Here is a 276,481-nt window from a genome sequence, read left to right as displayed (position 1 = left end):
TTTTAGTAAATGGCCCTTTCTGTTAGCTCGTTCTTGGATACCAGAACTAATTTACAACACTACTTTACAAAGGAGCAGAGAATTCAGCATCCGTTCCAGGAAAATCTGCTTGGTTCCATTAAACTGTACAACAAAAATGGGGCAAATTATTTTTATCTGGCAGAAACAGCAGAACACAAGACACTGTGGTCATTACAGAGCACATAAGAAGCACAGTTATCTGCGAAGAATTCCACCCTTTTATTATGAAAAGCCTTCTATCTTCATGAGAAAGGCCCCTGCCTCCTCTCCAGCACATTACACAGGGCAGACGCCCAGGCTTCAGCGCCAGGCCCGTACAGTATTTGTTAACGTTTCACATTATGCCTCGTTATAAAGCTTCTATCATGTTGCAGATTTTTAATACTGCAGAAAAGGAAGCGGACAGACATGCTGTCAGAGGTTTTGGGAGTCTAAAGACATTTAAAAATTTTATTGTTTCCTTTCCACTACTTGACAAACCCCCGACATGCATCCTCAGCAGGAATTATTCCCATGGACACAAGTGGACATAAAACTGCAGGCATCCAACTGCCTGCAAACCCAGGCACGTCTGTGGGTTCGTGTTGGAAGGTTTTGTTTCTACTATCAAGAATACAATCTCTGTGGGGTAGGCACCTATTCTGAGTATGGTTAAGCAGCAGATTAAAAACAGGCAACTCATTTTCGCATACCACAGAGCTTTAAGATAGGTAACTTCAGCATAGGGTCTTCATAAGAACCTTTCTTCCTCCTTGCAAAACGAATGGTCAATACCTTGGAGGTTTAATTGTTCTAAGAACAATTATAATGGAAAGGTCTATTCCATTAAACCAATCTCTAATGCTGGAAAACTAGCTTCGTCAGCTGTTTTCCAAAAGCATATGAATGTGCTTATTCTATGTTCTCTCATATCTCATCAAATTAACAGGCTTTTCTTGTGCAAGCTCTCAGAGAAAGGAAGAGCAAAGTTAGGACTTCCACGGTAAGCCAGTGGCTTCCCATTAATAACTTCCTCTGCTTTTGACTAAGAAATAATTATGTTTCCGTTGGTTTGTACTTAGTCTGCTCCAGAATCACGTTTCCTGTGTCTGTGCACCTCAGCTCCAGATTGCTCTTTTCAAATAAAAGGGGTTTCAGTGCAGCTCTCACAAGCAATATCATGACAGAAGAACACACACAGATAGAGCAGAACACATCACCACATTTGTAAAGATATAAAATTCAATACTAACCCATCTAGCAGGTAAGTCCTGTAGAATGTGAAGATCCAGACATCAGGCAGCAGGACAGAGACAAGACAGTAAGAGAGGGACAGAAATTTGGGTGGGAAGCAAACATCAAAAAGTTAAAAATCATATTTAAATTTCGGTATTTCATGAAGACACATACAGAACTATTTGTAAACACACAGAGACAGAGAATCACAGGATTACACGAAAACAAAACTCACCTCTTCTGAACCACAAGCCCCGTGTGTCAGAATTGGCTAACAGCACTGTCTGAGCACGGTTACCTCAGTTTTCTAGAAACATGCTCTTCAGTTCACTGCAATTCTCAACCCTGAGATTTCTTTTTTAATTACTAAAGCAGCTGTTAAATCTGTACTCCCTCTTCCCCAGGCATGGATATTATTAGACAGCACCCCAAAAAGGTGTTTAAAATGTAGTCTTCAGGTTTTTTCCACAGTTGCTTTCTCTACTAAAGTTCTATTGAGATTTCTAATATACCAGTGAACACAAAAAGGCATTAACAGAAAGGCCACGAGCACTTCAGACAGCCTGCTTCTAGCTGTTTGTTCCTTGCCTCTGCCAGCTGTAGGGCAGACTAGTGCAGGAGGAACGGGAGGACTCTCAAGTCCTGGATAACTGGAATCACTACAGAAAAACGAATACAGAAGCAGAAACATTTTTATAGTCTGGTGTTTCAGGGTCTTCCTCTCCCCTGTGGCAAATGGGGCCTCCCTCCAATCCCAACTGCAGGAAATGAACAAGTGCCCATCAGTTGTTTTTCAGCAGGAGGCATTTCAACTTAGATGGGCCAAGGAAATATAGGATGAATACATTTATTAGCTGTGGAATTCTCTAAGGGTTGCTCCTGGGAAGACAAACTATACCTGGTCTCCTGAATCCATTGGTGGAAGGCATTAGCATGCTGAGCAAACTCCTGGCGCAACTTGTCATTCTCTTCCTGCCTTCGCTGTTCCTTCTGCAACTCCAATTCACGTTCCTGAGAAAGGAACAAAAATCATTTCAAACAGGGAAATACGTGACTGGCTTCATGCTGTAACAAAGAAAAAACAGCACTGCATACCGGTGCAATTCTGGAGGTAAAAAGAAGACTGAAGACTCAAAGAGTATCCTGGATACTTACCTTTGGGGACAATTTCCAGAGAGGACTTTAAAGGTCACAAGCTATGAAAAGATCAAGACTTGCCTTGATAATTTTCTGCAGATTCCTCCAAGTTTCTTCAAGAGCCTCCATAGTAAACCAGGTGTAGGGGTTGGAGGCTACACGGAAGCTCTTGATCTGGCGATCAAGCTCTGCCAGCTGGTTGAAGTCAGCTTGGGCAGAACTAAGTGAAGAACGGAAAGCATCATGAGCTTCTCGCAGTGCTTTGATTTCTTCCAGCGAGTTACAGCGCACGGGATCTGTCAGATCCTCTTCAGCATTCTCAAACCAGCTGTTGAAGGCAGATGCCTTCTTTGCAAAAGTCAGGAACAGATCCTCAACCTTGAAAAAAGGAAATAATCCAGTTGGTCTAGTCAGCTATGCAGTAAGGCAAACACTGTATATGAGGTGATCTGGAATTAACAAGCCTAAGTGGTAGTTTGCATTTATTGCTTGTTTCTTGCAAGTGTCTTAAAAATTCTTTAGGAAGTTTCCATAAATATTGTCTGCAAATAGAAAAGCTATATAAGTTGCAAGTGTTGTTTGTTTGTTTTCCTCCAAAGAGAACAATTCCATTTTTGTAGCCTCATGGTTTGGCTACTCACCTTTCTGAAATGCTCCTGAGCCTCCAAGAGTTTCTTTTTCCTGGCTGCAGAATTGGCAAGTAGCTGATTCCAGCGTTTCATCAAGGAGGCATGCCGAGCCTCAATGGCCTTTGATTGGATGTGTTTGGCTGCTAGCAGCTGGTCTTTCAGAGCAGTGATGTTTGCAATTCCCTCCTGCTGGAAAGCCTGAAGTCCAGCATCAAAAGTTTCCTGAAACATTAAAAAAAAAAAAAAGAACAAAATATTTTTACATTGAAATATATGCTATGCATCCTATGAAAGATATAGGAATGACTAAATAAAAACAGAAATAGAAATACTAGAGAGTCTTTTGTATTGCAGAAGTGTTCACCTCCTCTTCTCCATCCCTTTCCAGGGTGGAAGCAGCATTAGCACTAACCTGCTTGGTGAGCAGTGTCTGCACAGAAGAGAGGTCACGTCCATAATCATCTGTCTTCAGACTGTTTTCCTTCTCACCTTGAAAATGAAACAAATGCATTAAAAATGTAGACATCTCTATCTCAAATGCTCCTTCCATTCCAAGCTGGGGGAAGGCCCTCTGGGCTAATAGAACAATTACTCCAAAGCATCCATCACAGCACTGCTGATTGCTTTGGGTGTAGGTCTGCTCATTACAGCACTGTATGAGAAGCTATCTGAGGTCTTTTGAACTGAAAGAGCATTTCAGTTTCTTTGTGACAGTGTACTGCGCCCCAACACAGAACGTACCTATCCACGACTCCACTACATCTGCTTTCCAGTTGAACTGGAGGAAGGCAGAGTTCTCATCCAGTTTGGCTTTCCTCTGAGCTGCCGCTTTCTCCAGATCTGACACCTTTCCTTTGAGGCCCTTCATCTTGGCAGTAATGTTCTCCACATGGTGATTGTTCTACACGACAGGAGGGGAAAAAATAAATTAAATATGATCTTAAGGTCTTCCAAGGCATCCAGAAAGCTGCTAACAGAACAAGGACTTAAATCAAAAGACTTTGTTCTCAATGTACAACACTGCCTAAGAAACAGCGCTGTAAGAGGTTAACATCAATAGCTTATTCAGCTGCAAAAAATGAGTAAGAGCTCATTTCAAAGAGTTGACAAATCAATCCTAAGAGCAGAGCAAGTCTATTTTGACATCAAAATGTCCTGGGCAGCCTTTGAAGGTTTTTCTTTACCAGTCTATTCTCACCTTTTTAATGAGATCCTCTCCGTTAGCACAAACATCGTTCACTCTGTCTTTGTGGACAGTAAAATCAGTCTCAAATGCTTCGTGCTTTTTCAGCAAGCCCTGCAAATACGACACACAACCAGTTTTTAAAATATTTTCTCACTACTTGTGAAAGAAAGTAATTTCTAAAGAAAACACCATCGTTGGAGTGCTTTTTTAAAACAAATCCATGATGTTTTTTAATTAATTTATTACTATGTAGGCCTTTAAAAATGAACCAACAAAGAAACCTCAGCATTGGAAAGACACAAAGTAAAGGTTCACTGAGCTCTCATCAATGATAATGCAGTGAAGATACTGAAGAGCTGACAAATTTCTCCATACCTGGATAGCTGCAAGTGTGTCCCCATAATCCTCACTGGCTACCAGTGTCATTTTCTCATTGATCCATGCTTCTTCTTCCTCAACATTTGCTACAAACTGTTGGTATTCCAGAGACTCCTCTAGACGCTGCCCCCTGTATGGGTAAAGAAAGGTAAAATTAGCTGCGATGTTGCTTTCTGTGAATTACAGCAGCAGAAAACCTAGGAATGTACACAGACATGTACTGGTAAGTGGACTAAGGCCAATTAATTTCAAGCCTATGGTATTTAGGCAAGTGCAAGAAAGGCTAACCACAGCACATCTTAAAAAACAAAATAAACCTCACATTTTTTTTGAGAAACATTATCACTAAAACCCTTTTAAATAGTCTCAAAGAGCCCATCATCAGTGATGTATGTTATGACATGATTATTGCTAATGACCCATATCTAAACACCTGAAATTCAATAAAATCTGGTCTAAACAAGCCCATCTAACTGTTTTAAGTTGCATGTTACAAAAACATCTCACTCACCGAGCAGCTGCCAACTGCTTTAACTCTTTCCAGTGATCCACAAACTGAGCCAGTCTCTGCTGTATCTCCTCCTTTCCAATTGTGTTATCATCCGAAAGCTTCTTCCCAGTGTCTAGAACACCCTGGAAAGCAGAGAAACACCCAATCAATAGAACATCACTTGCTCTTTTATGATGCACGCTGGATTTCTACAAACCAATTACTGGTGTTCATACTTGTTGCAAACAAGAAAGCCATTTCTTATAGGAAATCTGTCAAGGAGAGGCATTTACCTGGATAGCAGGTTCATGGGCAGCTAATTCTGCTTCTAAGCGCTTGTGTTTTTTCCTCAGGTTCTGCACACCAGTTAAGTCTCTGCCATAGTCCTCTGAGCTAACTAACAATTTCTTCTCTCTACGTTCAAGAGAAAAGAGAGAAATACAAAATTTTAAAATTACTTACTTTTTCTTTTGTGAGGTCAAGCCTCACAAAAGAAAAAAAAATCATTGCAAATAAGGAAATGCTCTTCATAGCATAAATAACTTGGATGCAAGAAATTGCATATGAGTTATCAGCAAACGGCAGCTGGCTTCTGGCAGCACATCAAGGGGAACGTGTAGGGAAAAGAAAGGAAAGAGAGAGGGCCTATCATTTCTCTATGAAGGATAGAGTTTCTTGGTAACTGTTTTCTTTTTAAGAAGGTAATTACTTTTTGTAAAGTTTACTTTCTGTTATCTGATTATTATTATTATTATTTTTTAACAAGCATAACAAAAAAGTGCTCTAAACTGAATGATTTCTATCATGCTCACTTCTTTCCCTCCTCTAAAAGTAGTAACACCAATACGGAAACATTTCATTAATTACTACAACTGGCTGGAACAAAAATAGTACTTCAGACTGAAAAAATAAGGGTTAAATTTCTTCTGTGTGCTTTTCCAAAAAGAGTCAAATTTCAGTTATCTGGTTTAGGGCTTAATAGTGTTACTTTTTCCAGTACAGAGCTTTCCTTCTTGGGGTTTGACAAACTGTAGATAAGAAGCCACACCCAAATCGGTGTTGAAGCTGTTTTGAATACAGTGTTCCTTGACTGGGAGGCAAGTATGTGTCTTCTTGTAGAGACAAATACTTGTGGAAAAGGCAAGCTACAAAACCATACTACAGCCTATGAATGCTGTTAGCAAGCTGGCAGTAAGCACGTGCCCTCGTGTAAGAGCCTTGAACTTCCAAAATACGCACTTGATCCAGGACTCCTCATCATCCATATCACGGAAAAACTGATGCAAACGGTGGGACTCATTCAGCTTTGCACGGCGGGCAGCTGCCATACTCTTGATCCTCTGAAAGCGTCCATTAATAGTCTCACGTTTATCTTTCACTTGGGATGTATCAAAAGCACTGCTGGTCATCAAACTGTCAGCCTGACTGTTCAGGTCTTTCAGACGATCCTGGAAACATGGGTGAAAAGGTGTGTGAATAATATTATTGCATTATTGCTATACCAACAAAACTGACTACTCTGCAGAGCTACAGTTTTTAAGAAAACATGTTTCAACAAGTGTACGACTGCAGCATGCATTGAAGTGGTATCTGCACAATTTGCTGATTACCAGGAGTTATGTTCCAAAACAAAAAGTGAAAGCAATACCTCATGAGCAGATATATCAGCTTCCAGTAGCTGGTGCTTCTTCAGAAGGTTGTTAACTGATGCCAAGTCCTTTCCATAGTCTTCAGATGCCAACAAAGCCTCCACCTGGGGGTGGGGGAAAAAAGGAGATGAAGAACGAGCTGTGTGTTTTATTTTCACAAATCCCTTGAAATTGTAATGTCTCTAAAATCATGTAAATTATCTCCTTAACCTTCTACAGTGTGGAAAAACCTTTGCCTCATCACCTGCTTAATTCTTAGGAGATTCTATGCAAATAGGCTTATTCTCACTTATTGTTTATAAATAATATAAAAAACATCCACAAGGTTTTTAATCTTTTCAGAGACTTGTAATAAAGGTTTTTACGAAATAAATCTAGACTTGCTCAAAGGTATACAGCGTTCTAGAAAACTGAAAATCAGCAAAGGGAATAAAAAAAATAGAAAAAAAACAAATCTTGCAAGTAAATAATTTCAATCAATTACCTCTGAAAGCCAGAAATCAAAGTCCTTGATTCCAGTATTGAAATTCTGCTGTTTATTAGCTTCTTTCAGTTTCTGACTCTTTTCTGCTGACTTCTGTACCAGGAACTGCCATTGGTCAGCCAGGGCAGCTAGCCGTGCCTGTTATAAAATGGAGAAGACAAATGCTACAAATGAAAAACACATTCTGATAAATGCAACACCACAATAAGGTACAAGTTTGGCTGCTGATTCCAGGTACACAAACTGTACAGTAACTATTTCATGTTTCCTAGCTATAATTCAGTTTAACATTTACATCCTGATCATAGGACCAGAAAACTTTTCTCCCTCTTAAGAACAAATAAAAATGACTACCCTGATTCCTACTGGATAGTTGAAATAGAATAACTGATATAAATCAAGTTTTTTTTAAAGGGGTTTTTCCCTCCTGTTGTCCAAACATTCCAAACCCAAAACTAAATAAATCTTCTAAGACTTGTTTTATCTACCTTCACAGCATCCTCGCTGCCAGCACACGCTCCTCTTTCAATCAGCGAGTTCCCCATATCGATGACTCCACGGATCCGATCCGCATTGGCATGGAGCTCAGCTTCAAAGGCTTGGTGCTTCTGGTGTTTGCTCTGAGCATGACAAAAATGAAACTATTAGAAACTGGACAAAGGGCTCCTAAATTGTTCTCATGGGCTGAGAAGAGAGCACAAGAGTTGTCTACACAGAGAGGTTTGTGTGTAGTCTGATCCAAAGAAGTTCTCTCTCTCTCAGTAAGCACACTTACTGTTCACTCAGATAGTAACTCATGAATCTGGGTAGCTACCAAGCTTTGACCTAGCAAAACTGTCAATGAGTTGATACATATAACTCAGGCAATGTCTTCTGCATTTTACAGATGCCCATGTAACATTCCTTGCATTAACCTTAGAGGTTACTCAAATAAAGCTTTCTCACGTACAATGCTATCACCTCCAAAAACTCCACATACTCTAAGCATAAACACAGTAGCTTTCTATTCCTATAGAAGCTTCACAAATTTCTGTTTCCCTTTGTAATCTATAGGTAGCTAAAAGAAATCACTGCTAAAACCTATCTGCTTTTTGCAGTTTTGATATTACTCAGTCATACTTGACATTATATATTACAGTCCTGAATTAACATCAAAAACTCTATAAAATAACTTTGAACAGTTTAATTTTTTTTTTTTTTTTGAGTTGAGAACACCATGAGAACAACAGGAGCCTAGGTGTAGGAGGAAGTATGCAGATCTCTTATAACTACACGATCCATCCACCCACCAGGAAGATAAGAATAGCACAAAAATGACAAGACGGAATTTACAAGTATTAACTGGAAATGCTAGTAACATTGGACATGGGTATGCGATGCCCTGAGAGAATGGAATGAAAGGAAATGTTAGATTTGAAATAAAAGATGGGAAATACCATAGCGCTGCCACGAGAAATTCTGCATGAACTGCTTTATTTTGGAAACCACTAATCCTGAATGCTGAGATTAGAAAAACATATCCTTCAAAGCAGTATCTGCCAACACATAAAACTCAATTTAAAAGCTGCCAATTGCTTATCTCCATATAATAACCATGACAACAAATCCAAGACGAGCTTTTCTCTTTTAATATAAAACTCTTATTTTTTCAACTAAGAAAAAAAATTGAATGTACTACAGCCTAAAGCAACAAACACAACATTTGTCTCCTTCCTTACTCTAGTTACATTCCCCCTCTTTGTCATCTTCTTTCATGTAACCTCATTTTACTCCATTCTTTGGATTTTAACAAGTCCTGTCAGCTTTCTACGTGATACGTATCCTTTTCCCAAGGGTTCCTTCTATATTATTCTCTTCTATTACTCTTGTAAGCCATCTAGGTCTACCAGCTTTATTGGTTTCGCCATCTTCAGCCTGTGATTCTACAAGCTCAAGCTAACAGAGCTGACATCACATGTCATGGGTTATATCACCACCACTCTAAATTCAGAAAGGAGGTTGACATGCCTCATAGCTAAATTTCTAAAAAAAAGGATAGGAACCCATTTTTCCATGAGCTAACTCCTACCCCTCCACACACACAAAAAAACCAACTAAACCTAAAAAAAAAAACAAAACCCAAACCAACCCTGTATCACTTATGCATCACAAATTAAACAGATCATGCAGAACACCTGCAAAACAAATACATAAATGATGCTGAGTAGGCATTAACAGAAAAGCCACATCCATAACATGAAGATAATAGCTGTACCTGCATGAAGGTCAATAACTAATAGAAAACAAAGAGATTGCATGAACTGATGGATGGAGCAACAGACTGCAACCAGACCTTGTGCTCACACATAAGCTATACAAAGAAAACAAATTCACATACCGGGGCTAGTCCAAACTACTTACCAGCAGTTTGGAAAGCTATAAAACAGATTGAGAGAAGAAGTAGTTCAGTGCATTTATACTACTTCATAAGCCAGTATTTAAACACAGGAGGTAATTCTAAGTAATTATTCTCTAATACTGAAAATTGAGTGAGACTTATATTTTAGAATATAAGAGAGATCTCATATGGAGATGAGATCCAGGAACTTAGTTTCATTATTTTATTATCTAGATACCAGGAGAAAAACAGAACAGCTACTCAGGAGTATCTTCAGAAAATGTGCTGTTGCAGACACCACATATCTTATTAATTATACGCATCAATAATTATCAAGTGAGTTCTATTTTGGGTCTCCTTTCATGCATAATGCAATTTCTATTTTCTCCTTGTTAAAGGAAGACCATGTCCAACATGGTGTGTTATTCTCTCCCTTACTGAACAAGAACTCCTCTGAACATGTTCTTTCAAAAAAGAGTATGCTTTGTGAAGGTAAATATTTCATTTTGATTTCTAAGCTGAGAAACATATTCACCTGGATATTAGTGGGATCCTTATATGACTCATCACTTGCAGTTTGGAGCTTTTCACTGATCCAGGCTTCAATTTCATCAACATCACGACTGAACTGCTGGAGAGTCTGAGATTCTCCTAGCTTAGATCTCTTCTCAATCATTTGAGCTTTCAGACGAAGCCACCTGTAAGCAATTAAATACATGTATAGAATGAAAAACTAGGACTGCACAAAGCAGCAAATTTTACAGCTGCAAAATATCGCCGAATACCATTCTCTTCCACAGTTAGTATCTGCATCCAATCTCACAAGGCTTTCAGCGTACTGACCTGTCCAGAACCTCATTGCGTCTGTTAGCAATGACTCCTTTCGCATAATGATCAGCAGAGATGAGCTGGTCAGCAAAAGACTGCAAGACAGCAATTTTCTCTTCCTATTCAAAAGAAAAGCCATAAATTAGAACAACTTAGGTACTTCAAACTGGAATGGAAAAAGAGCTTTTGGTGGTGTGGTGTTTGTTTGTTTTTCTTTTTTCTCTTCTCTAAAGGAAGACTATCTTCTACAGGACTGGAAAGTTCGAATTCAGAACACCTCTCACCTATGGCATTTAGGAAAAAAAGTATCTTTTGGACTTTGTAGTATGATCTCAGTAAAAGTTGGAAGTTTTCTTCTACAAAAAAGATGAAAATATACTTTTTTTCTGCTGTAAAAATAAACAATTTTCAAGTAAGAAAGAAATTTACACAAATACCTGTCATACTTCCCACATCACGTTTGTGGGCAGTGAAATCCATCCCTGTCTGCATTAGCCACTTCTGAACTGTTGGTGCAGATCCCAAACAGCTCAATACTTAGAACCAACCTTTAGAAACCATACACAGTAGTAATTTCTTGTATTAATATCCTGCGTAAGAAAAACTAATCTGTTCCCCCCTCACTTCGGATACCCTCCTCACCTGGACGTTGATTGCCTTATCAAAATCTTCGTGTTTCTTGATGAGTGCCTCCACGCTGTCTAAGGAGTCTCCTTTATCTTCTGTATTTAGGAAAGCCTCTCGGGCAGCCATCCAGTTTTCAGCTTGTTCACAGTCCCGATGAAACAGCTACAGAGACAAAACTCCAGAGCATGAGAAAGACAGACCATGAACACTGCTCATCACCATGATGGAACAAACTCTTACGAAAAAAGGACTTATTTTTATTTTTAGAAATGCAGCAGAGTACCTGCAGTTCTAGACACTGGTCTAGCATCATTCTGCGCTGGACCCAGGCCTTCTCCAGGTCTGTCCGTTCTTGTTCTAGAATATCCAGTTTCTCCTTGATCTCTGGACTGGCATAGTGACCACGTGCCAGAAGTTGTTGTCCAAACTGTTCAAATGCCTGGAAAGTGCCAGCTCTTGCATCTATTTCAGTGCGGTGTTCCTGCGTGGCACAGAAACGTGTTAACAAATAACTAGAGGACAGAGCTGTAATTGATCTATTTTTGGATCTGTAAGTGGAGAGTGTAAGAAAAACAAACATCTGTTGATGCTTATGATACACACTCACAATCTTTCACATACCTGGTGCCTTTCCAATAAAGCTTCAGCTCCAGTCACATCCTTTGCAAGCTCATCTGAGGAGACCAGTCCCCGGATTCCATTGATCCAAGACATAAGGTCCCTGCAAACACAGATTAAGAAACAATTTTTCCCTTCCTCCACTAAAATAAGCCGGAACAGGAAAAATAGTTCTTTTTCAAACCCTCCCCAGAAATATTCCTGTGGAACACTGAGCCATATATACTTCAGTGGTAATACAGCAGACAGACAAATTGGGGAGAAGGGAGATAGACTCTTCACCTGAAATCACTGAGGAAACGCTGCAGGTCATGAGAATCTCCAAGCTTCTCTTTGCGCTGGTCAGCACGTTTTCCCAGACTATTCCAAGCCTGATTCAACTCAGTGCATTTTTCTTGGAGATCTTCAGCAGATTCTGGATGTGACTGGATCAGACGCTGGGCAGTTTCACCAAGAGAGTTCACCTAGAATTAAATAAAATAAAATAAACACAAAGAAAATAAGAATAATGTTTTATACAGTTCAATTATCTCTGCTAGACAAAAGAAACCTTATGGTTTTGTCCCCTTCTCAGCCTCACCTTGTCTCCAAGAGCTGCTAAGTCTCTCTCAAAGCCTTCATGTTTGCGCTGCAGAGCCTGCACACTGGCCAAGTCATGTCCATAATTGTCTGTATTTAATGCTTGATTCTTCTCCTCTATCCATTCTTTTGTTTCATCAGCATCTCTGATTTGAGCAAAAGGAAGGCAGAAAGAGAATTAAAACGGAGGCCATGCTAGGATCTCCGTTACCCAGCAGGTTGCTGATTTCTAGAGAAGCTCTAGTAGTTGATGTTTCTATTAAACTTAAAGATGACACAAGTGAACTTTGGCAAAATAGGATAGCAGTTGAGATCTCCATGCTCCCATGTTAACAAGCTTTTATTTTTCTAGAAGTATATAAAAAAGTCTTCTTGTTTTACTGGTGGCCCAACTTGCACTAAACAAATTAGGGGCTGAAATATGAGTCGTTTGGAACAGGTCCCACTATGTTTTAGGACTCTTAAAAATAAATTATTTTACTGATTTAAAATCAAATACGGATACAAACACCTTACCTGTGAAATCTCTGGACTTCGTGAGCACTGCCCAACAGCTGGCTTCGCTCCTCTGCTAACTGCTGCAGAGACCTCCAACGTTCATTCAGTTCCTGAAAAACAGCAAAAATCCATCTCCACACTGATACTGCAGAATCACAGTTTTTTTTTTATAGCATTTCTGTTTAAAGAAACTCTTGTGTTGGGCTCACTGAAACTTTATGATGCCAAACAGAAAATGTATCCAGTAACATGTCATTCACTATGCTTATAACCCCCTTTTAGATTTTGCTGACACCTGCAAACATGCTGACTACCCCTTCTTCACATCCATCTTCATAGTTTTTTTTTTCAGGGGTTTACTAAGGACACAGACAGCAATGCTGGAAGATTTCCTAAAATGGTTATGCTTATGTTATTTAGAGTATATAAGCAAATTTCACCAGTCAGTAACAATGCAGGTGAAGTATTCTGCTTAATTTCAGAAAAATGCACAAATTCAATTAGCCCGGTTCAAAAAAAAAAAATTAAGGGTTTCTCCTGACATAAAAAAAGCATAGAAAAATATTTTGTGTGTATAATAAAATACTGATGTAACCTGAGAAGTAATTGCCGTATGTTAATAATTCACTCAACAAGTTCATTCAGGAAGACTTATAAAGGGTAATGAAAGACAAGAACTACAGAAAGGTAGGTGAAAAAGTTCTCAGCTTTTAAGTAACCTCAGAAAAAGTTGTGTTATTACCTTGATTGAGTTAAATGTTGCCACTGTGTGTACCATCATACGTGCAGACTGCATGAAAAGGCAGAAATAAAAAAAAGTAGCATTAAAGTCTACTTTAACCAATCAGAGCCAAAATCAGATTGAAAGAAAACTTAAAAATCCATAATGACTTGCCTTAGGTTAAAACCACACACTTTGTAAAATACAACTATACAAAATGCATGAAGAAAGAAATACTACAGATTTTAAAGGTTTCAATGAAAACTGTTGAATTCTTTTAATTTTTATATAATTCTTTATAAATTTTTAGAACACTGTTTTGAATACAGTGTTGTTTATGAAACACCAACAAGAAGCAAGTAAAAACTATATTAAGAATATTACTTGCAATACCTAAGGTATTCTAGATCAGGGTAAGAACAGTTAGACATATATATGCATGTGAATGCTATCTCATTTATGTAATTTCAAAAAACAACAACTATCTTAATAAGGACAGAGAAAACTTCAAAATATTTTGATGCATTAGCAGGTAACTGCTATCCCATTGTAAGCCACTAGCGAATGGAGAAAGGCATTGTAGAAAAGGGCTAGCAATGAAGTTGAAGTCAGAGATACTGCGATACACTCAGCATATTCCTTGCTAAAGAATTATTGACAGAAACAGCTTTGATTTTCAGAAATGAAAACATTTCCTTCTGCTCACTACATTAAAAATAATCAAGCAAAACACATGCAAAGTGAATGGGGAAGATTTTGCATCTAGTGGCCACGTAATACCTAAAAACTTCAGTATAAAACCTTGGATCAGCCTTATAGTACAAGTTCAAAAAGGGAGTTTCCTTAAAAAAAATGACTGCCAGCAAATTCTCTGTTGGGAATCCACTATTTCAGTTATTCTTATAATCATGCTTGAAAAATTGACAATTGACTGTGACTTTTAAAATGCAGAGCAGAACCTATATGGCATCTTTCTATATTGATAGGGAATTTGTATGCAAGTATATGAAAGTGAATTCCTGCTCTGCAAGTTTTTGTAACCTCCTTGCTGAAGGAAACAAGCAAAATTAAATGGAAATTCATTAAACCTAAATCAATACCAATTCAAAACATTTGTTCAGACTATGACATCACCAAAATCGCTTTGGCAAGTCTCAAAGAAAAAAAAAAAAGGAAAAAAGGGCATATGAGAAAGTGGATGGTCTATTAAAAAAAAAAAAAAGAAAAAAAAGATGATGTGCTGTAGTTTTTGATTTACTTTGCCATTGTTTGCTAGTAAATGACGACACCTACCTTCCAAGGAGAGGCTGTCTTAGAATCAGTTTCATCCTGTTTGAAAGAAGTGAAGAAACAACTTGAAATAGGAATGATATCAGAATGTATTTTAAAAGGTCAGGTATCTCCACGTTCAAGCCTTACCAGCATATAACAATTTTTACAACTAAGTATTTTGTGTCATTTAGGGTTTTTGATTTGTGGAGTAGAACAGTCAGTAAACAAATGGATGGAAGATGAGATCATCTTTTTACATCCATTCAAAGTCATTATCGAGTTCCGTCACGGAAATGGATTACAGTCACGGCTGAACTTCTACTTGTACATCCCAAACTGTTAAAAATGCAATGCAGAAATTAACACTCACCCTGGGCATCATACCATAGACTTCCTGCAAAGGAAAAAGACAAGGTGCCTTGTTATTTTCTAACAGAAAGGAAATTCTGACTGTTTTTAAGAAAGGGAAGACAGCAGGAGATACGCTTTGAGGTAGCTTCTTCTACAAAACGGTTATCAGCACGTCATAAAGTCAAATATTGCTCTCACAACTTGTATGTGCAGCAGAAATGGGAGTTTGACTAGTCAACATTATGTTATAACACATTCTCTTAGGGCTTAAAAAATAGACAAGCTGCTTCAATACTCTTTTGGCAGTGGATAGAATTACTTACAGAAATAGGGAAATATGTAACAAGTTTGCAAAAAAAAAAAAAAAAAAAGTTGTTTTATTAAAACAAGAAAACAGAAAACCTCATCATTGTAAACTGAGCTAAATTCTATTTCTCTTTTTCCCTAGCATTATTGCTGTTTTTCCTGCAAATAAATAAAGGCTGAAATTTCATATTTATATGAAGAAGTAAAGCTAATACATGGGATCCCCATGACTTTTAATATTATTTTAAAGACATTAAAAAAGGGGGGGGGGCGGAGAGAGAGCTCTAGATAGTGCAATTTGATACAGCACTATTTAAAAAGAAACAATTCAAAGGATGCCCTTGTGCTGGCCATACTACAGAACAGGCACTAAGTGTCTCTGATTAGAATGCCAGTATTATCAGACCAGAGAGCAAAAATGAACAGCTAGAATCTTATAGCGACACACGAAGTAGAATAGACAAAAGAAAGGAATAAAATCTTTCGCTTCTCAAAAGCATTTGAGTAAGTCAGAAAAAAAAAAGCGGACCTGTTGCTCTACTGCTTGCACTTCCTCTGCCATCAGTCCTTCTGACTCCAGGTCATTTGCAACCTTGTTTATGTCCTTCAGACGTGACTCATTAGCTTTTAGATCCTGCACAGAACAGTAAAATTCACAGCGTTAACGTTCACACAAGCAAAACACGTGGATTAAGTTTGCACACCAGGGGTGCCACGAGGTACACAGTTTGTAAGCAGCAGGAATTTAGCACACTTGAACTTTCCAGTTACCAGTGAATATAGAATGCATGAGAGTCTATGCCAAGAAATCCCAGCTGTCAGCACCAAGTGTCAATGAATTAAATAAATGCACTATAAGAGTTTTCCTTACATGAAATTAATTAACAATCAGCCATGGAATTCCCTTCTAGCACCGTATGCCTGCCAGTTTACCAACACGAAGATCCAACGCTATCATCCATACTACTGGATAAATAAGCTAAAAAGCAGATTTTAAAAGTACTTTTACTGAGACACTTAAAGTTCCAGCCAAAAAGACTGACAGAAACCTTTCTATAAAGTAGAAAGGAAATCCAGTTAAAAAAAAGAAAAACTGGAGAACTTGTATTTAAATTTTAATGGAAGACACATTTTAATATCAACCATTAGCTTAAAAAGAAAAAACAAAAACCCATTCCAGTAAATGCTATTATCTTCTCATTTCCACTATTAGGCTGGCTGAAACCGTTAGCCAACTTTCAAGATGTATAAAATGGTCAGGCATCTTTACACTTCAGTGTCCAGTATCTTACCAAAGTGGACAGAACAATAATACATGCACAAGCAATTCTTTCATACCTCATGCAAAGTAAAGAAAAATTAAGAAGTATTGCAGAAGTGTCGCGAATACTGAGAGAAAAATAAATAAATAAATCCAAAAGCCTAACAGCATTTTGAAACAGAGAATTATTTTAACATATCCTGTCCAACACTCTACAGCTGAAAACTAAAATGCACATTTCCTTTCAACAAAAAAAGGAATAGAAATAGCCTAACTGAAAGACATGCTTTACACAAAATGGAATTCTTTCAGAGCTTGTTAGGTTCTATATTTTAGCTCTAAATTATCAATGACCTATGACCCAGAAGCACACTTTACGCAGCATTACAACATACCTTCTGAAAATCATCAAATTTCTTCTGCAGCACCTCGACCTGCTCCAAATCAGCACCCACTTCCTCATTTGTGAGTGCAGCTTCTTTCTCATTGATCCACTGCTGAAGCTCATTAGCCTCACGGAAAAGCATAAATTTTTTGCAGCTTTTCTCTAGCATGCCTTTACGTTTTTCTCCCAGCTCAAGAAGAGAATGATACCTGGAACAAGGAGAAAAGGAAGGCAGGAGAAGTCAAGACTGAACTGAGCAGTCCGAGCAATTAAACAGGTGCTGGTATCACCAAAGATATGGGAAGTCCCTGCAGTCTACACGTTGCTATTCTACAGAATGATCTAGTTACTCACAATTAGGCAAATGTAAACTGCACGTTTCTCCACTATATGGATAAGCACACCAAAATGAGACCTCCCACATGCAACACTTTAGTGGGCAAAGGCAAACCCCAAATCCCTGCTCAGGTCAAGGTAGGTTCTTAAGCTACAGCAGCAGCACAGTGCAGGAATGACTGCACGGGATACACCAAGAAAAGACCTTACTTTCTCAGAAGTATTTTCCTATAGTACATCAAGTTTGCCATCAGATTATTTAAATCCACTAGCCTGACAGCTATTGGACACAAAATGTCTTATCTAGGCACTATTCAGTGCAAAACCTGCTGAAGATTTAAAGGAGGTGTTATTTCTTTGATAACAAAACTACATTAAACTGGGAAAACACATCAATTTTATATTTACATGTGCTACTTTTATGTCTGTGGAATTCCAACATCAGTGAAATTATTCCTCGCTTAGATTAGAAAAAAATGCAAAGTAAAACATCTAAAGTGCTTAGATTGCTTTGAACGAGCAAATAAACCTTAAAATACAACCACAAAAAGGTAACAGCATCACTGTATTTAAAAGCACAAGAAAATTGATGTCTCTAATTTGATTGCTGGTAACCAACTAGACAGAGACGACCCTGTAAGACCTTTCCCGAGCTATTATTGAGAAATGTCAACAGAAGGCTACAGTCGTTATTGATCTGAATTATAAGTCTCTTTATCAATGCAAAATGCCTGTTTTTAACGAACCTTGCATTCAGAAAAGCCACTAGCACCCCTTCTTATTGTTACCTTATTTTTACCTTATTTAAGTCTTCCAGAAGATGAGTTACTCCAGCTGCCTCTTGTAGGCTTTTGCATATTCTGAATCAGATTATAAATTGCTCTACTACAGTAATCAACAGCAGAACTGATTCTCATTACTAAGCCATGAATATGTCCATTCTGATGTTATTAAATAATATAAAACATGGCTGAGACACCTGCAGGGGCCTCGGACGGGAATACAGCAGCTCTCCAACATTTTCATTTCCTACCTCGGGGCACACAGGTAAATCATAAGCAATTACCTCCCAGCTTGAGGAGTTTGATGATGTCATATTTTCCTAACCAGTAACTCAGAAATGACAAAGGCTGCTGAAGGAAAGCCTTGATACCCTGGGCTGTTATATGTCAAACTGATAATCAGCTCTAAGCCTCTTCACGAAGCTGAGACTTCATCTCAGACTTTGTTTCCTGTCTATTCTGATTCAAGACTGGATAGAAAGGAGTTAAGGATCGGATCTTTCAAATTAGGTTTGAATGGAAACATCCTACCCTGGACTTGACTTGCAGGAGCTACTGCCATACAGGAAAACACTGTTTTGAAGCCTGCCCCAACTATAGATGCTTGCTTCAGCAGACAATTTAAAGCATTAAATACTTTCAAAGGTCATAGAGAACCTGGGGCAAAATTCCATTAGAAACAGACCTTTCCTGTAAGTTACTTTGCAATGCTTCAGAGACTAACAATGGTTTCATTTTTGATCCTCAGCAAGTATGTTCTCTATGAAAAGACAGCCAGGAACAGCCAAGGAACACTACTGCTTTAGAGCTCCCAGCAAATTTCAATAATGTAACGCAAGGTCAGTATTTTTTCCTGGAGACTTGAATTCGAGTTTGAAAAGTAAGCTATATTACAAATAAAAGAGAAAAAAAAATGCATCCTACATAAATAAACTACTGCTTTTTGATGACCTGGCATGAAAGTTACTTTATCTATGTTAACTCCATCCTTCCCAAACTCTAGGGCATTTATGTGTGATGTTATACTTGGTATATAGGTTTTGTGTGTATTTATATAAACAAGCAATTCTACCTGCACCTCAAAAAATGCAATGTATGCATTTTAAAGAAAACAGCCTAGATATCACTAAAACCTCATTTGGTAAGCAAAACCATTAGAATGGAAAATAACACCAACGACCAATTTAGCAGTGCAGACGTGACCAATAAGATAAGCAGCTGGCTGAATGGCTGGCTGTAAAGAGCACATGAAACACATACCATGGACAAACTCATCTACACTAAAATAATTCACATTGCAGAAATTGCTTCCTTCATGTCTCTTTGGAGCAGCTTTCCCAAAGAAAGAAACAAAGGGAGAATGAACAGTGACAGTATGGAGACAGGATGGTTTAGAAAGGGCTAATCCTACTCACAGTTCTTCGACCTGTTTCATACGCAGAGATACACTGCCGACTTCCTTAGTTATGAGAGTCCTGCACAGACAGAGGGAGCACAGCAAATGCATGCAAAAAATTAGTTAGATTAACAAAAATAATGAAAGCAGCAGCTCCATCCATGGCTCGTCTGTGGTAGGAGATGGTTAAGAGTTCACATTTAAATGGAGTAAATTAGATGTCATTCAGAAGCAAACAAAGCAAATCAGACCAGAGTGCAATTCACATGAGGAAACCTCAGCAGTACAGTTGAACTCTCTCTATAAGGACTCCTCGTTTCCTGATCACTGTGCCATTAAAACTGAAAGGTGGTCCCCTCTCTTTGGCTTTAAAATAAGACACCATTGTTTTAGTTCTTAAAAGCTTCAGGCAAACCCATAAGATAGTTACACATCATTAAAATCCTGAACCATCCTCTCTTCTCACTGGTACAGGCTACTTTATTAGTTTGGTGGTTTTTTGTTTTTTAAAACCAAGAGCTAAAGCTAGTAATTATTGTATGTCATTGTAATAACTGGTGACTCAAAACAACTGAGGAGAAAGAAATTCTCATGAAGAGTGACAGCATAACTATGTCACCAGATGGGAGTATGCACAAAACTTACAGCTTCGGCTTCCAAGTGGCTTGATAAGATGAGCCAGTAGCTCACAGCTATCACTCACAGCCCTGCCTTGAACTAATCTACTACTACCATGTGCTTTAGGAAGTCATTACCAAGCCGTCACAGTTTTCTCCATTTGCAATGGCGTGTTCCTCTTTAAATAAATAAATAAACAAATAAAGGAATGGGAGTAGGCTTTCACCCACGTTATGACAACAAATAATGGCACCACGTTTCAGGAAGAAAAGCAAAAAGCTAGCACTAAGATGGCTGCAGCTCCTAAGGAGACATCTGCAGAGGCAGCCCTGTATAGGGAGGGTACTGTACTTTGGTAGCCAAATTTAAGAAAGCTTTTCAAAACAGATCACACATTAAGAAGTGACGACTACAAATACAAGAGCTGCTTAGGACAGATATAACTCACAAACAAGTTTAAGTTGTTAAGTACAACAACAAAAGAAACACATAAAATACTGAAGTCAGACAGCAAATTGAGCTCAAGTGTCATGAATTTTACAGTTAAAAATGGGAAAAGCAACAGGAAAATCTAGAATAAGAATACCATGACTTAGTATGGTGCCCCTAGTAACGGAGCCCCTCTGTTTTGCTCCAATTAATTACACCCTAGCATAAGAGGCAACAACCTAAACTTCGGGTATATGTAAGACAAAGGCCAAGCCAGCAAATACTGGATGGGTGTTGTATCTTATTAGTTAGATCTTACTGGTTGTCAATTTGTTCCTGTCGCAAGGCTATACTGCCCTGCTCTTCCAGGAGATTCTCTCGGGATGCAGACTGGGCAGGATCTAGTTTTTTCACGTAGGCAGCTGGTACAAAGCCCTGACGGTCATTAACTTCAACCTTCCACCAGTCCTGGAATGAAGGAGAAAAAAAAAAGCAACCACTGTGAGGCAAGCACTAAACATAAAGTATGCTGTGTACCTGAAAGGTGGCAAATTAGAGGTTTCTACTAACACAAGAAAACAAGCTTGTTCTTTTTACGGAGGTCATTTCAAACTGTCTCCTGCAGACATCTAGGTCTTACTACCACTTCTCTCCTTGTGTTTGGTAAAAAATTCCACAAAAAAAGGGAAAAGATTTTCTTACAGACACATGACCTATGGCACATGGTGTTTATCTGACTTGGAAAAGCTGGCAGCTATAAATGAGACATGAGAACGAGCCAAAGAGGTATGCTAAAGTGCTGAATGGGAACAGGGACAAAATGTGCAAATGCTTTAACCTTCTCTGAATGCTCTTATTCAAAAATAAGCAAATTAACTAAAAAAAATAAAAACAAAACCATTCACCAAAACACATAGAACAAAGTAAGAGAAGCAGCAAACCAGCAGACAACAGCATACCTTGTTGGTGCTGTTGAGTAAGGTGAGGATATCTCCCTTTTTCATAGTCACCTCCCGAGGACTCTTCTCTTGGTAATCATAGAGTGCCAGAACAAGCTCTTTTCCAGTTTCATCATCAGTGGGAGCAACTTGTTGCTAACAAAGGAGGAGAAGGAAGATGAATAGAGATGTAGAAATTGTTGCATGCTTATGACAATCAATGTAACTGTCCTATAAATTACTTCTGCCTTACTTAAAGCTACTGTAAATGCTTTAAAATTATTCCTGTTGAAATAAAGTAGTAGAGATGGACTTATTTTACATGCTGTCTGGGTTCAAACCTCGAAAACGACCACACTATTCTGTTTTCTTCCAATGTAACATAGTAGTCTGTTACAATTATTAAAAGAGAAAACGAACTTTGTTATGAGAAAACTGGGTACAGCCTGCAATAACTTCTCAAAAGCAACAGCTGTTATTAAGCTTTGTCTTTGCCTTCTGCTGACCCAAGAATTTTAGCAACGTGATTAGCATCTTTCCTTACCCTGCATGACTGGGCCTGTTCCCTTAACGCCTGTATGCTGCTGCCGTAAGCAGAAAGATCAGACATCAAAGCTTCATGTTTCTTCAGAAGAGCCTGAAAGTGAATGATAAAAACAACATGTACACCTAGCCATTTTTACAGATGTTATTCTGCTTAAAACATATACTTTGGCTCCATACACAGGCAATGTGGGTTTTTCATAGCTGCCAGACTTCTGACTCTCATGAGAATAGCTACTTCTATTTATTCACAGGCTAGATAGTCGTCCAAATGCTTCTGATGCTTTTCCTCTACCTTATCTCAGTAACGCTCTTTTGTTCTGACTAAGAGTACTACATATAACTCTGGAAACAGAAGGAAAAATGCCTTTAAACTGCAGTTAATTTCAATGAAATGTCAGTGCAGCATCTAGGATGTGGTGGTTGGCCACGGAATGATAATTGTACAGCAACTTTTATGCAAAAAATGACTTCCAGACTGATAAGAGTCCCTTATTTTCTTTGCCAGTGGACAAACTTCTTGCTCTATTTGTGCACAACTGATTTAAACAACGTCAAATACCTCGGCTGAGTCTTCATCCTTCCCATAGTCTGTGCTGCCTACAATGGGCTCCTTTTCCCTCATCCACGATTCTGCCTCATTAGCATCAGCAAAGTACTGCTGAGCTTGCAGAGAATCCTCTAGATCTTGTCGCCGTTGAGACGCCTTTGCTTTCAGAGAGTCCCATTTTTGGTTTAGCTCATTCAGTTTGGTTTTCACATCCTCGGCAGCAAAATGTCCTATGCAACAAAAAGAGGAGGCTCTGAAGAACTTAGAGACATAAATAATACAGACTAAAAGGTTATTTGTATTTTATGAAAGTCAGAAAACTTAGACCTGTTTAAATTTACATAGCCTATTCTGACTGGAATGAGGAAAGCATAATTCAAGTTGTCTTCTGGCTCAGATTGTAAAACACCGCACCTGTCAATCAAAATGTACTAAGAATATTTGAATCATTTAGAACAACACAAGCCGCACAATAATATTTCTTCTAAATGATGAAACAGAAAAGGACATATCTTTCCAGCTGACAAATATTATTTCAGATGGGTATTCTGCATCCTGGAAACGGAATTTATTTTAGCATTCTGGAGTTAAGAACACCCAGTCAGAAATAAAAACACATGCTTATTTTAAAGCAGAAATGGCTCTTACTGTCTGTGGAAGATCTTCTCTTACATCATGATTACATATTACAGTTACAAGCCTTTAATAGCTTTCAAAAATGAAGACTTCAGTATCATCAGCACAAAGTTCCTAAATGACTTGAATAAGAATATGACTGTGTTCTGTCAAGGGCAGGTGCAGATCTGTGACAATGGTGATAGTTTCCCATCAAGGAATATATTTCTACTTCCAAGTGAAGGAACAACTAGAAGTTCATCCTGCTAGCCGGTACCTCTCTACTTCTCAGATAAAAACAGGCAGTAATTATTAATTGTACAGGGACAGAGAATGCTCTAGCCTACACAAAGACTCCTGGATTTCCTGAAAAATGAAGAATAAAAAAAAGAGACATACCTTCTTCCACCATAGCATTTCCTTTCTGTGTGACGGCTTTAATGCGAGGCTCATGGCCTGCGATTTCTGCCTGCAAAGCCTGGTGCTTCTTTAGCAGATTCTGGACACCAATTAAGTCCTTGCCTGAAAAATGTGAAATTGTTAACCAGTTAATTCAGAGTCATCAGACTGAAAAAAATTCAAGGAAGCTACAACCAGTGCTAGACAACCTTGCAGAGTAAGTACTATCATATGAAGACAGAGCACAATAAAATCTGAGTTACTCACTGACATTGTAGCAGTAATAACATAACGGAATAGTTAAAGACACTTGGATGGACCAACCTCGGTTTGTTGAGGCAGCGATAGGTTCCTTTTCCCTAATCCAGGTCTCTTCATCTTCAATGTCACGGAAAAGCTGCTGAAGGCGAAGAGAATCTGCAAGTTTCTGCTTGCGAGCTACCATAGGATCCTTTAGAGCTTCATATCGAGCTACTAAAGCTTCTTGCTTCTTCTTGATATTGTCAGCATCAAAGTGCCCAGCATCTTGGAACTGGCGTGCCTGGATGGTAATGCCATCTATACGATCCTAAAATTAATTCAGGAATAACGTTATGTCAAGACCTTGATTAAATTTTATCACTTTTTACTGGGTGCAGTGGCTAAGAACATATGAAGAGTATTTTCAGGTCTTAGCTAATAAGTTATACTGTGGTAGAGGAAGAGAACCTCAGCTGCACACTGACAGTGCAAGTGTTTTTTTGTAATAATTCTGTCTCAGATTATACTCAACAGATTATGTAAATGAAATTGTTTTTAATCTGTCAATTTCATAAAATTAAGGCAAAAGATTTTTTGAAATTACATTAGTTTTACAGATGTGCTACTCTAGATGAACCATTTTTCGACTGTTACCAACTCATAATTCCAGTCATGTGGGCTTAGGCTTTGCTGATTTTCTTGCTGTGAATTTAATTCTCCTAAAGATTATTTGCTGTAAAGTTCTATATTTAAAAATGGAACTGTTCTGCCTTCCCTCCCATCTCTTATAGAGCTGGATGACAACAATATAAGTAAGAATAAGCTATTTGCAGACAAGCAAGAATTTGCAAATGGACACTCTAAGGGAGAATTATTACCCAAAGCACAGCACACCTTTTTAAGTTGGTATTCACTGAACAAAACTGTATTTAACATTTTCTAAAAGTGTACTTTTGTCAGTCAGGAAGATACTGTTCTTATTGATGTCAATTTACATTTCAGTTCAAAGTTATTTCTGATAAATAAACAGGGAAGCTCAAGCTACAAAAATTATGAAAATACATATTCTTACTATCATCTGCCAAGGTGTCTGGAATGAATATTTTCAAGTGAACAGAACTCAAGGGCAGTAAGAAAAACTATTCCCCTCACCTGATGGGCAGCAACATCTGCTTCTAGCAGGGCATGTTTCTTCTGAAGATTCTGAACACTAGTAAGATCTTTTCCATAATCATCGGAAGCCAAGTGCCCCTCTACTTCATACAGCCAGAGCTCAATGTCCTCCACATTGCGATTAAACTGCTGCTGTTGATTGGCTTCACGCAGCTTTATACCTGAGTGAGAAAGAGTGATGAGGAAAAGGTGACTTGAGTTTTCCACTTCATTTAACTCACTTCCTCATCTTCTCCCAGCTAAACTCTCTACGAAAAGCATTGTCTGTATTCCTCCTACAAGTAGGTCTTACCTTTGAGTTCAGTGGCTTCTAGAAGTTTCTTCCACAAGCTGATAACTTCATTCATGCGAGCTGCCACTTCATCAGATGCATAGTGATTGACATCAATCAGCTTCTGGCCAGCTTTCTCCAGTGCATCAATACGACTCTGATTAGCTGAAAGCTCTGCTTCAAAAGCCTGATGTTTCTGAACTTTGCCTTGCAAGTTTGATGGATCCTACAGATAAAGAAAGAAAAAATCAATCCAAAATTAGTATCCATAGAACTGAGAAGAATTTTTTAAATTAGAGTACACTTACATACATGCTAAGATGTCACAAGAGGATTTGGTGCCACAAATATACCTTTGAAATCAGAACATTTAAGCTATTGAATAAGCATGATTACAGCACAACGGGACAATCTTCCTTGGGGCCAGGAAGAAATTAGAACTCTTCCTGTTACCATTAATACTGCCTCCTTCAGCAAAATTTGGCTGATACCGTATCATTAGACTGATTACATTACGCTTGGTATCGTCTTAAAATTATTCTGATATCCGTTTTGTTTTTACCTTGTAAGCCTCATCAGTTGCAGTTTTCATTTTTTCATTAACCCAACTCTTTAGCTCATCAGAATCTCTGAAAAACTGTTGTAGATGGAAAGAGTCTGCCAGTTGAGCACGGCGGTACATAGCTCTTTCATGAAGAGCATTTCGGCGGTTCAGCAGCTGAAAATAAAAAAAAAAAGTAATGATTTTCAAATTCTTCAGAGTGCAAGAATGACCACTGTATCTGTTCTTATGGGAGAGCTCCTTTGACTTATCCCATATTGCAGTCATACTGTTTAAAACAATAAAGCAGAACATGATTTAAAGTCTGCAGTCTACTTACAGCATCTCTGCGTGTAGCAACGTCATCCATGGCATAATGGTTATTCTGAATCAATTTAGTAGCAAACTCATCTAATGCCTAGAGAGAAAATAGTTTTCTGTTTATTTCACATAATAAAAATTGTTTGTGCAAGTTTACATAGTAAATTAATTCTCAAAAATTCACAGTAAAACTAACATACAGCCATTAGGAAAGCTATTGTTAAAACCCTTTTTATCTGTACCATCATCTTACATGTAGAAGATGGCAGCTTTTGATAAATCATCATTCATGTTATGGCACAGTATGCAAGCACTGGGTTACTGAGCTCTCTAAGGTAGCAGTTAAGCCATATCCTAACGTTTCCACTATTAATTTTTCCATTTTACAATAGTACATACATCACTCATAACAGTGGATTTCGCAGAGCAAATCCCATTATTCTCTGTCATCCTTCAACAATGTTTCGTATCAACAAATTCACTTGTTCTATTTCTTGCCCCTTTAGTGATCACCTAATGTAAATGTCTTACTGTGATTTTCTCTTCCTGGGCACTTAGGGATTTCTCAAAGTCTTCATGCTTCTTTAGAAGAGCCTCCACACTATCCAGAGAATCACCAAGGTCTTCATTCAGCAGAAAAGCCTAAAGTAAGGAAACAAACACATCATTTGTTTTTGTGTTTCCATCCTCAGCTGCTCTAAAAGACAACCCAGGCATGATCAATGATATTTCCTACCACATGATTGGGAAATGTAGGACGATATCCTGGGACTGTGTTCCCTGAACACATCCAACAGCCAAAGGTTCTGAATAATTCTATTTACCTTCTAATCCAAATGGTATTTTATGAGAGTTAACATAGAAGCTATCTCAGGCCAACTTGTCTCAACTTATAGTTTCAGCATTAGATGGAAAAGGTCACTGCAGCATTTTGGGCAGACACATAAATAACTGCACACAGCATTCTATCCATTATATGTCTGGTGGTAATCACTCCCACTAGGAAATAATAACAATGCACTCACTTCTTGTTTGCTCATCCAGTTGTCAACTTGTTCAGTATCTCTGTAGAAAAGCTGCAAGTCCATGCACTGTTCATACTGTTGTCTGCGAAGCTCCCATAGCTCTAGCAAGGCAGCTCTTTCATCTGAGAGAATGGTCAGCTAAGGGATTGGGAAGAGGGATATATAATATTTTACTTAACAGACTGGGTAATTTCCATCTCAACATAAAATCAAGACGGAACACGAAAAAAACACATGGTTAACATTAGCCTGAAAATAACCTCCTGCAAAAAGAGTCATTCTTCTCTTACTGACATCATCCTCCTCCTCAAACAGGGTGAACCTTTCCTCAGCTTATCAAGCTTAATTAGTGACTACCAACTTCTGACTTCTGTTAGAAACGTCTCAATTTCTATTTCTATTTGCACAGAGATAATTAAAGGACATTCACTCCTTTTTGACTGAGAAGCTATTTGTAAGAGAAGATCATAAGCAAAACATTCCTCCCTCTCAGCCTCCAAAGTCTCTTTGACCCATTCAATTAATGGCTTTTAAACCATCACATTGACCATATTTTAATAAGGTTTCATGAGAGGCCTCATTGGTTTGAAAACCAACATTTAGAAATACTAAATATTTACTGTCATTTTTGGTAGCAAATCCAGACCTAGATAAACAAGTAACTAATTTTTTGTGAGGAAAAACAGTACTATCTATTAGGAATTACTAGCATAAAAGTTCTAATAATTTCTGCTAATAGATCAATGGAAACTGTCAATCTGAGAATGAAAAGAACAGATTACTAAAATGCATGAAAAAAAGCTTTATAACCTAGAGGGACAATACTTTACAGCTTACGATCTTAACCAGAAATGAACTTCTAATTTAAGGAATGCAGAAGAAAAAAGACAGATTCTTCTAGAAGCCCTCGCTCTCAAGGGGTCAACTTACCTTTTCTTTAACTTCATCTGAAGCATAGTGCCCAGCAGCAAGCAAAGCCTGTCCAGACTCATCAGCAGATTTGAAGCTATCTTCATGGGCATCAATTTCTCCCTATGAAATGCAAAGTGAATAAGTTGTTTTTACAAGTTAGCTTAGCATAGTTTCAGAACATGAAAACGACTGTTGAAAATAACAGACACAACAGCCTGGATACCTAAATTATAAATATTAAACTATCTGCAAATACATCACACTGAACGTGAAAGCTAGAATCAAATGTATCACCTTACAATGAAGATAAGGCAAGTATAAATTCATATGTTAAACAGAAACTAAGGGTTGGTTTCAAGCTGCATTCTTTCTTATAGCAATTCCTCCTGACAGAGGATTAACACAGTTGTTAGTCCAACTGATTGCTATCAGGTCTAATTATTTTTGATAAATTACCACCATAAGCATTCTTAAATACTTACTTATTAGTGTATAAACTTGCTATCAAGAACCACAAAGTACAGAATCTTAAATCGGAACAGACAGCAACCCATACTGCATGATCAAAGGCCTTTAGTGATACAACATTAGCAGCTCTGACTCAGAGACTGCGTTAAACACACAAATCAGTCTTTAAGTGTTGCTGACTGGATTTGGCTAACCATTATACCTTATGTTCCTGATGTCTATCTAGAAGGGCTTCTGCTCCAGCCACGTCATTGGCAAGTTCATCAGCATTTATCAGAGCCTTCATCTCAGTTACCCAGCTAGTGAGGTCTCGGAAGTCCGCCAGAAAGCGCTGCAACCTTATAAAAACAACAGAAAAAATGGCTGGGAAACATTCGTAGGCACAGTTTCTCAATCCTTACCCCAAAGATAGGGGTTACAAACATAAAAGCTGTTCCTCAGGTTGAAAGCAGACAAGACAATACCAAAATGCAATTAGAACATTAAATAAATAAGCTCTCAACCTAATAAAAGAGTCTTTTAAAGTCAGGAAAATGCTAAGTTTAAAAACAAGTGGGATACCTTTTGATAGTTCTCCAAGATATGTTTTGCATATAACTTATATATAACTTATATTAAAAGGAAAATGAATACTCTTATATGTATGCCTGTACGCTGAAGACAACAGATACCAAGACAGTTCTCAGAGTGTCTTAAGATAGCCCAGGGGACTGCTTCTGTCACAATCACGTGTGTGTGTGTGTGTGTGTGGTAGACTGACAGAAAATTTCAACTGCACGTACCTCAGCCTCAGAACAAACAAACAAATTCTCAGATTCCTTTCAGCATGTCTTTACAATTACTGCCTTTGGCATATGCTTAACACTCATCAGAAAAAGTGATCAGTTTCTGATTCTCTTTTAAATTTGCTGTCAAATGATTTGACTACTGTATATTGTTCAGTGAACAAGACTATTTCTGAAAATATATACCATAATCATCCCCAAATTTTGTAGTCTCCCTTTCTTCCCCTCCAACAGTACTATTATCAAATTTGAAGAAGGGAAAGCAAAAAAGGCTGTTTTGGCAAGACAGTATTCCTACCTGTAGGAGTCATTAAGGCGAGCATGCCTCTCTGCTGCCAGAGTTCGGATCTGTTCCCAGTTGGCAATGAGTTCCTCCCGTTTCACTTGAATTTGAGAAGCGTTTATTGGGTGAGACTGCTGCAAACGGTCAGCTTCTGCACAAAGGGCCTTAACCTAAACCCAGTGACAAACAGTGAGTAAGCTTCTAGCCTTTTACAAGCAGGTTACATAGTTTAAATCGTAGGTAAAATGCATCTCTTATGGGTACCTTATCTTCCAAAGCTGCAAGATCTCTTTCCAGGCCTTCATGCTTACGCAGCAAAGCCTGTACACTGGCCAAGTCTCTGCCAAAATCATCTGAAGCCATCAACTGCCCTTTCTCCTTAATCCAGCTGATAGTTTCATCCACATCCCTTCAAAAGAAAGCACAAGCTGAAAGCAGTCTACCTTTTACGGAAAAGGTAGGATGTTTTCACTTATCACAGGCATACTGGCAATTCAAATCCATATATAAACACTGAAGCCAAATGCAATTTAAAAAAATGAATATATATATATGTATACATATAATTTTTAATCTCAAAAAGCCTTCAAGTGTATTTGCAGGCCATTCTTCAGATGCTTTCATGAGATGCAAACAAGGAATTATAGCACCACTGGTCCATTTTCCACTTTGGACCCTTCTCCAATTTAATTAAGGCAAACTTCAAAAAATAACATAAAGAGCAGATGAGAACAATTGGACTGACAGCTAGCCAACTACTGAAAAAATAGCCTCTTGTGGCTCATATAAGATGGAACTGGGGGAAGAAGCTCTCAGAGTAAAACGGTGAGAAAACTGCCATGAGCAAGAATGAACAGAACTGCCAGGTAGTGAAAACCTAAATCAGAAGGACTGTTCTAAGGGAATTCTAGAACAAGGTCCTCATTCAAAGAATCACGAGGAAGAATAAAACAAAAACAGACAACGGTAGCACTTCTCACATTACTGGTTGTAGCTGAATGAATCATTAGACATCCACATGAATATAAAATCAACTTCAGCAGACCCAGCCAGGATCATACCTGTTGAAGCGCTGAACTTCAGCTGCCCCAAAAAGTTTTCCTTGCCTCTGAAGGGCAAGCCCCTTAAGACGCTGCCAGCTCGCATTTACTTCATCCTGTTTGGACTTTATAAGTTCCTCCTCAGGGTGCTGTTCCTAGTAAACAAAGGAAAAACGCTATTTCCGTGTATTCCAGGGCTTTATATCCATTGACAAAACCTCAAAACACCACTGTTTTCCAAGAAATCAATTTACAATTACTGTAGTTTCCACATGAGCTCTCGGTTCAATAGTTTTCCTAAAGCACCACTGTGTAAACATTCAATATTCTTGCAATAGTCTAAGTTTCCCTATGAACTAATTAGACAACAGGAAGAGGGCTGTAAACAATATCTATTTTTTACTGGATTTTTTTCCAGTACTGTGCAGTCTCCACCGTTGCTCAAGCTCCAGATGACATAGTAGAAGAGAAGATATGGAAAACTTGGTTGTCCAAGGGAAACACCTTTAAACTCAAATATTACAATTTGTCTTACAAATCACTACTCTCCACATTTTCATCAACCTTCTCAGTGGAGGCAGTTACTCAAACTGAACAGCAAAAAACACATGAATTGGATGATAGCCCCTGAAGGTTAAAATAGCCATGTCTCCAACACATACACAGTAAAATTATAAATGTCTCCTACCAAACTGGCAGGGGAGGGAAGGAAGTTGCAGACAAAAGCTTGCTGCGTTATGCCAGACTTGCCAGGAGAGATTTTCAACACACATGAATGTTTACCTGGATAAGTTTGCCAGCAAACTGGTTCACTTCGTTTACTCTTTCCTCATGAGCTGCGAGGTCTGTCTGGAACTCTTCAAACTTCTTTTGCAAAACCTCAACATGCTCTAAGTCCTGGCCAAGCTCTTCTGAGGTCACTATTGCTTCCTAGCATGAAGGAAAAAAAAAAAAAAAAAAAAAAAAAAAGCATATTTCAGTATAACTTATGAGAAATCACAACCAGAGATCAGTAAGCAAATTGTGCTAATTTTGGAATAGGCCAAGGAGAGTTACAATCACTGTGTTTAAAATCATATGTAAAAATACCTTCCTTCAAAATATAAATACCTCCCACCCCACACCTTTACTTTAGAACATCCTGGATTGTTATGGGTCCATTTTTAAGTCATTAAAAATATAACAAATCCCATTATCATAGGTTCTCTGTTCTGTGTGTGATGATCATGACTACAGCAACACAGTTACTGAAACAAAATACGCATGGAAAAAACATACTTTTATAACAACAAAATAATTGGCTATGCAGTGACTAGAATTTGTTTACATTTTTAGATTATTTATGGGCTTTTGCCCATGTTATCTATATTCTCATGCAAGATTTAAGAAAATTGCATCGTCAGATTCTGTAACAGTTACACAGGGTTTAATGATTGAACCCACAGTGACACAAAATACCAAGCTATCATTAAGAAAACCCAGATGATTATTTTGTGGCTTTTCTTGATATTGTGGTTTGCGGTCTGTTTCCTCAAAGTTCAAAGAATCAAAAGCCAACAGTTCTCTTGTAGCAAATGTCCTTTCAATGTGCATCTAAAGACATTCCAGTCATAAGAAATTACACACATAGAGCTTGCTGGTTAGGCTGGCCACTTTCTATAATAAATCATTGAGAATATTAACAAAAATTTGCCTTTACATGTTGAAGTTTTCCCTTACAGGAAACTTGAATTTGATTGCTATGATAATTATGAAGGTCTTCTTAAAGCAAAGAAGAGACCTGATTACGTTTAGCTATGCCCTCCAACATGCAGGCTTCCTCTCTTCCTCTAGTACCTTTTTTAAGTGGCTGCAAAAGAGCAGTGGTCTGCAGATGCATTGCTTATACAATATAAATAAACTAAATAAAATGTATTAGTGCCTTTAAAAGCTTTGTTTGTCTACCTGAACTCCAGCAACTATATGTTGATATATTTCCATACAAATGCATCAGATTTTCCCTCAAGAACACAGTAAACGCAGGTAATAATATACCTTGTCATTGATCCAGTCCAAGACATCTTCGCATTCCCGTAAGTACTGCACCAGCTTTTGTGCTTGCAACAGTTTGACTCCCTTCTCTCTCATTTTTTCCAAGAGTAATTCCCATAGCCGGTGCAGCTCCTGCAGCCGAGTCTAGAACAATAGGATGGTGATATTAAAATCCTGTAGCAGATGAGATTAAATTTATTCCCTTCTTGTTCTTAAAAATAAGATATTTTTTTCCCCCAAAGTTTTATGTTCCTAAATCTTACATTAGACAAAGGGTGGAAAAACCTCATTAAGTTTTCATCTCGAGTAATTAGTTTTCAAATGATACAAAATGATACAACAACACAAAGCTAGAAATTACTGAACTGAGCATTCTTGTTTCAAGTCAAACTTGTGCCACTTTACAGTATTTTCACCGTTCCTCTTAGCACCAGTCGCTATTATATTTAGCCAACAGTGTTAAGTAATATAACACTGAAGTGCTAGGAGCAATTACTAGGTTTAATATTGAGTCTTTATGGCTACACTCTGCCTTCCAAAACATTTGGGAGCGACTATATATTTTATAGACAATTAAAAGAAAAACCACACTCCCACACAGGGACACAACTTGCAAAACAGGAAAGTATCTGCTCCACCCAGCATCTCTAACGCTTTGCTCATCTAGATCTGAAACTTGAAAGTCACGCTAGAGAAGCTTTTGAACATCGAGCATGGGTGGATACATCTTTAATCCACTTAGAAAGTTCAGTTAGGTAGGTTTCAAGGGAAGAAAAAGCCCACACTACTCCATTTCCTAGCACTGCCCCCAAAGGATAGTGCAAACTGTCAGCCAAGGAGGAAAGAAGATACTGCAAACAGGAGTTGCACTGCACAGCCGAAAGTTTCACCTACTCGTAAGTGGAGCCCAACTTGGGTGGCAGTTACTATTGGGCGCTGTGCAGTCCTGTACGGCGTGAAAGACTGAACCATTAAAAAACAAATTATCACTCCAAGCAGAACACGAGTAAGAACTGACATTGAGCAGCACAGCTAAGATGCAGCATTATTTAAGGTCACTCATCCAAAAGCATTTTTTTCTATTAGCAGTATAGATTATGTGGTCACAATGAGATTTCTAAAATTATAATTGCCTTAGAATATGTTAAATAACATATGAAGAAGTACTTCTGCTTTCCTTAGTCACTACTTTCATAATCTCATTATGTGCCTGAAAAGTTCTCAGTTAAGTTTTGATAATCACTACAAAAATACCACAGGTGTTTTTCTTTTCAAAAGTTAAACCGGCTCACATCCAAAACATATAAAAGATTATTTAAATAACTCTAAGTACACAGACATAACCAACACTGAAGCAAGTTCACTGAGGCCCAGAAACAGCAGATCTAACAAAATTAGGTCTAGAAAAGAAGTTGCTGTACAAAAACAAAAAATAGCTTTTAATTGTGGGGTGTGTGAATATATGTATCTGCACAGATACACAGGAATAAGAAAACCCTAATAATATCCAGAGAAAAATGAGAATACATAGAAGAAGGAAAAGAGTAGAAGGCAACTCTTAAGGCCTTATTTAAAAGTTATAATTGTTCAAACTTAAAAAAAAATGTGATTATCACTCAAATATTGTCAAGTGTAATCCTGCCTTGTGTGGCAATGAATATTTAAAAAATGCATGACATTGCATTGCACAGGTTGGGAGATTCCAGAAGAAATTAAAAACAATCACAGATCTCAGAAAGAGTCTGAAGGAAGCTTACTGCCTGCTAGTGCGAGGCACCTGTCCTACAAGGCTTTCCCTGCTGCACACACAGGGCAGACAGGCCTCTGTACTTGGAGCTCATACAAAAAGCTGTGGAATGCAAATTCAAAGAGGGTCGGACGTGCAGCCAGTACAGCTTAACCACAAAGTTAAGATCACCAGAGACCTGGTCTGGGCCAGAGCAGACAGAAATTAAATCTCTGAAGTTTACTGATAAGGTTGTGTGTATTACTTATAATTATTATTGTAGAAAATTAGTGTTATATAAGCAAAAAATGCATTTCTTTTTTTCAAATCAAAAACTATGCAACGCCCCTGACATCAGGCCTCGTGAATTTGCTGCTTCTTGATAGTGTGCCATTTTGGGAACAATCACAAGCATAATTAATCATCTGCCTTGTGACTTTCAACATGTCTTTGAATTTCTGATGATTTTCCTGTCCAAGTTCCTGGACTCAATAGGCAGACAGCTCACTTACAAACTGGATCCAAGAAAAGATAAGAGCTTGGTGCTCAACGGAAAAGAAATGTCTGTAAAGCTTTTGAAATACAAATTATCTTGCGATTTCACTAGTCAAATTATCGGTAGAATTTCTGAAAGTGTTTTAGAACATAGAGCTATCTGTGTAACATACAAAAAGTCTTAAAGGAAAAGCCTGTAAGAGGGAAAAGATCGTTTTAAAACTCACTCGTATGGTTTCAGATGCAAAATGGCTTTCATTGATCATCTGATTTCCAGTCTCGTCCAGTTTAACAATAGCCCCTGAATTGGCCTGCACCTCAGCTTCAAAGGCTTGGTGCTTCTGCAGCTTTCCCTGCAAACAGAACATCAAAGAACATGGCTGAGATCTGATGCACGGCCCTCCCCCACATATCCCAGCATCAAGATTTTTAGTGTATTCTGTGCATATTTAGTACTGAAAAACAAACAATAAAATAGCGCAGTTGAAGTCATAGCTGTACCATATGTTTCACAGTGGATACAAGCATCCCAAATTTCAGATATTTCATTATTGTATTTGCTCTTGTACATGAGAGTGTTCAAACATCTGAGAACCCATCAGCTAGTTCCACCCACACGAGTTAATTTTCTACAAATAGCCTTTTTGTGGAAACAATAAGAATTATTTCACATTTATTTACAGAGCCAAAAAGCCCAACAAATTCTAGGATTAATCCCTGCTGGTTTCACACTACATTGCACTGAACAGCATTTTCTACTCCAATCTAGCATATAATCCATTATTAGAAATATTCCAATTATATCAGCAAAGAAACTAGGCTTTTAAAGAATACTTTGCAAGGCGGCATATATTTGCATCCATCTTTCCTCGCTACTCTCAGATCAAGCTACATTTCTGCTTTAGTTCTGTCTATTCCAGTTGACCTGGCATGCCCTAATATTAGTAGTAGAACATAAAATGGCAGTAGGACTTGCCTGTAAATTGCTTGGGTCTTTGTAATTTTCATCAGATGCTATCTGGAGTTTCTCTTGGATCCATTTTTCAAGCTCATCTGCATCACGCTGGAAAAACTGGAATCGATAAGAATCTTCAAGTTTTTGGCGCCTGAGAGAAGATAGTTCCTTGAACCTGTGGTAACGGTCCAAAACTTGTTGACGCCTTTCTTGGATGTCTTCTGCTGTTTCCAACACTTTCACACCACTTGGATCCATTTTCTGGAAGCCAAATAAACCTCAGTTAACATTCTGTTTGTATTATAAACCAAAGGTAGGGAAGGAAGAAATCCATGAAAGAACCTGTTTTTTTTTTTGTGTGTGTGTTTTCTGTTGCTGTTTTTTTTTTAATCACACGTGGTTCATATATAGTCTTACTCTGTATGCGCAGATATGTATATAAAATATAAATATTATACACAGAAATAAATGAAAACACACTTCTAGCAGAAAACCATGGGAAAAGAGGATTGACAAAGTCATTTAACATCAACCTGTCTTAGAAAAATATGGCTGCTGTATATTGGCCATCTCAAATTGTGTTATGCAAGCATCCAACACAAATTATAAAATGTGCTTTAAAAATGTGTTTGTGCACATATGTGTATATACGTCTGTGTATATATATATACATGCAGATATATAAATGCAAGATGTTTCTTGTACATCTAGTACAACGTGGAAACATTTTATTTAAAATACTGAATATAGATAAACTAATTAATATATATTATATTAATTTATGACTATTTCTTAAAGGACAGCTAACCAGCCCCCAAAAGTACATATATACACATATATACACATATCTACATATATTATACATGCATGTATATACACATGTGTGACACACGTCTACCCCCTGCTCTCGCAGACAATTAGGAAGTTATGAACCCACCCCGCCACTCCCTACACAAGCTTTGAAAAGCCAATACTGAGACTCACATTGCGTTTCACAGATCTGATGTTGTGAGCAGACAAGGAATTCAAGGAGCATTTCATATACCTAACGATCCTGCTGACTGAAAACCTTTACGCACTGCTTTACACACTACGACCTGGTATTTTTACCGCAGCCACCAAAGAACTGATTATTGCTCTGCTTTATCTATCTAGGATTCTATTAAAATTGGGGTAACCTTTACTTTTTAATTCCTAAACATTCAAAATGCAATTTGATTTTCAATAAGTGTACACATTAGGACAGAAGCGTTACACCAATTAAAGAGCAGACTCATTACGGTCACTGGAGTCTGGACACCGACGCAGTCATTTGCCAACCCGCTGTGCATATCAAGAGGCTGTTGCAACAAACACTCCGCGCGTGAACAATCGCGCGGTTGATGTCTGGGTGTCCAAGTGTTTACACGGATAGCGCAGTCAATGCTTTTGTTATAAATGTGAGCACCGAACTAAACGTGCTTCCCATCAATGCTATCAAGTAGGAAGAAGAAACGACGTGTGGAAGCGCACATCGAAAGACACAGGCGAGCTCTAAACTACGCTGCTAGATATTCAATTATGTTATTTAGTCGTTAGCTAGCCGCACGCTTTAATTAGAGCCATATCTTGCATAATGCTATGAAAAACCCCACGGGTTGGAACGCTATCTCCAGGGCCATGTTTGCTGTTTGGTTTCCAAGCACTCGTAGAGGGCCCATCTGATAGAAGGGAACATATGGGGGCGAGCTCACACGTCCCCAGCTCCCTCCCCGCAGTCCCACCCCGCGCAGGGCAGCGTTCTGGCAGCAGTTGTTACTCCGGTGAACTCTGAGCCCTGACTGCATTGCGGCACTTTAAGGAAGGAAGGAAGGAAAATTCAGCATTGTTTTCTCCTCCAGGCCTGCGTGTTTCGTTCCTTACTGCCAAAAGGGGCGAGGAAAATACGGTCTGTGGGGGCTGTGCAGTTCATTTGGGTTCATCTGGCAGGGGTACCAATGGCTCCACTTGATTGGGGAATTAAGAGTTTTAAAAGACCGAATCCTGAACACAGCCTGAGCTCAACCATAGCTGTTTTCCTGGGAAAGCGGCCGTTTTGAGTGCTGCTTCACGCTGCCTTCCCCTACAGACAGACAGCAGGCGAGAAAAGATGGTTATTGCTAAAAGACTTCCTTGCCTGTGCTGCTACATTGTGTTTGAATCCGGCAACTCTTTTTTTATTTTTAACAGAATGTGTTCAGGAGAAACACAGTGGCAGACAGCCCAAACGCCCCACTGTATCCTATCTCGCCCCTCGTTCTGGTGAAGGGCATTACCAGGAAAAAACGAAACCCTGCTTGGTCTTAGGAACGCCGTGCAGTCAGCCTGTGTGCTGGTATTAGAAACAACCCCCACAGGCCAAATGATTTCAAATCGCTTTAAATTATTATTTCAAATGATTAAATTAGATTATTTAAATTAGTAAGTCATTTAAATTATTCAAATTGCTAAACTATTTTACATTAGAAGAAAGAAGGAGGCCTCCTGCGCTTTAGCCCGGTAGCTGGTTTGCCTCTCACCACACAAATCATGCAATCTGGCCCATCTTTTTGCTGGAATTGGTTAAAAGAAAGGCTCCCTTTATAACTACAGCAAGTCGAGCTAGTCAATTGTAAAAGAAGTGCTTTGGTCTAGCAATAATAGACTGTTCTTTCCTGCAGCAGATCAGCTGACGTCAGCGAGCGGCCGCGGTGCCAAAACGCGATCAGCAGCCACTGGGGAGCTCTGAACTCCAAAGTCATCGATGCTGCAGAGTGGTGCAGCCTACCTCCGGCGCTTCCAGGCGAGAGCTGCAGCATCCCCCTGGAACACAAAGCCATTCTCCGAGACGTTTCTAAGCCTTTTTGGTTCAGCTGCATCACCTGGTTTGTAGCCTAGAGAAGAGAAGGCTCCGGGGAGACCTTAGGGCTGCTGCCAGTGTTAAAAGGGGGCTGCAGGGAAGCTGGGGGGGTGTCTCTGCATCAGGGAGAGGGGTAACAGGATAAGGGGGAATGGCTTTAAGCTACCCAAGGGTTTAGATGAGGCACGAGAAAGGAATTCTGTATGGTGAGGGCAGTGGAGAAGGCCTTTCCCTGGAAGCACCTGAGGACGGGGTGGGGACAGGGGTCTGGTGGGCGACCCGTGAGCTGCCCCCAGCCCAGGACACACTGTGAAGCCAGGCTCAGAAAGGCTCAGCCTTCCTCCACCACACACAGCTGCCCTCCCAGCAGCACGGCCGTGGAGAAGAGACAGCCTACCCTCAGCCACCCTTACCCACGCAGCCTGTCCCGGAGCAGACACGGCCCCACCCTGCCACCAGGCGCAGCCTGCACCGGGCCGATAAGCTCGGATAGAGCCCGAGCCCCAGGTGCCAGGCCCGGGGCTGCTGCTGGCCTCCTGCCTCCACGCCAGCAGTCCCTCGCAGCTCGGGGCTGTCTGCCACCCTGCGCCCATGCTGCAGTTTGGAAAGCTGCTCCGCGCTCACGTCTCGCCAAAGGGCGATCAGGAACACTTCGGTGCGCTGGTGCAGTGGTGTTGTTTTTTAAAAAAATAAAGTCTGAGTGAACTGAAGCCAAAATCTGAAGAAGGCAGACCAATAACAACCGGGCTGAGTGCTCTCAGCTGTGAAGCTCAGACCGTCAGCCTGCCCCAAGCCGTCCAAATTGCCCGCTGACACGCGGACGGAGATGCACAGCTGCGGCTAGCGACAGCCACCGCAGTGCAACAGTGGTGATGTCAGCAACATCATTCACGGCGGGCAAACAGCGGCGGCGAGGAGGGTTAGAGAGGAATTAGAGCGATGCCAGCAGGGCTGACACACAAGAGATGTCAGCATTTCCCCCACCAAAAACATCAGGAGGATGTTTCGGGGATTTAAAAAGTCAAACGTGACACGCATCGAGCGTGGCACAGTAGATTTTGGCGGATTTTTAAAAACAATTACATGAGGCTTAAAGAATTAAACCACTCTGCCTGAAAAGCAATCAGATATCCGTATATAAAGATCACTATCTGAAGATGTAGTAAAATAATGACTTTCTGGTAAGACAAGTCCTGATGAGTTATGTGCACTCAGCACCCGTCCCTGGTGAGCCCTTTGCTCTCCCTGCCCAAACACTCCCTGCTCCCAGGCATTTCTGGGCTCCTCGCACACTTCTGGGCTCCTCGCTGCCTCCTGTCACCGGAGCCGCCAGCCCTGTGATCCGCCACTCCCTCCCTGCTGGGAGGGGAACGGATTGCTCATCTCTTTCTTGAAGCAAAGGAATGCGAATCCTGATCTTGGAAGCGAAAATAACCTTCACGAGGAAAGGACGGAGGGGAAAAAGCAGGGCACGCTTCTCTCATTTGCATTTGTTCTGCAGGCAGCTTCCTCAAGCGGCTGGGTAAGAAGCAGGCCGCCAGGTACACCTCAGACAAAACCATGGTGACTGTTTGATTTAGTGCTAAATCAGTTTGTGTGAGTCCTGCAGGTGAATAAAGGAGCTTCTGGAAGTGCTGGCTGCTGCTGCTGCTAAGAAGGGAGCTGCAGGAGCACGTCGTGCTACGAAAGCGACCAGAGGATGTCCCGTCGTACACCCTATCCTGCAGATGTCAATGCTACTGGGAGAAAATTAATGCACACTCATTTGGTTTGGTAAGAATTTAAAGCTACAATAAAGAAATGTCAAGGGGATACGTGCAGCAAAACCCTACATCGCCGTACTCCTGGCTGCCATCACAGATCTCCTAAAGACTGTGAAGCCCAAGGCAGAGAATCGAGTGCCTTGGTACGAAAGGAAGATGTGCTGAAGTCGCTGCTGAATTCCTCAGACTCCTAGAGCCCAACCGCAGTGCAGCTGAAATCCTCGCATGCCCCAGAATTTCAGTTTGCATTACAGGGACACAAAAGCTGTGGCGTTTAAACAAAGGTACAAATCAGATTTGAACTGAGGCAGGCTGCAACCCGGTGCTTGAGGCCGATTAGAGGGTTTGTGCACAGCCTTAACTGTGTGCTTCTGAAGCCTGGAAGTCGATCACAAACCTGCTCTTTTAGGCATTCAGTCTTAACATTTTCATTCCACTATTCAAATAAGAGAGCTAAATCAGAGAAGCTGCACTAGACAGCCGAACTGCCTGTGTGAATTTGGTGCCTTTATGTTCCAGGTGCTTGGGTTTGGCTTTGTTTTCCATGTCAGACCTCTGACGAAACTATGCAGGGCTGGCAAGGGCTGCGCGCTGCTCCCAGGCTCCTCGGAAAGCAAATCACCTTGACTGCATTGCAGAAACGCAGGTAATGGGATATTATATAATTTATCCAGCATTTTCTATTCCTAGTTAGCATCTTTTCCTTACAATTTTAATTGTAGCACGTTTGCTATCATTTCCAGATAAAACCTCGTTGCTCGTGTTACCCAGGTGAAGTCTGAGCTTGGTCCACGCATCCTATTTATTTCGCCATCACTGAACTGAGAATGACACACATGAGCAGTTCGAGCACAGCATGGGGATTATAAATTTGTGCAGGCAGATGGAATGGGAACCAAGGCTAACTTCAAACGTTCTGCAATGTAAATCTTATCGTGGTTGATTTTTAGATGTTACAACTAAAAAGATATTGCTCAAGAACTCTTTAGAACAAAAAGCTCTTAGAGAAATAATCCACACCAACAGCCTGAACATGCTGAATGTTCAGACCCCATGAAATGTTCACACACCATGCATTACAGAGAGAAGTTAGAAAATTCAGAGTGTTAAAGGAAAGCCAGATCGGACTGAACACTGGAGTACAAATAAAGCGTATGCTGTACAGGACAAACTCCCAGATAAATGGCTTCTTGTTACAAACAGGTCATTGCAATAAAGGCAGGCAAGTGTGGCAATGACACTTCATGCATTACGTGAAAATACCTGGACTTTGACTTTACGAAACGATGACAACATGATGGAGGAATGTAGAGTCTGAAAGGGAGGGGGAAATCGAGATAACATTCAGCTAACTACAAGTGGAAGGACATAGCTCAACTCATTTTTCTCTCTCCAAAATGCATATTCTGTCACAGCACGCATTCCATACTTTCCTGTTGGTTCCTTGCCACATACAACAACTTGGCATTATTGTTACGCAAGCTATTGCAAGCAACAGACCTCCCCATGCAAAAAAGGTTACAATTATCAGCAGGAAAACTTAATTACTTCGGTATGTGCTAACCTCTCCAGTTAATTAAAAAAGCAAACAAACAGCAAAAAACCCTGTAACAATCTGAAGGTCAAAACAGAAAGTAAAGGAAGTTATCTGGACTTGGCAAATGACTCTTCTTGCTACACAGTAATCAAACGGGTTGGCTTAATTTAAAGATACAAATTCTGTGAGAAGGTTTTGAAAAAAAATAAATATATATATATACACATATATATATGCGTGTGTATATATATATATATATATATATATATATATATGTCCAAAGATGTTTTCTTTCAATTACCCTAGTAAAAATGAAAAAAAAAAGACAAGTAGCAGTTGCAAAAGAAGGTATTCTTTGAGATGGCTCGTTACATAGCTGTTAGGTGTAGCTAATCCACTAAATATTTAGCTGAAAACTTCCTGCATCCCCTAACTCTTGTTTTCCCCATGAGTGTGCTGCAATCCCTGAAGCAGTCCATGGACAACTGCAGTTCTGTGTCTGTGCTTGCTGAGGCTGCTGCATATCTCTCCTGGCATTTGCATAGCTTAACGTGTATCGGTTGCAGCAGAGGGAAGGCAGCTTGCCACCCCATTTGATCCATGGTCAGCAATGGGAGCACAATGCTGGACGACGCTTGGCAATCCCCATCGACAGCATCTGCAGTCTGCTCCACCCCATTTTTCTGCTGCCTACACTTCAGGGACAAATGGAAAAAACAAACTCCCACACTATACTAACATGGAGCGGAGAAAAGGGAGGAATTCGTATCATTTCCTCTGATACCGGGGAAACAACCAGTTCCCCTCAAAAAGCAATGCATTTGTGAACAAAACAAGGCAACCCATTAAATATATTAAGTACATAAAAAGAAGACAAGGACACTAAACTATTTGCTTTAAATTACTAGGGTTAGTTTTAAAAGTAGTAATTGAGAAACAGGGATTTCACACCAGGAGGTACCACCCTGTCTTAAAGAGATGCATGGCTTCTGTGCAAAGGAAAAACATGTAAAGAAGGCTGAAAAGACAGTCTTTGACATTTGGTATTTCTCTTATTACTTTTTTCTAAATTAAAAATACCATAAATATGTTTAACTTCATCTACTATGGATCTTATAGAAGCAAAACCTCTAAATCTGATTAAAAAACAACAGAAATTGAATTTGAATCCAACCTGTCCAGATGTACTTTTCTCCTCCCCCCCCTAGTATGAAGGGAAATGAATTACTTCATATTAACAATGTAACCTGCTATCCTGGTTCAAGTATTTTCCACAGCGTAACAGTTCCATTGCTACAGCTACAGATCCTGCATACCATGCAGCAGTAAACATCCGATTTTCTAACCTTTTGTTCCTCACCTACAAATCGGGCAGAGCAAATAATGACAAATGAAGATTTCACGGAAGGACGGATTGCTGGCTGCATTTAAATGCACAAAAAGAGCCACACAACATGATTTAATATTTGTTTTGAAAAAAAATCTGAATCCCTGACCAAGGCCTTTCAGAGAATAGTCTTTGGAATCTTCTGGCACTTTTCTCCAAACAAAACACCGATATTTTTTTTTTCCAGAAAGATACAGAACCATTCCAGGCCTTTTTTTTCTCCCTCATGCGTTCATTTGCCATCTCCAGACAACTGCTGCTCAGAGCCTATTTAAATATGTATGAAAGACTGCTGAATTGTCACGTACATTTCAGATGGGAACACGTACTAAAAATCCTAAACAGCTGACATGGACCTGCCGGGAAAACGATAAATGCAATAAATGCTTGTGCTTTCCCTTAAACACCAGGGCAGCTGATTACCTCAGGGGCATGCATTGACCAACTGCCAATGTATTTACACCGTACCAACCCCACAAGGGTGGGCAAGGAATCTGGGAGGGGGAAGACGGTCATTTCTTTACGTTAAATAAATATAGAAATAAAGAGGCTAGGAGAGGAATAGATACTGGTTTTCTTTTTGTTGTTTTTTTTTTTCTTTTTTTCTGAGGGAAACCTTGGCACTTGCCCTGCCTCTGGAGGGAGAGGAGGCTGGGGGCTTTTATGTGAGGGGGAGGCTTTTTTTTTTTTTGTGAGGGGAAGGTTTTCTGTGAGGGGGAGGTAGGCTTTTTTTTTTTTCCTTTTGTGGGGGGGAAGATTTCTGTGAGGGGGGGAAGATTTCGAGGAGGGGGAGGCTTTCTGTGAGGGGAGGCTTTCTGCAGGGGGAGAGGAAGGCTTTCTGTGAGGAAGGGGAGGACATCGAGGGGGAGGCTTTTTGTGAGGAGGGGACGCTTTCTGTGAGGAATAGAGCGGATTTCGGGGGCTGAAGGCTTTCTCTGAGGGGGGAGGCTTTCTACCAGCGGCCCCCCGGGCCCTGCCGCCCCCCTCTCCCCTCACGCTGACCTTGGGCAGGGCCGGCCGGCTCCTGGAAGCCATTACCGGGGCTTTGGCCCCTCCGGTTTTCTCCTCAGGAGCCGGGCACTGCCGGGGGCTGTCCCCTCGTTACCCCCCCCGGGGGATCCGACCCCAATTCCTGCCGCTGCCCTGGGCGGCTCCCGGCGCTCCCCGCCCGCCTGCCCTTTATCCACGCCTCACCCCATGGCTGCAGCCCCCACCCCGTGAGGACGGTTCCCGTCCCTCCCCGTTCCTTCCCCTGACGGGAGAGCCCCCCACACGCACCCCCCACAGCCATAGGGACCCGCCGTGAGGGGCGAGCCCCGGCCGCAGCGCACCCGTCCACCTGTCTCCGCAGCGGCGGAGCGGAGCGAGGCGTGACGGGGCGGCGGCGGCCCGTTTTACCCGAGGGAGGTGGGAAGAAGGCGAGCGGGGCGCTCAGCCGCAGCCCTCACCGGGTCGGTGCGCAGCTCCCCGTCCCCGTGCCGCCGCCGCCGCCCCTCCGCCGCCACGGCCGCTCCGCGCCGCCCGCGCCGGCCCCTTTTATAGGGTGCGGGGGGTGACGTCAGCGCCGCAGAACGGGCGGCACGGCGGAAAGGGAGGGGGGGGGGGAAGGAGGGGACGGCCCCACCCACTCGAGCGCAGTAGAACGGAGGGGAGTGCGCATGCGGGGAGGAGCGGAGAGAGCCGAGGGGGGGCTGCGGGCGGTGACGAGGGGTTCCGGAAATTGCCGAAGGGCTCCGGAAAGAGCCGAGGGGCGGGGCGGGGCGCCTGAGGGCGGAGGTTGTGTGGTGACCCTTCGGGCCTCCTTTCCTCAACCCGTAACAAAATAAAAATAAAAACACCAAGCGACAGTGGAAATCATTTTAATTAGCGCAGGAGTGGGGTCTTCCGCCCCCTTTTCAGGCCCCGCTGGGGCCAGGTTCCTGCTCTCAGCCCTGAGCTGCTGCAGATTGTGAAAATTCAATCGATAAGCCCCGCTCCAACAGCAGCCTCAGCAGCTTTCCCTTATTAAATATATATATACACAGTATATACATGGTTAAAGCTGTCTTTTTGAAGTAGCCCGCAATGTCAGAATCACAAAGAAGCTTGACAAGGGCAGAACATGAAAAGGGTGCACACGCTTGTCAAAAACGGTCTATTTTTAAAAAGCCAATGCATAAATTCAAAGGCAAAGGAGCCTTTTGTATAAACAAGATGATTTAAATAGACATGGCAAATAAGGTTTACCCAAATCTCTGGTGAGACAGAAATTCTTAGGACCAACACAGCAAACTTCTTTTAGTGATTTTTGAGTTAATAACGCTTTCTTTTATTAAAGGACTTAAATGGAAAAAGCAGCCTGGCACTCATCTTGCATCAGAACCCGTAGGACTGCCTCAAAGTATTGTCTCTAAGGAAGAGTATGACTCACAGCAATTTTAATGCATCTGGTCCTAAGTGCGCAGTATTTTCACATGTGAGATGCTCTCACTTGTCATGTTTGATATGAATATGCATGTCGTGCCATTTTAATATATGCATAGGACCTTATTTGCACCGTAACTTAACACCAAATGGCTAACATTCGAAGCTGCTAAAGTAAAATAAAAAAAAACAGAACAGCATGATACAAGTCAAGCACCAGCTCAAGAAGCAGATGCAGCCATAAGCTACGTCTAAAAATAAATATTGATTTATTAGTTATTTGGAAGCATACCCATTCAATTAAAAATCCTTATTAATGTTTTTGAAATAGCATATAAATATCTGGATGCCTTTTACTGAGGTAGAAATGCATACTGTATATTTGTTATTAATGAAAATAGGTACTTATATTCCCCCCCAAAAAAACATTAGTAAACCCCAGTACCTCTCAACCAAAACAAGGAAAGATTCTGTATCTTGTACATACCATCAAATCACCCCTTGTGTTTTGGCACAGGCAGATAATTATTTCTAACAGACACTACCAATTACTATCTTGATAAAGTGAGTCTCCAACATAATTACAGATAGGCAAGATGTACTCATAACATCTCCACTCCATATATATTAAAAAAAAAACAAACAAACAACTACGCATTTTCAAGTATACTAATGAAAGGTGTAGTACTTTTCTGTTAAAGGATACTGGAAGAAGATTTCCAGCATACGAGAACAATCACCAAAAACATTAATATAATGAGTTCCAGTGTCACTTCACAAAATGTATACACCAAATACAAATTTAATTTATTACCAGTCAATTTTAAAGTCAAAGTTCAAGGTTTTAAAAGACCAAGTACATGTGTTACAATCTTTTCTCAGAAAGTTTAAGGGCCATGTAAAAAAAAAAAAAAAAATCAAATTCAGATTGTCATATGGCCCCCTCAAATCCACATTCTACAGCTTCAAAGTGTGAAATGTTTGGGATTATCGAAGAACAATCTGGTAAAAATAATAATTTTAACTTGTAACAGTATTTTGAAAAAAAAATCACGTACTGCCTTCTAGAACTCTGCAGCAGATTTTCTCATCTTGAAGACTATCAAAATAGTTCAAGAACAGCGCAATACCTATCAAACAAATCTCCCACCACCCTGATCCCCTGTACTATGTACTCTCCAATGGCTGCAGAAAAACAAGCTGCATCAGATTAAAGAGAAAAAAATAATCACACTTCAATATTAAATTTAAACAGATTTCTAGAATGAACTATTCTCAGAATAATTCACCGTTGGTATAAAAGTATTACAGTATTTTATACATAAAAATGGCATAACATTGAAAAGTAAGAAATATATTTCTATAAAATGGTCATTATAAAATATAATTCAATGCACCATAGGTAACTCAAGCATACCATTTCCCCCTCAATGATGACAGAACATCAGCCAAAGTGTTTAGATGAATGCACTGTTTCACCGTTATTATTTTTTTAATAAAATTGATTATTAGCTTTCATCCACTTAATGGATAGTGGACACAATTTCTGTAGTTTCAGGAACTCTGCTTTTTCCCCCATAAAAATCCACACAAAGTTTTAAAAAGTGAGTCTACCTCTCTTAGATCAAGAACACTGCCTCTTGGAGCAAAGTTACATTCAACAGAGAGAAACGTTCACAATACTAGGCCAAGTACCTTTTACCAGTCCCTCAGTAGTTTTAAGATGTTGCCACAAACAGGATGCAAGTTACATCAACATAACGGAAAGTGAATTACAAAAGTTTGACATAATAAATAATAAAAATAAAGTTTCACCAGTAAGTTTCTGAGACTGATTACTATGTTAAGACTTCGTAAAGCTTTGAGGTATTTTCACTTCCATGAACAGAATACCACTGAGCAAATTTTCAGTCCAAGTGTTTATAGTGAAATCCAGAAGTTACCAGAATACTGTATGTAAACTACCTTCCACATGTTTGAGCATACCAAGGAAAATTCTCAGTTTTCCATAATTTACTATATAAAAACCTATAAAAATCCAAAATAAAGAACAGCTTTAACCATTTCCAACAAATTAAGATTTTGTTCTACTCAACATAAAATGTAATGAATTACACTTTAACACATGGATTGAATATAATCTCCTCATCCACCCAAATACAAAATGAATTTGTTTTGCCTCTATATGTAAACAGGAAGCCAGGTCTGAAAGCACTGACATCCAGGGAGGAAGAAGTACATGCTGATTTATGACCTCCAAAAGGAAGACTGCAGAAAGCCCTTTGGTAATGGAATTTCCTTCTTCTGTAGACATTCCTAGTAAAGAGAAGACAACAACAGAAAAAAAAAAAAAAAAAAAAAAGGGAGAAAGAAATGGGTTATCTTGGTTTGCAATCTCTTCTCAGGAATTTTGACGGCTCTTATTGCACACATCCAAAGCATTGCTAACAAAGTATCAAAATTTGTTTTGAAATTAAAGTACAAACTATGATATTAAAATACGATAGCTCTAGTTTAAGACAACATTCACAACACAAAACAAAAGTATTCAACAGTTCTGCAAGTTTTCTCTAAAAAATACATACACAAAATACAATGCTAACAAGACGCTACAAAGAGCGGCTCAAAATGTCTGCTTCCTCATAATCTAATCAGGACAACATAAAAAGTAAGCAAACCACTGATGAAAATGAGCTGTTACAGAAATGACTCAGCAGAATCGTTCTCAGCCCATGTCTCCTCTCACTGCAACTATTCTCAGTGAACATCAATTATAACCAAAATAATTTTCCACTGAGAAAAACAAATGTGAGGTAAGAAAGAATCAAGATGTTTGACATCATAACTATCATTAAGAGCATTCAGTAAGTGAAAGACAGGTTACGTCATAGTTACAGGTCCGGACTATCTAGTGTGCTGCAAGCAGTGCCAACATCATTATTGGAATGATGCATATATCGAACAGAATGGAGGAAAAAGTCACTCTAAAACTGAAAAAAATTGCTTTACCTCCAAGAATTGCTTGAAACGCATTAAAGAGCCCATCTGTCCAGAGCTAGTAATTGCTTCAATCCTGCAGAAAGAACAGCATGTCTCAAAATCTATTTAGAAAGTTGAGTTTTATTTGCAAGTGGATAGGGAGGTGAATGTCAGAAATAGGAAAAGAGGGAAGAGTCTTTTAAGAGCAAACACCAAACACCCAAAAAGTAAAAACAAGGATTATTTCACATTCCTAAAAACAAGTATCATACCTTGGGAAGTAGTCTTCTCGGATCAGCAATATCATTTTCCAGAACTGAATCTGATACTGTTTCATGAGAGCGTTACCACATACCTACGGTATAGAATCGGGTCTCAGAATAGCATAACACTTTCAGTGAACCTGTCCAATATCAATCACTTAATATTTAATTCAGACATTAAGATAAATACCTATACCTACAATAAAACAAGCAAAGGTTCTAGTTTGCCCTACTGCCAGCACAATCACCTTTTCTTGTCATTGACTGGGTGGTCATCACTAATACCCATTTGACGTTGTAATTCCTCTCACTCCAATCTCCCTTCAAAATTAACAGCCTTCCCTAATAGCATTTGCTAAGGAGTACTGTAGTCATTTACCAATCTTGATTAGTGCAATATGTACTTATCAATTTTATTCATATAGCCAGCTTACAGAATGCCTCTGGTGTATTTCGCTTTGTAATTTACTCTCTCTTTGTATACAATCTTTAGAAGGCATTTAATAAGCACAAAAGCTGCTTCTGTTTGATAATGCATCTCCCTTGACTCCAGCCTTCAGCTTTGGCTCTTATTTAGGAGAGCTACGTATCCTGGGATATGGATTAATATACACGTATATCAGACTCTGTCCTTTCCAACCTGAAAAACCCATCCTGTCTTATAAAGTAATTCATCTGGAAAGGACACAGGACCTTACATTCTGCATTGCATTGTATGAATTGGTGCCAAGTGATTAGCAAACCTTCTTCTTACAGGAGCATGCAACTACTTTTTTTAAGGTTCCCGTTGTTTGTTTTTTTTTAAAGGAAAATATAACAGTAGTTGCACGTGGTCTGGGTAAACCAGTTTTTTAAATAATTCAAACTCCAAGGCTGTATTAGCAAGAATCTGGAATTATTCATCTGCCCTTCTGAAGGAAAATGGACAAGTTAAAAAAAAAAAAATTCTTCTTAAAAATCGTAACAAACATCACCTCAATCAATAATCCCTTCAGACACTACAGTATCTCCAGTTTAGATCCCTTTAGCCACCAATTCACGAATTTACTGTCTTGTCTCATAAACTATAATGACTTTTTTATTTAAAAAAGAAGGAAAAGAAAAAAAAAGGAAATAGAATGTTTGGTTATGTCATTTCCCAGTGTTTTGCTGCTGCTAAGTAGACTCATACATCACTGACCTCCAGAAAATCAAAAAGAAGTGTAGCTGTCACATCTGCCAGAGGTTCCATGTTCAACATCTGAGCAAGCCAGCGCCATCCATAACTCAGCCCATGAGGATGTGTCTATAAAGCAATACAAAAAAGCTAACCACCACTTGTTTTACAATATGCAAAATGCTTTTATCAAAACAGACAGCTTTCAGACTTCTTTTCATTTTTATAAAGTTGTTTTACGGTAGCCTTACATCCAACGTGACTGTTATGAAAATACCTAGTAAGTAAGTAAAGGTCGATGATACAAAGTACTTTGCATTGCCTTGTTTGGTATAACTATGACCATCTCTCTTCAAATTTATTATGAGTTTTAGGTTCATTATGAGGTTTAGGTTCAGCTGCAAATCAAGTTTATAATACATTTAATAGACTCCTGGGATACTAACAGAGTTATAATTATAACATCATATACACATACCCCTTGTCTGTTTCCATAAGGCCACCGAAGCTGAATGATAGCAGCATAAAGACGAATCATTCCTGACATCCGTTTAAGGAAATGGTCTTGCTCTTCTACCTTAGAATCCTTAACTTGATATCCGAGCATCCTAAGTATGAGAAGATGTTCCAGTATTAGGACAGCAAAACACATTCATATGAGTCTCTGCACTTCTCAATTTACTTTAAGTCAAATGTACTGAGACAAAGGATAATCCAAAACCATGTAAGAATTATTGCAAAGGCCGATTATTACATTTTGTATCATATATTCCACTATTTTGTACCACACTGAAGCTTCAGGTTCTGTACTGGCTATTTCAGGTCAAATCAAGCTATGGCTATCAACTGTTCTTTGAGAAGAACAAGGAAGAAGAAGAAAGAGCATCCATTACCCCTAAAAACATTTCCAGAGGTTCTGAAAAATATTCTCCAGGGGTGCAGAATCAGGGGAACTGCACACTTGTGAGTAAACCTCCAGACCCTATGCAAGCACGTCGCAGTGCCTAAGTAATTAGAGATGGGGAAAAGCAGAGTTCACTCACAAGAATACAGTCTTAGCCCTTGTTGAGTGCATGCTGAAGAAGTACAATAATAAATTTACCTCTGATACTCTTCCATAGAGGTTCCTTCTTTGAAGGCAGGGTAGAATGGCACAGAATACGGGCACTTTTTGTGTAGATGAGCTAAAAAGAGATCTCCAACTCGAGGGTGTATTTCCCAGATTCCGGATGCCACCACTGCAATTGGGAAAGCTGCCTCACGGTGAGAAGCTACTTCTTCTTCTCCTTGACTCTGGGAAGGGGAAAGAAAAGTCTGTTCCCACCCCTCCAAGACATTTTTCAGACAACAAATTGAAAAGATTTTTTTTTTGTTCCATCTCCTTTGTTGTAATTAGCCCCTACTAATGTTTCTATGACTATTGTAGCCACCCACAAAAAAGCTGATAAGGCCCCGTGTCGTCAGCTCCCACAGAAGATGACAAACTTGGCCCAGGACTGAAAAAAGGAGTTAGCATCTTCAGGCACAAAGTGCAAGGCTGCACAGACATTTTTACTCCAAACAACCATATTCTAACGTTTACAAATTCAGTCACAGTTTTAGTCTATGGGGATTTTTTTTGCATGTATTTTGTCTCTGTACTGACAAATTAAAGTCTCAAACAACCCAAATTTACCAAATAAAGAACAGAAAAAAGAATATTGCCAACTTCAAAAAGCAATTCAAACAATGATACATCATTTTTGGGAGGTGCTAACTGCACAGCAGGGACAGAAGCTTGACTCTTGTGAGCTTTCTTCTTTTTCCTCCAATTCTGCCAAGATGTAGGTTTTTGAGCAGGTGTACAGTTTTGTCATAGATCATAAATAACTATCAACCTTTTTTCCACTATTATTCTATAAAACTAGTTAAGATTTTGCAGCATATAAGCCTGGAATTTAAAATAATAATTTCTCTTAGAAAAGATAAAACAGTGGAAGGAGAGACAAAAAAAGAGAAAAAAAAAGTTCCTTCATTCTTGCTTTTTTTTAATCCTTAAAGCACTTTCTCTAAACAATATGAATGTTAACATATGCCTAGTAATTTTGTTTGTTGAATAGGGAGGACGATGACCAAAAGAGCTTCCTAAAGCACCAGCTACCCTTGCCACCCCAAAAAAGAGAAGAGTTTCTCACCACAAATTTCTCTGCAAGTTTGTAATAAACAAAATCCAGACCCTGTGGATGCTGACTCACTGATACACTTCGCCCTCCACTCTGAACAGACTTTCCAGAGAGCAGGTTATTGATCTTGTCAAATATCTCTCTCAGCTGAGAGCCTGTAAATATATCAGGAATGTATGGAGACAGAAGGTTAGGAAAAAGACAAGCCTTAAAAACATTGCATCAACTGCACAAAAACTGGACCCACACCCTAAAGGGCAAGGCGCCTCCAACTGCTCATTTGCTACATCTGATTAAAGAAACTGAATTACGATGAAGCAAGAGGCTTCTCAGGGAGGCAACAGACTCTAAAAACAAAAGCAAACACTGTGCTACAAAGACTTGGCCTCTTCCTACGCCAGCTCTTTTCCATAAGGGTAATTATAGAAACCTTGGATACACTGTGTTCTACTAAAATCTACTAAAATCTAAAGGCATTACGGTTGGATTGAGCTCTTTGTGTTTTCCTGACCTGCTATGCTAGAGATCTGGCTAACAGGGATCGTAGCTGCTTTCTGCAAGTCCATTTTTGTCTTCTTAACCTGGAAAACAACAACAAAAAAACATTTAAAAAAAACTTTAAAGGCAAGAGAATTGATCAAGACTGAAAGGCAGAGTTTCACTGATACAATATATATGTTATGGTCCAAATTCTGAAAGGAGGAATTCAGTCCTAAATCTTAATTCATCTTTAGCTGAATTAAATCCACTGAAAATACTACAGAATCTAATCTCACAGGACTGAGGTCAGAATATTTACTTCCAGAATAGCTATCATTTAATTTAACTGTTATATGTACCTAGAAGACCAGAAACATGAATAAAAAACACTTCCTGAGACAGTAAGATGCCAGGTTCCTACAGCCACAATCTTTAAGACCTGAAGATACCCCTAGAAGGCCAGCAGCAGACAAGTAGGTTAGTTTTGCTGAATATAACTGAGAAACATTAGAAGAAAATAAACTAACGTAAATGTTCAGAACCCACTGTTCAACATTTTTCTGTCTCAGGGTTTGAGTCATACCAAGATGTAAAGTACTCATTGAATCAACAGGAAAAAAAATCTCATGAAGAATGAATGATATATAAAAGTGACAAAAGCAAGAGAGAGTGAGAAGTAATTCGTTAGAAGCAGCACACAGCATTGTCTTTTAATACTCTATAGCAGTCTGATCCAAATTGTTAAAACTACAGAAAATAAGTAACCTGCAGAATTTAAAAAGTAGGCTGCAATTCTGCTCTACAGCTCCTGTTTTTTATGACAGCAAGGATGAGCAGACTTAACAGAGGCTGCTGTTAGAAATGTTTTTTATGAAAGCTCTCCTACTTCCACTAGAGATCAAGATAATCCCTCTTCAACAGTGTTAATCGTTTGTTTGTACCTCATTGTCTTTGCAGTTGCTTATCTCACTGAAAGAAGTGACACACTGGTTTGCAGCATCTTGAAGTTCCTGGTACCAGCGCATAATACTTTCGTCTGTCTTAACTTGAAGTCCTAATAAAAAGAAAAATAAAATATTAAAAATCAGGAGATTAACAAAGACCCCAAAATCTAGAACACCTGATTTAAGTCAGCTTATGCATCAGATAGTTTGCTGCTGGCAGTCCTATATCCATGCTGTTAGTTGTGCTAAAAGTTAAAGCTATGAGAAGGTACATCATTGCAACAGTAAGATACCAAAATAGGATTTGGCAAAACAGTAAGAAAGTGTACAAGGAGGAAATGGCAGGGAGAGAGTAACAACCAACCTTCCTTTGTCTGCTTTCCCCCTGGCAGCTGTGCAGGGGCAGTACTCTGAGCTTTCATCTGTGATTTTTTCAGTAACTCCTGCTGCTTCTGTCTCTCTTCCTCTTCATCTCTCCTTTTTTTTTCTTCCACAGCTGCAGCGATTTCTTGCTGCATGCTGGATATCAGTCCCCGCATTTCCTGCAGTGCTCGTTCAGTATTGGCCACATCCATTTGAGTAGGGAAACCTCTCTATCAAGAAATAGAGAAGGCGATAAAACATTTGAAACGTTTGAAGCACTAATTTTCATAAAATCCAGGAGCTAACTATGTATTTTATCCTCTTTTAGTGAAAATCTTTTTCTCCTTTATTTGTACATAAACTTTGTCTCAGTCCGTGAATAGATCTCACAAGATCTTAGGAAAACAAAAATTAATAACACACTTTGACAAGCGGAATGGAACCCCAGTGCAAAGACTAGATGGCTTCCTTTGCAGGAAGATACCCGTGACAAACTGGAACAGATGATGAGCATTATTACAGTGTTTAATTTTTCAAGGTTTGTATCTCACCTTCACATAGAGAAAGTGTTTTTCATAGACACACAGTTCCTGTAAAAACGCTTACTAAGATAGGAGCACCCTACCGCATTCAGTATTTCTAATAATTTATGAACCACTCAATTTCCATGGTTGCCTCAAGAAGGAACTTAATAGCATCAAGAGCTGCACTACTTTAATAACCAGTCGCTCTTGCAGAAATCCTCATGCATTTTTATAAGCCATTTTCACACAGCTAAAGTGTCAAAGAAGAGAACTTGGCTTTTGAATTAGCTGCTTTATAGGCCAAACATCTAAAAACATTTCTGTGACGTGTTAGTTAACTGTCTCAAAACAAGCTGCGTTTGAAGACAATTACAGGGAGCTTCAAAAGGAAGGAGAAGCACAGTTAAAAACAACCCTAGAGCCACTACCTCGCTAGTGGTGCGGATGAGTCCTGACACCAGCCCACAGATCTGGTTGCCTCGACTACTGTATGCAGAAAGATCAATTTTTGGCAAGTCTTTGTGTCTGTAATTGGGATCAATCTGCTGGTTAAGCTGTAGCACTTCCTCCTGGATGGAATAAAGGCGACGCAGTCTTTCCTGGCCTTCTTCCTTACGCAAACGCTCCAGCTCCTCCTGACGCTGCCTCTGCTGCTCTGCCTCACGTAGTTTTAGATTTAATACCTAGGGAGAGAAAGAAAACAGACACAGAGTTAAGCAACTCTAGCTTTACAGGTCCTTCCTAGCTTAATGAAAGGAACTGCAGATGGGGAAAACAATTTTTTTCACCAGCTGTAGTCTGAACGTGGTTCTGAACACAGAAGTACCACAGAAGCTGCGATAGCATGATTGACAAATTTTGCTGCCTACAGCATCCATGGAACCTCAGGGTTGGAGAATAAGAGGTTCACAGGGAATCTCAAGACTGTTTGATTGCCACAGAGTTAGGAAGAAAATAAAAAAATTCAGATTGAATCTTAAGACATTAAATAAGTATATTCAAGTTTCCTCACATAAATTAACAGACAAAGTTGTATGGATAGGCCTAAGAACGTCACAATATGCTATTTTTATACACAAGACCCCATCTCTATGGAAGTAGTAAAGGCAAACTAATCTTTAAAGACTAACACCTTAATCATCGAGACAACATCTTGACCAATCATACAGCAGGAGCCAAGCCCTAGTTCAAGCACGATCAGCAAACTTTGAATGGAAGTTAGTTTAGTTAAAGACTCCACTGTTCTTCTCCTGTAAGGCATGTGCCTGTACTGCATTTCCTCAACAACACAGCAGGTGCCTGGAACAGCACCAGAAAATACGTTCTCACCCCAGAAATACTACATATAGATAAATACATCAACTGGTCTTTCTAGTTCCTACCAAGTAGCCATGCTCTTTTATGAAAGAAAACTGTTACAAGTCTCAGACCTTTGCTCTGTGTCGGTGTTCTTCTTTCAACTTCTCTTGCTGTCCCTGAGTTTCCTTTAAGCTAAAATACACAAACAAAGGGGGGAGGGGGGGAGTCTATTAAAGACATGATCAATAAAATACAAACACAAACACACAACAAGTTACTTCTAAACATTTTTAAGAATTAACCATCACTTTGGTTAGATGTTATAGTATTTTAAGGATACTGGTGCTATTCTCACCTCTTCTCCATCACTTCTTGCAAATCTTGGAATTCCTGATGCTGCTTTAGCTCCTTCAGTTCATCAAAACGCTTCAGTTGCTCACTTGCAAGGTCATACACTGCCCTCACCATCTGCTCTTGCTGCTCCTGCCGCTGCCTGAGCCCCTCCTGCAGATTGCAAAGGTGCCAGAAGCAGCACAATGTGATAACCACCAGAACGCACCAGAAGAAAATACAAATGAAATTACCTAGAGGCAGCTAATGTGGTCCACTTGAGGTTATGCTAAACCTTAGAGAGTAAACAACTGCTCAGTTCTTTTAACTCGAGCATTGTTACCTCTGGTTATATAGCTCTTCTGTGATTCACATACACCTCAGCTCCTCACTCCCCTTTTTTATTTTTATTTTTATTTTTATTTTTATTTTTATTTTTTACCTTTCCTTTCAACCTGTGCATCTCTTCATACATCCGAATACAGCCTTCGACTTCCGTAACTTTAGATGGAAGTAGTGTTGGAAGGACTTCTTGATCCATTTCCAGCAGACTAAGACCATTATTTCCCTGCGTGGTTAGCATATGAGTAGAATCAGTGACTAAATATAGTATCAGAAATTCACGGAGGAATACAGGTAAATCAAGTCTCTTAAAGTACATGTTACATAAACAGACAAAGGAGTCAACCAACACACAAGTTTTAGAGTAGTTAAACAACCCAGATGTGTAATCTCACAATTTTGAGTATCCTCCAGCACCCACGTGAGGTTGTGATAGTTGCTCTTCCCAATCAGTAAAATCGGAGCAGATACCAATAGCCTCTAGGACATTCACAAGGGCTCACTATCACCTGAAAAGGCTAGACAGACACCCCAGGTTCTCTCTACATTCACTGAAGATGTTACATTGCAGGAAACCAAGATAGTTTATGCTTTGAACCATTCTTCAGGAAGAGCCGTAACACCTCTCAGTCTTTCAAAGGCTCCAGAGAAGAGACAGAAGAGCCAAAGAGAGTACTCACAGACTCTTACAACAGGCCTGATCCTACTCTGTGACCATATCCTTCCTCATGGATGAATCCCATGCTACTAATTCACATAACTATAATAATGCCAACGAGATTTTCCTTAGTTATGGTGAAAAAGAGCTTGCTTTTGGCCTGCTGTGGAAGTTATTTAAGGAAGATCTTATTACTACCAATTTTAGCGTTCCCTGGCTATGCTAAAAAAAAAAAAAATAGCTGTAACTAAGCATGTTTTTCCTCACAAACAAATTAACAGAGCACAAACCAACCTCCGTCAGGCAATTCATGGCAGCAAGTTAACATACTTTTTCCACACAGCTGCTCACATTTGGGCTATAATTAGAGAGCTACCTTTGTTTCGCTCAGCACTGTAGATGAAAGTGGTGAAGAGCCCTGGTGGCTGGCAGATGTGACCTTCTCAAGAGGTAGCTGGTTTGTATGGGGAGTGGATTTGTTAGGTGTTGAAGTTTTGGATGGTGTAATTTCCTGGTCTGACCGTTCAACTATTCTGTCCAGGACCCAGCCAGAGTAAGAGGACAGCGTGAGAGGCGACATGCATCCTTCCAAGACATCCTTGGGAGAAAACACTTGTGAGCTCAGAGCACAGCAAGAAAGCGTGAACAAACACTGCTGAGAACACCCGCATGGGTCAGCAGGTGCCTCATAACAGCGGTTCAGCACCCCACTTCCCATTTATTCTGTCAGCTTTCACAGAATCCCTAAGCTTGGCCCTCCAAAATCACCTGGCCCAACCACCCCACTACAACCACTGTCACCCATTAACCCACGTCCCCCAGCACCGCGTCCAACCTCTCCTTGAGCACCCCCAGGGATAGTGACTCCACCACCTCCCTGGGCAACCCATCCCGATGCCTGACCACTCTTTCTGAGGAGAAATGTCTCCTCATTTCCATCCTGAACCTCCCCTGGTGCAACTTGAGGCCATTCCCTCTGGTCTTACCACTGGTTACCTGTGAGAAGAGGCTGCCCCCAGCTCCCCACAGCTTCCTTTCAGGGAGTTGTGAAGAGCAATGAGGTGTCCCCTGAGCCTCCTCCTCTCCAGCCCAAACACCCCCAGTTCCCTCAGCCGCTCCTCACAGGACTTGCGTCCCGGACCCCTCACCTCGTCCCGCAGCCAGTGGCGGCAGTACTTCAGGCGGCCCTTGCTGGAGTCGCGCAGAGCCTCCAGCGTGTCCCAGCGGAGCTGCCGGGGCTGCATGGCCGCCAACGGCCCCGCCGAGCCCCGGCCCCGCTCCCGCTTCCGTTGCCGGGGCGCCACCGGCCGCGGGTTCGAGTCCCGCCCACGGCCACTCCTCACAGAGGAAGGGGCCGGGCTCCGAGGGAGCGGCGGATTTGCCCGTTTTGCCCTCGTTTTGCGTGGGCTTGCGGCGGAGGGGGGGGGATGTGGCGGCGGGGATGGGGCTGGAGACGAACCTGGAGTACCGCGGGAAGTCCGGGTTGCAGGCAGGGGGCATTAAATGCCCACGGATTTTTTTGGTTTTGCACCTTTTTTTTTTTTTCCCAAAATAAGACCCCAAAAGCCCCTCGGCACAGCATAATGAAGAGGATTGCATAACATAATCAATTAAAACATAGTTTATTGTTTTTGTTTTTTCACCATAGCACCTTTTAGGATTTTTAAGTATGACACACAAAATTACAGAACTGTCAATTAATGATTAACTTATAAAAGCTTTATGACAAATACTGCGCAATGACATCACACATAAATAGGATACAAAAGAGATTTTTTTTAAAAATGCTTCATTTTGTCCCCATAAGAACCATTTATTGGAAAGAACAGGGCACAAGAGTCAACAAGTTTTTGGGACTCAACACGCTATCAACCGACCTGATTTTTGAGGAGAAAGTGCAGGCCAGTTTGATGAAGATGTTGAGCGTCAACAGTTGCTTTTTATGCTTAAGACCTAAGTCAGTATTTCATGCACAACCTGAACTCATACAGCATTCATACTGAGACAGCAACTGAAGTGCCACTGAGGTTAAACTGCAGTCCTTGAATACAGAAGGTTTTCACTCAGTCCTGGGGACATTCGGGATCAGGAAACCAGTGTGAGAAGAGTAAAGCAAAAATTAGCAACACACTAAAATAAAAAATTTGAGGATCACAGAGTACAAGAGTCAAGTAAAAAAATAATAAAATCATTACTTCTGGTATAAAACTGTTCACAAACACCATGGTGGTTCAGGAGATAATCTTTTGTAAGTGTTAAGCCCAGGCACTTAAGATATTTTCAGCTTCACACTTCTGTGATAAGTGGGTGGACCCATCTCCCACCATCCTATCACCCACTGTATTGATAGAATGTGAAAAGGCTTAAAAAAAAAAAAGAAAAGCAGAAACATATCACATGATCTTCCCAATACAGAAGCAGAATGAAAAAAAAAAAAGTATGAAAAGAAAAGAACTCTTGCAAACATTAATGCACAACTAAAACCAATGACAGGTTTTAAGAGCTGAAACCATCAGGACTGTATAGGATGAAATCCTTTTCCATCATATGCAGAACCATCTGGTTTTGGGGCACAGCTTACAGTGCAATGCCAGCTTCCAACACCAAACCAGTATTGCTGATATTCTACACGCTTAAGTCATATGCCACCATCATTGTATCATCTTGTGCTGTAAGGAAAAGAGAAAAACTTCTCCCTTATGTGACCCTGAAATGCCAACCGCTTTTCTAAATAACATATGGCTTTGAAGTAGGGCTCATTTTGTGCTTAAATGCAGAGACTCAGGGAGAGCATTGTCCTCATGGAGATGAATGAGAGCGGCCAGGAGAGCCCAGCAAGGCACTTTCTCCAAAAACATTGGCATAGGAAGACTTGAGGAACTGGACGTAGTTTTGCATGCTGCGATTAGTGCTCTCCGACTGCTCTAACCGATCCTTTAAATCCTGTAGGCGGCTTTCATACCGTCGCTCTGCCTATATAAAGAAGCATAAAACACAGGTTGAAAGACAGCAGCATTCACTCTACTCACATTAAACTTGAGCTATTCTGAGAAAGTGCTGCAGCCAGCAAAAATTAGCACAGCAGTAGATGGCATTACCATACATGGTGCTATGACCTTTGTCATTTCTTTTGATCATTCCCTACACCATTCAGTAACCCAACAATAAAAAACAGGAGACAAGGCAGCTAATCATGTGGGCTTTTAAAACTGATAAGCTATAGTTTTATGGAATTAACACACACTCTTCTCTGAAAACCAGCTTGACCTGATTCATATCAAGTAAAACTCAAGTAAACAAGCAGCATAAATAGGATATTATAAAAGATTCCCCCTTTCTTTCTTCTAAAATAAAGACTTTTCTCTAGAACAAAAATAGCCTTCTCTCACAGATAACAAACCACAGTACGTGAAGTTGGAGTCACAGTATCTCCCATGCCATCTGGTGCAAATCTTGTTTAGACATTAGAGCAAGTTCTGTATGTTTTTGCAGCACATCCATAGGGCCTTTTTATGGATTCAATTGCTGCCAGGATCCTACCAGCACAGCAAGAATACACATTGCAAGTCACTCACATCATCTTTGTTCCGACGCAACTGGTTCAGCTCTGTTTTAATCCTACTCAGCTGGGTCTCCAAATCCAACATCTTGGACTGGGCTGCCCTCTCTCTAGCTGCTGCTCGTTCTCGAGTTTGTTCAACCTACGTGCAACAACAGAACAACAATCTTGTTAAAGGTTTGTCTATGCAAGAATGATTTTTCCCTAACCCACTGCCCACAAAAGCCCTATAAACTTCACTGGACACATCCATAAGCAGCAGCTCAGTCTAGGGCTTTCTTTTGTTGCAAACTGGAGAAGCAGTGTTCAGTTTGTCAAAGGTTTATGTGCTGACAAATAGTACCAGTACATTTCATTGTTTGTATTTCACTGAACATGATGATTTTCATGAATTTGATCATAGGCTGAGGAGGTTATGTCCAGCATTCTCATTATTCCCCTTTCACAGCCTGGGTAGTTTTGAGAAAATACAAAAATACAATAAATTACTTACTTGTCTTTTGGCATCTTCAATGGCCATTTCCAGCTGACGAGCCAAGGAGCTACACTCACGGGTCTTCTCCTCTAATCGCAGTTGACACTGGTGGATCGACTCCTCACGTTTTGCTATGACCTGAAGGAATTCTATGTTCTGGGCGCTCGTTGTCTCTAGTTTTCTGGGTTAAGACAACAAGGGAAGGAAACCTATTCGTTTTAAATGGAGAATGTTTCAGTCTGCCTTTTTGTTAGGTCTTGACTAGTCTTGGAGGAGATTCCATACTCCCTCAAAAAAGTCCAAGGCCCAAGAAACTTCTTAATTTCTCAAATCAGAATTTCAAAGACTGAAGAAGACAGAATACTCACATACCTGACTTTTCCCAGACACTGTCACTAAAAGGTTTTGATAAATATGGATAAAAACATTGTAATACTCATTAACATCAAAACTGTCTAGATTGAACAACTGGTTTATCTGCTGCATAGGTCACGATCCTTTTAAAAAGTATTTGTGAAGTGTGCTGCAAGAATCTGCAACTCTCTCTCCAGTGGACAGCTAGTGATTAGAGATCCTTGTGGGATAATTAAGTGTGGAGAACGGTTTCCGTGAGGATGGAAAGGAAAGGTTAAGAGAACAAGAGAGCCTAATATTTCTAACCTTTCTAGCTCCTCCACCTTCAGGGTGAGCTGCTTTTTCTCCTCTTGGGCAGATTGATACCTCTCTCTTGTCACATCCATTTTGTCCCCCTGGAGCTCAATCTAAAAATTACAGCAATCAGTTACTTTACAGATTAGTCACTACACACATGACCAACCACCTAGAATGTATGTGGCTCTCCAGAAGGAAACATGCTCAATTCACAATTTTCTGCAGGATCCTAGGAAAGGAATAGTGGATAGAAAAGCAAAGCACTAAACACACTTAACATCCATTTTGTTGGTGCTTCCCGCTAACGGTTGGAAAGGTATGAGAAAGTTCTTTCATATTGCACATGAAAAGCCAGCTTGGTAAAAGCTTGCATGCAGAGCAGCCACCTGTAAGCACAGCAAAGCACACACATTAATAACAGCCATATACATGACAGCATCCCACAAAGACACTCAAGACTTAAATACCAGGAAGGTTTGTAACTCCAAACCCATCAGAGTAAAACAGTCAGACTGCAAGATTATTTGCTGTGTCCTGAGGCATGGTTGTACAAGTCATGCCTGTCTATAATTGTTCTGTGACACCTATACAGTCCTTCTGGGGACAAAAAAACAAACAAACAGACTGGGAAAACAACCCAAAATCAGGGTGGGAAAACAAGGCTGGGACAGCACTACCAGCAGAAAAACACAGGAGGTAAAGCTGACAAGATGATGGAAGTAACAGAAGCGAGTGTTGGCATTTGCAAGTGTTGCTACTGCTGCTATTCAAGTCCCAGTATGCTTCTGTATCAAGGGATTAGAAACTTTTCAAACAGTAAGGAATTCTGCTAGCTACCCTGCTGACTTCTTGCACAAAGACATAGCACACACATTTATTTTGCAGTGCACGTTTAATCTTTTCAGAAAGAGACGAGAACAGAGACAGAGATGAAGTTTGAACTTTCCTGCGACTAGAAATTCATCTTGGTCTCAGACTTGCAGATTGCTGTGTTGCAGGTGCTCTCTGCCAGTCCCTTACCCGCTGACGCAGATCTGCGATGATGACAGACAGGTCCACATTCTTCTTCTCATAACTCTGAAGCTGGTCCTGACATTTTGCCAGTTGCGTCTCTGTGATCCTTAGGATCTCAGGCAGCTTTTCCAGTTCAGCAAGCTGGTTCTGGAACTGCTTACGAGCCTATAGTCAAAGAGAATATGAGGAACTTTCAAATGTTCATAAGGTCTAGACTAAAAAGTTTCTTTCTGTGAAAGTTTTGTTAGCCTGCAGCCTTGATGACATTGAGGAAGTTAGGCAAGCATTGGGAGTTCAAAGCCCAGGTAATGTCTTCTACTCCAAAAGCCTATTCCTTATAATTTGGCATCAGTGGATCCCAGGCTTCAATTTTACAAGGCTTATAAGTTGCTTTATGAGGAAAAGTCATTCTGCAGCAAACAATGGTGTAACCTACAGAGCCCACAGTTCAAAGCCACTATTTCTGCAGCAAAGAACAGGCTACTCAATTTAAACACCTCTGAAGAATGCTGTATAGTCAAAAAGAAGCTGTTAAATGCGTTCAATACAGAATGAACAAGCCCTAAGAAAAGCTAATCAAGAAAGGCAAACTCAGATAACCCTTTATTCACAGCCATTTTAAACTATATTGAGAATCTTAAAATCCATAAACGTCTACAGCATATCAGTCTTTAGAGAAATAATTACCAGTTCGATCTCCTTGTTCATTTCATCCTTTAGTGTCTTGTTCTCTTTATCACACTTCTCCAGTTTTGCTGTCACTTCATCTGCTTCCATTCGGGTTTTCAACACCTGGGCATACAAAAAAAGCACATACTTTACCTGTTACACATGGTTTTCAACAAACTTGCTATACTTTCGAGTGACTGAAACTGCTCTAGAATCAGCAACAGACTTGTTGCCACAGTAACCACCATCTCAGGCTAAGTTTATAAGTTCACTTTCTGCTTCTTCTGTCTGGTTCATTTGGGCTTTCCACCAAATATTCTCCCCTTTTGCCTTATTTTCCTAACTACCAGAATATCCAAAATCCCAAAAGAAGCTACCAAGAAATAGTATTTAGCACACCAAAAGGCAGAAGAAGGAATCTCACTATTTAACTCTATCTTTACAACCTCAAGTGACAAAAGATCCCAAAACATACAAAACTGCAACCTCCAACAGCGATTCACAGATTAACACATTACAGAATAAACCACTGCAGTAAGGGGAGAAAACACATTTGTGCAAGTGCTGAAGGAATCAATAAGATGCCTACCTGTGATTTGTATGTTTCAATCAACCCTTCATAGTTCCTAACAGAGTTCTTGAGCTGCTGTACTTCCATTTGCGCTTGGTTCAGCTTTTCCTCCATTGGGACCACACTAGCCTGAAAAAGAATACATCTTTGATTGAGTGCCTTGAAGAAACTGTTACAGTAGCCATCTAGAATTGTCTAGATTGGGAAAAAAAAAAGGATTTTGTTAGTGTAAATTTGCAAAACTTTCCAGACTTAAGCGGATTGCCAGATTTATGCCAGCAGAGCACGTAGGTTTAGAATGGATGCATAGTCTGTTTGCTTGAATGAGCTGTGCTACCTGGATTAGGACCACTCCATTTGGATCAATGCCTAGCTTTACAAGAACAAAATTACGTAGGTCACCAACAGAGTCACCAGTGGTAAAAGAAATGACAGGATAAATACACCAGTCATTATGCCTTTCTTTTTATTATTATTATTATAGAGGTTACCGTTCTTTCTGCATGAATAGTTACAGTTGTTTGTTCCCTGGCCAGCACCATGAAGATTAAGAACAACACTTAAGAAGTCAGCTGGAAGAAGGACCAGTACTTGGACTGAAGATACTCCTACCAAAAGCTGTAAGAAAGGCAGTCCTCCCAGAACGCTTGCTCACTTTTTTATGTCTCTTTCCAGCATTCTTTAGGTATCATACTCAGGCTATGGGGAAACTGATTTGAAACTAAATGGTAGCAATGGGTGCAATTCAGCTCTGTCCTCAGAGGCCAAGCAACTTATTATAATTTCTCCTTCTTTGTGTAGCATTTCAGCTTCAAATCCCTAGAATCACTAACCTTTAGCCTTTCATTCTCCATTTTGAAAGAAGTGGTCTCTGTAGTCTGCTGATGCAATTTATCCATCAAGGCATCTCTGTCCTCCCGCATCCTATCCTCCAGGGTTGTCTGTTGTTCCAGCAAGTCTGCCATACGACTGCCATAGAGAAAGAAAATTAATCCTTAAATGACTAAAAAAGAATAAGATTCCTAATCCATCAAAATAAGTTTCAGAAACACATCTTTTCCCTATACTTTCATATTCCTGTTCTGTTCATGTATACATACCTACCTGTTACGCTGTTCTACTACCTCAGTCTTCTTAGCCCACTCAAAATTGACTTGAATTGTCTCCCTGGAGCTCAAATGCATTGCCTCCAAGATACTTGGGATGAAGAGGTATTTCTTGCCCCATACCTACCTATTTTTTCCTACAGCAACAACTATACTGCAGTAATACCAATATATTTATTTACCACCACAACAAAGTTGCCATGAACTAGACTGTCTATAACTTCTAATACCTTCCGTTCAAGGATCTCAGACATCTAAAAAGAAAAATAACCTTAATTATTTCAAAGCATGACAAAATGGCAAAGGTTCAGAGAGATTTAAGGATCAGCCTGCCTTTGCTATGGCAAGCCAGCAGCAGAAGCCACACCTTTCTCGGCCTCTCCAAACTCTACTGTCCCATAGACAGGACTGGTTTTGCTTGGATGTTTACAGACAACCCAATTAAATTATTAAATTTAATCAAATTATTCAATTAAATTAATTAATTTTATGCTTGAACTAGGTACTCATCCCCCCTCATGCCAGTTTCTCCATACTAGTCTTATTTTAACCTGTTCAGTGTAACGATTTCCAGTTCAAGGTCACTCTTGTCCTTCACTACTTTGTTGTAACGACTCCTCCAGGACTCCAGAGTAGACAGCGCCTCACCAACATAACTGTCCTATCAAGCAAAAGAAAGGCGTGACCAAAATAGCACAAGACGTTGGATATCCAGACAGCATACAGAGATGCTGATATGGCTAAGCATGATATGTACAGAGACTTTACTGAAGCTTAAAATACTGAAGTATTTATGTTTATTCTTCCTGATCCTTCACAGAGAGGTATTCTACAACACTACTGTCAGATAACAGACATATCATCATGGAAAGCAGAATCCTCTTTGAAGGCAGCAAACAAATGATCAGAAATACAAAACATAGATAAAATTCCAGTAGTGGCTCCAGTCCCTAGTATTCTACAAACAAGGGAAAAATCAAGTAGCATAAAATCCATATTCCCTTCTGATTTGTCTTACTCCTTAGTCCTAACTTTGCTACTTTTTCTTCAATCACTTTATCCTTCAATCCTTTTATCCTTCAGTCCTTTTTCAACAGGACATGCATCTCAAAGTCTTTGTATTTTTCTGCTCTAACTAGCTTCTTAATGAAGAACTGACTCCATTCAGACTTCTCAGCCCAAACCACAGGGCTTTATTTTATTGGCTTTTGCCAACCCTCGAATGGTTCTGAAGAATCAGGTGAAAAAAAATCAGATCTGCTAGTTTTGTATCATCTAAGTTACTGCATGTCCTAAGTTAAGGACATGCAAAGAATATAGTGAGAGCTTAAAAAAAATGGATTTGTTCTAAACTTAGCATAAATGGGCCAAAGCACTGAGACAAAAATAAATCTCATTAGTTGAAAGCAGAGACTCTCCCTAGGGCTGCTACCAAGAGTCAAAGGTTTAGACACATGATCTGAAATGAGGTCTCTCCTCCTGTATCATCAAATACCTTTTCTGCTAGCTGGACAGTCAACTGCTCTGCATACTCCTCACTCCGCTCTGCCCGCTCCTTCTGTGCACGGAGAGCTTTCTTCAGGGCCTCTTTATCATGATCTGTCTTCTGCCTTAGTTCTTTCAGTTGTTCCTTGATAAGTTCCACCTCTGCCTTATGCTGAGCTTCGTTGCGCTCCAGATTCTGCAGTGGGAGAAAGAAACACACCACAGGGAATATTATTCTCATACCTGTATACCTAAAGCAGCAATTAGTTTCCTAGAAACACTGGAGAGAGACAGGCATAAAAACCTCAAACCTTTAGCCTATAGGTACTTGCATTGCACCTGCTTAATCCTAACACAGACAGACATGTCAGCATGACCTCTGAAAGAATGAAAAAACATTTATGCCCATGTATATATAGAAAGGCAAGAGACAGCAAAGCTGTATGTTCAATCCCAATGCATCCTATGACGTTGCCTGCTTATAACAAAAAGCAACAGCATACTCTAGCCATACAGAAATAAATCCTTTCACTGCAAGTTATAAAATAACAACATGGGGAAAAAAAAAAGCTTGAAGATGCTAAAAATAAGAAATCCGTCGAGAGAGTTTTTGTAACTGATCTCTGGTTTCCACTAAGGTTTAAAACAGAAATTCCTTCCAGTATTTCCACCTTGATACGAAAGATTTCATACATCAGAATCAAAAGTGGACTCTCAAACACCCTTCAAACTCAAATGAAATGAGGCAAATCAGGACTGTGAATCTACTGACCTCTCAATTCTTCAGAACTAAATCTTTTTCTGTATTTAATGCTATTTGTAAATTTCCTGAAAGACATCATTTCCTCTCTCATAAGCTGCTCTCCAGAATACTGATTGCCTCTCCTAATCAAGATAAATACTGGTCTACCAGCCTTTTGATCTACCCAAGAATATTCTTTTTATTAATTGAAATATTTGCATATAATAATGTTGCTTTATGCAGCTGTACAGCTTAACAAAATTAAAGCTCTTCTACATTATTAGCATGCACATGTTCGCCATAACAACAACAGATATGTTAAACATAAGACTTTGATCAAGATAAATTAGGGGAACTTTCTCCTCCTTATTAATATTGTAGGATGCATGCATGAGAGTAAACAAATACAGAAACTCATGGCATAGCATTTTCCCAGAAAACAAATTGAAGAGTTTGTGATCTGTCTTGATGCCTGACTAAACCAAAACCATCTTTTAAAATGAATATATAGTAATTAACTCAGAAGAAAAACGTAATACATGCACATAGCCCTTAAAGCTACGATTATGCCTCATGCGTCATAAGTGAAAAGCTTTTTCTTTTGTTACTTCATTTGAAAGTCACAGTATGTGTTAGCAGCTTAAGCACCACCATCCAATATTTCAGTCTATGACACAGAAAAGAAGAATACTCGGTGAGTGCTACTTCCCTTGCCAGTGGATTCAGCTCATGAGTATAAGTGAACAGTCAGCCTCCAGGGACCACTGAAAACCTACCCGGATCTGTACAGTCAGACGGTTGTTCTCAGCTTCTTTATTTCGTAGCTGTGCTTGTAAATGGCCTCTCACAGCCTCCATAGATTTTGAGAGTTCACTTGCTGTCTTTGCCTGGTCCTAAATAAGATGCAAATGACACGTTTTGCTTCAGCAAGCTTATAGAAGGAACACTTTTTAACATGTACCCATTCAGTGAAGAAATCTGATACTATCTCCAGCCAACTCCAGTTTCGATGGACCCTCACAGCTACTCTTCTCCAACAAAATGGACAACAACAACAACAACAAAAAAAGGCATTTCTTTTTCATCATCTTATGAATAGCTGTCCTGAAACATTTGTTCTAGGGCAAAGCATCCTTCATATCTGGTATTATCCAGTATACTTGCCTTTTACTTTCTAAATGGAGGGACCTAAAGGAATTTGATATCTGGAATCAACCAGGACCTTAAACAGAAAGGCAATTCGGTGATAAACCCAAACAAAGAGAGAATACTACTTATTAATCTTTGTGATTGGTGTTTTATTAGCAGAATACTGAATCTACAACTGTGTGGGAATAGGTAGTTTACCTGTCTAGCTTTAAAAGCAAAGCAACCATCTGATCCCTTATAAAGTAACTGTACTCGAGCACAAATCCGTATTTTGCACTATCTGTAGTTCTTTGGAACTGGAGGGTGCAACACGGAGGGAAGAACAGAAAAAGGAAAGTACCTTTTCTGCCTGTATTTGAATGATAAGATCGTCCACCTCTTGTTCTTTCTCCTGAAGCCTCATCTGAAGTTGCTGGAAAACAAAACACCACTCAGATTTTAAATAACAAATGCAATCAGGTTGGCAGGTGGAGGAAAAGAGGTGTAAGTGCCTCCCTCCTGAGACCCTCTGATCTACAGCACTCTGTCTGGTAACCACAGCAACAGCATCCTCAGTCTCAGAAAAACAGCCTGCAGTCTCCTCAAGCAGAAAGCAAGAGGGAAATGCATACATTTGTGTAACAGGGCATGGGATATCCTACAGATACTACAGGACCTGGCAGGATTATAAACTCCACAGATGAGAAAGGACACTGCCCATGTCTCTCAGTTTCTAACTTCTGGCAATGTAAGAACACTTTTTTCAGTTTACAGATAAATAAAGGGGAAAAAAAATCTGGTACCAGGTCATTCACTCATTCAGTGACAGGATCAGGAACAGAAAGCTTACCCTCTTTATGCTTTGATACCTCTAAGGATAACATGAGAAACATACAGAAACAGCAAGATGATATCCAAACTGAAGAATGTTGTCCCAATTGTCAGGGGTACTTTTTGTGGTAGATACTTTTTTCTCAGCCACCCCCAGACATTTCTTTTTAAAGAAATTTCTTTTTAAAGAAATGTGTAGTACAATTCTTGGTTTGTACATTCAGTACTATATGCAAAAGGCAAGCAGAGTAATTTGTGCTTGAACTGAACATGATGAGAACAGGCTTAAGTATCCAAAACTGTTCTTTATAGCTGAATACTGTGAACCATAATAGTGTTCTTATATGTAAGTCTCAATTGTGAAATCCCCATTCTAAGCCCTATACGTGAAAGGCTCTGAAAATCTATCTACTTTGTAATGTAGGCTGTTAACCAGAGGGGCAATATAGTGTATCTTGATTACTACAAAAGCCAGGACTTTTTTACAGGTCTAAAAGGTTTAGCGTAAAACTTGATGGCTGAATACAGACAAAGAAGAGCTTAAAATTCAGCTCTTTCTCCTTTACCATTCTGCAGAAAAAGTTGTTTTTGTTTGCTTACCACTTTCTCTGCATCTGAGTCAGCAAGCCTTTTCAACAGCACACCTTGCTGCTCCAATATCTTCTGAGCATCCCTCTGCAAAAGAAATAGGGGAGGAAAAACGTTGTAATTAAAAGTCAGCTTTTTACACATTCTTTAGATGTAAGTGGGAAAATCAACCATCTTCCCCATGTTGCAGCAGCAATTCTCAGGTATTAAATTAGCTAAATATTTCATATATCATCACCTATCTCAAAAAGCTTTCCCAGTTCTCCCAGACATAGATGATAATAAAAAGCATAATGGCAAATTAAGATCTTTCAGAACTTTCTCCTTATGTGGGGAAGGTCATATAGAAGAACTCAGTCCTTTTCTCTAGTCTCACTTGTGGCTGAGAAAACAGTTACCATTGGCCTGCTTTTGCTCAAAGAAACTATCAACTACAGGAACCATAGCAGTTTCATTCTGCAGTGCTTTTACAAGCTACACAGAATTGCTCTGTACAAACAGTACAGAGCTGTTAATAGTTCCTGACATTGCTTTTGCAATCCAGCTTATGAAAATAAAGTTCTGAAAATCCTCATGCCCCCATTAGCTGAGGCAACATCTAGTCCTCAGGCTTCAGCCAACACAACAGTATAGCACTAACATTTCAGACTAGCATGAAAAGCCAAAATGTTGGCACAGATGCTGAAGACATAACCACAGGAGTTATTGTTCAGACGCAAGTCTAAGACCTGCAGATACATCTGTATCCAAATGAAAAAGAGTCAGCAGTGCAGTAGAGCCCTATACCTTTTAATGCAGTCAAAGACACGTTCTGACATCCCCACAGCAGAAAAATCAGTCTTACTGTAATGAGGTAGGCAGGGATAAAGAAAACAATCCATCCTTTATGACACATGGTCAATGGCAGCATTAGGAAAAAGAGTTAAGAGCTCTCAAATTCAAGTTCCATTTTCAGTCCAGAAGACAATATTGCCTTCAGTAATCATCCAAGTTGAAACAGACAGTACTGCTCACCTCCCGGTTATGCTGCACTCTGAGAAGCTCTCGGAGTGTCCGGTTGGTCTCTTCAAAGGTACTCAATTTCTGTAGCAGCAGCTCTTTTTGTCTTGTCAGTGTGTTAATGTCTGAGCTGCTCATGTGTTTCTCCTAGAGGAGGAAAAAATAAAATAATATTGTTCACACACAATGTCTCAAACTCTGGAATTAACGTATGCTGCTAAAAGCAGCAGCACTGCAATATTCAGCACCACCCGTGCAAAAGGTGAGAAGGTGGATAAATATCCAGTTTCTAAAGAGATCTAGCAAACACCTTAAGCAAGCTAAATCCTTCCATTTTTCTTTATGGTTTTGGTGGATAAGCAATTGTGACATTACATTTTTAAGACAGCCATAAACAGCACAACATAACAAAGAACAAAAGAACAAAAAAGCAAAAAAGAAAAAAAAACACCTACAAGGTTGAGTCTCCCAATTGTATTTTTCAAGGCGTGGATCTGTCTGGCTGCCGCTTCTCCATCCCTCTCAACCTCACTCAGCTTGGACATCAGGCACTCTTTCTCATGCTGCAAGTACTTCTTCTGTAGCCTGCGGTAATTGAGCAATTAGAGAAACAAGAAATTTTGACAGCTGTACCAACCAGTATGAATGTTTGAGTTAAAACAGATAAAACCCCTCTAATCAGAGGATAAAAGCTCGAAATAAATAGTACCTAAGATTCACCCCCCTTTCAGCGTGGAAGTTTTTTCTGACAGAAGGCAGTAAGTGGGCTCCCAGAGCTATCTAGGATCACAACCATGAAACAGGAATTTAGATGGGCCAAACTAGGTTCATATCAAAGCCTGCACACCCCATTAAAGCCAAAACACAACGCTGTGCCAGAAATTCTCTTCCAATATTCACCTCTATATTTATTCATGTGTTGTTGTACCAACACCATCACATTACAAACAGCATCTCTTTAACCTTCAAAATATGAACTGCAAAGCTAGGATGACCCTACAGCAGGCCACACAAGCCAACCTCTTTCAGCTTCCTGACAGAATAGTTTTTTTCCCATTTCAATGACCACGCTACAGCCCTTCTCTGTAGCTACTGCCATTTAAAATACCCTTTCTAAATGATGACAAAAAACACAAGAGCATCATTTCCTCAGCAGCGCTGCAACCCCGGGTGCAAACTTCAGCCTCAGTTAACATTAGCAATAAGGAGGCAGGCATCCTGTAAATACCACTAACTACAGTAAGAGTGGAGAACCGGAGGTTTCTTACACAGTCAGATCTTTCTCTTCCATTATGCGCTCAATATTGCGCCTGAGCAGTGTATTCTCGTGCTCTGTTTCTACCAGCTCTTGTGTGACCTCATTCAATTCTTCTTTCTGCTCCTCAAGGAGACGCTTTGTCATTTGCTGCTGGTGCTCCTTTTTATGCATCTTGGCCTGATAAAGAAATTTAAATAGAACTTAAATAAACCTGAACTTTATTCAAGAATGACACATGCATCCCACTTGGCAGATATGAGCACTACAAACAGTTCAAGAAGTGCAAGAAGAGAAAATACAGAGGGTGGTTGAATTAGTGCACCAGACTTGTTTCCTTTTGCAGCAGCAGAGGTCACTTGAGATTTCCTGGCACAAACAGATTTAAAACTACAAAATTAATGTGATCTTACATCACGGAATTAATTATGCAATATCACCAAACATTTAGATTCAATACACTCATTAGAAATAGCAAAACAAATTTTTGTTTAACAATTATGCAAGTAATTCCATTAATTTTTGTAGCATAAATAGAATAGAAAAGACTTACTAAGAAGAATACACTAAAATCCTAAATTCTGTTCTTATTTACTAATTTGAACTTCACATAGTTTTGTATAAAATAATAAGAACACAAGATTTGCTACCCTCAGTGTGAACTCAGAGGAAAGAAATGCAGTTAGCCTCCACCATAGAGCATCTTATGAAATCTGGAAACCTCTCCTGTCCATTTTTCAAACAGTGTCAAGTACAAAAGAGGCTATTTAGCTGGAAAACACAGTATCACTGGGCTGTGTATTTCAAGACAGAATCAGAAGAAACAATCTTGTGGAATAAGTGGATTCTTTGACAATAGAACATAATCAAACTGCTTTTTTCATCTTCTTAAAATGACCAGTTTTCAGATTTTGTGTTTGATCTGAAGAAAGATTATTTGGAAACTAAAGCACAGCAATACCATATTAAATGGATACAGTTTAAAACTGTTTCATACTATGACTTGTGAATTTCTCACTGAACTAGTTCAGATCTTCTAAACAACTCAGACTGATTTCTTTAAGAAGCTAACCAACAAGCTGAGTAGTCTTCCATTTCACCAAGACTCTAGCTTCCTCTTGCCAAATGATCAGCTACAAAGGCTGAATCCGCAGGTCTCCTCACCTCATTCTTCAGTGTTCCCACCGCGTTCATCAGGCTATCTATCTTCTTTTCGTACTCGTTCATTTTGCAGCAAACAGCATCTTCCTCATCTGTAGAGAGATCACTCAGACGCAACACTGACAGCATTTTTTCTGAATCTGGAGGTGTAATTTCCAGGCGGTGAGTTGGTCCCTAGTAGAAAAACAATAATGGGCATCTTTTTTTAATATAAAGTTATAAGCAGCGTTCTAACCCTAACTCTACCAAAAATAGAGAACAGGTTTCATCACTACAATAAGACTAGGAAGGAAAAAATATTGAAAACAGCTCCTTCATTTCCATCAGGGAAAGTTCAACAATGTGGAAAGACTAAAATAGAAAAAGAAGGAAAAAGAAAAAAATAAATAAATAAAATTCTCATCTATGAAGAGCCAGGAATGCAAGAGTTGAAGATGTGAAAACGAAAATATTACACAATATTTCAAAATTGCTCCATGCTTCAGAACAGACTAGTAACAGCAGCTCCTTGTTGTGTCCCAAAATGAGATCTTGAAGGGAAGCAATACAATTAAATAGAATACAATAGTTTCAGTTGGAAGGAAGCTACAGAAGTCATCAAGTCAAACGGTCAGACTACTTTGAGGATGACCTAATATTAAGACATATCATTAAGTGTTAACCTCAAACACGAATGGGTACAGGACATCAACCACCTCTCTAGGAAGCCTGTTCCAGTGCCTAACTACACTCTCAGTAAAGAATTTTTCCTAATGTCTAGACTGAACCTCCCTGATGCAGCTTTGAGTTGCTCCCATGCATCCTGTCACTAGACACCACCAAGTAAAGGTGAGCATCTCCCTCTCCACTTCCCCATCTCCGCAGAAGAGAACAACGTGGTCACTCCTCAACTTTCTTTTCACCAAGTTTAAAAACCAACTAATACTAAGAAGTGACAAAGATGTGTATGAGACACTTAAAATGGATCGCATGTGATGGCAGGATTCTTTCCGATCAGCCCAGCTCCCTCCGTCATAACATTCTGTAAGTGCTCTCTTCAACCTCAGCTAAAGCTGAAAGCTTGCTTTTAGGAGCAACATCAGCCGTACCTCCCATTTGTAGGTGGACTCCAGGACAGATGTTTTCCCTGGGGGCATCCAGGGGGCCTTAGTTTTCACCTGGACAGTTCGGCGTGCATTCACGGTATTCCCTCTCATTTTCTGTTTCTGCTTTTGCTGAAGGACAGAAAAGAGAAAATAAGATAAATCACTACGACTTTTAAAAACATTTACAGTTTGTGCTGCAAAAACAAATGGAAGATCATTCATGCAAAAACACCAGAGTGTTTGACATCATACAGCAGATCAGATGAGCGAGCAGCCATCAGAGGAGGCTAACACCAGCCAGAAAAAAAGCATATTCACTTGATGGTATGGCTAGATTCTCATTACTTATCACATAGCTATTCTGTTATACCACCAGAATATACGCACTTGTGAAGCAATGAAAACCTTATCCAGCAGGCCAGGGGTGGAAGATTTGGGGAGAGGGGATAGGGAAGGAAGCCTCTTCTGTATGGAGATACACAAAAAATACTGCAATACAACCCATTCACGTGCAGAAGGAACAACCTGGCAGATCCCTTCTCTGTTCCAAATTCCTCTCACAAAAGAGCAGCTGTATCATTTGACAACAGCACCACCAGAGAAAAAAGAATGGCATAGTTACGAAAAACCCTTAAAACATTTTCCCTACTTTGCAGTCAACAGGTAGATCCACATTTATCTTGAAGATGAGATGCTCTAGCTGGAGGAAAATTAAAGTGTTTTTGCACAATTCTAACCTTTGATGAGGAAAAAAACCCAACCATATTCTAAAGCACCCTATAGGGAATTAATTAATAGGAGGCACTGACTTCACTGTCAGACCCTGCCCCATTACATTTGCCATTAGCAGAGAACAAATTAAGAGAGGATTTGGAACAGGATGTCTGCAGACACAAGGAAGAATGAGGCAACTTCAGTATTGCCTCTTGTCTACTCTTGATATGGGTACGAAGAGATCTTTCTTTGCTGCATAGCTCAGCTGACTGACAGGGTGCTTAATGCCAGAAGATGGTTCGAATGCAAACCCTTTTTTTTCTAAACACATTCATTTTAATACAATTAAGATAGAATTTGAAGCACTTGGGTACTACCTTACTCCAAGCCTCTCCTTCAAAAACAGGGATGAAATCAAAGAAAACCCTTTATGAGGACACAATTTCAGAAAATACAAGGAAAAAATCCCCCAAACTACATCACGTTGGAAGCAATACGCCTCATAATCATACACTTAAACATGAAAACTATTTATTCTATACCATACTTAACACATCTTCAACAGAGAAAACATTTTACTGAAAATTCACCACTGAACATGCGTACAGTTAACAAGGCAGAAAGTCTTCCCGTTCTAATATAAAGGTAAAGCAGACCTTGAAGATTTGGTGGTGCTTCTAGGACCCACTGTTTCCTCTGTAGCCCCTACAAACACCCAGCTGCACACTCCTACCTGGCATTTTGCAGGTGTGGTTTTCTGACCCTTTTTAATATGGACATGGACAGGGGTGTTTTCATCCACATGGACGTGCAAAGGGGGAGATGAGGAACGGTTCTTCATGGCTCTTCTCCCACAAATGGGAAAGGGCAATACAAGGAAGGGAAACCTGTGGATAAGGAGACTGGAAATAACAACATTTCCCTGTGTGCAACAGTGGCCAGCTGTGGTTACAGTTTGAGCTTCCTTTCAGTAGCATCTGCCATTTTGAACAGCACGTTATATTGCTGGAAAGAGATTAACACAAACAATCTCTCTACTTCTGCTATTTCCTGCTTTTAACACAGCTATTAAAGACCAAACAGTTGCAGTGACAGAGGATGCCCGTAAGTCATTGGAGTTCCAAGTCTTAGAGCAAGCGTGCAAATCAAAGGCTCCAGTACCCAGCACCATCAGAGTCCAAACACAAATTATAGAGAAAGAGGGAAAAGCACTCATTTAATAGCTTAGATGAAAAAAAAAAAAAGAAATCAAGAGAAAACCATAAGATCACTCCATCCTAAAACCCTGAACCTGCAAACTCTTTCATATGTGCTTAACTTCAAGAGCCTTTTTGAAGTTAAACAAATGCTTAAAAGCTTTCAGATATTTTTTCTTCAGATTATCTCACAGTGATGCATATATTTACAAATACCTACATTAATTACATGCATAACCTTAACGTTGCCTAACACAACACACAAAAGCAAAACACAAAGCTAAAGAAATCAGTTTTGGACATGATCCTCTATTTGAGGTAATGGTTCCTCAGTATAATGCAATGGAAAATTTTATAGAATTCCACCAGCAGCAATTTATGTCAGCTTAGGTATACTTACAGTTATTGTAAGGCTTTTAGTTCCTCTTGACAGTGTGCTCTGTGCAGAGACTGAAGTCACTTCATTTTTGGTGGTTGAGGGAAACCTGGTGCAGAAATAATAAAATGACCACTGATAGGGAAGGGTGCCAATTTCTGATCACCCTCTTCCTTTCAAAGTAAGGCAAGGTGCAGACTCAGACTTACTGTAGTTATGAACCTAAACATCAAAAGTTTGTGTGTCAATGCTTTCCTCTATAAGCAGAGGATAAAGAAAGATTTGAGATTATCATTCCTTACACACTGATGCTGAGAGCTGGTTTAAACAACAGAAAACGTTCTGTTGAATTACACAAGATGAGCTCACCCAAACTCAGTTACAGCTGCAAGTGCCCCTTTTAACCTGTTTCATAAGGAAATCAGTTTTGAACAGTTTGAGGGCACCTGTACATCTCCCTTCTGTCTCAAACCCCACACCATCCCTAAAGCCTGCCAACAGCAACAAAACTTAACAGAAATGTCAACATCCTGGGTTTGGGTCTACATGCAGAGAAGGCATCAAAATCCGTGCTTAAACTGGAAAGAAAAAAAAAAAAAAAAAGCCCGCAACACGAGTTCTCAGTGCTACTCAGCAAGCATGTGTGTGTACTCATACACAGAACCAAACGGAATCAGCCACAGCGTGAGCTGCTTGCCTGGTATTACCTTGGGGACTTGAAATGAGAGTGAGGAAGGAGGGACCTCCAAGGGCTGCTGTGCGTGGCGGGAGCAGAGCTATTAGCCTGGTGTTATAAAGGGCTTAGCTGCTAATCTCATGGAAGCACTCCTTCATGATTTGCTATGTAACAACATGTGTTACAAGTAAAGTGTTACTTGTAATGAAGCAGAGCAGGATTTTACACAATACCTCTGCTAGAACAGAATTTAGATGACTCTTTATAGCTCCTGATTAATTTGTCAAGGTTCATGTAATAACCTGCTCTAAATAAAACTAATAATGTTATATCAGCTTCTAAAAATGTCAAGTTTTGATTACTAACATAGCAATGCAACAGCAGTAGACATTGGATGAGCATTAATCGAAGTTATTAACAGTTTCACCTAACTTAGAGTTACTTGTACAACTGAGGAAAAAACACATTAAGCTACCATCCTTGTACTTTTTAACTGAATTTGACATGACAGGAAAGGAGGGCTACATAAACACCAGGACAATAAACACCAGAAAAGTAGTCAAAACTATGCTATTCTACAGGTCAGCAAGAAAAGGATCTGGATATGAACTGATTAATCTCAATGGATCGCTATGATACTTCAGAATTAGAAGTAGAAACAGATAAAAGTTCCTCTAAAACATGAATGTGTATGCTAGGGACTTGCACTAGAATGGTCTTGGTTTAAAAAAAAAAAAAAAAAAGAAAAGTCACAGTGAGGAAAGATCTACTCTGTGAGCAATGCATCATCAAAATCCACTTTGCAGGAGCTTGCCCTGCTGCTTGCTGTAAAGCTGTCAGTCCATCACTTAACATCCTTGAGTGCAGAGTCAAGAGTGAATCATGAAAAGCAATTCAAGAAAATCAAGAGAAAAAGGAAGCGACGGTTTTCTGAAGTACCAGGATTCCCCCTTCTGGCTCCGGAGAGCTGCAAACACAGCCGGGCACCGCCACCCTCCCCTTCCTCAGGACGGGGGCAGCTCCCGGAGCCCAGGAGCGCCCCTTCAGCCACAACGCTGGGAACCTAACGGCAGCTGAATCGCCACGAACACAACCGCGGAGCTGCCAGGCAGTTTCCCCAGCACCGAGGAGGTTTATTGCTGAATCCCGGGGGGGTTTCTCAGAGGAACCCGTGAGGGCCCGGGCTCGCTCCGGCCTCCTGCTCCGAGCCGGCACCGGCAGCTCGGGGTCAGCCCGGGGCTCCACCGGGGGGTTTCCCGGGGTGGTGGCTGCACAGCGGCCGGTGCAGCCCGTCCCGAGGCTAGGGCCGTGCCCCCCTCACACCCCCTACCCCGGCGGGGAGGAGCCGAACCGGGCAGCAGGGGGGGGGTCCCGGCCCTCCCTCACCCTCCCGGCGGCCCCTCCCTCACCATGAAGAGCCGAACGCGGCGTCGGCCAGCCCCAGCCGCTGCCTCCTCAGGCTGTCCTCGGCGGCGGCGGGGAGGCGGCGGGCGGCGCTGCCATAGAGCCCTCGGCTGCGGGGCGCGGCGGACGCCTGGAGGCAGCACCAGGGGTACGAGCCCGAGCCCCCTCCGCCGCACTTCCGGGGCCGCCGCCGCGCCGCCGCCGCCCGCGGCTCCCCCATTGGGCGATTCAAACCCTGCCGGCGGCCCCGCCCCTCCCGCCGCCGCGTCACAAGGGGCAACGCCCCGCCCCGCCACCGGCCCCGTTGCCATGGCGACGCGAGGCGGGAGGCGGGCTCCGCTGAGGGCGTCCTGACGGGGAGCTCTGAGGGGAGGAAGCCCCAGCGCGGCTTCGGTCGCTACAAAGAGCCGGGAGGCTTCAGGTGGCTGCCCGGCTCTCAGGAGGCTCTGGATGGTTCTCTACTTGCCCTGAGGGGGTTCTTCAAGCTCCCCGGGTGGCTTCGATACAATAAATAAATAAAAACAACAAGTAGCGCCCACCCGAACGTTGTTCTTTTGGTGCTACAGAGCACCTTTAACAAATGCAGTGAGGCGTGACCAAAAAAAAAAGCACCAAAGCAGCTGGTTTTACTGTAAACATTCTATTTCTCCCCGTCACATAACTGAATTTGTAACTAGTTTTCCTGCTGGTATTTCTACCGTTTCTGGACATTCTGTACAAAAACCAACAGAACTATCACAATGGCTGTTATATGAACAAATGTCCCCCCCAACCCACGGAGTGCAAGTCACTGCGTTACAGACAGCTTCCAGCTGCACTTGTAACACCCACAAAGCAGCTTCCTTGAAGTGCACGTTTTCTTCTGCAGAAACAACTTTTTGGAACTGATAATGAATGAAGTTGAAGCCTTGGGCTGCAGAGAGGATCGCTTGCATTCAAACCTCTATTCTCTGTCACTGAGAAATATGCCAGGCCCTTCTGCATAGCACAGCTCAGTCGGCATCACACGTGATGATACCCCCAGTGATCGTTCCTAATTCGAGTGCTACAACAGCAAACCCTTTGTTCCTCTCATATGACAGAAACATCTAGAGATCTCAAGGATGCAGATTCCTCTTAATTCTTTTTTTTTTCTTAAAAAAAAAAAAAAAAAAACAAAAACAAAAAACAAAAACACAGATTTTCAGGGGTATTCCAGAGACTTCATGCAAGACAAATTTTAAAATTACTGTTTTGCATGAGTGGTTTCTGTGTAGGGTGTGATTTGGGGGCGTTACAAGTAGGAATTCACAGATCTCACAAAGGGCACAGGAAGAGAAGCAAGCCTTTATCCTTGCAAACCGTACAGAATCAGGTAGTGAAAGAACCGTTTACATGGAAGAGTAAAAGCTTACAATCTGTCAAGCGCAGCATCTTTTCTGTCTTAGGAAGGATGCCTTTGCCAGTGTCGTGGATTCCTCCAGTTCCCTCAGCACTGGGCTTACGGGATTCTATCGCAGGAAAAATTAAGAGTCACTTAAAATCTATTATCCAGTGTCTCACTCAGAGAAAACACTTTGGATGACGTGGATGAATGGAGGAAGACAGCCTGAAGCAAAAGCTGCTCAGACCTACTGTATCTGATATGGCCATAACACTAGCCAAGAAAGCAGCTTGCTTTTACAGTAACCTGCTCTGAGCACGGCTCTCCCCTAAAAGAAGCCTGTTCAGCCCATTCTTCAGTTCAGTCACAGAGCTTCTCCTTTCCAGCAGCATCCAAGATCCCTTCCTTTTACCTGTCCCCATCCTTCTAAGTATCACATTCAGACTTGTGCATAGCTGGATCCTTTTTGCTCGCTGAGACTTAGGACTATAAACAGGACAGTCTCTGTACCTGCGCGTCAGTCCATTAGGTGTGACCAGCCCGTTCAACTCTTTAAAAAATACAAGGTCATTCCTTCTGAAGCTTTATCCATGCAAGTACTTCAGAAAGGCAGCTGAAGCTGGCATCAGACTGCAACTTCAGCTTTTTGAATGACTTCTTCCATGCGCTGGTACCAAGGCTGAATCTTGGTGTGAACCATCATGTCGTCAAAGGCTTCCAGCCCTTCCATGACTCGGAGGACCCCATATACTGCCTGTGCCAGAGGATGAAGATTAGAACAACACTGAGAAAGTCAGTGGTGGAAAAAAGCTTTGGGTAACAATGAGAGTGCCTCGATAGCCTAGACAGTAAGGCCTCTTTATCTGCTCTGCCATCTAGTCCGCAACTCTGATTAGTAAGGAAGACTGAGTGGGCAGAAAGGTAGTAAGAAAGCGCATGCTTTTTCCATGAGGAAATAGTAAGTAAACACAAGAATCTACATGCAGTTATGGGGCAACAGTTAATCCCATCTCAGCAGCAAGCCCTGGTAGAAAATGCTTCACTTGCATTCCAGGGAGAACTGCTGATGCAGGGAATGAATCATGCTCCACTCTCTGCTGCCTGCAGAGACACCCCAGCAGCACTGAATGTAATAAAACCTGTGCAGGTGTGAGGCTCTGTTCAGTGGTCACTAGTCAGAGCAGTGTTCAGGTTGTAACCTGCTTTTATCACGCTTCCACAAGATCTGTAACATCCACCTGCAGAAGGGTACTGCAGGCTCTGTCTTAAGGAATGTTTCTCTAGAGGAAAACAACAAATGTCCTATTTTAACACAAGTATTCTAAGTCCCTTTCACGTGGGAATTGTGTTACTGCACAAAGGACATATGTCTCACATCCTTCGCCTTCTCTGCCTATGTTAGTATTCACCATTTCACGTGGATCAGACACCAACTTGCAATATAGGTCACTACAGATAGAGGAATTAACCCCTTACCAAGTCCGCAAGGTTCGGCTGGTTTCCGCCCATGAACAGTCGATGTTTGCCGATGGCTTTTACCCACTCGTCAACTGCTTCGTACAAGTCTTGTCGGACATCGTCTCGAAGGTTATGTCTAAATAAAGAAAAGAACCAGCCTGAAGACACTAGTATCTTTCTTTCTTTAACCTTTCATCGTTTCTAATCTTACGGGCTGGAGAATTAGGAAGGTATTTTAAGGTGAAGGGAACAGCCAGTGAATAAACAGTAGATGAGTAGAGAGGTTCAGTACCGCTGGGTAAAGAAGTACGGCTATTACTCGCACCGCATGAAACGGTTTGGTTTAAAATACTGAGCTTCTGCCCTTTGATCTCTGGAGTTCATAGCTGAGACAAGTAAGGAGCTATTCTTGTGTACTTGGCGTTCAGTGGTACCAACCTTTTCTTCAGTCTCTTGCTAATGAAGAACATGGCAATGGCCCCCATGTACTTGGCAAAGAAACCTTCCACGGTGCCAAACTTCCCCTCACGGACGATGTAATCAAAAGATGCGAAGGCTTCCCTTGGGGTACGGTAGACATTGGGGGAGATGAGGTGAACAAGCCAATCATCGGCCCATTTTCTCCACTTCATTTCTTCCCTGCAGGCATTCAAAAGAGATTTTTCAGTGAATAAGGTAGAGATTGCAGGGCTACAGGAGGCAGATAGAATCACGGTGACATTAGCCAGAGTTTGTACCAAGGACAAGTAACGTCAAAATCCCACCCAGCCGTGTGCTCTGGTGACCTCTCTGAAATGCACTCAGAAGCATTAACTTTGGCAAGGCTCCTTCAGTCTCAATCTAAAATTAAGACTAAAGATAGAGCACTAGTTCCTCCTCCCAATACGAGAACTAAAGCAGAACATACAGCCTTGAGAAACGAGCACTCCACAGCATTCCTCTGTGACATTGAGGAAAGGCCAAGAAGGAAACTGGAAGCAACTGAAGGCTAGTGTGACCACAATGGGGGGGAACTAGACCTTCTGACAACATAGTTTCAAATTAGGCAAAATACACATCGAAACACCACAGCTACCAAGGTTTTAAACATCAAGGGGGTGCTAAAAGGAATAATCAGTACCCACAGGACTTGATGTATGCACCACCCCTGAGGATATCTAGGAGTAGTAGGCTGTAAGCTGACTTGGAGGACCCAGAAACTTAAAAGCACTTACACTCTCACTTCTTTGACAGGATAGACTCGCTTTGTCTCCTTCTCATCCAGCATGAGCCAGTATTTATTCCCATACTCAAATACCTCCTTGCCTTGATCAGTCACAGTTTTCATAGGAGGATAAAAGGACACAATCTCTTCTAAGCTATTCCTCCTGTGGACAGAAACATAGTTCACACCTGATTTGGCTGCTACAAGAACGGGCAAGAGCAAAGAAGAAATCAAAAGATTCAACCTATTAGTCTAAAGGTAAGTGCATGAGCTTTCCAATTTGAAACTAGCTGGAACAGCTACTTTCTAATAACCATTATCAGCATACATTACTTTTCTGTGCCAGACTGGAAGTTTTTGCAGACATAGAGTTTCTTACAGTTGTCAAATGTTTTTAGTATGGATCCAAAGGACACAGGTACAGCAATTTCACTCTAGATGGTATGGCTAAATGTAAGCTCAGTTCCAGAACTACCTCTAGTCCACATTTAAGCAGGTTTTATGCAAAGAGAATTTCACAGGTGAAAAAGGAGTAGTTCTGAAAGGCAGATGTGTGTCACTGCACACATATCCCAACACATACATGCATCATTCACTCCATCACAGCCAAGTCAACTGGCCAAACATCCATAGCTGCAGAGGCTAAGGTCAGCAAGAACTAACAACTGACTCAAAGAGTCTTCTAAATCTCCAGTTTTCTAGAGATAGTCACATTCAACTCTTCCCCCATCCCATTTTCTTACTTGGAAATGAGATAGGTCTTTATTGCACTGATGATCACTGAAGAGTCATTCAATTGCTGAAAAACAGAATTAAGACAAACTTTTAAAAAGAATTGGTGAAACCTAAATGGAAATCCTTCAAAACCTTTTGCCCTGCATGCTGAGGTCCCAAGTTAGTACCACAGTCCCTTTTTCCCTTCATGCATTTCCACTGGCCACCCTGCAAGTCTAAAGCCCTACACACGGATCTCTGCAGTGATCATTTGAGTATCATTTCAAATTTGTCCTTCACTGTGACAAGAGACCACCTAAGGGCCAGGTACTCAGGCAATACTAGCAGGTTTTGGATTTAGGCTCTTTGCAGCAAATAGAAAAGCAATGCTCACATTAAAAAAGCCACAGATAGTCAAATTGTCAGTAATCTTGAGATCTCATAAGATACAAGCCATTCTTTTTACTTCTGGAAAAAAAAAGGTGTCCTCCTTTAGGGCTGAAAGAATCCAGACATGTACTGGATTACAGAGTCGCTACACAAAACAACACACTTTGGAAGACAGACTTAAACTCTAGTAAGACCAGGGCAGAGGATACCACAAAACAACAAACAAATCTTAAGCTCTTGAGAGAATAAAATATGATTTGAAGATTATACTGCATGTGGCAAAGCACAGAGAGATAAAAACCTCCAAACCACTGCTTATGGGGAAATCAAGCTTTCAGCACGGTAAGACTTACCAGAGTGCTTCCAGCATTGGCTAGCAGGATAGGCACCTTTCTGTAGGAAGAGAATTTGATTTCTTTCCTCATTATCGGGTTCACTTCCACAATTTCATAGGGCAGTCCATGATAATCAAGAAAAGCTCGGACTTTACTGCAGAAAGGGCACGTTTTATATTGGTAGAGTGTAAGCTGCAGGTCCCCTGTAGGCAGCTGGGGAAGGAAGAGACCACAAGCTTTCATTTTCCATTAAATAGAAACATTATTTAACCCTTATTTTTGTTATAGTCTTAGTCATTGACATTGAATTTCAACTTCTGGTAATTAAAATCTTTCTGCTAACAGATGCTTTCTTCAAATGACATCACAAATCACCTGCTATAGGGACTAAATACCCCTTTTTCTAAACATCTGCTTAACCTGTTGAAAACTCCTACTCACAGGCAAGAAAAAGAAGTTAGATCCAGACAGCTTACTGCTCTGCACAAAACTCTGTAACTGAGGAAAATCACAATTGTATTTAATGGTCTTTAAAAAAAAAAAAAAAAAAAAAAAGAAGCCTTTTCAATTCAATTCCTCCCCTGCCCAACAATCTCTGTGGAGGGCACAGCATAGGAAGAACAAAAAGACTTTGCTGTTGATCACACTACAGCAAGGGGTGGCGGTACTATACCACAACTGATTATAGAAACACAGAGGTAAAATCTGCCGGAACATAAAGATTTTAGGCATGCATTGGCCTAACTTCAGTGTCCTGGGATTAACCAACCTGTGCTCAACTCCGAGAGGAGAGCCCAGGGTGGCACTGCCAGCAAAGCATCGCAGCAGGGAGGGTTCCCAACGCTGCTGGTACTTCAGCAACCTGACACGTGCTGGCCGGCAGTCATACATTATAAAACAAACGCAGCCATCTCGCTCTGCTGCTTATTTGCAACCCATTTGGTTACACAACCCTCCGTGGGTGCTGGCGAAAAGCAACAATTATCTAACAGAGAATGCAGCTTCACAAGCCGCGAGCTCTCAGTTCTGACAGGCACTTTGTACAACCACTCGAGAAGAGTGCGGCTGTTAAAAATATTTACACAATTTTAAGCGGTTTCCTGACTGAAAACTGAGCAAAAGCGGCCGTGTGGTCCTCAGAGACGGCAGAACCCGCTCCGCGCCCCCCTGAAGGTGTCTCCCCCGGGCCTCAGGAGGCTTCCCACCGCCAGGCCCTGGCCTTGGGGGAGGCGAGGAGGCAAAGGAAGGAAGGGGACAAAGGGGATAAAGCCTCGGGGCCGGCCTTGAGGCCAGGCAGCGCGGCGGAGGGGAGGCGAGACCCGTCTGAGGCACCGAGCGGGCCCGGCGGCGCGTTACCTCAGCGGCCGAGTGCTCCCGCAGGCGGTGCTGGGCCGCCAGGTAGAGACCGGTGCCGCCACCCAGGGCGAAGGCAGCACTCAAGAGCAAGCGGCGACCACCACCGCCGCCGCCACCTCCCGCCGCAGCGCCGTAGGCTCGGCACGGGGCCCGCAGCCGCCAAGGGGACAGCAGCAGGGCCGCCCGCCAGGCCCGGCCGGCAGCCGCCATCTTGCGGGCACGGCGCGCAGGGGCGGGGGGCTGCGAGCGGCCGCCCCGCGGCGCCTCCCCGCCCACAAAATGGCGGCCGCCGCGCTGAGGTAAAAGGGAGGAGAAAAAGGAACCAGGTTCAAAGCCGCCCCAAGCGGGCGTGGGGGGTTTGTGTGAGTGCTGAGGGAGTTGCTGGTGGTACAGCGACGCGGCCCGGCGTCCTAGCGGTAATTATTTAATCCGGGCTCGCTGAGAAGACGCCAAATTATAAGGTGGAAGTGAAATACTGTGTTCTCTGAGGGCATGTTCTGCCTGGCGGGGTTGCTGTCTGTGACCTGCAGGTACCCGCAGTGTAAACGCAACGCTTTACATTGCGGGTCATCCCGTTTTCCATTACAGTCACAGTATTCATTATATTAACGTGCAGTTCCCCTGCCTAGGGCACAGCACGGGGCCCAGCTTGGCATGGGTGCCTCTACAGAAAGGAAAAGAGCCGGTTGTGATGTCAAATGAGGACACAACCTTATATTTCTTCTTCACCCCAGATACCCACTTAATTACAGAGTCTTCGAACTGGGCTTGAGCTGTTTAACTTAATGCTCTAATTCCGAGTTATTTCCATCCCAGTGACATCTCTCCCGGGGACGAAAAATTTCTCCAGTGATTAGATTTCCTGAGGCTGCATGAAGTATGACGGATAGCGTGTCAAGGACAAGGAAAGACAAAGCGAGCTCGTGCTTTTGGGGCAGAGGAGATGCAAAGGTGACCCGGGGCTGGTGTGAACCGCCCAGCAGCCACGCAGAACTGGTGACAGGAGCAGGGTGCACAGCTGCAGCGGGGAGCTCAGCAGCACTGGCATCTGTCTGCTGCAGCCACGGCACTGTGAGACGCTCTGTCTGCAGGAGGTGCAGGCCTGATCACACAAATAATAAGTTTTCTTGGGGGAAAAAAATCACGGGATGGCGATGGTGGTCCCAGAGACCAACTTTATTTTGCGTTCAAATGCACTTTGCGGTGGTTATGGATTGGAAGACGAGGGAGCGAAGACACTGCAAGGCGAGGCAACAGCTTCACGCTGGAAGTTCATTTGGGGAAAACACCCAGGGAAAAAAGCACAAAAACCGCACAGGGCATGCGGGAGGAGACCTCCCCGCTGGGTGCCCGCCCCGTCCACCCCACCCGGCCCGCACAACGCTAACCACAAACTTTACCCGGCTCCCGGCGTGACGCGGGGGGAACGCAGCGCTCCCATTGGCCGCCGGCCGCCCCGCCCCCGGGCATGGCACCGCGGCGATGGCGGGACCCAACGCGGAGCCGCCCGCACCGCTGGGCCCCCCGGGGCGGGACGGCGAGGACGGGGCTGGGGACGGGGACGGGGACGGGGACGGGGACGGCTTCGGGGAGGAAGGTGAGGAGGAGGAGGAGGAGGAGGGAGGAGGAAGCCTTTCAAGGGCACGTTGCCACTGTTGAAAATGGTGAAGAGCTGAGTGTCGCTCTCCCAGACAAGGGGTACAAGCTGGGATATGGGAGGTGCTGCTGAAATGTGGGAAGAAAATTCCTCACGGTGGGGGTGACGGGGCTCTGGGACAGGAGTCCCAAAGGGGCTGTGGGGTCTCCTGCTCTGGAGACATTCAGAACCCAACCTGGACGTGTTCCTGCGTGACCTGATTGAGGTGATCCCGCTCCGGCAGATGGGACGAGATGATCTATCGAGGTCCTTTCCAATCCCTGATACTCTGATTCCCAAAAGACCCTTTGGTTTCCAGATGAGACCTACATCGGTGAACCTCGTAGTTGTGGCTGGGTCTCTCCTGCACTGACAGGGGGTCGTTTCTGAGCTGTGATACCCCAAGAGTTGTCACCGCTCTGCATCATCCCCCAGTGATTTGTGAGTAGATGTGGTGGAGACAGTCACCAAATCTGATCCGCGTCCAGCCTCTCCATTAAGTGTTCTGCTGGTTTATCACCACTGGGGTTTTGTGTGCTGTAGCTGGTCATAAAGATCTGTAGATATTTCCTGGTTCAGTTGTGCTGAGGCTGTGGATCACTTCTGTGACCTTAAATAGGGAACGTGGTTGGTTTTGGGTAACTGTTCCTGTTATAATGCACAGCAGGAAACAACGTGAATAGCCGTACTCCTGGTCAACACCTTCATTAGAGGAGGTGGCTAATTTTCCTTAAACAAAGCTTGCAACTAGCAGAAGTCAATCAAATAAAATGTTTTTACTTTTTTTTTCCCACTTCCAAGAGCAGTACAACTTAAATGGCCTTTTCTAAAGCTCTAGGCACTGAGAGTAATTAGGTTCCTGCTGTGATTACAGCCTTCTTGCCCAAGCTGGTGAATAATGTTAGTTGTCAGAACGAGCTGTTATATCTGCTCGGCATCTTGTTAATTGGAACACGGAGCACCACGCGCAGATCAAATCCTGCATTGAGCTCAGGAGCTCTTTTACTCAGGGACATTTGGGGGCCTGGGGCCAGCAGCGCCATGGGGTGCTGATGCAGAGTCCCACTGCCCTGTGTTCACCACCCTAAACACACCCCGAGCTGCAGTGTGGGCTCTCCCTGGCATCACCCCTCTGCCTCCCAGGAACACCCAGCGTCCTGCTGGCACTGGCAGCGCCTGAGCTTGCTGTGCTGGGCTCCGGGCACCCTACCTGTACGAGTGCCTGGGCTCAGCAGCTGAGTGGGGCAAAGCTGGGCTCGTGAGGCTGGGGGATTTCAGCACGGCTTCACCTTCATCCCTAGGAGCTTGCCTCCCCTTCTCTGTATCCCTCGTTGGCTCAGAGCACCGCTCCAGCTAGGCGCTGCGTGGGTCATGCTTGGCTCTGGTGCTCTCCCAGCTGCTCAGAGAGAAGAGCCAGCGCCAGGCGGTGAGCTGTGAGCTCGTCCCACCCACGCAGGCCTCCTTCCCTGCGCCCTGCCCACGATCCTCACAAACCTCACCCCCCTGGGTCGCAGCTTGCCGCCTGCCTCCCTGCGTTCACTCAGCCTGTGCAGTTTCAGGAAGGAACAAAACCAGTGCTCCCCGGGGGCCCCTGCAAGCCAGGGTTTCAGCCAGTGCTAAACTGGCAGTTCCTAAGTAATGTGTCAGCAGAGGTTTTATCTCAGCTGGTTTTCCAGTTTGGCTTTTGGGTGTTCTCTAGGACTGTGTGAGTAGTGCTTGGCACAATCCGAAAGCAAGGGTTTCATGGCAGCAGCACAGGCTGTCAGCTGATGAGCGCTGTTCATATGCATCACTGTGAAATGCCACTGTACCGAAACTAACGCTTTTGCACTTGAAACAAATGTTTTAAATAAGAAACTAACAAGAAACCCATCTATTAGGATTACTTTGAATTAGTTTGGATTTAACTCAAATTACCCAAAGCTTTAATGGGGTGTGAAAACGCTGTGGTTGGACATGGTGCTTCACACTTACCTCCCTTTGGAAAGGATGGTGGCACTACCAGCACCCCTGGGGCTCGGCCCTGCTCCTGCCGCTGCAGTGGCAGTGATGTTGTGGCAGTATGAACCCACCCAGGCCCTCCTGAGTCACATCCCAGCCTGGGAACCTTAGACAAGTAATTTACAGAACGTAAACACTTGGGCACACTGCCAGCGTGCCTGCATCCTCATCAGGAAAGATGAGCCCTAGGGCAGCTATAAAGGCTAACTCATCCTTGGGATTTATTTGGTCCCGTTGCAGTGTGGATCACCACATACTAGCAGGCAGCCTGGGCTCAGCTGTTTATGCACGAGATCAAAGGCTGCCAGCTATGCCCAGAACGGGTCTGGGCTGCTTACAGGTAACGTGCCTTTGATCTTGTTACCAGTTCTCCAGCTTCCCGTTGGTTTCATTTGACCAGTGAATTCAATACCTGGAGGATTCAGTTGCATCGTACTTGACCTACCCAGGGGCAGATAAGAACCAAAATGCTGTGGGCACGTTTTGCAAAAGCTTTTACTGCTTTCACCGACTGCAGCGACAACGTACTTGCATCGTTCAGTCTCTTATTTCCCTTCCTTTTAGAATATGCAGCAATAAACTCCATGCTGGACCAGATCAACTCCTGCTTGGATCACCTGGAGGAGAAGAATGATTATCTACACGCCTGCTTGAAGGAACTGCTGGAGTCCAACCGCCAGACCCGCCTGGAGTTCCAGCAGCAGAGCGAGCAGCAGAACATGGAAGCTGACATGCAGGGACCACAGCCTCCTGTCTAGTGGGCTGGCCCCACACTTTCCATCTCTAAGGACATTTACCGGTCACTGGTTTCACATAAAAGCTGAATAGATGAGGTTCCTTCTGCCCATTACTTGTTCCTTCCCGTGGTAGCGTCCTGCCATTCGCCTCCACCTTCTGTTTTCCTTTAGCTGGGTAACAGGTGCAGAAGCACGCGGGTGGGTGTAGGAGCGTGGTTCTTTTCTCCCCCCGGCACTGCCACTCGGTTAAAGCTGGTTGTAGGAAGCCTGATGCCATGCAGGTTGGTTGCAAGCAAGCTCTCGTCACAAAGAGGAAAAATGATCTCTGGTGTTTTGCGCTGTTGCATCCGAGCGAGGAACGTTATGGCTCTAGTCTCTTCCCTCACAGAGCACAGTAGGCAGGGGCTGTCCTGACTCCAGGCTCGCCCCTAGGGGTAATCTGGCACAGACAGGAGCCTTAGGCCATCTCCTGCCTTGAACTACAGCTTCACCATTATTCAGTGTAAGAAATATCGTCAGACACTCCCAGATAACTGCACTTTTCTATCCCCTTCCAAGCAGATAAGCTACTGGGGTGATGTTTTTGACTCTTAATTTAATTGGAAGCTGCCTAACTCCTTGAGCTGCCATTAAGGACTTGGGCTTTAGAGCCAGAGCAGCAGGGTTAGTCCCCACTGCAGCATCAGCTTTGGGAACAAAGAGACGGGGCTCTGCCTGCCGTGGGATGGGGGCAGAGCCCTGCCTGTACATTTTGACAGGAGTACTCGTGAGCATTCTGGTTTGAGACTTTGCGATTGTGTCCGGATGGCCTGGAGCCAGCACAGTGAAGCAAGTCTTACTGTTCTACTTCTGTAGAGTTAAAAGAGGTTTTTGAAAGTTAAAGAAGTTATAAGAAATCTGTTTTATTAAAATCAGTTTGAAACAAAATTTGTTCCTGAGTCTCTGCTATGAGAACAGACTGTATTAAGCCTTGTAGTATTAACAAATGACCGAGATGTACATTCTTGCCTAGCTTAGGACACAGTGCTGGTCCAAGAGTGCGCATCTGTGAAAGAAAACCCTTCTGAGGAGCAGAATTGGGCACGCACAGCCTCCCAAGAAATACACTTCTCTGCCTGGAAAGGAAGCAGAGAGGAACTACAAACGATTCTTAGTGGAAAAAAAAAATCTGTATCCATCTACTTCATAAGCCATATCCCCCTATGAAAAAAAGAAAAATCACATTACTTTCTTCTTTTAGGTTCAACAATCCAAGCCTCAGTCTTTCCATGTAATTGTAGTATCCCAACTATACAAGTAATAATCAACACCATCCCGTATTAGACACGCTAAAGCCAGGCTTATTTTATTCTTAAAATAAAAACAGCAGTAAAGTTGAAGGTTTTGCTCTATTAAAAGACTCCGAAAATAAACATTTCCAGCAAATATCATATGTAAAGGGCTCTCCCTTTAAGGCCACTCTATCTGGGTTTGCGCCTAGAAGAGCGTCTGCACCCAGCAGAGGTAAGACTGGCTGCCTCACCTTTGGCTAGGGAGGAAGGCTCTGCTGCTGCCTCCTGACCTGCGTGTGTTGCCTCTTTCTGTCCTAACCCCCCTTCGCTCCCTGGATCCTGGCAGTTGTCTGTGCCTTCCCTTTGCCCGGCTGCATTGGCTTCCTCCTCCTCGGACGCAGCATGTCCCAACAACTCCCCCGCGGCGCTGGTCTCTTCAGGGGGTGGGAAATGGGCACTAGTGGTAGCGGACTTGCTCTCCTCCTGCAGGTTTTCTTCTTCTACAACCGCGATTCCACACGTGTCATCAGTCATGCTGGCGAGGCTTTTGCCCTCTGCTACAGAGGTGGCCAGCTCACCCTCACCCTCTGGACACCTTGAAGTTTGTTCTTGCGGTGCTGACAGCTCTGTACCCTCCTTGTCTAGCCCATGATCAGCATCCGTCTTCTTGCCGGTATCTACTGCTGTAGCAGGAGGCTGTTTCTGATCATCCAGCAATTGGGAGCTGGAGCCCTGGGAATGCAAAGGAGCCTCGGGGTAGGCAGCTGTGGCACGATGCCTTGCTGCCTTGTATCTCTGTAAACATAAATAAACCAACATGAGAGACGAGCCCAGCCCAGCCACTGTCCCTGCAGCGAGAAGCTGGTCCAGGAAAACCTGTACAAAAACAATGGTGAGTGACAGCTAGGATCTGCAGGGGCACACACCCTGTCTCAGCAGCTCTCCTGGCCTGGCTGCTGAGGCTTTCAAGCAGAGAAGGGTCAGCTCCTGTCAGAAAAAGTGGTGATATTAAAAACTTCATGACTAAATGCTGAGTGACTGCATGGCACACGTGTGGCTCCTGAGACAAAAATAACGTTTTGGTAACTGTTAATATCAGTCAGACTCAGGACTTGGTAGATAACGATAGTGCAAGTGACAGCTCTTGCTCCAGCTAATGGCACGTACCCCAGCTCCATGAGGCTACACGCTGCCCTGACCTAGAGAGGAGCGGTTTCATGGTCAACAGCCACAGCAAGACTGAAAGCTTACGAGTTTTCATTCTGCTGATACAATCTCTGCTATCAGTGAAATTGTTGGTAGGAACACTAAGATACCAAGAATATCCTCTTGTTACAAGGTACTGAAGTTGTCTACAGAATAAAGGTAAGCATGTTGACAGTAAAATGACTCGACGCTAGCTACCGTGGTGAGCCAGTAGAGGTCTGTAAAGAGACTGAGATGGCTACTAGCCATTTTCAAGCCTGGTTTTCTGAAAAACAGTGACTCTCTGTAGCTAGCTAACATGCAGCAGGAATCTGGTCTTCCAAGTCCCAGACACAGCATGAGCTAAGGGAATGAAACAAAGCTCCCTTTCCGCAGCAGCTCCCCCCACCACATAACTGTCAGCTTTCTGCTGAAAGGTCCCTTGAACTTGCACTAGCATTAGACCTGACGATTTCACAAAATTATTTTCAGCATGTTGGCTTTCACCAGTCTAAGCAGTGCTCTGTAGTCTGCAGTGTGAAATTACAGCACGCCAGGCAGGCAGCTTTACATTTTCATTTCGTGTATCATCGCAGGTTTGTTCTTTCCCTGCTCTCAAATAGTGGAATACGTGTAATATTATAATGCAATGGAGCTAGATCAGTCAAGTCAAATGTTGTACCCAAACGTAATCAAGCGCAAGTGTGCCAGTTTGTTTTCAAAGTGATGCTGTAAACTGCCTCACAGCAGACAATTCTCTGCTTTGAAATCCTTTGTTAGCCTACTCTGATGAGAATACTCCAGAAATTGGAAATGATTTAACTCAGACTGTGATGCAGCCAAGCAGACTAGCTATCTGCCTGCAGATATTGAAGGCTGGACTTCTGCCACAAATAATCCCTCCAGGTCACTCCAGTGTCCATTTGAAAAGCGTCTGATTTCAGCTTTTAAATGGGCCAGAAGGGAGGCATACACGCTGCTGCTGCAGTTTCACTCTATGCCGATCTAAAATAAGCCAGGAAAGCTGCAAGGCCAACTCCTTCATTCCAGAAATGACTAGCTGCAGGGGTGGGAGAGGATGAGCAACCCTCAAGGAACAGCTGTAGTGTTCTCTTGCTACTTGCCTTTCCAAATCCACAGCTCTAAGTGCTGGCTTCTGCAGCAACCCCACCCCTGCTGGATGCCACAGTGGTTGATGGGGAATCGTTAACTTCTCTGACAATTAGCAGAAAAACACTAAGATGCAGCAACAGCTGGATACATCTGTGGTAGGGAAACAGCTTTTGGGTACTGGCAGAGGACATGGTCAGTGTGGGAACCTTCCCTCTTTCCAGATTCAGGGAATGCTGCTCTGCTACGCAGGCAGTGGTCAAAGGGAGAGGGCAGAGCCAGTGCAAGTCCTGCATACCTCCCACGAGGAACTAATCCAGGCCCCTAGCACGTCAACAAGGACAGAACAACGGAGGCAGATTCCAGGCCAGCCCAGTAGGGAAAGCTTCTGGATATGAAAGCAGCAAGGGGCAATGCTGCGGCTTTAGGTGGAGCCTAAGGAACAGCATCAGCTGGCAGAGCTTTGTGCTAAGGAGTTTTCTAGGAAGGTGGAGCAGACAGACCGACTGACTTCCTGCTGCAGGCTGACCCTGGGGACCAAACACTCTTGTAGTCCATCACGGTGTGCTGTGATGCTCAATTTCCAGATTTCTAAGGTGAATATCTGATTTTACCAGGCCCCTTCATGGATGAATCACCTTCAATTTCGGCTAAAGGAGCTGTTTCTGTAGTCACTGCAGTATTCCATGAAAAGATGCACACGCATCAACCTTCTTTAAAATGAGCAGCCTCTTTCTGTCTTGTTCTTTCCCCATTTTGACCCACCTGTAATCTGTCTAACAAGGAAAAGAGGAGGCCTAGACTCAACAACAGACTCCACAGGTTCAGCAAACAGAGCAGACACTCTGAGGAAGATTTCCAGCCAGAAACGGGCAACAAGATGACAGCAGCAGTAGCTAGGAAAACAGGACTGGACTGGTTTTAGATCTAAAGGGGTGAATGGGAGACAAGCACAGAGCACACCAGGAGAAAGCTGTGGCACAACGGACACCAAGGATGATGGAAATGAACTGAGGACAAGACAGCTAATGGGGTGGATTCACTGAAGAGACACGCACAGGGGTAACAAATGCCAGGCCATGCAATCGCCAAAGGGTCTAACCTGAAAGTTCTCAAAATGCATCAGGGACTTGCAGTGTGCGAGCCGGGCAGCAGAGTCGCTATGGTAGAATTTGTGACACAGCCTGCAGAGGTAACCTGCGACGGGGACCAGAAAATCCAGGCCTGCGAAACGGGAGGGGAAGGGAAATCACAGATCACATTGAATGGAACTCAAAATAATGAAAGTATGTTAAAAGGGAAATTAAAGGAGGGGAGGGGAGAAGAAGAAGGAAAATTGGAAAGCTTTGCTTCTGTTAATCAGGGGTTTTGCAAGATGACTTGCTGAATATCTTGTCTTACCATGGAATGGCTGTGTGCTTGATATTCAGAGAGAAATCTGGCTGCCAGAGCAAAGAAACTACACAGAGCATTAAGGGGAAAAAAAGAAAAAAGAATACAATGGAAAACTACAGAGAACATGTGATCTAATGTAATGGGATCAAACCAAGCAGAAGACAGCAGGCGCGCAAGAGGAACACGCAGAGAACATTCACAGCATGAATCATTATTCCATCTGCCACACGATAGTGGAAGGTTACAGCGATATGGAAGATTGGTGTAAACAGCGCTCTCCTTGGGCACAAAACAGCCTCTGCAGAGCTGCCCTCTTCGCAACACAAGTGGCCGTTAGAGGTTTGAAGTCAGAATTGCTTACAGGGTGGGGACAAGACACAGCCATCTGGAGGCAACGCTGCCCACCAGTCCAGCAACGTGTCTGAATAACCACTAGGTAGAGCGTGGGGGTTCTCAAGCAGAGGAAACATGCACAGTTTGGGCTCTGGCAGAGAGCTCGATACTGTCAGTACTGCTCAGTATCTCTGTACAAGCTGCATTTGTGCTGGAAAGCGTTCTAATCAATACGCTTTCAGGCTCCATCTTTCCAGAGCATCCCTCGTTTGCCACCTAGCTTATTCGCCTACCCTATTTGCTCCATTTCCTGCCTTCTTAAGGTATCTGGCTCTCACCCTTTCTTCCTCAAAGGGAACGACAGCTGACGAACGTCGATCACATCCTTACATTTTATCACAGTACAAGAGAGCAACTTGGCATTGTCTCCAGGCAGCAGTGACCTGCACCAGTCTGATGCAGATGCTGAAGCAATATGGCCGAAGAATTCATTACAGCAGTGGACAGAGACCATCCTCCCTTACAGTTACAGCATGAGGCCGTAGAAAGCTCTGTGGGCCTTAGTGTTCAACTGTGCTCGCTTACCATAGGCTGTGTCTGGACAATACTTCTCACTTCCTTCGTAATCCTCCAAAGACACTTCCTTCAGCCCAGTCTGGAAACCAAAAGAACGTTAGTGCCTAGCCAATATTTATGCCAGTTCCCTTCTCGGGACCTTACATTTTTCTGGTAAGCTTGGGAGTAAAACAGATGATTCACACACCAGAGACGGAGTTGCACAGCATATGCTTAGGGCCAGATACAAACCCCAATGTCAGGAGGCCATTTTATCGCGAGGGTTAAAAACACCCCTTACACATCAAAGTCTGAAGTAGCTTAGCCATGTTCCTCCTCTTGGTAACAGCTCTCTACTGGGAGAACGGTATTTATCAAGATAAACCTCCACACATATGTTTGCTATGAGACCAAGCTGCTGCTGGGCTATTCAAAGAGACTATGTCAACGTCTTTGACAGAAATTTGTTCCCTTGAAAACACATCGCTTATGCTCCTCAACAACAAGGTAATGTTTGAAGGCACCAGTAGGAGCTGTACAGCACAGCAGAAACACCCTTCTGCATCCTATCCATTGTGCCCAATTCTCCTCTGCACTGTCCTGTGCTCTGTTCAGGGCCCTCACCCTCCTGCTGTAGGGTGCAAGGTTGACTAGACTCTCTAAACCCTGAGCTCAAGCAGACAAGACCGAGTAAGTCACAGGAGCCCACCGCAGATTCTCAGATAGATCAGTCCTTCTCCATTTGCATGGCATACCTGCTTGGCAGCAGAATCCTCATTCTCTACCAGCACTACATCAAGGTCATCTTCATCCTCACCAATTCCTTCCTCTTCCTCTTCCTCCTCATCATCTTCAAAACAGCCAACAGCATCCACTGTGATCAACTCCTCTGAATCTTCTGGGCTGCCCAACTCCTTTTCTCCCATTCTCACCTGTCAGGTACAGAAAAGACAGATCAACTCCGCACTCTCCATCTAACCAAGGAAGACCCTAGGCTCTGCACAGACTGGATGGGACTGCAAGAGAGGCACTAAGCTGTCTTGTTTGCAGACAAGCCCAACACCTTGCCCCTTTCTCACTTAATTTCTTTAAGCTCTGACAATTGGAATCCAGACAAAGATTAAAACTGAAAATGGGGTTTGATGAACTGCATGCCTTCTTTTTATCCCTGCAGTAGTCTGAGGAGCTGAAAGTTAACCTGCTCTGTAGCGTAGCTACCTCCAATGTTGTGCAGCTCTCCACTCAGGCAGTATTACCTCTTTGGCTTTCTGTTTGTGCTCAGGGGATTTCATATGTTCCACAAACTTGCGAGGGGTCTTGAAGTGGCGGCTGCAGACAGTACAGAAAGGACGAAGAGAGCGTTTGGCCAGCTATGGAAAGAAGAATGAGAAGATCTAGTAAGCCACGAGAAGCCACTGAAAAAATGCAGATAAATCTTTGGCAACAGACACACAGACCTGCATCTAAAACAGGGAGACCACAAAAAAGCGTCTTATTTTCAAGAAAAAGGGCTTGCTAGCTCCTACCTGCCAAAACAGTGGAAAACATGCAGAGCAAAACGTGTTTTGTAAGAGGTGTTGTGGAATTTTTTCCCTAGGAGCCAACAAATACACACATAATAAATACAGTGACCTGCCTAAATTTTAGCTTGAAAACTGATTAGTTAAAAACAGTAGGTCCTTTCTGAATATTTATTCAGAAAAGTCAAGAATCAAAACCACCTGAAGCACCTTTAATACTGACACAGCACGGTAACTGGAAGTTCAACCCATACTGGTGTTCACAGGCAGCAGGTAGCACAGTAGTGCCTTCAGACAGTGAGAGCGTTACTGGCAGAACTTTCTGTGCATTTCTCCACTCCAATCACCTCTCCCTTGCTGCTTGGGGAGCAGGAGCTGCTAGACACTTCCACTCAATCCCCACAAAAGGTCAGTACAAAGATGACATGGCTGTTACCTTGTGTTCCTGGGTCCTGCGATGTTTGATAAGATCCCCGGTAAAGTGTATCTGACAAGTGTTACACCACCGCTGCTGGGTCTCTCTGAAGTGACAATGGATATATCTGTAAGTCACACCTTTTTACACTCTCCATGGAGTACTGCAATTTGCAATCTGTTCTCAGCCTTATTTTCCTCAGCATTCCTATCTTCACAGGCTTGGATTTATCTTCTCCCCTTCCCAGCCCCTTACATCGCAGGCATAGCTCATGCTGACACAAAGGCACCAGTTAGAACAAGTCTCCAATTTGATCTGCTGTATTAAAAACTGCACACCAGGTCCAAAACACCTTCTTTTCTCCAAAGGTTGTTTAGCTTGGAGAAGAGAGGGCTCAGGAGAGACCTTATTGTACTTAACAATTACCTTAAAGGAGATTGTGGTGAGGTGGGGATCAGGCTCTTCTCTCAAGCACCAAGTGGTAAGACGAGGGAAAATGGCCTCAAGTTGTGCCAGGGGAGGTTTAGGTTGGGTATTAGGAGAAATTTCTTTACTGAAAGGGTTGTGTGGCATTGGAATAGGCTGAACAGGGAAGTGGTTGAATCACCATCCCTGGAAGAAACATTTTTCAGGAAACATGCAGATCTAGAGCTTAGTGGTAGACTTTAGTACTAGGTTAAAGGTTGGACTAGATGATCTTAGAGGTCTTTTCCAATCTGAATGAATCTATGATTCTATCAAAATTCACACTGGTATCCTTTAAAAAGAAGGAAGGAAGATGCCTGAAGCAGATTAAGGCACCAGAAACCAGAGGGAGTTTGTACATTATCCTAGAATACAGAGGCACCCTCGTGCCCTGAGGAATTTTGAAACTTGTGTAGGTCCTTGTCCAGGTTGTGTTATCTACTTCAGACCAACACTCACCCATCTTTCTCTGCCAGCAACTTCTGCTCCTTCACCATAGGCAGTAGTGAAACAAAACAAACGTTGCTCATGTGCTGAATCTCCCCAAGGCGCTGCTGGTGCTGAATTCCAGCCATGTGGGATTGGAAATTCTAAGAGAAGGTTAGGAGAAAGATCCATTTAAATGTATTCAAAAGACAGAAAATAATAGGTATGAGCTATGCTTTCCATTCTCTTGACTGCTATATAACAATGAAATGGTATAAAAGCTTAAGAGCATGGCTGCCTGTGGATCCACCCACATTCGTTCCCTAGCAGGTTGCCTGCCAGCTCCTCAGAAGAGGTTTACTTTATCCGCACGCCTGTCATCATTTTTTCTGTTCCTCTGGCTAACAAGTCTCCTGCTGCACCCATGGCAGCTGGCCATCGAATTCATTTCTCTTGACAGTCCACCCCAGTCAGACCTGCGGATTTATACCTGCTGACTGCAGCAGTTGGTCTTGCAGATATAACAGTAGAATTTAAGGACCGATTCAGGGCTGGGGTCAGCTGTGCCCACCTCGCAGGTCCAGTGCCCTGGTTTCAGAGCTGTTGTACTGATAGCTCTGCTCTCGCTGCTCTGCTGGATAGTTACTTTCAGTGAACCTCCAGAGCTCAACACCTGCCAAAAGAAAGAATCAAGACTAAATCCACTATCTCAGTAGAAGACACTAAAAATTACACCTGTTTTTTAGATGTGACCTAAGCTCTCTGTCCCTTACGAAAGTACATTTAAGCTTGAATTCACAGGAGGCTGATAAGAAAGACACATACACTCCTTCTCCCAGCACTGTCAGATCAACAGTTCCTGTGTCATGGTAGCAGGCCTACTAGTACAGACGGCTGTTTCTACAGCCTCTAGACACTGTGTGATCCAGTCACTGGAGAAGAACAACGAGCAATATTGGGTGGTCCCTCGGTAAGGGACACTCTCAGCTCATGCCTTCCTGCAGAACAAAAGGCAACTCAGAACCACACCTGACAGAGGAAAAAACTCATACATGGGCAGGATGATATATTTGACCACATTTTTAAGCCTCAAATGTCTTCGGTTACAGAAGACTCAAGTCTGACTCACACCATGCGTTAAATCTTGTCTGCTTTCACAGATTTACACCGTAAAAGAGATGGTTTAATGTCTAGCACGTGGGCAAGGTAAATCACGTAAAAAAAAGGCTCTCAGGTTGCTAGCTTCACTCACCTCAGTTTTTCCTAGATGTCTTTCAGAAGCATAGACTCTCACTATCTGCTCAAGCCTGCTGTGATGGCAAGTCCCACAGCAGCTGCATCTTTCCTACCATCACCCAATTTTCTTACGTCTGTTCTTCAGCAACAAAAGGTGTATTTTTAGCTATGTCCCTTTAATATATAGGTTTTTCAATGGCTTTTTCAATTCAACTTTCCTTCTTACCATATGAGCACTGAACTCTTAGCCGAGCCTAGCATCCACAAACAGGCAGCAGTAGGGAAGGTACAGGCTAGCAGAGGTACAAAAGCAGCAAGTCAGAGCAGACTGTGCACTAATTGCAGACATATTATGCCTTATTGCTAGGGACGACAGCTTACAGCAGGAGACAGAGCTCCAGACGTGGGTGCCATCTGGTTCCCAGTGGCAACAGGCATCTCCGGGATGGAGGGGGAGGTTGTATGTTCTATAGCACCCCAGCCTGCTTGGAGTGGTGTCTGCTTACCTCAGGAGCTTTTGGTTCCTCAGAGAATTTCCTCTCTTTAGAGAGATCTTCAGCTGCGTACTCCTTTACATTGTCTGTACCTAGGGACAGAGAGTCTTTTCAGCTGTCTTAAATCAAAATAGCAATGACAGAAAAAAAGAAAGCAGCAGGTGAAGTCAGGGAGCTTTCCTCACAGTGCTGCTGGCCATAAGCCCAGCATACAAACCTTTCTCCATATAAATCCTTATTAAAGACGGAAACTCTTCCCATCATTTGCATTTGCTAGGCAACAGTAACAGAACAGTTTTTAGGGGACTATGTTTGGATTTGGTTCCTACATTTTCTCCTCCTTTCCCCATCCAGTACGACTGGAGAGGAGGGCATTTCTGAAGAGACTCACAGGATCCATGGTTGCCGACAGTTAAGTGCAATTCCAGAAAGGCGTGCCCTAAACGTGCAAATCACAGTGCTCAGCAACTCACCATCAGCTTGGCCATGGGTGCTCGACTCTTCCTTGCTGCCTGCTGCATCCTCTAATGCAGACTCTTCAGTCACACTTCAGGGATATCAAGAGAACAACCTTATTTGCCATGTTAAAGACCAAGAGATCAAGAAAACACACCGAGGCATGGGCTGGGGTCTAAGCTACCACACTCTCCACTAAACTCCCCTAATCAATAAGCTACTGGAAGTGTATTTCAGGCAGGGATTCAGCAGAAATAAATGAAAGCAATGCGGAAATAAATGAAAACAATGGAGAGTGATCATTCTAGAAGAGGTTCAGAAACAGCAGCCAAATAGACTGGACAAGAAAGTTACAAATGATTCTTTGGATCACCGCCCTCTCCTACTTGAGGCCTGCAGAGAAATCAGCTCATACAGGAAATATTCTTAGTAAGGACTCTCAGAGTTCGTTCCTTTGATCGGTGACTTGCAGTGAAACTGCAGAGCCTGGACATCCCTCCAGGTTGCTCTGTGCATGAGAGAACAGAGAGGTTCTCAATTACAGCTTACAGGGATTTCATCATAACAGCCTGTTCTATTTCTATCAGTCATGCTTCATTCCAGAGTCCCCACAGTTCTGCTTTTGGGGGAAGTAGAGCTGTCCAGGACACAAATCAGAGGACTTTGCTTTGTTTTCTTTGGTACTATTGATCTACTAAGGTGAAAAAGATCCCGGGGAGACTGCTGAGAAAAAATGGCTGACTTGCAGAGGACACTCACTGTACTTCACAATGCTTTTCCCCATCTCCCATTTTTCCATCAGGACTAACACCTTCACCATGGCTTGAATGCCTTCTCCCTCAGGCCAGCCTGATACCCCACCTGCCAGGATCCTGCTGCCAATATGGGACAGCACATTCTGCACAGGCAAGAACGCAGACTGCGCAGGTACTGAATCCTGTGATCCAAACACACACGCACACACCCCCCACATAATTTATCAGATTGATAAGTGAAAATGTAACTGGGTTATACGGCTATAAATATGCAGCAGGGTTTGGGCAGTGCAAACATGATGAAAACAAGAGTGGCTGGCATTAACATTATTTGTCAAGTGCTGCCAACAGGCTCAACACTATACCACACACAGATGGTGACAGCACTCCAGGGCAAGGGTTTGCAGCCTAAACTGCAAATCTAGGGAGCAATCTAGGGGAGCAAAAGCCATCACAAGCAGGAGCTAAGGAGGAAATGCTATTATATGGATACTTGTCAGGCCATGCTAGAAGAACTGGGTGTTCAAGGAGGATTTGAAGATGAGTGCTTTCTGCACTGGAATGAGGATGTTGTTCCAGGCATACAGATGGCACAGAGGAGAAAAAGCAGAAGTGGGAAAAACCTGAAATGAAGAAGGAGGCTGGTATTCCTGGCCAGAGGGAAATGGAACGATGAAACAAGAAAAAAAAAGTGTGACACTAATGGAGGGAGACTATTCTCATCTGCGGAGGGCAATATGAGAATGGTAAACCATTTTTTTTTCGGAGAGCTATCATCTATTCATTAAAAGTAAACAGAAACACTTTAAAAAAAGCTGAAGAATGATCTATTCTAACTAAACACCAGCCATAAGTTATGCATCAAATCTGGCAGTCCCTAGCTACTGCTTAGGAGAGGATTTTCCTAATAGCAGGTTTGCTGCAGTACTCACACTTGATTTTTTTTTTTGAGTATATGTAACAGGACTTTGATTAATACCCTACTAAATATTAATGTAATTAAAATTAAATTAGCTTTGGCAAACAGATTAACAAAACATATGCTCAAATGCATTTGACTTAGCTTTAATTGAATTTATTCACTTTCTTGCTAATTTGCAGTCCATAATTCACAATGGTCCCTGCTCGCATAATATTTATCAGTCTTTAATGTTTTACATGATGAAAGTATTATCAGAACATCAAAGTAATCCTGGAATATTCTCCCTAAAGCTAGCCATTAATCTCTAATCTACAGATGGGAAACAGAGAGGTGAGGAAACTTGTCCGAAACCACGCGGTGAATTGTTAACAGGGAAGATAAGAGGACCCAGGAGCCCTGACTCATAGTCATTAACATATGTCAGAGAATTCTCAAATCAATGCCTCCAGAAATCTTTATTCACTTCCTCCTCTTCTCCCCCCCGCACCAGCTCACAGTGACAGTTCTGGGAGAGGCACAGCACCATGCAGATGGCACAGTGCTCTGTAACGTGCCTTCCCACTAGATGGCAATGCAGCCTTGCCTGTGCCTTCCTGCACCCTCCAGAGAGGCAGGGAGTGCCAAGATCAGCCTGCAACGGCCAGCTCGCCTGTGTGCTGCACAGCCCTTGCGGATAATAGGATTGCCTTTGTTTATTTTTACCTAACAGACAGGGATACTGGCAAAGACGGTCTTTGCAGAAGGGTTACAGAACTCAACGCCCATGAATATGGGCTCAGATACCAGGGAGTACTGGTTCTTTTCCCTTTCTCATTCCACAAAATAAACCATCCTCTCCTATATGCCCACTCTACCTAACATATCCCAAAGCTTTCTTCTCTGCTGATACCTGACTGCTCAGTTCTCTTTTTGGCAGTTAGGCAAGAGGTTTAGAGAAATATATCATCCTGGATCTCAGCAGGCATTATGAGATTTTCACAATCATTTGAAATACCTCCTGACTGCCAGTACAGTACTGCCCCAAATTAGACAATACCTGACAATACCTCTAAAGCCTGTAACTATTTCGATACCCCATTCAATAAATACCTCTTCAGTCTTTTTGCTGCAGGCTCAGCGTTCAACACGGATTCTGTTGGAGTTCTTGGTCCTGCAGGAACACAGAAGATCTCCTTAGCAAAGCAACCCATGGCACCACAAGCACATTCCCTAACTGAATGGTCAGTACCAAAAAAAATCCCTGCTAATTTAGAGCAAATAATACTGTATACTTGCTTATTCTGAATTTGAGAATTGTAGTGACAAGGTTAGATAATTCAAGAAATTCATGACCTAAGAGATATGCGTTTTATTGCAGATGTCAGTAAGAGGTGTGGTCCAGAAAGAAATCCATGCTTACATCTACTAACTGGGTCTTAGTCCTACACCTAGATGACAAGAGCCCAGACCACTGGAACATTAACCTATGTCAAGTGGCACAGCCATCCGACAGCAACCGTTTACTCGGGTAACTTTCCCCACCACATACACACTGGCCACAACCTCACCATGTTCCTGCATTTTTGAGTATGCAGAAAGAATATTTCTACTTCGGTATTGTACAGACACTGCAAGAGATTCAGTGCCAGTTTCAGTTTGACAAGTGGAGCACTCATTCAACTCATCTTTTCCTTAAGCAAGTTGATTGGGACTGCTTCTGCTTCATGTTTGTAACTCCACGAGATGTTTGATTCAGCATGAGTAAAGCAATGTGGAAGTTTTAATTTCAAACCAGTTCTCTTTTCTCCTCATCTCAAATGGAGCTCATTGTCGAGATGAATTCTGAGAGGTTTTCATGCAAGAGATATGGAGCTGGCTTACAACTACCAAGAATATCCAGATAAAAAGTATATATAAAAAGCACCAAAAGCAGAAGGTGCAACAAATGATTTAGGTATTTACAATTAGAGTAAAACATAAGGCTAAAGACATCCCATGTCTTTGCTGCAGGAATAGCCATGAGGAGTTTATTGTCTGGAAGCATTTGTTTCACTACAGGCTCCCTCTTACCTGTGGATGGAGAGTTGTTGTTCTGCTCTGACCCTGCTTGCACTTCCTCCGGGATTTCCATTTTCTCATCACCTTGTGTCTGAGATGAAGAACCTGCATCTAGTTCCCGCTTCCTGTCGGGGACCCTCTGGAAGTCCTGCAACAGGCAGAGAGTCTCTAGAGAAAGGACAGTCCAAGTGTGGAAGTCTACTTTATCCAACAGAATGGGATCAAATATGCAAAAGCTTATCTAAGAGGAGGAGAAGTACCAGGTCAATTAATCCAAAACCAACTTCCAGGACACAGAGGTCTTAATGGTGGAAGGTGAGAATGTTCATTTTTTTTTTTCTAGCATGTTCCAAAATACTAATTTTTTGGGGGAAATTAAGTTTTACGAAATCCTCATGACCAGATATAATTCTGACCTTAAAAAGGAAAAACAGCTCAAAGAGGCAAAGTGACATGTCCATGGCAGCAGCAGGTCATTTGGGAACACCAAACTGCTCTGAAAGGCTGAAGGGGTAGAAACTCTGGCTTCTGTAAAGCAAAGTACTCAGCCAGGATTTCTTTTACTGTCATTACTTTGAAGTTGGTACCTCTAAATTCTCCTTCTATTTTATATCTAAACTCTTGTGCTATGAGGAACTCTCTGTCCTGGGCAAGAACAGACAGAAGACTTTAGCATCAAAAATGTAAATATGGGCCACAGGAACTTTAGGGATGGGCTTCTTTCTTCATTTCTTTGTCAGCAGTATGGTGCAAAAATAGTTTTCACTGTAAAGTTCTGTCCTTTTTGCTCTTTACCTGTAATACAGTCAACCACTGTGAGTGGAAAAGGAGCACAAAGCTCGTAAGAAGTTGGAAACTACAAGCTCACCTTGCGAAACATCCGGTTCTGCCGCTGGAAGGGAAGGCTGGGGAAGCCCAGGCGAGTCGGCTTTAATGAGACCCCAACAGGTGGTGGCCCTAGGAGGGAATGTCTTGTAGCCTGAGGAAAAAACTGCTGCAGTGCTGGGGCTGTCATGTTAAATCCACGCAAGTTTCCTACAAATACAAACACACAGCACATCACCACCCTGAGGTATGCAAAATAGAGAGGAAATCTTCCCCCATCCCGTACAAGCAACAGGGAGAGAAGGGAAGAGCTCTTCCACGCGAGACACTGGACTGCTCTGGGTGCCATATGAATGTTCTATGCTCTACCCTTTTTAGTCCCCATAGAACAATTTGATGTGATAGCAACTATTACTATATATTGGGCTCTTTAATTACAATTGTCACTGCAGGCTAAGATCATTAGAGCAATTATCTGATCCAAGCACACCAGTGCTTGTGTTCGCAAGAAAACAAGTCTCGTTTTACAGAAATTCTCTGTAAAAAAAGAAAAATTCATCCCACATTTGTGCAGCTGGCAGCTCACGCCATACCATGGATGCTATTTAACACTGGCCAGCAACTGCATTTCATTTAAAACAACACTGGACTTTTCAAACAGAGATTTGACAGTCTTCTCTGCCACCTGGTTATCAAGCAAGCTCAACATGTCAAGCTAAACTGAGACACTTGAGATGTTGCCATTTCCAATTATAATGCTCTGCTTTCTGAACAGTTCTCTTCAGCATCCACAGACCATTAACAGTCTTAACAGTCCCTTCCAAAGGCGGTCCCCCATTTCAGGGGATAAGGGAATGGAAGTGTACATATGCCTCAGCCACACCCTGAGAAGCTGTCTACCATTCTGGGAACCTGGACTTATACTGCGATTTTTTACTTCGCACTTGAGTAAGTGCATATTCCAACTGCTGAGCTGTTAAAACAGCCCAGAGAAGATTGGAGACAGGCACCCAAAATCTGAAGTCAAGCTGCATTGCTTAAAGCCTGGAACACAACAGGGAGCACACCCTATGTTTGCCTTCAAAAGTAATCTAATCTCATATTACCTATCATAAATAATCTCTTACTGTAAAAATATGTAGCTGCATTAAAAAAAAAAACAACACACCTATAAGGCAAGAAATTATCTCCTGGTCTTGCTTTAGTACCTGTAAAGGACCATGCATACATTTCAAAGTATTTATTTTTCTTCCTAATCCCACTGCTGAAGTGGAATGCAGGCAATAAATTATTTATGCTGGTGTTTCCCAGGTACAGAAATACCACAGCACCAGATATTCTTACACGTAACCCAAATGTGAAAATGACCCAAAAAAATTCAAATCCCTATGAAGGGCCACAACGAACATCACATCTGTGCTGCATGTTACTAGTGGCTAGCTGGTACAGGGTAAGGAAAGGGAAATCACAATGCAACTCAGCATATAGAGGTGAAAAGAGGGACAACACTAAAACAAAGTGCCATAGAGTGTTCATTAATAAACCTTCTCCTGCTCTCATATCTCATTTGCCTCAGGTCCTTGGCATACTATTTGAATACGACTTCTCAATAAGAGGTTTTACTTTAGAGAAAAGGCCAGACTACGCTAACATTAAATGTATCAGAAAGGAGAATGACTGACTGTGCTTTAGTCAGTCAATTTTCCCCTGACACAAATATATGCATCAATCTCCAGAATGTGTTTTTTTCTTCATTACTGCTTGTTTCCCTACAACCTGACACAGGACTGTAGAGAGCCACTGGGGTCACTAGAGAGCCCTCTTGCTAAATGGGCAAGAGAACAAAAGGCAAGTTAACAACATGCAGAATAAATCTATTGTCTTCACATCAGGGCACAATTCACAAACGAGAGAAAAATTCTAAGCTTTAACCTAAACTAGTAATATTAGAACTGTCCCAGGTACAGATGTTCTATGTTGAAAACACATATCAGGTATTTATTCCTAATATCTTTATGGTAGCAATGCTCTTAATTAAGGCAGCACCATAAATTTGTTTTGAAAATATATCAAAAATCCACTTCTGGAAATACAATGATGTTGCCCAATCCCAGTGATATTACCCACGATGTCAGTCATTTCAGGGAATCAAAATTCCACACAACAATTGAAACCCAAACCATTTTTCACCACAATATGCTTTATTTGTTTGTATTCCACTAAGCTTGGACAAAGACAAGCATCTACTTTTACAAATGAGGTTAGCGTAACGTAACAGACAATGAAATAAATTGGTTAAGCGTCCCAAATGAGACAAATAATAAAAATATAAGTATTTTCTCTGAATATATTGGTGGAAAAATACTCTTTCCACCAAGTCTAAGAGGGAAGGTGTTTCCAATGCACATATTTAATATTAACCTGATAGCTTCTAGTGCTATTCCCAGTTGTGAACGCTTAGGCACATGGGATTTTCATCAACTGAAGAACCTCTGTGATGTGTTCTATGGACAAATTTGAAGAGGAAAAAAAGATGATAAAGAGAAATGCCAAATACAAACACAGCAATGGTTCAGCAAGAAATAGCCATACTACGGTTTCAGTCTACAAAGGGTGATTAAATAACTCCAGTAAGAAAGCGTCTCCCATAACGACAGTACCTTGCATCTGTTGCATGAGTAAGGCCCGCTGAAGCATAGGATTGGCATTGAGTAGCGATGGTTGATTTGTTGCACGTAAGCTCAGCATCTGTTGCTGTTGCGGTGGTGGTGGTGGCAAACCCCTGGAAAAGAAGGTATTAATCATAAGAATCCAATAAAAAAAACCAACATACCCTTCATTTTCAGAGACCTAACAAGTACAAAACGGAGGAGCAAAGAACAGCTGAAATGCTCATATACATGCATGAAAAGATACCGTACACCAGCACTGTATCCGCTTTCTTCCACTCTCCTGGAATTTCCAAAGCTGACAGATTGTCTATCAAGGAATTTGAGGTCAGAGAGAACTCCTTAGCACCAAGCCCACATAAAGCCTGTCAAGCAGCATAAAAAAAGCCCAGGAGCTGACTGCAGTTCTACAGAATTATGCAGCAGCTCCTCAGCAGAAACTAGCGATCTAGATCAGCAGCTACATTTAACAACAACAACAACAAAAGTTCTAAAAACCAGGGAGTTTTCTCAGTAGCTTAAAGCACATTTTCCAAAATCTATGCCTCCCACACAGAGCCAGACAGGTCACAATTGTAAATGGTGCCCCCTAACTGCAAGAACAGGACGATAAAATAAAGCACAGCCTTCGTATTTAAAACACGAGGAGGAAGAAGTGAGCTGAAAAGGACTCTCCAATCCTAAGGAGGGTGGAGCAGGCATGAGACAAAAGTCTGAAGAAACGGGCAGGCATTTCTTCAGGCGATTGCAAGGTCAGGCCCACCTCTAAAAACGACTGCTGACACAGCTAAATCTGTCAGAGGGCTGTAAACAGGTACCAACATGGATCAAAATAACCATGCTGACAAAAAACAACCCCTTGACAGATTTTACAGCAGCTAATCTTCACATTTCCTGGTCTAGATTGTTCCAGTCTCAGAGCGAAGAAATTTCTGCCAGAAAAAACATACTTTTAAAGGTACGAGATGCATCCATGCTAGCTCGCAGCCTCATATTTGCATTTTAAGGGCAGCTTTGGTTACAGTTTTAGACATACAAAAATGGAAGATTTAGGGAGATGAATATTTCTAGAACAGAAAGATTCCCACGTTTCTCTCATAACCATATGCTTTATATGGATAAAGTCTTTTTTTCTTTTTTATAATTTATTAAATAAGGAATTAACTTTGCTCTTAAATTCACATCCTCTTGCTGTGAATTTCCAGAGCATAAGGCTTTACAGAGCACAGTAACTGCAATTAAATACATCATTTCAGGGATTTTTTTTATTAGTTCAATAAATCTCAGCTCATCAGGGACAACTGCTTGAACCAAAACAGCTATTTTCTCTCTTGAATTTTTTTCAGAAAACCCTGTTTATTTTCTTTTAAAAAAAAAATCTGGCATACGTTTTTTGTCTTCTAACAAACAAAACGCAATTTTCTCCCCACACACGCCCCATAATGCCCAGTCATGTCCTCAGCCGTTGTGCCACTGCAGAAACAAGTTGCCTAAACAGCATCCACTAACCTCGCCCTGACCAGGAGAGAAAAAAAAAAAAACAAAACACAACAAACACAACTGAAGTTCAACCACCGTCATAAATTTTTTATAGAAATACAAGACGAAAGTGTGCATCTTTATTCAGCAAGGCTCGGCGAGGTGCATAGACACATTTCTGGGGGTAAAAACAGCATTTTTTTAGCGAACTCCCCGCTGGCTGAGGAGCGACCACCCCAGCGCTCCCGCTCGCTGCGAGGGCAGCCTCTTCCCTTCGGAGCATCTCGCTTTATTCGCTCAACCCCGGGGCATTTGACATCCCCCTCGGGGATTTCAGCGCCGGGAGCAGCCCTGGCAGGCTGATAACCATCTCCCAAAACGCCAGCTGAAGGGAGCGGGAGGGTCACGGCAAGCACCCGCGGCCCTTGGCTCCTCACGCCTCAGCCCGACCCGCCCGGCGGCGCGGCCTCCCCACAGCGGGCTGCCGGCCCTCAGCCCTCTCCCCCCGCGGCTCCCTCCCTCAGGAATCACCCTCGTCCCCCCTCAGCACCCACACACCCCCCTCCTCAACACCCCCCGGCCTCCCTCCGAGCCTCCAAGGCGTCCAGCAGCGCCCGCCCCCGCCTCCCTTTGTCGCCTTCCCCGCCGGGGGTAGGGCGAGGAGGGAGCGGAGGCGAGCGGTCCCCCGGGGCCAGGCCCTCGATCCCCGGCCTCGCGTAGCGGCGCTTACCGGCCTCCCTGCTGCGCCGGGGGATGGTGGTGGTGGTGGTGGTGCTGCTGCTGCTGGAGGAGGTGCTGGAGCTGCAGCAGCTGCTGCTGGAACTGCTGCTGGTTGAACATGGCTGGGGAGCCCCGAACGGGGCGAGCCTGAGACAAAACACGGGAGGGCGAGGGAGGCACCGGCTGCGGGGCTGGCGCCTAGCAGCCCAGCAGCCATTGAGCAGGGGAACCGCCGCCACCGCCGCTGCCGCCCATTCATTCACTGAGCCGATCCCCCCCTTCCTCCTCCTCCTCCTCCTTCTTCTTTCCCCCGGGGTCATCGCAAGCAGCAGCCCGTGGAGGAGGTTTCCAAACCCCACCTCCTAAAAACACGCTCTCCCCCCCCACCCCACCTCCCCTCCTCGCCGAGCCCTCCCCGCGCCCCCCTTTCTTCCTTTACCCTTTTTTTTTTTTTTTTTTTTCTCCAATTTCCCTTCTTCCCTGCCCCTCCGGCACTCACATCGCACCCCGGGGCTCTCACCGCTCCCCACCAGCCGCCTCCATCTTCCCGCCGGGGACAATAAAGCACCTGCCCGGCCCCGCTCCCCGGCCCAGCCCGGGCAGGAGGCAGCTCCTTCTGGAGGGCTGGAGGACCCAGCCGCTCCGAGAGGGCGTCCCTGCAAGGTTTGCATCACCCCCCCGGAGCCTCCTCTCACATCGCCCCGGCTTGCGACACCTCCATTTCTCGTCCCCCGCACAGAAGAGGGGTCCCCTCAGCCCTCGACAGGGGTTGGGAGGTGATGGGCACCATCTGGCCAGGGCTGGGGCAAGGGGAATTTGCAATAAGCGGCTGAAGAGGAGGAGCAGATGGTAGCCGACTACATTGCTTTTCTGCTTTTTTTTTTTATTTTTTTTTTTTAACCCCCTTTTTGTTTGTTTGTTTTTTAATAGTCCAGGGGAATCTTTGGTAACCGTCTTGCTGAAGGGATGGGAGAAGAAAAAACAACCAACAGCCTCAGGCCATTTGCTGTGGTCACATCTTGGCAAGCTTGTCATGAGAACCTGGAAGAAAAACAGGGACTTTTGCAATGTTACGCTGTGCTGTAGGCTGAGATGACTTTTCTAGCAGGTCCATCCACTTTTTTATTTATTTATTTTTGTGAGAGTTTGCAGCAAAACCCTTCCTGCGGCACTTGTTTTCTGTCAGTGGTGAATTAATTTTAAGTATGTCCAATTCACACGACTTCTGCATGAAAAAAAATATATCGTGACTGTCATTTCTTATACTAAACCTAGCAAGGGTGAAGATGCATTTCTGCTCTTTGCCATTCCAGAGAATCCATCCTGAAATAATTTACTTTCTAGTCTTATTATTCACGCCAATAAAGACTGCTTTATTCATGCTAATAAAGACTCATTAAAGGCCTCAAAATTGATTTTTAGGTGAAAGTGTTGTAAGCTGAACACAATTGCTGGTGATATACAGTTAGCATTAATAATTTTCAATGCAACAGCATATGTTGATTTTTCCTTTGGGCCTTTTTATACTGTTCTGATTTTACAATAATCAGTTTGGAGATGACCAACCGTATGAATCAATGACTGGCCATGGTAATGCCCAGAGCCATTTATCTTGTCACAGCTGTCTGCACACAGAGAAAATGCTCTCCTGTTAAGCATTGAAGCTTAAGTATCATCACAGGGAATACATACATGGAGCAGAAAACATGTGGAATCTTTTTCTAATCATTTTGCATAATTGATCCTTTTTGCTTCTGTAATCATCCTGTTACAGCGGTTACCAGTCTGTTCTGCACTGGTAAGGGAGGGATAGTTTTACGATCCTGTATATGCCTGACCAATCCCTCTATTAAGCAGATACATTAAAGACAGGCTTTCTTCTGCTTTGTCCTGGACACAAATTATTAAACCTTCTTCAATAAGTTTATAAACATTAAGTCTACAATTCAATGCACATACTACTGCATTGGACACAAATCTGAATGTTGATTTAGTCCCATACTCCATAGGCTGATCTTCAGAAATGCCTTTATGTGCCAGATGTAAACACCATGCCTACTAGAGATTGCTTAACCGAATCCAGAAGACAGAAGTTCTACATTCAGTTAATCCTGCTGCTCGGTTTGAAGACACATAGATGCAAGTTAACAATGCAGGAAATTGAGCTAGGATTCTTTCTTTTCTTTATTACAGACTACAAAACAGCATTTATTAAGTTGACAGCCTAAAGGGTACTGTTGATCTTCACTGAGCATTGCTACATATAAATTTACGTTTTTTGGTACACGATAGACCTCTCATCTGCTGAAAATCAAGTTGTTTTTTTTCCCCTCCTGTGAGGAACACCTCCCTTTCAGCTATTAAGCAACTTGCTGCTGAATGTTTGGGATACAGTGGTAAACACATATCATTATGTGTGAATACATGGAACCTTAAAAACTTAGATCTACAATAAAGAGAACAATGTTATTACTCAATCCCTTCAAGGCACAGAAACCTAGGTGTCCTAGGGCCAGGGATGATTACACACAGGTTGTCTCATTGACAATGGGAGTAAATCAAACAGCATTATGAGGATCAAAAGATCAAGACAGGAAAATGACCCAGAAAGTACTCTTCCATAAAGCGACTAACATGGGTTTTTGGATCATCACTAAAAGGCAACCTGCATTACACCTCTATACAATTAGATCAGGGTTATGAAATTTCTTGGCAGATAAGGGGACAGACCATAGGAAAGCTTTTTATTCAGGAGCTGGATTGCATTACATAGTCAGACAAGTTTTTGCTGGGCTATATGAATTTGTTCCAGGGACCAGATCGGGCCTGCAGATAACCAGACATTTCTAGTTTACAGAACATAACTGGATAGTGCAGATGTACTTTTAATTTTAGTTCCAAGACTTGCTATGCAACCTTTAGTAAAGCTGTGCACACTCAGATTTTCAATAGCAGTCTCAGTTTCTCAGTGCCTATAAGAGTACCAAGAAACTCTGGTGCCCACAACTTCCTCTGAAATCCACAAGGAGGGCGTTATTACTCATCCATTTCACTAGGATATATTCTAGTTCTCACTTCAGTCTCTCTAAACCTCCCAAACTCCTCAGAGAAAAAAAAAAAAAAAAAAAAAAAAAAAAAAGCACATGGAGCTATAAAGTACTTTTTTATTTTATTTTTTTCTCCTGCGTTTTGGGGCTATCTATTGAAAGAATGGGTAACAATGTCAGGTTTCACCAGGTCTGCCCTCTAAGGCTGATATTAGTTACTGGAGTTACACTGTTTTCTACGTCTATTTTATCTGTAGGAAGACTACATTCACACGTGTGAAAGCAATAGCACAAAATATTTCAAAGCAAGATAATCTGTGAGATATTTGCACCCACTCTTCATTTTATTGCTCTAGAAACCTATTCCAAATATTTCTTGATTGGCAGGGCAGGCCCACAAGGTATAAACTAAGATACTACTTTTACCACGATTTCACTATATGGCTAATCTGCTTCTACCAGTGACTTTCAGTCCCAAAAGATAAAATATATTCCAGGAACTATCTTGTATTATCTCACTGTATGTGGAAAGCTGAGAACTCAGCTTTGCTACTCTTAAAATATTCATTTAAACTCACATCTATGTCCAGATCCTTTTTCTAATGAACTATAATGCTCAGCTTCTTATGTATATTCTGGCTCCTGGGGAGCTGCATTAAAGATAATCCTTACCAATAGTCTTATACTCTTTTTGAGGGATTCTCAGACCAGTTCAGCAGATTTCCTGTTTCAGAAGGTAAAAGTATTTCACTATTCTGTGCTGCAAGGAAAGACTATTTTAAAATCACAAAATCAAAGGCTATTCTTCTTTCAGATAGCTTTTTCTAACCATTAGGAACATTGGAGAAACTTTTTCTTTGAGCACTGATACCTGAACAGACCAATGATGCTACTATAGCATCATTGCCACTATAGTAGTATTTAAGTACCTATAAAATACTTTAAAAAAATATACAAATTATAAAACCGCCTATAGAGAAACAATTTAAGAAGGTAGTCCTAATTAAGCTTTTTAACTATTAATTGGCTATGTAATATACTGTATACTGATACACAGAGCAATAATCCTGTCCCCAACCCTTTTTATAACTTATATTCTCACCCCTACTTATGAACATTTAATGTGTATTCTTACCTCTATTTCTAAACATTTCTTAGGAACCTAAGGAACCACCGCTTAGCAACCAAAGGACCATCCACCTCATGAACCATCATGAAAAGTTCCAAACATTCATAGCTCTACCTGGAGTCAACAGAAACTGTGTGACATCTGTATCTCTGAGAAACAGTTTGCAGGTGACCAGGAGGATCAAGCTAATTGTGTTTCATGATTTTGCCTTTCTCTAAGGACTAGATGTGTTATTTTTGTAAGGGCAAGGAATGAAGGACAGAATCTATCACTCAAGTGTCTATGTCTCATTATGATAACTAAACTGGGAGTTCTGTTTGCATGAGGCAACAAAAATCAATGCACAACTGTCTTTACGCTTATAGCAACACATAGAAACACATAATTATGCCTATGCCCATTTATAGGAATTCATATCAATGTATGGCCAGAAATACTTATTATACCTGTAAAAAAAATATTATTTTTTCTTTGCTGATGTCATAAATTTTTCTAAGGTAGAAATAGCTTTTTCTGTGTGCTCCAGTTTGGAAAACCCCTTTTTATTTCACAGACATTGCTATTCTTCAGCATTTCCCCTGAAGGATGATCACATAGTTGTTTTACTCCTATAGCTCCTACATACTGCTGCCTAAGTCATAGAGAGGAGGTATAACAGAATCAAAAGCCCCGTTTGCTACTAACATCCTCATAACTCAGTTTCTTGCAGGAGAGAAAATGGAAGGCTTTAGGATTGGGATTCTAAGTGCCTGCAATTCTTGTTTTCATCAATGGGAGGTGTAGGTATCTAAAGCTTCTTAAAAATCAAGCCTCGCTGCTTTCAGTGCTGTTTGGGTCTGTCTGGGCTGGATGATTACAATCGCTACAGAAATGCTTAGGTAGACTCCATGATATTAATGAATTCTTGTAGGAGTAATGCTGCAGGCGTGTACTGTGTCCTCATTTGCCTCTGAGTACAACTGCAAAACTGGAGACTTTAACATGTTCTGTCCCTCTTACAGTGTTCCACTAATAATGATCTGCTAAGAAATGTGTGAAGCTTGCCAATATTTCTACAGAATTTTACCACTTTCCTCCCTTCCCTCCCTTCTTCCTTTCTCGTCTACTTGGAGAACACCCTATTAGCTCCCTAATATCTCTCCTATGGACTTTGAGGTCTCAGTTAACTAGATGAAGGACTTCTAGATGATAGGCCCACATATTTTCCCAGATCCATTTGTTAGTTTCATGGGGGAAAAAAATACTCGAAAAACACCTGCAAAGAAGTCATACTGGAGTCTTTCTGCTATAGCAGCTCCTTAACCAGCAACATTAACCCTATTTTTTTTCCCTGTAGTCTCAAATATCAGCTGTTGACCTACTGTGCTGTCAATATTCTTCCACAAACCTTTTTGCAAAACAAATGCATTAATATAATCTTTAGATTTTGCTTCTAGTGGTATAATACAGAATGATTATTTCTGGGCTGGAGTGGGCTCACTGAGAACAAAATAACTGCTTAGAACACTAAGCAGGGGGTGAAACACTGTATTTGCAGTTTGATGTTTTTATAGTTAACAGAAATGTCAGTTGCTACAGTCACATATAGTTGCTTTAATGGAAGCCTTAAAAGCAGGTGTGGATTCACAGGAGTGGGCGCAAGGTAGGGAGCAAAGTCAAGTCCCTATGAGCACTATCTAAGCAGTAGATGTTGATGCCAGGGGGCAGCAAGAACAAGGCTGTTCCCCAAAGGAACAGAAAACAGGGGATAAAACACATAGGTGATATAGCAAGGGCCTTGCCCACTAGTGTCCAGTCCTACAACACTTTAGGGAGACAAGCAGGGCAGATGAAAACAACAGCCAGACTCAACAAAGAGTCCCAGTTAAAGAAAACAGCATAGTGATGAGACACATAAAAGGGCAAGTTAGGAAACCAACCATCAGGCCAACATTAAGACTAGGTCTAGTGATTTCCAGGTAGGTTTATAGTAACAAGGCATAACTAATAACAAGCTAAGAAGCCAACCTCCAAATTGAAACCAGCATTCAATAGCTCTATAGGCATAAAAGACTATGACTGAGCTGGAAAACAACACTCCCCCATAGTTAAACCAAGCAACCATGATTCTGGGCTAAAGTTTAAATAGAGCTCCTAAGCCCACAGGTGTGGGGAGAGGCACCAGATGAAGCTGGTCAGGGCCATTAAGGCTTTTAGCACAGCTGTTATACTATGAGATATTATTGCAGTGATGTAGTTGGGCAGCTCTTTTCTCTGTACTGAATTTGGACCTGTGTGGGTGAACTTCAGGCTATGCCAACCTCTAGGAAAAAAACAATTTTCTTCTCATAATTCTTCAGATAAAGCTTCAAAGATCCTTTTGGTGTGAAGTACTCTGAACATTAGCTCTGACCCAGGGAAGAAGGTGACGTTATTCTTTAAGTCTCTGCTGCTCTTTTTGTGGTGACCTCTAACAAAGAGTAGCTATCAACTTTTGAAGGAAAAGCAATGTTCTTTTTTTAGGGTCCTTCAGTGTAAGTGATCAGAATACCCTGGAGCATCTGCTCAAAGACATTTGTCCACAGCATCAATTGAGTTTCTTAAGTTTGTTTCTTGAGATTTGCTGAGAGGAAAAAATAGCATCAACAGCCCCCAAAACAACCCACGTATGGCCTACAATAATGTTACCTATACAGATGGAGCAGATCTGTTTTCTTCCCTTCCTTCAGCTGTCTTACCTGCATACTGATGATCTTCTTGAAGCATTTTCCTTGGGCATCTTCCATGACACAGTGAGGCAAATTCACGATCAAGCGTGGCTGTTCCAGTTTCTCTGTTCACCCTGGTAGGTATTTCTGTACAGATTAAATTTGATGGACATCTGTGAAATTTTGCTCAGAAGCCTTACGAATAAAAAGTTGCTGTTTAAAACAAAACATACAGCTCAAAATCTGTTGCAGTTTTTTGTTATTCCTTTCCCCCACCACCCCCAGCTGTCTCTAAGCTGCGAACAAGAGTACTGGGTAGCACGAACTGAGAGGTGTTTGAAATGCAGCATTCTCCTGAGTCACTGCTAGCCATCAGTTTCTTTTCTGAATGCTTGTTTTCCCTGCTATGGCTTCAGATCAAATATGGCCTCACATCACATTTTTATAAAAAAGCAATAATTTGAAAAGCCTAAAATCAGTTTTTCTCTTTATTGCAGATGAGTGACTTTTTAAAAATGAAAATCTAAGTGCGTGAAATGTATCACTTGTTTGTGTTTGTGTAAAACAAGGACAGGAGCAACAGTAATATCTACTCTTTTGCAGCAGTAAACAGAAATCTATGTTTTTCATCCATGTTTCAATGAGGATCCAGCAGCAGAAATGCAGAAGTGTTTTATAAGCCTCTAGCTGAATTGTATCAAGTATTTTGTGTATTCTGGTAGTTCCATGAGTGCCATCCTGACACAACCCCTTCTCCAACCCCAGGGCACGCTGACCAGCTGCACACCTTTATCACCTGTGAGACCAAACTGTAGAGGTGCAGGAACCAAAGCGTATGCACGTACTGACCAAATCGTGACAGGACACTGACTGCACGGTGTATATACAGTGACCAAACTGCCCAGAGATAGCGGCTGAGCACACATTTATCACCTGCGTGGGTACTCAGGACCAAACTATACAGGTGCAGGAACCAAACCATACACACATACTGACCAAATCGTGACAGGACACTGACTGCACAGTGCACACACAGTGACTAAACCACACAGGGATAGCGGCAGAGCCGGCCAGGCCCACGGGCAGGTACCCGATGCCCCACACAGGTGCCCAGCTGAACCACACCAGGGCACCACACAGCCCCGAGCCCTGCTTCCACTCCTCCCCGCCACATTTGCGGCCGTGCCCGGGAGCCTGCTAAGGGTGGACAACGACGGTGGGCGGCTGAACGACACCGATGGGGGGGGGGTCTCTGCTACCGGGCGGACCTCTGAGGTACTGAACTACAACTCCCAGGCTGCGGCGCGGCTCCTGCCGCCCTTAAGGCCCCCTGGCGGCGGCTCGGGGCTCGGTGCAGGCGCGGCGGGGCTGAGCCGAGCCGAGCCCGGGCAGCGTCGAGCGGGGCGAGGGCTGGGGCTGGTGCCGGTGCCTCAGCGGTGAGGGCTGGGCTTGAGCCGCCGGTGAAGGCGAGAGGAAGAAGAGGAGGAGGAGGAGGAGGAGGAAGCAGCAGCAGCGGTGTGAGGAGCTCGGGAGGGGGGGTGCCGGTGCCACGCCGCAGCCATGGGGAACCGCGGGATGGAGGACCTCATCCCGCTGGTCAACCGGCTGCAGGACGCCTTCGCCGCCATCGGGCAGAACGCCAACCTCGACCTGCCGCAGATCGCCGTGGTGGGGGGGCAGAGCGCCGGCAAGAGCTCGGTGCTGGAGAATTTCGTCGGGAGGTGAGGTTTGGGGACGGAGGGGGGGATCCCGGGCTCTGTGTGTGTGTGTGTGGGGGGGGGTCGTGAGGAAAAGGGGTGCGGGGGGGAAATAGAGAGGGTGTGGGGGGCTTGCAAGGGGTCGTAGAGGCTGTGAGGGGATGCGGGGGGATGGAGGAGGTGGGGGGGCTGCAGGGGGCAGCGCCTCGGGGCGCACGGGCGGTGCGGTGCAGTGCATGGGCAGCGCAGTGCCGGGGGGGGGCTGCGTGTGAGCAGCGCTGCAGAGCGCCGGGGCACTGCGGTGCGAGGTGTGGGGGGGCTTATCTCCTCTCTGGGGGGCTTATCTCTGGTGTGCGGGGGTTGCCTCCTCCGTAGGGGGCCCCTCGAGGCGACAGGAGCATCCCCCCACCTCCCAGTGGGGTTTGGGGTCCGCCATGTGTGGATGCAATTAGGGGCTGGGGGCTGCTCCGGTCAAACCCCCTAACCCCGCAGCCCACCCTGGTGGGTGCCGTGTCGGGGAGGCCGGGGGGGATCCAGAGTTATCTCCTTCCCCTGCCCTCGGGTTGCTGTGGCGCTACCATTTTGTGGCAGGCGACGTAGCGGTGCCTTCCCTTCGTGTGACCTTCGCCTTCATCCTCCGCAGCCCCAGCGATCCGCAGCCCGGCTGCTGCTGCTCCCTGGAGCCACGCAGCACCTGGGGAGGGGGTTGCTGTGGGGGTTGTTCCGCAGCTCGTGTCTGGCCTCGTTAATTAATTGCAGGTCTGGTTATCAAGGTATTTTTTTCACGCTGCGAGCGGCGTGTGGGCTGCTGTTGCCTTGTCTGAAAAGCAGCGAGCGCTGCGATACCTGGTCAGGTGCTTGTGTGGGCTTTTCTTTTTCAGAAAGCTGCATTTATGACATCTCGGGGATGTCGTTCCCTCGCCCCCCATTTTTTTTCCTCTGAAGTAATCTGTGCAATACAGAATGGCCTGCAATGCTTTCCTGCTGCTGGCAGGGTCTGCAGTGTGTATGCACAGCTTGTTTAGCTGTGAGCACCCTGAATTTTGGACCTCTGTCTCGAGCAGTGAATGCAGTGTGTGTTCTGGGAAGGAGGTCCAGGATTGCATATGGTTCAAAGAAAGCACCACTGGAGTGAGATTTCCTAAAAAAAAAAAAAATAATAATAATAATAATAATAATAAAAAAAAAAATACAGGTATACGTCCAAAGGGCTTGGAATCCTTTCTAGCCAACTTCCAGCAGTCCATGCAATATCCCCCAGGCATCCCAGGATTCATGCCAAGGGAAGGACACTGCACGAACACATTTTACTGAGCCTCTGGTCATCAGCCACAATCCACTTTTTTTTATCCATAGACCCAGAAAAAAATGATTCCCATGACCAAAGCGAGAGACTTGCAGTGCCATAGCTTACTAAGAAGGGGAAAAGAAGTCCCCTGGAATATGTAAGCAAAACATTCACCTGTTGGCTCGGCTGTTTGCATGCTTTCTAAGTGCTGGCAGCCTAACCTCGTAAATCCCTTCTGGAGGATCTGTGCAGTCAGTGCTGCAGTGGCGTAATGTGTTGGGCCAGCGCAGGGATTGTCGAAGGATAGCCGATGGTTTGGGGTATGCTGCCCCTTTCTTTCCCTCTGAGCAAACACAAGGGGGTATCTTAATCCTTGGTGCATCTCCACTGGTTCCAGTTGAGAACTGGGGAGTCTGTCTGCCTGTTGGAGATCAAATGAGTTCAATTGTTTTCTTGTTTTCTGCCTTTTTTGGGTGATTCCTGGGAGAACTCGTGACCTCACTGTGCACCATCAGTTGTCTCTGCAGCAGTGTGCATGGCGCTGTGGCTTTTAGAAAATGAAATACTGGTGGGTCCCCGAGCAGGAGCTGAGGGGCCTGAGTGAAGCTGCCTGTAGAAAAGCAGCTAGAGGAAATAACTGGAGTGGAAATGGAAAACGTGTCAAAGGGAAGAAGTCTTTCTCCATTTGATACCCTTGAGAGCTGGCTAGTTTAGAGACTAGTAACATGAGCCCTCTTTCCACAGAATGAATGCGTGTATGCTGCAGAACCCAATCTTGTTAAAATAATGTTGGGGCCCTGCTGTAGTGCATTGCCTCATCTTTCTGTGTAGGTATTGAAACCCATGATAAGAAGCTATGAAATAGTATCTAGAAGAAGCATGGCTCCTCCGTGTCATTGTGGTAGGGGCTATTTTCTTGGCTGAGTAGGCATAAGGCAAACTGTGTAGCCCCACTGTGACCGAATACAGTTATACAGGCTGTGGTGTGGACACTGCATATGTCACTGCTCCAGCTGGATCCCGGGATGGTGGCGTGGCAGCTGCTCACCACACGGTGAATGCGGGTGCTGATGAGCTGGAGTGGATGGAAATTTGTGTGAGAACAAACAGTGATGCAGTCGGACTGACTGATGTGCTTGGTGCGGGCACTTCAGAGGGGCTGGAGGCCCTGCCAGGGCCGACATCCTGCTCGTACCTATGGGACTTGTTCCGAATTGTCACCAAGCCATGTTCATGTGGCAGGACAGCACGCTTATCCTCTGTGTCTGACCTAGCCTTTGGCTGTGCAGGGCTCAGCCGAGGGCTGCTACTGGCATCTTGCAGTAGCACCAAGTCCCACGCACGCTGCAAACCTTGAAGCACAGAGGATTGCTGACTGCAATCAGTGTTTACTTGTGTATCTTACCAAACAAATATTTTTTTCCTCCTGAACGCAAAGGCTTCCTAGTTGCTGCTAATTACTCTTTCAGTGTCATTTATTCTGCTGTTAACAGATTATCCAACAGTGCAGAGCCTGTATTTGTAAGACCAGATGTCGATGAGGCAGCTATGTGTGCTTTTGCTGCCGAGGACTCAGCATGGTGACTAGGGTACTGGCTGATGGTGTTAAAATCACTGAAGAGACAAGAGAAGCTGTGTTGAAACCAGACAGGTGACACATCTCTTCATAGACTGGTTTATCCTGGGCCTCAGAACTGGAAGGAAGGTTAATCTGGTCAGCTCTAGGCATTTCCTGCTGCTGTGGTTATAGGCTCACGGGCTAATTCGGCTTGGAAGGGACCTCAGGGGGTCATTTAGTCCACGCTTACGGTGTTGCTACCTCCCTGCTGCCACCTTTCTTACGTTAGATGGTCTTAAAGCTCGTACTAGTACCAGCAAAATCAGTCTAATTAAAAAAGAACTAGTCATATTTGCTTGTATGACTTGAGACAAAAGGACTGAGAAGGGGGGAAATACAAGACAGCCCACAGAGCTGTTTGTAAAATCATCCATGTTCATGCTACTCCTATTTTGCTGTGTGAAAATAAATCATGACCAGGAGCCTTTTTAAAACCCCGAGATGTCAAACCACTGTTACATAAATCTTTGGATTTGTGGAAGTGTTACTGTTATCTGTGCTTTACAAACGGGAAGAACTGAAAGCGCTGGACTGTGTTCAGATGGCTGCATGAATGTCTGTGCCTTGTGTTCTCGTTGGCTGATCCAAGGCAGCGTGCTGCTCAGCCCCGTTAGGACAGCTGCATTGCTCTTCATGGAGAAAACAAGGCACCTCTGACTTCTGGAGAACAGATGGCCTAAGGGGGCTGCTGAGAAGGGGATGACTAAGAGCTGGGAACAGTAGGTGGAAGGACTTGAATGGAGGTGAAACCATCGTGCTTCTGATCAAGGGAGCTAAGCCGTGCCAAAGCTGCAGGAACTGAATTGGTGTTTATTTGATCCCAGACTTGAGCGCTAGCCTCAAAAGCATCCCCCTCTCTTCTGAACTTTTATATTCCAAACCAAATAGATACGCTTAGCAGGCTGTTGCCAGGCTCTGATGGTACATGCTGAATTAGCTGATGTTTGTAAATTGCCTAGAAGGAAACTGGAGGCAGGTATGGGCGTAAAACTCAGTTGTGTTGAGCTAGCCCCATCTCTCCTAGCAAACAGATTTCAACAATAAAAAGGTCTTCTGTAATATGCACTAACATGGGTAAAAGAGCAGGGGAAATGCAGCACTGCAATGTCTGTGGCAGTACAAAGGATAAATACCTAAAAATAAAGGTTGGTACTTGTGCTACAGTGGCTGCTTTGACAAAACAAGACAGGGCAAGGCAATGTGCTACGACTGTCTTTGTTTTGCTGTGTCACATACTGAAAATACAAAGCTAGACCATGAAGCCACAGACTTTAGCTTGGCTTCTGGTTTAATTTTGAGGAATAGCTTAGTATCTTCATGTTTCAACCTTCCTCAGCCATGTAGAGAAATACTTCCACTCAGACGATATGATGAGGGCATTCATTCTTTGATAACATGTACTTGGCTTTGCTGTGGGAAGCTTCTTGAACAAAATACCTTCAGAGGTCAACAGCAGCATTTAACAACTACCCAGAAGTGAAAGATCCTATGGGGATGCCTACAGAGATGCAGATACCTGGCCAGTCCAGGTACTGCAGGAAACGAGTTTTGTCAATAATCCTCAAGCTTTTAATTTGCTCAGTCTTCTGCAGTACTTGCTTTGTTAGCTTGAAGGTTGTCTAAGGGGACTGAGGGATTAAATCTAAAAATCATAGCTATGTTGCATGTAGATCAAGGCTGTCTGCTGTACCGGGTAATGCTGAGCATCAGTGCAGTACTTTAGCAGCAGATAATTTAACCAAGAAGATGCACTCACCGACTTAATCTCCTCTAGCCACAAAATGGGCCCTTAAATGTTTGTTTTGGTTTTTCTTTTTTCTGTTCTGCTTTGAGATACGCTTACATGCCCAGAGTGCTGGTAGAGAGACTCACCCAACAATTAAGGGTCTCTAATTATAAATACATCTATGAGCTGGCCAAATGCTGTTATGTATTTGCAAGTTAAATCATTTCCCAAGCATTGTCTGGATTTTTATTTGGGGTTGTAGAGGATGATCCAAGAGCCAGGAGTAGGGCTCTGCTGTTTAGGGACGTGTATTGTGGCCAAATAATAATCCTTTGAATGGCAGCAAGCCTTTGGTCTATAGTGAAGAAAATACCTCTCTTCATCCTGGATTAATTGGGGAAGGAAAAAAAAGGTGTGGAACAGTGGAGGAAATGAGTAGTCTTTCAATAAACCACAAGATAAATTATTTTAACGTAAGAAAAATCTATATAGCTCCTAGCAAACACTTGTGGGGGAGGATAATTAGAAGGGCATGGGTAATTAAGTTTAAACATAACATGAGTGGCTGTAGGAAGAAAAATAAAATGCGTGAATCTGTGTTTGTAGGTGCAGCCGTGTCTGCTTGTGTTTATCCTCTGACTATTGTGTTAATCTTACAGGGGTTGGCTCAAGCGAACACAAGGCTGATATATTTTCTGCTTCCTGCAGCAGCTAGATGTTCTCTGCAGATCTTGCTATCTGACCGTATTCTTCAGCTTAACTCTTTAGTGATGATCTCACGCTTCTGGTAACTGCCACAAGCCTTAGATTCAGTAGGGAACGAGCTCCTTATGGCACGTCTTGGGTCATGCCAGAATTTGCGCAGGGAAAGGAAGCCAGCTGTGCTGCTGAGCTGGGAGGTGATGCTCGGTATCGTGCGAGGTGGGACTTGTGTGGACCTGCTGGTGTGTGAAAGTGACAGGTCGCCTTATCGAGGCTGGCGTTCATCACCTGGGAGCCAGCAGGCTGGGAGGATGCCTCCTCTGCTAGAGTGGGCTTTTCCTTGTTACCATGCTAACCTACCATGATAACCTTCGTGTTGGGGATCTTGTGGCATCCTGAGCATAATTAGTCCTTACTGTGCCTTGAAACAGGTAAGAGGTGTTTTTGTACTTGCTCTATAAACAGCATGCTGCGGCACAGGGCTGATAAGGGCCTGCAAAACCAGGGGGGGAAATGAAGGCAGAAGCTCCCAAAAGCATTCCTCTATGCTAAAGCTGTTATTCTTCTTCAAAACTCGACATGCTTGAACTTTTCACACTTTTTTTTCTTTTTAAAAAAAAAAAAAAAAGACAACCCCAAATACTGCGAAGACAAGCTTCTATTTTTAAAGACTCCTGATTGTTTTCAGAAGCCATAGTTCAATACCTAGCTGGGGATGCCACGTGAAGTCCTTGAATCTACCTTCCCCAGATGCCGTGAGTAGGCAGAACTCCGCCAGGCTGAAATAGAAGGTGTGGGAGTCTGTCTGAGGCGCCTCACGTCTGAGGCAGCCTCTGAAAATGTTATTCTAAGGCAGGAAGCTGGTCCCCTTCCTGATCGGGTGAATTCCCAAACGTTCCTGCTTTGGACTTCAAGTTTGAGCCTGGCAGTCCAAGAGTGAGTAAAAATTCTGGAGGGAGGATTTCATAACACTTTTATGAAAACCCTTTTTGAGGGGAAACAGAAGTTGACAATTTAGTTTAAGTTAATCAAGGAAATGTAGCTCTTGTTGTTTATTAGCTGCAGGCATGAAACTTGTTATTGAGCAGCAAGTTTGTTAGATGCAAACCCGTGAGTGCTCCACCCGTGTGAGCCAATACTCAGATTTTTGTTTTCAGCAATGCATCTGAGCAGCAAAACCAGAAATCTGACTGAAGGGTGGCAGGCAGTCACCTAGAAGCACATCGTGATCGGCCTATATGCCCAGTGCAAAACTGGTTTTGAGGTGGCAGCATCTGTGAAAAGGAACTTACTGGCAGTAAGAACAGCAACCCTTTTTTCTTAATATGCCACTAAAAAAAAAACCTTTGGGTGTAATACTTTCCTTCTTGGACTCTCAAATGTGTAACTGGATGAGTCAGAGCACTGCTGGCTGGGAGGAGAGCTAAAACTAAATATGCCAAAAAAATCCTGTCATGCATGGTGGGGAAATAGCCCACTGGTGGGCTCGTTTCTCACTGCACCTGAACTGAATTTTTCCCAATTTCAGACCTGGTTTTGCACACCCTGACTGAGCAGGGAAGCTCAAAGTGTGCTGTCTGACGGGCAGGCCTGGCTGGCTGTGGGGTCAGGGTCCTGCTCTCAGCTCTGAGCCGAGGTTCTCGTGGGGTTCACTTACTGCACCTTCCTGCAGAAAGGTGAGGCTGTCGGTCTCTGCCATGTCACATACGTTTATCGTTAACAGATGCTTGAAATGACACTAGAAAAGGTCAACCAGAAGAAATAGAGCTATTTTTATTAAGAATAAATGGAAGCTGTACAGGGGCGATGCGGCGATACCTGCCTGAGCCCTGTGGAGGACCTGCTGTCCGTACAGTGCTGCTGTGCCAGGGGCCTTAGCTGCTCCTGCAGCCTTGCTTGCCAACTGGTATTGAACATCACAGGTTGCTTAGATCTGGGAAACTGGGACTGGTGCTGCTGGCAGAGACCACTCCCTGGGTGTGAGGAGCTGGGGATTTCTTGGAAAGCGCTGGGGAACAAGAGGCTGTGCTAGATGGGGTGGTAGCACTCGAATTTTTGAGTGTAGACTGAGATGCATGGAGAGAGCTGTGTAGGCTGGGAACTTCTTGGGGCTCTGTTTGCACACCTGCTGCAGCATGGACCTTAGCTCCTTTTGTGTAATCTCCTGCCCACTGACCTGAACCGAACCCAGCAGCCTGGCTGGGTAGGGCAGGGATGGGTACTGAGCACGGGCTTTGGAGAGGAATGAGCCCAGGGCTTTGTGCCTGGTGTGTTTAAGCTCACAGGTGGCTGCTTGGACCTCTAGCAGGTTAGTCTGCAAGCAAGCCACATTCCGAAAAGCTCCAAAATGCTGTTTGTCTTTATTTATGTTTATTTATGATCCTTCTAAAGCATGGATCATGCTTACTTTGTGTGACCTGATGGAGTTTAGTCGTGAAAATTGGGTGTCTTACTCAGGACTAGCTGCTATAAATACTGGGGTGGCTGTGAAGAGAGGGCTGAGACAACACTTCGGTGCTTACCGAGGAGCGGGTGAGAGCGTGCATCGAAACATCGTGACTGGCAGCCCAGAGCACAACTTCGTGTTAGATAATTAAGCAATTATGCCAGGTGACTCATTTATACTTTGTACTTGTGTCCGAACTTTGTTGTCAAAGTCCTGTTAGTGAGTGCTTTTTATCAAAAATCAAATCTAAGGCAGCCCAGCAATTTCCTTAGGCTCTTGTATAGATGGAGAAAAGCAACAATTAAGTTGCTGAGGGTTGTTTCCTGCATGACCTTCAGGCTTGTCACAGCCCCCGGGCTGGTGTTGACTATAACAGATAACTGCTTTTCTTCCCTTCGAGACACGATACAGGAAGAAGGAGCCCTGAGCCTGAAATCTAACAGCGTCTCAGATCTCTGCAGTGTTCGATGCTCTCACAGCCCTGGTAGAAGCAGCCAGGACCAAATGGAAGCGAGGTGGTGTTTCGGAGCCTGCTCGGTCTCTTCTTGCAGTTTGGCACACCACGCTTTGGGAGGCCTGTTGGAAGCAGGCGTTATGCAAGCTCCTCCAACTGTCTTGCTGACTGCAAGCAAACTTGCCAACTTCTGCCACTTTTCTGCAAATCTTGTGACTTGTGTGGTTTTCCTCAGAGGCCTGGACGCAGCAGTTCGGCTAACAGGAGAGCAATGCAGATTTTTGTATTGAAAATATCCATTCCTAACAGGGATGCCTGGGGGTAGCTTTCTTTAAAGGTTACTGCTTTAAAGTGTTCCAGGAGAAGCATAAAGAATTCCAGTGCTTCTGTAAGGCCTGCACTGTAAAATGTTGGCCTTCCCTTTCTAAAAATTGGGGCTTATGTCCCCATACTATAAGCTGTGTTAAAATACTTGTACTGCAGCCATAATGAACAAAAAAATATACAAAATGAAGCTTGGAATAAACCCAGTTCCTTACTTGTGACTGAAACAGGAATTTAACTCAAGTCTCTGGGGGTGAAAATACTATTTTAATAATTTATTGCCTCGATGGTCCCCTTTAACACTCCCTTTCCTGTTTCTTATGGCTCTAGGTTGTGTTTTTGCAGCTGTGTTGAAGGGTGAAGAGTTAATGCTTCCATACCAAAGAGGAGAATTGTGGGGATCCTTACTATGCTAGGACTCGCTTTCTGTATGTGAAGCAGTTTTGATGTAAGAATGGCCAGCACTGCACTGGGATGCCTGAGAAAGGACACAGCAGACTTTAAACTGACACTGCAGTAGGTTTTGGCTGAAGAGCAAGAGCCAGGCAGTGTTGCTGTAATGCTGTATGAAGGCTGAGCATAAGCTGCGGCCATATTTCAGAGCAGTTTTTCAGCTGCATTTAAACCCTTTCTGAAAGCATCACAAGGCAGAAGTCTACAGAGATGCTGAGTAGTTGATTCTCAACATCTGCAGGCATTTTTACAGCAGAGCAAACTTACCCTGGAGAGCATTAGGAGAAACCTCTTTTTTTTTTTTTTTTTTTTTTGAGATAGAAGATCCGGGGCTGGGGGAGACTACGCTGAATTTCTTAGCACAAGGAGGAGATACCTAAAGGCAAAAGCCTTTGAACAAGTCTCTGCTCAGCTCCTCTTCTTTGCATTCCTCTTACTCCTACATGTGTAAAGGCAGAGTAAATTCTGAAGGATCTGGCTCGGGGCTCTGAGAACAAATTAGCAGGCCATTTCAGCTCTGAGAGCTCTTCCTCATCTGGGTAATTACAAACTTCTATGAACGGAGGCTTGTAATGATAATAACTGTCCATTTGCCACCTGCCTGCTGGCTCTCTGTCAGCAGGGGAATACACCTGGTGACCTTTTAGTTCAGAATTAAGCCAGTAGAAGGCAAAGCTCAAACTTGGACAGTTTTTATGCTAATTTTTGTCTCCACTATCTTGCTTTGACTCACTCTGAATGTACACCCCTCTGAGTGGGGAGGGGGCCCACTGTTTCTAATATATGTTATGTTTTCCTCTCTCTGGCTGCTGTGATCTCTTGAGTAATCTCTGGATATTTCTTAAGCTGATTGTGCTTTTACTTTTAATAGAAGCTTCTCTATGAATAGCTGGGAATTGCCTGAGCATGGTGATGGCTTTGAGAGGAGATCTGTTGCAGCAGGGTTATAGCTGGAGGCGAAGGGGGGGATTGGTACACACCAAAATGCAGAACATCCTCCAGGGATCGGTGCACGGCACGTGTCATGCTTCAGAGATGATGCTGCAGCCCCGGTGCTGGCACTTGGGGCACCTCTTTGCATCAGCACACCTCTCGGATGGGACCCCTGCAACATATTTCTTCTGTTGGGGCTCTGCTGCTTTGGTTTGATGTTCAGGTTCCTGGGGATTGCTCTGTGTGTGCCTGTTTGTACATGATGTATTTGTTATGCCAGGGCTGTAAAATACCTGGCGCTCTGGACTCCTTTTAGAGAAAAGAGGTTATTTGTCTATAAAAACTCATTCAGGAAATGGAAAGAATGATATTTAAAGAATGCTTAGAGCAAAAGAACAAGCGAAGACCTGCATTACCATGGTATTTTGCTATCTTCTGTTTGAATACCTTTGACCTTGAACTGGACAAGCAAAAGCAAATGGTGTTAGTAATCAGTGTGTTGGTTTGAAGGGGTGAGGGGAAGATATCAGGGGAAGAGGTTCAGGTAAACACTTTGTGGAAAATGGAGAAAGGAATGGAAGACCAGAGGACTCTGGTCTGTTTGTCCTGGTCATCACACCACATTTTCACTTTAGAATCAGAGTGCCTGGTAACATGCAACACCAATTTTGACCTTCTACTGCTTCTTGAATTTAAGCTCTAGAAGTTTTTCATGAAGGTATGGGCTCCTTTAGAGGTCACCCCCTAAAGCTGCCCAGAGGAAAGATACTCCCTGGGCCATGAGGAGTGCTGCCCCACCAGCTGGACAGAAAGGCTCTGGTGAATGCATCCTCCTGGTGAAACCAGCCAGAAAGGGGATGGCTTCCCTCTTCTGGGGCTGCTGATCCATCTCCGGTGTAGCCTGGCGATGGAGATGCCTTCAGTGGTAATTAGAGTTTAAAGTAGAGTTTAATGCCTCTGCTCTAGAGGTGCTAGCAATCCGTATGCTTGTTCTCCTTCAAGGGCTTAAGGAGCAGTCCCTCTGCACCACGTTTCTCGTCAGGGTGATCCTAATTATATCTGAAACTGCAGAGGTGCAGCGCATAGCAAGGAGCTTGGCGCTGTTCCTGCGTGCTTCCCCAGACAGAGCAGAGATGTAAATTGGCATCTTAAATCCCCTCTGCAGGACAGCCCTGCACCTCGGGCAGCTTGGCCTGGGTGCCGAATGACGCAGTTACCCTGAGGAACTCCTGCCTGCCTGGCCTGTTAGTAGGGAGCTGGCCTGCCTCGCTGCCCACAGCGTGCTCTGCCTCTTACCTCTGATGCAAGATGAATTCCCAGGCTACGTAGATTCAATTTTATAAACCAACCACTTCTGTCTGGCCATTGATAGCACATCAGTTTGAGATACCACCCTTTTTCCTCACACAGCTTCCGTTTGGGTTATCAGTGGGCTCACCAAAACCATTCTGCTTTTTCTAGTGAACCCTTTCAGTTCCCTGTACCCTCTGTGACATTCTGCCTCTTGGAGACTGTCTCCTTCCCTGGCACATGCTGCTGCCTGGGGGAGGAGGACGTGTCATACTGCAGTGCGTTGAGCATCTCTGTTCTCCTTGCAGCAAACACCAGGACTCCAGAGGTGGCAATCTTAACAAGAAACCCAAGGTGACACCGTGAGTCTTTGGTGTCCTTGACTCTACCATTTTACTGGGTTTCCCTCTCTGGAGAGGAGGGCAAAAAGGGGATAAACCCCTTGATATCTGGAGCCTCCATGTGATGAACAGCTGGAATATTGGTTACTGCTACGTGGTCTGTTGGTGTCCCCCAGCACAAGACAGCCTTTGCTGCAGGGCAGCTTTTAGTCTAGACTCAGCTGCAGCCTGTCTCTGGAGAGGTAGGACAGATGGTATTTCCCCACTGGTGGTGGGGAAATCGCAGGGTCAGCGTGTTGCTTGTCAGTCTTAGCGTGCATTAATCCTACCGTGTTTTTGTGGCTCTGCTTTCCCATCAGTTACTCATTCCCGCCCCAGAGTTTTATTGTACAGCTTGTCCTTTTGTTTCCTCCCTGCTCCAGTTGCAGGTGCTGTGTGGGTCATGTTTTTCAGGGCTGCAACTGTTGTGTTATGGCAAAGCCAGGATTTGTCAGTAGGTTTGTTTGTGCCAAAGCAGAGCGGTGTTACTGCAGAATTATGACAGATCAGTGCAGCCTGAGGATACCAGCAAAGATGCTGGGTCATGGCTTTACCTCTGTGGATATAAAAACTGGATTTCTTTACTACTGCAATTGGGACTGGGCTAATTGGACTTGCTAGGTTGTTGATGATGCCTGGTACTGTCTGTGTCTCTTTTTTTTGGCCAGTGTATATATGCCTCAGTGAGAGCAAAAGGCAAACTTGCTTCTGTGTGGTGGTGGTGAAAAATCAGCAAGGCAGACAGAGGTCTGTTTTACAGCTTCTGGGGTGGAGAGTGAAGTGTTCATACTCTATTTCCTATAACTGTGGCTGTGGAGGCCTCTGGACCTCACCAGTGCTGTGGTTGCTATTCCCATGAATCCTGGTATCGCTGCCCAGATCTACTGTTACGTGGGTTTGTTTGTTCATGAATGAATTGAAAATTCAGAGCCCCGAAGGTGAAATCAGCCTTGTTTTCTTTCTCCTGGGATTATTACCCTTGAAATCGAAGCTGCGTTTTCCATGAATGTGCAATCCTTGCTGCCACATCCACTTAGGATGTACTGCGCTGCTTTTTCCCTTGAGTTCCCGATATTGTCGTGTAGAATCAGTGCTGTGTTGTTCTTTAACTCAAATATCCCAAGGTGGCAAGCGAGATGCAGGACTTGGTTCTCTTACCCAGAAGATCCCGGAGGAAGCTGCACGCAGCACTGCTGCAGTTCTCCAGCCTCTCAAGGCTCTTCCCTTCCCCAGTGCTGCAGCCTGGAGTCAATGCGGCATTTGCTATAATGGGCAGTGACTTTTTGAGACCAGGCTTTGCACCGTAGGCTGTACCACTCTCTAAATAATCTTCCTTGGTGAAATGCAGAGCTCCAAACAGCAGAATCCTTTTACGGTTGCTACCTGCAAAAATACAAAGGGGGAAATTGGCTCACAAGTGCACTCGAGGTGTTGAAGTGCCCTGTTTTCCTCTCCCATCTGTGTTTTATGTCCTCACATGTTCTGGGCTAACCCATCTGCAGGATGATAGCAGGGAGGGATCTGGCAGATAAGTCAGCCCTCGAAATGGAGGAGGGGAAGGATGTTCCTGATTAATTCTCTCACGGCAGAGATGAACTGAAGCAAATGACATCTCGGGTGAGGTGGTGGGGTTTGTGCGCCAGGAATACCTCTTGTTCCTCCTGCAAACTCTTGACCTATAGCTGCAGACACTTGCTTTAAATCTGTCAGCCTCAGCAGCTTGGGGCTGATGCACAGCAGTGAGGGAGTCGGGAACTGTGTGGACACGAAACTGATTTGTTTCCATAGGAACAAGTAGATTTCACCATGTTGGAGGGAAGTAGGAGGGGAATTATCCCCCTGGGCCTGGTTCTGGCTCTCAGATTGGATTGGCTGCTGCACTGCAATTGTAGAGCAGCAGCCCATGAAGGGATTATCTATCTAGTCCCTGATCACAAGCAGGGAGAGAAGCACGTGGATCCAATCCGCTCCCACCGTGGGCTTCCCCTGCAGGGACAGCACCAGGTTGCGTGCCAGGATTCCCCAGGTCACAGCCCGCCGTGGCACTTGGAAACAGAGGATTGACCTTGGTCTCTAACAGTTGGAAAGGAAGCCTGTAGTACTACAGCACAGCATCTGTGACTGTATAGTGCAGATTTTTCCAATTAGGATGATGAAGGTGATGAATTGTGCTCACACTTCAGCGTACCTTCTTGTAGGTGTGCATTTCTAGCAAGAGCTGGGAGCTATCTGCGGTGTCCCCAAGGACTGGGAGAAGCTGAAATCTTACAGACGGGGGTTTCAGGTGATGACTTGAATCCTGTCTTCTAAAGGTACTTGTCCCTGGCAATGACTGAGAGAGAAAGCTTACCTTTCTGGGTAGGAAGAAAGCACAGGCCATGGAAAACAAGCAGAATGGGAATTCCTGAGTGCATTCAGGCCTTGGGCTTCCTCCTGAGGAATTCCATTTTGTTATTTCTACACAAATAGGGTGCAGGGTTGGATAATCTTCAAATGGAGAGGAATTGTTTGCTCAGCATCCGCCTCCCCTCACTGTACGTGAGGACTTCAGTATACGTAATATGTAAACTGAGTTATGGCTGGAGTGCAGCTCTGAGTGAGAAATCCTTGCGTCATGCTTTGTAGCACAGCCAGCGAGCTGACTGAATGCATTCACCCTTGGTTTTGAGTTTGATACACAGATGCATCAGAAGAATGCACCAACATCTCTCTACCCTTGTTTCAGGTCAACTAAAAAATACATGGTGCACCTGGAAAACCAGGCCAGATCCTGCTGTTGACCTAGGGTATGTGGACTTCTTGGAATTTCTTCAGAGATGTAGCAGCAGAAATTTGTGGGGCAGTCTCTAGGCTGTGCCACTTCTCTCTGTGGGTTCACAGGGCATCAGATGAAAGTGGACCACCTAAAGCATAAGAATATTCCTCACCTCCTCGTGTACCTCCTGCCCTGTGGAAGCAGCACAGCCGTGAAGCTCTGAAGTTCCCCACGAGTCTGACTGGTGTGCAGAGGCTCTGGTGCAGCCGTGACTTGGCATAGTACACACAGCTCTCTTCCAAATGTTGATGTACCCTGAAGCTAGTGGAGTGTGAAACAGAAAAACCAGCCCAAGGGATTCAAACCAAAATAAACAGCAGAAAAAACCTTTATCTTATCCTGCTGCTTTCAGAGACCTGCAGGGAGTCATGTGCAGGAGAGGCTGAGTGAAATGCAAAGGAGGGAGGTGTGGAAAGGGTGAATAAAGAAGGCAGTAAGTGCAGTGACTCCGGGGAGCTGGCCTGTGCAGTCAGAGATAAGCCAGAGAAACAACTTAGTGCCCTCTGGCAGAGGGTAAGGGAGAGAGCTGCTTCTAAGCAAATGTTATTGTGAAAATTATTGTGTCCTTTTCTTTTTGCTGTGGCAGTGGTGTGCGCAAAGGTGCTGCAGGATGAGGTCTGAATCCAGCCATTGGGGCTGAAACACCAGGGATGTGAAGAAACACGTCAGGGTCTGGCCCCCGTCTGTTTGTCTGAGCCCCCTCAGCCCACATTTGGCTCAACAAATGTGTTGTAAGTGAGGAAACTCACTTTAACTGACATTCCTGGTCCTCGAGGCACGTGGGACCTCCCAGAGACCTCCAAGAGCACATAAATACGACAACGCATTTCGGTAATGGAGCCTTTCTTTAGGGAAGAGAAGATCTATGCTCCAAGAATGGTTTCGCTCAAGGAGGTGACACGGGGCAGTAGTGGAGACCTTCACCTCTGTAACCTAGATCAGTGGCTAGGCCGCTGTGCTGCCTCCCGTGAGGGGACAAACCCTGTGGCTGAGGTGGGAGCCCAGTTAGCTGCTGGCTTTCTGTGGCACATTTAGTCCCCAGTGTCAGTGAAACAAAACTCACCATTATGTTTGTTCATGAGGACACGGATTTGACTCTAAGCCTACTGTATGCAAGGTTTTAAACAGCCAGCCATACAATTTTCTATCGAGGGGGATTCTCTTGGAGGGGACAGTCTCCTGACAGGATTTGTCTCTTTGGCCAAGTCTGTGACGTGAGGTCACTATTAATTTTTCTTCAAAATATCGCCTTTTGCAGTAAATGTAGGTTTCTCATGTGACTTTATGTTGTGTAAACTCTCTGAAAACACTACCTTTTCCTTATTTAGAACAAAGTGAGAGTATAGCATGGGAAAAAGATACCAGAGGTCCAGAAACACCGCACAGCCTGGTCAGAGGTGAAAGGGGCAGAGGAAGCAATGCAGTACCATGATTCTCACAGTGAGAATCCTTTCTGGAGCAGAATGCTGTGTGAAGATGTTATACCCTATTTCTACACGTATTTTTTTCCTACAGTAAATTAACCTAGCTGTTACCCTTTAGCATTTGAAGAGCACAGTGCCTCAGTCTCTGCAGAAAACCTTAATAAAGGCTTCTCAGACAGCACCTCTCATTTGCTGGGGGCATATACTGGTGTCAGCTGCAATACCGTGTGGAGGAGCAGAACTCAAGGCTGATGGGGGTTAGGAGAAGTTGTGAATTTCAGAAGTCATTGTCTATTTAATTATCTATCCCCCTCTGACTCTGCTAGGCCCTTCCTGCTGCTGGGTTGGAGAGCTGTGCAGTGCTGGGGAGAAGTGGCTAGGTGTTGGAGATGCTGCTTGAGAGCCAGCATTATGTAAAGCAACTGTAAGGGCAGTAAGCCAGCACAATAGTGCTAACCTCCCTTTGCACGACTGTAAATAGGAACTCAAGGTACAAGGCAGTGGAAAGCCTTCTCTTTTGTTTCTGCTAGCATGTATGCTATGAAGGCACACGAAGTATTGCCTGTCTTGATTTCGCAATTGTCATTGTGAATAATGAATCACTGTGTACAGTAACGCTGCCAGTATGATGGAATGGATGTAATTACAATAGATCTCTATTTCTATATGCATCCATTGTGTGACCAGTACTGGTTACACTATTGGGAAATATTCTACCAACTGCTTATGGACTTGCTGTCTTTCACTATGGGTCAAAACTAGACTTGTGGTGGTGCTGCGGAGACTGACAGATAATGCATCACCTCACTTAAATTTCTGAGTTGGCAAGTAATAACCTTGCTGGAAAGGATGTGGCTACTTAAGAATGAGACTTACCGTGGGATTGAGCCTGTAGGACTGGTGTCCAAGATCACATGGTGAGCATGAAGGAAGGGTGAAAGATAAGGGGTAGACAAAAAACAGTTGGAACAGCATGGGGATGGGTACTTCTGTTCATGATACACCTGCATTTAAATTCGTGCTGCTCATGTTGGGCAATCTGTTTTTTTTTTTTTTTTTTTTTTTTTGTCTGAGCAGCACTTCTGTTTGGGGAAGATAAGAGCTTATAGAGGCCACAGTCAGCAGGAAAGACTGAATCTGTAACACAGCCTTCATGCTAGCTGACTGGGAGGCAGAGGATGGGACACGCTTGCCCTTGCTCCTGCCCCACATTTAAGTTACGGAGTTGCTTATGCGTGTACTTGCATGTCACTTGAAGGATCAGACCATGAAGTGCTCCCCAGGGCAGTTCCTGCATCTGGCCTCTGCCTTGCAGTTGAACTGGGTACTGTCTGTCATGAAAGAGCCCCAGGCTTGAGTGCTTCTGCAAGAAGTAGGAAGCTACTATCATTCCTGAGGTGTTTGTTTTAGCAGTTGGTAAGACTGAGGCTAAAAATGTTAACTGTTATAAATATTCAGTGGCTAATATGCTGCATAGGTGTCAGCCTGTGTTTTTAAGGATTCATTTGAGACATGTTAGATGGAGTAAGAATGCTTAAAGCATAGCTGTTGTGCTGTTCACAGAGGCTTGCAAGCTGTTGATAAAATGCAGTTTGCAGGAAGATGAGTGTTGGCAGTCAGGACCATTATCAGGAGAGTTGGAGATACTGATACCCCCCCGACTGCACTGGGCTGCTTGTCCTGCATCATCCCACAGTGAGTTAACAAAGAACTCCTGATCTGGATGTGTAAGTGATCAGCTATAAGACCTGACAGATAAACCACATCTAGTTCTAAGCCTAAACAGGAGCATATCTGAACCGTGTAAGTAGACAGTGAAGTCCACAGGGACAGGAACTGTATTTCGTGCTGTGTAATGGCATAGCACTTTGTGCAATGAAGTTCTGATTGAATTGTTATCCCCGGGCACCACCAGAACACAGGAAATAACAAATACTGTATTTTAAAACCAGAAACAGCCATGTGAAACTGAATACTGTGAATCTTAATTTTCTGAAGCTAATATAATCCAAACTGGGGATTAATCACATCTCCTAATAACGTACTTGTCTGCAGATGTTTAATAAGTAATCAAATGGAAATTAAATGATCAGATGGTGTTCACTCTTCTGTTCTTTGGACCTCCTTTTGTCTTCATAAGCTACTACTTTGGCTTTCTAATTGGGGCTTTACCACCTTTAGTGCAATCTAATCCAAGAATCTCAAAGGACTGACAAACTGCAAGGATGCTGTATTAATGTATATACTGGACTTGTATTTTAAAGCCTGCTACAGACATCTTCACAGCCTTCCAACTTCCCTGGAGGTCCAAAGGGAAAGTAAGTGGTATAGCAAAAGCATTTGGTCTCTTCCACCTAGAAAAAAAGACAATGACATGGACTTGATTTGCTTGCTGACTGCCAATGACTTTTGTTGCAACTTCACTGAAGTTGCTTTGCTTTTTCTTTACTTAGACTAAAGTCGTGTATGGAAAAGCTCTGACTCAGTGTTCTTTCAGAAGTGCAGGTTACCAGTAGAAGGAAAAGGTGTGAAAATGCTTTAATTATAACTTGTTTGTGAGGCTTAATAAACCAATTACAAACCTAATATTACAGTCCAGGAGTCCTGGCTGCACATCCTGTGGATTGATGAATCCTCTTGGGAAGAGCATGTGTTGAGAAGCAGCTGCAGTCTGAGCTGGTACGTAGGGATGCTGTTTGTACGCTGCCCTCCTCCATGGTAGGAAGAGGGGGTTGCCTTGACAGAATGGCATGGCCACAAGGTCATGGGCAAGTTAGGTGCAAATGCTCTGTTTCTGGAATTAAATGCCACTGTAACTGTTATGGGGAATCTCTGTTTTAGAGCGCAAAACCAACGCAGTCAGCTAATCTGCTCTGAGCAAAGCAGGAAGCTTTGCTCATGCTCTCACTTTTCTTTGTGTGTTTATCAGGTTTGAAAGTGTTTATTCTAAAAAAGCAGATGAACTAGGAACCATGTGCCATGCCTGTGATAATAATCCTAATCACTGCTAAGAGGAAGACTAGTTTTTCCAAAGACCTTACTACAGTCTCTTGTTTAACAAGAAAACATCAGACTGTTTGATCAAAGGGGTAAACCTGTACGGTTTTTGACTATTGCATTGTGTGCATTTTCTAGGAAGAAAAGTGGTCATACTGCAGAAATCCAGCTCACACGAGTGTCATCTTTTAATGGGGCAGTCAGTGCTCCCTGAGCATAGGAGCAGTGAATAAACAATCAACTTGTCTGAAAGTTTCAGTCCCTTGGCAGAAAGGAACTTGTTTCTTGATAGAACAAGCAGATATTTACTCTATAATAGCACCTTTTTCTTCTGTTGGATGCCAAGATACCAGATGCATGAATGATTTTTGTAGAGTTGCCTGACTTTAATTTAAAAAAACAGTAGGGAACCCTCAAGCCCCTGATGATAAATGTTACAAATTTTTGCATGATTCTCTTAATGCTTCAGCCAGTGATGTTTGGATTTTCTCTGAGCATTGCTCTACAGTAACTGCTAGATTGCTTTCCATCCCTCAAATATTTTTTGACTACTGCATTACAAATGCAGTTTTCAGCCCAAATCTGCGCTTTAATGCAGCTCTTCATACTAAAATAGAAATAAGACTGGAAGGGATGATGTGACTGGCTTTGCCCTGAGGTAGCTGTGAAGCTAGTTGGGAACATATGTAAGTACTTCAGAAACGAGCAATGCAAAATGTGACCTGAAAAGGTATTTATTGTTCCTTCCTGCCTGAACCTTTTCAGCCTGAGACCTGGTAGGATTTAGAGACCCAGTAGGATTTACATCCTTATTTCTTCATCCTTTAGTTTTGAAGAGGAGAGCTATTACTTGTCAGAACAAAAATTTACTAATAAGAGTGTGAAACATATGCTTGAGTCTTCCAAAAACTGAGAGTTTGGAGAATAAAGCTGGTCTGAGCCTAGTTTTCCAGCTCTGCTAAAATGCTTGGAATCACGTTACTAGAACTGATACCTCTGTGTCTTAAGGGGGAATTTTGGGTCAATACCTAAGTGAAAGATATAAGCAAATTAAGTGGGTTTTTATTTCCTGAGTACAGCATCTCCACTCCTGTTTTTAGTTGCTATTTTATTATGTACTTTGTTTTCTGGGTGAAACTTAGCGTAAAGAAGTGTCCCAGGGTGGTATTTGTGCTTAAAAGGATAGGAAATCAAATGTCACGTCACTCCTGCATGTTACAAACAAAACAACAAAGTAATTTTCCCTTCTTAAGATAAAAATAAAGGAGGAAAACAGAGTTGGTGCTCTTAACCTAATTGAAGAGCATGTTTCAGGCACAGCATCTTGTGCAGCAGTCTATGTAATGAGGCTGTTTTTAATGTCATGCCAGAGCCTGCCTCGTTTTCCAAGGGGAATCCTGGCTGCCCTTGTCATCCCAGTGTGGGCATACTACAGCACGTTATCTCCAAAGATGTATTTCCTCCTTCTTCACTTTGCTCCCAGCCTTGCTACTGCTCATCTCCTGTGCCAGAATTGAATAAGCCAGGTTATCTCACCTTTCTGCTCCTGTCTGCCCCATTCATCTGGCATGTCGTTCTTATCTATCGGGATTAATTTTGTCTCTTGGTGCAGCTCTATCAGGATGAATCCGTTCCCCTGGCTGATAAATGGACTCAACCTGGACTACACGTGCTGTCCATGCCACACGTGCTCCACTGTAGGTTATTTACAGAAGTAATTTATTATGCCTACTGCAAGAGGGCAGGCAAGGCTGCTCTACGCTGCGTTCCCCTTGGCACCCAGCCAGCTTGCCACAGAATTCACTAATCTGGGCTTTTTCGTGTCCGATTTGAAAGGCTTAGCCTGAGCAGGAGAGGGAAGAGTTTGTCCCAGAGAGAAAGGAGGGGGCTAACCCAATAGGGAAACGATACAGATGCAATGGGGTGATAGAGCATCCATTTTTATGAAGCTTTTTGGCTGTAACTCCTGATGGAGGTTGAGTGTAAGGAAAACTTGAAAGTTGAACCACATGTACGTTCTGGTAGCTTGTGGATACCAACACGTTCATTTTTTGTCATGTAGGGTTCAAATTTGAAGCGTTCATTCAGATTGAAAACAGTACTGAGATAACTGATAGGTGACCAGCTATGGGTTTAGGTAACTAACCCTGAGCCTCTCTAGGAAGGGAGGCTTCCTGGAAGAGAATCGATGATGTGTATTTATTCCTAAATAGCTTACTGGGTGTATATTTATATTGACTTATTTTAATATTAATATAATTATAATTGTGCAACTCCATGGGTAAATGCCTGTGTAGATGAGCCCTAGATTCCTGACGCTAGGCAGCCTGGAATTTGACACAGAAACTGAGGAGGTGCTACTTTAGTAATGCTGCTATGGAAAGGTTGAACTTAAACTTAACAGCATGCAGTTCTGGAATGAAGAACTCTTAACCAGAAAATATTTGGTTAATGTGTTCTTTACTGAAAAGAACTGTTACTTATCACAGTAAACTAGCATGCTGTTAGGATTTTAAAGGATGCAATTGCTAGGGTTAACAACAAGAGCAGAAAGTCAGAGGCTTAAATGTTGCCTGTTCTGGCCTGACTGAATGCAGTGGAGTGACTCAAATGACATCTTGCCTGGTGTTCAGGAGAAAGCTGTTGAAAAATGACTGGCAGAAAACTTTTTTTTGAATTATCATTCTTTGTTTTTAGCTTCTTGCCTTCTGTGAGGACTCAGTGTTTGTTTCTGTTTTTCTTTTTTTTTTTTTTTTTCTAGGAGCAGTCTGGAAGTTACTCAGTTAATGCAATAAATTGTATGAGTTTTGTGTAATGCTGGAATCCAGAAGCCACATCAGTTTTACATTTGTCTTTGCCCTGAGGTTTTTTCCTTTAATTGTGACAAGGACAACAGAAAAACTAGGATTTGGGCCAAAGCAGGAAGCTTCAGGAGAACAGGGAGCATGATATGAGGGGAATTTAATTCCTAGAGGTCTCATTCTTATAAAAGCAAGTAATGTTCTTTCTACAGCAAGGTAGGATTTGGTGCTGCAAGATGGAGATCAATAGCTAGAATAGAATCTCAGTGCCCTAGAAAGGGAATCTATAGTTATACCATACCTTTTCCTCACCTGCAATAAGGTCAAAATAAGTCAGTGCAGCTTGGATAGATTTTTTTTAATGCTAAAAGAACTGATGCTAGAGTAGGACTCTTTCACATATTGACCACAGACATCTATAGGAATGAAGCTGAGGCAGCAGAAAACTGCTAGAGTGATGCAATGCCTCAAAGATTCCAGGGTTAATCCCCCTGGAATGGAAAAAAGAGCTGCATTTGAAAAACAAATGAAAGATCGTGGTTAACACTTTATATTTCTGAAAAGTCTAAAGTAATGAGAGTGGGTTAGTCTTATTTTACCTGTAGTGGAGTTGTACCAGAAGTCACGTTACTGCAGACTGAACTTACAGGAGGTATTTCTATTTGAGGCATTAGAGATCGTAGGATGCCTCCGTACCTCTCGTCACTTGAAACCCCTCTGCAGCTTTTGAGATTACCAAGTTATTCTGGCAGGCCACAGCAATTGGAATTGCTTTTATCGTTGGGGAAAGGGAAATATAGGGAAGTAGAAAAAGCTGCATAAGATAATATAAGAAGTCAGTAGCCAAAGTAGGAGCTGAAACCACAACTGCTCAAGCCCTTGTCTGAGGTGTTAAAAACAAAAGCTCTTTCCTCGTCTTCATTTCCATTGCCTGTATTAAGTTCATGCAGGACAAGGGCACGATAGAAAATCGAGAGGCCTGGATTTCTGTAAGTGGAGCAGTTACAGTCAGGACTGAATTGGCAAAATTCTGCATTGCCACAGCTATCAACAGAGAGGACTGCGTGCCAGCAACCAAGCAATGCGGGCAGGGCTTCTTTTAACAAAGACAACTGTATTCATGCTGTAGACACCGTATTTTTGAAGTGGTGCTTCTCTGCTATGTAAGGAATCAAACTGATCATGTTTTCAGAAATGCTCAGTGACTCTTGAAGAGCCACATAAACAGCTGAGTACTTGAAAACAGGCCACAAACTAGCAAGGTCATCAGCAGATATAAGTAAGCATGCCTAGCTTTGCTTGGAGCACTCAGATTTGAAAAAAGAAAAAGCAAGGAGAACTTGTGGGCTGTGGCTGCTAAGTCAGCATTAGGAAAAGGATAGTGAAAGGCTTCCTTCCCTTGAAATGACTTGAAGTACAGAAAATTTCAGGATTCTTTTTAGTTCAGGAGGAAGTTGCTGCTGCTCTAGCTCTGGCAATACCCGGTTTTGAGTTGTTAGCCAGCAAAAGCCCTTAGTGGAGGCAAGCCTTTGGCTGTTATTTATTCTCTTCCAGGTCATACAGTGGTTGCATGCCGGAATGATAGTGTCCTCTCATGTCCCAGTGTGCAGGGTGTGAGTGATCTTGTTGTGGCTCAGTTAGCTGTGTTTTGTTGAAAGAAGACACTAGTACTCAGTCTCTGCTTCAGCTTTTCTTTCTGATGAAACAGAGCTGTACCTTGATAACAAAACCAAACCACATATAGCTGTATTAATTGGGCTTTTTAGTTAGCATGGAACTTCAGATGAAGGGGCCAGAACTGTTGCAGATGGGGCTAAAGGGAATGTGCTTTAAGCACAGGCTTCCTCAGAACAACAGTCTCTCCTTCTTGGGGAGGAGTGCTTGTTTTTTAGTGCATTAAACTCTATCATAGCTGTGGCTGAAGCACCCTGGAATCCATGAGTATTAATGGAAGCAGAAAAGCCACGAAAAGGGAAGGAAACGATCATTCACTCATCTGAAACTTCTTCTTTCATTTCAGGGACTTTCTGCCACGTGGTTCTGGCATCGTAACCAGACGCCCGCTGGTCCTGCAGCTAGTAAACTCCAGCACAGGTATGTGAGCTGCCTCCCCGTGTGTCCAGCTGGATTCCTGTCCTAGTCTAGAAAGGTCTCGTTTGATCAATGACAATGCACAATGTGAAAAAATAATAAACAACTTTTCACCATAAAAATGACCTGCAGCTGGTTTTAAGTTCTGGCTGTTCAACATCTGATGCATTAAATATTGAGATGGAAAATGCTTCTCTGTTACTTTGTTTGATCTAAGCAGGGTTTCATGCATATAGTTGTCATGATTTTTCTCTGTGCAGCTGTGGCTCTTATGAATGGGTAAGAAAAGCTAAAGGACCGTGTTGATAATCCTCTGAAATAAGGGGGTGAGATGACTTACTGCACTAAAAACTGAATGTGAGAATGCTGGGATCTGAAGAATGGCCGTAGAGTTCTGTGGCTGGTCTTTTGGGTTGTTCAGTGTTTTGCTCTCTGCTTGCAGGGTGTTCTCATTACTGTTCCCTTTCAAACATAAGATCTCCTATAAGAACTCCTTGAGGAGGAGTTGACAAGTGACTGTTTCAGGGTATTCTTTTTCTCTTGTTGGGTGGGCTTGACCTGTTCTCAACAGTCCTCTTGCCTACACGAAGAAGACAGCTTGACTTTTGGGAGGCTTTTAAAATTGAAATGGAGGGTTCTTGAATTAGTTGGCCTAGTCAATGACTGGCCAAAACCAAACAATAGGAAAAAAGCAACCAATTAAAAACTGACAGATGTTTTTTAATTTATTTTACTTTTTTGAGGCTCTCTTGTCTGTTCTTATCATGTAATGAGACTATTATTTACCCCCAGTACTTGAATACAGAGCTAGTCCAAGTTCTGAATACAAAGGTATCTCCCAATGCAGCTGTGGAAATCACACTTGTAACTTCTGTTACACTTTTGACTAAGTTTCTCTTACTCTAGTGACCATCTCTGCCTCTGCTTCTGTTTTTAAACAGAATATGGTGAGTTCCTACACTGCAAAGGAAAGAAATTCACAGATTTTGAGGAGGTCCGTTTGGAGATTGAGGCTGAAACGGATCGTGTTACTGGCTCCAATAAAGGGATTTCCCCTGTGCCCATTAACCTCAGAGTCTATTCTCCCCACGGTGAGTCTTAATGCATTCTCTGAAGTCAGGGGATAAGTGAGGCAGGTTACTGCCTATTTGTTATAACGTAAAGAGAAAGATGAATTGGCAAGTGTGCATGCCCTTTTTTTTCCCACTTCAGTCCCCATATGCCTGGCCTGTGGTGCATCAACCTGCCAGTCTTTGCCATGTTTCTAAAAGTTGTCTGCCAAGTGAAGTATCTGACTGCTAACAGAGCTGCTCCTAGAAGCAACTGATGTCTGCAGAACCTTCTTCCTTAGGAGACTTTTCCTTTCCATCAGTATTGACATCACTGTGAAGTTCTACTTTCTTGCCTGCTTTCTGGGCAAGGAAATGGAACTAAAAATGATGGGAGAAGGGTGGCTTTCCTGCAGAGCATTTGCCTTCTATTGGTATGTCAAGATCTATTTTGCATAGAGCTCTTCAGATAATGTTCAAACCATAAGCCTCTGATTTCAGTGTAAGAATTCTGCTTAAACAAGTGAGTGGAATGGCACAAAATTTGCAAGCTCTTTAAATGTGAATAGCTCTTTGGGCATTGTTGGGAAAGCAGCAGCTTGGCACTACATCAGCAGTAGGCTGCATAGAACTTCTGCTTGATTTTTATTTTCTATTTTTTCCTCAGTGAGACAAGCAAACAGTTAGGGCTGCATGTTGCATCCTTCAGGAGAAGGCCTATGTAACTTTGACAAGAGCCTATTGAGTAAGGGCTGCAGGACTGAATATTTTAATACTGGGGACAGCTGATGCGAACTAACTCTTCTGACAGTCCAGCCTTTGATATGAAGTATTAAAAATATACCGTTATCCAAGGACTTTTGAGGTCAGTCCTTGATCAGTGTGAGCAACTGATTTAAAGGGAATAATGGCAATAAGTTCACTGACAATCATGACTAATGATAACTAGAAAATATTTTTTTTTATTGAGCATCAACAAAAAGGAATTGGGAAACTCTGAATTCTTCTGAGTCGTGTGCATCTTTTACACCTCTAATGTACTGAAATCACTAAAGCCACAGGTACTCTACTGACCTGAGCATACCTACCTCAACACTCTTGTTCTGTCTTCTGTTTCCTATGTCTAGTCCTGAACCTGACCTTGGTGGATCTACCAGGTATGACAAAAGTCCCGGTAGGGGACCAGCCTCCTGACATAGAGTTCCAGATCCGAGATATGCTTATGCAGTTTGTCACCAAAGAGAATTGTCTCATCCTGGCGGTATCCCCAGCCAACTCTGATTTGGCCAATTCTGATGCTCTGAAGATTGCAAAGGAGGTGGATCCTCAAGGTAAATCTTGTATTTTAGCATGGACTACTAGGCAGTGGCCCAGTTCTCCTTTTTGGCTGCAATTAGTCCAGTAGCTGTGAGATCTCGCCTGTTGTCTTAGGGGGTGGTATCCTCACCAACATAGCCCCTTCTGAGAGGTGGTTGTGAGTCTTAATAGCTACTACAGTAGAATTTCTTGTTACTCCACATTTCTTCCTTTGAGCCCTATTTCTGAAGAGGTAAAAGACTTCCCTTCCTTTACTGTAGTCATCCACCTTGTGCCTAGAGGAAAAGCAGGAAAATCCCTGCACTTAAATCCCTCTCTACTATGGCATAGCATGTCAGTGTTTTTGGCAGGCTGTAACTGAGAACTGACCTCTGTTATCATCTGGTCTGCTGTTGTGACCTCTTGGAATGATGGGAACTGTAGTGTTTGAGTTCAGGAGCCCTTTAGTAGCCAAGGTGGGTAGTCTGTAAGTTATTTGAACGGAGGAAAACATAACATGAATCATTTTGCTTGATCAACTGTATTCACTTTTTTTCTGAAGGGCAACGTACTATTGGAGTCATCACTAAGCTGGATCTTATGGATGAAGGAACTGATGCAAGAGATGTACTAGAAAACAAATTACTTCCTCTACGTAGAGGTATATTTTATCATGTTTGTGATCTACTTCCTTTATTTTCCCTGTGTAAAGTATCCTGGCTTCATCCCTTGCCTTCCGTGATCCTGGAACATCTGTTAAAGCTAGTGCTTAGGCCATCTCTGTTCCAAGCTGGAACTGAGAAAAGTTGGGGAATGGGGATTAGTCACACCTAGGAAATTTTTAGATGTTTGTAGTAGTCCTAGGTGATATGTAGTCCTAGCGGAAGCATAACCCTATACTCATATCTTATATTTACTAAATAAGCTAATTCTCAGTTGCATAGTTGCACTTATATCCCGCACACCAAAGTGTCAGAACATGAGGTGTTCAGAGGAAATTGTAGTTTGAAACGTTTCCAGTTGGTACATAATAAAGTGTTGCTCCTAAAACTTCCCTTTGTCAACGTTAACAGCTGGGTAACTTCCTTCTCAATCTGAATGCCATTTACATTCTCATGCTTGCAACTATCTGCTCTTTAACCCCACTCCTGCAGGTTACATTGGTGTAGTCAACAGAAGTCAGAAGGACATTGATGGAAAGAAGGACATTCAGGCAGCTCTGGCTGCAGAGAGGAAATTTTTTCTCTCCCACCCCGCCTACAGACACATGGCTGATCGCATGGGAACCCCCTACCTGCAGAAAGTGCTGAACCAGGTACCGTTACCAGTTGAGAACTGCTGCCCACTATGCCAAAAGGATGTCTAGGTTGCTCATCAGGGCTCTCCTGGGATGGAAAAATACAGAAAAACATAAAACTTCTGAACATTGTTTTGGTGCCATGGGACTTTTTGAAGATTAGCTTACTCTTCCTTCTCTGACTCATAAAAAGCATTTTGATGCCAGGTCTTGTGAAGTGTGCTTTGTCTGGATAATGTTGATAATTGAGCTCACGCACCAAGTGCAGAACACTGCTTTATCCTCTCAGTGATGCTGGTACAAAATCAGTAGCAGGTTTATGGCATTTGTCTGATTTTACACTACTGGAATGAATGCAAGGTGTTATTAGTTAAGCTAAAAGACAACTTATAAATTTCTAGAGATCTTTGCCTAATACTAAGCTGTGAAGATTGATTTAAATATGATGCTGGTAGTCATTTTCCCTTCCGTTAAGACTGATTCTTTAAGTGAAGAACTGTTCTGTCTTTCTTCTTTAATTACTTCTCTTTAAGTTGGATATTTCAATATCTGTGCTCTGTGGAAACCCCTTTATTGGACCCTAGTGTGTTTGGCTCCTTTCACCTTGCCTTGTCACCCTTTCCCTGAAAAAGGGCTTAACCACCACCCTCATGTGTGCAGAACAAAGATGGGTGTCAATGGTGTGATAACCTGCAGACAGAACAGCCTTTACCTTGGCGTGACAAATGCTGATAATTGTATGTGAAATTTATTCCTGATTGGAGTTGACAGGCTTGTCAGCATAGATGGTTTGTGTTAGGCTAAAACAAAAAATGAAAATTAGGAATAAATGGGTGAAATAGGTAGGAGATGGGAAGGCAGGATACACCAAGCTTATAACTGGTATCTGTCCTGGGTTTAACTCTTTATTTGGACCACTCGGAAAACACAGCAAGAGAGGAATATTCTTCTTTATTCTGGGATGCTGACATAGCACACCCTTCCTGATAACTGCTTACAGCTTTTATCTTGAACCTTTTTCCTCTGCAGCAATTGACCAACCACATCCGTGACACCCTGCCAGGGCTGAGGAACAAGCTCCAGAGCCAGCTTCTCTCCATTGAGAAGGAGGTAGAGGAGTACAAGAACTTCCGTCCTGATGATCCTGCTCGCAAAACTAAAGCTCTGCTTCAGTGAGTGGCCTTAACTGCATGTCTCTCCCTGGAAGTAACTGTTCAGCCATGCCTTCTACTTCATGCTTTTTGTTTTCTTTTAGGATGGTCCAGCAGTTTGCCGTGGACTTTGAGAAACGTATCGAAGGCTCCGGCGACCAAATTGATACCTATGAGCTGTCAGGAGGAGCTAGGATTAACCGTATCTTCCATGAGCGTTTCCCCTTTGAACTGGTGAAGGTACTGCTGAGATCCATTTTCTCCTTGCCTGTTCTTCACCTGCCTGTCTTACTACCTGTATTAGTATCTCTCACTATCTAGTTTTCCATCTTCTGATGTCACTCATGCTTAATTCTTAAAGGCTAAATTAAATGTGCAAAATAACTTTTTAACACAGACAACTGCAAATCAATGTCTGATTGTCCTTGCAGATATGTAGATATCTAATTTAAGTTGCACGTGATGCAAGTGGTTTTGAAACTTGTACATCCTTGATCCCGAGCATCAGGCTGGGCATACAGCCTCCTTAATGCATATGCAAGAAGCAGGAAAGAAGATGTAGATATACCTGGCCTTACTTATTTGTTCTCTTAAAAATGGCCTAGGGGTGAGAATGGTGTAGAAACTGCTCTATAGTTGTCATAGCTGAAGAGGGTCTGTAGTGAATGATAGGTTTCCTGGATGGCCAAGTATACTAACCTGAGCAGAAATGATAGGGAGAAAATCCTCTAATATCAGTTTGAATGAAGTTGGGAGCCAAAACATTCTAGTACTGGATCTCCCACATTTTGCTGCCTTCTTTTTTGTTTAAATAAGACGAGGCCTTGTTAGTGAAATACAAGAGCGTGCCTCATATTGGACAATATATATTTGTATGTGAATTGTAAATCTGCTTGAGGTGTTAGCTGAAAAACAGCTGCCAAGACCTTATGCTATATCTCAGGAGACAAAACAGTTCATTGTAGAAAGCAATCTAGCGCTTCAGTCCTATTGCTTTATCTCTAAATAGCTCCTTGGGAGCTGCTGAGGGGTTGGCACCTGTAAATGCAGGCCCTTAGCTATTCATATTTGTCCAGGATATCTGTACTGACAGTAGAAGCTTTATGGCTGTACTCTGTATCCAACACTTGGGCTAACATTTCATCCGTCACATGATGGTACTGGCACGGGACCTTTTTACAAAAACATGCTGTTATGTATCCTGGGGTTGTGCAGACAACAGCATCAAACTGTTTCTGATTAAAAACTCTCTCTTGGTGCAGATGGAGTTTGATGAGAAGGAGCTGCGACGGGAGATTAGCTATGCCATCAAGAACATCCATGGTATCAGGCACGTATCATGCACTAGGCAGACCACTGGCTGCATAGCCTTGTAAATACCTCTAGACCTTCCGAATGGAGTTGAAGACTTCAGAGGTACGGTAGGTCAGCCAGAGGGGAGGGATAATTTCCTTGGACTCCCAAGTGGCTTGAATTTGGGAACAGGGACAAAATAGCTTGCTTTCTGTTCCCACGTGAGTTGCAGAAGCCTAGAAGGTAAAACTGCCTTGGTGACTAGTTACTTTCTCCATCTTCCTTTCCTGTGTAGGAAAGGACAGGGTTGCAAGCCCATACCACTACTTCATTTAGTTTTAAATGTTGGTTTTCACTTTCTGCTTCCATTCTAACCATTACACAAAACAGTTGCTGGTGCTGAGCACCTCCTCCCCTAGAGATTTGAAGGGAGAATTAGGGTGCCCATCACCAGGATCCCAGTGGCCCCAGGATGTGAGTTCCAGTATGCAGGTAGTAAATACAGTTGCATTCTCCTCAGTGGCAGTTAACTTCTTGAAAACACATCTCTGAGACCCTGAGTTGTGCTGCTCCTGGGAAAGTGACTGGCCTCTAGTGCCTGTCAGGGGCAGCACTGGTGTCCATCTGGGATCCATTTTGCCCTCAGCACCTGCCTCCTGGGAGGTGCCAAGCATCCCCCATTTTCCAAGGCAGGACTTCTCTGAGGGGCATGATGCTCCCCTAGCCCCGTTTGTTGGGTTTCAGTGATGGTGGTGCCTGCTCCGAGATGTGTGTGTAACTCTGTGACATTCTCCTTGCCCCTTCTCCCCCCCTCCTGCCTTGTCTTGTCCCCTATCCTGGGTGTTTAGAACCGGTCTCTTCACACCCGACATGGCCTTTGAGACCATTGTGAAAAAGCAGGTGAAGAAGATTAAAGAGCCTTGCCTGAAATGCGTCGACATGGTTATTTCGGAGTTAATCAATACCGTTAGACAGTGCACCAAGAAGGTAACTGGAGGCAGCATGGAGCTGGCACCTTCCACCCCCCTCTCTGGCTGCGGCACAGCATTGTGACTGGGGCAGGGACTTGCCTGCAGCGACACTCGTGTTTCTGACCACCTCCTCAGCATGACTAGACCTGAGCGGTACCAGCCTGGGACAATCCAGCAAACAAGCCAAACAAAAGCACTGTGGAACATGGGCTATGGGCTTGTTCCCAAAAATCTTTACAGCAAAGGGATGCTGGAGATGTTCCCCCCACACACCTCCAGTCTGTAGCACAACTTCTGATTCCTCCCCAAGCCAAGGGTTATTCTTATATGGCCACGTTTGACTTTAAATTTAGTTTCTGGTTTTATTTTCCAAGCCGGAAACTGGGATTTAATTTATGTCCCCTCTCCTCTGCTAGAAATAGGAGGGTTAATCCCAAACAAGCCTTTAGTATCAGGGCAGGGTGCTGCTGGCTGGGTGTATGGGGCTGAACTTTGGAGGCTACCACAGTTACATCTGTGGGCTGTATCACAGGGGAACGTTCCTGTGGTGTTTGGCTTGGTTTCTGGTTGGCTTGGTCCATATCCCATTCTGGAAGAGCAGCACATGGCTGAGAAGGATCATGTTAGAAATGTCAATGTACCTCTGGGCTTCTTCTGGCTTCTCCCTCAGAGAGGACTTCAAGCTTTGTCCTTTGGGATTCATACTGGTATTTATTGGGGCTGGGGTAAGGAACCTGCCTTGATTCTGCACTCTGGATATGGCAGCTTTTGTGTGAGGCTGGGGCTGAAAAGCAGCAAGATAGGAAGACACATGCCATTCTTCTCAGCCATGGCTTGCTGCTTCAGCCAGGGCTGGGTACTGGTGAAAAGGCACCTGAGTTAGGATGGTAGCATGGGTACTGGAGACTGGAATCGCCACTGGCTGTTCAGGTGCAGGTAAATGGGCATTGCAGGAGGTGTCTGGAGAGTCTGACACCTTCTCCCTGTGAGGGTGGGGAGAGGTGCCCAAGTGGTGATAGCTGCCATCACTTGGAGAAATGCTTAGCCCTTAGGGCCGGGAGCCTCTGTAGAAGGGCTCAGGCATGCAGACACATGCTTTGCCTCCCAGAGCAGCCTGGAAGAGCAAAGCAGTTGCAGTGAGATATTGCTCAGGTTTCTAGAGTGCTGGAGGAGCTTCCTTTTTCTGTCCTGCTGTTCTCTCTTGGGGTATGTGACTGTGGGGAGCACCCAGAAAATTGCCATTAGAGCCTGGTGACAGGTAAGCACAGGCCCTCAGGCTGCCAAGTATCCAGAGTCACCTGCTAATTGGATCAGAAGGGCATTCCTTTTCAAGCCCTCTGAAGCTTCTCTTGGTTTGTTCCTCATCCATCAGTTGTTGCTCAAAGCATCCTATTCATTCTGTTTGCATCCTTCCCTCCATTTCTCATTGTTCATCTTTGTGTTTCTTCTTTTACTGACGCTTCTAGTAGTGAAGAGACCATCTGTTCTGACAGCAACAGGTTTTCCTAGTCATCAGGTGGTGGGTACGGTAGGGTAGGAAATAAGAGGAGAAGACCACAGGAATGGAGTGTGGGGGGGGGCGGGTTGGAGAGGGGAATCTGTGAGGGGCCACCTCACAGACTCAGGATTAGTGTTCTGTTTTAATTTAGATCCCACTGCTAAGCAGCATTTGATGGCTGACTGCAGTGCTGCTTGCTGTGTTGTGTGCTAGTAGTCATGGTTACAGCTTTGTGTCTGAAGAAACAAAATACTGGCATGCAGGTGGTACCCAGGTACTTGAAGGAACTGTTTTTCTCCTTTGTGAAAGGCCCCCTGAGTCTGGTCTTTGAAGCGATGCACATAGGGGAAATGGCGTGCACTGAGTTTAGCGGGCTGACTAGATTAGTAGGAATAAGGAATCAAGTCAGAGGGTGCAAAGGAAGCTCTGACAATGCCTTTGCTTTGATCAAAAGAGGCTACTTTGGCACCTTGAGAGAGGCCCTTAGGTGAAGCTGAATCCTCTAGTGTACTCCAACCCTCTCTGCTACTTAAAATGCAGATTACGGTAGGTCCTATAATATGCATTGAAGTATTTTAATAGAGTGGTGTCACTTGGGGTCTTGCAGATGTTATTTACGGAGATGAAAGATGATGTGAAGGGGTAAATATCTGATTTAGATGGAGTGATGTCTAGTTATAGCTAGACCTGGATTAATTGTGAGCTGCAGATGCCACAGTTTGACTATTAATTGTGCCTTTTAAAAAAGCAGGATCCCACCCCTATGTCAAGGGGGTGTTGTCCCCTTGAAAGCACTTTCAAAGCAGTTATATGCTGTGCAAAGAGAAGGAACTGAGTTCCTGAGTGACACAAAAAGCACCCCGGTAAAAGCTCTGAAGTGTTATGGATGTGCTGGAGAAACTTCTTTGGTTGCGGTAATAGCCTTGAATTGGAATAACTTGGCCACATTTTAGTAATTGTAGTTTCTGTGGATTTTCTGTTTCTGTCGTAGTAAAGGAACTGAGAATACAGAGCTCTTTGTATAGCATCAGATAGTATGGAAACTCATACTTGGTTATATACTTCAACAAGCCTGTTTTGGGCCTGACGCTGCAGGTTAGCTGATGCAGGACAGATGCTTTGTGTAGCTGTGGATGCCCTGTAGCATGTTTGCCTTTCCCTAAACACTGGCTTGCCTCTGGTTTTACTGAGAAAGCTAGCTGTTGTGGGAAAGGTGAGTGAGATAAAAGACACTCTGTAAGTGGAGCAGTTATCTTAATCTTTGAAATCGAGACATCCGCTCAGTTCAGTTCTCAGGCCAGCACAAGGTGCAAGTGACAGACCTCTGCAAGTCTTGGCTTGGCTCCTGTTCAGGCCTCCCGCACCTGAAATGAGGAAAGCATGAAAGGGGTAACCACAGCGGGAAGGAAAGGGGAATACCTAAAGATAAAGGGAAATAAGACACGGTGAGCCTCTAGGAAACAGTCTGGCTTGCTGTGGCAAGCAGCTGCGTCTTAAAATCTGCATAAGCTTGCCTTCAGGAAGAGATCACTTGATCCCTGGGGACTTCCATCCATTCATTTTGCTCTCGACAGCTCACCATTTCACCAGCCAGCTCTTCCTCCCTCCCTCCCTCCCTCTGCCACTTCCATTTGCCTGTAGACTCTCCTGATACTTGGCAGTGCGCAGGCCCCATAGCAATGCTCACCTGGTTCAAGAAGCTAATGGAGAGAACCAAAGATCTCACTTCTCATTTTGCCTTGTTTTCTCTCTTTTCCCTTTTCCTTCCTCCTCTCTCCTTCTTCCTGCTCTTTCTCTGCTTCGCTCTCTTCTTCCCCGTTGCTTCCTCCCACCCTGCCCCTGCCATGCAGAACGGGTCTCTTCACGCCTGACCTCGCTTTTGAAGCCATAGTGAAAAAGCAGGTGCAGAAGTTGAAGGAGCCGAGTCTGAAGTGTGTGGATATGGTAGTGAGTGAGCTCACATCCACCATCAGAAAGTGTAGCGAAAAGGTAAAGAAACCAAAAATACAAAGAAAGGTCAACGCCCACGCCCCTTCCCACACACATTCACGCTGTTTCTCCACACGTACCACAGGAACTCAGCAAACCTAGTGAGAGAAAATGGGTATGAAGATGCAGCTAAAGGAGAGCAGCAGTCTGCAGGCATCGGTGCAGTTCAAAAGCAGGCCAAGAGGAGTGGAAATTAGCTGATGGGCTCTTCAGCTGTTAAGTGAGCTGGGATCCAGTGGATTATTTTGTAGTGAGCCCTTTTCCTCTTTCTGGCCCAGTGGCACTCACCTCAATGTGGATCAAACCCTTTGTAAGCCCGGTTTGCTGTGCCACTGGCTGCATATTTGGAACTTCTTGCTTACTTTTTAATGGGACCCCCTGGAAAAAAAAAAACAAACAAAAAACAAACAAACAAACAAAAAAAAAACATACTCTAGAAAAATATTTAAAAATAAAAAGCCAGAAAAGACCTTGTGTTTTCCCCCCACAGCACAGGCGGTCTGCAGGTTTCAGCTTGGCTACAGAGCTGTGCTGAGCAGTATCAGGCACAAAACAACCATCAGTTAAAGCCTGAGGCGCAAGAGGTTCAGTGTCAACAGATTACTGGCCCAAAAGACTGGGGGGGAGGTAGGGGCTTTTCCATACATTGCACCCTTTACATCATTCTCCTGCTGATGCCTCGCTCCATGGACTATGCTCAGTTGAGGTAGTGTAGATATTTTTTATTTTTACACTGTAAACAGCAAGAGCCTTAAGCTAGCAGAGGGCAGCAGCAGCTCGCTGAGTGACATGGAAGGTGTCAAATGAATACTGCTTAGAGGTTGGGGCAGGAGTGGGTTTGTTTCCCAGGCTAGTTTTGTCCAGGAGGGGGCACCACATGCCTCCTGAAAATAAAGGGAGAGTGGCAATTAATTTGTGTGGAACTTAGATGTGAGGGGCCAGAAACAGGTCTGTAGCACAATAGTGGTATGCTCCTGGAACTGAGTTGGAAAGGGCTGTTTCACTGGTTATTTTAAGACATGAAAATTACAATCCTATTCTTGCAGGGTTGTAGCCAGACTCACAATCATACAGCCCAAAATTGGGAAGGGAGGATAACTGAGTTCAGAGTGAAGTTGAGAGCTAAGCTGTTGAGGACTAATTGTACTTGGGAACACAGAGCTCAACTCCTGAGTTCTGTCCGCTGTATTTCTTGCGGAGTGCTGCTGTTGCCAAATAGCTGTGGCAAGGCAGAGTAACTCCTTTCCAGCCTGTTTCTCTTGTGGGTTTTATTTTGGTGGTTTTGGTTTTGTTTACGCTGTTTTCTGTATCTGGCAGGAGATGTATCCTGTAGGTAGGGGAGGGAGAAGAATCATGAGAACCTCGTGTGTTGATACCCAACAGCTGTATTGGGCAATGTCATTAGAGCAGCTGGACACCCACTGGCTCCGTAGATTTTAATCTGACGTGGTGGAGGACCCCATGGGGATGTTCAAAGATGATATATATGCTATAAAGAAGTCAATAGTAGCAGTGGCACTGTAGAAAGCTAATGGCTATAATAAAATTTAGCCTGGGAGGCCAGGGAGATGAATGTTAAAGATGAGACAACTCCTTGAGTGGCTGTATCTAATGATAGTATTGGAAAATCTGAAAGGAAGGCTTTAATAATATTTAAAGGTGAATGTCTACACATAGTGAGAAGACTTAATCTTGCCTGTATCTCCCTCTGAAAGAGGGAAGAAAAGCCAGGAGATCTCTGAAATTGTCACAGACCACTCTAGGTTAGCAGCAAGTCTTAGGTGGTTTCTGATGGTGTAAGACAAAGGGTAATAACTGCACAGGGGCGTTAACTGATTTGCAGTATTTATCTTGCATGTTATAGCCGTAGCTGCTTCATCTGGACATAAAGCATGTGCTATTAGGGGAGGCATCTGGAAAAGGCTACTTCAGGACTGATGCTAATTGTAAGGTCACACCCAGTCTGCTGTGCTGTGGATTGATGCAGCCTTTCAGAGGTCAAAAACAAACCTTGGAATGAAGTCCTGCAAGGTTTCGTGAAAAGAAGAGAGCTTGGGCTAACACCTTGTGAATTAGCTTACCAGTCCTGTAGCCTTGGTTTGTTGCTGTTCTGAACTATTGTGGTGGTGTTTGTGTGCTGTCACAATTATTTCATTTCACCCCCAGATGGTGAAGAAATCTTTGTGTGCAGTTGATAAAGTTGCATAGATGGAATAATAGGAGTGTATTAACAAAGAACATAGGAGGCAAACCCATCCGTTCCTCATGTGCTACAGAAGCACAGCTTTCCCTGCACGGAGAGAGTTCCAGTTGACTATCTGTTGGCTGCTAGAGTTGAGGACTGAAACAAAGTTAGCCACTAGCAGGCATTCTCTGCCTGGCCTGATTCTGAGCTTCTTCCAGTTGGTTAAATGGAGAGTAGCTCCAAAATAAACAGAAAGCTGGTGCAAGTACGGAGGCTTGCACGCCTGGTGTCCTAGCTAGTGTTTTTCCAGAATCAGGAACCTTCTGTGCCAGGCTGCACTGCAGCATCTCACAAGTGGAGGGAAGGACTTGCAAGTCAGCATCCTTTTGGCTGAAGGTTGATCTTCAGTGTGCTGGCATGAACTCCTGGAATGTGCAAAGAGGGGAACTAAGGAACGTTGGGACAAATTGGTTTTCAAAGAGGGCTGTGAGCTTGTATTTAAAACAGGAAAATCCAGCTAAAAGAGGATTGAAAACCCACTTGAACTGGGATGTGATCCCAGGCTGACAGACGTAGCCCCTCGAAGGGTCCCTGCTCTCCTGTCTTTCAGAGTCATGGCATTTCTGGGTGCTGTTCGTACTGCTGATGATAATTCCTTGTCCCTCTATGCCTTATTGCATGTTCCCTGGTGGATGTCTGTGGCTTGTTGGTGTCACTTTTCTTTGCCTGCCCTTGCTTCTCCTGTGCATGCTTGGGGTCGGAAGCTCCTGCATGGGGACCGATGCTGTCAATTTATTTTTGCACACGAATGTTGCTGGATGACCAAGGTTCTGAATAAACCACAGTGTGTTTTCTTTGTGTGCCTTTGGGGTGGGTGGGGGTGGCAGGGAGAGGGTTGATGTGTTTGACTTTTTTTTTTAATTATTATTTGAAGCAAAGAAGCTGAGACTTGCTTAGAGGTTTTCCAACTTCCTGTTTTCCTTTTTGACCTAACTTTCCTGTCAATCCTTTGCCAACCCTCCTTTCCCTCAGAGGAAACAGGAAGCTTTGCCTATATGTATCTCTGAAGCAACCAGCTGCCTGAATCATAAAGATCACGGAGAACACCCAGTTTGCATTCTCAAGACAAGGTGGTGGTGGGGAATGTTGATTTCCACATTTTTTTTTCCTGCTTCTGCAGGGTCACTGGTGTTCAAAACAAACGACCCATTTGAAAATAGGCAGTGTTAATGCTAGTTCTCAAATTCAGTTCCAGGCTACTGCAACTTGCTTGACTGCAAGGGTTTGAGGCTATTTGTGGTCAGATGGTAGGAGAGCTGTTGCTGGTTAGTGTAAAATCTGGCTTTCAGGAGTGCTGCTACTCTCTTTTGAGCCAGTCTTTCTTGCTTGAAATGATTGCTTGTTTAGGATGGGCAAGTCAGTTTTAAAAGCTCTTATAAATTGGAGAAACAAAACTAGTACAGATAACAGGCAGAGGACTCTATCCCCCTCAAGGGGGTATATTTAAAAATAGACTGATGCTAGGAAATGCTGTTTGGTGTTGTAGTTAAGAGTAATTAAAAAAAAAAAAAAAAGGGGGGGGGGGAGAGTTTCATAGGGGGATAGGTGAAGAGTTAAAAAGCTAGACCCTGGGGATGGAAAATCCATTTTTTGGCCATGCTGAACCTGAACCGAGTAGCATCCAGGTACTGTTATTGAAATTGATAGAGGCTTATGAATTATAGGCAAGTAGGTAGGCACTGTGTGAAAGGGAGCTTTAAGGTGCTCACTTAGGAAGGGTGTCTCATGTATGACCTCTGGGTACTTCTCTCTTGATCCACAGCCAGTGAAGTCCTTGCACTTCTTTCTCAGTGCACTCAGGAAAGAATTCCTTCCTCAGTGAAGTTGAAAGAAACTGTATGTGAATATGGACTTCAGCTATGTAATCCTGCCCTGATGCAGGTAGAGAGGAGGTAGGAGCTGCACCTGCATGCCCAGAGCACAGCATTCCTTGGAGATATGCCCCCTTGAGTCAGTCAGGTCCTCTGTCTCTGCTTGCAGGTGTTGATGGAGAAGGCTAAATGCTTTCACTTAGTGCCTCAGCAAATGGGGATCAAAACCCACTTTTCCCAGGGGACTTCTCATAAGATTTAGCAGGCTGCAGCAATGGGCCATTTGTCTACTTTAGCCAATGAGTTGTCGAACATCTAGAACAATTGTTAAACAAAAAAAAAAAGTTATCTGGCTTGTTCATATGCCAGGGAGAGTATGGTGGTTTTGGAACAGGTCTTCCATGACACAAAAGTTGCTGTAAGAGTGAGAAAGACCATTCTTTGAAGCCTAAAGCAAAAAAGGAATGAACTATGCCCTTGGCAGGCTTCCAGGATCTTGGAAAATCTGTCTGCAAGTCCAGCTTCCCAGAACTTCCCTTAGGAAAAAAAACTGATTGCAGGGTGTACATGTGCATGCATACATGCAGGGGGCTGTTCCCCCCGCGCCTTTATACCTCCCTTTCCCATGTGCACGTGTTTTCTCTCTCCTGCAGCTCAGCCAGTACCCTCATCTGCGTGAGGAGATGGAGAGGATTGTTACTACCCACATCCGTGAGCGAGAAGGCAGGACCAAAGATCAGGTAGGTGATCAGGAGGGTGTGCGAGTGGGGAGACAATGTGGGGTGGAGGGTGGTCTAGGCTAGAGGGGGCTGAGCCAAACTCTGAGCCAGGGAGAGTCTGGCAGCAGAGGCTGATCAGATGAACTATATAAAAGGCTCTCTCTGTGAGCCTTGATTAAGACAATGTCAGTCACCTAACGTCTGTCTTGTGCTGTCTGTGCCTCTGTTTGGCAGGTCATGCTTCTAATAGACATTGAGCTGGCTTACATGAATACAAACCATGAGGATTTCATTGGCTTTGCCAAGTAAGCACTGATATCTTGTCTCATCTTAATGTGTTTCCTGTGGCTCTCTCCCATAGCTGCTCCAATAAATGTTTTTCAGAAGCAGCAGTGCAGGTGCTGCCCCAAAGTATGTCTTTACCCTCAGTATTGTCTCTCTTTTCAGTGGCTTCATACCACAAAGCAGGGCGGGAGAATTAGGGATGCTTGGAAGGGGGAGTTACAGCATTATGTCAAGCTGTGGAGGGTTTGTGACCCAAGTGTGGGACTGAGCAGATGAGTAATCAAGGCTGAGAGAGCAGGTTGAGGTAGATTGGAGTATCTAAACTAGGAATTTAGTGGTGAGAGGCCTCAATTCATTGTAACAGCTATCTGATGGGAGCAGGATTCAGGTGATGAAGAAGAGTCTGGGGGGTTTTGAATATCTCTACTGTTGTTTGCAGTGCTCAGCAGAGGAGCAGCCAGATGAGCAAGAAGAAGGCAGCTGGGAACCAGGTAGGCCACGTTTCCATCTCCTTCACTGCTGCAAGAAGGATGTTTGTTACCTGGAAGCTGCCAGGTGGACAAGTGCTGGGCTAAATGCAGCGGTGCTCCATGCTGTGGCTTTTTGGTTTTTATACTGATCCAGCTCTGCTTGTACCTGGAGGATAGTATTTGAGGCTCACTGCAGTCAAAGCACTAAGTGTAGCAACAGAGAGAAAGTGTCATAGAGAGAAATGGATGTTTGATAATCAAAATCTAGTCTTTTATGGCCAGAAGGGGTACACCACTTTATGTAAGCTCATTGCTTGCTGTCTGGTCTTTCTTTTCTGGTAGAAATAACTATTAATGTTGTTAATGTACATCCCTGGGTTTTCAGCCCCTTTGCTAGCTGTGCCAGCTCTTTCACTGAAATGAGGTAGCACAGAACACTTTAGGATCTTGTAGATACACTCACATTTGAGCCACTTACTAATAAACTCTTTCTGGAAAGGGATTTCAAGAGCTCATGGGCACTCAGATGGAAAATGTTGCTGGAAATAGTTAACCCCCCTGTACAGGGAGACAGATACGTATAGCCATGGCTGCACTGGTTATATATAAGAACATCTCCATTGGGAGAAGACAGCAGTGGAGGGGAGGAGTCTGCTTATTCCTTCAGGAACTGTAAGGATTGCACGTCCAATTAAAAAGGAGCTAATGACGCCTTCCAGATTTGCTAGGAAAATGACAATGCTATCTAGGCTAGAAGATCCTGTAGAAACAAAGCTGTACAAGCAGTTTCATGGAGAATAAAAACAAATGCTTTCAGTTAATCTTTTTAAAGACCTTCATTCCTAACATCAATTTGCTTCAGAACCTGTGTAATCGCCTTTCCCTGCACACAAACATGCAGACTCTTTCAGTGTTGTTGGCAGGTAGGTCATCAGGCTGAACTGCCCAACCACCCACTTTATGGGATCTCGGAGCGGCTGTAGGGAGCCTCAAACCCTGTGGTATGCCTTGCTGAAGAGCTGACTGCAAAAGAGCAGAAAGGGCAAGCTTTGGACCAACCTGTAAAGTGCCTGGGCTTTTCCCTTTAGCAGGTTTTATGTTTTATTTTGGGATGGGGGTTACTTTTGTTAATGCCTGGAGTAGAAGACTTGGGTTCCAATTTATTTTTGAGCCTCTCTTCTCCTGCTCCAGCTTTCCTAGTAACAATCTCTCCTCTCTTTGCTCCTCTCCTGCTCTCTGCTCTGCTGCTGTTGCTATGGTTCCCCTTTGCAGGATGAGATCCTGGTGAGTAGAAGGCCACTCAGCAGGGTGTGCTAATGAACATTAATGTTGCATCTGGGAAGGCAAGAGCAGTGCACAGGCAAATTATTCCCTCTGCTGCTGAATGGGGAGAGGAAGGCAGCTGGCACTAGGCACATGTGAAGCATAAATGAGGTGAAAAGGTAGTATGTTGAGGAAAATCCTAGGGTTGCTGGCACATCTGAGTGGGTGGAAATAAAAAGCAGTAATCCAGGCTTCTGGAGTTCTGTTTCACTGCCCTCTCCTGTCCACAGAGAGAATAGGACTATCTCAGGTTTATCAGTGGGCATGAGGTGAAGATCCAGTGCTCTGACGTTTACCTTTATAGGTTAAATTAGGTAAAAAGACCGTGCTGCTCACACAGTGGAACTTCCTAATATGCAGTGCAGTCACTTTCAACAAGCAAGCCATTCAACAAGGTACACACAGCGCATGCAGAAGTACCTGGGTGTTAACAGTGCAGTAAGACATAAAAGCTAATGCCTTAAGCTGATGCACACTTGTATTTTATTACTTGTGTTTGATTATTGTGTGCGAGGCTCTAAAGCAGCACGTGGTGAACTAGAGTTCCACAGAGTAACAGCTTGGCTTCTCAACAGAGTTACATACAGGAACTTGTATTGCTCTACGTTAATGACTACCTGAATACATGGGTATGCTAAAGTCCAGCCTTTTAATTCCAGATGCACCATTTTGTTCTTGTACTTAGTGTATCCTTGTTATTAAACTCAATTCCTTGAGTTATTTGCTCATCTCTTCCTCTCAAACTGGTTTCCCACACTCCTGAGTTGGGTGAAGCACACCCCACGTGCAGTGTGCCAAAAGGTGCACTGCTGCCTTGGTGTTCTCTGGGCATGGTCTTCTCTGGGTGTGTTGCTGTGACCTGGTGCTTCTGTAGTTGTGCCAGTGTCCAAGGCGCTCTCAATACAGTTCTTCCTGTATCTCTTTCCCTTGGCAGAGGATATAAGGCACAGCCAGGTTCCTTCCTGCATCCTTTTTGTGCTATTCCTGGCCCTTCTGAGACAAACCTTCACTGGCCAGTTGAGTGGGGGGCTCTTCTGGCAGCAGCAGAGAGCACGGTGTTCCTTGTCTTTCCACGTGATTCTGTGTGTAGGGGTACCCTCTGCTCTTTCTTCTGTCACTTAAGTCTGGGCTTTTAGGGATCTTATTAATACTTATTGCTTCAAACCCCTTAGGTCATCCGGAAGGGCTGGCTCACCATCAACAACATTGGGATCATGAAGGGTGGCTCCAAGGAGTACTGGTTTGTCCTGACAGCAGAGAACCTCTCCTGGTATAAGGACGATGAGGTGAGTAGCTTGCTCAGCTCTGAGACTTGAGTCTTGGGTATTTGTTAGAATTAAGCCTTCAGCTCTTGCTGTTCCAGGTGTGCCTTCTGAGTACTGTCTGCAGCTTCTGACATAAGCAGAAGCCATTAAACCATCCTTGGGCCTGGTTACCAGCAGTTTTAGTACTGCTGAGCTTTTCTGAATTGGTCTGGCCTCCCTGATGCGCAGGGAGTAACCTGTGCCTGAAGCCCTGGCTCAGCAGAAAGTTGACAGACACTGGGAATGAATCTGACATTTTTTTGGCTTCCTGTCACAGTTATATTCAAGGGTGATGTGTTAGTCCAAGGTCTGGACTTTTTGGTATTTGTGGGGCAGCCACGGTGAGTTTTCTGAAGGAGCGTGGCAGAGATTTTCATGCGTCTGTTCTGGTTACAAAGAAAGCTGTCACCTTTCTGTGCACAGCAACAGGAGCCGTGGAGCTGAAGGGGCAGCTCAAATGCTGGTTCCTTCTGACTTTTGGTAAAGTAACATCCCCAGGATTTAGTTCCTAAGCCTGCAAAGCAAGAAAGTCTTATGGTATATTCAATATAGAACCAGGTAATGTGTATTTGTAAAATTCTCAGCTGTGAATGGTTGGAGTACTGCTGATTGAAATAGTAATGTGTAGAATATCACTGAGAGGAACATGGGTCTACTCTGTAGAGCTGCTTAAAAGTGGTGAATATTAAGAATGCTGGCATTGTGGTACGGTGTCTTTCTGCTTCAGTGGGAAATAAGGGAAATGATGTAAGCATTTAGAGTTGTCCCGAAAGAAATTGGCATTGTCAAGTGTGCTGCTTCCTCTGCAAGATGAAGGTAGATAATTGTTGTCTTTGATTATACTGAATAAAGAATAAAAGAATAATTGGATGCTTTTGATAAGGATGTAATCACAAGAGTTAGCCCCACTCAGTATGCTGGGAGATGAAAAATGCCTGCTATGGTGTAGTCATGTGTTCAGAGTTGATATTTTGTGTGTGATATTGATATTTTGATAGTGTGTTCAGAAGGCTTCTGATATCAAACTGCTGTCCCTCACTCTGTTTTTTGTCACTCAGGTGTTTTGAGGCACACAGTGTGCCTGGGAGCTGTAGCTGAGCCTGGATTTTTGTCTAGTTGAGATCAGTGGGTCTGTTTCATTCTCAGCAGGTGGAAGTGATGACAAATATGGTGATGAATCAGCCTCTAAATATCACTTTCTGCGTGGAGACTGCTGTGGTGCTGCTATGGATGAGCAGGCAGAGCTTTCATAATTGAAGAGCTGGGCATTAGATGTCTTTTTGCTAAATCAGTGCGTCTCTGCTCTGAGACTCCTGACCTGGGTATTCAGAGCTGCTTGTGGAGGCTTCACTTTCCTCCAGGTTACATACGCTGATTGGGTGGTTATAAACACCAAGTAGTTTAATCAAAGCCAACTGCTACATCTGTATTGCAGAGATGATCAGAACTCCTTGTTTTTCCCCTGGGGAGTGGGAGGGAGGACTGTAACATAAACTCTTGATAGATTCCAGTTGCATGGGATGGGGATTGGACCTCTCCTCCCTCCCGGGGGAGTGCAACCTAGGGGGTCAATAGCAACTGGAGGTCTGCTCCATTTCCCTTCTCCATAGCAAGAGGTAGGGTTGCCTAATTAAAGCAATCCCCTGCCGGCCTGGGTCCCTTAAACACAGGAGAGGCAGTGCTGACAAAGTCTGAGCAGTATCTGAGAAAGGAGCCTTTGTTTTTAGCTGAGCAGGAGCAGAGGGGAAAGGGAAGCGTGCTTTTGATTCCTCCCCAGGTTCAGCTCTTTGATCACTGGCTGTTTGGGGGGGGCAGAAATAAAGCAGCTTCCACCTGGACTTCCATAGTAGAGTGAAGATAAATGTTTGTGTTTCAGTGGCAGCTTGGAGAGCCTTGAACATGGGAATTCCCATCCCAAACCTCAGTCTTGTGTGTGGCTGGCTCCATCCTGTAGGGTTGTCTGCAGTGCACGGCCCTCTGTCAGACAGGGTTATCTGTGTGCCTGTCCAGATCTCTGCTTCCCCACTAATGCAGAAGCAGGAGGATCCATGTCCCGTATGGTTTCTGAAATAATCTGTTTGTTTTTTTTTTTTTTTAAGGCTGTACACAATGATCTTTCTTCTCTTCAGCTTTTTGAGGAAGGGGAAGGCTTTGTCTGCCCAGCTCTGTGCTTCTGCAGGCTCGTTGGTCCCAGTTCCCCTGTGCTCTGGCAGCTTTCCAGAGGACACGAGAAGGGAGATGAATCTGTCGTGTGCCTCTGGAAGCCCTGGTGGCAGGGCTGTGGGTGGCGATGGGGGAAGGAGCAGGGTGAAATGGTGTGGTGGGGTCAGGGGAAAGGCTAAGCTAGCAGGGCGTTGGGGGGAGCAGGGGCGCAGCCTCTCCCTGCCCTGTTTTGCAAGCCAGGACCCAGAGTCTGAGGAATGGAGACATCTGGACCCCATTAGTGAAATACCAGGCTTTCCGCAATGCTGGTTTGTTTTTCCTCTGCCTCTGAAGAAAGGAATTGAAACTTAAAATGTCTTAAAGGGCCCAGCATCACATGTTAGCAGGGACATGGCTGTTGATGCTCTGGAGGGGCCTGAAGGAGTGTGCTGGGGAATGGGAGGGGAAGGAAAGAGCGGGCCAGGCGGGGGTGGAAAGTTGGCTCCCCACTCTGCTCTGCTGCCAAGAGCATTTCTGTGTGTGTGTGTGCTCCTGGGCTCTCTGTTTTTCTTCCTGTCTCCTCTCAATGAGTCAAATGCTGGCCTTATGGAGAGTGGCCCCACAGAAAGCTGGCCTCCCAAGACCTGGAGACCCTCCTGAGGTACCTGCACCTCCTGAACGCTGGGGAATTGTGCTGCAGGCCAGCTGTGGGAGGCAGAGAGGAGCGTGCTCTGCCTGCTGGCAATGCAGAACACGATTTCCCTGCTCGGGGAAGCCACAGTGTCCCCAGGGCCAAAGCATCAGCGCAGCACCACAGCACACTGACCAGCGCTGTAGTGGACACGCTTCAAGGACTTGATTCAAATAGGCCTGCCTCAATCCCTTATGAAATCCTCAGTGCCTGCTTCTCCACAGGGCCGCAAAAGAGAGGCTGTGAGCTGGGCTGGAGCTTCTGGTGATGAGGACCCTGTAGGCAAGATGCACTGAGTCCTGTGCTTGGTGGTTCCTATTCATAAAGCTCCCTGCTGGAGGGGGACCTCTGTGGAGAAGCAGGCACAGAGGACGTATCTGCTGTTCCTTTGGCAGTTTGTGTGAATGTACAACACAGATGGGACCTTCTGTCCTTGGGTAAATCATGGACTAGAAATTTGGGGTTTGTAGTAGCAGGTGACTACGTGAGAAGAATATGGCCTCGCTGGTGTGGAAGTACCGGTGAGCTGCATGCAGTAGCAGTGCCTTTTGATTCCTGCGTGTGCAAATTCTAGGCGCCTTCAGGTGCGTGTGTGGGGATGCTTCATAACCCTATGCATCATGTTGATTCCTGCTGCCTCAGTTGTGCTTGGGCTTTCTTTGCGTTCCCTTTTGCTTAAAGTACAAAGGTACTCCTCCTGGGGAAAATGTGACCTTACTGACAGCCATTAGATAGCTGCTTATTCTGTACCTGTCAGTGTCTTGTGTCCAATTCTAGCTTAAAAATAGATACATGGATCAATACTGAAGTTGTTCCCCTGCTACGCATGCATGCAGCCCCCACTTGCACCATCCCCCCTGCCACCAGCAGTCTGTCCTTAAGGCCCAGCTCAGCTGGCAGAAATCCTTTTGTCTCTGTGCTGATCCCCACAAGTCATCACAAGCTTGTAAGGAGGTGGTGACTGACAATCCAGCTGCAGCCTGGTTTTTGTACCCAGTTTGTTCGAAGGCCATAGGATCAAGTCTGCTCTGAGGTGCTTCCTCTCCTGTTTTCAGGTGCTCTCTGAAACACGTTCCTTCTCTTTACATCATCTGTGGAACTCTTTCATTCATTATTTTCTTCTCAAGTGCGTATTTTCTCCTGGGTAACACTCTATTCTTTTCTCTTACCCAGTCCTTACTTATGCTTTCACTCACTGTTTCTTTTCTTTCTTTTCCAGACAAACATCAAAGCAAACAACTTCCAGAACATCCAAACCTCCAACTCTCAATCCTTTTTTCTTTTGTAAATGATCAACGTTCTTTAAGATGTAAAATCACCTTTCTCTGTTTGATCATGCCTTCTCAGGTAGCAAAGTGCAAGACAGTTGTAACTCCACCAGGCCCTTAGGTTTATCCCTGTATTTTATGGCAAAGCTTAGTACGTAAAACACAAGCCATCCTGAATGCAGCCACCCCTGGGACGAGTGCGTGAAGCTAAAAGAAGGGGGGTGAAGGGGAGAGAAGGAACAAGAAGGATGTGAGTAGGCTGGTGAAGAGGCAGGTAAAAGTGATCAAGCATGGCCTCAAAGGGTGTTATCCTCCCAGGCTGAGGGATGGACTTTGCATGCAGCTGTTCCCGCAGCCCACCACCCTCTCCAAGCATGTCCCTCTGCCGTGCAGGTGTTGCCGTCCCCGTGCAGCACTGGCAGTGTGTGGTGTATCCCAGCACAGCCTAACCAATGTGCAGACTACTGTACAATCTCGTAGTCCTGAACAGGTAGTCTGAACACTGGGCAGACGGAGTGGAGCCTCTGTGATCTGCTCTCCGGCTCTCAGCAGCTCATTAGTCCTTCCCCTCCCTGCCTTTGGGATGGGGCTCTGGGGGGCAGAGATGGGGTGAAAGAAGGTCCAAGTCCTGAGCGAAGAAGCGTCCTCTTCTGGCAGCTGAGAAGAGATGTTGCTCCTGCGTGTTTCCAGTTCAGAGCAAGCTTCCAAGCCCCTTCTTGCAGTGCCGGTGTCAGAAGGCTGGTACCTGGTTTCCACCTGGGGTTTGCTGCACCTTTTTTAGAAAGAGGAGGGGGAAAAAAAAATCAATTACTGCAGTTCATGGAGGAAATGTGAAGTTTTTGGCTGCCACGTAGGTGCGCAGAACTTGTTGCTTCATTCAACCCCTCTTCTCCCCCTGATATATCTGGCACAAGAGTTAGTGGAGCTGGCTGGGAGGGCTCCCAGGCCCCATGCACCATCTCCTCCTGCCCAGCCCTGTCCTGTAGATCAACCCCTTTGCCTGGAGTCCGGAGCAAAGCTCAAGCAAGATCAGCCTTTGCTTCCAAGCCCTCAAAAGGGTCCTTTGACCCACCTTGGCCAGTTGCCTTTTGCAGCTCGCCTCCAGCTACTGCGGCAGCAATCCATAGCCCGTCTTTCTCCCCCCACCACGTCTGGCATTGCCGAGCCTCCCTCCCTCTTGTAGTTTTCGCTCCCTCCCTTCTTGCTTCCCTTCTGTCCTTCTGCCTCAATTGACGTGGCAGTGGAAAGCTAACTAGACTCGAGGGAGGAGCTTGCTGGCTGCTGGGAAGGCCGGAGGTTGGCAGGAAGTGAGCCGGCTGGCGGATAGGGTTGCGCGGGGGAAAGGAAGGTTCCCTACCTCGCATGGAAACTTGAGGAATGCCGCCGCTTTCTGTGCTGCTTGGCTCCCATCTAACGATTCCAGATGTTCCCCAGCCTGTGCGGTTTGCTCCCTCTCTCCCTGGTGCTGCAGGGATAAAGAGGGCTTTATGCGTGCCGCACGTCTCCCTTCCAGGGTTGCCTTTTCCTCCGTGCACGCTGGTGGACAGTTGAGATTTCTAGCCACAAATCTGGACACCCACAGCTCCTACCTGGCCCTAACCCTGTTCTGGAGAAGGACAGCCAAGGCTCCTTTTCCTGGAGGGGCACAACATTGCGTGCGTTGTGCTTTGCTGATCAAACCAAATCAAATACTTGAGGAGGGTTCATCTCTGCCGTGGCACAGAAGCAGGTATAGGAGGAAGTGCATTGTCCTTTGCAGAGGATGGCAGGAACTACTGTGACCTCAGAGGTCACGAAGGTGCAGGTTTGAGGTTTTGAAGCCTCTCTGGTTCTTAAGCTACTTGGTTTCTGCATGCATTTCCTCGTCCACCCTCTGATGGCCTCCTAGGGCTGCAGGCAGCTGGTTGTGGCCGCCATGCACTAAACTGCACGTTTCGGTCTGCACATCACTTCAGCTGATGTCTCATCCTGTACTTTATGAGCAGGTGAGGAACACAAGTGCAGCTGATTACCAATGCTGTGCTCACTAAGCCAGCAGTAACAGTTGTGATTAATCACATGAGTCCAGGCATAATGTCTACAGAGCTTTCGAACCAAATCAGCTTAAAATCTTAGGGTGTGTTGTTTAACTTAAACCCACGTTGCTTTCCTATGTAAACAAGCCATTACAGCTGCTTTGCAGCTTGGATTAGTGATCAGTGTCCAGTAAATACGTTCTGAGGGTAAAAGTGATACAGGTGGGCTGAGTTTTGGAAAGATGACCTTGTGTGTTATGGGTGACTGGGGCTTACTGAAAGAAATGCAGCTCAGGAATTCAGTGTGTATCTTTCTTAGCAAAAAATAAAATAAAAAATTCCTTGTGTATCTTTCTTGTAAAAACAAGAAACTGATGAGTGCTTGATAGCACCTCACTTGGAGGTGTTCAACTTAAAATGTTCAGCTAACTTGTTTTCACATAATGCAGTCTGTTCTCTAGACACTTATTCCTAGCAATTGTGTAGTGGGCATGTATCCACGCAGTGTGTTTGTTCTTAATTATGATGTTAATGTTTTTTCCATTTGAATATTATTACAGGGGATCCCAAAATGCCGTAAAGAATTTGACTGAAATTCCAGTCATCTCTGGGGCAGGTTTGTTTACTCGTGGAACTTTACATCTTACAATAAGGAAGGGAGATTAAGAGGTTTGAGTAAGATGAATTGTTTCTAATTTCACATAGCCAGCAATTAAAACAATGACAGTGCTTCTCCCATATCTGTAGACCCTTGCCTCTGTGCAAGAGGAGGTGTCTGTCATAGCAGCTACAGGGAAATCTTTAATTAGTTCTTGGTCTCTGAATGCAATGAGACCTAATAATTCTGCCAATTACTTTCTCGTACTGCGAGTGCCAATTTCCAACCTTAGAGGAGCCCACACATGCATCTGTCAGCTTCAGTTCACATGTATCCAAGAGCAGGAAAATGTAACTGGCTATTGAGACTGTCCGATTGAATGGAGGAAATGCTTTGAGTCAGGCTGGCTTGCTGCCTGCTGAGTCTTGTGAGTTTCTTCTCTGTTATTATATACAAGATGGCAACAGCTATTCAGATGATAGTACAAACAGCTTCCATCTCTGGCCAGAGCCAACATCTTGGAGTCAGTCACAATAAGATGTGCAAGATCATCAGGTCGCAACTGCAGCATTCCCCTCTCCCTTTCCCCCCTGCTGTGCTTCACACTCTACAACTACAAATGGCTAATGGACCCTGGTCTCCTTCCTGGCCATGTGAATTTTCTTTCTGTGCTGGTAGATGTGAAGTACAGAGCCATATGGCTGTCTCTGCACTACGCCGGGGGTGGGGAGCAATCCTCTGGCACGTATCCTGCCTGAGTGAGTAGCTTGCAGTCATCTTCCTGCAGTTCTCCATGCAAGCGGTGTGACTTGGTTAGGCACGGCAGCACCAAGCAGGGGTAGCTAGCCCCGTGTCTGTGACATTCCCTAGCCAACACTGAGCATCCCTGTTTTGCTTCCTACAGCTAGTCTGAGTGCTTCTGCAACTTTGCTACCTCTCCTTGGCCTTATGGATTAATGTGCAGCCTGTAAGCACATCTTACAGAACCTATGTTATGCTGCTGAGAGTTTTGTCTTCCCTTTTTCCTCTTATAGGTGAGGGGAGATAAGAGAAATGTAAGCCTCTTGAGATCAGACCAGCTTTCAATATAGTATTTCACAAACTCTTTCCCGTTTCGATGTGTGTTGGCTCTTTCTCTCCCCCTCTAAGTCTGGAAAGCTAGAAAGAGAAGCCCTTTCCCCCCCTTGGCCAGGATGCTGTTCAGCCACAGCACATACTGCCGGATTGCTAACATATGGGCAGAAGGCTCAGCCAAAGTTCTGAGAGGCTCAGCCCTTGGCAGCTTGTTCCTCATTTTCCTGTCTCTACATTCAGGAAATGAAGTCAGAGTGTTGATATAAAACAGGCTGGACTGAAAACTGAGAAGCTGGAAAGACTTGGGGGGGTGGACGGGACTTAAAGGGGGGAGGTGTGGGGAGATGGAGAGCAGCAGGGGCTCGTTACGCTGTGTGCAATATATGTGGGCTGGGGGTTGTTGCCTTGCAGCAGCGCCCTCCAATTTGATTGCTTTTTTTCTACCTTGGAGCCAGAGGACTAAAGTTTCATGCTGGCAGGCAGTTAGATGGGTGTATGGAAAGATCAGCACGTAGAGACAGTGTTGTCTTGATCGTGTAGCAGCATTTATACGAGAGCTCAGAAGGAGTGAAAGTTGAAACTCTGGCAAAGAGCATGCGTTTCTGTATCAGGACGTGGGATTCCCTTACTATTTGATTATTTCTTATCCCTGAAGAATGACTTCATTCCCTAGAAATTTAGCAATAATGTGGTTCTAATGCTACAGAATGACTTTTCCCAGACAGCGTTCTCGTCTGTTATTTTTTGACTAGCTCAGACTCCGGTTGATATAGGGAGTTCCAGTGAAGTGAGACTGCAATGGGATGGGCTCGTCTTGCCTAGGGAGTCAGCAGTGAGTGTACTTCGCTTCTGGGTCACTAGCTCAACCTAACCTAGCATAATAATAACTGAAAGCAGTAGAAAGCTGGAAGCTGTTTGGCTTATAGAGCCCAACGTGGTCTCTGTGGTTCTGAGACCAGCACCTGGATGACAGATGTCTCCTCACAAAAGTGCTTGCCTATCTCCCTGTTAATATTCAAAAATCCAGGGAAGCTTGCCTGGAATAGTTTTCCTCCTTTGAAACCCAATATATTTTGTGAAAGGGAGTGGAGAGCTTAGCAGCTACCCAAGTCATCTCTGGTTTAGATGTCACTTATTCCTAGGATATTCTTGTTGCATAAAACTAGTAATTGGCTGGTATAGTTTAATCTTCGGGGCTCGCCTGAACTGTGTCATGTCTGGTATTCTTAGCAAAATTGATTTAACTGAAATTTAGGAGGGCATTAGGTTGGTCTTGCTCTCCTGTATGTGTTTGAGCTCAGCAGCTTTGTCATCTTTATCTGCTGCTCTGCCCTGCCCTTGTCTTCTAGCTGGATCTTTAGGGTCTCTGCTCACTGACAATCTTGCTTTTCATTCTCATTTCCCACAAGAGCAATTTCACTTTCTCGTTTCCAATCAAGAAAGGTCTACAGACCCTAGATGCTCACAAGGGAACAGCCACATATGCATGCTTACACAGACAAGTATGCTCTGTTTCTTTTTGAGTCTTGGATAGCTGTGTTCTGCCTTTTGGAGACCAGTGTGATGGCTCCCCCTCTTGTTATTTTGGTGTATAGTATCTAGCTGGAACAGGATGCTCAAAATGAGGACTCTAAACCAAACTCCCTATGTTAATTTGCTGTCGATTCAGATTTGAAACTAAGCAGGGAGAATGATTTCTGACTTTGCTTCTGAATGTGAGTATCAAAATTAAGATCGAGTTTCTTTCTTTAAAAGATGATACCTAGGACTGAAAATGTTGCGTTTGTCTTTTGGATGCCTTGTTCTGTTCCTAGCTGGAGATACCTCGTAGGAACTGGTACAGGAAGCTTATAGATCCTGTTACTCTGAAAAATGGGTCCCTTTAAAATTCCAGGTGACCAGTCTGACAGCTTTAGGCTGTGGCTTTTAACAGTCACCAGACAGTAAAGTTGCCATATTACTTAAGAGGCCTTCAGGTAGCCTTACAGTATCCTTTATTGTAGTCAGACTTACTCTTTGCTCTTTTGATGTGTATTTATTATTGCTTAAATAATACTGTACTGGGTACTGTGAGCCCTTTTAAAGTGTAGGACAGTGACAGGATGAAATAAGTCACTTTCTCTAAAGGGATGAGTTTAAGTTGATATAGTCCCTAATGTGTGCTGAAACAGCTTCTCTATCACATACCTGGCTTTTCTTGAACACCGATCAGAGGTTTTTAGTGACTTAAAAATAAAAGAAAGAAACACTGAGATGACAACAGTGGGCTGTGAGGGCTGCATATGACTGACTGGATGTGGCAAGAGAGCTCATACTGAGCCCTTCTTGCCCAACAATTGTGGTGTAAAACAGAGCAAGCAGTAACCTCTCTGTGAGTCTTTGGGATGGGGCCAGCATGTCCCCAGTGCTGATGGTCCCTGAGGAGATGCTGCAGCAAGGTATGGGAGGTCTGTTTGTGAGGGACATAGGGAAACAATGCTTGAAGACCAAACACTTTCTTACCAGCAGTTTTGGGAGGTGGAGGGAATGGGGCTTGAAGCACACTACTCTTGGTGCAGTGTCATGCATTGAGGAGCTCTTTGGCTGGCTTTTCAGTGTTGGTAAGTGAGGCTGAGGGAGCTCTGGTCGGGGTGAGGCTTTTTGTGTGGTGGATGCCTGCAGTTCTTTGTGAATGACTGAAGGGTAACAGGAAAACTTGTCTGCTGTGCCCAGCCTGGGTTGGGAGTGCTTCCCAGTGCCTCCCTGGTGGTGTGCAGCCTGCCTTGCTGACAGCCTCCTCTCTGCTGTCTGAACAGAGGCTTCACCTGGAGCAGCGAGTGACTTGTTACTGATCCCCTTTTTCAGGAGAAGGAGAAGAAGTACATGTTGCCAGTGGATAACCTGAAACTGCGAGATGTTGAGAAGGGATTCATGTCCAGCAAGCACATCTTTGCTCTCTTCAACACTGAACAGAGGTAAGCTCATACCTCAACACCAAACAATTGCTACACACATCTTCCTTTGGTGGCTGTCCTTTAAAACTAATTGTTGAGGAGATAGGTGACTTTTAAAGAGACGTATAGCTTCATTTCTTCTGGTCTTAGAACTGTTTGCCAATTCATTCACCAGTTTGTGGTCTGCAGTGTGAGCTTCAGCTATTTATTGTGGCTGTGTGGCCATGGTTGCTATATTTATTATCAAACGTTACTGTTCTTAGTGAGCAAATAGGGAAATCCATAACAGACAAAGGGAAACAGGTTGATTGAAGTCCAGTAGTGAGCAAAATTGAAAAGGGAGTATCTTTTAGTCCCTGTTGAAACTGGGGCTTTTTAGGGTAAGGCCAGAGGTTTGAGGGAGTAACCGATGTGGGGGCAGCCTTGTTAATGAAAAACTTATTTACTGGTCCCTCTGCAAGGACATCCGAAGGATGTTAGCAAGTAATCTGCCTGAAAATGATGGGAAGATACCCTAGCCATTTGACACTTTGGTCAAATATGGGCAACAGCCTCTTTTGCAGTGGATAAGAGTAAAATGTTTGTCTTCCTCTCAGAAATGTTTACAAGGATTACCGGCAGCTGGAGCTGGCCTGTGAGACCCAGGAGGAAGTGGATAGCTGGAAGGCTTCCTTCCTTCGTGCAGGGGTCTACCCAGAACGTGTTGGGGTAAGTTAAAGCAATAATAATGGGATGGGAAGGAACACAGTATGTATCTTAAGGATAGCTGCGTACTCTTATGATAAAAATAAGTCTATGAAGGTTGTGTCTTTTTCCTGAGGTGGGGATATTTTAGAACAAATCTAAATTTTTGATATGTGCTGATGCTTCCTTCAAGGAAGCTTGGGATGTAGTAACTGGCAACCTCAGATGGGAGGCAAAGTAGTCAAAGACTGCCTTGATGAGCTCTCCTAGCTCTCCTGTTCTGCAGGCACTAAGTCCCTAGTACAAGGATGCTTAACTACCTGACTACTAAGTGGTATGTGTCTGCTGAGCAAAGGTACTATTGCTTCTTGGTACCATTTGTTGCATGGCATTGTTAGGAGCTTCACAACTTTTTTTATAGTTTGCCCATTCCTTGCCTTTCCCAATTAGGAAGGGATTTTCTTTTTTCCTTCTCTTCACATAGCCTTGTTCTGCAGCACTTGCAGTCAGCATTCTGCTCTCCTTTAAAAGAGAACTGTGGTACGAGTTCCTGTTTGAAGCTTTCCTGTTTCTCAGTGTGAGAAGCTGCTGCTATAAATACTTTTCCCATTAGAAAAGTGATAATTGCTTATCTGTTTGTATTTGTTGCTTCCAATAGACTTCTTGCATGCATCCTTCCTGTTACACTTCAAGATTATATTTCTGCCTTAATGCATTTCCTGACAAAGTGATGTGATATTTTATAAATAAATGAAATTAGGGACTCTGGGCCTTATCAGTGATGTGACTTCAAATTGACTTTGGACCAGACTGGGCCTCTTAAACATACACTCATAAAGGATGTGTGCCACCTATTGGTGAGCAAATGGAGTGGCTCCACATAGGAATACTGATCTCTATTTTGACAGTCTCAAAACATTATGTAAAGAATAAAAAGTAACGATAGTAGGTAAGTATAAATTGCACTGTACTGCTGATAACGCAATTTCCTTTGCAGAGCATTCCATTCTGATTTTCATTTTAACTAAGCAATTCACTTGTTCTCCTTCCAGAGTAACTTAAGTGTTTATACATTTTTAGTGGGATTGGTTTTGTCTGCTCAGTGCTAAATTAAGATTTTCTTTAAGTTCTAAGATCAGCTAAAAATCTTTTTTCATTTTTGTCCTTTTTTATTTTATTTTTTTCATGTGTGCTCAAACTGGCCTGCCAGGACAAGGACAAAGTAAGTGACCCTCTCTGTGTTGTCCCCTGGGGCTCTCACTGGATAGTTCTTTTTTTTTTTTCCTTTTGTCACAATTTCCCAAGAGGCATTTTTCTTCTCTTTGTACTTCATGTTGGATCCCGCTGTTTGTTTGTTCTTGGTTTGAGTTTTCCTTTTTTTCTTTTTATTTCTTTTTGTATGATTTCTGAATCTCGGTGAAAATCTTTTTTTTTTTTGACCCTCTTTTTGAGTCATCTTGTTTGACTTCCACTTCCTTTACCTCATGTTTCTTACTAAGGTTTTCCATTTATTCATTATGTAAGATCTTCCTCAGAAAAGCTCAGATGCTCAAAGGAATTTGCCCTTTCTCATATATTTTGTTCCCTGAAGCAGAAGCTGATAAGCAATTTCCTACACTGCTGCAAATCAGTCAGCCTGGAATGGTTTAAGAGATTTTTTTCCTTTTAAAAATCAAGTTTTTAAATAAGCATTGAAAAAGGCAGCAAAGGCTTTCATGGTCTGTTACTTTGAAATTGATCTCAAATGAGTGAGTTCTGGCAATTGCCTACTGTCAAACAGCATGCTCTGGGTTTTACTTTACAGAAATCTAAACAATGAATTTCAGGAAGACAGGGCAAGATTCTTCTGCTTTGTGTGGAAGAAAAGATGCTCGGAACCGTGATGTAGAATTTGCAGTTAGTGATCTGGAAGGTTTTCTAGGTTATTCCACCTCCTACTTGCAGTCTGAGCAGTTACTTTACCTCTCCAGATAAGTTTCCTCATTGTATAATGAGGGTAAGGATGATGTATGTTGGAGAGCCTGTAAGGCTTAATTTATGGTAAGTGATTCTTAGGTCTGAACTGAATCTGAGCATGGAAAGCTGAGCTCAAATGAAAAACCTTCCATGAAGCTGTAAACACTAAAAGTAAAAATATAGCTTTGAGTATGCACTAGAGTCATCGCCTGTGAACGTTAGCCAGGAGTCCCTGTTGCCTTTTACCTTTTGTGTAGTAACTTTGCACTAAAAGAGCAGCTTTACTGTTAAAATTCCTCAGCTCTGAGCTGGAGAAGTATATACAGGCTGAACTGCATACTGACAATCACAGCCCAAAATGCAAGTGTAAGTTTTATTGCATGCTCTTCCTTTGTTTCCCTCTGTCCTCACTGAACTGTCATGAAAAACTAATTTTGTATTGCATTTGAAGAACTGCCCTGTTTCTGCCTCTCTCTGCAGGCCAGCGAAGCAGAGGAGAATGGATCAGACAGTTTCATGCACTCCATGGACCCTCAGCTGGAGAGACAAGTGGAAACAATCAGGAATCTGGTGGATTCCTACATGGCAATTGTCAACAAAACCATCAGAGACCTCATGCCGAAGACAATCATGCACCTCATGATAAACAATGTACTTATCCCACTGATTGATAGAGGTGGAGAGCCATAGGGAAGGGGAAAAGTAGGGAGGGTATGAAAAAGTGAAGGCAGCTTGAAAGCAGGTTGAGGTGGGGGGCAGAATGGAGTGGTCTGGGACACAGTGGCAACTGATTCCCTCTGTTCTGTTCCTCTGCAGACCAAGGACTTCATCCACTCAGAGCTGCTGGCGAACCTGTATTCCTGTGGTGACCAGAATACGCTGATGGAGGAATCAGCAGAGCAGGCCCAGCGACGTGATGAAATGCTGCGCATGTACCATGCCCTGAAAGAGGCCCTCAACATCATCGGGGACATCAACACCAGCACTATCAGCACCCCAATGCCCCCACCGGTGGACGACTCTTGGCTGCAGGTGCAGAGCGTACCATCTGGACGCAGGTACCAGAGGCTCAGGGGGAGAGCCCCACAGACCTGCCTGATGCCTCTTTAGTGGCTAGCTGGGGCCTCCTACTGAGACAGGGAGTCCTTCTCTTCTTCTCTTCTCCCTGTGGATGAAGAGTTCTGGGTGTTTGCGTTGGGAAGCTTCTATGCCTTGAAAGCTATGTAGGGCTGCTATATCTTTATGGAAGATGTGGAAGCTGCTAAACCTATAGGTTAGGTGGGGCCTGAAGCAGCTTTGAAGGTAACTGAAACCTGGCACAGCTCTTGAGAGCCAAGGGTAGTGCTTAAAGTGACACAAAACTGAAGAAGGACCACTGAAGGCAGCATATGGGGACCTGGTGGTATAACAGGAGTTCCAGGCCTGTTGTTGCAGTTGAATTTCTCTGTTTGTCAGGTCTCCTACGTCCAGCCCCACGCCGCAAAGGAGAGCTCCCGCTGTGCCACCAGCCAGACCTGGGTCTCGAGGCCCAGCTCCTGGGCCACCTCCTGCTGGTGGGTCAACACTGGGTGGTGCACCCCCTGTGCCCTCCAGGCCAGGTGCCTCTCCTGATCCCTTTGGACCCCCTCCTCAGGTTCCTTCTCGACCTAATCGTGCTCCTCCTGGTGTTCCCAGGTAAGTCCTGAAACACAGCTTTGAGGCAAGTGGGACGTGCGCAGCATTTGGGTTGCAGTTTTGACAGTACTGTGTCTGCCCAGGCCATAGAAGACAAGTGGAGTTCTTGGTTTGTGTCCAGTCCTCAGCTATTTGAACTTGGTCCATAAGCAGGAGCATCTTTGTCCACTCAGATATTATACAAATGATGCAATGCCATCGTAGCTCTTGGGAATAGAGGGGCAGCCTCTTCTGCACCAACCTCCATGCAGTGGTTGGGGGAAAAGGACCCGGTACCTGAGAGCTTTACTAAAACAAACATACCAATAATTCTGCTTGTAAGTAGGAAGTGGTCACCAGAAAATCATGGGACTAGAATGATAGTGTATGTTTCAAGACAATTCCCCTTTGTGTGGGGTTCCCCAAAGCCTGAAGTTGCCCCTCTTTTCCTGGCACAGAGGCTTTTCAAGGCAACATAGAGGGATCTTCATTTGGGATATTTAGGTGCTTTTTTGCTGTGAGACTATAGTCATATCACTAGAATGGAAGTTAATTTTTTGTAGACACTTTTGTTGCTTCTGCAGACAACTTGAATGTTTTCCAGACTAAAGGGCTCAGAAGACACAGCTTTGCTTTCCCATTAGGAAACTTAATTCCTCTCCTGTTCAGTCACACATTTCAACATAAGTGGTTATCCCCCATGCAGCCATGCACATCTTCCCGAAGAGGAGTTAGGAAACAATCTAGAACCAAGAATGTGTTGGTACTTGGTTTCCCTGTGAGAAAATGGAGGCAATTGCAGAATATAGAATGAGTATAACCAGAACCCCCACCCAGTGATACATGTCTGTAAGAACATTTCCCTCTTGGAAAGTGCATCCTCTTCAGTGAGTGCTGGTGCTACATGTCTGAAGCTTTGCCATGTTCTTTGAAAACACCCAACCTGTCGATAGGTGGTGATGGTATATACCCTTGTGGTAGCACCCCACAAACTGCCTGTTTGGAGAAGTGTTCTCTGTCAGGTTGTATCCAGCCCAGATGCTGGTGAATCCAAAGAGATGATAAATCAGTTACTGACTCTGGTGTGTGCAAATGGTTTTACTTTCTTGGTGCCTCTGCCCCAGTTCTCCCTACATACCTTGATGCAGCTCCCACAGTAACCTGTCCACACATGCCTCAGTATTGCCATAGGTAGCACCTATGGATGTCAGCATGCTTTTGCTGTGTATTTTTGGCTCTTGCTTCTTGTGACCCTGCTTTTCCATATAGTGTTATTTTGTGGTTTTGTTCTTAGTATACTTCTTAAACTTTGTTTTGTCTCCATCTTCTGTCACGGTTTCATTTCTTCACTCATGAAAAATATTCTATATACCTGATTGTCATGATAGGATCCCCCAAATGACTGAAATTAATTGGCTTTTTATTTTATTATTTTTTTTTTGGGAAGAAATGATGTAGCCTACTTTACTGGCTTTTCTGCCATTTGCATGAAATAGAAAGGTTTAAGGAAAGGTAGGGAACTGCACTGGCGCAGAAGAAAGTGCTTCATACTTAGCAATCCCTTGCTTTAGAAGGAGAGATAGTAGGTTGAATTGCATGCTACTGACTGCCCTGATCTGGAGTTGAGAAAGTAATTCCTGAAGTTGTGAAGTGAAGAAGTTCTCATGCTCTTTCTCTGATCCCCCTCTCTGATTCTTCCAGTCGTTCATAGACTCCTCCGGATCCTGATACCAGCTTGTCATTTGAGTTCACTGATGAATGGAGAATTTCCAATGACAAGGGACTCTTTCTCTTCTTCTCCTGTATATAGAATAAGAATGTTCCCTGCTAGCACTTGGACTCGGGTCCTTCTGCCATGGGTGAACGAATGCCATCTCCACTTTTGCTTTTTTAATACCCATCTTTTCCCTTGCTAACTGGGCTACACTATTTTGTGTGTGAGAGAGAAACAAAGCCCTTGTAGATGGCATGAGTGGGCTGTGCTCTAGGAGTTGGTGCTATGTAGTGAACTGGAAGTGCATGGTGGTGGCTGGGTGTACTTAGTGTGCATGTGCACATTGATAACCTGTGTAGAAGTTCAGCTGTATGCTTGTGCCTCCAGTTTGTGTGAGCATCTGATTTTATGGATGATGAACTTAAAGACAAATGTTGTTCCACTTTTCTCATAAATACAATTGCATAGACGTGTTCACATACAAACACCACATGGTCCATTTTCTTACATGGGATGATCTTCCTGCATATAATTAAGTACTCTTCAAACTGGCTTTGCACCCTGCCTCTGTACTTAGCGTTTATTCAATCTACTACAGAAGTCCATATTACCAAATGGAGCTCCTCCATTTAGGAGCTGAAAGCTGCAAATAATAGAAGGTCCTGTCTGTGTAATGAAGGACTGTATGTATTAGGACTGTATGCTCATTTGGGATATTTAGAAGGATTTGGTCTGAGAGAAAACTATAAAGGTATCCCAGGCAGTAGTGAGTTCTCTGTTCTTTGGTATGTCTGAGGAAAAAGATTCAAGTGATTGGATCACTGTAAACAACTTCACATTTTTATCACTTGAGTTACTCATTATGTGAAAGGAGCTGATCTTATAATTAGTGACCTTTTAAATGTCTTTCCCTGTCTCACTCTTCTGGGTAGTACTCAGTGCTCATTATGGCATGTTACCTCCCTCTTTCCTGAGCTGTCTGTTTTGACTCTAACACTTAATATTGTCAGAAAAATATGAATTCTCAATGAGACAAGTCAACCCACCTGTGCCCAGCTGCCTGGTGCTGAGACCTAGGTATGCTCCAGGCTGAGCAAGTGTGAGTGTATTTGGGGTCTCTGGATGTGTGAATAGAGTTGTGTCTCCAGCTGGGTGGGAGAGTGAGCAGCAGCTGGTGGTGTGTGAAGAGAGAAATGGATCTGAGCACGCCCTCGTGCACAGCAGGGTTCTGGATGTGAGTAAAGATGAGGCTGTGAATGTGTGCGAAGTCCTGCATGACTGAGTGCAGCCCTACCCAGCAGTGCACACTCGTGTGGTGTTCTGGGAGGGGGGGCATGTGAATGTGGCTCTGTGCAAGTGCATGTCTATCTCTGTTCCGCCTTCCTGACAGTCTGTGTGGCCTCTGCCTTGAACTGTCTGAACTGCCATGTTGATTTCATGTTGTCTTTCAGAATCACTATCAGTGACCCCTGAGGACTGGCAGCCACGGTACGTTTTGCACTCTCCCTGCGATGCATGAGTCACTGTGTCCCCATCCTCCATCACTTTGCTCTGCAGCTTAGCACTGCTGCCGTGTTCTTGTATTAGTAAGAGTCCCTTGTCCAATGAACCACCTCTGCCAGGATCTCATAAAGGGAGGAGTCTTGAACAGAAAAGCTGGCTGATCAGAGACAGCGCAGCTGCTTGAGCTGCAGGAGCTGGGAAAGCCTCCCTACCTGATGTAGGGTTACTAGAGGACCCGTTCTCTGCTTCCAGGTAGAGGAGCTGGGATGGGGGAATGAGTGCTGGCAATAAGGTCTAAACAGCGTGTTTTTCATTTGGCTTATATCCACATTAAGTGGGAGACTAACAGAATGAATTCTGTTTTGATCTTGTCAGCTGTGTTAAGGGTGAGATAGAGACTTGGGGAGCTGTTAGTTCAGACTCCTCTGCTTATATTCAAACATCTGGCTGGAGAAGTGCTCCCTTCCTCTCTGTGTCCCTAGTGCTCATGGAAGGCAGGAGGAGTTTGGGTCATTAACAGCAGGACTTCCATGCCTGAGTACGGGATGCCTCTGACACTGAATGTTCCCTGTTATCCTTGCATCCCATGATGCCAGTTAGAAGTAAACTCCCTTTGCTCGTTCTCCACTTGACCCTCTACCTTTTTCATTATTCTTCTGCCTCCGTTCAAGCTGCCTTCCCTCCTCTGCCACTGCAAGAGGGAAGGGTTTAGTGATCTGTCCCCTCCCCTAACCTCTGCCCCAGGTTCCTGCCTGCTTCCCTTTCCCATCTCCCTGTGTTTTGCAGCCTTGTACATGCTCAGTGACATAGCAGGCTACTGGGGCAGGCTCAGTGTCTATTATGCTGGCCAGATATTCAAGGACCAGCTCTTCCTTGTGCCCTGAATGATGAGGGTGAGAGTATGAAAAAGGACGTCTTGCAAATTCTCCTCAGTCTTTTTCCTAGGAACCTCTAGCCCTTAGTAACAAAAGGGTAGAGGGGGCAGAACAGGGCAGGTGTGAGTGTTTGGGGTTCCTTCTCCCTTTCTCTATGGACATTGTTCCTCGAAGTGAAATGTCTCAATCTGAGAGGAGCGGAGCAGCAGCTCCTTTAGTTTCCCTTGCTGCTGGTCCTGGGAGGCTGAGCTGGGGGAGTGAGCCCTGAAGTCCTAATAGGAATAGCAGCAGTTCAAGCTCCTGTGTCAGGTTAGGAGAGCTCAGAGCTAGTGGGGAGTCTACAGGTTCTCAGCTAGGACCATCCCGCAGCAAATGGAGACTGCTACTGCTGCATGGAGCTGGAGCTGAGAGGTGCCACATCCCATCAAACCGATGCAGGGATTGTTCAGTGATTGACATGCTCTTTGAGGATGTCATCTGTCAGTCCTCACTGATGACATACTGCAGAGGTGTTGGAGCAAATCAGCATTTTCTAATACTCTGCCTACCGCAGACATCCCTAGCAGCTCTAGAAACATGCATCTGGGTAAAATACTGAAGGAAAGAGGCTTGCTGTTGTCTGTACCTCTTTCTGGGACTTGCTGTTATGGGGTATTTTGTTCTTAGTCTGGCATAAAGAGCACCAAGGAAATAAAAATTAAAAAGCACCCTAAACCCCTGATAGCAAGCTTTTGCAGCCCAGGGGAATGTATGTAGTGTTTTACCATCCCTGTTAGGTTCTCATTAGCAGAATTCATAATTACCCTGCTGTTTTCTGGAGATGACTAGCTCAAGGTTCTACTCTGGGTATGGCTTGAAAGACTGACCCCAAGGGAGGGGACAGTGTAGCTGGTCTGCTCGGGCTCCTGCCAGGGTCTGTCTTACCTCGTACTGGAGCTTCCCAGAGAGCAGAACTCTTTCTTCTGTCAGGAGAAGAACAGATACTTTTCAGTGGTGTAAGAGGGCTTGGCTAGCAATGTAGCGAGACAAACTGGAGCAGCATTTTGGGGGTAGATGGTGCCTGAGATAACTTTTCCATCTTTTTTTTTTTTTTTTTTTTTTCTGGGAAATAGTTTTCAGCCTTTGTAACCTTACAAGGCAGATCCTCCAAACACCTCAAGAAAATTTCCAGAAAACCTGAGCAGAGCTAAAACACATAACTTTAAAAAGCGATGGTCTGACCCCTAAAATGCTATGACTGGTGAGAGGAATGAGTTATTTGCAAAATGACCAATCTAGTACATCACAAAAAGCAGCATGTCTACCAGAATATTGTTTGTGCTCCTTTGAGCCCTATTTGTTCTGGTAGGGTCAAGTGGCCTCCCTTGCCAGAATGCTTTATGTAGTCCAATGGCTTCAAGTATCCTTTTTGTCTAAATCCAGAGGCTGTCAGAACAACCTGTCCAAACTCCTGAAATGCAAAAAGCCCTTCAAGTTTCTCAAAAAATGCTTTCTGACACATATAACAGCACACCGGTGTCTCAGTAAGGGTTGAGCTGGAGTTTGTAAAGTTTCAATTTCAACAGTCTGTTAGTGTTCCAGTGAGGGAAGGAGCCATTAATGGTTGGTATGGCCACATCTACACCATGAGCACCCTCTAGAGAGACTGTACAAATCCCATATGTCATGAAGGCCCAGGATTGCAGATTCCCTAGCTGTAATTTACTGCAAGTTTTGCTTCTAGCAGATTAGTATTATTTCAGCATCCATCCAAGATAGCTGTAATTTCCAGGCTCACTCAATCCCATCATTTGCTTTACAGGAGAAGTAACTTGAGTGGCATGCTGATGACAGGGTCTTGCACTCCCAATTGACATTTTCAATCAAGGAAATAACGTTTCCAAATGTTTTTACTGTCTGAGCTTTTTAAATGTATCATTACCCAAGGCAAAGGAACAAGTGGCTGTAATTGTTTTCAGATCTGAGGCTTAATCAATATGGAGCAATAAACTCTGCTGAGGCCTAATAAACAGGACTATAGAGTTGCTCTGGTTCATTTGCTGAGATGAGGGAGCTTGCCCCAGTTTATAAGGCGATAGCTCCTCTGGTAGAAGCAATGATTATAGGTTTGCTGTCAGTGCAAAGCAAGGCCTCTCTACCTCAGACTATACTAGTACAAATATCTTCCTCTGCCTCTTTCCCTACCTTCCCCCAAGCTCCCCCTGTACTGGGAGGGCCTTCATTTCCAGCAGTCACTTGATTCTCTGTAATCTAAACTAAAGCTTGTTAGTGTGGAAATGTTCTGGTGTTAATTCAGTGACACCTGATTCTGTTTGATTAATGCAAATGCTTCCTCTTTGTTTGGTCTTTTGGTTTGCTCTTTGCATTTCAGGCAGTTTGGACTGTAAAACTACTGACTTGGTCCTGAACAATTTAATTATCACTATGGTACACAGTCATGATGCTGACACTGCAGGGAGCGTGCTTTAAAGGAAGAATGTGGGATGAACTTACCGACTTCCAGAAAACCCCTTTTTCTTAGTTATTTGTAGGCTTCCTTAAAGCCTGTAGTCTGAGCCTAAAGCGGTCCTTCAAGTAATGAGTTGGGAGTGACAGCAGAGGTGTTGTCTTGTACTTTCTGCTGTTTCCCCCCAGTCCTGTACAAGAAGGAGATCCTAAAACACAAGTGTCTGTCCCCTGCATGGATTGCATTGCTGCCAACATACCTAAAGTACCAGCAAAAGAGCTGAAACTGTAGCAATGCTTGAAGTACCTCTATTAAAGTCAGAAGTTGCATTGGCTGAGCCCAAGAGCTAGAGAACTAAGGCAGCAGGCTTGGCCCTTCTATCGAGGATCAGTGTCGTGTATTAGAATAGAGAGAGCTGGGCTTCAGGCAGCCTCCAGGGCAGGGGAAGTAGGTGCTCCTCCAAACCAGCCAAGACCCTCTGGCAGCGTGTCTCAGAGGACCTCATCCATGCTGTGTGACTGTCATGTGCTTGATACAGGAGCTCACTGTTGGCCATGCTTCTCAACTCTCATCCCAGAGCCAGGGCGCTCACTGGCAGTAAGTCTGCATTTCCAAATTTCCAGAGGGAAAGCAAAACTGGCTGTCCAGCAGACTGCTTGAATGGTGACCCGTGCTGTGCAGAAAGTCCAGTGTGAGGCCTGATAAAAACATGCGAGTCTCCTGTATGGAGTTGCACTCCTGTGCAAGTTTGTGCCTCAGTGGTTTTTTTTCCTGTTGCTGGCTCAGGCGAGGTGGAGAAGCATGCGTGATTGTGACTGCGATTGCTGTGCTAACCACAGTGTGTGTTCTCTTGTTTTTGTTCTCTGCTTTTTCACAGCAGAAGGGGCCCTGCCTCACCTACTCGACCTACCATAATCCGACCGGCTGAACCGTCCCTCTTAGATCTATAACTCGAGGCTGTAGACAGCTGGCGACGAATGCCGTGCTGGCGGCTTCCCCATTCCACCCTCCCTTCCACAGCCACAGTCACTCCTCTCATCCATCCCACATCTGCCTCCCACCGCCCCTTCCTGGTGTGTCGTAAAACACTAGCCTAGTGATTGAGCTCTTCGTCTTCACTCGTGCGTCCTGTATTGCTTTGTGAGTGTAGAGTAGCCTTCATTCAGTGGCACGGATCCCTGAAGTACACAGGCTCCTTGGAGAGATCAGCCGCAGGGACATCCTTAGGTCCAAGCGGTGGCTGTCCGTCCAGTTATTTCATCTGCCTGGTCTAGCCTGGATAAGTGTCCTGCCTGCATCAGTTAGCTGTAGCACCTAGGACTGATCTGTAATTATTCTTTTCTCATAGTTAAGAAGATAAAAGTGTGACTTAGGAGCAAAATGCTGTCAAACGTGACACTGTTAGGAACAGATTACGTGTCCTGTGTATTAGTTTGACTTCTAAGGTGCAAAAATTCATGTTGGGAACAGTGCAATCTACCTTATATCAAAGCGAGGCAGGGAGATGGAGAAGGGGGGAACTCAATGGATCGGCATAGTCCTCTAGAGTGAAGTCTGAGATAGCGCACACACCTCAGCGTGCAGGGAGCACACGGACCTGCTCGTGCTCAGCTCTCCAAAAGGGCTGGGGAAATCCTGCTGGTGAAGCACTGGCTCCTGCCAGCAGCTGTCTTGCATCATCATTTTTGGCTGACTTTCCTGAACCCAGCAGGGAGAGGGGAATAGATACGCTGCTCCCCCCTTGCAAATGGACAACCAAATGTTTTCAGGGAGTTTGCTTTGTAATGTTTTGTTGAAAATATTTCTGCTTTGAATAAGCACATCTCTCAGTGTTTTTGGTACTGTGGTGACTTCTTCCGTAGCCTTTTCTTGCATGTGGATGGTACGTGTTTGGGGAAACTTGTAACTGTTGTTTATCACGACTCATCTTCTTAAGGTTTGGTTTTTACTCTTCATGTTACGTGTATTAAAAATACTACAAAAAAAAAGACTTCAGAATTAAAAATGTATCAACCCTGTACATCTCGGATGTCATGTCTCTACCAGAAATGAGCCACCCATGTTGCAGACTTCCAACTAGGTCTGATTCAGATTTAAGTTCTCTCTTTCCAGTGTGATTGTTATGAATTTCTGTTGTGGATCCTCTATTGTTCTGATGACAGTTCCTTTCTGTATTTTAACTATTGTTTTACTACCTCTTCCCCTCTTCCTTCCCTTCCCCCTTTTCTTTCTTGTCTTCAAATTCCAGCCGGCCGGGTAAGGCCAGTCCCTCCCGCCCGGAGAGCCCAAAACCACCATTTGACATGTAGGCCTGCTCCCTCTGAGACTCTTTGCCTGCCTCTTAGCTGTTCTGTCCTGGAATGGTCTGACTCAAACCTCACACATGGCTTGTTCTGTTTGTATTTTGTGATACACACATTATCAGATGTGACTGTAGTGAAACTGTTTTTTTTTCTCTTCCCAGCTGCTTCAAAGGAGTTAAACAAGTATATTGTAGTAATGAGAAACATATCTTTACTGTTATAAATATCTATAAATATATATATATAAAGATGGAAAATCTATATATGTCCAGGTGTTTAAAGCCATTTGTGCTTCCATGTGGATTTTAGGAAAAGCTTAAGTAGGGAAAGAATATCTATATACAAATATATATACACCCAAAAAAAAGTTAACCAAATCCTGATGTTGAGTTTTTGAGCTGATTGTTAAATTCTCTGCTGTGTGCAGTTGGGTTGATGTACTACCCCAGACTTGTGGGTGACCTGTCTCAGTGCTGGTAGTAGCTGTGATGCAGTTTGTGATCTACCTGTCACTCTTGTTTATTGGATGAAATAAACTATCATTTCTGTATAATGAAGGACTCCACGACTAGAATAAAACCATCTCTTGCTCTTGTTCTTTTTCTGGGTGAATTTCAAACTGTTTAATTATAACCTGATCTTTTCATCCCGTAGAGTTTAAAAAGCTAGACATGCAAGCAGGTGCTCTCACTAATAGGGATGGTGGAACAGATCTGCATCAACAGTGGTGTCCAGGAGCTGCAGTTGAGTGAAACAGCTCATCATGTGCAGACGTTAACTCCCTTCCTCCATTGGAAAGTGCAGTGAGGTGCTTCAGTGACTGGACACACAGAAGGTGGGAGTTTTGCACACACAATTGCTTAGTTCTTAAAAAGGTATTTTTGTATGTGCCTATTTGTGGAACACAGCAAGCAGGCACCGAGCTGTAGTTTCTGCAGCAAGCGGTGCCTTCTGGGTCCGTATCCAAAGCACAGACTAAACAGTCTTAATGCACAGGGGTGGATTCTACTTGGAATTTGCTTTTAACCTGAGGTGGCATTTCTGTCCTAGTATAAACTGGGTAAACCTGCTACTGTCTCCATGCCAGAACAGTGCTACAGGTTTCAGGTCATGCTGTTTCTCAGCAACAACCCTGTTTCTCCTGAATTTAACACTGCTCTCCTAACAATCACAATGGATTCCGTAGGCCCCTGTGGAGCAGGGTTCCAGCACTACTACCCCAGGAAGAATCAAGGAGGTGTTGGGGTTTCTGACCTGCATCACTGCAATGCTGATGCCCGATTTAGTCCTGGTTGCTGTTGGCTGCAGCTGGCTGTGGTACTTGTCTAAATCTCCCTAGTAATATTTTTAATAATCTGAAGTTTTCCTCAAAGCTTCTATGTACAGTGGATATTGGTGTGGGTTGGGTGAATAGAATAGATCTCTAGTGATTTCTTCCTCTGCATCTTCTAGCTATTTCTGTCCTTGCACATTCTTGAGCTGTAATTTCAGCTTCTACGCAACTGAGCCAACAACCCAGTGCTTGTCCTACCTTGTTTCTTCACTGGAACTCTTCTACCTATACCTGGTACTACCCCAGGGCTGTTCTTAAAGAACATGTTATTTTAATTTAAACTAATTATTCAATTGAGTAGTGGAGTGGAGCCTTAGTTTGCAACCTCTGATCTGCTGGTTGTCAATGGTTAAGTATGTTATGATGCAAATACCAGCTACCCTGCCCAGGCAAGAGAAACTTTTACCCCAGACCTACAGCCTTGTCAAACAAATTGTCCTGGCTCCAGCTGTTTCCTGTTTGCTTGGTGCTTCTGGCCTTTAGGAAGCATTTTCCTGCTCTTCCTAAAACCAGAGGTGGCAGAGGCAGTTCAGTTACTGTAAGTTAAAGGTAAGGTATGTCAGCTGAACAATAGTTAGTGTCATCTTAGTGTACTACGTTTAAAGGTGAGATTGGAGAAATGATTCTAGAGGGAAAAGGATTTAAAAAAAAAAAATCAGAATCTGGATTTCATATGTGAAATTAGTAGCTAAGGGAAAAGCATCTAGACCTGGCAGCAGTCTGTCTACAAGAGAACATTCATAAACGTTAAGTGGAAAGGGCATCAGTGCCAAGGTGGGAGTTTCTGGAGTAATTTTTCATTATGTTTTTTTTAACCAAACTTCAAAGTGATCTGAACAGAAGAAATACACCTAGCCAGTACCCATCTGAATAAGTTTATTCAGAAAGCATGTCTGTAACACGACTAAGTCACCTTTGCAGCAGCCTGCAGAGTTTCTTCAACAGCTTCTTCTCCTTCACAGCTATGGAGAAGAACACTTAATAAATATTCATTCCATTTATAATGTTCTGCATTTAAATCACAACCCTGCCCCCTTGGTTATTATGATACAGATCATGAGTAGCCTGAGCAGGTATAAACACTGTACCAGGCTGGTCTTCCTTCAAGGAATATACAGCATTTTACAGATGCATTATGTACACAACCCTATGCAGCCAGGAGCATGAGGGCCCCTATCACTCATGTCGTGCCATTAACAGACTACAATAGGGCCAATTAAGTGAAAGGAAGTCAAAAAAACAGCTTCCACCTTCCTCTGGTGGGTTCATAGGAAAATCTGTTGTTCCATGTACGCTTCTAGTTGTATATGGAAAAATCAAAATGAACCATTTAAAAAAAAAAAAATAAAGCCTTAACCTACTTTTGGCATTAGAAGAAAACCTTTGTTATATTAGTAAAGCTCACCTAACTCAGACACCACTGTAAACACAGGCTGGTGTTGACAAATGCAAAAATTGATACTGCAGTTGTGTGCTTGCACCTCTCATTGAGACAGCTCAGCCTGCTCCTTCAGGCACTAGCCCAGCTTAGTACTTCTGGACTGCACAGCTGTAGAAGTCAGGTCCTCTTTAAAACTTCATTGCTGAGGCTGTAACTGTATTAAGAACAGGGAGTTGGGGTCTGAAAGACTTAGTTGTAAGGTATCTGCATGAGTGTTTGTACGCCTAAGGGCTTTGCTTTGCTGTCACTTTGGGGACCTCTATTCACAGCATGTTTTCCCCCTTAGAATTAAGCCTCTTGCTTCAAGGCAGTGTCAGGTACCACCCCCTTTGAGGTGGGTAGATTACAACAACCTTTGCCACCTGCTCAATGTATTTCTTACCAAAATGGGAGAAGAAAGTTAAGTGAGAGAGAACCATACCCCCCTAAAACCCAGAAATTCAAAACAAAGCATGTTTATTAAGTGGTTTCCTTTTACTTATTTCTCCCATTTTTTTAAAAATAAATAAAACCTTCAGACACATACAAGTGAAACACGTCATCCTTCAAAGTGCAGTTACATTTCCACCCCACTCCCAATAATCACATAAAGCTTTGTCAAGTAACCGAAAAGACTCAAAAGGCAACCCTCAGCCCCTTCCCCTAGCGATGAGAATAAATGGGTCTGTAGTGCTGCCTAGCTAGCCAGAAGCCTGGAACTTTTGGCTGTTGAAGACCGCCAAGGCTGGTTTCAGATACAGTTGCAGGAGGCAGGCTGCTGTGGAAAATGGGAAATTAAGATACATGGTGTGAAACAAAAGCAACCTGGTTAGAATCCAAAGAGTTTCTGTTACCAGAGGATGTTAGTTACTGGGGGAGCCTTGGAAGGAACTAGGCAGGTTACAGTCATGAACGCTGGATGAGAGCTGCTGCTCAGTCGCTGCTGTGAAGCTGGGTGCTGGCAGCGGAGTCCTGGGCAGGGATACAGGACAAAGGCTCAAGGAATTTTGCCCGAAGTCATGGAGTCCCTTCCCCCAACCCACGCTGGGCCCAGGTGATGTGCTGGCACCTGCTGCCTCCCCCTAATTTGAGCCAGCCTGTACTCCAAGCATACCACGGAACAGAAGGAAGATGAGGTCTGGTGCTCGAGTTCCATCTGATGCAATCCTGCTATCCTGCTGTCTTTAGAGCAGAGCTCTGTTCTCACCAAGGGCACTGAGCAGCGGTATGGGCACATACAAGTCAGTTTAGTCCTTGCAGGCTCATAGAAAATTGCTGTAAGAATTGTTGCCACTTAAACCACCATGATTTTGACCTCATTGTTCTCATCGGCGCGGTAGAAGAATGGAATGCAGGGGTTTTCCAGCAAGGAGCCCACCCTCTCCTGAGGGTTCTGGATTTCTCTGAGAAGCTGCATTATTTGCTTTGCTGTGGGGTCGTCTTGGCTTGGCTGAGCAGCTTTAGTGTCAATAGGGGAGAAACTGGACTGATGAAAAGCGGCAGCCTCTTGTTCTGCTTCATCTGATAAATTCACTTCTCGTAACCCTGTAAGGCACACAAGACAAGGCAGGCAGGTAACTCTTCCCATCCACGTACAACAGCGAGACCTTGGGTTATTCCATTTTATGTGGCTTGTTCTGGCTACAGCTTACCTTCTCCATCGGTAGCATTCAGTTCGATGCGCCTCTCCACGGGCAGTACACTTTCATTCTGGCTTGCTAACAGCTCTGGGTTTTGAGCAGCTGCTACGTACTTGCTGTACCATTCATTCCTTTCCCTGACCAGGCGCATCACTAAATCCTGCAGTTCCAGTAATTTCACCTGTACCAAAGTAAAGGAAAACCTATGAAGCATACGCATCCCCGAGGCCACAAACTATGCTATAGTTTGTTGTCCCGCCTCTCATGAAATCAGCAACTTCAAGATTAAAGCTAGCTGAACAGCTTGGGAAGGTTTATACTGTGCGGGTGCTCCCCAGGCCAGCCTCCCATTGTGTGCCCTGCCTGGATTAGTACAGAAAAGATTCCTTGCCTTCATCTCTTCCTTATCTTGAGCCAACCTGCTGATGTACTCTTCTTTCTCCTGGTGCCGCTGTTTGAGGATAGCCCTTTGACTCTGGTACAACGCAATGTACTCCCCTGGAGCACAAGAGAAGCATAAGGAACAAGTGTTAACGGGATTAGGGCATAAACCTTACCATAAGCACAGAGCTATGTTGCATGAGGATCCAGCAAATCCAACCCTGGAGTGGAAGTTTAGCCTAACTAAGCAGCAGCAGGAGACTTGAACTGCTTGGTATCTGGGAGGCTCCAGCTCCAAAAGCTAGTCCCCAAATAACGCACTGAGCGAGCTCTAGCTTGTGTTGTGTTGCCTAAACATACCAATGGTGTCTGTTTCCCCAGACAGCTGTATGCAGCGATGTTCTAACTCTTCCAGCCGTTCCTTCAGATCAGCTTTCTCACGCATCAGATCTGTGAAACGGGACTGAACACAGAAATTGGCATTAGTTTCAGCTGCTCACATATAGGAAATACCCATGTTAAAGACACCCTCCGTTCACAACGGTCTGAACCTAGGAACAGCTCTTGCTGCCTTTACAACTACTCTGTGATTTGGTGGGTAAAAAGGAACTGAGAGCTAGAGAAGGGCTCTGCACTTTGGGGAGCAGCAGATGGAACAAAGTGCCTTTCAGCCTTCTCACTGCAGGGATAGCACAACTCCGGTCATACTCAGCTCCAGGACTGCACCTCTCAGCAAGGTGAAGATAGTCTGGTTTTCACTTATTTCTTTAGAAAAAAAAAAAAAAAAAACACAACTATAAATAAGCGAGTGTTAGGCCCTTACAGTCTTTAGGGTAGTGTAGGAGGGAATTACTACTCCAAGCTTCCTGTGATGAGACAAGCAGCAATAAGCTATTTTCCAAAAAGCCTATTATTACAGAACAGCTGCAACACATTCCCCTACAATTTGGTTGTGTGTACTACAAGGGTCTGACACTGGCTGAAAGTCTAGCTGGGTGGGATAGCGGGGCCGAAAGAAGATCAGATCCTTTACTTACCTGTAGTTTCTCCATGGCAGTTTTCAAAGCCTCGTGAACCTCCACTGGAACAGTATCCATGGTGGAATCTGGAAGGAACACATGTAATTTACACAGCCTCCTTGGTCAGGATGCACTCATAAAACCCCTAGGTCTATTTCACAGAGGCCAGGGTCAGCTGGCTGGGGCACACCTCAATATTCACACTGTCTCCAAACTGCACGAAACTTTACCTCCACTCAGTACGTTACGTTGCTGCTCCTGCCGAAGAGCTGCTATTTGCTGCAAGAGGCTTCTGCACTGCTGTTTCTGAGCAGCCAGCTGCTGCCTCATATCTTCTCGCTCCTTTTCCACTTGAGACATGGCAGACATCAAGAAAGCAACCTGAGATAAATTCCCAAGTACACAGGTTAGTGTTTCTCCTGTGTGAAGTATGATCAGTTATACATCACAGGGCAAACAAAATAAGAGAATCTACCCTATGTTATTTATGGGTAGGAAACCCTGCCCTGGGATTACACCAGGCAGCAACTACTGCATGTCTCCTCATCCCCAAGTAATACAAATCATTTCTTCTCTGCAGATTAAACTTGAACTCCCATGATAACTGTTTGATCACAGTATTTTCCAATTATGACTGTACTTAGAGAAAAATCTAATAGATGTTCAACACCATTTCCAAATTGCCTTCCAAACTAAGGAGGATATTAGCAACACAATAATTAGAGCGACTGCCAGCTGAATTGTCTTCATAATTAAATAAAGCCGCTGCTGGACTTTCAGCCTGTCTTTCAAGAATGCTGCAGAAGTCTTGCTTCTAAGCTGCTGTGCACAAGGGACTATTAACATTTCCCTCACTATTGTGCCTCGGTAGGTAGGGATCACAGCTGATAAACAGCTTATGTGATGCACGCAGTGGAACCGCTCTGCAGCTTAATCTACCTCCTTTTCTAGACATTTGTTCACAACTGATAACAAAAGCTTTTCTACACATCAAGACCCACCATTTCTTCATGGCTTTCAAACTTCTCTGGGATCACTAATGAAGGTTTTGGGATTTCTTCAGTCATTGCTTCGCTTTCAACTCCATCTCCTGTAAAAGAGGGAAGGTGAACAGAGAGTTAAGGCCTCAGAGAGCCCAGCTCTACCTCCTCCCTAGAGACCAGCTGCAGCTACTCACCTTCTAGTCTGTGCAACATCTTGTCATCCAGCTCTGCTGCTAACTGACTGATCTGAGCCTGCAGCTCTTTGTTTTCCTTAGCTACTGCTTCCAGACTTTCCTACAAGAGAGAAGAAGAAATTCACATGAGTTCTACACCTAAAACCCGCACAAACCAGACTGTAGACAGTCACTACATTTTGAGGCAGCAGCATCACACACACACAAAACACAAGCAGTGCTTCTGCTCCAGACATCATTTTTGCCTCCAGTCTTCCCACTTGCCCCTTTGCACTGTTACCTTGGTCTGCTGCAGTTCCTTCAGGTGCATTTCCACTGTCACCTTCCCCTGAACTTCCTCATGCTGCAGCCGATCCATAAGCTGTGTCTGAAGCAAGTACTGTTTGTGCAGCTCCTCCTTCTCAGCAGCCAGTTGCTGGTATGCCACAGTGTACTGTTGTAAGTGGCTGTAGTATTGGTCCCGTTGTTCCTGCAGAGCCTGAGCCTCCTGTGTTTTCAGTTCCAGCTAACATAACAAGACAAAACCACCAGATCAGACCATTTTGCCAGAAAAAGATCCACGTGGCATGATCCAAACTGTCAATGTTGCCCCAAAACCACCAACAAGGCAGGCAGCTGCCATCTGCCCCCACATGCTGGTCCCCCACATCAGACAGCAGATGACGCGGGGAGGCTCCCAGCTTGATCATTACAATACCAATTTCCATCTTTCCATCAAAGTTTGGTAAATTGCCAGCTCTTCTTTGCATAAACTGCTACACACCTGTCCTGCCATCCTACTGCTGTTACTTACTGTCTCTTTGAGCTCCCCCAGGTTCTCCTGCAGCTGCCCAAGCTTCTTGGCCAACTCCTTCTTTACATGTTGCTCTGACTGCAGGGCACTTGTAACCTCCATGTTTTCGTTTGTCTGCAAGAATCCAGTACCACTGTATAAGGAAATTGCCCCAACCACCATAAGCATATTCTCTTATAAACTATATCAGTAAACCCTGTTCATTCCCTGATACAACAGGGTGCCGTCCCTTGTTAATCTGAGGTGTAAGTATGGGCCATAAATTGACTCTTCAGGGCAGTAAATAACTTTGTTTAAAAAAAAAAAAAAAAAGGTTCAGAAGACAGGGGCAAGGAAAGAGCCAGGGGAATCAGTGCTGGGACAGTGCCAAGAGGAGGCCTGGCACATCACACAGCCTGTCAGCTCCAAAGCAGATGGGTGACATGAATATCCCAAATAAAGCACTAGGCATTCAAAAACAAGACGAGAAGTTCAGAAAGGACTAAAGAAAAACCAGTGACCAGGCCATCTGTCAGTGTGCCAGGGCCCCAGAGGAGAAGCTGCTACATTGAAAGAAACAAGCAAGAGTGAGGATTCAGCTCCAGGACGGAAACAATGACAGCAGCAGGACAGAAGACTGCTGAGAATTTCTTCCTCACAGGCAAATACAGGGAACAGAAGACAGGTGTCTTCAAGGGTAAAAAGGCTGTAAGAATATTCCAGGGGAAGAAACAGACTGACTGCCAGTAGAGGAGAACGAAGAGGAAACTGCTCTGGACAGAGATACTTGTTTGTTTGTCAGAGCACCTGAAAGAGTACAGAGAGGGAACCCCCTAGCATGGCAATATAAATCCCAGAAGGTGGAGCAGCCATAGCCCCAAAGGACCAGAATGATAATGCTTCTGATAGTTTTTTGTGGGTTTTTTTTTTGTTTGTTTGTTTCTCTTTATACACATCTGTGCAAAAGGATTGCACCAGTGTGGGTAACAGTGGGAAAAGAAGCATGAAAGAGACATACCAGTTTGACAAACCCGTTCTGCAGTTCAGCCAGCTGTTCCTTCAGCTCCCGATTTTGGCTCAGTGCCCTACTGATTGTGGCCTTGTCACTCTGCATGTTCTCCAGGATCTGCTGTCTGTCCACAGACTCCTCGTTGTATCGCTGCACGGCCTTCTCCAGCTCCAGCAGCCGCTCCTCCTGCTCCCGGTTGAGGTGGCTCAGTTGCTCGTTGTCCCGGACCTGGGCCTGGTATTGCCCATGCAGTTCCTCCTTCTCCTGCTGCAGCCGCTGGATCTCTTCCTGCAGACTCAACTCAGCCTCTGTAGGCCCTGCTGGTGAGGAAGGCTCAATATCCATGGGTTTTACTGCTAAGGAAGTGGAAATAAAAACAGATCAGTCAGAGGAATGAATTGTTTGTGTAATACACATCAGAACTATGCAAAGCATACCCCAGCGTGTGGCACTGGGACTCAGAAGGTATAACCAGCCACAGTATCTAGAAGAGCAGGGCATTGAGAGGAACGAGGGAGCAAACCACCCCAAAACCAAGCACAACACCCAGCTGTGTGCTGCCCTCTCCCTCACAGCCCTAGCAAGAGCATCCCACCTGCCTGATCTCCCGGGCCCAAGCGACTGACAGTACAGCCAGGCAGATACTAAAGACAAAAACCTTCTGCTTATCAATTACTTGAGGTAGTTCAATTGCTCTCTGACAGGATGAAAGGTTTCTCACGATTACCACTCTTCCCACCACCTTCATGATTTCAGAGCATCAGACCCACGTGTATACGTAGAAGTTCTGGCACAGCAGGGACAGAGTTAACCTGCTGGTACTCTGTGATATGAAGTCCCACTCTGCAAGCCCTACCTGATTTGCTTAACAGCTCTGTAACATTGGCTTCCAGCTCTCGAATTTGGGCCATATGCTTCTCCTTCTCCTCTGCCATTGTGTGGACCTGCAAGGCCACAGAGGTGAAGGTCAAAACAGCACACACGGTGCACTCACTCCTGTGTTCACCAAAAGCAGCTGTGATGCTGCCCGTGAGGTTACCTGCTCAGCGAGCTGCTGTACTCGCTGCTGCCAAATGCTCCCCTCTTCCTTCAGTTTCTCTACATACTGATCTCTTTCTGTCTGGAGCTGGTGAAGTGACTCCGAGAGCTGTGCAAAGCAGAACACAAAGAAAATTGTATCAGCTGAATAAATTAAATGGCTGACTGCGTAAAGGATAAAGCTTGAGAAAAACAGCACAAAGCTCAGGCTGCGTTCTTCTGCCACACAAGTTTCTGTACAGAAGTCAGGAATTGGATCATTAATGTACTTAATACAACACCTTACCTGAGCAATCTGGGTTTCCAGGCTTGCCCTCTCCTCCAGTGCCATCTGCAACTGCTGGTTTACATCCAGATTCCCTGACTGATTAGAGAACTGCCCACAAAAAAATCAAGAAATGATGGCAAAATGTTAGTATCCAACTTCTGTGTAGCCTCTCCCCTGATTATAACCATCCACGTGACCCATTTTACAACCCTCTGTAGCTCTTTAAAGTTCTCCAACTCATACTGAAGTATGTGTATCAACAAAGTAGTGATTAAAATCAGAAAGCTTAGATTTTAGCCTGGTAAAACAAGCTCAACTGGGCAGTTCCTCCCTAACAATTTTATATTTAGTATTTTTTTTTAATTAAGAAAATGGGCTTTAGTCAAATCACTTGGCTCAGAAACTTCATGCATTTCAAGAGTCTGTACTACACAGACCGGTCAGATGGTATAAAAACTTGTGACCTTAAAAGTTGACAAACATGCCAGGAATTTAAAGCCAGTGCCTGGAACATGTCAGTGGACTAAGCAACAAGGCTGATTCGTAATACTTTCCCCAGAAGAGTAGCAACTGGCTTTATATCAAGGGTAATTTAAGCCACTGCCTAAAACCAAAAGCAATCAACCACCAAAAAATGGAAAAAGAGCAGTTTCTTCCATGGTGGGCTCACCTTAACACTGAACTTGCTGTCTTAACTGTTAGCAGCTGACTTTACACATCCCCTTTCTAACTGAGTTGCTTGTCTTAACTTTACCGAGCTGACCTTTGAGCTGCCATTGTTCAATTCACCTGCTTCTCTTAAGGATGGGTACCAAACCTACTCCTTCTCAGCTGGAGTCTCTGTGAGACTGCACAACAGCCAGGTAACCAAAAGGCTGAACAGTGACAAGAAAACTCACTGCATTTGCACACTTGGTACATTCAGTCACCCTCTCATACGGTATAAGTTGTGTGGTTTTTGTTTGTTTGTTTTTAAAAAAACAGTCACAGTGACTTTCAATCTACTGCTCCAACTCCTTAGAGTACAGCCTTTCTACTGTCAGGGGTATCACTGAAAACCTGTTACTAAGAGGACATCTTGATGAGATTTTGTCTGACTTTAGAAACAATAGTTAAGTCCTGACTCCACCCTCAGGAGCAAAGCCTTACAATGATCAGTGCGATCTCCCCTCACATCCCAGCAGTAGTATGGTTACCTGCTGAATCATCAGCTCAGCCATTTCCAGTTTCTTATGCAAGTCCTCCACATCCAACTTCATAGCTGAGTTCTCAGAAACCAGGGAGCGGAGTTTCTCTGACAGTTCCGAGTTTTGTTGCTTTATTTCCTCACTGCCCTTGCTGAAAGAAACACACAAAAAATTTAAGTGGCAACACTGTACTGTCTAGGGGTTTGCAGATGCCCATGTCATAAATTTACAATCTGGTTCTTCACAGCAGCTGGAGTCACAGGAACATTTGGAAGAGACCTCTGGAGGTTGTCTTGTCCAAAATCCCACTCAAAGTGGGACCAGGCTAACACCAGCTCTGGTCAGCCACAGCTCTGTGTAGTTGCTGTGAACACCAAGGATGAAAATTCCACAGCTACCCTGGGCAATATGTGTACAGCACTGGAACATATCCAGTGACTTATTATTATTTTTACTTTGAATATCCAGCATTCCAAGGCACCTCCTGTGGTCAGTGCCCCTTGCTAAGTTTTGTGGCTGTATTGAGAAGAGGAGCATTACTCTGGAGTAACACGCAGAATGGGCTTACCTGTGTTTGTACAGTTCTAGTTTCAGGTTGTCTCGCTCCTTCACTAACTCTTTATTATGCTGGAGAAAAAGCAAATGATCAATTTATCTAAATCAAATAAACAAACAGGTAACATAAAATGTTCAAAGATTACAATTTTTTACCTTTAACAGATCAGCTAATGCAGAAAAGGTCAGAACTTCAATAAAACCCTCAGGACAGGTTTGCTCAGAACCTCATCTATAGCTACAGCAGGCTGGCTAGTGCTGTACTCATCAGCCTGCACAAATGATGAAGTTGCCAGGAATTCATCTGCTTGGTCTTTTCAAATGTGATGCTACTAACTGGTCATGAGGTTATTTCTGCAAACTTCTGGATTAATGTCAATACTGAAGTGTCTGTTTGACGGAGACCCTCCTGGGACGAGGACTCAGCAACGCTTCTGTTGTGCAGAGCTGGCAGAACTAACGCAGGAAGGTGCCAGATCTGAAGACAACAACTGGACCATATAATTAGTGGTCACAGAAACCTGAAAAGTTTGCCTTGATCATGGAGAATACAGGGTTTTACAAGGTTAATTAACAATCAACAAGGTTAATTTCTACCTCCTCTCTAAGTAAGTCACTACAGACTTTGCAGTAGTACAGTGACAAGCAAATAGCCAAGCACAGAGCTGCTGGTTAAGCATAAACAGAGGTGACTCTTACCTTCTCTGCCTGTTTTTGCTGCATAGAGATGGAGGACAAAGTGCGTTCTAGCTCTGATACCCTCTGGCGAGATGACTGTAAACGAGCAGCAAGGTCTTCAGCTTCTCCTGAGCAAGTCAGAGCAGAGACAGTTGAGAGCAGACCACAAAGGGATTTTGGGGGCTGGCTGAACAGCACTTTCTACTTCGTTAACAAGCTGTTAAACACTTCAGAGAGGGCAGCACACCACAGAGCTCTGTAAATTAGTAGACCTGGTTCTACTCCTGGCTATACAGGTCATTCACCAGCAACCTGGGGCAGTAAAGCTCTCTGTAAGTACCTTCCTCAATTTTAGAGGGAGATGAAGCTTCCTTCGCAGAACAATAGGCAGTATGTTTATTTTTTTCTACTAGAGTAAATTGCTGAAATTTAGGTGAGAATGAAAGCCTCGGGTAAAACCTACACTAACATGACAGCTGTGTGGGAGGGGTGGTGGAGAAAAGGGAACAAAGTTTTAAAAGAATCTGAAGAAAGTGAGAAAAGAACAGTCTGGGGTAGTCACCAGGCCCAAACAGGGCTGACAGGGCTGTAATGATGCACAAAAGAACCTCAACTGCCATGGGATTACCATGCTCCAGTTTGGGGGCAGATATGATGACAGAAGCAGTGACGGTGCCAAGAATGGCTCATTAAGGAGTCAATGAGCATGGCGAGCTGGCTGCCAGCAACTATCATGCCTGTGACTTGAAATCCACAATTTAGCCAACAGCCTGAGCTGGAGTTTTTGGAGTCCTTTACCTGATTTCTGCCGTGCAGCTTGTTGAGTATGTCCAAGGGCTGTCTGCAGCTCGGACTTCTCAGAAACCAGAATTCCAATAGTCTGGATATGAACCTTTGGGGGAAAAAAATGAGCTCAGTGCAAAAAATCCTTGCTTCTAACTGCAACACCACTGTTACCACAAAAGGATAATTTAGTAAAGAACTTCTGCAATTAAGAGTCTGGCTAACTGGCTCTCCCAGTTTTCCTGAAATAATGCAGAAGCCAAGCGACATTACTATAATGGAAGCTCTGTCTTACCTGTAGCTGTTCCCGCAGTGCTGCTTGCTCTTTAGAAAACTTCTGTTCAAATTCCTTCTTTTCCTGTGCAAACAAATGATCCCTGTTCAGCACAAAATTCTAAACAGTTAACCCTTTTTGTTTTACGTCAAACTAAAAAACAGTGATTCATTGGTAGTACTTCCAGCTTTTAACCCATACCACTATTTTAAAAAGACATTCTTCAGTCATAACATTATTTGAACTATTTCTTTGTTTATCCACCCCAGAATGGCAACGATGGGTTCCTTATGCTGGCATAAATGTGCCAGCGTTTGGAATACAAACTATTGACAGGGCCTTAAGCTGTACTCTGCTGCTTCCATTGCAGTCCTTTTCAGCCTAAATGATTCTGCGTTCTGTAAGACAAGATCACACAGGCCTGTGCCAAAGTCCACTATGCTTTCTGCTCCTCAGAGAAACAGATACCTACTTCTGTATCTATCCAAAAATAGGACACACTTTACCTTCTCCAGCTGATTCATTGCTTCTTGGTTCTGTTGTTTCTGTGGAAGAAAACAGATGCACCAGCATTAAGAGCGAGTACTCTCATACTGCTGAAACACATTTCCACTTTAACGAAGTAGGACACATGCCCAGTTAATGCAAACAATTTCCATTGTCCTTTTCTGTAGAAGACTAAGAAGTTTGTCTTATCTATCAGAAATAACAGATTTGGGCTCCCTTCACTGATACGCCAGGTGTGGTTTTTGTTGCTCAGAACATTACCACAGTTGGTCCCAAATACCACTAATGCAGCCCCTGTCTGAGCATCCAACTTGAGTTAAACTTGCACCCCACATCTATGAAGTTAATTGTAATCCTGATATATTAGGATAATGACCAAAATGCATTCAAAAAAGAAAAAAAAGAAAACACAGCATAGTGTTTTAATTCAGACAAGACCTTAGAATTTTGCAGATTTGTGTGGGGTGGAGTGTTTGCTATTTGCTGCTGGTGTCCTCGTGGCAGTTTCTCTACAGAACTACATAAATAATACTTTTTCCCCTTCCAAAAGGATGGACATTGCTCAATTTTTACTACCACTATTTCAAACACGTTTTGAAACATGACTACAGATGGAAGAGTGATGGATTACAGGTTTTGATTCTAGCAAAGCCAGTGCAAAACATAACCAGGAAAAGCAAAGATGAGACCACAAATGCAGCAAAGAGCCTATATAATTCCAGGCAAAACCATGTTTCATATGCCTGTCAGAAGCAGGCAAACAAGGAGAATCCTGGGTGGGCAATACCCCTACCAGGTGCCTTTGCAGCCCAGTTAAAAGACAAAAAGGAACAGAGTGGAACCACAGTAACTCAAAACCAAAAATAACACAAGAGGGGTTGTGGGGTACACTGGGAAATGCTGAACTTTGGAAAAGGAGTACTGTGAAAGAGGAACAAAACGAGGAAAAGTGCTTCAAACCAAGAAAGGCTCTTTTCAGACTGAAACAAGTCCGCTTAGCTACATTTCATACGGCGTTCAAGCTGAAGGCTGAAAAGCAGCAGCAGGAATCCATGCAAGCCATGGGACAAAGCAGTTCATTCATAGTGCCAAGAGAAGCTGAGGATATGATCAGAAACCAGCACCAGGCTCTCTCTTAGACCTATTGCTCCCACTCTGCTGGTATATTTAGAACAGCATCACCACCTGCCGAAATAGGTTTTCGCAGTGCTGCCGGCACTAGAATTCTGTATTTCAGGGACTCAGACCAGAAATAGCTGTTTTATCAGGATGCTTCTCATCCAGGGAAAGCACGATGAGATCAACAGAGCACATTTAAGTGGAAACAACAAAACCGTGTTTCTTGTTCCTTGGATGAGCCAATACATGTGGCCTTAGACTTGGAACTGAACAGGTTTTCCACACAAAGTGCTGTATAAGCAGCCTTCCCTGTGGCACTATAAGAGAACCCATAACCTCGCAGACACCCAGAGAGCATGGAGGAGCAGCAGAGACAATATCAAACTGGTTGGTTGGATTGTTTCTTACCAATTCCTCTATCTTTGTAATGAGCTGTTTGTTAGTTAGATTGCTGGAATCTAGGGCTACTGCCAGCTCCTGGTAACGTGTCTGATGGGCACATGCAGAGAGGAGAAAAAGGAAGGGGCAGAAAAGGAGGAGGGGAGGAAAAAAAAGCAATAATTAAAAAGAACAGAAAAATAAATCATTATCACAGTTTGATACAAATCAGATTCTCCAAACAAATCTATGGTTTCAACAAGAGTAGCTGGGACATCAACGGATTTCATCAATTGCTGTTAAGGCTTCTTTTTGACATAAAACTCCACCAAAACTAAGGACTAGAGCTGCGGGGAGGCCAGATTATCCCCAGTCCCCAAACGGGAAATACCTCAGATACCTGCCTCCTCCTGCTGACCACAACTACCTGATTACAGAGGAAGGCAACACTGACAGCAATGTATTTGAATTGTATATTCAATTGGGTCTCATTTACACTGCTGTAAGCACAGAGTCCCAAGTCAGTCATCAGGACTAGCAAATAAAAAAATAAAAATAAAAAATAAAATAATAATAATAAAAAAAAAACAGACTGAGAACAACTTACTTCCATTTCCTTAATATTTGTGGAAGAAATAGCACTTTCCCCATTCACGTATGATGTAGACTAGAAGAAAAACAGCCAAGTCAGTTTTATTCCTCCAGGCAACGAATCATTATTAAAAACTGACTACCAGAATACTTCTTAGAGCACCTTTCACTTCAAAGTACCACAGCCAGCCAGAAGAGTATTTTTTCCTGTGTCTAAGGATAGATGCAGACTCCCCCCTGTGACAAGCTGATATGAATTATGCAGATTGACTTCAGATTCTTTGCCACTAAATCAAGAATACATCTTTCCATGAATACGTGCTGTTCATTCATCCCACTCTGCTCCTCTTCCTACTGCTGAAATTTTACATTCCTAAAACTGGAGGTTTTGCTTCTCCGCGCTTAAATATCTTATTGTTCAGTAGGATGGCTGTAGACATCTCCAAGATTGAAGAGCTTTTTCTTGAACTGGCTGCTTAAAGCTCCACAGATACCAAAAAAATTATCAGGACAAATGGACCAAAACGAGGCCATACCTGAGAAACCAGGCCATTGAGTTGTTCAGACAACTGGCGGAGACTTTCTGTTGACGAGAGAGATCTGGGAACAAAGAAAGGCCTTGTGATGAAAATTTCTCCCAAAGAACTGCCCCAATCAGTACAGCAGTGGGGAGTAATAAAACTTGAGTTTGTTGGACACTTGGGGATCCTTTTGCAAAGCTGTTTAATAAACGTACGCTCACCTGTTCTCATCCAAAGCATTTTTATGATCCTCAGCTTCATGAATCTGTGGATGGAAACAAAAATTACAAGCCTGTACAAAAAGATGGGAGTGACATTTGCGAGTGTGTCACTAAGACTTGACTACGTGTGGGCTCAGGTTGCACAGTACCTGTAATTACTGCTCCCCAAAGACAGATAAACTTAACACCACCAACTCAGTTCCTAGCTTGCACATAATTTCTGAGTGTTGAGAGCCCGGGTTTCACGGAATGAAGAGTTAAGCGTTACTGACTTTGTGTTTGCTGTTACAATTATCAGGATAATCAACGCTGCTTTGCTGGAAAAACTTCAGCTGAGTCTTTTAAGTAGTGAAAGGAAGTGCAAGCTGCTCCAACTGGAGACCTATGTTATTAGGAGAGCTTTCTGCTCTTGAAATAGGAGAAAAGGGGAAGAGAACGGCAGCTTTGGAAGGAGCAGAGGCACGTGCATGCTCGTGCCCCCCACTCTCTCAGACAGATGATGTGGAGAATGCAGTATTTTTACCAGGAGACAATCTGAGCTAGTCACGTCGTAGTTACAAAGATTGTCTCTCTCAGCAGAAACGTGGCCTTGCTAACCAGTATGGCAATATCGGGGGTGAGTCACAAACCTGTGTCAGCTGCATGCTCCCGGGAGCAGGCAGAACAGAACCACAACTAGGTAGACTGTTGCTGTTAGATAGCACAGGGACATCGGCAGCAAGCTGTTCAGCGTTACGAGTGGCAACATCACTGTCAAAGTACGCCTGTCACAAAACACATCACAGGAATTACAGCCGACATGCGAAACAAAGGGAACGCACACGAGCACCTCGCCTTGTGGTAAGGCCCAGGAAAAACAGACAGATGCAAACGATCATTTAGAAACATGTGGAAGGGGATCTGTGCCCGCCCCAGAGCAAACAGGAGACTGCATCAACCCACAGACATCATCCCAGACCCAGCCTGAAGAACTGGTGCCCCATAATCAAGCTCACTTCTGTATGTGGGGCAGTAACACCACCCGACTCTAAGCTCACGACCAGCCTTTCTGCAAAGGATTTGTCAAAAAGTGAGCGAGGTCAAAGCCAGGTGGTTGCCACTGCTCTGAAATGCACTGCCCTCGGGATGCCTGTGGGAACACTGCTCGCCGTACGCACACTGAGATGGGCAGGACAGCCTAGTGACTACCTGCAAACTGGGTCAGCCAAGCTCAGCTGCTCCATCCTGAACTCAGGGGTGTTTGTGGCAAGCCGTGAGCCCCCGGTTTAGAAACGGGACATTTGTGCACAGGCCAAGCCCAGCATTGCTGGGAGCAGGTGCCCCTGGCCCTGGTGGAGCTATGAATCCCGTGACTACAAGAATCTAAATAGAAGAGGGCCCCAAACTATTTCTGGACAGCGATGCAAGTTCTCATCAGGTGTTTGTGGGAGGATGAACAGTATCTGATGACACCTCTGCCAGGCCCCAGAGAACTGGACAAACCTTGTACAGCACCAGAGAGCTGTAAAGACCCTGAGCAGCACTCTGCTGTTTTATGGCAATTGCTTTTATTTCGTCATCCAGCTCTGGTAAGCCAGCATTTAACAACCCTGTGTGACAATCTTTCACCAGGTAACCCCACTAACACACTGCAGCTCTCTGCAACTCCATCTGACAGAGTTCCCTTTTGCTTCAGTCGCTTCCTTCTTGGCAGCCCTCAGGAAAGCAGAGCTCCCTTTCTCTCTCAGCGTTCCCTATTCACCTGCTCAGCGCTCCATTCATGACTCAAGCAGCCAGGAGGTGACAGTAACAGGGAAGACAGATTTAGTGAAAGCAACAAGCAGGAAAACTGCAGAGGGGAAACAAATGGAATCGTCTCGATTTCGTTTTAGCAGGACAGACACTTGCACTCTCAAGGAGCAATCTATGTTAGGTGCTTAAAGGAAAGTCAGGAATTCCCTTACTTCTTCCAGCTTCAGGTTTACTTTGCCTCTGTTTGCTCAGGCACTCATTGGGATAGAGCACCAGATGGACAAGATACTTCTTAAAAACATTTCCTCAATTTTTTTGATTGGGACTTTTCTTTGCTTAAGACTTCAAGATGCAAAAACAGGTAACATGCCTTAACCACAGAATGCCTTCCTTCTGCCTCCAAAAGAAAGAGCTTTGAAGTAAATAAATCAAAGGGGAAAAAAAAAAATGAACTGCATAATTTGTTGGAGATGGAAAGGTTTGGGAGCAAACTACTTTCCTGGAAATTATGCTTTATGAGGTTCAAATACGGTAGAATAAGAAGCTGGTAATTTTGCTCAGCCTAGCCTATAGTAGGATCCATTTGTTTTCACACAAAGGCTCCTATTTTGTTGGGTTTTCTGCGTTTCACAGCCAAGAAAGCTGAAGTGGGTGAGGTGGGAGGGGTCTGCCTCCCATCAGACACCAATGGCAGCAGCAGTTCAGATGCTAACGATCAGCTTTTCTGCCCTATTAGCATCAGTTGAGGCTCTGAACAGCATTTTCCTGACTCAGGATTTTCACAAGACAGCAACTGGAAAGAGAAATCTTTCTCCCATTACAGATTGCAATTAAAGATTAGCTTTCAAGATATCCTTAATACCCCAGACACAATAACCCACAAACTGTGCCACAGACAATTGGCTCAAAATGCATCTCTCTGGGCTATGGAAGCAGAGAGAAAAATGAAAACAGACAAATAGAAGCAGTAAGTTTTCCATTTTCAGAACAGAACTGAAACTGCAGGCGCAGGTAAGCCTCCCCTGCAGGACGAGATGCCACCTGAGCAGCAGCACTGCACCACCCGTCTTCACCTCAGCCTCCAGCACGAACTGAGATCCAACGTACAGAGCTGGGGAGGTGAACTGAAATCAGCCCCTTTGGCAAGGGTAAATCGTCAGCGTGTTTTCTGATGCTACTCAGGCACAAGCCAGGACCCACAAACCTTACACTAAGTCTTCGTGTCACTTAAGCTCAGCTGACACAAAACCTACACACCTAAGGTCCAGATGGAGGAGCTTTCAGCAGCTGTCCTGCCCAACAGCAGTATCCACACACACAAAAAAAAAGGAGAAAATGGACCCAAAAGTAGTTCAGCCTGTGCTCCATCCCATCCTGCAGGTTTCACTCCATCTCTCTGGTACCCCTGGTGATTCACTTGGTTTTATTTATTGGTGGAAAGGCTTGGATACACAGTAAGTATACTAAGGGGTTACTTTGTGACAGCTAGAGTAGAAAAAAAATGGTAGATAAGCTACCAAAATGGTGCAAGGGAAAATGAAAAGCTGAGCTTTGCTACAACAAAAACAAAAGAAAAATCTGGGCTACAAAAGTTTACTTTCCTTAGTTTCTATCGCAGTTAGATCCTTCTTTAATTAAACTGTCTGCAAATATTTTTTTAAAGGCGGTTTGCTGCCATTTGCTCCTGAGCACATGTAGATTACTTGCTGGAGTACTTCCTGCTCTTTCTTCTTCAGTAGCTAAGGAAGACACTAAAGCCTGTAAATGCCTGACTTGAAATACCTGACTTCCTGCCTAAACATATTTAAAACCGTGGTACTTGCCAGACTGTACATCACCTGTGCCAGTTTCATCACCCGTCATAAAATGGGTTGGCTGGAATGACTACAAAGCTTGTTCAGGGCAGCTGCTTGACGAGGCACGAGCAGAAACATGCCCTTCAGAAGCAAGGCATGAGAGTAAATAAAGCAGTGACACACGGAACAGCAGAAATGCAGACTAAAAAGGCACTACCTCTTCCTAGCACGGTGTTCCTCAGCAGGTAATTTATTGCTTCACCCCAGATTCCTTTTTCCTTACAGCTCAACTGTCTCAAGGACAAGCATTGACAAGGTTCACTTTTGCACGTGTTAGGTTTGACGGAAACCAGGAGGAAACAAGCACTTACGAGCAATGGAAATGTGCGTTAACAAACAGCTCCGTGTTAATAAAAACAGCAACAAAAACTCAAGCAACTGACAGCAGATAATGCCAGAACAAGGCTCCATCCGAAAATCAAGGTCAGTTTAAACAGAACCCGAAGCATGCAGCAGGGATAGCAAGTCACTGAGAGGGACACGAGCACTGCCTCACCTTCCTCTTGTCCAATGAGGGTATGGCTACCCCATTGGAGCGGTTAAGGTCTGACACCAGCACCTTCAGAATGTTCTGAATCTAAAGGAGGCGAAAGAAAAGTGGAAAGAGAAACGGCTCAGAAAAGGACAGGGAGAAAAAATGTCAATCAAAGGCAGCCAAAGAAACTGGCATCCTCCAGCTCCGTCGGAGCACACACCTCAAAGCAGCAGCTCTGGACATACCCAGGGTTGCACTACAGCATCGTATCATCAAACACCGCCTCGCCACGTACCCTGCCTCTAGCATGCACCTTTCAGGAGTTTTAGCTGCTAACCACTGTAGCACACTTCATACGCTGCTAATACAGGCACACGAGCCATTAATATTACACTGGCATAACCCTCTTTCAGCTGTGGTTATGCTGTTTGGGAAGCCAAAGAACAAGGCGGAGGCAAATTATTTAGGAGAAGGAATGAGACGCTCACGTTCTCTGGAGACTGTCTGTCATCATTTGTGGGAGTCTCAGGCCTACTTCCTTCTTTAGTTTTTCGTTTTTTCTTGGCTCCCGCAGCTGCTCCAGGGCTGTTCTTCTGCTGATATTCCTTCAGCTGTGAAAAAAAAAAAAGAATAATCTGAAGTCAAAACAGAATATGCCTTCTATGAGTATAATGTCAAAAACAAAAAAAGGGTAAAAAGATAAAACATAAGGATGAGAGAAACTGTCTTGAAAGAGATCACCCTCTAAAAAAAACAAACAAAATAAACAAAAAAAAAAACATTAAAAATAATTCAGAGATGCTTGGAAGTGAGAACTAGCATGATAGGTTTATCACAAGTATTATAGAGTAGTAAATATATAACTTTTGTATACAACTAATGAAGTTCCTGGGAAACAAAGAATTTGATAGCCTTTGCTGTAATTGAAAGGAGATGAAAAAATATTTTTAAGCCTAACTAGCAGCAAGGAAAACAAATAAACACCAATTAAGCCTAAATGCAAGGTGGAAAAGCAGTCTGAGAGGAAGAGCTTCCATTTGGGGAAAGAAAGATCGCAATCTTCATAGGTGATGCAGTACTACAGACACCGGCCTAAGTGTGAACTGAGGGGGTGAGCCACCTCCAATTGATTTTAAAATAATATCCATTTCACCTCGGTGAAGCTGCTAAGCTCGAAGCTGAACCCTGCCAAGTCTTCTGGTGGCGCACGGAGCCCCAGCAGGTCCCAGGAGTGTCCGTGGGGTGCTGAGGGCAGCAGCCCCCTGCCAGGCAGCCCAAATTGGCCCCGCAGCTGGCAGTGCTGCCACCACCCAGCCAGCCAGGGCCGGGTGGCAAAGCCAAGGTGGCAAAAATGCAAGGCGGGATAAAAAGGGATCCTTTTTAAGGCGAGGGCTCCTTTTTATCCGCAGGGTTTCAAAATGGAAGCCCGAGCCGCTCCAGGACACTTTCGCAGCCCCTTTGACTTTGACACTGGTACGCCGAGCCGCCGGCACGGACGGGGTTGGGGCTGCCCGGTGGGGATGGAGAAAAAATAAATAAAAGAAAAAATGAAAAAAAAAAATAAAGGAAAGAAAGGAGAAGGCCAAACAAACACAGAACCGGGGCGGGAGGGCAGCACCGAACCAGGCCCGGCCTCATCGGGGCCGCCTCCCCCGGGCTGGGGAAGGCCCGGCCGCAGCGCCCGGCACCGGGGGACACCGGGGGACAGCCGGTGACATCCAGGGACACCCGGGGACACCCGGGGGGCTCACACCGGGGCCCGGCGGAGCGGAGCGGAGCGGGCCCTCCCGGTGCCCCTCACCGCAAGAGGCCGGGCCGGGCCCGGCGGCTCCGCTCCTCACGGGGCGCCGCAGCCCGAGCAGCCCGGCGGCTCCCGTCCCGTCCCGTCCCGTCCCGTCCCGTCCCTATTCCCTCACCTTCTTCTTGGCCGCCGCCAGCTTGCTCTGCCTGCTGCCGTCCGCCATGGCCGGGCCCGGGCCACGTCAGCCGCCGAGGGGAGCGGCGGAGGCGGCCGCCAGGCTCCGCCTTGGCCCCTCCCGGTCCCCTCCCGGTTCCCTCCCGGTCCCCTCCCGGTCCTAATGGGGCCGATCTCGGCTGGGGACCAGCCCGTCCGGGAACCTACGGACGGGGCACCCCCTCCTGCAGCTGCTGGCAGCGGGGGTGGCCAGGCACGGCTCGGGGTGCCGAGCCTGTCAGCCCCAGGCACAGCTCAGGGGCTCCAGCCCATCGGTTCCAGCCCCGTTCCTCGCTTCGGCTCTGCCCCAGCTGCTTGGTGTCCCCAGGGGAGCACCCAGGGGTGCTCTGAGGGGCGCTGCGGGGTCTGGTTGGCGATGACGGTGGCGGGGTGCTGGCTGCTCCCTCACCACGGCCCCCAGGGCTCCTGCTGAGAGCCCTCAGGCTGCCACAGCAGCAGGCTGGGGGTGGCTGAGGGGCTTTGAGGCGCTTCTGGAAGGGCTGGGTGCCGGTGTTAATTGGGATAATTACGCTGTGCCTCACCTAAACGCCACCTCTACTGACACACAGATACATCATTGTGCCACCTAAGCACTACCTTTAATTACACACAGATACGTTTATTATACCACCTAAACGCCACCTCTATTTACACACAGATACATTTATTATACCACCCAAACACCACCTCTAATTACACACAAATACGTTTATTCTCGACCCTGGCCCTGTCAGCCCTCAAGGCGCCGAGAACTACCCGCCCCAGCATGCCCCGCGCGGGGGCCGCCTACAACTCCCAGCGCCCCCCGCGGCTCCTGTGGTATTGGCGGGCAGCGGCCGCCCTGGCGGAGGGGCTCCCGCAGGGCTCGGGGCGCTGCGCGCCTCAGGCCCGTCGGTAGGAGCCGGGCCCCGCCGCCCCCTTCCCCCCTTTCTCCTTCCCCCCTTTCTCCTTCCCCCCTTTCTCCTTCCCCCCTTTCTCCTTCCCCCCTTCTCCTTCCCCCCTTCTCCTTCCCCCCTTTCTCCTTCCCCCTTTCTCCTTCCCCCCTTTCTCCTTCCCCCCTTTCTCCTTCCCCCCTTTCTCCTTCCCCCCTTTCTCCTTCCCCCCTTTCTCCTTCCCCCCTTTCTCCTTCCCCCCTTTCTCCTTCCCCCTTTCTCCTTCCCCCTTTCTCCTTCCCCCCTTTCTCCTTCCCCCTTTCTCCTTCCCCCCTTTCTCCTTCCCCCCTTTCTCCTTCCCCCTTTCTCCGTCCCCCCTTTCTCCTTCCCCCCTTTCTCCTTCCCCCCTTTCTCCTTCCCCCCTTTCTCCTTCCCCCCTTTCTCCTTCCCCCCTTTCTCCTTCCCCCCTTTCTCCTTCCCCCCTTTCTCCTTCCCCCCTTTCTCCTTCCCCCCTATCTCCTTCCCCCTTTCTCCTTCCCCCCTTTCTCCTTCCCCCTTTCTCCTTCCCCCCTTTCTCCTTCCCCCCTTTCTCCTTCCCCCCTTTCTCCTTCCCCCTTTCTCCTTCCCCCTTTCTCCTTCCCCCCTTTCTCCTTCCCCCCTTTCTCCTTCCCCCCTTTCTCCTTCCCCCTTTCTCCTTCCCCCTTTCTCCTTCCCCCCTTTCTCCTTCCCCCCTTTCTCCTTCCCCCCTTTCTCCTTCCCCCTTTCTCCTTCCCCCTTTCTCCTTCCCCCTTTCTCCTTCCCCCCTTTCTCCTTCCCCCCTTTCTCCTTCCCCCCTTTCTCTTCCCCCTTCTCCTTCCCCCCTTTCTCCTTCCCCCCTTTCTCCTTCCCCCCTTTCTCCTTCCCCCTTTCTCCTTCCCCCCTTTCTCCTTCCCCCTTTCTCCTTCCCCCCTTTCTCCTTCCCCCCTTTCTCCTTCCCCCCTTTCTCCTTCCCCCCTTTCTCCTTCCCCCCTTTCTCCTTCCCCCCTTTCTCCTTCCCCCCTTTCTCCTTCCCCCCTTTCTCCTTCCCCCCTTTCTCCTTCCCCCTTTCTCCTTCCCCCCTTTCTCCTTCCCCCCTTTCTCCTTCCCCCCTTTCTCCTTCCCCCTTCCCCACCCGGCCTTGACAGCCGCCATTTGCTTTGCAGGCCCCTTGGCGGCCCCCGGAGGAGCGGCGGCGGCGGCTTCAAGTCCCCGGTGAGTGCCCGAGGCCGGGCCGCGGCCTGTGGGTGGGCGCTGCTGGCCTGCCCCGGGTGGGGCCGGCACCTCAGGGAGCCCGGAACGCCCCGGGAGCGGCCGCCCCGCCGGTATTCGGGGGGTGCTCGGCCCCAGCCCCTCGGGAGCAGTCGGTGGGTGCTGTAACGTGTCTGTCCGTGGCTCTGTCCGTCTGTCTGTCCCTGTGTGTGCCCCCAGGTCCCGGCCCCAGCCTCCTGCCGCCCTCCCGAGGCCACCGGAGAAGCCCTGCGCCGTGAGATCGAGGAGCTGCGGCAGAAGGAGCTCGCTCTGGACCAGGAGATCGCCCAGCTGATGGCTGAGTATGTCCTCGGGAGCGCGATGTCTCTGCTGTTTTGGGTTTAAAGCGTGCTGTGGTCCGGTAATTAGAGCTGAAGGGGTCTGTGGTGGTGCTGTTCTTGTCCCGGTGCTGCTCAGGGTTGGTTACAGCATTGGTTTGAATTGCAGGACTGGTAAAGACAACAGAGGATCCTTTACGGTTCATTTGGTAAAGAAGAACAAATTTTACTGAGAGCTTGGTTAAGGAAACTTTAACTTTACTTTGGATCTTGCTGAGGAAATTAAGTGTATGTTGGAAACGAATAGTTTTAATTGTTGTGGTACTATGGGATGTCATGCCACCAGAAGTGCTTGTTCATGTGAGGCTTAAAACTGTGATCGTGCCTTGTATGGCCTGCCACATCTAGTCCTGGATAACCTTCCTTTGTTTTTCCTTCTTGGAGCAATGTGCACTCTTTCTATGTATAAAGTGCTTACTGTGCAGCAGCAGCAATCCCTCTGTGTCATTTTTGATTTTTCTGGTTTTGTTGCAGAGGCTACAGCCTGGAGGAGTTGGAGAAACACATTGCTCTGCTCCATGAGTATAATGATATTAAAGATGCTGGTCAGATGCTGCTGGGCAAGCTGGGTAAGGAAGGGAAGGCTGCTGAAGAACTCCTTACGAAGTCTTTTTATACAAGTGCGTGAAGGCAGAGCTTGTGTTAAAGATTCTTCAATTTTAGGCTTATATTAAAAAAGTGCTTGTGCAAGCACAAATGCTACTCTTGTTATTTTCTTGGAATGTTCTTAGAACTGATTCAAATTAGAACTTAGAATATATGAAATTTGGCATTTAGAGGTATTTTAGTCCATGTATGGATTACTGAAATTTGGTACATCTTGCTAATTTCTGTTGGCTTTGTTATTCATAGGCTTTAAAGAAAAAAAGTAGTGGGGCAAGCAGGGGGCATAGCTGCAAAATCTTTGGTTTCTTAGCTATGGGAGGTTCTATGACTTGCTCTTTGTTTAATGAAATCAACGGTATTTCTTTCTTTTCTAGCTGTTATCCGAGGGGTTACTACAAAGCAGCTGTACCCTGAATATGATCTGGAGCTCAGTGACTAGCACCGAACCTGAAGGCTGCCATATCCTGCAATGACTGTTACTGGCCCATTTTGTGCTGTCATTCCTGTTCAGAACCAGCACGAGGTTGTCTCAGATGTGTGTGTGTGTAAACTTCTAGGAGTGCTGTTAACAGCCTTGTTCTAAGAGGCTTTGGAGTGCCAAATTATTAATCTCTCAACTGGTTCCTGCTTGTGGGAAGGGGCGTTGGAGATGTGGCCTTCTGGATAAATTCGGTTTTGTATGCTACCTGATCACCACTATTTTTATTTTTTTTATTGGAAATGTAATTCAAGGTTGGTGCAAAGACTGTTCCCATTGAGTCTTTACTTCTCTTCAGCATCCAGGGTCTATTTGGATATGCTGAATTGCAGGTGGAAGAGCTACTGCTGAATGGATGGAGGAAGTGAGGGCATACGAATGTGCAATGCTTACAATGCACATTGTAAAAGCAATTGCTGCTTAGAAGGAAAAGAGAAACCCTCAGAAATAGGGAGGGCAGAGGGTTGAAGTTGTTTGGTTTCATTTTGCTTTTGAGGATTGGATCTGGAGAAGTTTGAGTGTTTTATATTTTTGTACTTAACTGCTCAGGTATCTAGAGATTTTTGTATCCTTTCTACAGTGAAATGTGAAGTTGTATTGAACTACCCAATCTGAATAAAGCAGCTCTCACATCTCTCAGCAATTCACTTTAAAAGACTGGGAAGCATGCAATGAACTGGGGAACAAATCCTGAAAATGTGTTCTAAGACAACTTTGAGATCTATTCTTCAGATCTTGTTTGGGGACACTTAGTGGAGGCAGCCTGACAGTAACGGGTGGGGGCAGAATTCCCTTAGCTCACTTCTAAATGCAGAGTCACTGAAAGTGAGCAGTGTCCTAAAATACAAAATTGTGTTGAGAGCGTGAATGTTTCAATGTCAGGTGCTGGGACTGAGGGTGACTGTACGGCCTAAATTTGGCTACTTGGTGCAGTTCTAGGAGCGCTGGTGCAGCTGTAGCCGTGCCGGCGTTCTGCCAGCTCTGAGACTCACGCTTCTGCAGGGATGGTTTACGCTTCAGTTAGCACAAGACAGACATCAGTGGAAGGTGTCCTGATCTCCATCCATTGTCCACAATGGATGAACACACACAAACCCAGCCAGCTAAGAGCAAACTGCCCTTGGTGAGTCTGCAGCAGGCACAGGAACGTGCCACATGGCGGCAGCTGTGCTCCACGGCTGCCTTGGCTGCTAGTTGCAGTGCACGGAGAGCCAGAAGAATGGGAAGAGTCTAGGGCATGTGCTTCTTTATTAAGACAAGAGCTCCAAAACACTAGATTAGGACTCTCTCAACACCGTGGATGTCATACAGCTTGCTTACACACTTACTTCCCTGTGCACAGCCTACATTTCTGCTGTGACAACAGATTTAGGGTAAGGTCGGTGCTGTTGTTTGCCTGCTTGTTTTTTTGCGGGGGGAATATTTATTTTTACCTATGCAGCCAGCACTAAATTGAAGTGGCTTGGCATTGTAGCTGCTGGTGCTGCAGCTCTTAACAGTGCGACGGCCCGCTGGCGTTGTAGCTGGGGTGGAAGTTGAGGGTGTCATAGGGGGTGATGAAGTTGTCTGGGCCGGTGACGTGGCTCTTCTCCAGGTAGGTGTTGAGCCCGTTGTCCCTGTACATGCCGCACTGCGCCAGAGTGTTCGAAAACGCGTGCGAGGTGACGTGCAAGGTGGTCTGTGGGAAGGAGAAACGGGAGAAAGGAGATGATTTACACACCAACACCAGCAGCACCTGTAGTTTGCACAAGTCTGGGCAAAGCTGTAAGGGTTCTTCATCTCAAGGAGTTCATTGTAATGGGATGGGGGTCTGAGATGGCTCAGAGCTGCTGGATGCCATCTCTGAGATGTGGCCACCAAAACCTCCTAGCCTGGTGGCTTTGGGGCAGGAGGGAGGTTTGCTCTGCCTTGGCCTGAGGAGCTTTTATGGAGGACGTGGACCTGGGAAGAAGAAAATGAACCCAGCACTGGCAGCATGGTGTCATTAACCACAGACCCTTAGGATGCTCCAGCTCAGCGTGCCAGCACCAGCTCTCCCTTCTACCAAACTGGGGGGCTTTGTGAACTGGGGGGGGCTTCCCGAGTCGTAGCAGGGCACCATTTCTTATGTCCGTGCCCCTCTGCCTTGGGACGGTGGCAAAAAGCTCCCCAGGAGCCCCAAGGGGGTGGCTGGGACCCGTTGGAGTCACCGGGACACCGGGGAACGGCTCGGGCTGGCACCTACCGGCACCTCGTGCACCGTGGGGGCTCTGCTGCCGTAAGCCTGGTTGCTGGTCCGGTACAGGGGGTGCTGCTGCCTGCGGGGGGGAGGACACAGAGCATCAAAACGGGGGGGAACCGGGGAGGGTTTGGGGCCGGGGGGAGCCGGGGCTGCGCTCACCGGGAGCCAGCGGGGTGCGGGGGTACAGGGTACCGGGAGCCGGGGGCTCCCGGAGCATCCGGACGGGACATGGGGACCGGGGGGGACCTGGAGGGACCGGACGGGGGCAGCAGCACGGGGGGGTCGTGGGGCGGTGGAAGCGGAAGGCTCCGCTCCTCTTCCTCTTCCTCCCACGGGCTCGGATCATGGCGCTGCCGCGGATCCTGCGGGCAGGTGAGGGCTCGGGCAGTGCTAAACCGAGCTGAACCGAGCTAAACTGAGCTAAACTGGGCTAAACTGAGCTAAACCGGGCTAAACCGAGCCGTGCCCGGCAGTATGACCGCTGTCCTTCTCTCCCCGCAGCCGCCCCCCGGCTCTACAGCAGCCTCCCGGCCCCGGTGCCGGTCCCAGCCCCGGCCCCAGCCGCCCGGTCCCCCGGTCCCGGTGAGTGCTGCCGAGCCCCGGCCCCTTCCCCCTGCCCCAGGGCTTTGCTCCTGCCCCTGCCAGCTCGGGAGGTTGGGAGCAATGGTTGGGGTTTTTGTCCTTGTCGCAGCTGCGGGTGACAGGCTGCTGAGCGAGCCTCTTGCCCACCCCGACTTCTTCAACGTGAAGGAGCTCTTCTCCATGAAGGATCTCTTCAACGCCCGGGTGCACCTGGGGCACAAAAAGGGCTGTCGGCATAGGTGAGCGCTGCCCGTCTTCGTCATCTGGCACTTGTTCACATCAGGAGCGTGTCCGCAGTCTACACACACCTTTGGAGGTGGCACTGAGCCAGGCAGGGGTTGGGACAGCTCACACAGCCCCCCATTCCCATCTGTTTCCCCATTTCCTGCCCTAAAAAAGCGCAGGGACCCCAAGCTGAGCAAGGTGTCAGACCCATAGCCCCTCTGCACCCAGGGGGGACAGACACAGATGGATGCAGAGAGCAGCCCTGGTGTCGGCTGGGAGTTGGGGTGTGGGGCCAGAAATTTCTGCTCGATGTAGCCCCACGGCCCCGTGTGTCGCCCGCCCTCTGCCCCCGCAGGTTCATGGAGCCCTACATCTTCGGCTGCCGCCTGGATCAGGACATCATCGACTTGGACCAGACGATGGATCATCTCCAGCTGGCCCTCAACTTCACCGCCCACATCGCCTACCGCAAGGGCATCATCCTCTTCATCAGCCGCAACCGCCAGTTCTGCCACCTGGTCGAGAGCACGGCAAGGGAGTGCGGGGAGTACGCGCACACGCGCTACTGGCAGGGCGGCCTGCTCACCAACGCCCACATCCAATTCGGGTCCGGCGTCCGCCTGCCCGACCTCATAATCTTCCTCAGCAGCCTCAACAACGTCTTCGAGCCCCACGTGGCCATCCGGGATGCCGCCAAGATGAACATCCCCACGGTGGGGGTGGTGGACACGAACTGTAACCCCTGCCTCATCACCTACCCCATCCCCGGGAACGATGACAGCCCCAGCGCCATGGAGCTCTACTGCAAGCTCTTCAAGATGACCATCATTCGTGCAAAGGACTACAGGAAGCAGAGGGAGGTCTTCCACAAGCTCCAGAGCAAAGAAGAAGACAATTAGAGCCACTTCATGTTGGCTGAGGGACAGACGTGACTGTGCCCAGCAGCTGGAAATGGGTGTCCTGCTCTGCTCCCATGGGTGCTGCACCCACAGCATTGCTTTGGTCCTGCACCCAGAGCACCAGCTTTCAGCAGAGCAGTGCTGAGGGACGTCTCCAGCTCAGAAATAGTTTGGCTGGAGCGTTCTGAGGGGAGATGGAGCAGGGCCAGTCTCAGCTCTGTCCTTGTTTGGCCCTGTTGCAAGGAGGCACCTCTGTCCTGAGGCCGTCCTGTTCCCGAGCTAATGGTCTGGCATGAAACCATGCGTATCGCGCACCTCTTTATGTGACAAATAAAGGGCTTTGATCCTTTTTCTTTCTTCCTGTTACATGTGATGGTGGGGAAATCTCTGGCAAATGTTCATGCTCACAAGATGAGGGGAAAAATGGGCTGCTGGTGCTCCATCCTGGGGACCCTCAGGGGGCAGGGGGCTGTGCAAGGCCGGCCTGTGCATCACGGGGATGCCGGGCCCCTTGGGGTCAAGCATCCACCACAACGGGCTGATGGAAAGAAATAAAAGGTTTCCCTTTTTCCCAAAGAAAAGGGAAACCCAGCCCCTAACATGCCCTGTGCCTCTATGGAGGCCTTAGGGCAGCCCCACAGCGTGGGTGTCAGGCACAGGGAGGGGAAGAGCCCCTGGGAAGGTGTCCCAGTGTCCCCATGAGAGCAATGACAGCAATAAAGCTCCTGATTTTGTGACCCTGCTGAGTGGGAACCCAACCTTTCGGATGCCTCTTCTCTCTCTTTCCAGAAGAAGGTGACAATTTGTAGCTCTTTCACCTACCCAAAGCAGAGGTTAATTTGTATAATTACCTAAACATGCTTTTCTCCCACTCAGGTGTTTTTTTTTTTATGAATTCTTTTACCTTTTTATAGTGCCAAACTTAAAAAATACGTGACCATTTGTGAGGGGTGGAGAAAGCTAAACCAAGCATGTAGTTTTCCTGTGCTCTCCTGCCTTCCTTCTGGAGAAGTACTGCTCTCTGCAAGCTGTGGGGAGCTGGGGGCAGCCTCTTCTCACAGATAACCAGTGACAGGACCAGAGGGAATGGCCTCAGGTTGTGCCAGGAGAGGTTCAGGTGGGAAACGAGGAGACATTTCTCCTCAGAAAGAGTAGTCAGGTGTCAGGATGGGTTGCCCAGGGAGGTGGTGGAGTCACTATCCCTGGGGGTGTTCAAGGAGAGGTTGGACGCGGTGCTTGGGGACATGGCTCAGTGGTGGTACTGGTGGCAGGATCAGCAGATCCTGGAGGCCTTTTGCAGCCCTACAACCCGTGCCTCCATCTCCCCGTGTCCTTTAGGGGCCGCCTCTCGCCCTCCGGCCCGGCAGGCGGCGGCCGCGTCCCTCACGGGGCGTCCCCGCCGCCCGCCCTTTATAAGCGGGAGGCGGGCACGGGCCCGGCCTTTCGGAGCGGGGAGCGGGGAGAGGAGAGGGAACGGGGCCGGGCAGGGATGAGGGGGCTCCGGGGAGGCACCGCCATGGTGCTGGGAGCCGGCACCGAGCTGCAGAGGCGCCTCAGCTCCGCCACGGGGCCCCGCGGATGGGCGCTGAGGGGGCCCGGGCGGGAGGAAGAGGAGGAGGAGGAAGGAGCCGGGAGATGAAGGTCGGGAGCCGCCGTGGAGGGTTAGGGGGGCACCAGAGGGGGACAGGGAGCGTGGCCGGGGTGTGCTGGGGGGGGGGGAAATCAGGCCTGTGGCCTCCTCGGCATTTAAACGCTAAAGATTCGAAAATTAATTCGATTAATTGTAAGGGAATCTGCTTAGCAAGTTACATTTTTTTGGCTTTAATCCTTTTTTCCTGAGATGCTGTGAAATGGTATAGCTCAGAGAGAAGCTTGTTGTGTAATTAACAAAGCATCACATTCTTCCTCGTTTTTTATTCCTCTTCCTTTTCTCTTGCAGAAGGCAGAGGGTGAAATGAGCGAGATTTTTCAGCATGAGGAAGATCTTTCGGCATGAAACACCAAGGGTAAGTAACGCTGAACACGAGGCCTCTCCAGGTCCCAAGCTGTGAGGAAAAGCTAGTTGCTGCTGGCAAACGAGTTTCAGGCACCTCATAAACTTATATAAGTGCTGAGCTACATTTAGTGTCACTATCTGCACCAAATAACCTTTCTAATACAACTTCTGGAGGAAGTAATAGAATCTTGTTGTTATAAATACCCATAATACAGCCCTTCAGTCTTTGTGTGCTTGTTTTTTTTTGAAATTGCTTCCTGCCACAGGCGTTGCGAAGGTGGCTGCTGTGGCACCTCCGCGTCATTAGGTGGCAGAGAGAGACAGGCTATGTTCTACGCTCGCTTGTTCTGAAACCCATGAGCACTCGAGTGATTGATAGCCTGACACTGCAGATAGGCTGGTTACGTTAGGAGGCTTCTGAGAAACTAAATCTCTCCTGTTTTTGTTGTTTTTTCTAATTGCCTGAAGTGTGAGAGCTCTATGTAATATAATAGAAAGCTGTTCTGTATGTGCTGTATTAAATGTGCAAGTCTTGGGGGTTGCATGCTGGCAGCCCCAACCCTAATGCTGTCTAAAATATGCCCGCACTATGCATTTAGTTCTCTAGTTCCTTTCTTTTGCTGGGCCTTTCAATTTCTTAGTGAAAATAACCATATAACCAGGCTTTGAAGCATGCCTAAATAGCTATCATAAATTCTTTGTGTATTTTCTCCTTTTTCAGAGAAAGGTGTGTGAAGTGGCAGACCCAGGAGGTCTTATCCAAGATGAGAGGTCTTCTCCAAGACCTGAGGTGAGCAGTTGCAGATGGGAGTTCATGTGCTGAGAGGCTCCATGCCCTGCCCCAGTCGTGTTGCAGATGTGGCTGTAGTGCCATGTTTGTGTCATTAGGTGGCAGAAAGGAAAAGGCTACGTCTTTGCTAGTGCTCTGAAACCTGTGAGCACTCAGAAATGGCGAGCAACCTGACACTTCTTTCTAGCTGGCTCTTTTTTAATGTTAATCTTAAATCTTGCAGTTTGGACAGCTGTGTAGGGACAGGGTACAGAAGCTAGTCCTATCTGTTGGTGTGACAGTCATCCTCAATAAACACCTTGTTTGTGTAGCAGATGAGAGATGTGACTGACTTATCTACTACCAAATGTCAGCAGTCCTGTGTGCTCATTATGCTGAGCTGCAGTCTTGAAAATTCAGTAGCTTCCTTGGTGTCTCACTCTGCTTCCATGGAAATAATGGGCTGCAAAGAGTATTTTTCTTTCCAGACTGCTTTTTTCTGCTGCATTGTCTAAGAATGAGGCAGAGGGAGGACACTGAGCCTGAATTCCAAGCTAGCTACTGTGTCTTTAAAATTCCTTAGAGTTGTTTAACTTGTGGCTTACATCCATTTTTCTTGCTTTTGATCTCTTTCGCTATGAATCTAATTACCGTCTTTTCTTTAATAGGAAATTCTGAAGGCAGTTGTTTGAGAAGACACTTCCACGGAACAAAGGTGAGGCTTTGGAATCTGTGATAAAAAGCAACTGAATTTTGGTTTTAGCTAGAACCGAACTTAAATTTTGCTAACATGTTCTGTGTTGAAAGCCAATTCGGGTTTCTTGTATGTCATGTCTTTTATTGGCATGAAGAGATGGCCAACTCCAGTATTTATTCTAATAGTCCTGACTCCTTGGAGAGTTTGATGTCATGACATCTTAATATCATTAGGGGGCGGAGATGAATGGGCTTCCTGTGCCTGAAACTTGCAACTGCTCAGAGATTTTAACTTGACATTGTTCACATGTGTACCTCTCGAAAGAGAATCAGCGGAAGATGGAGCAAATTTCCTTGGAAAGATAGTTAGAATGATGTCAGTTTTAATCACATCGGGGAGGAAGGTCCTTTTGCTTTTTTTGCAAGGACAAACAGAAGTGACAGCTCTATCCTTGAGTTCTATTTTTGCCTTGAACGCAGTCCTTTGTGGCCTGTGAGACATCCTTGCTTTGATGTCTGTTCCATCTGGAAAGGGAGGATAGCAACATAATACAGCTCTTGAGTTTTGCAGGGTTTTAGCATGTGGATATTGAGAATCCACTCTACCTGGGAGTGGAGTAGATGAGGGAAGCAGGCACTTGAGTTTGTTTTCAAAGTATTGGCATGGTCTAGAAGCAGTTGGGTGTGGATTCAGGATATGGAGAAAATGGTAACCTTCCCCTAACATTTGTTGAACTCTCAGCCAACAACTTCTTGACTAGCAAGGGTGCTAATCAGCTTGACCAAAAGATGCAATCAGCACCTTTGGCAATCTTCTGAAGTGTGGCTATAAAATCACGCTTGCTTTGGTGAGTTAAAAAAAAAACAAAAACAACTTAAGATGTTTTTTCTTCTTACAGTTGCATTTGAGAACGGGTCTGAGTTGTTCTGCAGTTTGCATCAAATATTGAAGGTAAGTATTATCTCTTGGAAACATACACAAACATCAGTGTGTTACTAAAGCAGCGTCAGGGTAGGTGTTTTGGGTTGGTACATCTTGTCCCTCTGTCTTCTGACAGGACATGTGCAAATCAAAAACTTGCTCAAGGTGGCACGTTAAGATCTTTCCAGAAGTGTGCATTTAAAATTCAGGGTTTTCACTATTTTTTTCTGAGAAACCTGTACTGTAGGTGGAATGCTTTGGAATTAAGCTCATGCACGTGAACTTAGACAAAAAAAAAAAAAAAAGTGGTTGTGCATGTAAGAGTTGGTTGGGGGAGGTGTTCCTGTAGAAATCTTTTTTTTAGGTATTCGAGAAACCAGAAGTTCAACAGATGAAAATTACTTTGTCATTGGCACAGATAAGAGCTATGCAATTTCAGATTACTGATGTTAATAAATGTTACAGAAGTAACAGCAGTAAAGCACAGCACTTCTTGTAAGAGTCTGTAGAGTGAAGTGCTGTTTAATCAAAGACACTTTGCTGAGAACATGCTCTGTGTTGTGAAGTGTCAGAAATGATCAAAACAGGATCTCCTGCTGCAATCTGACACAACGCTACTGGAAAAAATGTCACAAATCTGCAAGTGACAAGATGATGTCTTAGATGTTCTGTAGAAATAAAAAGATTACAATGCCTTTCAGTAAATGTAGAAGAGAGTACTTCCTGAGACAGGACACAGCTTCCTTGTTTATGGTGGTCTAATTGGTAACATATTAGACAAAAAGCAAAAATATCATTGGGAACAATGCAACTTTTTACTTGTTTTCTGCTGTGTTTGTATGTTAGCATGCTGGAAGTGAGAGAAGCTTTGGCTACATGTAGCTTTGTGAAACTCTTGAGGCTTTGCAGTGACTAATAGCTTGACAAAATCTGGCAGTGCTAAATGTTGGAAAATGTCCTCATTAAATGGGCATTATGAGGGCCAAAGGTGCCATTAACCAAGCGGGTAGCTGCTGGCTGCAAAATGAGCCATTTAATTGGGAAAAGTCACTGCCTACCAGCAGTGGTGTTGGAAAAGAATGCTAATAAGGTTGTTGGGGATATGGGTATGCAGGGAGGCATGCCTTAAGATGCGACTCTTCCATTTAAATTTCCTGACTTCTTCTAACACTGAAATACGTAATGGATTTTTTTCATTAGACTTCACTCACATCAAGGGTCCTGTAGGGGTAGCGAGTACCTAATGAGGCTCTCTTCAGACCTTTACTGTGAGGCATAGAAAGAACATCTATTAAAATTTTCCCAATGGCATTTGCTGCTAACCATCTTCCCAAGACTGAGCAGCAATCCTGGGCTATGAGTATTTCTTTATCGAAAGAATTACCTAGCTTTTGGCTTTGGAAAAGATCAATATTTTGTATCAAAGTGGTTCTGATTAAAAATAAATAAATGTATATTACCATCACTGCTTAGAACTGTTTCTTGTCATGGCTTTGAGCACTGGAAGAAGCCCAGCTTTTCTTCCTTTGCATTATTAATAGCTTGCCTCTGCATTGGGGTTGGCAAGCTCCCCTTTGAGTTTTAGGGAGCTGAAGGGCAACCAAAGTGCTTCAAAACCTTCCTGATGCAGTGGCACAGAACCTCTTAAAGTCTAATTTAGTAGTGCCTTCTGTCACTGCTTTAGGTCTGATCCATGCAAGTTTTCAGGCGCTCAGCTTCCACTGACTGCAGTGGTTTCAGACAGTGAATTGCAGAGTTCATGTGTGTTTTTTTCTGGATTGAAGTATAATTTTTGAGCTTAGATACTACACCATAGTGAAGAGCAGGAGTCTGAATGGTATGGATTAGTTACCTTTTTAGGATTAACATTTATTGCTAACTTTTGCTGGCTGTATTTATTTGAAGTTCTTGTCTAACATCTTGGGTATTTTTTTATTTGCAGATCATGCCTTGAATTTTAAAATTGCTCACAAACCTGGCTACAGCAGAAGAAATGGTTTAGAAGTGTCTGCATTTGAAGATTCCTAAAGCTTCATCTTTTCTTACATGGTTCAAGCAAACTACAGCCAGCGAAAGCTCATGCAGTGCTGCTTAAATGTAGCTCTGAATGTTTGCTGTAATGTGTGAACTCAAATGTATAGCTCCAAGTGTCCTTTTCATGTACTCTTGATGAAGAGCCTTAAAAGCTGTAGGCTTCAATTTCTGCCAGTGATCTTGGCTCGCACGCAATGTGAAAATATTCACGCCCATGTTTTGAAGCACTGTTGTCTTGATGTGTTTTCTCCATATGGTTGAAGAGGCTTAAAATAAAACTACTATAAAAACGCTACCTACAAGTCTGAATTATGCTTGTGTAATAGTACAACCCAAAGTAATACCGTAAACTATTGTGATTTAGGACTTACCTGTGCAGATGAGAACTAATATTTTTTCAACCTTGAAGAATGAAACATAGGACTGAGTTAAGAAGCAAGTTTCTCTTCTAGCAGTCCTAAATCTACCGTGCTGCTCAAGCAGCAGCATCTGTTGAGATCCATTTGTCAGCCTTTCACTGTTCCAGCTCTTCCTCCTTTTCCAACTGCTGTGGGAAGTTGGAAGGAGGCTTTACGAGGGTAAAATAGCTTTGCCTTTAGTCATACTTCACATTGTACCATAACTTGCAAACAATAATCAGTTGTTTGGAAACACTTGTGTGTTGTATTAGTGATGAACAAAACTGGGTTCTTGGGGTCTGTGTCATAATGAGTGTCCAGCCCTGTTCCTGGGGTTTGCAGATGAATAACATGGTAATGTGATATTTTTGTCAAAAGTCTTTATTTGAATGAAGTGTCTTAGCTAGTCCTCTTAAATACACGGGCTGTCTTTCTCCTGAACAACTCATCATAAACGCATAAAGAGGTTCTGATGCTTGGGATGATGTGGATAAGTACAGAATGCATTTGTTTTACCTGCTGCTTTATCTAGTGTGGCATTTGGGGAAGGGAGCAGTGGGGATGAAGTGTCGTGGGAGTGCCATTTATCAGGACCAAACTTACTTTTAAGATTTCAAACAGATGGGAGGGTGAAAAACGGCTGTCCTGAAAATGAGAGGATTTGGCATGGTTGTTAGGTTTCTTTTCCTAATGGCAGAAGAAAATTAATCTGTCAGTGGAGCTAGTTGCCATGGGAATACAGGACAATAGATGAGGAGCTGGGGTAGCTCGGTGGAGCCTCATTAAAAGGGTTCCAGTCCTTGCCTTCCCCCAAAGGCTCTGTGCTGTGCAGGGACCTGTACCTGTGCTTGGTGCAGTGCCTGGAGGTGGAGTCCTCGCTGTGTGATGTTGATATTGAATTAAGGGCACCTCCAGTGGGCTGAGGAGCTCGCAACCCTTCAAGTGAAGAAACCTCACAAATGTTCAACCTTACCCCAGATGAATTATGCTGCGAAGCCGACTCCTCTGCAGGGAGCAAGCTCGGCTGGTTCTGCGCTAGATTTAGAGCACTGTTGACACTGAAACATTTCCTCCATAAATAACAGTGAGAGGTAATGATGATCCTATGGAACTAATAGAAGGAAATACTGATATCTCTCCTCCAAAGGGCTCATAAATTTGCAGCCGTGACGTTACCCGTTGCCTTCGCGGGCTATATATACTGCCAGATGTATTTTTTTCCCTCGATGATTGTACTTCAGATAGACGCTCCACTTCACTGAGCAATTGTTGGCAAGAGCACCAGCATATGTGCTCCAGCGGCAGCGATACGATTATCCTGGGAGCAGAGCGGGCTCAGGGTGGCTCACAGAAACTCTTCCTCGCTACCCTTGATTGTATAAAGCCGAGTGTTTAAAGGAAACAGCCTGTGGCGAAGAGCGCTGGTGCTATTTGCACAGACAAACAAATGGTCGCCGCCGAAAAGAGTCTCTGCAAATTCATTCTGATGATGGGAGAAGCACTGGATTATTCTGGCATTAATCTTTAACCTCTGCAGTGCAAGCCTGGCTTAGAGGATTAAAGGGAAAGGTTGCCTCATCCTTGCACAGGTGGCTGAGGATGGTGGGCAGTAACGAAGGACAAATTAGTGGTAGCTGGTCCAAACTGAGCACAGGGTAGCCCTTACGTTCCCTTTAAGCTGTCCTGGCCTTACATGCCCCAAAACCTGGCCTGCTGGGCTTCCCGGCAGCCACTTTGGGCCCACAGGCAGAAGCAGCTGGGTGGAGAGCCTCACGCAAGCCCTTGCATCACTGTCATGGGGTCAGGCACTTAAAAAAAGCAGCGAAACAATTGCCAGGGTTCTCTGGAAAAGACAGCTTATCCGCTGCCTAAGTTGCAGCTGGATCTCATGGTAGCTGACTCAGATACTTAGGGAGATGCTTCTGAATAGGAAAATCTACCTTTTTCGCCTTTTTAGCTCGCAAGCAAGCTGGTGCTCAGAAGGCTGCTGTTGCACTATTGAGGTACTGGCGTGATTCACAGAAAAGCTATTTATTTACATCAGAGATGTTCATCAAAATAAGATGCGACAAGTACAGCATGAATGATTCATTCTCAGCTTTCGGCACTGCTTTCCTCTTAATCAAGGAACAGTGAGAGGCACCCAGCTGGGCTCCGCTCCCTTCTCTCCTCCTGTGTTGTTGTTTTTTCCCCCCCCAAACCCGTTCCTCAGCCCAGCTCCTGGTCCCCCAGCTCCGCAGCATGCTCTTGCAGACTGGCTCCATGGTGGTGGACGTTGGGATTTGGTTTTCCATGAAGGCGACGGGGCTGCAGCTACGCTGAACTCTGGGCGGAGAGCGCGGGTTGCTTCCTGCGGGGGAGAGAGGATGGAGAAGCAGGCCCTTGACCCTTGGCTGGGCTTTGCTCCGAGATCTCAAATCCGAAATCTAAACCCCAGGGCTGTGCTTCCCCCTCCCCACCCCTCCGTTAGGAATATTTGGTGTTGGAGATCTTCTTCCAAAGCAAGGTCTTGAGGTTGTTGAGCACGAGGGAGTGGTGCACTTCCATCTGGCTGGCCAGGCCGCTGAGGGTCATGCAAGTTCGGAGCTGCTTCTGCAGCTCGTCCTTCAGCTCCGGCGGGGCCCCGTACAGCAGGTAGTCCTGCAGCAGCCCGCACACCTTGGCCAGGTTGGGCTGCACCACGTCGCCTTTGCACTGCTTCAGGAGCTTGTCGCAGGTGGCCGTGCAGTCCTTCCCGTAGGTGCAGTCCACGTTCTGCTCGCAGTGGCGGCCCTTCAGGAACCCCCTGATGGCCATCTCCGTCGCCACCTTCCGCAGGTTGACCATCTTGAAGTCGTACTTCTCGTTGTAGCCCACGTTGCTGACGCTGGTCTCGCAGATGTAGAAGTTGCCGTAGGTCCCGTGGAAGATCTCCTCCACGAACTCCAGCAGCCCGATGGAGATCTTGGTGCGCCGGGGCCAGGCCGGAGCCACCCACTGATGGAGGACGCGCTGCACGGCCGCGGGCAGCAGGGGCTGCAGGAAAGGTGGCACGTCCGTCCCGTACAGGGAGCTGTGAGGGATCTTCTCCGTGACGTAGAGGTCCCCGCAGTGCCCCAGCAGCTTGGCCGTGTGCTCCTTCTCGTGCAAGGAGAGCAGGAGGAGAAACTCGTTGAGCTGCAGCAGCGCCCAGATGGATTTGGCCTCCGCCAAGGACACCTTCCCGTCCCGGTTCACGTCGGCCATGGTGATGATTTGGCTCACCAAGGCTGCCAGAGAGGGCTGGTCTCCTAGGTTGGACTAGAAGAGAACGAGAGAAGTGCCATCAGAGCCGTGCAGCTCTGCGTTCAGCTTCAGCATTGTGAGTCTGAGCTGGGGAAGGGCAGAGCTGAGCGCCCAGCTTGGGAGAGGACGAGCTCGGGGCTCAGGCACCCCTGGTACAGCTGCCTCCAGGGCTGTGACACCGAAATCTTGCAAATAGCAATTCCCTTGTGGGGGTGAGGGGATTTCTCAGCTCCTCCAGCCCTCCATGCAGCAAGTGGATGGAGGCAGGCTCCGCAGGGACCCTGGCTCACCTTCAGGAAGTTCAGGAGCATTTCTTTGAACTCGTCCATCGATGTGCCCCGAGTGGGTTTGTCAAAGAGCACCACATCCCTCCTGGGCACCGAGGCCGGGTTGCTGTCTGCCTTCAGGGCCTCTTCGATGCCACATTTGATGATCACCTCCTTCTCCTTCCACAGCCCGCTGTAAACCTGCAGCAGAGGAGAGGGGAGAAAAAGGCAGGAGGAAAGCAGCAGCCAGACCCTGACGGGGAACAGTGATGGGCAAGGAGCAGAAGCGTGGCTGGGTGGAGGAGGACACCCCCCAGGTCCTGTTTTTTGGCACTTGCACCCACCCCCAGCCGCTCGGTGGCCCCAGGAGCGGGGCAGAGACCTACCTGCTGGGTGGGAGAGGAGGAGAGGCAGCGCTGGAAGAGGAGGCTGTGCTCCTCGCACAGCTCTTTGCACGTGGAGCCAGAAATGATTCCCTTCTTGTACTGGTCGCACTGGGGAGGGAAGGCAGAGAGAGGAGCTCAGCAGGGGCTGCGCAGTGCAGCTCCCCCGTCCACCTCGGAACCAAGGGGGTGTCCCGTGACACCTGGGGCATCCCAAATACAGAAGTTGGGGTTTTTCCAGTTTTCATTTCCAGCCCAGCATCACCCCAGCCTTGGGTTCAGCACCAGGATGCGGTGCCAGGGGCCACATCGTCCCCCCCAGGCTGTGTTGGTACACCACAGAGCGGGTGCTGGGATGGCTCCATGCCTCAGTTTCCCCTCTAACACCCTCACAGCCCAGGGGGTGGCAAGGCTGAGGAGGTAAAATGCCCCTCACCGATGAACGACAGCGTGGGTTTGTCAGGGAGCTGCAGTGCTCGCTGCTCTGAGTCCAGCCCCTTGCAGTGCCCCCCGGCCTCCCTGCTCTGTGCCTCCCGAAGAAATCCCACCCAAAATCTTCTCACTTTCGATACCGAAGGAGTCCTGCTGGCCCCAGAACAAGGCTTTTAACGGGGGATACGTGAGCTGGGTGTGTGGGGGCACCTGGGGCTGAGCCCCTGCAAAACCCGCAGCAGTTGCAGGAAGGACCCTTTGGGGAGGGTTTGGTGCCTCTGGAAAAACGAGGCTGGGCTGACACCGGCTGCTCCCCGCAGGCAGGGAGCAATCCAAGGGGCTGTCCTGTCCTGGGGAAACTGGGGAAAGGAGGTTTTTGGCTCCTGGCTCCAACAAGCAGGCTCTGCGGATCGCCGGGTCAAATCCTAGCTGCTGTCGGCGAGGTGCTGCTGGAGGGGATTTGCTGCTGCAAACCCAGCGGGGCTGGGGCTGGGGGAAGATGAGGCTGCAGGGGCTCAGGATGCTCTCAGGGAGCAGCATCCCGTGCTGTGAGATGGGCTGGCCCCGATCCAGGCGGCGGCAGGGCCAGGGCCAGACGGTGGCTGTGATCCACGCGCAGGGCAGCTCGGTCGGCGAGCCGCAGGCAGGAGAGGCTGCAGCTCTGCAGTCAGCAGCAAGGGCTCAACAGCCTCGGGGCTGCAAACAGGAGCTGCAGAAATTCACAGCATCTTTTTTCCTTTTTTTTTCCTTTTTTTTTTTAGTGTGGATGGGAATTAACCCATGGACCTGCTCACACGGGCCACGGCTGGACACGGTGTCTGAAATCCCAAGCTCAGAGCAGGAATTAGCACCCGAGACCCCGTGGTCGGAGTCATGCAGAAAATCAAATTAAACGATCGTTGCTGTTGTTATGGCAATTCCTGCCTCCCTTCGCTGCTGAAGGATTGATGAAAGAGGCGTTTGCAGCCAGAGCTTCGGCGTCCTGCTCCTCGCTGGGACCTGCAGCCCTGCCACGGGACACCTGCAGCGGACCCGGGGGGGTCCCCACTTGGCCACCAGCCCCTCACCAGCCCCAGCTGAGCCAAGATCCCACACGGGGTCTCCCCTTCATGCGGGCTGCTGCTTTCTGTAGGGCACAGCAGTTACAGAGGTGCACCCACAGCCTGCCTGCTCCCTTTCTCCTTCTGCAGAGCACCCCGGCGCGATGCTCTGCCCACCCGCAGCTCCCCCCTCACTGCAGCTTCCCCTCGCAGGCATCAACCTGCCAGAGCCTGGCTTGCTTCCCTCCTAACATCCCATTAAAAGCTTCTGCCACCGCCCTGGCAGGAGAAGGTCACCTCCCCAGCCCACAAAGCTCGCTGTGCCGCCGGGGATGGAGCTGGGGGAGCAGCTGCCAGGAGAGCTCTTTGGCACGGCGTTTGGGCACGATGGCGCAGAGCACGGCACCGAGCTCAGAGCTCCCTTTCCCCATCCTCCCTCCTTCCTACGACCTCCCCCATCCCATCCCACTCCCATCCCTGCTCCAGCCAGCAGCTCCCCAGCTCCCCCCGGCTCCCCACAGCAGGACCCCCTGTGCCCGGTGCTGCTGCGGGCACTCACAATTATCATCCGGCAGACGTGGCCGCGGCAGAGCTCGGAGTAGGAGGAGTAGTGCATGTAGGCCACCCAGCTGCCCACGAAGATGCCCAGCCACACCACCAGCAGGTATTTCACCTTGATGCCCGGCAGGCGACTCTGGAAGGGAAAGAAAGCACGGGGGAAGGTCGGCGACTGCGGGTGCCCATCGGTGCCACACAACCCGGGCGCAGGCCGGGCCCCAACTTTTCCCCACAAACCAATCTAAGCGCCGATGAAACCTTCAGCATTTTTTATGTATATTCAGCAGCCTATTATGCAACTCCTGCTGCAAGTAGGTCACTTAAAATTCCCTACGAGCAGGGAGATTACAGTGCTGTGAGGAGCCTCCTGCCATGCGTCCACGCGCCCGGGAGCCTCTGCCCTCTGCAAAGGGTCGCTGCCAGGGCAGTGAGCGGCCCCCTGCTGCCCACGGGGACCCTGCTTGTCCTCCCACCTGGGTAACGAACCTGTAAGTGCCTGGGTGATGCCCTGTGCTAACGAAACAGAGGCTTGCAGCATGACTTTGTCCTCCTGGCTTTGACTCTTCCCGTCTGACCCTGCAGCAGCACCGCTGCCCTCTGTTTGGTGGCCCGTACAGCACCCATGGTGCTGTCCCTGGTGGCTCCTCAGGGCAGGGGACTAATCCCATTTCTCCTGGGGTCTGTGCAAAGTCCCTGCTTCGTGCCAGGCCAACAGAGCTCTTGGCTGGTGGCTGCCTCCAAGCTCTGCTTGCACACACAGGTCGTGAGACCGCGGCGTGCCGCATGCCTGCTGGGGCTGGATCCGAGGGGATGCGGCACCGCTACAGCCTGCAGGGCTCCGCGTCCTGACCCTGTCCTCCAAACGTCCAGATCCTGTCCTCCAAAACTGCTCCCAGCTCCAAAACACCTCCTAGCACGGCCGCTGCCTTGCTCCTGTGCCAGGCTGCAGCCAGCAGCGCAGCCGGGGTGAACGGGAGCGTGAAACCGCCCGGGTGTGAGACGAGATCACGACACCTTGCACGGTTAATTGGCAATACCCAAGTGTGAGCCGGCCCGTGGTGCCCTTTTTGCCTGTCGAGCAAGTGCTCCGCTAATTAACGCCTGTCAGAAGAGAACCCAGCCACAGCGAGGACTTGGCAAACATAAAGGACGGCGGCGTTTTCCTACAGGGCTGCACCCAGGGGCCGAGGGCAGCTCTGGTGGCTGCAGTCAGACGAGTCCCTGGGGCCTAGGAGACCCCCCCGAAACTGCCCAGCAGCAGGGGTGTGACCCACAAAACCCTCAGCAAAGGGAACTGTTGATGGACTTCCCCCATTTTGGGGTGATAAAGCCCTGGAACGGCCCAAATATCCCTGTTGGCTTCCTCAGACCAAGAACCCATCACTTTCCCAGGCAGGAGGGAGGTCGGGACTGAAGCCTGAGCATGGCACATCGCCCCTCAGAGGGTGGAAGGCAGCAGGAAGGTTTGGGATGTTTTGCAATGGGAGGTTCCACGGGGTTTGGGCAACATTTTGCATTCGTGGCTGATGTTACAGTTCCTGTGGGGGCTGAGGCTCGAGGCCCGGGGCTCCCTGCCTGCCGCCTGGGCCGGGAGCACAAACCAGCGGCCGCTGCCCTCCGCTTGCTTGAGCCTCTGTGTTTAGATTTAGGGCGACTCCAGGAGGCGTAGAAGTGATTTGGGGCCAGAGCTGCCTTGAAAGGCAATCCAGACGGAGCAGCACAGCTCTGACACTACGGGCTCGGCCACCCCTGGCAGTCCCAGTGCCCGGCCCCTGCCCGCTGGCACGGCTCCACGCAGCCGCTGCTCAGGCTGCAGGGCTGGGAAGGTGACAGCCGGCTCTCGGCTAGTGCCAGCCCCCAAAATGCCCCCCTTGGGCACACAGCCCCCTCCCCGAGGGCTCTCGGTTCTGCTCCCACCCCTGCCAGCATCCTCTGCCCCCTTCCCTATTCCTCAGGGGTAACCCCACTGCTCCAGGACCTTTCCCATCCCATCACTGCAGGGGGAACACCCGGCCCCATCACGGCTGGGGCGCTCCTGCCAGTGGCTGAGGAGGGGGAAAATTAATTAATTCATTAATTAATAAAGAAGAAGGAACAGAAATAAAGCGAGAGGAAGGAGTCGGCCGTGCTGCTACAACTGCTGCGTTGGCTGGCTCGGTTATTTATGCGGGGTGGGCGGATGGATGGACAGACGGATGGATGGATGGATGGATGGATGGGTGGATGGATGGATGGATGGGGCTGCCTGACGGACAGACGGACGGACGGCTGGAAGGAAGGACGGCCAGATGGCTGGGGCTGCCTGGCGGAGCATCTCACCCCATAGCCCCACAGAGCCGCGGGTTATGCAACCCCCTCGGTGCCGCTCCCCGGACCCCACATCCCGATGCCGCTCCGGGTGTCCCGATGCCACCCCCTTGTCCCTTAGTGCCGGTCCCCATCCCGCTGCCAGCAGCGCCCCCCGCTCCCTGCTCCCCTTTGTGCGCTGCCGGTGCCGGGATGCGGGCGCGGGCACCTCCGAGCATCCCCCCCAGCGCCGTGCTCACCCCCTCCATCCCTCCCCTCCCGTCCCCCCGGGCTCGGGCTCCGTCCCCCCGAGCCCTGCTCATCCCCGTGCTGTACCTGCAGGCCCTTGGAGAGGGGGCAGAACAGCACCAGGTGCACCAGCCGCCGGATCCTCCGCATGCTGCGGGCGGCCGCGGGCCTCAAGCACCGGGGGGCATGGCCGGGGAGACCGCGGCCCCCTCCTCTCCTCCGGCCACCGGGAGGAAAAAGCGGAGGGGAAGCGGGTTTGGGGGGGGATGAGGGGGGCCGAGCCGAGCCGCCCGCTCTGCCCTCCGCAGCGCAGCCGGCTTGGCACGGCTCGGCCCGGCCCGGCTCGGCTCGGCGCGGCTCCGCCCGGCTCGGCGCGGGGCGGCGCACGCAGCTCCGCAGCAGCTCGGGGAGGCGGGGGGCTGAGACCCGGCTCGGTACGGCTTGGTATGGCTCGGTATGGCTCGGTATGGCTCGGTATGGCTCGGTACGGCACGGCTGAGCCCGGCCCCGCAGCGGGCAGCATCAGCCCGGCCCCCCCTTCAGCCGCCCCCGGGGGTCCCCAGGCGGGGATGTCCCCGCGGTCCCCCAGCCCCGGGCAGCCGGGGGGGTCCCGGCGGTGCCTCCCCTTGGGCAGCATCAGTGCTGCTCTGGTCTCTTATTTATTTTTTTTTAATTTTTTATTTTTATGTTATTTTTATTTTTATGTTATTTTTATTTTATTTTATTTTTATTTTTTATTATTTTATTATTTTATTATTTTATTATTTTATTATTTTATTATTTTATTTTTATTTTTATTTAAACGCAGGGGCTGCATTCTCCTGCCAGGGCCAGGAGCAGCCATCGCTGCTGCTGCGCTCGCTCCTTGCGTTTCTTCCTCCTGAAAGCCCGGCAGCAGCAGAGGCAGCAGTAGAAGCAGCAGTAGAAGCAGCAGCAGCAGAAGCAGCAGTGGAAAGCAGCAGTGGAAGCAGTAGAAGCAGTAGAAGCAGCAGCAGCGGCCGCCCTCCCTGGTTGTGTTGAGTTTGGGCAGGGAAAGCTCCAGGCAAGACAGGGGCTGCTTTGTGTCAGGCCCTGAGCAGACAGACCAGGGCCAGCCCCTGCTCTGCTGGAGCAAGCAGAAAGAGGCAGAAATATGATGGGAAACGCTCAGGGAAGACTCCTCACAAGGCCGTTTTTCAGATAATTCCTCGCTTTGCTATTAACAGCTCTTCAGGTTATCCATTCGTCCCCTTTTCCTTGCTTCAGATTGCTCCCTTCCGTCTGAATTTGGCTCACAATGACCTCTGAAATCAGGCTGCTTGCTTCGCACAGCCCCTGAACGCTGCAGCTTGTTTGCAGCCCCCTTTAGCCCCGAGGACGTCCCCGCTGCTCTCGCCCTGTGCGGTGCCACCGCTGCCGGCGGCGTTGCTTCAGTGCCAGGGCCGGGTCAGCATCACGTCCTCCCACCTCCCGCAGGCTTTTGTGTTCTGCTAGAGCCAGGATGGTTCTCTGGAGTTTACACGGCTTATTTTTGGTGTTAATTAGCCCAGTAACAGCAAGCTGCAGTGATTTTATTTTATTTTATTTTATTTGGAAAATAAGGGAGATGAGGAGGTGCCTCGCTGGGTGTCGGGGGGAGACGTTGGGTGGGATGGGGGTGCCCAGCTGTGGGATCTCCCCATGATGCCTTCAAGAACCAGGGTCTGGAAGAGCCCCCAGCCGAGCCCCAAGCCCGTTCCCATGGGCTCACACTTACCCCAGTGTTGGACACCCCAAGGGGGCTTGGTGCTGAGCCAGCTGTGAGGACGAGGAGGGTCCTGGGGGTCTTGGGGCTGCAACATGCTGCTTTCCCTCGCAGCCACGGGGAAATTGCTCTTTTACTCCTTTGGCTCTTTCCCCCCTTTGCTCCAGGTGCCTCCTGCAGCACACAACATGTGGCCGAGCAAACCCTTGGGCTGCTGGCAAAGCGCTCCAGTGCCCTGTAGCCAAACAAACTCCTAATTTCCCTCATTTCTGGGGCCGAGCGCGGTGCACACGGGCAGGACGAGACCCTCCTTGGAGTCCTCGGGGTTTAAGATGAGAAATGCCACGTCTGGGCCAAAGCTGCGAGGCTCCAAGTGCCGGGGAGGATCTCTGCTGCGGGGCTCTGCAACGCTCGGGGGTGGATTGTCCAAAGAATCTAATTAGGAGCGAGCAGACCTTCCCGAGCTGTAATACGCCGAGTAATTGGGTGATTAGTATTGATCGTTGGAATGCTTAATGAGCAGTTATTGCCAAATGATTAATTAATCCAATCAGAGGAGTAATACAAATTCTGCAGGTGTGATGTGAGCTGATCTGCCAGGCAGGGAGCGAGGGCAGCGGGGGTCTCCCCGCTCGCATCCCAGGCACGTGGTGAGCCGGGCACCACCCGGAGCTGTTGGCTTTGCTGCAAACTCCCACGGCTTGGGCTGCCCCCAGCCCTGGGCTAGGGGCTCTGTCCCCTTCCCCAAAATCCCCAGGCAGACGTGTGGAGCTGCTCTGTGTGGCACGGAGGTGGGAGGATGTTGTCCCTCATCATCCATCGGCATCCAGAGGAGGCCAAAAGCCATCGACGCTGATCTCCTCCATGGGAATCTCTCCCTTGCACCCTGGATTAATTTGCTCTGGTTTCTCCTGGGTCACTCAGCCCACGAAAACTCTGCTGATGTCTGCTAAACCCATCCTGTGTGGCACAATCACCTGGGATTGCCTCACAGTGGCTCTCTGGGGATGTCCTGAAGCCACGTCACGGGGACACGGGAGCTCTCTGGGCACCCACGGCCCCATAACAATCCTTTGCTGCCCCTTACCATGCACCCGACTGTGCTAGGACTTTGTTCAATTAATTAATTACAGCACCCCCTGGCTGTGGGTGTCCGCTCTGGTTGACAGCCCAAGGACAGCCCGTCCAAATGCCACTGCTGGGCAGGGCAGGGAGGCACCCAGCACCAAAACAGGAGCTCCGAATTTTGCCCCTCTAGCGCCCGAGGGACACGGGCTCACCCCCTGCCCACGTCCCCTCCTCTCCAAGTGCTGCCTTCAGCCCCAGCCCTGCTGCCCACGGCCACGATTTCCCCCGGGGGCTGCGATTCCCCCGGCAGTCCCAACCCTGCCACAGCTCGGGAGATGATGGATCGGGGCCCCAGTGCTCCTTCCCGTGCACCCTGTAAAGGTTTGGGGCTGCTCACCCGCACCCTGCACGCCATCCACAGCTGCCTCCGCCCGCCTGGCGGGCCCTGATGCGGCTGAGCACGGCAGTTATAATTAGAAATGCTAATCAGCTCTGGTGCTTCTAGCCTGACAGCCCTGCCACCCCCAGCACAGTCTTCCCTCCCATCTGTCCTGTGCTCGCCCCCTCTGCTTCCTCTCCACATTCCTGCTTTTTGTAACCCAGCCCTACAGAGCTGGGGAGAGGGGGAGCTCCCAGTCACCACCAGTTCCTTAACTGGGGACACCCTGGGGACATCCCTGACCCTGTCTGGGGTGGGCAGGGGCAGAGGGACAGAGGTGAAGGGTGGTGGCTGTGGCTGTGGCTGTGGGCAGACCCGAGGAGCTCGGTGTGCCCGCTGGCTGTGGAAGGGGAGCTGCCCTCATTAGGATTTCCGTCATGCGCCAAGCGCTGGCTCTTCCCAGCTGAGGAGAAAAACGAGCTTGCAAAGGAGCACGGACAAGGAGGCTGAGCAAGCAGATCCCTGCCCGGGCTGAGCTGGCGGAGGAGCAATTCGTCGTCATGCCTTGTGCTCGGAGGCACAGCCCGGGGGATCCCTGGCTCGCTGGTGCCCGCAGGCAATCCCCACATCCCTGGCTCCTGGGAGCTGGGATCCTGCGGCCACAAGAGCCAGGACATTGCCTTGTCCCCAGCACCACGAGCATCCACAGCAGGGCAGAGGCTGGCAGACCTCACCCTGTGGTGCTATTGAAACCCCTTTGGGTGATGTGGTGGCAAGGGGTGCGCTGACACGGAGCAAAATGTGGATTTTGTCCTGAGCCCAGCCCTGGGCATGGCTGAGAAATACGACAGCACCTCTAAGGGGTGCAGTGCTGGGAGAAGATGGATGGAGATCCTGGGATTACAAATCAGCCTTCCTCTTCCAGGTGCTGCTTGTTTATTAATCTCACCTGCCTGCAGGAGAAGGCTCCAGCCCGGAGGCTCCATGTGCAGCAGGGAAGGGTTTTTAAGAAGCTGGGGAGATCCCTTTACCCCCTGCCCACAGCCAGCTGCTGGTGGGCATCCTGTCCTCCCTGCACCCTGAGCACTGTGATTTCCAGAGAAAGGGACACAGGAGAAACAAAGAGGCAGCACAAATGGGGTGCTCCAAGGGCTGCCCAGAACAGGCTGTGGTGGCTCCGGTGGCCACAGGCTCACGATGAGGTGCTGGAGGTGCATGCAGCTGCCTGGCAGACCTCTAGGAACGGGTTTGGCTGGGCTCATCAGGGCTAATTGGCCCTAATTGGCTCCCCCCAGTGCCGCGGTGCAGGTTTCACCCGCCGTGTGAGCAGGGTTCCCGATCACCCAGGCGTTAATGAGGGCCTGACCCCGGCTGCGCAGCCACTTGAGTTTTCCCGACGCAGACAGCTGGCTTAAGGGGCCCTTTCACTCCGCGGATATCAGATCAATGGGGGCGGTTATAATCCAGTCCTTGGGAAAGCTGGGAGCGGGCTTTGCAGCCCAGCTAGCTCACAGAGGAAAAGAAGCAAGCAAGGGGGAGAGGTGGTGATGAACTATTGATCGAGCAGGCGGCCGTGCTGCTCCCAGAGACGGCTCCTGCAGAGAACTCGCCCGGGACAGTTTGCCTCTCTGTCTCTCGCTAATGCTGCTCCATTGATCTTCTGTGACAGGCGGCAACGACGAGATTTTCATTTCTTTTTTTAGTAGCTGGAGTCATTAAGAGGCATTAATCAATAACAGGGGAAACACGGAGAGCCAAGCCGCTCGCTTCACGCGGCTGTGTTCCCCGTGTGGATTTTAGCCTCCCGAGGTGCGCCTGGTTCGTTTCCAGCAGCCAGCCAGGGAAAGGCTGCCAGGAAAAGTTCACCTTGCTTTGGACTCCGGCACCTGGAGGAGATCCCAAGCTGGTTGCAGCACCCAGCAGCTCCGTCCAGGCCGTGCAAGGAGCGGGGTCCAGCTTGGGAGCTGGTGACACCCGACCCCAGGTACCCAACCCTGGTGTCACCCAGCCCTGATCCCACGCGGGTGCCCCAGGAGGAGCTGGGCTCTGGTTTCACAAGCCCCGCTTGCTGGGTATTGATTTCACATCATGCTTTTGCTAAATCCGGTGCAGCCTGGCAGCAGTGAGAGGTGTCCCAGCCCTTGCCCAGCCTGGGCTCGTCCCCTGTGGGGTGGCTCAGCCCCCGGGGCCCTGCGGGGAGCCTGGGGCTGTCTGCAAGGAAAGCTCTTTGTGCTCAAAGTGCCCCGGGCTGCACCGCTCCCTCCTCATTGCCCTCAAGGTATTTGTGTGCCCGTTTTTCTACTTAATCAGCTCCTGCGCTCAACCCCAGCAAGTGCCTGTGGCGGTGCTGGAGCCCGTCTGGGAGAGCTGGAGCTTGGCAAGTGCAGCTGGGAGCCCTCTGCGCAGGAGCAGGAGGACAGGTTGGATTTTGGAGGGGGCTGCGAGGAGTTGCTGTGGTCCCCTGCCCTCCTGGCTGGCTGCAAGAGGTGTGTGCTGTTGTAGGGACGGGCTCGGGCTGCGGATGGAGCTGCAGCCTCCTGCATGCGGCCTGAGGACAGGCCCCCAGGGCTCCGAAGCTGGGCTGGTGCCTGAATGGACTCATGGACTCAGTCCATGGGTGTACGTACCGAGGGATGCTTCAGAGCAAGGGGAAAGCCCTTCTGGAGGAGGGGATGGAGATCCTGGAGGAGAGAGCTTCCCTTTCCTCTCCGTACACGCCTCGCTTCCACTCCCAAACCCCCGTGGCCCGCTGCTCCAGCTCTCCTGGGCCGTTACGCTGCGGTAATTACTGCAGCTCCCCAGGGAAATGGGATCTTCATCTGTGCTGTAATTACAGCCGCACATCCACGGCAAAGGGCTCAAAGGGAGCAGGGGAAGCGGCAATGGGGACCTGCCCTCCCAGCAGCAGGCACACTCGGAGGATCACTCAAGCTGTAAGCAGCCAGCACAGCCTCAGCCCTGCTCTCACACTCACACACCCACAAACACTCACATTCCCCTCCATTCGGGGTGCTCCTGGCCATAGCAGGAGCCACCGCTGGCCACCTGGCACTGCACGTAGGAAGCCACCCATTCCCGTCCCTAAATCTTTGCCCTCTCCCATCCCTGTTTGCAGGACCAGCTGCAGGTTTGCTCAGCGCTGTCACCCGAATCCAGCCCAGCTGGGGGAAGTTCTGCTGCTGTCTGGTGGCTCCCTGACACGAGAGTCTCTGACACGGAGATAGAGCAATCCCCTCTTCGGTCCCGCGTTGGCCATCAGGAGAAACCTTGGGCCAGCGACTTTGCCCTCCCTGAGCAGCCGGGTCAACCACCCCCTCACTTCCATTGGCACAAAATCCATCAGAAACGGTCAGTTTGATTTCATTTATTTACACGTGACATTTGGGGAAAAGCCTAATCCTATTGCAACTGGGGAAAAAAAAATAAAAAAGAAAAGGTCCCAACCTTTCAGCTCTGTTTCCGAGGCTGTGCCCCGCGTGCAGGGCACTCACGTTTCACCCAGCACCCCGCCTGCTGCACGTGGTGCAAGGTCCTGCAGAGCATCGGCAGCAGGGAGCTTCTCCGGCCTCAGTGTGCAAATGCAAATGCAGCAGGCAGATCTTGCAGCCTTATATTTTTTCTGTCTGCTGTTTCCTGCGCTGTCTGCCAGGAGCAGAAGCCTGGCAAGGAGTGTTTAGGGACAAGGTGGGGAGGCTGGCGTCTCTGGGGAGCAAACGGCAAACACCAGCAGGGGGTTGCTGCTCCCCTTGGCCCCTTTTTGGTCCTGCTGTGCTCTAAGACCTCCACCTCTGCAGCTCTGGGTGTCCAAAGGACGCGGGGCTGTTCTCTGCAGGTCTCTGCCACGGAGCTGCCACGGAGCCTGTGGTGTGAGATGTGCAAAGTGCTTGGGTCCCCTGACACAAGAGACCATAAAACCACATCTGGCCGCAGCTAACATCTGAGAAGATAAAGAAGTCACTTTCCCAATAGTTATCTGCAGCTGGGTAAAGGTTATGTAAAAAAATACTGGTTACCTAACATACTTTTGCAATTATTTTTTTTCTTTTATTTTTTTTTTCTTTTTAATTGCTCGTTCTTACAGACAACCTCCTGTATGCTCTCTTTCTCCAGAGAGCAGGGGAGGCTGCGCATCCACTGCCCCGCTGCCAGGGCATTTTGGCAGTCCCAGCCTTCAGCTTCTTGTGCAACCTGCCTGCTTCGTAGTCCGGTGGGTGACTGCAGCGCTCGCATTTAAACCACACTGAGTCAACATCCTAATTCCTCCCCGAGTGCTTACGCTGTTGTCATGAGAGCCCTGACGTGTGACTACCTAAAAGCCCAGCAGCTACAGGGAGCACAGCCACGGGGCACCGGGAGCTCGTGCGGCAGCTGGGGGTCAGCCTGAAGCTCTGCCCGGCCATCCTGAGAGCTGGGGAGGGAAAGGGAAGGCTGTGAGCGTGGGTGCAGCCCAGGGACACCACCACAGCATCCCCACGGCAGGGTGAGCTTTGCCTCGGGTGCCCCAGGACCCGTTTAGGCTGAGTGAGTGGGACGGAAAGGGGATGAACCCACATCCTTTGCACAAACGGCTCTCAGCCGCCGTCCTTGCCTGGCAGAGCAGCCCGCAGCAGGCAGTGTCAGCCTTAGGGCAGCCTTGTTTGTTGAGGTAAAGATGGCCCAGGTTACCCATCTGTACCCGTACCTTCATGGAGCAAGCTCTAGCAGAGTCAGTACATCAATATCATGATGCTGTGCAATTTATGTCCCCTGCCTGAGCCACACAGAGGTGACACTAAGCCACAGCAGGCTCTGGGAGGCACCTCAGCTAGCTGCTATTGAGACAGGCAAGGGGGAAGAGGATGGCTCCGTGCGTGGATGGATAGGCTGACAGAGGTCCAGAAGAGGTTAGATCAGATGCGTGGATCACCTTACGGTTCCCAGGTCTCTGGCAGGCGAGGTTATTTTGCATCCCTCAGCAGCAGGAGGTTGCTGTCTGGGTGCTTCACCACCCCGGGACTCTGTGCTGCCCACGTTATCAGTCCCTCCTCACAGGGCTCCCAGGCCAAGGTCACCGGCGCGTGCCTTGACAGGGCTGAGAACAAGGCTCAGCAGGTCGCTTCCTCCCTCCCCCTCTGCTTTTAATGTCACCAAAACCAGCTGCTGTTTTCAGCACGTCCCTTGGCAGGAGGCGAGGAGAAACGGGCTGCTGGGCAGCGCTGCCAAAGGCACTGGGAGAAGCCAAGGGCAGGCACTCGGGAACCAACGAGGGACACGTTTCTCCTTCCTTCCTTCCTTCCTTCCTTCCTTCCTTCCTTCCTTCCTTCCTTCCTTCCTTCCTTCCTTCCTTCCTTCCTTCCTTCCTTCCTTCCTTCCTTCCCAAGTGCTTTCCCTCTCTGCCCTTCTCTGCTCGTCGCGCTGCCTGCGTGGGAGACGTTCTCACTGGCTCCGTTTCTTCTCCAGGCAGGAGCTAGTCATCACAAGTGAGGTCACACACGCTGTTTCCATGGGAAGCAATACATTTAGTCAAATAAGAGTTAAAAAAACAGCGCCAGGTTACTACAAGGCATCAGACGACCGAAGCCAACCGGTGACGCTCTGGGCTTTGTGGTGTTTCACAGACCCAGCCACAGAAACCCCATCGTCGGTGATGCTGCATGGACCCTGCTGCTCATGTAGGTCCCAGCACCGTGCTCTGCTGTGAGCACTCTCATCTCAGGCAGCTTTTCCAGGCTGCTGCTGCAGATGCTCGAGGGCACCGGGCACTGCATGCAACCTGAACAGGCAGCGCCTGCTGCTGAGAGTTTGTGGTGTGCTTGGTGCTGGCTGGGTGCTCGTTTCTGCCAGCGTTTCTGGACCCTGCTCAGCTAGACTACCTGCAGGGTACGCTTGCAATGCATCTAAATAATTCAGTCGGTAGTTTAAATATGCAAAACATGCAGCGCAATCTAGTAAGTTGATTTTTTCTTTAATAAGCATTTGGAATTGCTTTCTTCTGGTTGCTGAATTGTGAGCGGGCAGGGAGGGGTTGCTGCTGCCTCTGCCCAGGGTCGGCCGCGGCTCGGGGCTGCTGACACAACCCCTGTGGCACTGGGGTGTGCGGGCCCTGCTCCGTAAAGCAGCTTGGCATGATAATGTTCATACACGGGCTGTCGTCATCTGTCAGCGCAACCACCTTCCTTATGAAATAACCCAGAGGGACAGCTCTGCTGGCTGACGTGCAGGCCCGTGTCTGCCTTCTAATCTGGCATCAGAAATCACTCCCCTTCCTTGAGCTGCAGACTAATGCTAAATGTTCCGTTTGCATCACTCCAGGTAACCTGCTGGAGAGCACGGGGAGGAGGGAATTACAGCCAGGCTCCTTTATAACCACATCCACGAAGCAATGCGTGATGCTGTCCCCTCCATGCTGCATTTCCTAGTGCCGTTTGCCACCTGCGCCACGTCCACGCTGAAAATCACATTGAAACTCACATTTCGGTGGGTCGGCTCGCACGCACCCCGGTGACGGATTGCCGGTGACTTTTCTCCCGTGTCAACAAAAGCGAAAGTCATGAGGATAACGCAAGATCACTCTAGGCCATCACATGCTCGGCTGCAAAGGCGGCGCTGCCTTCCCAGGCTGGCAGCGCGCTGGAGCAAGGCTCGCCGAGCAGCCTCTGCGATGCAGGCCCGAGGGATTCATCTAATGCCGTGCCGAGATGCTAACACAATAAGGGTTCTTTGTGGCGTTAGCAGGGATCATGAGACCAGCTCTGAGATGTCATTGCCTGGCAGTTGTAGGGAGTTGCTCTCTCCGACAGAGAGAAAGCTTGTCTGCTGGGTCAGGCATGACAGCTGCTGAGGGGTGGTGAAAACGCAGCGAGCTGCCCCTGGTTTTGGTGGCTGCTCACGTGGGAGCCGAGGGGATGAGTTATTTGTGAAGGGATATCGCTTTTCCTCTGGTTTTCCAGGAGCTGGGAAGTCTGCTGTGCTGATGCCACCGGTACCGCAGCACCAGGGGTGTAAATCCAGCGCGCTGCCAGGCCCACCTCCCACCCCGATGAAGTCATTATCATCCACGGGACTGGGATTTTACCATAAAAAGTGTTGCAAAACCTGCTGAAGCCAGAGAAAGGGTTTGTGCTGGTTCCAGCAGACTTCCTTTCATCTCCCTTGCCAGCTTCGCGCCCACGAAGCTGTTGGGCCTGATCCTGACTTCACCCCAGTGCCAGCGGGGGAACTCCCACCCGCCGAACACGCAGCTCTAGGGTCCTCTGCAGGGAGGCAGGAAAACAGCCAGGGGGTGGTGAGGGGGCACCACGAAGGGTCCCAAAGACCCCAGATGGCACCATGGGGGCACCCAAAGACAGCCCTCAGGGCACCGTGAGGGAAGCTAAAGACCCCGTGTAGCATCAGGAGGGGATCCAAAGACCCTGCACTGAGTCATGAGGGGACACAAAGACCCCACATATCGTCATTAGGGAATCCAAAAACCCCACACAGAATTATGAGGGGACTCAAAGACCTCACATATTGTCACGAGGGGACCCAAAGTCCCCACATAGCATTATGAGGGGACTCAAAGACCCCATATATTGCCACGAGGGGACCCAAAGACCCCACAGAGAGTCAGGAGGGGCCACAAAGACCCCACACAGAATTATGAGGGGACTCAAAGACCTCACATATTGTCATGAGAGGACCGAAAGCCCCCACATACTGTCACGAGGGGACCCTGAGACCCCACATATTGTCACGAGGGGACCCAAAGCCCCCACATACTATCACGAGGGGACCCCGAGACCCCACATACTATCACGAGTGGACCCAAAGCCCCCCACGTATGCCCACGCGGGGACCCAAAGCCCCCACCTCACCTCGCGAGGGGCACCCCCAGCCCCCCACACCGTACCATAAAGCACCTTAGGGCCCCCTTCCCTGCTCCACCACAGCCCCCCACGTCCCTCCCCACAGCACCGGGCCGGCCCCGGCCGCCTTCCCCCTGCCCTCCCCGCCTGGCTGAGGGCCGGGCCGGGGCTGGGCGAACCGCCCACATAAGGCGGGGGCAACCCGCAGAGAAAGGCTGGAAGGGACCAGGGTTTAGCTCGCCTCGGTGGGCCCGGGGGTGAAAGGAAGGGGAGAAAGCAGCAGCAGCATGGAGCTGGGCTGGCTGCTGTGGGGGGCGGCGGTGCTGCTGCTGCTGCCCGTGCTGATGGAGCTGAGCCCCGCCGTCAACTTCGCGCTGCGGATCGGCTTCTACTACCTGCTCTTCTTCGTCTGCTCGGCTCTCACGGCACCCGTCTGCCTGCTGGTCAACGGCGGCCGAACCGTCAAGAACATGAGGCGAGTGCTGGGGATAAAGGGGGGAGCCCCGGGGGTCGTGGGGGTGAAGCCCCCGGGACACGTGTGGGTGGTGGGGAGCCGCGGTGGGGCTGCCCACGCTGTGGGGATGCTGCTGGGGATGGCTCGGGGAGTGGGTTGGGGGTGGCTTCTAGGCTTTAAGGGGGGTTTTGGGGGTTCAGAGCAACCCCTGTGTGCCCCACTGTGCTGTGGTTGTGTGTGGGACCCCGGCAGGAGCAGCAGGTTGGGGGGTGATGCTGGGGCGCTCCCTTTGGCATGCCTGCGGTGAAGGCACCAGCGGTGTTGTCTCCTCCAAAAGTGGTGCCTGTGTTGTTTAAAACACCCCCGTGCTCCGCCTGGGGAGCAGCATGAAGAACTTGGCACCAAGCAGCTGCCCAGGGGGCATTAGGGTCCTGCCACGGCCACCCCAGGGTGCTCAGTGCTTGGGGACGAGCCCGAGGTGCTCCTGGAGAGGAGCAGCCCCAGTGCAGGTGAAGGCACAGGAGTGTTTCAGGAGCAGGGCTAGCACTTGTGTCTCTGGTGATTTCTGTCCAAAATCTTCTTGCTACGGGAGGATTTAGGCTGCTGGTGGCTACCAGGCCCTGCTGCCAGCCCCACTTTGTTTCTCGTTTTGCCCTGCAGGCTGAGCTCTGCGGGCAGGGAGTTGGGGGAACTTTTCCTTGGGGGTGAACGCGGAGCCCCCGTGCCTTGACGCATCCTCGTGGATCAAAGGTTGGGCAGCGTCCCGGCCCGTGGAGCTGGACTTTGGCTGCTTTGGGGCTTGATGCAGCTCCCAGTGCCCCACGCGGGGAGGAGCGAGCGGTGTCGGGAGGAAACGCGGCTCCTGCGCCCTGCCCTGCCCCGGGCCATGCTCTGCCATGCGCCCCGTGGGCTGGCTGCAGGCGCTACAAACCACTCCGTGCCCCGGGGTCTCCATCCCAGCTCCGTCTCGGGCATTGACTTCCTTGGCTTGCTCCGGAGAACCTTTCCAGAGCAAGGTCTCCTCCTCCCAGGAGTCGACAGCCAACCCTGCGACCGCTACAGTTTGTGATGTCAGTTATGGAAACGCCCTTTTCCCCCTTTTTCTTTTTTTTTTTTCCTACCCTTAAAACTTTTAAAATCCACAAAGCTAAAAAGGAACTTCTCTGGGAACAAGAGCTCCTTGCTCTGAACAATCCTCCTGTTGAAACCGGGAGCTGAATTTTGGCCAGAACCACCCTTTTCCTGTAACTTAAGCCCATCGTTTCCACGCGCTGGCGCTGGCTGATGATCCTGGTCGCGTATCCTAGCTGCCGGGAGGTCTGTGGCTGAGGTGATCTAACCAGCTCCTTATTTCTGCCATCTCCCAGGCTGTTTATACCGCCGTGAGGAAAGGGGTTAGGGGAGAGCACATGCCAGTGGTCAGACGGCGATAGCGGCGTCGCTGCCTGGCGCAGAACGCCCTGTCCTTGCTGTGCTCCTGGCTCCGGCGCCGAGTTGGTGTGACTTGGAAGAGGTTGCCCTCCGTGCCTGATAGAGATAGATCTGTTTATCTAGTGGCGAAACCTCTTGCGAGAGAGTTTCCAATCTGGTAAGCAGCAGCCTGCGCTAATCCTTCAAAATCAGGGGATCCTAAAAAAGCCTCTGTCGCAGGCTGCGGAGCGCGTGGGGCCGGGGTTGCTGGATCTCAGGCTCGAGCTGTTACAGATGTGCTGGAAAGGCACGTTCCCTATTTATCCACTAGCTCCTTGTGCCTGGCAGCAAGCACATCAGGTTTACAGCTGCCTGCGGCTACACCAAGTCAGGGTCACCCACAGCAGCAGGGAGGCTGCTCGCACGGCTGGAGGGTTTAGGATCCGTCTGCACAGCCCCGTGGGTGACGTGGCCAGCCGGAGCAGGGCTGCCCATCGCCTGGTTCCTCCTGGCTTGCTGCGAGCTCTGCCCCTTCGCCTCTTTCAGCAGCTCAGGCCACGTCTTGTGCAAGGAAGCGCTCGCTCCTTACTGGCAGGGGGAAGTTGGATGGTTTGCTCTTGAGTAATGTGTAACCAGCCTCTGCCGGCGGCTTCCGAGCGGCGTGACTTCCAGAGCAGCGACCTCTCCTTTGGTTGGCAGGCAGAAGGGAGGAGAAGTGGGATGTAGGTCAGGCCGGTGGCATGGCCTCCACCGTGCCCTCAGCGGTCTGTGTCACCTCGGCTCTCCTCACCTGCCCCTTGTCCCTGCTCCCCCTCGGCCCCGCAGCCCCCGTGCCTCCCTGCCTGCCTTCCCTGGGTGCGGCTCTGACCTTTGCAGCAGGTTTGCGTGCTGGGGGCTGATAGCAGCTGTGTCATGCAGCGGAGTTACCCGCGGCCACTGGCCTGCCCTGAACCCCTGGTGTTCAAGCCAGAGCCCCAGGGATCTGTATGGCAGGGGACACCCCACAGAAACACGGCCCTCGCTGCGGGAAGGAGCGAGGCAGGGAAGTTGTGTGGAGGGGAGCTTGTGGCTGAAGAGCTGGTGGCAGGGATTGGGAGGACTTTTGGGGATCAGATGCTGGGAGCCCCTCCAAACTGGGATGAGATGCCTGCTGGCTGCTCACCTGCCAGTGCAGGTGACAGAGATGCTTCCCGGGTGCGTACCCCTCCAGCAGGACCCTGTGGTGGGGGAGAAACTGATATTGTCCCTCTTTTCCCTACAGCAGGGAGAAAAACTCCATCCCCTGTCTGCAGGGAGAAGGTGCAGGGTGTCTGGGTGCTGCTGGATGCTCACAGACCTGCTCTAGGGGAGGCAGAGCTGTGCTGGTGGCTGCTCCTGGGGGCTTTGCTCCTGTGCAAGCTCCTCCACCTCCCGTCCTGGCAAATGGCTGCTCCCCTGCCCAAAATAGCCCTCGTGTGCTGCCAGCTTCTGCCCGTGTCCTTTGGCACAGTTGGAGGGTCCCCAGCTCCCACCTGCCCAGGGGTGGTGGCCGTGGGTGGTGCTGCCAGGGGCTTGGCCCCTGAACCCGGGCTGTCCGTGCTCAGCAAGGGCACAGCACCCGCGGGATGCGTTGGCAGGGCTGAGCCGAGCTGCTGGGGCCTTCTGCCAGCCCCTGACCTTCAGGCACTAGGGAAGAAAGCCAGGAGCTTGGTGGACGGACCTGAAGGTGCACTGGGGGACCAAACTGGCAGGAGGAAGCTCTTGGCTTGAAGGTGGCTTTGCCAGGGGCACTTCCCCGAGGCCAAGCTGCGTGGGGAGCACCCCGTTTACTGCTTGCAGCCTTTTGTTGTACCAGGACGTGCTTCTTGCCTTTGTTCTCCTCCTTTCTTGGCATCCCCTAGGGTAAGGACAACCCCGCTGGTGGTGGTCCTGCTGAGCAGCACCTGCCAGCAGGGCAGTGTGCAGGGTTAGCAGAGCACTCCTCGGGTGCAAGGTGCAGGCTGGTGGCCGTGTGCTGGGGAGTGGCAGTTCCTAGAAGAGCTGTCAGAGCAGGTTGTGGGGCTCTGCTGACTGCAGCAGGAAAGCGTCGGTGGCGTTGGGGCAGATCGTGATGCAGAGGGAAACGGGCAGTGATAAAGGGATGGGAGTGGTCCAGGCTCAAAGTTACTCGGCTTCCCCCAGGCTTCCAGAAATTTCCCCGCTGGAGAGGGCCGTGCTTAGCAACCGAAGCACCTTGGGCACATGGGACCAGTCATGCAGGACAGGCACCTAGGTGAACCAAGGGCAAATGAGACTGGAGGCTGGCTGGAACACGATTCTCACCTCCTTCCACCCCCTCTGGTGCTGCACGGTGCAGCAGACCCCGTTACACCCCTGCCCAGCTGCTGTCTGACCACTCTCCTCTTCTCTTTTCTCTTCCCCAGGATCATCAAAACCGTAGTCAAGACCTTCAAGTACTTCTTCGGCCTGAGGTTTGAGGTGAAAGGACTGGAGAACTTCGAGGTGGAGGGCCCGGCCATCATCGTGTCCAACCACCAGAGCATCCTCGACATGATGGGTGAGGAGCTGGCCCGAGGGAGGGAGCGCTTCTCTTGATCGCCAGCTGGGAAACCCTGCTGGCCACGCAGCCCCCCTGCCCTGGCACTGCTCTACGCTACCGAGGCAGCTGGGCCAGCTTTCTCTCTCGGTGCTGGGTTCAGGAAGGGTTTCTCCTCTCGCCCTGAGCCATCACAATCCCCTCCCCGCCTCGGATCGTGTCTCTTGTCCCGTCCAAGTGCAGGCGCTTGGGAATGGGGGGTGGCTGCTGGGTCTCACCCTCTGCCGTCACGTTAGGGCTGATGGAGGTCCTGCCCGACAACTGTGTCCAGGTGGGGAAGAAGGAGCTGATGTACGCCGGCACCGTGGGGCTCATCATCTACCTCGGGGGTGTCATCTTCATCAACAGGAAGAGCACCAGCAGTGCCAAGATGGTGATGGCGGAGGTGGCCAAGACGATGGCGACCGATAACGTGAGTGTGGCCGGGGCGGGCTGGGGGACGTGGCAGCCCTGCTGCTGCCTCCTCCGGCAGGGATTGGGTGCTGCGAGGGGATCGCTGGAGCAGGGCCTTATCTCCCCGCCTGCAGGTGAAGGTGTGGGTGTACCCAGAGGGCACGAGGAACTGCACCGGGGATTTGCTGCCGTTCAAGAAGGGAGCGTTTCACGTCGCCGTCCAGGCGCAGGTAACAGCGCTTTGCCCCTGCGTGGGGGGACCCTGGAAGGTTTTGCAGACGGGTTGTGCAGTCACGGGGCCAGTTTGCTCTCAAGGAAGCTGTGCTCCTCCGTTAAACCACCATTAGGTGTCACAAGCACTGCCCAGCGAGAGCTGAGAGCCTCTCCCTCTGCAGGAGCAACGTGACCACTTGGAGCAGGTGGCTGCAGGCAGCGGACAAGCTGCCGTGTCCCCTCTGCTGACCACCCCAGCACTGTGGTCCTGGTGTCCCATCTGGAGGGCAGAGCATGGGGACGGGCACACCTGATCCCTGAGCAGAGCTGCTTTAGGGTCAGGCCCTCCGGGCTGGCTCGTGGGCAGCTCCTGGCAGAGCTCGCCCCTGGCAGGGAGCCCAGCGGGCCCTGCGCCTCCGCAGCTCAACCTGGAGGATCCCAAAGCTGTCAATTCCTTTCTCAATCCCCCAGGCTGCGAGAGCGAAGTGTTGATTTGGGTTTATTAAAGCTCAAGCTTCAGAGCAACATCTGGGCTCGCTCTTTGTAGAAAAAGCTGCTTCTTCCCAGGCAGCCATATGGCACCGCTCCGCATTGCCTTAAAATGCCTTCCCACCCCAAAATGACAAGACCTGTGAGCAGTCAGCGGGGGAACAACCCGTTCCTTGGCTCTGGGCTCTTGGCACTCCTCAAGGAGTGGTGGTGTCCAACTGGAGCCCCGGGGTGTTGGTACAAGCCCAGGTGGAGCCCGAATTGTGCCACCCTTGCTCCTGCCGGGGCTGGTTGGTGGGGCCAGCGGGAAGGGCTGCTGGCGGAAACGGCACCCAGCTCTGTTTACACTCCCCGTGAGTCACCAGCTGCAGATCCTGCCTGTGTTAGCAGCACTGGAGCACCGTGGCTCTGTGCTTGCCCTCCTGGCCGTGTCTCTGCCTGTCGGAGGCTCCCCTGGGAGCAGGGGGGGTGCAGCCGATGACGCCCTGTGAGCAGCTGAAGGCGCAGCGCCTGGCCTGCCCCACGCTCGTGCTGACCCAGCACAGGAGGCCTGTCCAAACAGGCACCTTGTAATGCTTGCAGGTCGGAAACTACCTGCCTTTTGAAGCCTGCCCTGGAAGGAGCCAGGCTGAGCGCTGTCTAGGGCTGAAGTGTAGCCTCCCCTATGGGGCTGTGCACCCCAAAAGGCCCAGAGCCGGCCCCGTTGCCTGGGACTCGTTCACGGCTTGTCTCTGCCCTGCCCTGGGATGCTGCAGTGCGAGTAACTTTTCCCTTTTCCCCTCTTCCTCCCCAAGGTCCCGGTGATCCCCGTGGTGTACTCCTCCTTCACCACCTTCTATAACCCAAAGAAGAATCTGTTCACATCAGGTACGAAGGAAACCTTGCAGAGACGGGGGCGATGCCATCTCCGTGTGGGAGGGAAGCGGTGCGGAGCAGCAGGAGCCCTGCTGGCAGATGCGTGGAGGCAGTTCAAATGCTTGGCACCGCAGCCTGGGCTGGGTTAACTCGGGAAAGAATGCGATTAAACGTGCCAAGTTTTCATTAAAAAAGGGGCACCACCTCGCCCTCTCGTAGCTGGCACAGCCAGGGATGAGGGCTCAGGCTCTGGGGAAGAAGCAAGCAGGGTCTGCCTGCAGGCCTTTCAGAGCAGGGACCCCTCTGCGAGTTGTGTCAGTGCTCGGGAGGCTGTCAGTGAAAGTGCCGGGCAGAAAATTGGCTTTCACCCAGCTTGGATCAGTAGCTCCAGTTCTGGGAGCTCTGTGTGCTCCGTGCCTGGCTCAACGGAGCCAGCCAAAGGCAGGAGGCCGGGTAGGAGCAGATGGAGGGAGCACCTGGCCCAGGCTGAGCCCCGCGTGCTCGTCCCAGCCTTGGCTGAAAACCCTGCAGAGCAGGCGTTGCTGCAGTCGTTCAGGAGAGTGGTGGGTCCTGATGTGGATTTACACCCGGTCCTGATGTGGATTTACACCCTGACGTGTGGCTAGGGCTTGGCTGTGCCCGTGGGCTGAGCTCCTCTGGAGCAGAGGGGCCTAACCCAAAGCACGACGCTGCCAGAAGCTGCAGCCTCCTCTCCTGCCCTGCCCTGCAGACTGGGGCATGGGAAATGCTTCGCTGTTTGCTTTGTGCAGCTGCTCAGGACAGGGCCTGATTCCCAGAGCGATCCCTCCCCCTGAGGGCAGCGCGCCCTGTGCTGGCAGGGCCGGGTGCCTGGGGGTGAGGGCCGGGCAGGGGGTGAAGGTGTCCTGGGAGGGCAGGGAGCAGCGCTCCCATCGCGTGGGGGGCTTCTCACAGCCTCTTCTTGTCTTCCCAGGCAAAATCAAGGTCGAGGTTCTGCCTCCGATAGAGACCAAAGGCCTGACATCCGACGATGTCTCTGAGCTCACCGACAGATGCTACCGCACCATGAGGGCCACCCTCTTCAGGCTGTCCGGCCGCCCAGGAGAGGTGAAGGACTCGTCCTAGATGCTCCTCCAGTGGCGTCACCATGCGGTGGTGGCTGAAGGGACCTGTCTGTTGCCAAATACCCAAGGAACTTCTCTTCTGCAGTGACTTCTAACTCTGGGGACATCGTGGACTGGCACACGAGGCGTGTTGAGCCAGCGCTGAGGTTCCCCATTGAGCGGATTTCTCTTCTGGGTACATTATCTTGCAATGAAACGTCTCCTTTTTTCTGTATTTCTCAGGCATCAAACTTGTGCTACCAAAGGGCTCGATGACAGAGAGGTGAGTTCCCCAGCTCGGGCAGCTGCTGTGGGGCGATGAAGAAAGCCTGGCTGGAGGCTGGGCTCTGCCCCGTGTCCCCACGCCTGCGTTAGGTGCTGGCCCTGTACGGCCCCAGGTGGAAAGCCACCAGGCAGCAACGTGCACATGACGCTGCTCAGACCAAGCTGAAAATTGGGTAAAAAGCCCAACTCTGTGCGTGCTGGGAGCACAGTGTCCTCCCTGGGCAGGGCAGAGCTCCCGGCTGTCTCTGAGAGATGCCCTTGGGTCTCAGCAGCGCCTTGTGCCGGGGCTTTGCGTTGCCCAGGCGCTCTTGAGCCAAGCCTTTTGCACTTTGTGGAAAGCTCCCAAGGCCAATAACTTCAGGTGGGCTGAAAAGGGGAGTGCACACAGCCTTTTAAATGTCTCTTAGGGCTCAGATTTCCTTTATCTGAACGAGTGCTCTTGGTCACTGAGGGGTGCAGCAGTGCAGGGGAAGCTGTAGGCTCCCCAAGCCAGCATACGCGGGCTGGGGCTGTCTGAGTGCTGCCCAGCCTTGCCAGAAATCATCTTCTGAATGAGACCCCACGCCTGCTGCTGGCATTCAGAGCCACAGCCTGATTAAAAACAGCCCAGATCTGTTAGGGTCTGCCAAGCTGCGCTCAGGACAAGCCCCTGGACGCTGCGGGACACGCACCCGGGCTGCCCCAGTGCTTCCTCGGTGCAAGTTTCTGCCAGCTCCCTGCTGTGCTCTCTGCTCCAGCCCCTCGCAGTGAGCATCCCGGTGCCTGTGGTGCTTGTTCCAGAGGCAGGGGGCTCCTGTCGCAGCCTTGTCATGGTCAGCACTGGCCGAAAGATGGTGCCTCTCCCTTGTCTGTGGGCTGAGCTCGGCGGAGCTGCTGCTCCGAGAGAGAGATGCAAAACTCAGGAGGAGCCACGGGGTGTGTGAGCTGCATCTGTAACGAGCAACGGAGCTGGGAAGGCTTCGGCTCTTCCCCTGGGGGGAAATAAGCTCCGTGCTCAGAGCAGGAGTTCAGCTAACGGGGTTTCCCCTGTGCTCCGGGGTAGGGGACCAGCAGGGCTCCTGGATCCCTTGCTAGGAGCTCCAGGAGCGCTGATGCCCTCTGAGAAGAGCAGGGCTGGCTCACGGGGGTGCTTCCAGGGTGTGGGGAGGCTTCAGCACCCCTGCTAAAGGGGCAACACCTCGAGGTGAGCCCCCTGGGGCTGCTTGGGTACCCCGTACAGCCGGGTCTTGCAGCCTGTCTGTGGCTGCGCTGGTGGAAGCGGGCTCGCAGGGCATTTTTGGGGGTAAAGCCTTGCCTGGGGCTTTACGGGGGGGGCTTCACGGTACAGTCTCAGGTGTCAGACCCGTGGGATGGGTCGGGGTGGGAGGATGGAAACTCAACCAGCACTTTGTAAGAGCGGCAGGCGAGCGGCTGTCAGAGAGGTTAAACCCAGATGGGTCCCAGGAGAGCAGCCACGGGGGACGACTCCTGCAGCACCTGGGAAGAGGGAGGGGTGCCTCCGGGCCTTGTCTGCTGCTCGCTTTTAATTGGGGTGAGAATGATGTATTTGCTTTAAAAGAAAAAAGAAAAAAAAAAAAAGTACACCTTTGGTTATTTAAATAAAGGAGAGTCCTGGTCTTGTGTGGGAGCTGGGGGAGGAAGGCTGGTGAAAGGAAGGGTGCTGACCCGGCAGGGGGAGGGTTTGGGGATCTGATGGCAATTTCACAGCCTTGTTTTGACAGCCCCTGCCTGGGCTGGGGCGGGAGGACGGAGACCCCCAGGAAGCTGTCTCAGTAGCCCCAAACCCATCTCAAAGCAGGGTCCTGGGGAGCTCCTTCCCCCCAGTAACAGGTCCACAGCCTCGGTGTGTGCAGCAGCAGGCTTTATTTTATCACAGCCCTGCAGCATGGCCATGCCCACGGGGCTCCTCCTGCAGCTGTGGTGGTAGGAAAGCCTCATACGTGGTCGGTCCCATCTGCTCTGCTGCACCTGCGACCTTGGGCTTGAGCAAACAGGGCTGGGAGGCGGCTGTAGGGCAGGGAGACACCAGCTATACCCCCACAGCCAGCACAGTGCCAGGGTAAATAAATGGGTTTGTCAGCCCTCAGCCCCAAAACCAGGTGTGCAGGGGACAGGTCCCCTGCTTGGCAGCACCCTGCTGGCATGGCTGAGCTGCACAGGTTTGTCCCTGGCTGCTCTGTGTGGACGACGGGAGTGTCACGGGGAAAGGTTTTGCATTGCAGCAGGTAAAACCAGACTCCGTGCCTTCAGGCTGGTGTAAAAGCATCATCTTTACTGCTCTACGGGGCTCGGGGGTGGCAAAGATGACTGAATTAAGCAGGTAATTTCAAAGCAAGCTGCTGCAGCAGCTACCCTGAGGAGACACAAAGCAGCAGCCCCCTGCCAGTGCTGGCTGCAGGGGGAGGAAGGTCCCCAAGCACCCCTGTCCCTGAGCAGTCAGGAGGGACGTGGAGGACAACTGCCCTGCCCTGCTGGGGCTGTGCTCTGCTGGGAATTGGTGCTGGGCACGCAGCACAGCCCCCCCCCCGTGCCCCAAGCTCCGTGGGCAACGTCTCTGGGTGATGCCAAGTAAAAACCAAGCAGCACCGAGCACCGCACGGCCTCACGTAGAGCCAGCCAGGCACCATGAACGGCACGAGGTAAGGCAATTTATTGTCTGCCCCTCCAGCAGCAGTGGGGCGGGATGCTCGAGGGTTAGGAGTCCAGTTTGGAAGGAACCGCGTGACCTTCGGTAAGGCGAGCTGCAAGAGAAAACGCCGGAGATGCTGATGGGGAACCAGCCTTCTCCTGCTACCCTGTGTCTTCCTGTGGATGATGTGGCTTCAGCCCCAGCCCGTGGCTGGAGAGTGAGATAAAAGCTACGGATGCGCTCCGCTTCTTCCAGTTCCTCAGGCGCTCAGCTAGAGTTCGTTCTTGCAGGAACCTGGGAAGACGAAAAATAAATCAATAAACCCAGCAGTGTTGTTCCCCGGGGTTTGGTGTGGTGACAGCACCTGGCTCGTAGCTAATGCAGATCTCCTGTGCCACTGCTTGGCCAGAGAGGTGTGCGTGGGCTGGGGAGCACTGCCTGACTCCCTGGGGGTTCGTATCACACAACTACAACCTGTTACAGCAGGCTGCACCCACCAAGAGTCAGCCTTTCAGCACCTGCAGGCAAAACCTGCACTGGATGTCTCCAACCACGCTTGTGATGGGCACAGAAGCGCAGAAGCACCCAGGTTTTTGCAGGGTTCTGCCCATAACCAATCCCCATCTTCCAGAAGGTGCTAAATCCTCTCACTGTCTCCTTCCCCCGGAATGATGGGGCTGCCCTAGACCTTTATAAATGTCACCTGTTTTTGCTGGCTTCCCTTTGCCAACAACGCCCTGCTGGCTCCCTCCTGCTGCCTTTGGGAGCGTGGCGCTCGCCTCCCCGGCCTGGGGAGTCCTGCACAAAGCGTCCCGAGGTGGGGACAGCAGTGACAATAAGGCTGGGACCAGCCTGTCCCGACTGCAGCCTGTGGAATTGGAAGTAATTGGAAGCAGGCTCTGCCGCTCGCTGAAGCCCCCAGCGCCTCGGCTGGCCCAAGCAGGAGCCCAGGGAGGTTTTGTGGGCTGGGGAAGGAGCTGCGGCCGCAGAGCAGCCAAGGCAGTGGTGCTGCTGGCTGCCAGCTGGCTGTCAGCGGCCTGCTGAGCGCTGACACGGGCTGTGCTAAGCGGGGTAATGCAGGCCTGGAGGGGCTCAAGCGGTCACGGCTTGAGATCTGACCTCGTGCCCTCACCGGTGGTTTAAGGAAGAGGCTTTAACACAGCCCCACTGGGCAGAGAATCGAGGGGTGCAGTTATACCTTTGCGTTACGCTTCACAAGGCACAGAAAATGGATGGCTACGTCACTCTCCAAGGGATGCCCTGCAAACCCCACCGCTCACTGGAGAGAAGGAACGGTCTTGTGTCCTCTGGGGACTTCCAAGAACATGGGAGGGACAGAAGCACGCTTTGCTTGCTGGAGCAGGCTTGGGAGAAGCTAATTTCAGGGCTCTGCAGTCATCCCTTGGAAGAAATCCACGTTACCTTGTGATGTTACTCACATTCCTCGCTGCTGTCACTAATAATATGTACAGGACAATGCCAGGAAACTTGGTCTGCTGTGTGACACTGCTGGGTCTGATAATTACCCCTTTCTGAGATTATTTTTTTTAAAGGGTCATTTTGAAGCTTCAAGCAAGCTCTTTGAAGTCTTTTACATCCAAGCCATTACCACAAGCAGTGAGCTGGGACTGGATATGCCCTGAAACCTCGCTGCCCCTTTGTCTCTCCATCTAACCCCTCTGCAGTTAGCAGCAGGCTGCTGCTGCACACCAGCTCCTGAGCCAGCCAAACCATGGTTGGGTTCTGGGAACGCCGGACTGGAATTTTTTCATGGGAAAATTAGCTGCAAATTGCCTACAAGCTGCAGATCAAAATAAAGGGGAGCATGCCAGGCAGGACACACTGCATTCGGTCACACCGACAGCTCTCGCCAGCATCTCTTGCTCAAATCTGCTCAGTTTGCTACCAAGACACCTCCTCTGGTGTGCTGCATGGCAAAGGATTGCTCTATAGACTTCAAGAAGAAACATGCCTAAAACTTCCCAGGCTCATAAATCTGCCAGCTTCAGCACGCTCCCTAAACTTTCCTGATTGCCTTTTTGGACTATTAATTTCCTACAAGTTTGGGATTCTTTTCATTTCACCCCAGACTAAGTTACAATGCTAGAGGAAGGGAACGGAGCTGGTGAAGGTGCTGACTAAGATGTGAGCCACTGCTCATGGTGGGCTCCTCCTGCTTCTGCCTCAGAGCCACGTTTCCGTGTGCTGGTCTTGCTATTCTGGATGCTACGAGGGCAATCAGATGCTGCAGCCTCAAAGACGTCTTTGAAATGAAGCTAATGGGCTGTTTGTGTTCATCTTTTATTAATTACAGGCTGCCGAGTTTGAGGGGAGATGCAGATTAATAGTGGCGTGTGCGTTACTGCTCTGGCTGGCTTGCATCTGGGGCCAACCTCCGCGCCTCCTCCCTGCCCCAGGGCACCACCAGCCCCAGGCTGCTGGCAAAGCAGAGCCCTGGGCTGAGGTCCGAGGCAGGGTTAGCGGCGTTTGGCTGCGTGGGGAGAAACGTGGAGGGACGGAGTGCCACGCTGCAATCCCCCTTCCTCCGGGCACTTACACGTCTCCAGCCGCTCCTCGAGGAAGGAGATCTGCTCGCTCAGCGAGTCGATTCTGTCCAGTTGCTGCAGGGAGTGGGACAGCCGGCTGATGGGGTCCGCGCCGACGTCCTCGGGCTCAGATGTCACGAGGTTGTGGAAGGGGGCCAGCACCAGCTGGAGTTTCTGCGGGGAGAAGGGGAGCTGTCAGCGTGCCCTCCTCGGCCAGGAGCGGTGCTGGAGGGGCGTTTGGTTGTGTTCAAAGGGACACCGTGCTGCAAGAGCCACTGTGAGGCTCTGCAGCAGCGTGGAGCACAGCTGGGATCCTTGCCTGATCCCTGCCTGTGTGAGGCCGGCGTGGCGTTAAAAATAGAGCAGGGGTGGAGGGAAAGCCTGGCTGCACACAGCCCGGGGTTGGAGCCGGCTGTGCACGGCCGTGGGCCATGGCAGGGAGGGGAAGGAAGGGGCAGAGGGGTGCACCGAACACCCACCTCCTCCAGCGCTTCCACTCTGCTCTTCAGGTCCTTCATTTCTTCCTTCATTTCATTGGAGGGGCCTGAAAAAATATGACCAAGAAAAGGTCGGTTAGTAAAAACCTGAAATTTACCCGAGGTGAAGTGGGACGTGCTGGGCTCAGGCCAAGCACTGCTGCTTGCTGCTCCCCTCCTGCATCCCCAGGGCTCAGGAACCAGATCCAACGCCTGCTCCGAGCACGGACCTGGTGCTACTGTGAGCACGCCTCTCCTGGCTGCTGGAGTACCTAGAACAAGGTGGGGGAGCATTTCAGGCTTCGATGCTTAAAGGACAAAATGCCCATGTTGTCAGGAGATCAGTTAGCAGCCAGCTCTGCCCTGTCCCTCTCGGCTCCAAGGATTGTCCCTGCTGAGGACCCTGGAGGTGGGACAAAGGCAGGCAGGTGGCGGGGCACGTGCCGGGGGCTGCCCTGCTCTCCCAGGTCTTGCCCTCACGATGCCAGTGCTGGCCACAGCGCATTATTACTCACGGTACGAGTTTGAAGTGTCACAGCGCGTACCAAAAGTAATAATGGGCCGTCACCAGCAGCGCCCGATGCTCCTCGTGGCTCCAGACGTGCCCTGCGAGAAGAACGACGACGATGATGATGGAGAGCACGGCCCCAGCCCCAGCCACCGCATGCCACAGCGGGCTCTGTCACCAAACTTGTGCACGAGGGTGTTTTTTGGGGTCTCTTGGGTCACTGGGAATAAAGCTGATGGGTGCTGGCTGCTGTCCCCTCTCCTTTCTCTTGCCAGTCCTGCTCCAGCCACCTTGTGATGCCGAGAGGTAATCCCAGCTTGCATCAAAGGCCCCGAGCAGCTGGGGCTGTGCTGCCTCAGCAGAAGGTTACCTGCTTGGCTGAAGGTTCCTGGCCCGGGGCCCAGCCCGGCGGGTTGGCACGCCTTGTGGTCAGCAGCGAGGCTGAAGCCGTCCCGGCAGGCGCAGCGGAAGCTCCCGGCCGTGTTGACGCAGAGCTGACTGCAGCCGTGGCTCCGGCCGGCACACTCGTCCACATCTGGAAGGAAAGGGAACAGCTCTGTGGGGACGGGGCTGTGGGGTGATGCTCACGGGGGATGAGGGGTGAGGATGGTGGTGCCACACGAGCAGGGTGCTGCTGCTCCCCTGCCACGGCCACGCTGATGTGATGGGACCAGGGGCACCCAGAGCGGGCTGGCATTTGTGCCAGGCACAGCTCTGGTGTCCCCATACGTGAGTCAGAAGCAAAAAGATAAGCTCAGAAATGTCCAAATTCAGGCTGGGGTGGTCACTATCCCCGAGCAGGCGGGCGCAGGCGGCCCTGCACTGCCTCTCGCAGCGCTTGGCTCTCATCCTGGATTTACGGCCGGGGTTTTGGTTCCAGCCAGCCGTGGCGAGGAGCTATCAGCCTTTCAAGTGTGTATAAAACCCAGTAACCTCTCCTCACACGGGGGAGTTATTAAAGCTGTTCCCACAAAGCAAAATGAGCAGAGCTGCTTCCCACGCCCGGGCGAATCTCTTCTAGGCAGTGGGAAAATCCTTTTCCCCCGCGCTGGAGCCAGAGCTGTCAGCGATGCGCTCAGCCCTGCCCTGCCCAGCGTGGGTCAATGCCACACGTTCCTCCTCTGCGTTACAGGAGGGTGGAAAGCCAGGAGCCACGGCAGACGTGGTTTGCACCATGCTGGTGTGCTAAGGGCTGTGGAACTTTGCTGCCTCGGCTCTGCCAGATTTCCCTGCGCCCCGGCGAGAGGCTGCTCTCACGCAGGAGAGGAGCCCTTCCCCTCCACCGCCGGATATTTTTGGTTTATAGATTTAGTCTGTGCAGCAAATGGGTGTCTTAGTTTACAGCGCGAGTTTACAAAGGCTGGGAGATGGGTCACTGCAAATAGAGTCTCGGGCTGACCCCGTGAGTGTGACGGCCGCTCTGCACAAGGCCTTTCGCTGGCTGCAGTCGCAGCAGAGCACAGCCTCTGCTCGTGCTGACCCAGCGTGGAGCAGCAGCAAAGAGCAAATGTGGGTACCAGGGCTGTGCTCTACCTCTGGCAGCACTGGCACAGCCACAGGGAGCTCTGAGCTTCCCTGCTTTCCTGGCTGGACCAGCAGGCACGCTGCCTGGAGCAGGATGCGTAGGGGTATGTGCGGAGAGCTCACACACAGGTTCCCCTCTGGGCTCTGGGGAGCACCAGGCTTGGTGACGAGCCACAGTGCTGCTCCCTGTCCCCATCTATGGGTCAAGAGAGCAGCAGGGTACAGCAGGGTGCAGCAGGGTGCAGTGGGGTGCAGTGGGGTGCAGTGGGGTGCAGCAGTACCTGTCTGGCAGGAGAGCCCCGTCCAGCCGGGCGGGCAGGAGCAGCGGCCAGGGAAGGCGCAGCGGCCGCCGTTCTGGCACGGCACCTGGCAGAGAGCTGCAAAAGATCAGAAACAGCATCACTGGCAGGGCTGGGGGTCCCGAGCCCCCTCCCCTGCCACCAAAGGTGTGTGTGCACGCAGCAGCCCCGGCCGCTCAGGCAGCATCAGGCCTGGGAAATGTCTGGTGCTGAGCTCCGAGCTCTGCTGGGGGCAGATTAGCTGCTGATGTGCTCTGTGCTTGTTTTCTGCTGCACATCACAGTTTCCTCCTGAAAGCATTTCTCTTCCATTACTGCTGATTGATATGGAAAGGACTTACTCATTTTATTTATCCTCCGGTGACCATAAAGTTAATAAACAATCCCGAAGGCAAAACGGCCTGTGAGGCAGCAGAGAAAGGATTGAAATTAATCAGAAATCGAGTCACATTTAGCTGTGCTATCGGAGGCTAAAAATGTAAACGCTTTGCTACAGGGGGAATTGGACTGGTGTCAGTAAACGAGAGAGCTGGGGCCTCGTTCGGGGACCTGAGCTACCTGGGCAGAAGGGATTGGGGACAGGGAAGGCGAGCACTGGCCCAGGGGTGGCACAGCAGCCTTCTTACCTGTGTTGCAGCTGAGCGCGTGGCTGCTGGCTCTGCTCCAGCCAGGACAGCATGAGGCCACGTGCTGGGGCACCTGCCTGTACACCTGCCGGTAGGCAACCTTGTAGATGGTCCTGCAACACAGAAACGGGGCTGAGCTGCGGGACTGACCATTGGGGGCCACCCCAAGCCCCCCACCCCACTCCCACACCACCCCAGGTGCTTTTTTTTTTTTTCTGGGAAGGCTCCAGCTCCTGCTCACTGAAAGCAGGCAGCTGCCTCACCTGTAGGTGCTGCAGAGGCGGTGGCCCTGGCAGGTGGTGAGGTAGGGCTGGTACACGGGCTGCACGTGGGACTCGGTGTAGGCGGCCGTGCGGCTCCGCGGCTCGGCAGCGCAGGCCCTGCGGCTGAGCAGAGAGGGGTGATCAGCCTGACCACCCCAAATTACCCGGGGTTGTTGAAACGGCAGTGGCTCGGTGCCTGAGTGAGCCGGGAGGTGACTGCAGGCTGTTTTGGGGCAGGGAGACAACGCTGGCAGCGCTGCGGGCTGCACGGCCTCCTCCTCCCCAGCCCTCACCAAAGGCACTGACGCCCCCTCGTCCACTCACCCCTGCACAGTTCCTCTGTCCTGGACAAGTGGGGCCTAGATTTAGGGGTTGGGATTCACTCAGGGCTGTTCTCCTTTCATTCACTACCTCCCTTCCCCTAAAACCATTCAATTTTAGGTGTCTTTTTTCCTCTCCGAGACTTTCTTATTCCTGAACCCGATGCCTCTGTGGTCACCAAAAATTTAATGATTTCACAGAAAGGGTCAGGCTCAAAGCAAAAAGGTAGAGGACAGAGGAAAGTTGCTCTCTGTTCCTTCTAAGATAACTGATATCCAGTCAAAAACTTTCCCAAGGTTAACAGCCAAAGCAGTATCAGTTAAAGATTCTTTTTCTTCAACATTTTCCAGCCCAAGCAGGTCAGTCCCTCTGAGGAGCTTGTTTGCTTGTCTCAGCCTCCCAGCTCGATTAGAAAATTAGAATAAAAGAGTCTGGGAATTAACATGGACATCAGATGGCTTCCATTAACTCCAGAAAACTCCTCTCAGCCTCACTGGTTAATGTTACAGAAGACACGGTTTTTAAATGGCAATTGTTTGCTTTGCAGATTTTATAATAAAGCTATAGCTGCAGCGTGTGCGTGTGAGAGAGGAATCCAGCCTGTGGGTACGGTCACGACCAGAATGCGAAAGGTTCAATGCTAGAGGAGAGTATTTCAATGTAAAAACAAACTTTGTAGAAAATGTGAGCTGAATCTGCTGAGCCTGAGCTCCTGTTGGCAGGGGAAGGAACCGGGGTGCTGAGCGCTGGGCACCCTTTGGCCCAGCAGGGAGCTGAGACGTGGTTATTGAGGTGGTGCTGGGATGGATGTAGGGCCCGTGTCAGCCCCAATTCCAGGAAAAGGGAAGGGGAATTGCTGGGGCTGCTGCTCCCAGGGGCCACAAGTGCTGCAGCAGTCCCTGGGGGTTTTAATACCTGCATCCCCTGCACGCTGCAGCCTCTCGGAGCTGGGAGATGGCAGCCAGCTTTGATGGCTCGTTTGCAAGGCCTGACTGGCAGGACAGCAAGACAGCACGAGTATTTTTGTGCAAGGATGTGCTTGAAAGGGCCAATAATAATTCCTGAACAGCTCAGGGCCTCTTTAGCTTTTGACTCTCCCGGACAAAAAGCCCAGAGTGCCTTTGTGTCCCCTGCATGGGCTAAACAGAGCCAGGGCATTTTCTCTAGAGGGGTTTTTCGCTTCAGTAGCCCAGCAAACAGACCCCAGTGAGGACCTGCCGAGATGTGGCTGCCCCAGGAACCTTTTCCCAGCTCCTGGCCAGCCCAGCAAGGTGCCCACCACCGGGTGAGGATGAGCCCGTGCTCGTGACAGCTCTGGGAGATGCAGACAAAAAGGAGCTTACCCTGCCCGGGCAAAACCCTCCGTGCTGGTCGTGCTGAGGATGAAGGCGAGTCCCGAGAGGAGGCAGCTGAGTCGGGGCATGTCCTGTCCCCTCCTGCTGCCTGCTGGGCTGTGCGGCACGGACCAGGGTCACTCCTCGGTGGGAAGCGCTGGCTCCTACTGCATGGCTCACGCTTCAGCGGGGAACCCTGGAAGAGAGCAAAAAAAAAAAAAGGTGTGAAGACGTGGTGCCCACACCCAGCCCATGACATCCGACAGGGCACAGCGTGACACCGACAGCCAGGCTGGCTCTAAGGGGACAGGAATTGCCTTTTGAGGCATCCACCCAGGGTGGGATGTGGTGGCAGCACTGCCCTCGTTGGGCTGTGCAGAGGGAACCTGCATCGTTCGAAATGCGCAGCCAATTCCAGGCAGCAAGGCTAAAACAATGCCCTGTAATTTCTTAATCCATACAGCATTGTGGAGCTGCATTTTCCCACCACATAACATGCTGAAATCTGATCTTCTTCTCTTTAACATACACGCTCTTGCCAGAGAAAAGTGCTTTAAGGGCCATATGTCCCGTCCGCAGAGTCAGTACTAACCAAGTTGGAAATAAAGAGGCTTTGATTTTCTAGCAGAGGACAAATTTGAAACAGGGCTGAAGGAGGTCAGTAACAATATCTAATTTACACAGTGTCTAATTTATACAAAAGAGTTGGCCTCCGGATGGCAGCAGTTAAAGGAGGAAGAAATAAAGAAACCCACCTTAAACACACGACAATTAAAGAAAGAATCATGCTTTCTGATTAAACCCTGAAAAAGGAGTTGCTTCACTGGGGTACAACACAACGAGGAGCAGCCTTCTGAAACCGCAGAGCTACCTAAAAGTTTTAAAATCCCCAGGTGAGGTGGGATGAGAACGGACTGGAGAGTTGCAGGTTCATCCCCAAACTTCCATGGACAATTCCTAACGCTGGGTTTTTGGGGATGATCATCCCAAAGCTGTGGACCTGTAGCTCTCCAAGTCCTCCTCCAAGGCAGGCAGCAGCATCTCTTCGTGTAAGAAGATTTATCGCTGTAAAACGCAGCCCCAGGAGCTCGCTCCACCACCGAACCTGGGGCAGAAGCTGAGGGCCTGGCTCCAGAAGCACATTAAGGGGGTGGCAACACCACCACCCTCTGGCTGCACACACCTGGGCCCAGCTTAACCAAGGTGCGAGCCTGGCTCTGAGGAGGAAAGGAGGATTTGGGGGATACGCAGCCTGCAGCCCTCCATTGTCCTACCTTTCCTCCAGACTTAACAGAACTTCTCACGTTTGAATGATTAATAAATCAGGAAAGACCTGTGGGAAAGCTCTTAAAAACCAGTAAAGCAATATTTTTTTTCTCCACAGTCCTTCTGGAGACGTCCCAGGGACACCGGTGCATAAGGACGGACTCAATCCCTGCTGCTCAGGCAGGGGCTTTCCACATTTTCCCCACAGGCACAGATCCTGGGCTAGTGGTGCTCCTCCAGAAGCCTCCAAGTCGAGCCCTGCCAACCATCGCAGGCCTCCCACAGAATTCCTGCAGCCACCAGGGGAGCTTTGCCTGTGGGGAAGGGCAGAAACGCAGGGCAGGAGCCGAAAATCCAGACGGGTTGTTTTTCTCTTTGGACTTGGGGCAGCGCTGCCCTACCTCAAGTGGTCCGAGCATCCCCTCGGGACATCAAATCCTGGTTGCTTAATATCAGATGGAGTTTTGAAAGCGGAAAATATCATAGCCTGTGCTTGTCTCTTTTATGAGCTTACGAAAATTGTGAAAATCGGGCTCTTGAAAGCTGCAGAAGATCCTCCAACCTGTTGCCTCTATCTATCCTGGTACCCCATTTTTAAAGCACATCATTTAAGGAAAAGCTTTTCAGGTTTGAGGGGAAAAAAAGGAAAAGAAAAATAATAAAGAAAAAAGCCTTTTTTCAGTGTCTTTCTCATTTCTTGAATGCTGAGCTGAAGCCCCAAGGCTTGGCAAGTGAAACTACGTAGGTGCATCTGAGCTTCTGCTGGTTTAGGGGGCAGCAAAGGCTCCTCGGCCAGCCCTGTGCTCTGTGGGTCCTTCTCCAGCAGCCGGAAACATCCCCATTTCGCTTCCAAGCCCTCTCTCTAACTCACAGCAGGACCCAAGGGGAAAATACAACCCCAGAAGCAGGTGAGCAGCAGGAAAATGCTCACCCGAGGCAGGCGAGCGGCACCTCATCCGGCTCTGCCTCCAAAAACCCAGGCTAAAAGCTCCAGGTGATGCCAGCAGCACGAGCCTGGGGCTGACTCCAGAAGTGATGCCAGAGGCTCCAGCCCCTCCGAGGGATGCGATTCCCCCCGAGCTGCATTTCTACCACCAGCGTGGCCTGATTTTGGAGGTGAGCCCGCATCTCGCAGCCCTGCAGCTCGGTGCCCAGGCCCTTGGGGAGGGTCGGGAGCTGCAGTAGGGGCGCAGCTTTCCCCCTTCTGACCCCTTCCAGCCGCTCCCCTGGGTCGAGGAGCAGGGGCAGGGGGATGGATGCTGCTCGGCAGCGCAGAGCTGAGCGCAGGGACCTGGGGACAGGGGGTGGGGGGCACCCGGGATGCGGGCACCCCCCGTAGGGTGCCAGCTCCCACTGCAGGGTGCCAGCAACCCCACAGGGTGCCAGCACCCTCCCCAGGGTGCCAGCACCCCCCACAGGGTGCCAGCACCCCCCCTAGGGTGCCAGCACCCCCCCAAGGGTGCCAGCAACCCCCATAGGGTGCCCCTCTCCCCCTGGGGCACGACACCCCCTTGCCCCAGCCCCCCCAGCCCCTCTCCCCCTTCCTTTTACCCCCCTTTTACCCCTCCCCACGCCTTCCCCTTCTCCCCCCGAGGATGCGGACCCCCCCCCAGCCGTGCCGAGCCCCCCGGGGGGGGCTCCGCAGCCTCTGGGACTCACCGGTGGCGGTGGCGGAGCCGCGGAGTCGCCTCCTCGCCGCTGCCCCCCCCCGGCGTTTCCTTCCCCCCCCCCCCAAGCCCCAGCCGGTCCCTCCGCCCCGGCCCAATGAGCAGGAAAAGCGGAGCCTCCCGGAGAAAGAGGATGGGGGGGGGAGAAGCGCCGGGACACGGGGGGGAGCCGCCTGCCCCCGCCCCGATGTGTCGCCCCCCTCCCCAAAACCTCCGGACCCCCCCCATGCTGGCTGCCAGCAGCCCCCCGGGGGTGGGGGGATGCGCAGGGACCCGGCAGAGCCTGGCCATGGGAGGGGGGGGACACAGGGTGACAAGTGCCAGGGGTCCCCGAGGGGGTCCTGACCCTTTTGGGGGGGCTGCTGGGGTGTCCCCTGGGCTGTCAGGGGGCTGTGCTGGTGGCCGGGCTTACCTGCAGGGCGTCCATACAGCCCCCAAGGGCATCAGGGGGGCAAGGTCCCGGCCCCCTCCCCGCACACCAGCTCCCCTGGGTGGGCAGCGGGTTCAGGGTAAGAGGAAGACCCCAGCATAGCCCCCATCCCCTTACAGGCTTCCTGAAGCCGTCCATCACCAGTGTGAATTTATTCCTCTTTCCCTAAAAAAGGCTGCACGTGGCTCTGCATCACCTTTCCCCCGAAACCCAACGGCTGTGGGGTCCCACCGTGCCCCTTTAATCCCCCTGGACTCCTCACAAAACTCCTCACAAAACTCCTCACAACACCAAAGTCCTGCAGGACTGCCAGGACGGGGAGGTTGCTTTTCGGCCAGCCCTAAAGGATGCTCGGAGGGTTCCTGGGACGCCCTGGGGCAGATACGGCAGGTTTTTGGTGTGAAATGCCCACTTATTTACCAAAGAAAACCCTGCGCTTCGCTTCGTGTGCCGAAGTGCCACTTGTTTGGTCTACGTTTTTCCTCGGGAAATTAGAGCACGGAGCTTTATTGTTTTTCAAAGGACTGAGGCGCCTGGAGCCAGCCTTCAAGATAGCAGGGGCCTGATGTGTGGCTGAGTGGCAGGATACACCCCCCCGGGAACAGTTGTTCCCATTAAGCTTTGCAATTTATTATTATTTTTTTTTTAATGAAACCATGTAGGCATTTAAAGGAAATGTTTACCAGTTAAACAGTAATGGCTCCAGAAGAGCAGCCGGGGTCACTGCCCCGTCCCCTCTATTTCCCCGTGGATGCTCAGATTGCCTCGGAGCTGCCCTGGGTCACGCTGCGCCCCCCAGGAAAGCCGGGGCCTGCTGCTGGGGGGCTCTCAGGTGGGCTCGTGTAACTGGAGCATGACTGCTTTGCTCAGGCCCTCTTTAGGGAAGGGAAAAGAGCAGATGGGAATCAGCTCCGGGACGTGCTTGTGGAGAAAAAGCTTCACCACGAGGCAGGACGGAGCGTGCTGGGGACGGGATCCCTCCAGCAGCCAGGCACAGGATCCCTGACGCCGGTGGAAGCACGGCTCCACGTTACACCTTAGGTTGCACGAGCAGGAAACAGGAGGGTTTGCTCGCCCCGCCTGGATCCAGCAAACCTCTGGGGGCTGATTTCAGCTCACGTAATCTCATCAGCGCAAAGCACAGGCAACTTTTCCCTAGAGCCTCAAAGGGACGGTAATTATCTTATTATGCAGAGAGCACCACTGTTGTTTTTTTTCTCATTTATGGGGAGATGAACAGTGCCTGATAGTCAGCTTGTCTAATAGTTGCAAAACATCTTTGGAAGCTGGTGGAAAGCTTCTCCGTGTGACCATACTGAAATGCATCTAATTTCGCGACCGAGACGCTCACCTTATTCGTGGTGCTCTGTCATCTGTCCCGAGTGGGGATCCTTCCCTGAAGCAGCATCTTGGCTTCTTACTGTCAGGACAGAAAGAAAAAAAACGTGGTTACACTCTCTGTGTCCTGTGGGAAGGTATTAGGGATCCAGCCCTTGCCCATGAGGGACCCGGAGCTCCTTGAGGATTGGGGTGAGCACGGGATCGTGGCTGCAGAGCGCCCGTGTCTGGCATCCAGCTGGTGTGCTGGAGAGGCACGGACACAGCATTCATGGTGGAAGGGTGCCGGGAGGGCCATCTCGTCCCTCCTGAGCAGTACAGCTGGGCAGCGAGGGCTTTAGGAGCATCCAAGGGGGCCTTGCAGTGGGGTCACACTGCTGTGAGCCTGGTGGGAAAGGCTGGGCAGACCCGCAGTGCCCTTGCACCCTTTGGGATAGAGCAGACAGGGACACGAGCGAGGGCAGAGCCCAGCAGGACTGCCTAAAAGGCAGCGCCAGGGCTTCACTAGACACTGAGCTCTCCCCTCTCAGCAGTTTCCCTGCTGCACAAGGCTGGGATTTTTCGAGAACCCCCAAAAGCAGGTTCCCTACCTCTCCGGGGTGCCCCATCCCTGCTGACACAGCCCGGCTGTACCAAAATTCCCTCCTGCTCGCTTATGATCCCACCCGCTGCAGCCCAACACCGTATTTTGCCACCTGCAACACTTGCAGACGTTGATTTAGGGCCTAAGCTCCCTCAATCCCCAGGCAACTTTTGCACAAGTCCCCGGGGATGGCGAGAAAGGGGATGGACCCGTTCCCTTGTGGCACGCAGCCTTCAGCTCCTCGTGGGACATCAGCACGCTGCAGGGCTAAGCACAACACCTCAAGGCCTTCGTGAGCGCCCTTTCAGCCATCCCACAATAATTCCCGGAGTGCACTGCAGCGATTTGAAATTTCTGCAATTATTTGAATTGCAAAATGTTTGCTTTTCAGCTCCATTGGCTTGGCCAAATCTTTGCGCAAGCAAGTGCCCGTGTTATCCGCTTAAGAACTGCGTATAGCACATTAAAAGAGCATTTAATCCTCCGCTCAGAGGGAGGATTCAGTGTCTTGTATGCTAATATTCATTATGCCGGGAGGAAATCCCCCAGGAGACAGCCTGGCAAAGTTCCCTTGGAGGCAGTGGAGGTATGCCAGTTGGGCGCAGGGGCAGATCAGATCTGTTGGCTCTGTTAATACAGGTGTGATGAGGCTCTGACAGTGGCAGTAAGGGATTTTGGCTCCCGACTGAGAGTCTGGCTGAATTTGGAGTCCTCCCTGGGCTGGCATTTTCCCTGCTTCCTCCGAAGCTTTCTCCCTTGCACTTCAGAAGCGTACTCCCACGACATCTAATATTAATGCTTGTCTCCAGGCCAAGGAAGAAATGTTTCTGCACAACCTCCCTCTCAGATTGAACATTAAATCTCGTCTCCCACTGGTTTTACCACCAGCGTGTACTACGAGCTAAACCGAGCCTCACCCAGGGAAGGTCTCCAACCATGCACCAGGCGGGCTTTGAAGGTGAAAACGCCACAGCCCCCAAATCCGACCGTCCCGTGGGGCACCAAAGGCTCCCCGTGCAGGAGGAGAGCATGGGAAGAATGAAAGTGTCTGCAGCAGGGGCTCTGTCGGCACGAAAAAGGAATGATTAACGGAGGAGACCTCATAAGAGACCAGCACTAAGGTCCCACAGCAGGATCTGCTCCTCGAGGGGAGTGCTTACAGCCCTTTGCACCAGCCGGGATGCACCCACGTACGGGAGAGCTTCCCAAAACGGGGGCCAGAGGTGCTGAGGTGGCAGCTGGAGGTGGATGGATGGGGACACGGACAGAAGAGTGACACACATACAGATGCAAAACCTCTCAGCTGCTCCAAACCGGGGCTGGCTGCATACCTGCTGTGCACAATGGTCTCTCGCTGGCCTCCACGGGGGTCTGGCACAGAACCGGGAGTGCTTGTGAAAGAAATAGGAATTTTCGGTGATTCGAAAAAAAAAAAAGGGGGGGTCTGCTTTTCCTGGTTTAGGACAAATTCTCCTTCTCGGGCTTTTCGTAAGGCTGTCTGCAAACTTTACACTAAAGTTTAGGCTTTGGAGCAGCCCCTGCTCTGCAGAACTCTGCGAGGAAAAAGACCTCCCACTATTCTATTATGTTCCATATTGTTCTCCATTGCGTCAGCTGCAGAGCAGTTATCTCAGTGGAAATCTAGAGGCGTCCATTGATGTCAGTGGGATCAAAGCAGGTCAAACCAAGAAAAGTACTTGGCCCATAGCACTGGGTCTCTCACCACCAGTTGCCTCTGCTATGCGTATTATGACCCAGATCTCATTCCCACAAAGCGATTTTTTTTCTCTGAGTAAGGACTCCTCAAGCAGGACCATGTTATAAATCGAGTCTGCGACAGGGACATACGGCAGCCTGCAACTGTGCAAAAAACAAAGGTGCGAACAGGGCAGCATCCTGCAGCCACGTTTATTTTCTTTTAGTACACACCGTTCTGATATACGTTTAGGGGAGGCAGTAACGGCTTCTGTATACAAACTGGAAATGATTCATCTCACTCAGGAATAAACTGAATTTTGCTGCTTTCTGTGAAATTTCCCTGGCCAAAAAAAAAAAGTAGTGTTAGTCAGTGGGGAATGGTTCCCGCCCTGCCTTTCCCTTCTGCGTTTTTCCAGTGAATCACTCCCCAAGGAGCGCACGGAAAGTGCAGTGGGAACGGCTGGGAGTTGCATGCATGGCTCAGCTGGTCTCTTAATCACAGCCATGCCAGCGAGAGCATTCAGCACAAGACTGTTTTTTTCAATTTTTTTTCCCTCTAATTATCCTTCAGTATCAGGAGAAAGTCTCCAGTTCCAGAAATCTGCACTAAGCGGAGCTCCTCTCTGCCATCACCTCCCCGGCTACAGGCAGATGGGAAGCCAAGGGTTTGCTTTGGGAGAGGGGACAGAGAATTAAATAACATTTTTTTATTCCCCTCTTCTGTTTGCAAAGACCCCTCCCTTCCTTTTCCTTCGCTGTCTGGTCTGAAAGCTCAAGTTAAATCTTCCCTTGTGTTTCAGCATGTCCTTCTGCTGCTGGTGTGACTGTGAGTCAGGTTCGTTTACTCTAATTTGTTGCAGTTTGTAAATCTATCTCCCCAGAGCCAGCCCCATCTGCAGCAGCAGAGTCTGGGAAGTGGCTCAAATAATCCTGCATCCCAGATTCAATTTCTCTTCCTTACCTCTAGGGAAAGTTGTACAGAGCTGATAGTTTAGCAGCATAGAGAGGAACTAACTCAATCCCCGGAATTAATTCTTGATCACAGGGAACAACATTCAGAGGGCAGGCTGGGGGGTTTCTGTACGCACCGCTAACCCCACTGATACCCAGAGAGGTGCATTTGCAGGGGAGGCTCAGGGTCCAGCCACCGCATCTGGGCTTCAGTCTTACACCACCTCCCAGGCAGTGCCAAAGCTTGCCAACCCACTTTCACATTACTTTTATCATCTGCAAAACCTTAGTATTTCTTCTGTGAATGTTAGGCCCTGTGAAAAAGTATACCTAATTATTTCTGTCAAGAATATTCACTGGCTTGGTCCTGCCCCGCATGCCTGGGTAGCCCTGCCGCTCCTACCCACAGCCCACCTTTTATCCTCAAATACCCCCGATGAGCCACTGAAAGCCTGCTCCCTGCATTGTGTAATGCCACAGATCAGTAGGGCAGGACGCACAGGTCTGCAGGTAGCTGAAAAAAACCTGTATGCAAAACACCCACGGTTATAAATTAAGAGGTTTTGCTGAGCTCCTGGCAGGCAAACCACAGCACGCTCTGGGCTTGCAGTTATCCAGCACCAACCTCAGCAAGGCCAGTCCCTGCCCTGAGCTTTGTCCAGCCCTGTGTCCTGCCTGTCCCCAAGGGCTGAGCTCTGCCACTGCTACCCGAAATCGGCAGCGCAGCAGCAGCATGGCCCAGGGTCCCACTGCCACCAGCTGTGCAGGGGGAATGGGCGCAGGTGGCAGGGTGCGGGTGCAAGGATGAACAACGTGGGGTTACTGCAGAGGCACTCCGAGAGACAGACAGATGCAAAAAGAGAAGGAATGACGGAACGAAAGGCGGTTTGCTAGGAATTTCCAGCTGTCTTATATACGTATCTTTGCGTGCACAGGCGTTGCAGCCTTCCTCTGCATGCGCAAGGGCTAAAATAAACCCTCTGTCCAGCAGCCAGGACTCTTCTGTTCCTGGAAAACAGCCTAAGCACCAGTGGAGTGAATTAAAATAATAGTGCTATGGGCTGGGCTCAGCTCTGAGCAAACCAGCACCGGAGCCATCCCTCAGCTCGGCACACAGGCAGCTGGCAGCGGGGCAGCCGAGGGATGCTTCGCAAACCTGTTTGCTCGGCGGCGCTTCGTCATTTCTGCATCCTTGCCCTCAAAACCCCACCGCAGCCTGACAAGCACAACCCCTCCGCCCCATCCCGTCGCAGTCTATCCCCTCGGTGGTGATGGCCGTGTCTCGTACCGTACCTGCGGCGCCCCGCTGTCCCCCGCCGTGCCGGGACCGTCCCTGTCGCTGCTCTGCCCCGTGGCTGCCAGCCGCCATCCCCGCATGGCCGCCCTGGGCCAGGGCCCGGCTGCCCGCCTCGCGCCCCCCGCATGGCCGGCCGCCGGCCGCGCACAGGCAGGAGGTGACTGCTGAGGTGGAAGGGTGGCTTTTTATGCTTTTCTTCCTGTATAAATCAGGCCGGGGATGGACAATCCCAGACAGGACTTCCTGTGTGTGTTGTGCGCTGATAACGGGCGCTGCGAGGAGAACAAACACGGCTGCCGCATGCCCGGAGGGGAGAGGGGCTGTGGGGCGGCACCCCCACCCCGTGCCTGCCAGGCCCCAAGATGGAGGGGACACAGCTGGCTGCCATCAGGGCCATGTGGAAGGACAGGCGGCCAAGGAGGAGGCACTGCCCGCCCGCCTGGGCTCCCACCTGCACCGCACAACAGCCCTAAAATGGCTGCCGCCCCCACCCTCCCGCCTCGCACCCCTTGGTGCACATCTCAGCCACAGCCTCCCTGCATCCCCCCTCAAAGGGGGCTGGTGGGGACCCCCACTGCGGTGGGGCTGCCCTCACAACCCGACAACCCGTGACAAACATGGCAGGGCCGACGGCCATCTTCTTGTCAGGGGGCCATGTCGGTGTGGGGTGCCAGCACAGGGTTTAGGACGCCCCAAAATTTAGGTTGCACCTCAGCAGTCAGTCAGTTTGTTGGCTGGCTTGTCACCCTCGTCACAGCACTGTCCCTACCTTGGAGGCGAGTGAGGCAGAGGGCCATTTGGGTTACCAAACCCGCTGGAAATCACCCAGCAAAGATGGCCTCTTCAGCAGAGAGGAGCGCAGAAAAAAGTGCTGGAGCTCCCTCATTTTGAAGGCCATTTTGGAGCAAAGCTTACTGCCATTTCCACTTAAGTGCGTGTTTATACGTGACCTTGGTTCAAAGGAGGAATAGCATGCTTTCTAATCAGAATTTGAAACCTTGATCTGCTGCTGGCCACCAGACCCGTGTTAGAGCCCATGTGCCATCCGTCCCGCTGGCACAGGGCAGCCCCAGGACCCCAGCCCTTGCTGCACCGCATCCTCCCGGCCCCGGCAGCACAGCACACTTGTGCGCAGGCTTACAATAAGCCGAGGATGACTCCCACCCTGATTCAGCAAAATGCTACTCTAGGCAAGTCCCCTGAGGCTCGCAAAATATTCCCATGTTTATTTATATAAACGCATGGCTAAAGAAAGACCCCACTTGTTTTCCTTGGCACGAGGGGTTTTTTGAGGGCTGTTTTCTGCCTCCCATTGCTGTTCTTTTTCCAGCAATAGGTGATTTTACACCGCGGGTTGCTTCCCGCCAGCATTGCCAGCCGAAGGACTCCACGGGAGCAGTTCTAGCCACCGTGTGTTTGTGCTCAGCTGTGCACGAAACACCGCGCGTGTGTGTGTGTGCAGGGAGGGTGTAGCTCAGCCTCTTCTGCTTCAGGGTTTCAAGCTCTCTATGGAGTTATAGGGCTTGCACGGATGGCTTACACTGCCTGCAAGAAAAGGCAGCACTGGAAACTGAGGGACGCTGAAAACTGAGGGCCAGAGCTGGCGGCTTTCTCAGCCCCACAAGCCACAGAGCCTTCCCAAAGCCCCCAGCACCCTCACGATCCTCCCCACTCCTCCAGACCAAAGCCCCTGAACTCTGGGGACAGCTCGAGACCCAAATCCTACCACTTGCAGCAACCACCGCCTGGCCCCAAGCCATCTTTCCTGTGTCCTCTGCCCCGGCACAGGTCACGGTGCATCCCTGGGACGTCGGCCGCCCACACCGCCACGCGCAGGATGGCTTTGGGCTCAGCGGTGGAGCTGCAGGAGTGGGATGGGATGTGTGGAAAAAGTTTCCTGTTTACCCAGCCTGCAGTGTCTGCGGCAGAAGCTGCTGGGGCAGGAAGCGGTCAGAAGGGGCCACACAAACGGGTTTTAAATTTGAAATTTGCCCATGGCCCACCTCTATCCGCACGTCTCAGTGTCCCCAGAGCTGCTGCTGGTGTCCCCCAGCACACACAAGCTCCTGACAGCCGCCCCAAGCCATGGCACGGTGACATTTTGGGTAGTCCTGGTGGTGAGGTGGTGCTGAGACCCACCACGGGCTGAGCACGGGATAAGGGATATGAGCATGGGATAAAGGATACGCAGGCAGACAAAGCCAGGACACGTGCTTCTCCAAAAGCCCTGCGGCATTCAGGGCCTGTCAGGCGTGAATGGAGTAGGGGGATGGAAGGACTTCAGGCTCCTCATTAGCACCAGCCAATTAGCGTGGCATGCTGCTCTCCTGTCAGCTGATGGGGCTGCAGTTGAATACCCCCTGCCCACGCTGATCCCTCAAATTTGAGGCCGTGTTGGTTTTGTGGTCGGTTTTCCCCCACTGTTTAACTGCAAGAACGTTGCCCCTCATTGTGTCTTTTCCCTCTGAGTCTCAGCCGTTCTTGAGAAACTAAATCTGCTTGGTTTATTTGATGGGCACTTTTGGGGCTATTTGCTAGCATGGAGCAGGTAGCTGTGACGCTGCAAGCTACTGTCAGAGAAAATGTTGTCATGCAGCAGCACGTGACACTTTAATAAAATCTATTACTAAGCAGAATCAGGTGGCAAAATCTCCAGCTTCGCTTTGCACAGCTTTTTGCATCACAGCGGGTTTGGGACAGCCCAGCTGTTTTAGTGCAGCAGGACAGGGGCACCGCAGAGCTAGCCCTGACCTGGGGTGGGTTCAGGAGCACAGCATCAGATGTTTACAGGCTGGAGCCACTCCAAATCCTTGAGTGACAGCTGCTTCTTCCCCATGGAAAAACTGTTTTACCATCCCTTGTCTGTTTTCTCAACTGTGGATAATGAAAGCGCCAGTCCCGACGAATGGATGTTATGCTATTTACCCGACTAACACCCATGAACTGCTTTTATATTCCTGCACGAAACCTGCTGCATGAATTTAACTCCTAATTGCAGATGTTGCGAGCTGCCGCGGGATTTAATTTGCTTCTCAGCAGAATCAGATGCTCACTCGAGCCTGAAAGTGTAAGAGGAAACGGTATTGCAAACATGAACATCTTCAGGGAGCAGAGGAAGAAAAGCAAAGCCTTTGGCTGCTCATCCCATCCTGAGCCCCATTTGCCCTACCCATGCTGGAATAACCTCACAATCTCTCTGGGTGCTGCAAGGGCATTAATGGGAGCCGTGAGGGCCTGGCACCAGTTGCCAGCACTGCTTTGCATCCTGCCCACGCCATGGCCAAATTCTCAGTGCCCCCAGCCAGATTTCAGCAGCGGGGACTTCTGCTCCACCATCCCCTGGCTGAGCTGCACCTCAGTCATCTCCTCCCTTGCAGTGACGTTTCTTGCAAGGCACCGTGTGGGTTGGGATGAAAGCCACCCCCAGGTTTTGCATGCTCAGACTCCGTGATCCCCTGGGGCACCTCCAAACGCCTCTCATCTCCCCCCCAGCCGGTCCCTGGGGTGCAGACATGGGTGAAGCTGACACGAGTGACTCCAGCCCAGAGTTTATGCTGTGCTTCGTGTGCTGGGGCAGGACCGAGGAGTTTCGAGGGTGCCATGGGAATACCACTGCGGTGCAGACGTAATTAATCAAGGTCAGGGATTGCATTCTTCGTTAGCACTTCTTGCCACGCGGGAGAGCCTTGGGAGGCCGGCAGACAACCGCAGCCTTGCTGGAAAACACATTTGTCTTCTCCTGGTGAAAATTGTATATGAAAAGAAATTTTATCCACGTTTCGCATCTTAGAAAGTGCCATCTCTGAGAAATCTGAGTTCAGGAAAAGGTCCCTGGAAACGATCAAAGTCCCGCAGCTCAAAAACTGAGCCTTAGGGCCCAGAAGTTGGAACGATCAACTGAAATTGCACTTTTCCCACAGAAATTTCCCTACTGGTTAAAAAAGCATTATTGTTAAGGCAAAACCTCCCCAGTGAAGTATTTGGGGAGGCTGTGAGCAGGCGCACTCGGTGGCTGGTTTGGGATGGGATCAGGGTGACTGGGCAGATGAGGCAGGGCCAGCTCATCGGTCTCTACCTGTGGAGCGGTTTTTGGGTCATTTCCATCATGAGAGCACAGTGAGCCCCCAGCTGGGCAGGGAGAAATGGCAGCGGGGAAGGGTCTTTGGGGAGTATTTGTTCCCTCAGCTCTTTGATTATTGGTCTTTTAAAAAAAATATTCATAAAAAAAGTTAAAGAAAAGATACTTTGGGATAGCTGCCCCTCCTGAAGCCTTCCCCTGTTGTTTCAGCTCATTTGCATGCCTCTAGTTTTTTTGTCTTACACTAAATGCTTATTTTCTCTCTGACAGTGGGAGACAGAAGGGCTCCTGACATCCAGCAGCTGGGAAGCGCCTTGCTGCATCCTCCAGGGATGGACGGATCCTCTGTGGACACTGCCAGGACCAGAAGCCACCTCTGATTGCTGGCTCTCTTCCCCAGGAGAAGCCAGCATTGGGCCAAGAGCTCCTCTTTGCTCATTGCTCATGGAAGCCTCTGGTTTTGGCAAAAGACATTGCTCAAGGTGTGCTGACACCCCTCTGACCTCCTCAGACTGGGCCCATTGGTACTAGCTGCTCATTAACACCGAAGGCTAATTCCCACCCATTTTTTAATTAGATATTCAACACTGCATTGCACAAGGAGCTGGTCAGGTTGTTGTGCAGAAGATGGGCAGGTTCTGTGCACCACAAACATGGAGCTGAGCAAAGGCAGAGGCTCCTCGGGTGAGCAACAGCCCCTGGCCAGAGAAGCGTTTCCATTGTGGGCTAGGTTTTTAGCACGCTTGGAGCTCCTCACATGCTCCTGTGCTGCATCAGAGGCACGGGGAGAGCTCAGCACCACCCTGTGTGTCATCAAGGTCAGCCTTTGAAAGGGGAGGTTGCCACGCCACAGATTTCTCCTGCAAAGGGCTCCCCAGAAGGGCTATCCCCTGTGTGCCTGCTTGCCAAAGCCTTTAAATCATCCCCAGCAGAGCTAAGACTGGCATCGAGCGTCAGCCAGGCCTTACCGTAACACACCACCAATATCCGTGCCTTCCTGAGCTGGAGCCACCCCGAGATGCTCCTGGAACGCTCCCAGGTGCGTGGCTGCCAAGGACTGTGTGTGTGCTGGTTACCAAAAGAGCTGTGTGTGGATTCCCAGGAATGATCCCTTCCTGTAAGCGCGGTGATTTACCTGTCTGCGTGGCACGCCAGCCCTTGGCAGGCTTCGTCTGCATGAGCCCTGCGTGCTCAGGCTCCCCCCTCGCTCCCCACATCTCTGCTCAGGGTTCAAGGGAAGCTGTTCAGGGAGAGGAAGAAACTGAGAGAGACAGGGAGCAGAGGGTGACTCCTGTACATGTCGGTGTCCCTCGCACAGGCATCAAACCAGGACCAGGGGACAAGCACATCCCGCAGCACCGAGGTGCCACCAGGACCCCAGGGTGCCTGAGCCCATGGGGGCTGTGGCCGTGCCTTGCTGCTGCTGTGACAACATTGAGGACAGAGGCAGGAAAAAGCCCAGAGCCTCTCTTTTGCTAAGCCAGCTTGGTAAAGGGCTCCCTTATCTTCTCTTTGGTGTGAGATAAGGTTTCAGTGCTGCCAGAGCAGCTCTGTATCTCGCAGATACCTCCCCGTGCTGCAGTGGGTGTCAGGCGTTCAGAAAATATTTGAGTAAGACCGTATCTTTTTGAAACCCGTGTGCAATGGAAAGACACACAGGGTGGATCAGATCGACGCTGTGTGGTTTTTGGTGTCTTGTTGTTCGTGTGAGGACAAAACGGGGTTCCTCAGCTGGTAGGGCTGGGCTGGAAGGACCTCTCACTGCAGGTCCCTATAGTCCCTATACAGCATTGCTGCAGAGGGAACGGGGACACGAGTGTCCTGGCTCCCTGCTGGGCTGGGAAAGCTGGGCACTCTCCCCCTCGCTTCAAAGCCTTGGTGATACGTGGCCCTTTGAGAGCTGATCCAGATAAATGTTTGTTTTAGTGACCCAGTGAGAGCTGTATCCTATTGCAACAAGCCACTTTCCTGAACAGCCCTGACATACGGGCATGTTTGAACGGCAATCATAATAGCAAAATAATTTGTGTCTCTCCAGGGTGATTTACTGAGCCGGGAGCCTGCTCTTCCCTTGGTGCTCTGCTGTTCCCTACAGGGGACCTGACTAAATAGGTTTGGGAATACCTTCAGAGGCAATTTATTTCTATGAAATCCTTGTGTAACATCGCAAGGAATGACTGGGAGGAAAAGGCTTGTCATGAGAGCAGAGGACACGGAGTCAAAGCCATCCCCTTGCAGGTCTGACTGAAGATCTGGGTGCTGCACCAGAGGCATCAGCCACGTGCGATTTGGGTGGTGCAGGGGCAGGACCCTCCCGATGCCCAAAACCCTCACCCTGGTTCACACATGGTTAGCTTCAGCAGTCACCGAAAGGGGAAACGTTGCCCTCTCACCACGGCAAAGCTCTTTCCATGTCACAAAATGGTGCTGGATCCTGCAAGGCACCTTCTTCTGGGCTGCTCCATCCTCTGCCAAAGTCCTGAGGGCCACGAACCCTACTCCCCCTGCCTTTCCCAGTGACTTTCCCCGATCTTTCCAGACAACAATGATTGAAATATTAAAGCTACCTCATCGTAGAACAAAACCCTTGCAACTGATTAAATTTTTCTGTGTTAAAAATACCTGGTGTATTGAAAATCACACTCCAAAGGCCAGTTCTGATCTCATTCGTGTGGGACTACGGCCAGGCGAGGTCTCCGTGGAGAAGTCCTGAGGAATGGACAGGCCTTAAACCAACGGTGGTCTGCAGAAGTTATAAAGATAAATACCATGCACCCGTATAGAACTCGATCTCTTTTTTTTTTTTATAAAATTAATAAAATGTGTAAGAGAAGCTGCCTCCCTGTTAGTGGATCTAATACCTTGGCTTGGAAGCCCTCCCCAGGAAACATAT

The 276,481-nt window shown here is 46.8% G+C and overlaps 14 protein-coding genes, 1 long non-coding RNA gene and 2 other non-coding genes across 44 annotated transcripts in view; 8 read left to right on the top strand and 9 right to left on the bottom strand.

Annotated features, from left to right (window-relative positions):
- The window catches only part of SPTAN1 (spectrin alpha, non-erythrocytic 1), a 50,158-nt gene extending 5,231 nt beyond the window's left edge, over positions 1-44,927 (bottom strand). The window contains exons 1-53 of one of the 6 annotated variants that reach the window (XM_032200038.1): positions 44,877-44,897; positions 43,737-43,784; positions 41,768-41,818; positions 35,906-36,145; positions 35,157-35,282; positions 32,712-32,852; positions 31,461-31,607; positions 30,699-30,832; positions 29,902-30,046; positions 29,653-29,807; positions 28,772-28,907; positions 28,120-28,221; positions 27,190-27,327; positions 26,696-26,806; positions 26,184-26,261; positions 25,865-26,020; positions 25,324-25,528; positions 25,011-25,192; positions 23,943-24,186; positions 23,619-23,741; positions 22,617-22,834; positions 22,056-22,148; positions 21,533-21,667; positions 20,893-21,041; positions 19,546-19,605; positions 17,023-17,221; positions 15,896-16,000; positions 15,080-15,103; positions 14,731-14,766; positions 13,459-13,506; positions 12,735-12,826; positions 12,220-12,364; positions 11,922-12,103; positions 11,643-11,742; positions 11,305-11,502; positions 11,037-11,183; positions 10,410-10,513; positions 10,102-10,264; positions 9,590-9,604; positions 7,678-7,809; positions 7,190-7,327; positions 6,705-6,809; positions 6,296-6,504; positions 5,350-5,470; positions 5,078-5,199; positions 4,564-4,696; positions 4,201-4,299; positions 3,744-3,903; positions 3,415-3,491; positions 3,015-3,224; positions 2,455-2,751; positions 2,135-2,247; positions 1,254-1,271 (exon numbers count right to left, since the gene is read on the bottom strand). In XM_032200038.1, coding sequence (XP_032055929.1) covers positions 1,254-1,271; positions 2,135-2,247; positions 2,455-2,751; positions 3,015-3,224; positions 3,415-3,491; positions 3,744-3,903; positions 4,201-4,299; positions 4,564-4,696; positions 5,078-5,199; positions 5,350-5,470; positions 6,296-6,504; positions 6,705-6,809; positions 7,190-7,327; positions 7,678-7,809; positions 9,590-9,604; positions 10,102-10,264; positions 10,410-10,513; positions 11,037-11,183; positions 11,305-11,502; positions 11,643-11,742; positions 11,922-12,103; positions 12,220-12,364; positions 12,735-12,826; positions 13,459-13,506; positions 14,731-14,766; positions 15,080-15,103; positions 15,896-16,000; positions 17,023-17,221; positions 19,546-19,605; positions 20,893-21,041; positions 21,533-21,667; positions 22,056-22,148; positions 22,617-22,834; positions 23,619-23,741; positions 23,943-24,186; positions 25,011-25,192; positions 25,324-25,528; positions 25,865-26,020; positions 26,184-26,261; positions 26,696-26,806; positions 27,190-27,327; positions 28,120-28,221; positions 28,772-28,907; positions 29,653-29,807; positions 29,902-30,046; positions 30,699-30,832; positions 31,461-31,607; positions 32,712-32,852; positions 35,157-35,282; positions 35,906-36,145; positions 41,768-41,800 — 6,743 coding nt within the window. In that variant the 5' untranslated portion in view covers positions 41,801-41,818; positions 43,737-43,784; positions 44,877-44,897. Of the gene's footprint in view, positions 1-1,253; positions 1,272-2,134; positions 2,248-2,454; positions 2,752-3,014; positions 3,225-3,414; positions 3,492-3,743; positions 3,904-4,200; positions 4,300-4,563; positions 4,697-5,077; positions 5,200-5,349; positions 5,471-6,295; positions 6,505-6,704; positions 6,810-7,189; positions 7,328-7,677; positions 7,810-9,589; positions 9,605-10,101; positions 10,265-10,409; positions 10,514-11,036; positions 11,184-11,304; positions 11,503-11,642; positions 11,743-11,921; positions 12,104-12,219; positions 12,365-12,734; positions 12,827-13,458; positions 13,507-14,730; positions 14,767-15,079; positions 15,104-15,895; positions 16,001-17,022; positions 17,222-19,545; positions 19,606-20,892; positions 21,042-21,532; positions 21,668-22,055; positions 22,149-22,616; positions 22,835-23,618; positions 23,742-23,942; positions 24,187-25,010; positions 25,193-25,323; positions 25,529-25,864; positions 26,021-26,183; positions 26,262-26,695; positions 26,807-27,189; positions 27,328-28,119; positions 28,222-28,771; positions 28,908-29,652; positions 29,808-29,901; positions 30,047-30,698; positions 30,833-31,460; positions 31,608-32,711; positions 32,853-35,156; positions 35,283-35,905; positions 36,146-41,767; positions 41,819-43,736; positions 43,785-44,876 lie in introns of all 6 variants that reach the window. The other 5 variants (XM_032200039.1, XM_032200042.1, XM_032200041.1 and 2 more) reach the window with 5 other exon arrangements.
- Positions 44,928-47,170: 2,243 nt separating this feature from the next.
- On the bottom strand, positions 47,171-58,831 carry GLE1 (GLE1 RNA export mediator). The gene is made up of 17 exons (XM_032200502.1): positions 58,791-58,831; positions 58,480-58,666; positions 57,708-57,929; positions 56,774-56,899; positions 56,357-56,505; positions 56,133-56,193; positions 55,131-55,385; positions 54,180-54,408; positions 53,813-53,925; positions 52,903-52,972; positions 52,404-52,546; positions 51,332-51,522; positions 50,708-50,837; positions 50,254-50,358; positions 49,083-49,165; positions 48,841-48,904; positions 47,171-48,147 (listed from the first exon to the last, which is right to left on the bottom strand). The coding sequence occupies exons 1-17, from the start codon at positions 58,829-58,831 to the stop codon at positions 48,079-48,081; spliced, it is 2,238 nt and encodes a 745-aa protein (XP_032056393.1). The 3' UTR covers positions 47,171-48,078.
- A 218-nt stretch (positions 58,832-59,049) lies between these two features.
- ODF2 (outer dense fiber of sperm tails 2) lies at positions 59,050-77,021 on the bottom strand. The gene is made up of 20 exons (XM_032200363.1): positions 76,961-77,021; positions 76,098-76,251; positions 74,654-74,779; positions 73,569-73,739; positions 72,418-72,584; positions 71,605-71,734; positions 71,165-71,296; positions 70,163-70,237; positions 69,093-69,164; positions 68,380-68,496; positions 66,872-67,057; positions 65,928-66,037; positions 65,104-65,239; positions 64,289-64,399; positions 63,718-63,822; positions 63,037-63,195; positions 62,026-62,126; positions 61,384-61,546; positions 60,907-61,032; positions 59,050-60,304 (listed from the first exon to the last, which is right to left on the bottom strand). The coding sequence occupies exons 2-20, from the start codon at positions 76,203-76,205 to the stop codon at positions 60,131-60,133; spliced, it is 2,469 nt and encodes an 822-aa protein (XP_032056254.1). The 5' UTR covers positions 76,206-76,251; positions 76,961-77,021; the 3' UTR covers positions 59,050-60,130.
- Positions 77,022-80,158: 3,137 nt separating this feature from the next.
- Positions 80,159-86,046, bottom strand: PTGES2 (prostaglandin E synthase 2). Its single transcript, XM_032200376.1, has 7 exons — positions 85,837-86,046; positions 84,499-84,693; positions 83,785-83,840; positions 83,052-83,204; positions 82,276-82,476; positions 81,856-81,973; positions 80,159-81,133 (listed from the first exon to the last, which is right to left on the bottom strand). Exons 1-7 carry the CDS (start codon positions 86,044-86,046, stop codon positions 81,005-81,007), a joined length of 1,062 nt encoding a protein of 353 aa, XP_032056267.1. The 3' UTR covers positions 80,159-81,004.
- A 1,272-nt stretch (positions 86,047-87,318) lies between these two features.
- Positions 87,319-90,305, top strand: C19H9orf16 (chromosome 19 C9orf16 homolog). The gene is made up of 2 exons (XM_032200202.1): positions 87,319-87,433; positions 90,038-90,305. Exons 1-2 carry the CDS (start codon positions 87,319-87,321, stop codon positions 90,229-90,231), a joined length of 309 nt encoding a protein of 102 aa, XP_032056093.1. The 3' UTR covers positions 90,232-90,305.
- Positions 90,306-91,524: 1,219 nt separating this feature from the next.
- On the bottom strand, positions 91,525-111,268 carry CIZ1 (CDKN1A interacting zinc finger protein 1). Of its 6 annotated transcripts, none has more exons than XM_032200196.1 (16): positions 110,978-111,268; positions 110,489-110,676; positions 108,271-108,392; positions 105,654-105,820; positions 104,798-104,933; positions 103,838-103,898; positions 101,089-101,162; positions 100,628-100,707; positions 99,376-99,558; positions 98,919-99,049; positions 98,016-98,100; positions 97,316-97,429; positions 96,815-96,991; positions 96,090-96,159; positions 94,879-95,000; positions 91,525-92,276 (listed from the first exon to the last, which is right to left on the bottom strand). In XM_032200196.1, exons 2-16 carry the CDS (start codon positions 110,596-110,598, stop codon positions 91,671-91,673), a joined length of 2,238 nt encoding a protein of 745 aa, XP_032056087.1. In that variant the 5' UTR covers positions 110,599-110,676; positions 110,978-111,268; the 3' UTR covers positions 91,525-91,670. The 6 variants fall into 6 exon arrangements, with proteins under 6 accessions (XP_032056087.1, XP_032056086.1, XP_032056088.1 ...); XM_032200195.1 differs by having other exon boundaries at positions 110,489-110,625; XM_032200197.1 differs by having other exon boundaries at positions 91,525-92,213; positions 110,489-110,625.
- Positions 111,269-118,703: 7,435 nt separating this feature from the next.
- Positions 118,704-185,931, top strand: DNM1 (dynamin 1). 11 transcript variants are annotated; one of them, XM_032200564.1, is made up of 24 exons: positions 118,704-119,062; positions 142,710-142,783; positions 143,722-143,871; positions 144,957-145,160; positions 145,688-145,786; positions 146,280-146,440; positions 147,452-147,594; positions 147,678-147,813; positions 148,836-148,903; positions 149,715-149,853; positions 158,034-158,120; positions 158,334-158,404; positions 158,824-158,875; positions 160,127-160,138; positions 161,350-161,463; positions 172,114-172,223; positions 172,799-172,910; positions 174,097-174,108; positions 175,323-175,493; positions 175,659-175,900; positions 176,298-176,516; positions 178,197-178,354; positions 179,661-179,697; positions 183,914-183,944. In XM_032200564.1, exons 1-22 carry the CDS (start codon positions 118,902-118,904, stop codon positions 178,204-178,206), a joined length of 2,547 nt encoding a protein of 848 aa, XP_032056455.1. In that variant the 5' UTR covers positions 118,704-118,901; the 3' UTR covers positions 178,207-178,354; positions 179,661-179,697; positions 183,914-183,944. The 11 variants fall into 11 exon arrangements, with proteins under 11 accessions (XP_032056455.1, XP_032056456.1, XP_032056454.1 ...); XM_032200565.1 differs by having other exon boundaries at positions 183,911-183,941; XM_032200563.1 differs by lacking the exons at positions 149,715-149,853; positions 178,197-178,354 and adding an exon at positions 153,186-153,324 and having other exon boundaries at positions 183,914-183,977.
- Positions 185,932-187,531: 1,600 nt separating this feature from the next.
- On the bottom strand, positions 187,532-208,277 carry GOLGA2 (golgin A2). 6 transcript variants are annotated; one of them, XM_032200082.1, is made up of 28 exons: positions 208,186-208,277; positions 206,758-206,880; positions 206,291-206,371; positions 202,837-202,971; positions 202,208-202,251; positions 202,002-202,065; positions 201,482-201,541; positions 200,905-200,985; positions 199,377-199,415; positions 198,892-198,954; positions 198,612-198,705; positions 197,835-197,941; positions 197,149-197,207; positions 196,590-196,731; positions 195,412-195,501; positions 195,127-195,234; positions 194,944-195,031; positions 194,097-194,443; positions 193,100-193,213; positions 192,587-192,811; positions 192,307-192,406; positions 192,131-192,219; positions 191,360-191,510; positions 191,148-191,215; positions 190,471-190,573; positions 190,121-190,227; positions 189,742-189,910; positions 187,532-189,634 (listed from the first exon to the last, which is right to left on the bottom strand). In XM_032200082.1, exons 1-28 carry the CDS (start codon positions 208,231-208,233, stop codon positions 189,384-189,386), a joined length of 3,150 nt encoding a protein of 1,049 aa, XP_032055973.1. In that variant the 5' UTR covers positions 208,234-208,277; the 3' UTR covers positions 187,532-189,383. The 6 variants fall into 6 exon arrangements, with proteins under 6 accessions (XP_032055973.1, XP_032055974.1, XP_032055976.1 ...); XM_032200083.1 differs by having other exon boundaries at positions 194,097-194,440; XM_032200085.1 differs by lacking the exon at positions 200,905-200,985.
- A 712-nt stretch (positions 208,278-208,989) lies between these two features.
- SWI5 (SWI5 homologous recombination repair protein) lies at positions 208,990-212,426 on the top strand. The gene is made up of 5 exons (XM_032200501.1): positions 208,990-209,117; positions 210,277-210,325; positions 210,542-210,663; positions 211,174-211,268; positions 211,680-212,426. The coding sequence occupies exons 1-5, from the start codon at positions 208,990-208,992 to the stop codon at positions 211,742-211,744; spliced, it is 459 nt and encodes a 152-aa protein (XP_032056392.1). The 3' UTR covers positions 211,745-212,426.
- A 588-nt stretch (positions 212,427-213,014) lies between these two features.
- On the bottom strand, positions 213,015-214,234 carry C19H9orf116 (chromosome 19 C9orf116 homolog). The gene is made up of 3 exons (XM_032200500.1): positions 214,164-214,234; positions 214,008-214,080; positions 213,015-213,461 (listed from the first exon to the last, which is right to left on the bottom strand). Exons 1-3 carry the CDS (start codon positions 214,232-214,234, stop codon positions 213,276-213,278), a joined length of 330 nt encoding a protein of 109 aa, XP_032056391.1. The 3' UTR covers positions 213,015-213,275.
- Positions 214,235-214,332: 98 nt separating this feature from the next.
- MRPS2 (mitochondrial ribosomal protein S2) lies at positions 214,333-216,059 on the top strand. The gene is made up of 4 exons (XM_032200257.1): positions 214,333-214,376; positions 214,506-214,586; positions 214,696-214,825; positions 215,167-216,059. Exons 1-4 carry the CDS (start codon positions 214,349-214,351, stop codon positions 215,708-215,710), a joined length of 783 nt encoding a protein of 260 aa, XP_032056148.1. The 5' UTR covers positions 214,333-214,348; the 3' UTR covers positions 215,711-216,059.
- Positions 216,060-217,210: 1,151 nt separating this feature from the next.
- On the top strand, positions 217,211-222,415 carry LOC116496911. Its single transcript, XR_004254052.1, has 6 exons — positions 217,211-217,351; positions 217,650-217,716; positions 218,428-218,496; positions 219,144-219,190; positions 220,071-220,123; positions 222,036-222,415. It is a non-coding gene; the product is annotated as an uncharacterized LOC116496911 (long non-coding RNA).
- On the top strand, positions 217,963-218,094 carry LOC116497094. The gene has a single exon (XR_004254073.1). It is a non-coding gene; the product is annotated as a small nucleolar RNA SNORA17 (small nucleolar RNA).
- On the top strand, positions 218,542-218,674 carry LOC116497095. Its single transcript, XR_004254074.1, has one exon. It is a non-coding gene; the product is annotated as a small nucleolar RNA SNORA17 (small nucleolar RNA).
- Positions 222,416-222,888: 473 nt separating the features above from the next.
- Positions 222,889-231,345, bottom strand: DIPK1B (divergent protein kinase domain 1B). The gene is made up of 5 exons (XM_032200323.1): positions 231,091-231,345; positions 228,470-228,604; positions 226,442-226,549; positions 226,080-226,256; positions 222,889-225,804 (listed from the first exon to the last, which is right to left on the bottom strand). The coding sequence occupies exons 1-5, from the start codon at positions 231,151-231,153 to the stop codon at positions 224,992-224,994; spliced, it is 1,296 nt and encodes a 431-aa protein (XP_032056214.1). The 5' UTR covers positions 231,154-231,345; the 3' UTR covers positions 222,889-224,991.
- A 5,710-nt stretch (positions 231,346-237,055) lies between these two features.
- AGPAT2 (1-acylglycerol-3-phosphate O-acyltransferase 2) lies at positions 237,056-249,988 on the top strand. The gene is made up of 7 exons (XM_032200499.1): positions 237,056-237,106; positions 237,289-237,521; positions 246,266-246,399; positions 246,675-246,850; positions 246,966-247,061; positions 248,328-248,400; positions 249,341-249,988. The coding sequence occupies exons 1-7, from the start codon at positions 237,056-237,058 to the stop codon at positions 249,490-249,492; spliced, it is 915 nt and encodes a 304-aa protein (XP_032056390.1). The 3' UTR covers positions 249,493-249,988.
- Positions 249,989-252,292: 2,304 nt separating this feature from the next.
- Positions 252,293-269,596, bottom strand: EGFL7 (EGF like domain multiple 7). Of its 3 annotated transcripts, none has more exons than XM_032200629.1 (10): positions 269,502-269,596; positions 264,995-265,063; positions 260,290-260,476; positions 258,626-258,748; positions 258,363-258,475; positions 257,720-257,815; positions 256,285-256,449; positions 255,410-255,474; positions 254,942-255,104; positions 252,293-252,678 (listed from the first exon to the last, which is right to left on the bottom strand). In XM_032200629.1, the coding sequence occupies exons 3-10, from the start codon at positions 260,367-260,369 to the stop codon at positions 252,656-252,658; spliced, it is 828 nt and encodes a 275-aa protein (XP_032056520.1). In that variant the 5' UTR covers positions 260,370-260,476; positions 264,995-265,063; positions 269,502-269,596; the 3' UTR covers positions 252,293-252,655. The 3 variants fall into 3 exon arrangements, with proteins under 3 accessions (XP_032056520.1, XP_032056519.1, XP_032056521.1); XM_032200628.1 differs by having other exon boundaries at positions 269,507-269,596; XM_032200630.1 differs by lacking the exon at positions 269,502-269,596 and adding an exon at positions 266,896-266,951.
- Positions 269,597-276,481: the final 6,885 nt, after the last annotated feature.

The sequence above is a fragment of the Aythya fuligula genome, chromosome 19 (assembly GCF_009819795.1).
Source record: "Aythya fuligula isolate bAytFul2 chromosome 19, bAytFul2.pri, whole genome shotgun sequence".
NCBI classification, from domain to species: domain Eukaryota; kingdom Metazoa; phylum Chordata; class Aves; order Anseriformes; family Anatidae; genus Aythya; species Aythya fuligula.
The sequence above is the reverse complement of the archived record's forward strand: the minus strand, read 5'-3'. Positions and strand labels throughout refer to the sequence as shown.

What these genes read in the sequence shown, in the direction of transcription:
- GLE1 (XM_032200502.1), bottom strand. Translation starts at nt 58,831, where the DNA reads ATGCCCCCTGCCTGCAACCCGGACTTCCCGCGGTACTCCAG. An exon ending in CAGTGCTGAGCGAAACAAAG is followed by an intron (nt 56,900 to 57,707) that starts GTAGCTCTCTAA and finishes CTAACCACGCAG; the next exon opens with GGAAATAATGGTCTTAGTCT. An exon ending in TCATCCGCACCACTAGCGAG is followed by an intron (nt 54,409 to 55,130) that starts GTAGTGGCTCTA and finishes ATTTCTTGATAG; the next exon opens with AGAGGTTTCCCTACTCAAAT.
- ODF2 (XM_032200363.1), bottom strand. Translation starts at nt 76,205, where the DNA reads ATGAAGAACCGTTCCTCATCTCCCCCTTTGCACGTCCATGTGGATGAA. An exon ending in GAGTGCAGCATAACCGGGAG is followed by an intron (nt 70,238 to 71,164) that starts GTGAGCAGTACT and finishes TTTCTTTTGCAG; the next exon opens with AGGGATGCTCAGAAGATATT. An exon ending in GTCTGACTGTACAGATCCGG is followed by an intron (nt 67,058 to 68,379) that starts GTAGGTTTTCAG and finishes CTCCCACTGCAG; the next exon opens with AATCTGGAGCGCAACGAAGC.
- PTGES2 (XM_032200376.1), bottom strand. Translation starts at nt 86,046, where the DNA reads ATGGCGGCTGCCGGCCGGGCCTGGCGGGCGGCCCTGCTGCTGTCCCCT. An exon ending in AAGACCTATCTCATTTCCAA is followed by an intron (nt 83,205 to 83,784) that starts GTAAGAAAATGG and finishes TTCTGTCCACAG; the next exon opens with GAGGAATAGCTTAGAAGAGA. An exon ending in AGCAAGAGACTGAAGAAAAG is followed by an intron (nt 81,974 to 82,275) that starts GTTGGTACCACT and finishes TTCTTTATTTAG; the next exon opens with ACATAACCTTCGAGACGATG.
- C19H9orf16 (XM_032200202.1), top strand. Translation starts at nt 87,319, where the DNA reads ATGGCGGGACCCAACGCGGAGCCGCCCGCACCGCTGGGCCCCCCGGGG. An exon ending in GGACGGCTTCGGGGAGGAAG is followed by an intron (nt 87,434 to 90,037) that starts GTGAGGAGGAGG and finishes CCTTCCTTTTAG; the next exon opens with AATATGCAGCAATAAACTCC.
- CIZ1 (XM_032200196.1), bottom strand. Translation starts at nt 110,598, where the DNA reads ATGTTCAACCAGCAGCAGTTCCAGCAGCAGCTGCTGCAGCTCCAGCAC. An exon ending in AGAACCGGATGTTTCGCAAG is followed by an intron (nt 104,934 to 105,653) that starts GTGAGCTTGTAG and finishes TGCCTGTTGCAG; the next exon opens with GACTTCCAGAGGGTCCCCGA. An exon ending in CCAACTGCTGCAGTCAGCAG is followed by an intron (nt 99,050 to 99,375) that starts GTATAAATCCGC and finishes ACCTTCTCTTAG; the next exon opens with AATTTCCAATCCCACATGGC.
- DNM1 (XM_032200557.1), top strand. Translation starts at nt 118,902, where the DNA reads ATGGGGAACCGCGGGATGGAGGACCTCATCCCGCTGGTCAACCGGCTG. An exon ending in CTCTTCAACACTGAACAGAG is followed by an intron (nt 172,224 to 172,798) that starts GTAAGCTCATAC and finishes TCTTCCTCTCAG; the next exon opens with AAATGTTTACAAGGATTACC. An exon ending in TGCACCTCATGATAAACAAT is followed by an intron (nt 175,494 to 175,658) that starts GTACTTATCCCA and finishes GTTCCTCTGCAG; the next exon opens with ACCAAGGACTTCATCCACTC.
- GOLGA2 (XM_032200082.1), bottom strand. Translation starts at nt 208,233, where the DNA reads ATGGCGGACGGCAGCAGGCAGAGCAAGCTGGCGGCGGCCAAGAAGAAG. An exon ending in CCTCATTGGACAAGAGGAAG is followed by an intron (nt 202,972 to 206,290) that starts GTGAGGCAGTGC and finishes GTTTTGTGACAG; the next exon opens with GCGTACTTTGACAGTGATGT. An exon ending in CTGCCATGGAGAAACTACAG is followed by an intron (nt 190,574 to 191,147) that starts GTAAGTAAAGGA and finishes TTCTGTGTTCAG; the next exon opens with TCCCGTTTCACAGATCTGAT.
- SWI5 (XM_032200501.1), top strand. Translation starts at nt 208,990, where the DNA reads ATGCCCCGCGCGGGGGCCGCCTACAACTCCCAGCGCCCCCCGCGGCTC. An exon ending in TGCGCGCCTCAGGCCCGTCG is followed by an intron (nt 209,118 to 210,276) that starts GTAGGAGCCGGG and finishes TTTGCTTTGCAG; the next exon opens with GCCCCTTGGCGGCCCCCGGA. An exon ending in GCGGCGGCTTCAAGTCCCCG is followed by an intron (nt 210,326 to 210,541) that starts GTGAGTGCCCGA and finishes GTGTGCCCCCAG; the next exon opens with GTCCCGGCCCCAGCCTCCTG.
- C19H9orf116 (XM_032200500.1), bottom strand. Translation starts at nt 214,234, where the DNA reads ATGTCCCGTCCGGATGCTCCGGGAGCCCCCGGCTCCCGGTACCCTGTA. An exon ending in CCGCACCCCGCTGGCTCCCG is followed by an intron (nt 214,081 to 214,163) that starts GTGAGCGCAGCC and finishes TCCCCCCCGCAG; the next exon opens with GCAGCAGCACCCCCTGTACC. An exon ending in CCACGGTGCACGAGGTGCCG is followed by an intron (nt 213,462 to 214,007) that starts GTAGGTGCCAGC and finishes TCCTTCCCACAG; the next exon opens with ACCACCTTGCACGTCACCTC.
- MRPS2 (XM_032200257.1), top strand. Translation starts at nt 214,349, where the DNA reads ATGGCGCTGCCGCGGATCCTGCGGGCAG. An exon ending in GCCGCGGATCCTGCGGGCAG is followed by an intron (nt 214,377 to 214,505) that starts GTGAGGGCTCGG and finishes CTCTCCCCGCAG; the next exon opens with CCGCCCCCCGGCTCTACAGC. An exon ending in CGCCCGGTCCCCCGGTCCCG is followed by an intron (nt 214,587 to 214,695) that starts GTGAGTGCTGCC and finishes TCCTTGTCGCAG; the next exon opens with CTGCGGGTGACAGGCTGCTG.
- DIPK1B (XM_032200323.1), bottom strand. Translation starts at nt 231,153, where the DNA reads ATGCGGAGGATCCGGCGGCTGGTGCACCTGGTGCTGTTCTGCCCCCTC. An exon ending in CCCTCTCCAAGGGCCTGCAG is followed by an intron (nt 228,605 to 231,090) that starts GTACAGCACGGG and finishes TTTCCCTTCCAG; the next exon opens with AGTCGCCTGCCGGGCATCAA. An exon ending in CCTCCTCTCCCACCCAGCAG is followed by an intron (nt 226,257 to 226,441) that starts GTAGGTCTCTGC and finishes CCTCTGCTGCAG; the next exon opens with GTTTACAGCGGGCTGTGGAA.
- AGPAT2 (XM_032200499.1), top strand. Translation starts at nt 237,056, where the DNA reads ATGGGGACCTGCCCTCCCAGCAGCAGGCACACTCGGAGGATCACTCAA. An exon ending in CTCGGAGGATCACTCAAGCT is followed by an intron (nt 237,107 to 237,288) that starts GTAAGCAGCCAG and finishes CCCTGTTTGCAG; the next exon opens with GACCAGCTGCAGGTTTGCTC. An exon ending in GAGCATCCTCGACATGATGG is followed by an intron (nt 246,400 to 246,674) that starts GTGAGGAGCTGG and finishes CCGTCACGTTAG; the next exon opens with GGCTGATGGAGGTCCTGCCC.
- EGFL7 (XM_032200629.1), bottom strand. Translation starts at nt 260,369, where the DNA reads ATGCCCCGACTCAGCTGCCTCCTCTCGGGACTCGCCTTCATCCTCAGC. An exon ending in CGCCTCTGCAGCACCTACAG is followed by an intron (nt 258,476 to 258,625) that starts GTGAGGCAGCTG and finishes TCTGTGTTGCAG; the next exon opens with GACCATCTACAAGGTTGCCT. An exon ending in GAGTGGAAGCGCTGGAGGAG is followed by an intron (nt 255,105 to 255,409) that starts GTGGGTGTTCGG and finishes TTCTCCCCGCAG; the next exon opens with AAACTCCAGCTGGTGCTGGC.